The 288,358-nt window shown below is 43.8% G+C and overlaps 1 protein-coding gene across 2 annotated transcripts; it reads right to left on the reverse strand.

Moving 5' to 3' along the window:
• Positions 1 to 82,684: 82,684 nt before the first annotated feature.
• On the reverse strand, positions 82,685 to 220,115 carry COL6A3 (collagen type VI alpha 3 chain). Of its 2 annotated transcripts, XM_063116061.1 has the most exons (46): positions 219,943 to 220,115; positions 175,120 to 175,251; positions 172,467 to 173,084; positions 165,691 to 166,293; positions 158,952 to 159,554; positions 155,651 to 156,250; positions 152,993 to 153,559; positions 150,805 to 151,407; positions 148,959 to 149,561; positions 146,364 to 146,963; positions 143,379 to 143,981; positions 139,943 to 140,289; positions 138,324 to 138,402; positions 136,679 to 136,824; positions 134,244 to 134,336; positions 133,401 to 133,454; positions 132,439 to 132,510; positions 131,027 to 131,053; positions 130,848 to 130,892; positions 130,672 to 130,725; positions 129,528 to 129,590; positions 128,201 to 128,266; positions 128,038 to 128,091; positions 127,596 to 127,631; positions 126,366 to 126,428; positions 124,435 to 124,497; positions 122,378 to 122,440; positions 120,990 to 121,052; positions 120,616 to 120,666; positions 119,353 to 119,388; positions 119,186 to 119,248; positions 117,270 to 117,332; positions 115,820 to 115,852; positions 115,696 to 115,732; positions 115,578 to 115,589; positions 114,902 to 115,395; positions 112,437 to 112,536; positions 110,722 to 111,417; positions 108,774 to 108,867; positions 107,975 to 108,027; positions 104,166 to 104,432; positions 101,806 to 101,889; positions 96,015 to 96,185; positions 95,846 to 95,896; positions 84,696 to 84,866; positions 82,685 to 83,477 (listed from the first exon to the last, which is right to left on the reverse strand). In XM_063116061.1, exons 2-46 carry the CDS (start codon positions 175,199 to 175,201, stop codon positions 83,449 to 83,451), a joined length of 9,375 nt encoding a protein of 3,124 aa, XP_062972131.1. In that variant the 5' UTR covers positions 175,202 to 175,251; positions 219,943 to 220,115; the 3' UTR covers positions 82,685 to 83,448. The 2 variants fall into 2 exon arrangements, with proteins under 2 accessions (XP_062972131.1, XP_062972130.1); XM_063116060.1 differs by lacking the exons at positions 165,691 to 166,293; positions 172,467 to 173,084 and having other exon boundaries at positions 219,943 to 220,097.
• Positions 220,116 to 288,358: the final 68,243 nt, after the last annotated feature.

Consider the following 288,358-nt stretch of genomic DNA (forward strand, 5'->3'; position numbering starts at 1 on the left):
ATATAAGCATTTTGGTCACCTTGGAGCAAAAGAGGGGACCTGACCACCTTTACAAAAGAAATGAGTTTAAATTATTGTTCATCTGCCCACCCTTTGAAAGGAGCAAAACAAATCTTCACTCCTTTGTTTATAAAATAGTGATCTGCTGGTTCCCTTACTCAAGAGTAAATCCCATTGATTTCAACTGCCTTTCCATCCAATTCATACTAAAATCCCATGCATGCTTACCTTTGAGTAAACCCCGTTTTAGTAAGTCTGTCTCTATTCAATGGTGTTTACTCAAAGGTAAGCATGCATGGGATTTTAGTATGAATTGGATGGAAATGCTGTTGAAATCAATGGGATTTACACAACACTGCAACCCTCTCCAGTTCACACTCCAAAGCCTCCAGGCAGGGTGAGGGGAATGGGCGCAGCCTAGGCAAAAGGGAATAACCACAAAAGAATGTAGGAGAGAGACAGTGTTTTCCCAAAGTAAGTTCAGTAACAAGAGAAGCTACTTCCTAGGAAAAAGCAGTGCAAGACCAGGAGTGCCCCGTGTTGATTACTGGGGAGGGTGAGGTGTCCAACTACCACCAATCAATGAACTGTAGGGGGAGGTACAAAGGAGATCTGAGAGTGCATCTCAATGGAACAACAGTGATACATTGGTGCACAGGAGAGGAGAGGTGTAAAGATGAATGAAACAGAAAAGCACAAAGGTGTAAGTGATCAGGCTTTCATGTGCTATGGAAACGAAGGCAGATAATTCGAGGGCAAACCAGGGCAAATTTGTAGGTATGATAGAGCTCTTTGTCTACCCCTGATATAAAATTATTTCTAGGCTGCCATTAATGGTGGTTCCTCTGTGAGAACTGTCCATTTATTCCTACTCTCTGCTTCCTGTTTTTTAACACCTCTGTCATGGGTTGGGTGATGAATGACTAAAGCAAGGAACTCCCTCTACTTATATGGGCTGGAAATCACTAATTAGGATCTCCCCTTTAATGTAATTATAATAAACCCCCAGGGTTTGCTTTGAAGACTAGGCAAGTGGCGCTCTGAGAGAGGGTTGTTTAATTCTTTCCTGTGAAATAGTCAAGGATGCATTTCCCCAGGCTACTAGAGCACCACACGCTGTGGTAAAGAAAGTACTGGAAGGCCGAATAAAGAGGTGATTATTACAAAGGCAAGGTGGTGTCAGCCTGTTTATGAGAGACCAGAGATAGAACACTATGGTGCCATTCCCTGACCTAAAGCCCCTCCTGAACCTTTTGGTTCTCCCACCACCTCACTTAACAGCAGGAAAAAGACAGGAACAGCAGCAATAGAAGAAAACTGAGAAGTGCTTTTTGCCTTTGAGTTCCTGTCATTCAAACAGAGCATGGTAACTCGTAGGGATGACGACGACGATGATGGAACAGACAAAATATAATATATTCTGGCAAGCTTCAGCTGGTAGCCATTTATTTTCTGGTGCACACCATAATACAAGATCAGTAGGGAAAGTAATATTTCACTTCCTTTTCAATGCATTTTTGGTCTGAAATCAGCAGTTACTATTGTATTTAGACATTTTTCATAAAATACAAAATGAACCCCCACCATAAGGATCTAAATAAGGTTTCTCCTGACTTTTGGAACTAGCTCACCTGACTTTTCCTGTCAATATTTTCCTCCTCCCTTTTCTTTTGCTTGCAGTAGGAGTCTGTGGTAAGGCAGAACACAATGTTTGTTTTGCAATGGTGTCAATGGCAGTTGGCAAATCACTTCTTGGCAAATCATTTTGTCTTTGGCAGTGCAACAGTTGTGTGACCATATACCAGTCATGTGGCTGTCTGGCTTGCTTTAGCCATAAAGTTTCCACTGCATTCATCAAAGCTTCCAATAAATCTGTTACCGAGTAGCTAAGGACACATGCATTCTGTAGTTTCTATTTCTGCTGGCATCACCCTAGCAGCTTGTCTAATATGTCCAATATATCTTTCGTTCTTGAAAAGGGTTGCATGGGCAAGAGCCTGATGGCAGTTAGCAGCAAGGGAATCTTGATAATCGAATGCTAGGCTACCCGTGTTTATTTTAACTGAAATCACAGAATCATAGAATAGCAAAATTGGAAGGGGACTATAAGGCCATCGAGTCCAACCCCCAGCTCAGTGCAGGAATCCACACTAAAGCATACCTGACACATGGTTGCCCAGCTGCCTTTTGAAGGCCTCTAGTGTGGGAGAGCCCACAACCTCCCTAGGTAACTGCTCCCATTGTCATACTGCTCTAACAGTCAGGAAGTTTTTCCTGATGTCCAGCTGGAATCTGGCTTCCCGTAACTTGAGCCCGTTATTCTCTGGGAGGATCGAGAAGAGATCCTGGCCCTCCTCTGTGTGGCAACCTTTTAAGTATTTGAAGAGTGCTGTCATGTCTCAATCTTCTCTTCTCCAGGCTAAACATGCCCAGTTCTTTCAGTCTCTCTTCATAGGGCTTTGTTTCCAGACCCCTGATCATCCTGATTGCCCTCCTCTGAACATGCTCCAGCTTGTCTGAGTCCTTCTTGAATTGTGGAACTGGACATAATACTCTAGATGAGGCCTAGCCCGGGCTGAATAGAGAGGAACCAGTACCTCACGTGATTTGGAAGCTATACTTCTATTAATGCAGCCCAAAATAGCATTTGCCTTTCTTGCAGCCATATCGCACTGTAGGCTCATATTCAGCTTGCAATCTACAACAATTCCAAGATCCTTCTCATTTGTAGTATTGCTGAGCCAAGTATCCCCCATCTTGTAACTGTGCATTTGGTTTCTATTTCCTAGCTGTAGAACTTGGCATTTATCCCTATTAAATTTCATCCTGTCGTTTTCAGCCCAGCACTCCAGCCTATCAAGATCACTTTGAAGTTTGTTTCTGTCTTCCAGGGTATTAGCTATCTCACCCAATTTTGTGTCATCTGCAAATTTGATAAGCGTTCCCTGCACCTCCTCGTCCAAATCATTAATAAAAATGTTGAAGAGCACTGGGCCCAGGACTGAGCCCTGCAGTACCCCACTTGTTACCTCTCCCTAGTTTGGGAAGTTTCCATTGATAAGCACTCTTTGAGTCTGGCTGTTGCTAGACCTACCTGAAAGTCTGGTCTGGAGGAGGGGTGAGCCCACGCTGCAGCTAGTGCGGGCTGTCAACCCAGTCTACACATCAGACGTGACGGGCTACAGGAAAGCCCCGTCGCATCCACCAATTTTTTTTGTCTTAATGGGCCGGGTGCACAGGAGCACACCAGCGACCAAGGTAAGGTTTTTTTTAAAAAAGGTGGGGTTTCCACGCTCCTCCCTGCCCCTGCTCCCCCATCTCTCCCCGGCTCCGATCTCTCCCCCCCATCTCTCTCCCTGGCTCCGATATCTCCCCACCTGATCTCCCCACCCCAGTTCCGATCTCTCCCCCCCCCCCCCGATCTCCCAACCCTGGTTCCGACGGGCCCAGTGCTCCTGTGGAAATCAGGTGTTCCTTGACCATTTGTTTATCTATCTCCAACTGCAATCCTGCCTTGTGCTTCACTTTTTCCAAGGAAGGTCATAGACCCGCTTTTGGGAGAAGACTGAGCCAAAGTAGGAATTGAGCACTTCAGCCTTTTCTTTGTCATCTGTTATCAATTTGCCATCCTCATTAAGCAGTTGAACCACCATTTCTTTTCTCTGTCTTTTACTACTCACGTATCTGAAGAAAGCCTTTTTATTTCTTTTAGCATCCCTCGCTAATCTCAGCTCATTCTCAGCTTTAGTTTTCCTGACGCTATTTCAGCACTTCTGTGCCACCTGTCTGTACTCTTCTTTTGTAGCCTGGCCTTCCTTCCACTTCCTATATGTATCCTTTTTTGTTTTCAGGTCATCTCTAAGCTTTTCATAGAGCCACATTGGTTTCTTCTGTCGTCTTCTATTTTTTTTTCCTTGTTGGAATTGTTTGTAATTGTGCCTTTAAAATTTCCTTTTTTAAATACTCCCACCCATCTTGCACTCCTTTTCTCATTAGGCGCACTTGCCATGGGACCTTACTTATCATAGTTCTGAGTTTATTAAAATCAGCTCTCCTAAAATCCAGAGTACGTGTATGGCTACACTCAGCTTTTGTCTCCTTTATAATTAAGAATTCAAGTATGACGTGGTCACTTTCCCCCAGAGTTCCTGTGACTGCCACTTTATCCACTAAGTCATCCCTATGGTCAATATCAAGTCAAGGATTGCCGATCCTCTAGTTCCTTCCTCCACTTTCTGTAGGAGAAAGTTATCACCCACACATGTCAGGAATTTCTTGGAAGGGCTGCTTTTGGCAGAATTTGTCTCCCAACAGATATCGGCGTAATTGAAGTCCCCCATCACTACTACATCACACTTCCTTGAAACACTGGCAATTTGTTTCTCAAAGGTTTCATCCTCGCCTTCTCCTTGATTGGGTGGTTGGTAGTAGACTGCAATTATCTTGTTCTTTTTATTCCTTGCCCCATTTATTTTAATCCAGATGCTCTCGATGGGGCAGTCTCATCCGCCTGTATTTCTGTGCAGGGATAGGTATTTTTAACATATAGTGCAACTCCGCCTCCCTTTTTATTTCTTCTGTTCTTTTTGAACAAGTTATATCCTTCAATTGCTATATTCCAGTCATGGGAGTCATCCCACCAAGTTTCAGTTATACCTATTAGGGCATATTTGCCTTCATGTAATAAAAGTTCAAGTTCATTCTGTTTGTTTCCCATACTCTGGGCATTAGTATATAGATATCGAAGAACATGTATTTTATAGTATGGCTTTGTTCCTACATTGTTGTGGACACTATTTGGGTTCACTATTGGAGCTGCTCTCTGTACTGTGGTGCATGGGCCTTCATCCATTGTTGACTCAAAGTTTACATCTCCCGACCCCATAAGATTTAGTTTAAAGCCCTCCTTATCAAGTTCTTCATGCTGTGGCCGAACATATTCTTTCCAGCCCTTGTGAGGTGCAACCCATCCCTTGCCAGCAGTCCATCTTCCAAATAGCGTAGCCTGTGGTCCCAGAATCCAAAACTCTCATGTCGGCACCACCTTTGTAGGCAGTCGTTCATCCGGAGTATTTTTCTTTCTCTTTCTAATCCTCTTCCAAGAACTGGGAGGATAGATGAGAAAACTGCCTGGGCCCCAAAGTTCTTCAGTTTCTTTCCCAAAGCTTCAAAGTCTGAAATGATTTCTTCGTAGCTCCGCTTGGCGACATCATTTGTTCCCACATGGATGAGAAGAAAGGGGTATGTGTCTGTGGGCTTTATGAGCTTCGGTAACCCTTCAGTCACGTCTCTAATCTGTGCTCCAGGGAGACAGCATACCTGGTGAGTCCATGGGTCTTCACGACATACTTGGGTTTCAATCCCACGCAGCAGGGAGTCTCCCACAACAACTACTCTTCTCTTCTTTTTGGTCGACCAACCTTGTTCACTGTTGCATAGTGTCTCCTGTACTTCTTCCTCTGCAAACTGTCCTCCAGTGGCATCCTCCAGTAGCTGAAAGCGGTTGCTTAACTCTAATGGTTCCACCGGTGCAGAATGCCTTCTAGTTCTTCTGCTCCTAACTGTCACTCTTTTCCGTCCATATTGTCTATTTCTGTTTTGCTTTTCCTTTCTAATTATAGTGGAATTGCCTGTGCTTTGTCCTCTCTTCTCTGAAGGTGCACAACTATATGAGTATGTCTTAATAGAAAAAAAGTTTTAAAATTATTTTTATTTTTGTTGGTGTTTTTGTTGTCTGTTTTTTCTTTGTTTTTTCCCCTTTATTTTTTTTTCCTTAGAGACCTCCCCTGTCAAACTCCCCCTGTCAAACTCTTGTTTGCTGCCCCTGTTCGCTTGCTCTCTGGGAGCTGGCTTCCTTTTCTAGCTTCTAGTTCAGCTAGGCCAACTGCTCTTCTCTGCTTCTGCTCAGCTCCAAGTCAGGAAGCAGAATGAGGTCACTGGGAGGCCGACAACTATCATCAATCAGGCCACACACCCTCAAGGCCCCTCAGGCAAAGTCAGCAATCCATGCCTTCCAGTCCTCTACTTCAGTTGCCCTCCTGTAATATGCAAGCTTGGGAACTTTGGCCCCTGCCAAAGGAAGTAAGGCAGGTGGCTACTAGGGGGAAGGCTTTCTCTGTTGTAGCACCTGGCTGTGGAACGAGCTCCCCAGAGAGGTCCGCCTGGTGCCTACACTGTCTTCTTTTCATTGCCAGCTGAAGACCTTTTTATTTTCTCAGTATTTTAACACCTAATTTAACTTAAATTTAAACGTTGCTGTTTTAATTCTGTATTTTAATCCTATATCAATTTCTGCTGTGTGGTTTTATCCTAGTTGTGCTTTTTATATTGTATTTTGGATTTGGGTTTTTAGATTGTTGGTTGTTTTATTATGTTCCTCATGGTTTTAATTTTTGTGAACTGCCCAGAGAGCTTTGGCTATTGGGCGGTATAGAAATGTAATAAATAAATAACTCCGGCTAAATCTAAATACTTTCCTGACCACCATGCCACCACTAGTCAAGCAAGGCTCCCTTTAAATGGAGCAATCTAAACTCTTGCTGAGAACACTGGTCTGAGGGCCAAACTATGTATGATGCCATATCCTTCATTTCAATGTGGATCTTTTTACAAGGGTCAAAAAGTGCCAGTGGGAACTGTTCCCCTATGCCAAGTAATAGGGATGCAGGAGAAATGTGTTTCAATTCTTTTTGATCAGGATTTTACCCCACTTGTCACCTTCCAGACTTGAACATCTTGCTATTTACTGTTTTACTCTGTACAGCACCATGTACATTGATGGTGCTATATAAATAATCATCATCATCATCATCATCATCATCATCATCATCATCATCATCTGTGGTCAAAGTTAGTATATACCTGGGCTTGCAATGTGATTCATGGAAACACACCCACCCCAAGGTGTTTGATAGCATGCTTACCTTTAAAAGATGCATACTTTTCAAAATGAGTACGTTTTAAAAACGTGAAAAAATACACTTCTATCATGAGAGAAGAATGCATTCATTTCAAAATGAACGATTTTTTTTAAAAATGGATACATTTTGAAAAATCATACATTTCAAAATAGATACGTTTCAAAATGAGTCCATTTAAACATGCATTCATTTTTAAAATGTGCACAATCGCTTCCATTTTTTTAAAAATACACACAGAAATATGCACGGACTTTCATGTGAAAAGGGGGGGGGAACTCATATGAACTTGAGTCAAAATGGGCTCCACGGTGGAGTTTGAAGAACTTGGGCGACCTCAATCTTTCCTGATTCACACATCCCTATATGCAATAGCAGCTTCAGAAGGGTGATGTTTTATCAGGGCCACAGCACCGGAGGAATTGGGGGCACAGCAGCAGTCGCTGATAATTCTTGTAAAAAGAATCGTGGAAGCTGAATTGATGCAATTAGCATCACATCTAGTTTGACCCTGGGCCGATCTACACCAAGCAGGATATAACACTTTTAAAACGGTATGAAAACAGTATATGTAATGTGTCCTGGGCCTGAACAGTTGTCATAACCCTTATAAACCATTATAAGCAGTAGTGTAGATCCTGCCCCTGAGATAAATCACACATTCATGGCACCATCTGCAGTGATTAAGAGATATAACATTATATTGTCAAGCCCTGTAGTCACAGTGATCAAGCGAGCCATGCTGACAATACAACATTTCTCCTGAAGTACATTGTATCCCATTGATTTCAAGGCCTTAGCTAGACCTAAGGATTATCCCAAGCAAATCCCTGCCTGCTCCCGGGAACCCCCATGTGTCATTTGGATGCACAGGGATGATCCCGGGACAATCCCGGGATATAGGCCTGACCTAGCCATGGCCCGATATACAACTTAGAGTGGCTTTGGGAAGATTCTTGATATGCAGAGATGGCACATCTGCAAAGCATGAATAGCATGGTTTCTGTATTCTTAGCGTACTTCTACATATTTTGCAGACAAATGAAATGCCCAAGGCCTATGCTCCTGCATTTTGGATTGCCTGTCAGAAATGTCAAGTTTATATGCATGTCACATTTTATATGCATATGGAAAATAGGACAATGTGAAGACCTTTTTATTCTCTCAGCATTTTAACTGTCTATAAATTTAATTTTAACTTTGCTGTTTTAACTTTGTATTTTAAATTTGTATTTCTGCAGTGCTGCTGATTTTATCCTGGTTGTGATTTTATATTGCATTTTATATCATGTTTTTACACTGTTTGTGTTATACTTTGAATGGTTTTAATTTTTGTGAACCGCCCAGAGAGCTTCGGCTATTGGGCGGTATAAAAATGAAATAAATAAATAAATAATAAATGAACAGCACTAATGGGGGGAGGCAAGATCAGGGCAGGACAGGGATGACGTCATGTGATTCATCAACATACAACGCAGGGTGACACTTTCATAGTGTTGTATCCTGTTTGGTTTAGATCTAGCCATAGTAAGGGTGTTGCGGGGTGGGGGCAGCCGAGAAAAGAAACATCCAGGACTTCTGTGAGCTTGGATTTCATTGTGCGGTGGGGATGGGAGATGGATTCATTCCATATAAGTATCCTTGCTCCGGAGTGGTGGGGGTCACAGTTCTATAACCAAAAGTGTATCTACAGTGTGATTTTGCAGGCAGATGTAAACACAAAGGGCAGTGCATGAATACGTGTGCTGGTGTTTCCAGAAGAAGTCACAGCACATTTGTCTTTTGGGATGTGGTCCCCAAGCACCCTCTTATCCTGGCTGACCAGGCTATATCACCTTGGGTCATGGCACCATACCGGACTTCAAGAATGGCCACAGAAAACAAATTTCACAGCAGTTTCTGACTACCAGTGTGTAGAATAAATTGTAAATGCCTGCTAATCACAAGATCCTGTATACACAGCCGCGCCTAAGGTAGTAGGCCGGGAGCAAAGTTTTGTGTTCTGAGTACAAAGAATGGCCATATAAGGACTGTCAGCTCCGGCATAAAGAGTGCAAAAACAGCAGACAGGGCGCAAACTTTGGGTACCGAGTGCAAACTCTGCCCAGCAACAGCGATGTGGCGTTTAAACTCGTGACTCTGAAGTAACCTCACATGATTGTGACTCATCTCCATTGTTTGTATGCTAATATAAGGAAATACCTTTAGACTGTTCGGGGCCAGATCCTGCAGGGCGTTAGCTTGCTGGTTTCTTGCCTTTCTCGAGAAATAAAAACTGGGTTGTATCCGCTGAAGGTCTGCGTGTCTGTTTCTACTCTGAAGGATAAATTGGCACAGTCCTCCAGGGAAAGAACTCCCTTGCCACTTGGGCAACAAGTGGAGAGAGCATTCGGGCCCCTAAACTCTTGGTGGCACTCCCTGTACATGCTTTAGAGACTGAAGAAGACCTAGAAGTGGATGTGATTGTGGCATGCTGCATTCTTCATAACGTTTGTGGATAGAAAGGTGACATCCTTCTGGAGGAGACCACCACCTTCCCAGACCCAGGGCTGAGAATGATGCCATCCCCATTGATTATCAATGCCAGCAGCCCACCCCACACCCTCAGAAACACCATGAAGCATGAGCAGTAAGAGCAGCTATATCTGGGACCATTAGCCACATGTTATCTGTGGCTACGTACGGTGCGCCACTGGGCATGGCCGTTAGTAGATTCTCTTCACCACCACCAAATGAAGCACTTTCTTGCCTCTTACATAAATCCAGTACAACCTTTGAGTAAAATGTATTTTGTAATCCACAGCAGTTGTGTCTTTTTTAAAATATAAAATGCATAAGGGGAGCCTGCAAATGCTTTGAAATGGTAAAAGCAGTGAACACATGGGTGGGGGAGGGGGAAGGGGAAGGGGAAGGGTTGAGAGAAGTGTTGCAGGAGAAGGAGGAGGAGGGTGAATAAAAGGGGCTTGACCAGCTGGCTTGCACTGCAAGTGGGGAGGCAGAGGGATGGGGTGGAATAGAGATGGAGGAAGGGGTGAATGAAAAGGAGCTGGCTGGCTGGTGCAGCAGCGATCGAATCCTGTGACTCCACGGACCAAGGGCGCCAAAGCCCTCTGGGAAGCAGGCGACCAGTGCAAAAGGGCTGCTGATGTAGTGAAGCCCAGCCAGCAGCTGCACACCAGGTTTCCATGGATACGTGCTAGGAACGGGCAAGGAGGGCGGAGGGCAACAACCCATGGCCTCCGAAAACAAGCCACACAGCGCTCAAACGGCTGGTGGTGGTACCACGGCTTAGCTATGGATAAAAAGAACTCACCACAGCTTAATTAGACCAGGGCTGCCATGTTACGAGACCTGGCCTACTGTGTTCTTTTATTCTCCGCCAGCCCCTGCTGCCTTGGACCGTGAATCTTCCAATTATGACTTTGTTTTTGTTTTCATTGTCACAGAGAAGAAGAAAATACACAATGACTAAATAATTCTGCTTTCCAGGCCAGCTGCATTTTGCATGAGATAAAAGAGTTCTATAAAAGAAGGAAAATCACATGTGAAAAGTAACTTCCTCCGCTTTTGCTAAAAACTTGATAGGCTAACTGAAGTCATACTCTACAGCCAGTCTAAGCATCATTGGTTTGATTCATAAGAATTATCGCATCAAGCTCAAGTCCAAAGCCTTCATCCCAGTACCCTTTCATTGTGGTTCTCCCTCGAATTATCCTACTTCGTTTATATAGTGCTTCTATACCATATAAAAACATATACCTCTTAAGAACAGCTTCTCATACTTTTTCTTGTATTCAAGTACAGAAAGATGAATTTTTTAATATTTCTTTTTAATGTTCACTGTTTTTAACTTTTGTAAACCACCCAGAGAGCTTCGGCTATGGGGCGGTATAGAAATGTAAATAATAATAATAATAATAATAATAATAATAATAATAATAATAATAATAATAATTAGAGAAAACACGCGTCCTCTGTGAAAGTGTTAAATACCAATTCTCCCTTTAAAAATGGTGGAATTAGGAGCCCAATCATTTCCTTCTTGCCATTTCTGTATGTTTTAAAGTGGAAAGAACATGGTAAACTGCCCAGAGAGCTTCGGCTATTGGACGGTATAGAAAGGCAATAAATAAATAAATAAATAAATACCCTTTTCACACGAGGCAGTACAACATTGTTTTGTACTGTTTCATCCAAAATTTAGCCTAAGATCCATGGTGACTATGGTGATTATGTGAACCCAGTCAATGAATTGGATCCAAACTCTCACTTCTGCACATGGGTCTTGCCAATTCCCCCCTCCCCCATAGAATCATAGAATAGTAGAGTTGGAAGGGGCCTAAAAGGCCATCTAGTCCAACCCCCATCTCTAACCATAGTGGCAGTTGGGAAGACAATGCCCCCCAACCCAGTGTACAAGTAGAACCAGGGGTCTGTATCCAATTCATGGTTCCCAAAATGCCAGCATTCTGTTATGAAAATGCTTTATGAAGCTCACAGCATATCACCTCAGCCATTAGAAAACTGGCATAGTTCACACATGAAGAGCTTATGGCTGCTGGCAGGTTCTGGCTGGGCCAGGCCCACAAGAACACACGAGTGGTGTGTATGTGATGCTGTGATTGCAGTAATGGCAGTGCCCCCCTTTTTTTCAGCCATTGTGGAAACCTGGAAGGACACTTACACCACCTGCCAGGTGGAATTGTGGATTTGCAGGCACCTCTGCACAAGGCTCTTCTTTGGGGGCTGTGGAAGATGAAGCAGCACAGGCAGGGAGCTGGCTTCCAGGCCAGAAAAAACGTCCAGCTCCAGTCGCTTGGGATCGCAGAGCGGACAGCAAGCTGCCCCCCCCTGCCCCCAAGGCTACTGCCCCCAAGGAAGAGAATCACAGCAAGGGGAAGGCCAACCTGACCCCACATCTGCCAGCCCAAGAAGATGCAGCTGCAGGGAGCTGGCTTCCCCCCCCCCCCCCCCCCTGCCTGTAAGAACACACCGCTTGAGCTGCGAGTTCCTCCTGGGTCTGGGAAAGGATGGAAAGGGAGCCCAGGCCCTGGCCACACCCATCAGCCAGGGGACGCACAGCTGCTGGCTTGTGTGAGTTTGGATGTCTTTGCTTGGTATTATGTCAACCTGCTATAATTTCCCTTGAGAATCATTTGATTGAAAGGTGGGGCATCAATCTTTAAAATATATAAATGAAGTGTATTGGGGAGCCCCATTTTCACTGCAGCCCTTTCTACCAAAGCATTTATGCTCACAACACTCAACCAAGAGAATCGATATATCACTCAGATCAATTATGTGGGTACTGATTGCCTTTTTGAACTTGATTTCTTAACTTATCATTAGTTTCCTCTGTGACCAGGAATATGTTTATGATTTCTGTACTTATCAGAGCCGTAATTGCCTGCACATGTACTTTCGATAAGACACCATAGGATTTTCTATGCTTTCCAAAAGTTTCTCTCTAAACTCTATAAGTTTAATCATTTGAATGGCTTCATTAATTAAGGCCTATATCAGCCATAATCCCATATTCTCATCGCAAACTGTGATTAGAACTGTATGTTCAGGCAAACTGTGTGTTCAGTTAAAGCAGTGACTATTAGTTAATAACACTTGGCAATCTGGGTTACTGAAAAAAGAAAGCCCTGTTTATGGTAGATATTTCATGCCCCCCCCCCCCCAAAAAAAAACCTGTAAAGAAATATCTGGCCATTATGTTCTAATCAGCCTTTCAGACCAAGGCATTATAGTTTTGCTACATCACACTGCTTCCCATGAATACAGATTCTACACTTCTTTCTTTTTTCAAAACTTTGATACATTAATAGATGTTTTCTGTAATCAGGGCCAGCACCGGAGGCCAGTGGGCTTTTGCGTTAGTGTTGCCGATAGGACCCTGGGGCTGATGGGCCCCTGACACTGAGCTTTATCACACCAGCGTTATACTGTGCAATCACTGCGAATTGCGTGCAAAGGACTCCAAAGTTTTCCATCTTATAATCAGCTTTTATTGTGAAGTACTCTGAAGTTTTCCAGTTTATAATCTGCTTTGACTGTAAAGTACCCCCATGCATCCTGCTTTAATTGTGCTATAAAGCCAAAAGACCCGACCTATTTTGCCACTAGTTTTGGAGCGAAACATTTGTTGTTTACTGAGCGGCCACTGGCAGGGGTGCAAGGAGCAGGATTTGATACTCTTAAGCTTCAAATTAAACAAATGCTTACATCTGCATAAGTTTTAAAGATAAAGACATCAAAATTGGCACTGTAATAGATATTAAGGAGAGCTTTAAGCATACCAAATTTGAATCAGATTGGGTCATCTGTTGATTTTTAATGATTTTTTTTACATTTCTCCCCTTAAACCCTTTTCCTGGTATGCAAAGGATCTTAGGAGCGCTGCCTCCCGGGGTGTGATTAGCTAACAACAACAACAACGACAGCTTAGTGCTGTAGGGGATAATTCGAGGGAAACAGGTATGTGGGATGAAGCTAACTGACACGCCCCCCCCAAACCACCTACCCACCAAGCCTCCTGCCTGCCAACCACCAGAGCCTTCAGGCCCCATTCAACAATTTAAAAATTCTTTTTAATTAACATTGAGTAGCAGCAATCTGAACCAATCAGATGCTGGATTTAGAGGGAAATTGGCCAACGAGGGCACATGAGTAACATAAAGACCACCCTGTGTCCCCATTGTCTATGTCCCCCACCCCAAGGGGGTGTCTGATTGGTTCAGATCTCTGCTACTCAAATGCAATACCATTTTTTTTCCTTTTAAAATGGGGTGCTGCAGGGCCTACAGAATCATCCATGGTGAATCTTTTTGTTGGAGGGTCCAGCCAGGAGGGAAAGAGGAGGAGGATGGCAGGCTCAAGCTATCCTGCTCTCATTGGCATAAGTGGATCTAAGGTGGCTTAGAACCAAGTTCTTACACCAAACTGGCTGGTGGAACAAGCTGCTCATTATGACCTTATCAGGGATGCTTTAGCTCATGCTAATGAACTGATCCAAGGCTGCTCCTTGCCTAAAACTTAAACTTTCCTCTGAAGACAAATTCAGAGACAACAATCCCATACTTTTTGAAACACCTCTTCTAAGATCTGCTGTCCAGTCATTTTTACTGGGACAAAGTCTTGGCAAATTGGCATTGTCTAAGGGAGCATGTTCCAGGCATTGTTCCATGGACTCTTTCCAAAAGCTTTCACCATCTCCAACACAGTCAGTATGTGCAATGATCCCTCTGAGCTCATGTCTAGGGCAAGGGTTCTCAAACACGGCCACTGTCATCCTCGCTAAGCAAAACAAAGAAGTCTGAGTTTCCCCAGATGGATCTACATTAAAACATATGCGGAGAGCTCATCAGGCAATATGCTGGCGCCAGGATTCTGGAGGCTCGTGGGTGAGGCATTTTAATTAGGCCCCTTAAACTGGAAAAGTGGGAAACCGAGAATTCTCTTCAGGTTACTACCTCTGATCCTAGCTTGCTTATTTATTTATTTATTTATTTAATTACATTTATATACCGCCCCACAGCCGAAGCTCTCTGGGCGGTTTACAACATTTAAAAATAGTAAACATTAAAAGTATACAATTTAAAAACACACACACACATAAAAACAGTATAAAAACAACAGTATCCATTTAAAAACAACAATTGTGGGGTCCATTAAAAACAAACTTAACGTTGTTAAATGCTGTTAAAAAGCTGTTAAAAATGCCTGGGAGAAGAGAAAAGTCTTGACCTGGCGCCGAAAAGATAACAATGTTGGCGCCAGGCGAGCCTCATCGGGGAGATCATTCCACAGTCAGGGGGCCACCACTGAAAAGGCCCTCTCCCTTGTTGCCATCCTCTGAGCTTCCCTTGGAGTAGGCACTCGGAGGAGAACCTTAGATGTTGAGCGCAGTGTACGGGTAGGTTCATGTCGGGAGAGGCGTTCCATCAGGTATTGTGGTCCCAAGCCATGTAGGGCTTTATAGGTTAAGACCAGCACCTTGAATTGGGCTCGGAAACATATAGGCAGCCAATGCAAGCGGGCCAGAATCGGTGTTACATGCTCAAACCTCCCTGTTCCAGCTATCAATCTGGCCGCCGCATTTTGCACAAGCTGCAGCTTCCGGACCGTCTTCAAAGGCAGCCCCATGTAGAGGGCATTGCAGTAATCTAATTTGGAAGTTACCAGAGTATGGACAACTGAGGCTAGGTTATCCCTGTCCAGATAGGGGCATAGCTGGGCCACCAACCGAAGTTGGTAGAAAGCACTCCGTGCCACGGAGGCCACCTGAGCCTCAAGTGACAAAGATGGTTCTAGGAGAACCCCCAAGCTACGAACCTGCTCCTTCAGGGGGAGTGCAACCCCATCCAGAACCGGTTGAACACCCCCCATCCGATCAGAGGAACCACCCACCAGCAGCATCTCAGTCTTGTCTGGATTGAGCTTCAGTTTATTAGCCCTCATCCAGTCCATTGTCGCAGCCAAGCACCGGTTCAGCACATCCACAGCCACACCTGATGAGGATGAAAAGGAGCAGTAGAGCTGCGTGTCGTCAGCGTACTGATGACAGCGCACTCCAAAACTCCGGATGACCGCACCCAACGGTTTCATGTACATGTTAAACAGCATGGGGGACAAGACCGATCCCTGTGGAACTCCATACTGAAGAGTCCACGGGGCCGAGCAATGTCCCCCAAGCACCACCTTCTGGAGCCGTCCTGCTAAGTAGGAGCGGAACCACTGCAATGCAGTGCCCCCCACTCCCAACTCAGCCAGACGTTCCAGAAGGATACCATGGTCGATGGTATCGAAAGCCGCTGAGAGATCAAGGAGAATCAACAAAGTCACACTCCCCCTGTCCTTCTCCCGACATAGGTCATCATACAGGGCGACCAAGGCTGTTTCCGTGCCAAAGCCGGGCCTGAAACCCGACTGAAATGGATCCAGATAATCAGTCTCATCCAAGAGTGTCTGGAGCTGGCCCGCCACCACCCGCTCAAGGACCTTGCCCAGGAGCTTGTCCGTGCGGAGTGAAAATGGCTGTGCTTTTGAAGCAGTGGGCCATTGGGTGGTCTTGAGGCCTCAGCATAAGCCTGACTTTGCCATGTCCAAGTTGTTTTGATAGCCTTTCTCTTCAGGAACAGGACAAGCCATGGGACAAAGAAAGAAGGTGTATCATGTGACCACCCACCCCCTTTTCCCACCAATGGGATGACGTGGAACCCAAGAGCTTTTTCAAAATGGAATACGGCCTTTGGTTCGAAGAGAGTGTGTCACCTCCAACCTAAGAGAGTGTGTCACCTCACACAAGCTATAAATTGGGCTCCAGCTTGAAGCTAGGTCTGTTGTGTGTTGGGACAATAAGTATTCTGTTATGTACCTTGCAAGAACTTTGCTTGATGCTGTTCTATTGTGTGCTTACACAATACTGTATTGTGCCATGAGCTGCACAGGAAAATAGTCTGGATACATACTCAATGGCAAATACAAAGTCAAACATGTTGACTTTTCAATGGTCAAGCAATTGGTGCAACCTATCCTAAAATGCTATGTACTAGTGCAGTGATTTACAGTAGTAGTAGTAGTAAACAAAGATAAATAAGAATCCATTGGTAGATGATTGGTTAATTTCTGGTAGACCACTAGCCCTGTGCTGGTTTCTGGGATCCCTGCAAAGAATGATAGATGAGGTAGATCTTGGTCAAATACAGCAAGACGCTTCTTAATATTTGGCATACTAAGAAGTGTCTTAATATGAACTTTACAAACATTATCTTGGTGTAAACTTTACCACAAAAGGGACCTTTTGACATTGATCATAGAATGTCTAGGCAGATTTGTCCCAATGACTGACACACTCTGCTATACTCAAAAGGGAAGTTGGCTTTTATTATACAAGAATTAAAATATACAAATTATCAATCATGGGAAATTAACAGGGCAATAATAAGACACGTGGGAATGTTAATATGGATCCAATCAGTTCAGATTATTATTATTATTATTATTATCATCATCATCATCATCATCATCATCATCATCATCATCATCATCCTCCTGCCTTTTGCCCAATACTGGTCCTCAAGACTGTCCTAGGCAGTTTAACTATTGTTAATATGACTATTGTAGGCTTCCATGTGCAGAGTTCAAAAAGGGGAACTTAGGCCAAAGAACTGTTTCCAGTGCCTTCTGTGCCAACTGCTTCTCCAGGTTTCCTCTTCCAGCTACTAGTAAACCCTTGGAGCTGCTAAGTCAAGACTTGTCTTTGCTACAATGGGCAGGAAGAGAGTGACGGGAAAGGGAGCCTGGCTGCAATCCTTCCCACTGGCTGGCCAGGGCCAGGCCACACTAAAACGGATGGGCTTCTGACTAAAACTAACCACACTTACAGAAGCACATGACAGAGAAAGTGGAGGAAGGGATTGGAGGCTATGATTTGTAGGGAAAGTAGCTCAAGAAGACAGGGCATTGCTGAAATCAATATTCCTAGGGATTCCCATGGATCATTCTTGAAGATAGTGTTAGGATTCAGGGTTACAGTGAAGGAAGGCTTAAGATAAGGCTGCAGGCATGTCACCGCTTCAGCTAGACTTGAGGTGATTTCAGTGAAAGGATGTCACCAGGACACTGGGCTTATTACTCACCAAAGAAAAAAGAAAAAAAGTGGGGGGAAAGATCTCCAATGGGGCACAAAACAATGGCCCTTGCCACGAACCAGGGGACAATTTGCACGTGTGATTTGGTGAGAAGTGAGTAGTAGTGTGGCTCCTGGCTTTTCTCTAACGCTTTCAAAGTGGAATATCCTGCTTGGTGTAGATGAGCCCTGTGTGTGATACAGTCTTCCCTTCCCTCAAATATCTTTTCTGACTGCTAATCCTTCACTGGATCACCATTAACACTGTTTCCCCATCACCTTACTGCATACTGCTACCACTGAACAAATGAAGCAGTTGACAAGTATACAACAACCAAACAACCAAGCATTCAGAAAGAGTATAAACTACTATTAGCCTGCAAACGTTAGCCATGGAACAAAATGGAACAAAATGTTAGCCATGGAACAAAATGGACTAAAGGCTACCACCTCTTAGCTTGTTTCAACTTCAACCAGACATAACAGTAAAAAACAACCGAGAAAAACACACCTACATTGAAATTGCAATACCTAATGACAAAAATGTTGCAGAAAAGGAAGAGGAAAAGAGAGGAAAATATACACGACTGGCTATGGAAGTTAAAGAACTATGGCACCAGGAAAAACTTACAATTATTTGTTAGTCACATCAGTCACCAGCATGACATCGTTGTTGTTTTTACAGAAAACCTTCAGAAATTAGGCCTACCAAAATACATGCACGCCAACATCCAGAAAGCAGTCATACTTAAAACATGTTCAATAGTCAGGACATTTCTGAATCAGTAAAAGACAGAATGACTTGGCAAAACCCATCGTGTTCATCTAGGAAAACCAAGCAAGAAAAGAGAGATAGATGATGATGATGATGATGATAATGGCTACCCTGTTAATTTTTTTAAAGTTTCTTTAAGAAGGATGAACAATTGTCAGCCAGTGTGACAAAATATACGTCATGCCAATTATAGCAAACAAATTGGAAAGGAAGGTCTATGGGTCTAAAATGCATTATTTAATAGGAATATCACCACCAAATCATCCCCCCAACTCACAGAAAACTACAGCCACCCCCACTACAAACATGCACATGCATTCATTCAGTCAAACAACCAGGCATCCCATTCAGACATCAATACACTCACACTGCCAGAACATGTGTGCGTGCACACACACACAGACTCAGCATCATTCACTCCAAAAACACGCATGCACACATGTATGTACACGTGCATTCACTCAAAGACCCCATGCACCCCATTCACTAATACTCTCTCTCTCTCTCTCACACACACACACACACACACATCTCAGTCTTACCTCCTGTTCGCTTCTTCTCTTTCTTCTTCTCCTCCTCCTCCTGCTGCTTTCTTCTTCTTCTTCTTCTTCTTCTTCTTCTTCTTCTTCTTCTTCTTCTTCTTCTTCTTCTTCTTCTTCTTCTTCTGCGCTGGGGTGGAGGGTGGAGGCTGCGTTGCTGGAAATTCCTGCACGCAGCCCCCAACCACTCACCTCGCTCTCATGGCCCACCCCTTGCGGCGGCCATCTTGAATCTCGCCCGAACTCACGCGAGATCGCGGCTGTTGGCTGGGTCTCGGGAGAGTTCCCAGCCAGCTGCCGAGATCTCGCGTGAGTTCGGGCGAGATTCAAGATGGCCGCCGCCACTCACCGGGGAAACTTAGGCCCAGTAAGTTGGGGTTGCGGTTGCTGTGGACCCAGTAACCACAACCCCGGTATTTTGGGCCCTAACTCCGGTTCCTCCGGACCCCCAGATCTCCTAGGAGGTTTCTGGAATTTTCCGGAGGGTATGGGCAGCCTAATCATGGCTAAAAGTATCATCTGACACGTGTCTGTGGTTAAGGGGCCTTGGTTAAGGGTTTAAGGGGTTAAGGCATAGAGCTTCCAGGACAGAGTTGCCTAACTAGGCGAGGCCGCTCTAGCCAGTGGGCTCCATGGCTGCTCTGGACTGCCGATTGATATGCTTGCTGCAGCTGCCATTTCATGTTTTGCATCAGTTTTTTGGAGTGATTTTTTCTCTTCTTAGCAGAGTGTGCTTACAGCAGAGCTTTTAAAATCCCTGCTTGCAATTTCCCCATATGAAGCATCTGTTTCTCCTACTTCGTTGAAGCGCCATTACAACCCTCAGGTTCTGATTACTGTAGCAGTGCTGCCTGATGATGTAGCTAGCACAGCTGTCCTGGAAGGCTTCTGCCTGCCCTGTGATGACTGGCAGGCATGGCAATGCAGAAAGCAAAGGAACTGCTCACTAAATGGGGCGATGCATGCATTGGTCACTGAGGTCATCCGAGGGCCTGCTCCTAGTGGTTCCACATAGATCCATCCTCCGATTGGAGTCCACCAGGGGAAGAGCCTTCAGTGTGATGGCTCCCCTCCTATGGAATTCCCTGCCTCTGGAGGTCAGGCAGGCGCCAACTTTGTACTCCTTTCAGCGCCACCTGAAAACATCATTATTCCAGGAAGCCTTTCCTTAATATGCAGCCTTGAATCTCTGTATTTGCTTCTTTTAAAATTTGTTTTAACTGTTTTATTCTGTTTTTATTTTCATTTTATCTTGTACACCGCTCCAAAATTTTTCAATGGGGAGCGGTATATAAATATTCTAAATAAATAAATAAATGTAATGGCTGATTTCATTGGTCTAAAATGATGGCCATAGCTGCCAGGGCTCCTAGCACTCCTAGCACTGTTGTCTGCAAGCATTCCGCATGTGGTTAGCGTTAACTACAGCTGAACATGGTTAAGCAAACCACAAAGCCCAGAGTGTGTGAACCAGGCCATTGGCACTACTGTCACCTGCATGAGTAACTAGCCTGCCATTCCCATTCATAACTGCACTTTACTCCCTTTCGAAATTGTACACTTACTTACTACTTCAGCAAGAGAGAGTAGCTAGCCTGCTTTTATGAATGTGAATGGCAGACTAATAACTCCCACTGCCTTTTCCATTAGTTGGTTGAGAGGAATAGCAAGAGTGGGGAGCATGGAGAAGGGACAGGAAGGGGGCAGCAAGCCATGGTATTTCAGTTGTGAGACACCTACAACTTTGCGGCCATGTGATACACCTACAACCTATAAAGCCTTACACGGCTTGGGACCACACTACCTGACATGAACCTACCCGTACGCTATGCTCAACATCTAAGGCCCTCCTCCAGGTGCCTACCCTGAGGGAAGCTTGGAGAATGGCAACCAGGGAGAGGGCCTTTTCAGTGGTGGCCCCTCAATTATGGATTGATCTCCCTGACGAGGCTCACCTGGCGCCAACATTGTTATCTTTTTGGCGCCAGGTCAAGACTTTTCTCTTCTTCCAAGCATTTAACAGCGTATGCTGAATTCTTTAACTGACCCTAGAATAGTTGTTTTTAAATGGATATTGTCGGTTTTGATTGTATTTTATGCTTTTTATGGTTTTAAATTTTGTATATTTCTTTTTAATGTTCACTGTTTTTAACTTTTGTAAACCACCCAGAAAGCTTCGGCTATGGGGCGGTATATAAATGTAAACAACAACAACAACAACTAAGGAATATGCACAAGGGAATGAGAAAGGGTGGTCAGTCAGCAAGGGAGCATGGAACAAGCCTCCCCAATCATGGACTCACTCTGGGTCACCCCTTCAAAGGAACACAGCAATTCGCTTTTTCCATGGACGGAGAGTAGCCACTGATTCATTCATGTCTCCCCTTCAGAGTAGTCCCCTGTGTGAGAGAGACTTGCCTGTATGTTTGTGGCTCTTTCTTCCGGTAGGGGACGTGGAGGCGGGGGCAGCAGCACTAGCAGTAGCTCCCATGGCTGACTCCAGAGTGCCAGCAGAGGGGGGCAATACCAGCCCTTCCCTCCCTGCAGAACCTTGGCGCCTCCTGTCTGCCTGCTCATCTGTCCCTGGGTTTTAATATTGGTTCACAGTCGGTAGATTTGAGGGTGAGAAGTGTACGGAAATGATCCCACGTGACTCATCTCTTCCATTAAACTTCCCTGAGCAGTGGAGCATGGAGTGGGATGGAAGCAAGCCTCCCTCACGGACCGAGCAGCATCAATGGGGCTGACGATGACGTTGACTTCTACTAGGGACTCCACCCACTCTGCCCCAAAGTAAGGCCATTTCAACAGCAGTCTGACCTTTGAAAAGCAGGATTTTAGGTACTATTTTCTCCACTTTTTTCCTTTTCTTTTTTTGCTTTGTGTGCCGCTGGAGCTAAACCAATTTCACAAAAATCCGGATTATACCCCAATGCAATTCTCATCCTGTTTTTCTGTAGACTCACACACACCGTATGTAGCTCAGAATAGCAGACCTTGGGAGGCCAGAAACCAAGTGGTTTCAGCAAAGTGATGTCTAGTCCTTGCGAGACTAAGAAGAACAGGGGAGAGGGGGAGGGGGAGATAATGGGACTAGGCAAAGATCATTGGAACATGTGGCACCGAGAACCTGGGAGGCCAGGAACACTGTGTCTCAAAGCTCCATCCGACGAGCGTTTTACTGCACACTCGTTACTGGGCACCCACGGATTGCTCACATGACGTCGTCTGCCTCGCTCGCGACTTCCGCCCCTTCTGGCCTCGCTCACGTCTTCCTCCCCTTCCGGCCTTCGTTGCACTGGAGCCCCGAAAAAGTCCTGTGGCTGCTCTCTCCTACCAGACTGAATGGGCCTAATTACTTCCTGTTTTCAGGAAACGATGTTGGACCCATTTCGGAGAAGCGACTGGAGCCGCAGGGTTCGACCTAGATGTGATGGGGCTTTCAGAGTCCTGAGTTTTTATAGGGTTTAAAGAAGCCAAAGGGTCAGGGTCCAACTTATACAAAACAGAAAAAAAACAGGGTGAAATTGCTTTAAACAAAGCAGACAAGTGATCTCAGTAGGGCAAATACGCATCAATCCAAATCTAATTCATGACAATGATTAGTGACGCCAGTACTACAACTCCCAGCATGCCTTTGGCGGCCCTCAGGTGCCCATGTCCTCTGAGAGGCGCTTTCCTCCTCTCGTGGCTGATGCTGCTCCTTGACCCAGCATCCAGGAGTAGCATCGCCAAGGAGGGGAGGGAAGCGGCTGTCAGTGGACGTGCACCACTCCGGCCAAGTCCTGCTGGGGCTGCCTCAGCCCACACTTCTCACCCACAAAGTGCTCCATCAGGGGCCAGTATTGAAGAGCCGGAACTGGGCAGGGCACTTGCCCCCCTTTGTGTCTATCTATCTATCTATCTATCTGTCTATCTATCTATCCATCCATCCATCCATCCATCTATCTTCATATCTGCAGTTAATTTAATTGGCCACCATTCATGATGATATGATTAGTTGCCATTTGATAAAATTATATTGATTACACTAAAATTGATTAATAAAAAGAAGGGTGAAATGTTGATTATATAAACCAACAAAAATAGCTCCTTTATGGAAAAGGAATGGATAGCTCCGATGTCACAACTGCGCCATGCTGTAGGATAGTCATTTAAAAGGACCACCATGAGTGAAAGTTTCTGTTACTTGCAAACTACAGCGATATGGAAGTGTGGTGTGGCGAGAGAAACCCCTCCATGTGTCAAGACAGAGTTACACAAGTGGAGTCGTAGGGAAACGGCTGGAGATGTTTCCCTCTGCGGTGGCTGTTTGTCTACTTTGTGGAGCCACTCAAAGAATACGATTTTCATCAGGGTTCAGCCAAACGGTCTGTTTTCAGTACTAGGGCTTAAGTTTTCAAGAAAGTGCCTCTGTATATGTACCAAGCGCCATTCCCTCATCACTAAAACTAGAATCCAGGCAAAAAGGGTTGGGGCACAGCTCAGCTCAGAAGATTCTCTAACAATGCCCATGGTTACTGGCACAATATGAAATATCACTTCATTCCAGGAAACATAGTTCTTAGTACATCCCATCTTAAATAGTTACCTGCTGACATAGTAAGTCATACAATGACTTGAATGCTAACTTTTCCCCACTTATATCTTTATGGAGGAAGGTGAGAAGAAGACAAATAAGACACTGAACAGAAGTGGGGTCTTCTAAATGAGTGATTTATTGCACACTTATGAGTGGCCAATCACAAAAGGTCGTGGGTCTTTTAAACGATGTCGTAAATGACCTGTGGCATCCATTGGAAATTTCATCATGAAAAGTGGTAATAACTGAAGAAAGTGGGATTGTCCACCACTAGATGGTGCTGTCTCAACAAAAGTGAACAGAGCATGCTTAGAGGGAATGTATTCAATTCAAACCATGCGGTCACCCTTTTCCATTCATGTAATGCAGCCCATAACAATCCTGCCAAAAAGTAGAAGCTCAAATGGCCCAGGTAAGCAACACAATTTCCCCTTAATGCAAAGACACCCTGCATCTCAGTTAATACTCCAGCTATCAGACATATAGAATTTACAAGCCTTAGGCTACAATACTAAAGACATTTACTAAGTGCTAAGACTCACTGAAATCACGTTTATTTGTGAGTAAACATGCTAGTGGAGTTGAGAAACTTGGCTCAAAAGGTCCACACTACACCAGGCATCACGAAGATGTGTCAAGACAGAAATCCTTAGTCCTGTGTCTTTAAGAGCCGGACAGGGAAGAAAAGTAACATCTGGACTGGCCCTTAGCATTGGCTAAGAGGTTTTGCTCTTTTAGAGTCCCTGACACTTAAATTTCCCCCTACTCAGTTGAACTATAACTGATGAAATGGGGATTAAAGTAGGAAATGGGACAAAGAGCCACACAATAATCCTTTTCATAACTTAGGCCATTGCTAGTCCAGGCTGATACCCAGGATCGCCCCTGCGCACCCAGATGACACACAGGGGATCCCGGGATCAACCCTCCCTGGCTCCAGGATATAGCCTACCCCTTTCAGCCCAATTTTCCCCGTGGTCACGGGCTGAGCCTGAGACCACGAGCGTGTAGCCTGTTCTGCTGCTTTTCCTGGCCCCGTGCAATTACTCGCACATAGCTGGGAGAAGCCCCGCACAGGGCGCACCACTCCCCATCGGGGGCAGGGTGGGAGGAGCGAGGAATTTTTTTAAAAAAAACAAACACACACCATACCTTTAGTCGTTCGTGTGCTTCTGCGCAGCCGGCCCTTTAATTTTTTTTTTAAAAAAATGGTGGGCGTGACAGGTCTTTCCATTAGCCCAGCCTTCCTCAACCTGGGGCGCTCCAGATGTGTTGGACTGCAACTCCCAGAATGCCCCAGCCCCAGAATGCCCCAACTCCCAGAATGCCCCAGAATGCCTGGCTGGGGCATTCTGGGAGATGCAGTCCAACACATCTGGAGCGCCCCAGGTTGAGGAAGGCTGCTTTAGCCCGTTGCATCTGACGTTTAGACAAGGGCAACAGCCTGCGATAGTTGCATCACGAGCGCTCCCCTCCTCTTGCCCGGATGTTAAGGTAGGTCTAGCAAAGGCCTTAGACTTTCCCTCATACTTCAGGCACTTCCCCAGTTTTTATCACGTAAAAGACAAGAGAGAGAGAGAGAGAGAGAGAGAGAGAGAGAGAGAGAGAGAGAGAGAGGGCTTGGTACTAAAGCTAACATTTTTGTCCAGAAGATCAGGAAAGGAAAATACATAGGATACTGAAACGTTATCCAATTTTCTTTACGTTATCTTTATTTTCTTTAATTCAAGTCAAAGCAGAGGCAGCTCTTCAATAAGTTTCTCTTTGCAACAGCCCCACATGGTTGGTTGGTTTCATTTCCTAACCCTATAGCAACCTTTCTGAGTCTGGTGCCCTACATATGTGTGGACTTCAATTCCCAGACATTATTAGAAATTCTCTCTATAGATTAACTCTGTTAGGAGTTATACGTGACATATAGAAAGATAGCAGCAAAGGAATATACTTGACCAGAGGATAAATATATTAAAGTGTTTCTTTATATTGAGCTTGAAGAAAGTAGTTACAACAAATAACGAGAGACTACAAAACACAGTCTGTCCTTTCCTTAATACAGACAACATACAACAACAACACAAAAGAGCAGTTAACTGCCTTTTTACAACTTCTATAGAACTGAGCAGAAAACCCCCTTCCACTTTATACAGTTAGAATGTTGGTCTAACTTGAATCAGATTATGCATAACGTAATATTTCTAACAGAATTCCCAGTAGTCCATATGCATGGCCATTGGCCATGTTTGTTTATTTATTTATTTATTTATTTATTGCACTTATATACTGCTCCCACAGCTGGGCTCTCTGGGTGGTTTATGGAAATTCTCTCTGGGCGGTTTACAGAAATGTTGGCTTGGAATTACAGGAACTGCAATCTGACACACCTGGAGGTCACCAGGTTGGGAAATGCTGCCCTAGAACCAAGAACCTTCTTTCATGATGCTGATCCTATGAGAGTGGGATGTGCTGGAGCAGAGAAGATGGAGGGGAGACATGATAGCACTCTTCAAATACTTAAAAGGTTGTCACACAGCGAAGGGCCAGGATCTCTTCTCGATCCTCCCAGAGTGCAGGACACGGAATAATGGGCTCAAGTTACAGGAAGCCAGATTCTGGCTGGACATCAGGAAAAACTTCCTGACTGTTACAGCAGTGCGACAATGGAACTTATGACCTAGGGAGGTTGTGGGCTCCCCCGGAGGCATTCAAGAGGCAGCTGGACATTGGACAACCATCTGTCAGGTATGCTATAGGGTGGATTCCTGCATTGAGCAGGGGGTTGGACTCGATGGCCTTAGGCCCCTTCCAACTCTACTAGGGGTGTGCACGGACCCCCCGCTCCGCTTCTCTTCCAGATCTGCAATTTGCAGATCGGGCCGCTTCGCCTATGTCTGCTCCACTCCGCTGCGGAGCTCCGGATCCGGATCAGAGCTCCGTTCCCCCCCCCCATAGGCTTGCATTGAAAGCTAAAAAAGTATACAACTTTTTTTCTGCGAAAGTTAGAAACCTCAAGTTTGGCACCATGACACCTCATGGAGGTATACACACGCACGCCAAGACTCAAGGCAATCCCATCATCCCCTGATTTTGGGGGAATTTATGAAAATCGGGCACCCCATTCACACCCCTTTCGATAGCTCCGTCAATTTGCACGTTAGAAACCTCAAACTCGCCACCATGACAGCTTATCCAGGGATACACATGCACGCCCAGACTCAAGGCAGTCCCATCATCCTCTGATTTTTGGGGAATTTATGAAAATCGGGCACCCCATTCACACCCCTTTCGATAGCTCCGTCAATTTGCATGTTAGAAACCTCAAACTCACCACCATGACAGCTTATCCAGGGATACACATGCACGCCCAGACTCAAGGCAGTCCCATCATCCCCTGATGTTTGGGGAATTTATGAAAATTGGGCAAAGCTCTCACTTCAACTCATGATAGGCGTTGCTCCACCAGGTTACTCTCTTTGGAAGGCTCTGATGGCCCTCCAAGTACAGGAGAGAGTGAGGGCACGTCCACATGCCCTAGGGGAGCTCATCCCCTTGCACCACATCTTTTCAGTTGTTCCCCAAAGTTAGGGTGGGTAGCAGTGCTGTGTTTCTATCTCTTATTATTGGCTTAGTATATGATTTCAGGTTGTGTTTGTGCATTTGGTGGGGCTACTGTTTTAAAAAACACTGGGAAAAGTCCGTTCAGACTAAGAAAGAGAAGTTCCCAGAATCCCAAGTTACCCGTTTTGCCTATCCCCTCCTCCAACTTTGGGATCATGTGATCATGACCGGGAGTTGACTCTGCCCCTCAGCAATCAAAAAGGTAATCTTTTTCCCGCCTTTACCCTACTTTTTAAAAAATTCTAGCAAGCAAACCGCACCACGCAGAGAGCTGAGAGTAGGCTCAAAATAACCCCCAGCCATGACTCTCTAAGCACAAGAAGTTTCAGAAAGATAGCTTCAAAAACAACACAGTTATCCCCTTCTCTTTTCCGCAATGCAATCCTATGGGCGCAATGTTTCAAAATGGCGATCGGATCGGTCCGTGGAAAGAGAAGCACTCCGAAATTGGGCGCTTCTCTTTGCCTTGCTTCTAGGGGTTCCTGGTCCGCTTCTACTCCGCCTCTGGGCAAGGCGGAGCAGGCCAATTCGCTTCTGCTTCTACGCTTCTAATCGGAGCGGAGCACATCCCTAAACTCTACTATTCTATGATTCTATGATTCTATGCTTCCCCAGAGCCTTAGGTGGCTTTGTGTGGGGTCCTTCCAGACAAGGCTTTTATTGTGCAATTGCTCTACCTTATTCACAGAATTGTATGGGTGTGTGTGTTAGATGTCATTATAGAGTCATAGAATCATAGAATAGCAGAGTTGGAAGGGGCCTACAAGGCCATCAAGTCCAACTCCCTGCTCAATGCAGGAATACCCTAAAGCATACCTGACAGATGGTATCTTCTACTTGTAACCCTTCAGTGTTTTCCCACCATTTCTTCCATATTATTTCCTTTAAAATAAAAAATCTGTTAAAGAGGAAAAGATGGAATTGCTGCCAGAAGAGTTCTGAGTGTATTTTGATAGGTAGCATTATGGGCCCTCTGCCTGGAAGCACCCACAGAGAACAAGGAGAGCTTTGGTGTAGAATCACAAAGCCATTGTTTTCCCTGGCACCAGTTGACTGTTTCCGTCAGTTCATGTCAGAAATTGTTGTTTTTCTTAGACTGTGAGCCAATTTAGCTTGGGAAGCCTTGAATTTTGAATGCTTCCAAATTTGTAGTTTAGAAAAGATACCTGTCACTGCATTTTTTAGAATGTGAACTATGTTGATGGAGAAGTTCAGCTCTTACCAGATAAAGGAGTCATGCTGAGTTCAAACTATCATGGACAAAGCCTAGACATTCAATCACAATAAAAAAAAATTAAACTGTTCCAACTCATATTGTTTGAGAGTTCATAAACTATTTATTTATTTATTTATTATTTATTTATTTATTACATTTTTATACCGCCCAATAGCCGAAGCTCTCTGGGCGGTTCACAAAAATTAAAACCACAGTAAAACACCCAACAGGTTAAAACACAATTATGAAATACAATATAAAAAGCGCAACCAGGATAAAACCACACAGCAAAGTTGATATAAGATTAAAATACAGAGTTAAAACAGTAAAATTTAAATTTAAGTTAAAATTAAGTGTTAAAATACTGAGTGAATAAAAAGGTCTTCAGCTGGCGACGAAAGCAGTACAGTGTAGGCGCCAGGCGGACCTCTCTGGGGAGCTCGTTCCACAACCGGGGTGCCACAGCAGAGAAAGCCCTCCTATTCAATTGGTTTCTAATTTTGTTTTTTAGAAATCACAACTTTGCTGTCCTTAACCAATCTATGTTTCATGCAGGTAAGATAGTACTGAAGCTGAAAGATACACTTTTCTTTTCCTTAACTAGAGTTACGCGTTGAAATTTGAAAGTGACTTTATGCAGATTACTGAAGAAAGTGGTTTTGGTCTTCACATAAAGATATAAGTTAATCAAGTATTTCAGCTTGATAAACTGAGCCTTTGATCCGATCTTGTATAATATTCTTGAATTTTCAGTTCTTATGTTCACTTAACTTCACTCTTAATTCTTAAATTCATTAGTTTAATCTCTAATTTCTGCATCTTATTTTATTCAGACTTTGGGTTTGATTTTCAAAGGCAACTTCTCAAGTGATGAAGCAGGGAAAGGCATCTTCTGCACTACCTCCATCAGGTGCTCTAGAGAGCCTGCTGGCTGCTCTCCTGCTGTGGCATCCATCAGCCTTCTACAGCTGGATCAAGATCTCAGCCATGTCCCACAAGATCTTGTGAGATCGCATTCATGCCTCCATGAGATCACAGCTGTGCTCCATGAGATCTCAAGTATGTCTTGCAAGATTGATGGCTAGGTCCCGTGAGGCTTTTCCAAGATCTCATGAGAATCCTGCAGTCACTTGTGAGATCTCGTGAGAGCCCCCATGTGGCAGCAAAGATAAGGGGGCATGGTGGCAGCAGGAGGGAAGGAGAGGAGTGCAGCAGTGGTGGCACAAGCTCAGCTTCAGGCAGCAAGAGAGCTTGCACTGGGCCTCATGATGAGGAATTGCAAGTCTCTTTAGCAGTGTGCATATCCATGTGTGCATATCCAGGGGTATATTATGTGAGCAACCCTAATGAAAAAGAGTCCTTATTATGGACTACTATTAAAAGGCCTTTTGGTAAATATAAGCAAACTATTAGGAGGATCTATGCAGACCTAAAGGCACTCTAATTTACAACTCCAAAAGCGCATTTCAGCTCCTTTAATGCTTTCCATTCCACTTGGAATGCAGTACCAAGAAAGGAAATTCTGCTGATAATATCTTAATGAACCCTACCCCCCAGAGTTGTTGTGAACAAATGGGTTCAGTACACCTTGAGTTCCTTGGAAGAAACATAGGATATAAATATAATTTATAAAGTGAACTTTGATGCTCCTTTAATTGATCTGCAGCTGATAAATCCTGTACCCCATCTAAATAACCCTCTAAAATATGGGATTGTTAGAGCTTGGAATCTGCATACACTGACTCTTTCCAAATACAAAAGAACATTCATGCTCACTTGTTTCAACGCATTGTTAAGTGGATGATGAAATAGAATCCCGAATAATGAACATCTGTCTCAGTACAGAATGGCTGCAATAGAATCTGTTGTACTGTAATCTGTACAGAGACTGCTGATTCTCCCCTTATTAAGAACTCTCCAGGGATGATTTTCAGAAGAGCTGTGATGCTGTGTTTGAAGGATGACTCATCTCCCATCACTGAGAAGATCGCAAGTTTCTTTCTTATTTCAGTGCAAATTAGGGGGGAATTATGCTGGCCCCATTTTAAAAATTATTGTTTTTATCTAATTACTCTTAATCAGTTATATCTTTCTTTTTTGGGGAAAAGTATTTGTCTGTGGCCATAATCAACAATTCATTTATTCATGCACAATAAGTACAATAGATACATGCTATTCCCAGCATGGAGAGGACCCTGTTCTACCTGTGTGCCATGTAGCTGTAAAAGATTTACAGCTGTAAAAGATTTTACAGCTGTAAAAGCTGCTTCACCGTCGTTTGAAACTTAATATGGCAAAAACTGAACTGCTTGTTTTTCCTCCTAAACCTTCTCCTCACCTCTCATTCTCTCTTACTGTCAACGATGTCACGCTTACTCCGGTCAAGGAAGCTCGTAGTCTTGGCTTTATATTTGATTCCTCGCTCTCCTTTATTCCTCATATCGAGGCAGTAGCGAAATCCTGTCTTTTCTTCCTGTATAATATTGCCAGGATTCGACCATTTTTGTCTGTCTCTTCTGCCAAGACTCTCGTTCACGCACTGGTTATCTCTCGGTTGGACTTCTGCAACCTTCTTCTCTCTGGCCTTCCTTCGTCTCACATCAGTCCGCTGGTCTCTGTCCACCACTCCACTGCTAAGATCATCTTCTTGGCCCGCCGCTCTGACCATGGTACCAACTTTCAGCTCTTTATCTTTAAAAATGACAGTTTAAAAAATAATTATTTTAAAATCTCATTTTTTAAAAAATTCCTAAAAATCAATGGATGAACGGATCTGTTTCAAAGTTGGTGTGGCTAAAGCTCTACCTAAATCCTATCATGGTACAAAGTTTCATCTCTTTAACTTTAAAAATGATGATTTTAAAAATAATAATTTTAAAACCTCAATTTTTAAAGAATTCCTAAAAAATCCATGGATGAACGGATCTGTTTCAAATTTGGTGAGGCTAAAGCTCTAACTAAATCCTTTCATGGTGCAAAGTTTCATCTCTTTATCTTTAAAAATGACAATTTTAAAAATTAGAATTTTAAAACCTCAATTTTTAAAAAAATCCTAAAAAATCAATGGATGAACGGATCTGTTTCAAATTTGGCATGACTAAAGCCCTTCCTAAGAGCTACCATTGTGCCAAGTTTCATGTCTTTATCTTAAAAAATGACGGAGTTATAAGCATGTTTGTTAATTCCCATTAGAGCTGCCCCTCTCCCTCCCGGATTTGCCGTCAAAAACCCGGACAAATCTGGGCAAAACCGGTAATATGGTCACCCTAATGGTGGCCTTAAAGGCCCAATTGACACAAGGGTAAAGGCGTGAATGTTCCTGTAATTCTCCTAGGAAAGTAAGCATGCTTTTTGTTTAAACAAGAGAAATGATTTGCATTGCCATTGTATGGTACATAAATGAAAGTACTTTCAACACTAAAATAATATAATTGGAATTGGCCCTTTTTGACAAATCATTGGGGAACATATAAACATATGGTGTTTACTGAAAATGTTCTTCAACTGCCTCCATGCAGCTGGACACAGAACTATACCCCACCAATATTTATTTATTTATTTATTTATTACATTTTTATACTGCCCAATAGCCAAAGCTCTCTGGGCAGTTCACAAAAATTAAAACCATGAAGAGTATAAAAACAACCATCAATTTAAAAACATGAATGCAAAATATATATATAAAGCACAACCAGGATTAAAACCACACAGCAAAAATTGATATAGGTTAAAATATGGAATTAAAACAGAAAAGTTTAAATTTAAGTTAAATTAAGTGATAAAATACTGAGAAAATAAAAAGGTCTTCAGCTGGCAATGAAAGGAGTACACTGTAGGCACCAAGCAAACCTCTCTGGGGAGCTAATGTAAAAAACCATTAAAAATCAACGGATGACCCAATCCGATTCAAATTTGGTATGCTTAAAGTCCTCCTTAATATCTATTACTGTGCCAATTTTTTGATGTCTTTACCTTTAAAACTTTCGCAGATGTAAGTATTTGTTTAATTTGTACTTTAAACAGATCAAATCATTCCCCTGCGCCCCCAGCGGCCGCTCAGAGAACAACAAAAGATTTGCTCCTAAAGAGATAGTTAAAGAAGTCGGTTCTTTCATATATGAAGCACAATTAAAGCAGGATGCCTGGGAGCGCTTCACAGTCAAAGCATAAACTGGAAAACTTCGGAGTCCTTTGCACACAATTTGCAGTGGTTGCACAGTATAACCCTGGTGTGATGAAGCTTACAGACAAAAGCCTTTAAAAATGGGTCATCCCCATTTTGTGTGTCGGATATCCAACTGTCAGGCTGGGCAGGCGGGGGGCGGGGGGGGTTCCTTCTAGTCCAAAAACTCTGTTCTTTTAGGCTTGCTCAAGGGACTGAAACTCAGCAGTCATGAATCAAAACCTATCCCAGCATGCAGCAGAAACCACAACTGCTGCTGACTAAAAGCTGTAGACTGGATTCTTTGGGGGTGGTCTTTTTCTGGTTAATCCAAAATCCAGGACAGAAATCTGGAGCTCTTCCCAGGACATTACAGCTGGGAAATAGCAGCCGCTGTCTCATGAGAAGGACTTGGTGTCACAAGATTTCCAGTGTGATGTCCAGCTCAGAGAAGATTGGATATACTTCAGATTTTTGAATGCTCTTTCCAAACCTCACATCTCTGAACTTTTAGGGGGTGGGTTGTCCCTTCACAGAAGTTCTGTTTGGCAGTGCAGCCGGTTGTGCAATGAATGTCACTGCTAAAGCCCATCTGTGAAAAACTTCCTGGGGTTTTGCAGTCTTTGGACTAGAAAACACAAGAATTTCCAGACACGTACTTGGCTAAGAGTGAAAGGAGGAAGAAAAGGAACAGCTTAGTAGACAGCATTTGTTTGCTAGAAAAATCACTGATTTCAGTGTGTCCAATGGAAGCAATATGGTTTCAATCTGTGTCTTAAACGTGGATCAGACTGCAGTGGTAGTACACATTCCAGTTACTCCTCTGTGTCACTTGCTCAGTCTAGGAGCTAAAGCAACTAAGGCCAGAGAAAACAAATGGCTCATTTAAACTTCCAGCTTACCTGAAACATTAGCCTCATCTATTGGCAAGATGTGAATGCTATCAGCACTTAATCTTTTGCTATTTTGTGAATAGCTACAATATTGTCAAAAGATTCTTCACCAAAGGTATTATTAGCAAGTCTCACCAAAGCATCCTCTGTTCTTTCAAATGACACAACATCTCTCTGCCCAAGTTTGCATCCTGTTTGTCCTGGATATCTAGAAATGTGTTCATGGTGCATTTTGAGGCATTGGAACAAATAACTTTTACATTTATCCATGGTAGCTTAAGTGCTTATTCAATTAGCACAATTGATGGGTGAGGAAAAGTGAAGATGAGCTGATGAGTGATCGTTGCAATCAGAATAGGTCAATGCAGCATGAATACCACATAGCAGTTTTTCAAAGACAACTCTATTCAAGCCCGTGAGTGCAGATAACTAAATAATCACAACAAAATAGAATTGCATTCAGATGTTCTGCAAATTGGAAAAAAAAAAGAACTGGAGAAATTTGTCAAAGAAACTAGGGCTGTGCACGGACCCCCTGATGAGCTCTGGATCCTGATCCGCAACTTCCAGATTGGGTTCGCTCCACCCCGCATCGATCCACCTATGTTCCGCTCCACTGTGGGGCTCCAGTTCTGGATCAGAGCTCTGCGTTTTCCCCCCATAGATGCCTATAACTTTTTTAGTTTTAAAGTTAGAAACATCAAAATGGGCACCATGAGAGCTTATAAATGTATCCAGATACATTCCCATTTTGTAGGAAATCTGAGCATGCCCTGATATTTGGGGAATATTTGAAAAAAACACCCCTCATTTTCAGAAAGGCATGTATCTCCGTCCTTTTTCCAGATACACACCTGCAACTGCCCACCACGAGAGCTCCCACCTAGATCTTTATTCATGCCCATTTTGGTGGAAATCTGAGCATGCCCTGATTTGGGGGGGATTTTGAAAGTTTTAACCTCAACCCTAACCCCAGTTAACAAAAGTGCATACATCTCCACCACTTTTAAAGTTAGAAACATCAAAATGGGCACCATGAGAGCTTATAAATGTATACAGATTCATGCCCATTTTGAAGGAAATCAGAGCATGCCCGGATTTTTGGGGAATATTTGAAAAATCCCCCCCCATTTTCAGAAAGGCTTGTATCTCCATCATTTTTCCAGATACACACCTATAACTGCCAACCATCACAGCTTCCACCTAGATCCTTATTCATGCCCATTTTGGTGGAAATCTGAGCATGCCCTGATTTGGGGGGGATTTTTAAAAATATTTCCCCCATTTACAGAAATGCATGTATCACCATCATTTTTCCACATACAGACCTCTAAGTGGGCACCATGAGAGCTTCCACATTGATCCTTATTCATGCCCATTTTGAAGGAAATCCAAGCATACCCTGATTTTGGGGGGATTTTTAAAGATATATCTAAATAAGAATCTTCATCTCAGGTTAAACACTTCAAAAGTGGACACATGGAACTTCCAGAAATCTTAAACAGGGTGAGCGCAGCAGCAATGCAGCTGCCTTTTCATCACGATGAAAGACTAATGCCCTGAGTCAAAGCAAGACACACACAAACCGGCCCTGTGAGGCGGGCACAGAGGAGGAGAGAAAGCAGGCAGCTATGCCTCTATAACACTGGGAGCAAGCATGCCATAGGGTTGTGGTGGTGTTGACCCACACAGCCCATCTACATCTCCCAGGCATCAGGAGGGCAGAGGGGCAGGTAGAGAGTTGCTACACAATGTACGACTATGGCATAGATCTATGGGGAAGTGAGTCCCAGCAGATCCCAATACACCACAATGACAGCACCCAGGTGGAGGCAGGAAGGTGGGCATGCAGCAGACATTTCTGCAGGCACAAGTAAGTGAGCCAAGGATTGTTTCCAGGCCATTCAAAGCCAGTAATGCAAACCAGCCCTGTGAGGTGGGAACAGCACAGAGAGATGCCTTTTGCATCCCATAACTAATAGGGGGCTAGGAGGATAAGAGTAAACCTTTGTGTTTCTTCCCTCAGAGTTGATTGACTGCACTGTAATCACAGCCATTATTAAATAATAATAATAATAATAATAATAATAATAATAGAAGTACTACTACTACTAATAATAATCACAACAACAATAAGAACTTGAACCACAATGAAAAGCCTGCCTGACTTCACTGAAGAGGGAAAGCCAGGAGAGCTTTGGCTATGGGGTGGTATGAATTTAATAAATAAATAAATAAACAAACAAAGGAGGGGTGGAATTAAAAGCAGCAGTGCTGCTAATAATCACAACAAGAAGAATTTTTTAAAAAGGCTGTGTCTGACTTTATTACCAGTAAGGGGAAAGTGGACATGCCCAGTTGGACAGTGGACTATGCCACCAGTAATTTGGCTGGTCCTGTCTAGGTACCTGCCTTTGAGAAGCCACGTCACACCTCAACTCATGCAACTCATTGGCTACTCCACTGTCTACCCTTTGGAGGGTTCTGATGACCCCCAAGGCAGGGCAGTGTGCACTGGGCACGTCCACAGGCCATATGGACATCATCCCCTTGCACCACTTATATCCAGTTGTCCACCAAGGTTATGGTGGGTACCTTGCAGTGGTGTGTTGCCTATCTGTTATTTTACTTAGTATATGATTTAAGGTTGTGTATGTGAGTTTACTGGGGCTACTGCTTCAAAACACTGAAAAAAGTCAGATCCAAAGACAAGAAAGTAAAGTTACTAAGTATCTCATTTTGCTTATCTCTCTCTCCCCCCCCCCAACATTGGGATTGGCGATGCTTCACATCAGGTGATCACTTATCACGATTGGGAGTTGAATCTGTCAATCAAGGGTGAAAAAAAGAGCTACCTCCCTCTTGTTTTCCCATTCTATAAAAATTAGCAAGCAAACCGCATGACGAAACATTATGAAAACAGACACAAATGACCACCAATCATCATTCTCTAAGCACAGTAAGTTTCAGGGATGTAGCTTTAAAAACAAAAAAGTTATACACACTTTTTTCACCCAATGCAATCCTATGGGGGGAAAGTTCCAAAATGGCAGGTGGAGCCTCATGAGTAAGCGGATCACTCCACAAATGGGCGGTCTACTTCGCGATTCTTCACATCCGCCTTTAATGGAGGTGAATCAGGCCTGAGTGTGTGAGGCGGATTGTATGGGAGAAGGCGATCCCGCGGGTAGCCTGGACCCAAACCATGTAGGGCTTTAAAGGTAATAGAAAGGAAAGGAACCTTTCATGCAAGCACTGAGTCATTACTGACTCTTGGAGGGACGCCAGCTTTCAATGACATTTTCTTGGCAGGCCTTATAGCAGGGCGGTTTGCCGTTGCCTTCCCCGTTAAAGGTAGTAGCCAACACTTTATACTTCGCTTGGAAACTAATTGGCAGCCAGTGAAGAGATTTTAAAACTTGTATAATATGGTCATGCCTAGGTGTACCGGTGACCAGCCTGGCTGCCATATTTTGAACTAATTGAAGTTTCCAGACTAGGCACAAAGGTAGCCCTATGTAGAACACATTGCAGAAGTCAAGCCTCGAAGTTACCAGCACGTGCACTACCATCTTTAGGTTTTCTGATTCCAGGAAGGGGCGCAGTTGGCGTATCAGCCGAAGCTGATAGTAGGCACTCCTGGCCATCGCATCTATCTGGGCTGTCATTTGGAGCGATGGATCCAGAAGCACCCCTAAGCTGTGAACGCAGTCTTTCAGAGGGAGTGTAACCCCATCCAGAGCTGGTTGACACACCTCCAAACCCAGGTTCCGGCCTTTGACAGCAAGCACCACCATCTTGTCTGGATTCAGCTTCAGTTTGTTTTTCCTCATCCAGCCCATTACCAGTACTCTAAGCCTTCATTCAGATGACATCAGTATAGTAACCTTGTAAACTATATTTATAATACAAGGTTATGTTTATTGCTTTCTTTTTCTTATCAGTGTTGTAAACTTTATTGTGTTTTTGTTTTCTTGTTCTTATCAGCGTTGTTAATTTTTAACAGGCCCCCGGGTTGTTTGTCCTGTTTGTACAGTAGATTCTTTGGAAAAACAACAACGATGAATCAGCTGAAACCTGTAGATTATTGTGGGGTTGACACCTCCAAAATGAAAACCGCCAGTATGTGAATATGGAAAAACGCTAATAGCAGCTGAGAGCCCTTGTATATATTGAAATATTAATATACAAAGTATTTTGTCCTTATGCAATAAATTTAAAAAATGCTTCAAACAATTTACATATGTACATAGGCCCCCGTGGCAATATGTCAAGTTAATTTTAAAATAAGGATATATTTTTACTACTTGTTGTCCCTAACTAGGGTGACCATATTTGGGAAACCAAAAAAGAGGACACCTAGTGTGTGTGGGGGGGGGAAGCAGCTTTCTGAGTCCTGCAGAAAGTACGTTATTCCCCCGCCACCTTAAAGAACCCGATTGGAGTGGAGGAGGGGAAAGGATTTCATTCTGCACCACCACCATCCACTCCAACTGGGGCCTTTTCTATAATGTCCACGCATGACCCACTTTCCCCTTTAAGACCTCAATTGGAGCTCGGGGTGGGGGAATGATGTGCCTCAAGAAAGCATGTCATTCCCTCCTGCCATGCTAATGGCAGCCTTAAAGGGGAAGGTGTGTCATTCCAGGACATTATTGAAAATTATAGAAAATCCCCCCTGACACCATGGCAAGAACAAAAACCAGGACAAATCCGGGGAAATCCTGACAGTTGGTCACCCTATCCCTAACAGATTTTACAGTATGTATTTTAAATGTTTCCAGCCCCTTGAAGAAGGCCTTGAAAAGATACAGGCCGAAACACGTTGGGCTCTTCAAGCTACAAATAAAAAGTTCAGCATCATGAGAAATTGCTTCTCTTCCCCCCCTACACACACCCCATGGCAACCCAGCAGCACTTTCACACTGTGATTGACTTCTATGAGTCTGAGCAGTAACATGCAACCAGGCCTGCTGCCCTGCTTCTCCCTCCACAGGCAAAACCACCAGCAGCAGTGTTTCCCATGCCTCATAATGGAATGTTATCAACGTGAGCTTTATTGTGTACTGCTTGTGTGCACAGCACAACCCTAAAACACACAAACAAACAAGTACAAGACGACACTTGTAACTTTGAAGCCGAGCGGAAAGGCTCAACTTTGAGGAAGGAGAGCTACAGCACGTCAAACCATTAAGCTACAGCAGCACATCAAACCAACATCACAGGCACAACTGGTGGGAACATGGGAGAGGGCCTTCTCGGTGGCTGCTCCACTGCTCTAGAACTCTCTTCCCAGAGAAGCTAGACTGGCTCCCTCCTTGACGTGCTTTTGGAGGCAGGCAAAAACTTTTGTTCCAGCAGGACTTTGGCGAATAATCTGGACTTGCATCTATGCTAAGGACTTTCAAAATTGTTGTGTATTTTAAATGTTCAAACGTTTTAATAATGGAACATATTTAATGCATTTTTAGCTCTTGTATATTTCTATTCATAGGTTTTGAATGTATGTGTTTTAAATTTTGTAATGCCGTCTTGAGGCCCACCATTGGGCAAAAGTCGGGATGATGATGATGATGATGATGATGATGATGATGATGATGATGATGATGATGATGCAACGGAAGCCCTGAAAGCCAGGACAGGCAGGCAACATTGGAGGAAAATGCTTTAACAGCACAGGCAGGCAATGATTCCAAAAGGATTTCCGTTGAAACAGCTTCTTTTCCACCCTGATTTTTAGTTAAAGAACACACACACACACACACACACACACACCTGCCTTGAATGGACATAAATGAATATTTGAAGGAACAAGTGAAAGAAAAGTCTTTTTTAAAGGATTTCTTAAGATTTTTGGATGCACGCACACATGCTGAGGGTGAAACAGAAGCAAAACAGGTCCCTCTCTTTCTCAGCAAAGAAACAGACTTTCTTGCTTTGCAGACAACGCAACAGAGAAGATCTCATAGATCTCGGAAATATCTCATTCTCTCTCTCCCTCCGTTTCTAAAGCTCACTTTGCAAACAAACACCCCCTAATCTCACTTTGCACTGTGTATGCAAAGATATGAAATCTCTCTCTCTCTCTCTATCTGGACCTTGCTAGACCTGGTGGAAAATCCGGGGGAGAGGAGGGGAGACCTCGCGGTATGAATAATGCGAGATCTCGCCCTTATTCACACGCTAGCTGCGATGAGCTCTGGAGGAGAGCTGTCACGGCCGCCATTTTTTTTCCATTTAAAGCAACAGCAACAGTGCAGGAGCCAGGAAAGGTAAGTGGTTTTTTGTTTTTTAAAAAATCTCCTTCCCCCCCATCTGCGATCTCCCCCACCCCGGCCCCATTCTCCTTCCCTCCTGTCCATGATCTCCTGCCCTGGCCCCATTCTCCTTCCCCTGTTCACCACGTCCGATGCCCCCCTGCCCAATCGCCCCCCACCCGCCATGCCCGCCCGATCACCCACCTGCCCGATCACCCACCCGCCATGTCCGATGCCCCCTCTGCCCCCCCCGGCCGCGATCTCCCCACCCTGGTTCCACTCTTCCCCCCATCTCTCCCACCGGGTCTGCTCTTCCTCCCCCGGCCCCCATCTCCCCCCCCAATTTCCCCCCCTCCCAGCCCGATGGGCACAGCGCTCCTATGGAGTGCTGTGCCCAGTGTGCAGCTTTTCCCGGCTACTTGCGAGAAAGCTGCGTAGCCGGGAAAAGCCATGGAACCAGCTAGACCTTCCACAGCCCCGGGCTCAGCCCAGGGCTGTGGAAATACCGGGCCACAACTGGTGCCGGTTATCCCAGGCCAAGGGAGGGTTTAGCCCAGGCTGACCCCAGGATCCCCTGTAAGTCATCTGGACGCACAAGGGTGAGCCTGGGTATCAGCCCAGGCTAAACCCTCATATAGCAATGGCCTCTGTCTCTGTCTCTCTATCTGAAACTGAGAATGTCAATGAGCATGGACGACAAATCAGCATTCCCTCCTCCAAACACTGCGATTGGAGGAGAACAGAACAGGGAGGGAGAGTGCTGTGGCAATTCCTAATTGGTTAGCCACAGATGTCAATACTACCCCACCCCATCACCCCATGTTCCTTATTGGGAAGTTTTCAATTAGACACACTACACACACAAAACAGTAGGATAATTCTGGAGAAGTTAGAAGCTCCAATTGGGCACGTCTCCACTCTGAAATTATTTGATGGGCTTAGAAGTGGCCAATCTCTGCTCTGGAAGTCCAAAAGCTCCACGGGTGTTCACAGTTACCAGATAATTCTGGGGTGGAGAGCACATTCCTGGTAGGGAGGCAACCACTACTCATTTCAGTAAAGCCCTGTTGAACTCCATTAACACTGTTTGAGATACTTTGCCCAATAGTTTCACAGTACAAATGATAATTGGATTTCATGTGCTTTCAGCATTTCAAATAGAATAGATTTTGAGGCTGGACTCAGATTTGTTGGTGATGGAACTCTTTTGTCAACTTCAGCAGAAAAGAATAGTATTTCAGATATAGTGGTTAACTAGTTTCTCTTATTCTTTTCATATTTCAGAAGCATTTGGCCTTTTCTTTCCAAACAGGAGATGTGGAAAGAAATATATGAAATCTCTTTTCCAGAACATGTTGGCATATTTCATAATGTCACTGAGAGCCCTGGCTATGATACAACTTCTTCGGCCAGTTGGACAGAACATTGGGGCAATGGATAATGGAATTGTCTTTGTGAATACTTTCTTCCTTGATCCACCATTTAAAAGAGAGAGAGAGAGAGAGAGAGAGAACCAAAAAGTATTCCCATAAAATATAGTTACTCTGAAGGTTGCCTGTATTTGTCAACTTCATGGTTAGCATTTCACAGCTGAATTGTCTTTTTCTTATTTCTATGATGAGATGGATTTAGATCTTCAATTGGCAGAGTAGCATTCATACAACTATGCCAATTTATACCCAATAGCTTCAAATGCTTGTATTCTGGAATGTAGAGAAATGGTCTGCAGCATAGGAAAATGTGGGAGACGGCACCTTGAAATAATTTAATTAAACCACAGGGTGTTTTATGATCCAACCTATTGTAACTAGAAAACTCATATAGCCTTGAAACTATACTCCAGAATTCACAATAAAAATGGAGTCTGTCATCCCCACCTCACCAAAGGCCATGGAACGGTCTACCTCTACAGCCCCACGTAGCTTCACTGGCATCAATAGTACACAAGGGCCTTATATTTACTACTATACTATTTTCCATATAAATGTTTGCATCAAAACCCATCTGTTATTTCTCCAAGCAATGCACATATGAAGTCCTTGTGACACCCTGCCCCCCCGTGTCATCTCAACTTCACCTGGGACACCCACAAGCTACTTGACAGGGCTGCACACGCCACAAGCACCCAGACCCACTTCAGTCCCCCCTTCTGCTGATGACATGTGTGAGGGTTTAGGCCTACTGCTGCTGCTCCTGTCTCGCCTTTATTCTTCAGTCCCCACAACTCCACAGCCCAGCAACCCAGACCTCAGTTTCCCATTCTGCTGCCACCATTAATTGTTTTCTCCTCAGACACTCCTCCACAGACCACACCAGATGTTTGTAAATATAATTTGAATTTATTAACTTAAGTAAATGCATGTACAAGCTTAATGGTTTCCTCAGTGCAAATGCATTTGGTTACAAGGTTCTAAGCGTATTGGTTTCCGTCACTTCTTTTCTAGTAGGTCCCGCTATAAAATCCTAAAATCATCTACTTCTCTCTACTTCACAGAATTCTAACCTACACACTGTATCTCTCACTCTCTTCACAGACCATCTCATACCACCTCATACAATCTCACTCACTTAACTACTGTATAGATTAGGGTGACCCTATGAAAAGGAGGACAGGGCTGCTGTATCTTTAACAGTTGCATAGAAAAGGGAATTTCATCAGGTGTCATTTGTATGCATGTCGCACCAAGTGAAACTTCCTCTTCATCACAACAGTTAAAGCTGTAGGAGCTATACTGCAGCTATACTGTGACCAGGTATAAAAGAGGGCAGGGCACCTGCAGCTTTAACTGTTGTGATGAAGAGGAAATTTCACCAGGTTCTCCATATATACAAATGACACCTGCTGAAATTCTCTTTTCAATACAACTGTTAGAGACAGGAGCCTTGTCCTCCTTTTCATAGGGTCACCCTATATAGATACATTTCTCCAGCTCCTCCCACTCTTACTCAGCCAATCTGCAGTCCCCCTCAACCATCCAATCAACACGCAGGCATTTAACCCCCCTCTACAACTTGTAAGTGCCCTGAGGACTACTTATTTCCTGGAACCTTATACATAATATAAACAATAACTTTGTGTATACACACACATTTATATCATATAACGCAGCTGAACATCACAGTCCTCTCTCTGGGTTTTGCTCAACGTGATCAATGGCTTCAAGTACATGTACAATTTTTTGTTGTTGGAATAGGTACAGAAAAAGGCCATCTAACCATAATAATGAAAAAGAATAATTACTCTTTGATACATGGACTGCTTTTGTAGCACACATTTTGCTGGTGCAACATAGGCCATAGCTAGACCTAAGGTTTATCCCTGGATCATCCAGGGGTCAAACCTGTTCATCTAGGTGACACACAGGGGATCCAGTGCTCAGGCAGGGGTGAACCCTGGATCATCCCAGGAGAAACCTTAGGTCTAGCTGTGGCCATAGTGGCCAAGAGACTGAGCTTCACATCAGAGTATCCTTGGTTTGAATTTTACCTCTGCTATGAATTCACTAAGTGACCTTAAGCAAGCGGTCTATTTCAGCCTCCCCCACCACACACAAAATGGGGATAATAACAGTGGTCTACCTTAGAGGGTTGTTGTAAGAATTACAAGTTAAAGTTTGTGCAGTTGTTTGGATGTTCTTTTTTTTGTTTATTCGTTCAGTCGTTTCCGACTCTTCGTGACTTCATGGACCAGCCCACGCCAGAGCTTTCTGTCGGCCGTTGCCACCCCTAGCTCCCCCAAGGTCAAGTCTGTCACCTCCAGAATATCATCCATCCATCTTGCCCTTGGTCGGCCCCTCTTCCTTTTGCCTTCCACTTTCCCTAGCATCAGCCTCTTCTCCAGGGTGTCCTGTCTTCTCGTTATGTGGCCAAAGTACTTCAGTTTTGCCTTTAATGCCATTCCCTCAAGTGAGCAGTCTGGCTTTATTTCCTGGAGTATGGACTGGTTTGATCTTCTTGCAGTCCAAGGCACTCTCAGAATTTTCCTCCAACGCCACAGTTCAAAAGCATCTATCTTCCTTCGCTCAGCCTTCCTTATGGTCCAGCTCTCGCAGCCATAGGTTACTACGGGGAATACCATTGCTTTAACTATGCGGACCTTTGTTGTCAGTGTGGTGTCTCTGCTCTTAACTATTTTATCAAGATTTGTCATTGCTCTCCTCCCAAGAAGTAAACGTCTTCTGATTTCCTGGCTGCAGTCAGCATCTGCAGTAATCTTTGCGCCCAGAAATACAAAGTCTGTCACTGCCTCCTGGTTTTCTCCCAGTTGTTAATCAAGCTGGTTGCCATAATATTGGTTTTTTTGAAGTTTAACTGCAACCCAGCTTTTGCACTTTCTTCTTTCACCTTTGTCATAAGGCTCCTCAGCGCCTCCTCGCTTTCAGCCATCAAAGTGGTGTCATCTGCATATCTGAGATTGTTAATGTTTCTTCCTGCGATTTTAACTCCAGCCTTGGATTCGTCAAGCCCAGCATGTCGCATGATGTGTTCTGCATACAAGTTGAATAGGTAAGGTGAGAGTATACAACCCTGCCGTACTCCTTTCCCAATCTTAAACCAGTCCGTTGTTCCGTGGTCTGTTCTTACCGTTGCTACTTGTTCGTTATACAGATTCCTCAGGAGGCAGACAAGATGACTTGGTATCCCCATACCACCAAGAACTTGCCACAGTTTGTTATGATCCACACAGTCAAAGGCTTTAGAATAGTCAATAAAACAGAAATAGATGTTTTTCTGGAACTCCCTGGCTTTCTCCATTATCCAGTGGATATTGGCAATTTGGTCTCTAGTTCCTCTGCCTTTTCTAAACCCAGCTTGTACATCTGGCAATTCTCGCTCCATGAATTGCTGGAGTCTACCTTGTAGGATCTTGAGCATTACCTTGCTGGCATGTGAAATAAGTGCCACCGTCCAATAGTTTGAACATTCTTTAGCGTTTCCCTTTTTTGGTATGGGGATATAAGTTGATTTTTTCCAGTCTGACGGCCATTCTTGTGTTTTCCAGATTTGCTGGCATATGGCATGCATCACCTTGACAGCATCATCTTGCAATATCTTAAACAGTTCAGCTGGGATACCGTCGTCTCCTGCTGCCTTGTTATTAGCAATGCTTCTTAAGGCCCATTCAACCTCACTCTTCAGGATGTCAGGCTCTAACTCACTGACCACACTGTCTGAGCTATCCCCGGTATTATTATCCTTCCTATACAGATCTTCCGTATATTCTTGCCACCTTTTCTTGATCTCTTCTGTTTCTGTTAGGTCCTTGCCATCTTTGTTTTTGATCATACCCATTTTTGCCTGGAATTTACCTCCGATGTTCTAGTACTATATAAATGGTGAGGATTATTATTGAACAATGGCTAGAATCATACCATGTATATGTATGTTGTAAGCAGATAAAGGGAAAGATGTGAAATCAAAGATGAAAATATTATTCACACAAAGAACAATTCAGTGTTGGAGTTAATATTATCCTGGAGTAAAAGGAGCAGGAACTGGCAGTTCCCTCCATTTTTCAGAGGCAAAGATTTTGTATAAAGTAGTATAATATGAAGTAATAGCAAAGTAGTAAAAATGCGATGATATGCCATGTAGCATATACTGGATGTAACTCTCATAAAGTGAAATATATTTTTTAAAAAGAGACATCCAGACAGAATCAGTTGAGCTAATTTTACACACCTTCTAATTCCTATGAAACCTTCTAACTCCTATGAATTTATTTGGCTAGACTTCTAATATTTCAGTATGGTCTATTATTCTTTGTCTTAGCACAAATTCCTACCATACTATACTCCCTCAGTCTCATCTCCCAGATTTCTTTCCCCATTTTATTGAATAATTCCACCTTTTTCTTCCACCATCTTGCTCTTGAAATTTACAAGCTCTTCACACCACCTCCACCTCTGTACCCATGCTCCTACTTCATCCCTCCCCTATTACCTACTAGTTTCCTAAGTACTGTACATATTGAATCTCAGGTCTCTTTCAGTGCAAGTCTATGCATTTTACTCTGAATTAAATCCCATAGTGTTCAATGGGGCTTAATTCCATGTTACAGGCGAAATCTTCATTTGGGCCCCAAAGCCCTTCTGTCTTCACAACACTCACAATTCCTGCTCATATCTATTGATTTAAATCTCTATATATTTTTTATTACAGGACTGTGGCAGTGGTGACATCACTTCTAAGTTCATTGCATGAATGTGAGCTCTGGGAAGAGATGCCTGGCTGCCGTTTCTTTTCATTACTTTGAAAAATAAATCCCTAGCTGGGCTGCTGAAAAGGATACATTGCAAAACACCATCTTTGCAAAAGAGAACAATTACTTTGGGGGCATGCTAAGTGTTGCTGCACAGGATTGCGCGCATCACCGTTGCGCTAAGAGGAACTACTGGATGGAACCAGCTCTGTAATGAAGGCCTCTGAACTTTATATTTTGGGTGACAGTGCTTGATTAGGCCTGATGGCGCCTGCAAGTCTTCGTTAGGGTCTGCATATGGGCATTTCAGCATCAGGGAAAAGAGCTATAATAAAGAGAAATGAATGCACAGCTGGGATGGCCATCACTGACATGTAAACAGAGCTACATGCCAGCATGGCAAGCAAACAGCCTGAGCTGCAGGAGGTAAAGAGCAAAGTTTGGGCTTGCCAAGGACTTGGAAGTCAAAAAGAGTTCCTGGGGTTGTTTATTTTAGATACTGCATTTCTATGGAACATGCACCCTCTGTTCCAGTTTGGCCGTGCTTGAAGACGACGCATCCAATCAAGCCTCCAAACGCCATGGCCTTTCGCCTTGCACAACCTCCTGCAGTTTCACGGCTTCAGCTTTAATCTTTGGTTCTAGGATAAAAGCAGTGATGATCCTCCTGCTGCTTGTCTTCAATGTGCTTGGATTTGAAGTGCTAAAAGGTCTTGGAAGGAGGCTGATTCTCAGGGGCAAACTAGACTGGACAGAGCCACATTTGTGTTTGCACCAATCACATATAAAGAAGAACATGTGTATGGTGTGGGAGGGTCGGGTCTCTGTTTTGGAGTGACAACAAAAAAGGCTCCCCTGACTAGGGTGACCATACTTTGGAAACCAAAAAGGAGGACAACATGGCCAGGCCCAAGGGGGCATGCCCACCAACATCTCCAGCCCCCAAGAGGGAGTGCCCACCAACATGTCTAGCCCCCAAGGGGGCGTGTCCACCCAAACATGGCCTTGGTCACAGGTCTGATTTCACAGCACACAAACCTGTTCTACATAACATTTTAATGTTAAAATCACTGGACAAGTGAGACATTAATTTATTTAAAACATTTATATCCCGCCCTATATCAATAAGATCTCAGGGCAGCATACAGATAAAAGCATACAGTATAAAACAATAAAGAAGGACCGAGGGGACAGGAGCAGGCAGAAGTAACATCGGGGCCTGCTCCTGCTGGACTCTTCCCCCCCCCCCACAGGGCAAACTGCCATCTTGGCCCTGTGGGGAAGAAGAAGGACCGAGGGGACAGGAGCAGACAAAAGTAACATCGGGGCCTGCTCCTGCTGGACTCTTCCCCCCCCCCACAGGGCAAACTGCCATCTTGGCCCTGTGGGGAAGAAGAAGGACCGAGGGGACAGGAGCAGACAGAAGTAACATCGGGGCCTGCTCCTGCTGGACTCTTCCCCCCCCCCACAGGGCAAACTGCCATCTTGGCCCTGTGGGGAAGAAGAAGGACCGAGGGGACAGGAGCAGACAGAAGTAACATTGGGGCCTGCTCCTGCTGGACTCTTCCCCCCCCCCACAGGGCAAACTGCCATCTTGGCCCTGTGGGGAAGAAGAAGGACCGAGGGGACAGGAGCAGGCAGAAGTAACATCGGGGCCTGCTCCTGTTGGACTCTTCCCCCCCCCACAGGGCAAACTGCCATCTTGGCCCTGTGGGGAAGAAGAAGGACCGAGGGGACAGGAGCAGGCAGAAGTAACATCGGGGCCTGCTCCTGCTGGACTCTTCCCCCCCCCCCACAGGGCAAACTGCCATCTTGGCCCTGTGGGGAAGAAGAAGGACCGAGGGGACAGGAGCAGGCAGAAGTAACATCGGGGCCTGCTCCTGCTAGACTCTCTCTCTCTCTCTCTCTCTCTCTCTCTCTCTCTCTCTCTCTCTCTCCTCCCTCCCTCCCTCCTTGACTCCTTTTCCTTGTGTGTCATGTCTTTATTAGACTGTAAGCCTGAGGGCAGGGACTGTCTTTTTTGCTAAATGTAAGCCACCCCGAGAGCCTTTTTTTTGGCTGAGGAGCGGGGTATAAGTATGATAAATAAAATAAAAATAATAATAAAAAATATACACAGCTAAAAACAAATTAAACCATAAACCAAGTTAAAACGATATATAATTTAAAAAGCAGTAAAACTATTAAAACAGTTAAAACCATGTGCCTAGTGAATTCAACCATTAAAAGCTTTGTTAAAAAGCCATGTTTTCATTTGGCGCTGGAATAAAATGAGAGTTGGTGCCAGTCGGGCCTCCAAGGAGAGGGCATTCCACAGTCGGGGTGCCACAACAGAGAAAGCCCTCTCCCTTGTCCCAACATAGCGAATGTGTTGTGCTGGTGGGGTGCGGAGAAGGGCATCTGAAATTAACTTCACTCATTCCTACTTTCGTAGCTTTTGCTGTACTTTGAAGCTTTTGCTATACTCTCTGTGTTACGGTGTCCCTTTCCCTCAAATATCTTTTCTGACTGCAAGTCCTTCACCGGATGACCATAGTCTCACCTTTCCTAACATTTAACACTCTTTCCCCATCATCTTTCTCATATCCAGACTCACACATTCTTCATACTGCTACCACTCAACAAATGAAGCAGTTGACAAGTACAGAAAAAGCTAGTACAACAAACAAGCAAACAAGCATTCAGAAAGAGTATAAACTACTATTTCCCTGCAAACATTAGTCATGGAACAAAATGGACTAAAGGCTAGCACCTCTTAGCTTGTTTGAACACACCTACCTCATTGACATAGCAATACCTAATGACAAAAATGTTGCAGAAAAGGAAGAGGACAAGAGAGAAAAATATACACCACTGGCTATGGAAGTTAAAGAACTATGGCAAAAGGAAAAAGTTACAATTATTCATTAGTCACATCAGTCATTTTTTTTTTACATAAAACCTTCAGAAATTAGGCCTACCAAAATACATGCATGCCAACATCCAGAAAGCAGTCAATAGTGAGGAAATTTCTGAATCAGTAAAAGACAGCATAACTTGGCAAAGCCCATCACATTCATCTAGAAAAACCATGAGCAAGAAAAGAGAGATTGATGATGATGATGATGATGATGATGATAATGGCAACCCTGTTAATAATGGCAACCCCTCCAAGCACAGACCAAGGGGCAGCAGGTCACGTTAGCAGTTGAAATCAATGGGATTTACTTTTGAATAAAGTAAATCCCCTAACCCTGCCTGGAGGCTCCCTCCCTGGCTCCTGCTTAGGAAAAGCGTCCAGGTATGGAAAGAAGGGAAATCTTACCACCACCCTTCACCATTTCTCTCCCCTCCAAGCACAGACCAACGGGCAGCAGGTTATGTAAGCAGTTGAAATCAATGGGATATACTTTTGAGTAAAGTAAATCCCATTGAAGATGTACAGTTTCGGATGTTCAAACGCATGGAAATGCAATCCTACGTTCTTCTACACTAACAGACTATAAGCTCCAACTGATTTGAGGGAGGAAATGTAAAAGAGCATAAAAAATCAACGGATGACCCAATCTGGTTCAAATTTGGCATGCTGAAGGCTCTCCTTAATACCTACTACTGTGCCAATTTGGATCTCTTTATCTTTAAAATTGAGGGTGCTGCTGGCAAGGAGGGTGCATTTCTCACATTTCTTTTAAAGTGAAAATGGATGAGTTAAGATGGAGGAAGCAGGAGGAAGGATTTGAAGTGGCAATTAAAAAAAACCCGCTGGAGACAAGACACACCCCTTTCTTGCATAAGTAATTCTGCCCCTTGAAAACAAACCCACAGAACACTGGATTCAAAACGAGGGATGAAAGTACATGCTGCAGTTCGAGCGACGTGCTTTTGCATGACCAGAAGAACCAGACTTTCTGTGCACCAGAAAGAAGCGCAATTAAAGCAGGATGCATGGGAGTACTTCACAATAAAAGCAGATTATAAGCTGGAAAACTTTGGAGTCCTTTGCACGCAATTCGCAGTGATTGCACAGTATAACGCTGGTGTGATGAAGGTCTTAGTCTGTCTTATGTTTGAGGGTTGCCCTGCTTTCTCCTGAGTAGACAGGCAGATGGAGTTGGTGGCACATACTTCTAAGCAAACATGCTAAGATTTATTTATTTATTTCAAGAAATGCCTATACCACTTTCTTTTCCTTTTTTAAATCCCAAAGCAAAGATCCATGCTATTGTTTAGCACCTACAATGTACTGAGATATAACAGTAATACCTAGCTTTTAAAACTTGATTTTGTTCTGACTTTATACTGTTAGTTTTACCCTACCCAGTGCCTGTTTACCCTACCCTGTGCCTGTTTGCATTCTCTTCCCCTCCTTATTGTTTAATTATGATTTTATTAGAATGTAAGCCTATGCGGCAGGGTCTTGCTATTTACTGTTTTACTCTGTAAAGCACCATGTACATTGATGGTGCTATATAAATAATAATAATAATAATAATAATAATAATAATAATACCGTTGCCTATTAGAACTGAATCACTGTAGCACTTTGAAACACAGTAGATGCTAAACCTAGTAGTAGCTGCTAGGAATGGATAGAAAGAGAGGTCTGAGCCTGGCAAATGGAAGTCAAATTGCATTGGAGATGGAGACGCTGCACTAATCCTGTGGATTCAATTGCTTAGGCTGATCTTGCTGACCCACTGTAGTGAGTAAACCCAAACCCTCCTTTTATTTATTTTTATTTATTTATTTATTTATTTATTTTATTACATTTATATACCGCCCCCCAGCCGAAGCTCTCTGGGCGGTTTACAACAATTAAAAATAGTAGACATTAAAAGTATACAAAAAATTTAAATAACATAAAAACAGTATAAAAACAACCACAGTATTCATTTAAAACAACAATTCTGGGGTCCATTAAAACAAACTTAACGTTATTAAATGCTGTTAAAAATGCTTTTGCCCAATTCTATCCAATTTAATTTCTATGAGATGTAGGAACTCCTGCGCAAGCTAGCCTCGGATTCAAGTGTGGGTGCACAACTCCTTCCCCTCCTGCAGTGTGGGGGTAATACAGCAACTTTGGGAAGTACAGGCATTTGTACTGGAAGGGTAATTTGTTAAATTAAAAATAATGTTCTTCACACAACGAGAAACAACAAAGAGAAAGAAAAATGTGCAGATCCTAACATGTATCCCATTGAAACTAATGGACAGTATCTGTATCTGGATTATAATGCACGTCTGATATACACTTGCAATGCCTAAAAACAAGGATATCTTGAAGGCCAAGCTACACTTTTCTTTGAAGACAATGGTAGCTTTTTAATTCTTTGCCTCATGCTGTGGCACTGGTTACAATCTGGATCAGGCTTCCCATGAATGCAGTTTGCACTGCCAAAATGTGACTAATTAGAACAAATGGATCACTTTTGGCAATTACTTTTGGGTGCAGGGGTCCTGATCTGGTTTGGACCACCCATACAAGAGTCCGAATCCAATTCGTGAACCCTACACTGACTTCAGAATAAGAAAGAAAAGAAATGTAGCTGCTAGCTACATCCTCAAAGTAACATGTTCTTTGGGTTCATAAAATTCTGTGGCTTTTTGAAATAGTATTAAGGAGGATCTGAGAGAACTGACAAGTCTCCCCAAGGACAGGGCAGCATAATGTCATCGAGTTGGGGGTAGGAGAAATGAAGGAGGCCAACAAAATATCCACTTGTATGGAGCATAGAATCATAGAATAGTAGATTTGGAAAAGGCCTATAAGGCCATTGAGTCCGGCCCCTTGCTCAATACAGAGGTCCGCCTGGCGCCTACACTGTACTCCTTTCGTTGCCAGCTGAAGACCTTTTTATTCTCTCAGTATTTTAACACTTAATTTTAACTTAAATTTAAATTTTACTGTTTTAACTCTGTATTTTAATTATGTATCAATTTTGCTGCATGGTTTTTATCCTGGTTGTGCTTTTTATACTGTATTTTGTATTTGTGCTTTTAACCTGTTGGTTGTTTTATTATGGTTTTAATTTTTGTGAACCGCCCAGAGAGCTTCGGCTATTGGGCGGTATAAAAATGTAATAAATAAATAAATAGATAAATAAATACAGGAATTCACCTTAAAGCATCCCTGACAGATGGTTGTCCAGCTGCCTCTTGAAGGCCTTTAGTGTGGGAGAGCCCACTACCTCCCTAGGTAACTGGTTCCATTGTTGTACTGCTCTAACAGTCAGGAAGTTTTTCCTGATATCCAACTGGAATCAGACTTCCTTAAAATTGAGCCTATTATTCTGGGTCCTGCACTCTGGGAGGATCGTAAAGAGATCCCGGCCCTCCTCTGTGTGACAACCTTTCAAGTATTTGAAGAGTGCTATCAAGTTTCCCGTCAGTCTTCTCTTCTCAAGGCTAAACATGCCCAGTTCTTTCAGTTTCTCCTCATTGGGCTTTGATTCCAGAACCCTGATCATCCTCGTTGCCCTCCTCTGAACATGCTCCAGCTTGTCTGCATCCTTCTTGAATTGCGGTGACCAGAACTGGACGCCTAACCAGAGACGAATAGAGGGGAACCAGTACCCCACATGATTTGGAAGCTATATTTCTATTAATGCAGCCCAAAATAGCAGTTGCTTTTTTTGCAGCCACATCATGCTGTTGGTTCATATTCAGCTTGTGATCTACAACAATTCCAAGATCCTTCTGATTTGTAGTATTGCTAAGCCAAGTATCCTCCATCTTGTAACTCTGCATTTGGTTTCTTTTTCCTAGGTGTAGAACTTGGCATTTATCCCTATTAAATTTCATTCTGTTGATTACAGCCCAGTGCTCCAGCCTATCAAGATCACTTGGAAGTTTGTTTCTGTCTTCCGGGGTATTAGCTATCCCACCCAATTTTGTGTCATCTGCAAATTTGATCAGCGTTCCCTGCACCTCCTCATCCAAATCATTAATAAAAATGGTGCAGAGCACTGGCCCAGGACTGAGCCCTGCGGTACTCTGCTCATTACCTCCTCCCAGTTTGAGATGATACAACTGATAAGCACTTCCTTGAGTCCGATTCTGTAGCCAGTTGTGGATCCACCTAATAGTTGTTCCATCTAGCCCACTTTTAGCTAGTTTGTTAATCAGAATATCATGGAGCACTTTGTCAAAAGCTTTGCTTTAGTCAAGATATATGATGTCCACAGCATTCCCACAGTCCACAAAGGAGGTTACCCGATCAAAAAATGAGATCAGATTAGTCTGACAGGGTTTGTTCTTGGTAAATCCATGCTGGTTTCTAGTAATCACTGCATTGTTTTCAAGGTGCTTACAGACTGACTTCTTTATAATCTGCTCCAGAATTTTCCCAGGGATGGATGTCAGAGTGACTGGTCTGTAGTTCCCAGGTTCCTCCTTTTTGCCCTTTTTGAAGATAGGGACAACGTTAGCCCTCCTCCAGTCGTCCGGCACCTCACCCGTCTTCCATGATTTTGCAAAGATAATAGACAAAGGTTCTGAGAGCTCTTCCGCTAGCTCCTTCATTACTCTAGGATGCAGTTCGTCGGGCCCTGGAGATTTGAACTCATTCAAAGAAAGTAGGTGTTCCTTGACCATTTGTTTATCAATCTCAAACTGCAATCCTGCCCCCTCAACTTCTGCTTTACTCTTTCCAGGGGGGGTCATAGGCCCACTTTTTGGAGAAGACTGAGGCAAAGTAAGAATTGAGCACTTCAGCTCAATTTTTCTCCCCTTACCTCCAAACCTTTCGAAGGGGTGGAACCTGAGTAGAAGTCAATGGGAATTATTTTTGAGCAGACATATTTAGCAGCTTATTCTTAGGGCAGAAGTGGGGATTTCAAAAGAACAGAAATAGGGATTGCCAAAATTAGCCTGTGTCTGCCACGTGAGTACCATTGGTGCAAAAGGGGGGGAGGGTCCGGAAACTGTGCATTTCTCCCACTCTACACTAATGGTGCCATTAGCATAGAGAGGGAGAAATGTTCAATTTCTGGACCTTCCAGAAATTGTGCGTTTCCACACACCCCTGCCGATAGGGACCTTAAAGGCCCTATTGATGTGAGGGTAAATCTTTAAGGCCCCCATTGGTGCAGGGGAAAGGGAAATACAAAGCTTCACCCTTTCAGATAGGCACTGATTTAAACAATGGGCTTCTCCATCCTCTCTCCACTCTGGGTGGAGAAAGTGAGGGCTATGTTCAAGGCAGAAGTGGATATTTCAAAAGAAATATATTCTTATAGGGTGACCATATGAAAAGGAGGACAGGGCTCCTGTGTCTTTAACAGTTGCATAGAAAAAGGAATTTCAGCTGGTGTCATTTGTATATATGGGGAACCTGGGGAAATTTCCTCTTCATCACAACAGTTAAAGCTGCAGGAGTCCTGCTCTTTTAAAATCTGGTCACTCTAGTATAGCTCCTGCAGCTTTAACTGCAGTGATGAAGAGGGAATTTCTCCAGGTTGCCCATATATACAAATGACACCTGCTGAAATTCTCTTTTCAATACAACTGTTAAAGATACAAGAGCCCTGTCCTCCTTTTCATAGGGTCACCCTATATAGATACATTTCTCCAGCTCCTCCCACTCTTACTCAGCCAATCTGCAGTCCCCCTCAACCATCCAATCAACACGAATATAGGTCACCCTATATTCTTATAAGTATTTCTTTACACAGCGCATAATTAAGTTATGGAACTCACTACCACAAGACGTGGTGATGGCCACCAATTTGGATGGGTTTAAAAGGGGGTTGGATCAATTCCTGGGGGAGAAGGCTATCAATGTCCACTAGCCCTGATGGCTATGTGCTATTTCCAGTATTTGCTTGTTCATCCCTGGCCGATGGCTGGTTGGCCACTGTGTGAACAGAGTGCTGGACCAGATGGACCCTTGGTCTGATCCAGCCTCAGGGCACTTCTTATGTTCTTATACTATAAGAAGAATGTACTGATTTTAAGGCTCATTTGGGGAAGAACAATGCATGATGATGTACAGCTCCAATCCTCCGGATATGATGCAGCTTTTCCTTCCTCCTATCAGTGCTGCATACACACACACACACACACACACACACACACACACACACACCACACACCCAGCCTATCAGAGTCACATAGACTTCCGAACTTCACTGAAGCTGTCACAGTGGGAAAATCGATCACAAAATGACTTTGCAAAACTGCAGGTTTTAGAGCACGAAAATGTGCAGTGGCTGCAGAGGGGGGGCAACGTCATGTGCCACAATCATCTGTGAGGTGCAGTAGCACCGGAGTGAATTTCCCCCATGTAGATGGGGCCCTACTCTCTCTGAAGCCAAAGTTGGGGCTCTTTAAGTTGCCAGCTTCTCTGAATTAAATCCATTTTTTCTATGTATTGCTTTGCTTTGCTGTCCAAGCAGAGTGAACTTTCCCAGAGATTTCTCTGGAGTCATATCGACGTAAGATGGTGCCTCCTTGGCAGTTTAAATATTAGTAATATAGTGAGCTCATCACGGATGGTTTTATTTTTAGTTCAGAGTCGTTACTATAGCAACAACTTTAAAAAGCATACTATATAGGCTTAGCTCAAGTAAAGTTTCCTGGCTGGCTTCTTCCTTCCCTTCTCTTCTTTTCTTTTTAACAGATTTTGGAAGATCTCTGAGTTTCCATTAGCCGCAGCTGCTGTTTTCTCTTGCTTTATTCCCTTCTGCCTGCCCTGTTCCTTTTGTTTCTGTAGATACTGAGATAAAGGTTAGACATCTGTTTTGGATCAACCCACGCTGTTCAACTGAAGCACAGTAACTCTCTGTCCTTCTCTAATAAATCATGGTACATCTGGAACAAGGTCATAGCTAATTATTGTGACTGTTTACCCCATGCAACTAATTTCAGAAATATTGATTTCATTTCTAGCTAGTTGCATTTTGATGTTTTATGCATTTAAATTCTAGAGTGCATAGTGGGGAAATAGAGACAAAGACATTCCTTAGGACTGAGCATTGTCAGTTTGGAAATGCAAGGCACAGTGAGTTTGTAAATGCAAGGCACCAACATCAGGTTGTTATATTAAGGTGACCAACTGTCCAGTTTCCCCTGGACAAGTCTGGATATTTGGGAGGCCAAACCAGGGCCTGTCTGGAAAAAAATCATGCCTGGATCACTGCTTGGGAGAAGCTGGAGAGGCCCATTTCTGCACTTCTGAAAACAGGTTTCTCCAGCTCCGCCCACGGCACATCCACTCAGAAGAAGCCCAGACCGCCATGTGGGGAGGGTCTGGGGGCCGCATTTCTGCACTTCCAGCCCCTCCCATTGCCTTCCGGCAGGTCTGCATCAGCTCACTTGGGAGTGCTTGCTGGTCTGAGCCTGGATCCTGCAACTACCCTGCAGCTGGCAAGGTGCACTGCGGCCACCAGGTCATGCTGCAGGACAGAACCTGATAGTACTCCCCTCTCCTGGAGGATGGAGGTTCCATCCCCCATTTAGGGTCCAGGCTTGTCTGGGTGTCTTCGGTGGAGTTTAGCGGGCATGTGGATGTGGTCCGCTGGTTCCCAGGACTGTTCCTCTGGCCCGTAACCTTCCCAGTCCACGAGGTAGTACAGTTGGCCGCAGCGCTGTTTGGAGTCTAGGATCCGGGCTACCTGGAAGTCCCTGTGGTCATCGATCTGGACAGGCAGTGGTGGTAGGCTGGTGCACCAGGGAAATAGATTTGCAAAGTAGGGCTTCAACTGGGATACGTGGAACACCGGATAGATCCCGAGAGTGCGGGGGAAATCCAATTTGTACGCGGCTGCATTTACTTGTTGCAGGATCGTGAAGGGCCCCTGATATTTGAAGTCCAATTTGACGGAGAGGCGGCCGGATCGGCAGTGCTCCATGGAGAACCAGACTTTATCTCTGGGCTGAAGCGGAGAGCCTGCCTGGCTTCGTCAATCTGCCTGCTCCTTGTAGGCTGTCTTGACCTTCTCCAGGTGCCACATGAGTTCCGCTTGTGTCTCCTGGATGTGGGAGACCCAATTGTTGGCGGACGGAATAAGGGAGGCTGCAGGTGTGCAGGGGTAATCCCGCGGGTGGTATCCTAAGTTGGCCACAATACAGGCAGAGGTTTGCCAAATGCCGTTGTTGCTTTTCAGTGTTTGATAATGGCTGCTGGGTGCCCTTGACCTGCATGGGCTCAGGGCTGTGTCCTAGGTCCGGTCTACCCTGCTCCCCTGGAGAGTGCCCGTCCTGTCATTCAGCACTTCATTCGGACATACGGGTGTCAATGTTGAGGCAGAGGGTGATGAAGACAGGTAGTGCAACTGGCGGGGTTACTCAGGCTAACTCATCCTTGATGCAGGGGTGCAGACCCAGCCAGAAATGAAACCTCTGGGCAGCCTGTAGCCTCTAGGATGTCTGCTGCAAGGCAACGGAACTCAGCTGTATACTCAGCGATGGATCATGACCTTTGCCACAGTGTCTGCAGGGCCAGCTCAGTGGAATGGGCCCGATTCTGGTTCCCAAACATGCCCTCCAGGGATTGGATGAAGCCGTCGAGGTTCCCCAGTAACAGGTCATTGCCTCAAAGTATGGAGAGACCCAAGGGAGGGCAGGGCCAGAAAGCAGACTGATTTTGAGACAAACACGGCTCTGCTGGGTGGGGTAAGCTTCTGGACAGGTTTTGGAGCAACCGGCACTGGTTCACAAACCTTTGAAGAGCCTTCCATTCAATGCTGAATTGCTCAGGTAGTGGAGCGGCTGGCGCTGGGCAAGGGGGCAGCGGGACTGCTGCTCAGGCAGCTCGCAGGGCTTGCAGCTCAGCATGGAGTGTATTCACCTGGACCTGCAAGGCGTGCAGTACCCCAGGGAAATCTCCAGCTTGGGCACCGTCCATGTTGTTCCCGGTCAGGGCATGGTGTTTTGGCCACAGCAAACTGTCAGGATCTGGGGTGTGGGCGGCAAGTCCTCAGTACAGGAACGCTGGGGCTGGGATAGATGGCGGTGGAACTGGCTTGGTGGAGTCCAAAGGCAAACAGAGTTCAGGAACGGCCGGAGGCAAAAGGCATGATCAGGAGAAACGAAAGGTCAGGCACGGCAAGGTCTGGGATTGCAAGTAGTTGGGAACAGGCTGCAGCAGGCACAGGAGACTGTGTTGCTGTGGCAAAACTGGAGTGGAAATGCAGTTCTTATATTAGGGCTGTACACGGACCCCCCCGATCTGCTCTGAATCCCTATCCGCAACTTTCGGATCGGGTCTGCTCCGCTTTCGGACGATCCACCTCCGCTCCACTGCGGGGCTCTGGATCAGACCTCTGTGTTTCCCCCCATAGACTTGCATTGAAAATGTCAAACACCTATAACTTCTTTAGTTTTCAAGTTAGAAACATCAAAATGGGCATCATGAGAGCTTTCACATACATCCTTATTCATGCCCATTTTGAAGGAAAACTAAGCATGCCCTGAATTTTGGGGAATATTTAAAAGATTCGCCCCATTTACAGAAATGCAGTGATCTTTGTCATTTTTTTTCAGATACAGACCTCTAACTGGGCACCATAACAGCTTCCACATACATCCTTATTCATGCCCATTTTGAAGGAAATCTAATCATGCCCTGATTTTTGGGGAATTTTTAACGTTTTAACCCTCAACCATAACCCCAATAAACAAAACTGCATACATCTCAGTTACTTTTCAAGTTAGAAACATCAAAATGGGCACCATGAGAACTTTCACATACATCCTTATCCATGCCCATTTTGAAGGAAATCCGATCATGCCCTGATTTTTTGGGAATTTTTAAAGTTAAACCTATATCAGAATCTTCCTCTCAGGAAACCGCATCAAAAATGAACACAGGGAACTTCAAGATAGAAAATTATTAAATGGGTTGAGCGTACAGACCTTGCGTTGCCACACTTGGGTCGCAATACTTCTAAAAACTTAATTTCTTTCACGCCACCCACTCATTTCAAAGTGCTATTATGTGTTGGTTCTTCAAGATGCACCCACCCACCCACCTCCGTCGCAGTTCACACACTCCAGGGTATGCCCAGCCAATAATTGTAATAACAGTAACAATACTAATAATCACAACAACAACAAGAATTAGAACAAAAACGCTATCTGACTTTGTTACCAGTAAGGGGAAAGTGGATGTGCCCAGTGGGACAATGGACTGAGCCACCAGTCATTCGGGCGGTCCTGTCTAGGTACCTGCCTTTGAGAAGCCACGTGATACATCAACTCCTGCAAATCATTGCCTTCCTTCCACTGTTTCCCCTTTGGAGGGTTCTGATGACCCTCAAGGGCAGTGGGCACTGGGCACATCCACATGCTGTACAGCACATCATCCACTTGCACCACATCTATCCAGTTGTTCACCAAGGTTATGGTGAGTACCTTGCAGTGCTGTGTTGCCTATCGGTTATTATTCTCTGGAAATATTTTATGGTTGTGTGTGAGTTTGCTCGGGCTACTGCTTCACCAATCCACTACACACTGAAAAAAGTCCGACCCAAAGACAAAGCAAGAAAAGTTACTAAGTATCCCTTTTTGCTTATTCCCCCCCTCCAACATTGGGATTGGAGGATGCTTCGCATAGGCTGATCACTTATCACGATTGGGAGTTGAACCTGTCAATCAACGTTAAAAAAACAGGTTCCCCCCTCCCGCTTTACCCATTATATAAAAATGAATAGCCAGCAAACCGCACAACGAAAAATTCTGAAAATTGACACAAATGACTCCCAATCATCACTCTCTAAGCACAGTAAGTTTCAGGGATGTAGCTTTAAAAACAAAGAAGTTATAAGCATGTCTTCACCCAATGCAATGCTATGGGGGAAATCCAAAATGGCGGGCGGAGCTCCGTGAGTGAGCAGATCGCTTTGCAAATGAGAGACCTGCTTTGCAACACCCGACCCAATATGAATTCACCTTGGGCGGAGGCGAAGCAGGCTGCTCCACTACCGCTTCTGCGACCTGAAATGGAGCGGAGCACAGCCCTATCTTATATAGCCCTTTCCTGGCTGCTCCCGGCTGGCCTGCATCAGCCTACCTAGGAGTGCTTAGTTTATTAAAGATGGCTTTCCTACAATCCATGGTTTGTGTTTGACTGTTTTTTACCAAACTATTTGTCAAAATCACGAACTCTAACAATGCGTGGTCACTTGTACTCTAAATTCCTACCACTTTAATATCTTCGATCAATTCCTCCCTCTTACTAAGAACCAAATTCAAGGTGGCAGAACCCCTAGTGTCCAGCCTCCCCTAGGGTGGGGAAGGCTACCCTAAAGTAACGAAGTGGTTTTTAAAATCTGTAATACTTAACATATAAGTATTGCTAATTTTTCAATTTTCCCCCAAATGTCTTTCCCCCCCCTTGAGATAAACGTTTACACCTCTATCCAGGCGTGCAGAACCTCAGGTCTGCGTGCAAAATCCAGCCCTCCAAGTTTCTCCAGATGGCCGCTCCTCCTCCTCCTCCTCCTCCTCCTCCTCCTCCTCCTCCTCCTGGCCTCGCTTCCTTCAATCATCAGTCATTTGGGGTTTTCCCAGCTTTTGTGCAATTTTTCTCAGAAGGCTAAAAGTTACTGACAGTTACTTTTGTACTGTTTTTATGCTGCACTTTGTGATTTTACTTTTTGTGCACCACCCAGAGACCTTCGGCTATTGGGGCAGTATAGAATGGTAACAAATAAGCTAAAGTATTATGCTAGCAGTTTGGGCCCTGCCCGCTTTTGCCTTCGCTCCCACTGAAAGGTGTCCTCTGTGAGTTTCTTTAAACAGGAATGTGGCCCTTGGGCTGAAAGAGGTTCAGCCACCCCCTCCTGGACCTCATGTCATTTCACATGTACAGGGAACTGCTGGCTGAGGGCTTGGAGGGCACGGCTACTGTGAGCGGATGAGATGCAGCTTTATTTGTCCTTTTGTTCGTGGAGGCCAGCGGGGTTCTAGAAGACCAATTGGGCCAATTGGAAGTGAAAATGGGCTGAATGAGGGATAACAAATTGAAGCATAATCTAGGTAAGACACATCTGCTCCTGTTCAAGAGGGAGATGGGCTCCAGAGTAGGGATTTAATCTCTTTGGGATATATTGGGTTATATGCCCCTGAAAAAAACAGTTTGGGGGTGCTCTTGTATTCAGCTTTGCATCTGGATGACCAGTCAGCGGTCAGGATGACAAGAAGCTGAAGTGAATCCAAGATGCAGTGGCAAGGAGTCATGGGAGCACGGTGGACTGATCCTGCAAAAACAGCACTGTGTGTCAATGCGTTTCTTAGGACAATTCAAAGTGTTGGCTAAATGGTTTGGGTCTAGGATACCTGAGCAGGATACCATACCAACCTGTTCTCTCCCTAAGATCAGAACGAGAGGCCCTGGTCTGCAACCCAGTGGAGGCTGTCTATATGTGATGAGAGCCCTGGGGTGGGTGCAGCGTCGATTATATGATATGATATGATATCCTGAGTGCTGAGTGAAGAATTGAAGGGGGTGTGGTGAGAGTTGCTGCAGGGCCTGAAGAAGAAGGGGCCTGATGGTTGATTGCTGTTGGCCTCCCAGTGACCTCATTCTGCTTCCGGACTCAGACCTGAGCAGAAGCAGAGAAGAGCAGCTGGCCCTGCTGAAGTAGAAGCTAGAAAAGGAAGCCAGCTCCCAGAGAGCAAGCGAACAGGGGCAACAAACAGGAGTTTGACAGGGGAGGTCAAGGGGGGGTCTCTAAGGGGGGGACAAAGAAAAAAATTAAAAAATCAAAAAACACAAAACAAAAACACCAATAAAAATAATTTAAAAATAATTTTAAAAACGTTCTTTTCTCTTAAGACATACTCATATAGTTGTGCACCTTCAGAGAGGACAGGACAAAGCACAGACAATTCCACTATTATATAATCAGAAAGGAAAAACAAACAAAACAGAAATAGGATGGAAAGGAGTCCCTAGTGGTGGTGACCTGCAAAGTGTGTGCAATTTTTGTGTTCCTGCCTGAGATTGACATGGCGTACACCTGCAACAAGTGCAAGCTGGTGGCATTTTTGGAAGAAAAAGTGAGAGGACTTGAGTGCCGATTGTCCACCCTCCAAGGAATAAGAGAAGATGAGGAGTTCTTCGACAGAATGGTGGAACTGCAACAGCAAAAAGAAGCACATGAGATTGAAGAGCAACAGCCAGCTGAAGCAGAAGTGGAATGTGCTGAGGGGAGTAAAGCCAATGAAGAGGAAACTCCCTGGAAAAGAGTCACAGTTAGTAGCAGAAGAATTAGAAGGCATTCTGCACCGGTGGAACCATTAGAGTTAAGCAACTGCTTTCAGCTACTGGAGGATGCCACTGGAGGACAGTTTGCAGAGGAAGAAGTACAGGAGACACCATGCAACAGTGAGCAAGAGGCAGAAGGTAGGTCAACCAAGAAGAAGAGAAGAGTAGTCGTTGTGGGAGACTCCCTGCTGCGTGGCATTGAAACCCAAGTATGTCATGAAGACCCATGGACTGATAATCGGAGTCTACTACCGACCACCCAATCAAGGAGAAGACGAGGATGAAACTTTTGAGAAACAAATTGCCAGTGTTTCAAGGAAGTGTGATGTAGTAGTGATGGGGGACTTCAATTACCCTGATATCTGTTGGGAGACAAATTCTGCCAAAAGCTGCCCTTCCAAGAAATTCCTGATATGTGTGGGTGATAACGTTCTCCTACAGAAAGTGGAGGAAGGAACTAGAGGATCGGTAATCCTTGACTTGATATTGACCAATAGGGATGACTTAGTGGATAAAGTGGCAATTATAGGAACTCTGGGGGAAAGTGACCACATCATACTTGAATTGTTGATTATAAAGGAGACAAAAGCTGAGTGTAGCCATACACGTACTCTGGATTTTAGGAGAGCTGATTTTAATATTTATTTATTTATTTTATTACATTTATATACCGCCCCCCAGCCGAAGCTCTCTGGGCGGTTTACAACAATTAAAAATAGTAAACATTAAAAGTACACAAAAATTTTAAAAAACATAAAAACAGTATAAAAACAACAACAATATAGTTAAGAGCAGAGACACCACACTGACAACAAAGGTCCGCATAGTTAAAGCAATGGTATTCCCCGTAGTAACCTATGGCTGCGAGAGCTGGACCATAAGGAAAGCTGAGCGAAGGAAGATAGATGCTTTTGAACTGTGGTGTTGGAGGAAAATTCTGAGAGTGCCTTGGACTGCAAGAAGATCAAACCAGTCCATACTCCAGGAAATAAAGCCAGACTGCTCACTTGAGGGAATGGTATTAAAGGCAAAACTGAAGTACTTTGGCCACATAATGAGAAGACAGGATACCCTGGAGAAGAGGCTGATGCTAGGGAAAGTGGAAGGCAAAAGGAAGAGGGGCCAACCAAGGGCAAGATGGATGGATGATATTCTGGAGGTGACAGACTTGACCTTGGGGGAGCTAGGGGTGGCAACGGCCGACAGAAAGCTCTGGTGTGGGCTGGTCCATGAAGTCACGAAGAGTCGGAAACGACTGAACGAATAAACAACAAAATCCATTTAAAACAACAATTCCGGGGTCCATTAAAAACAAACTTAACGTTATTAAATGCTGCTTAAAATGCCTGGGAGAAGAGAAAGGTCTTGACCTGGCGCCGAAAAGATAACAACGTTGGCGCCAGGCGAGCCTTATCGGGAAGATCATTCCACAGTCGAGGGGCAACCACTGAGAAGGCCCTCTCCCTTGTTGCCATCCTCCGAGCTTCCCTCGGAGTAGGCACTCGTAGGAGGACCTTAGTTGTTAATAAACTCAGAACTATGATAAGTAAGGTCCCATGGCAAGTGAGCCTAATGAGAAAAGGATTGCAGATTGTTGGGAGTATTTAAAAAAGAAAATTTTAAAGGCATAATTACAAACAATTCCAACAAGGAGAAAAGATAGAAGACAACAGAGGAAACCAATCTGGCTCCACAAAAAGCTTAGAGATGACCTGAAAACAAAAAAGGATACATATAGGAAGTGGAAGGAAGGCCAGTCTACAAAAGAAGAGTACAGACATGTGGCTCAGAAGTGCCGAAACGGTGTCAGGAAGACTAAAGCTGAGAATGAGCTGAGATTAGCGAGGGATGCTAAAAGCAATAAAAAGGCTTTCTTCAGATATGTGAGCAGTAAAAGACAGAGGAAAGAAATGGTGGTTCAACTGCTTAATGAGGATGGCAAATTGATAACAGATGACAAAGAAAAGGCTGAAGTTCTCAACTCCTACTTTGGCTCAGTCTTCTCCCAAAAGTGGGTGTATGACACCCCCCCTGGAAAAAGTGAAGCAGAAGTTGAGGGGGCAGGATTGCAGTTTGTGATTGATAAACAAATGGTCAAGGAACACCTGGGGCCTTCCTAGACGAGGCCTTAGCATGCTTTGAGAACCGGTTTCCCTGATGATGCACAGGGGAATCCGAGCCCAGGCCGCACTGAGGCCTCCTCTAACGCGCCATAAGCGAAGTCGTTTATGGTGCGCCTTTTTCGCAGCCCCGGCCTCAGGATGGGGCTGCGAAACGTCTAGGAAGGTCCGTGGCTTTTTGCGGCTACTCGCTTACTTGCGAGTAGCCGCGAAAAGCCACAGACCTGGCACAGCGCTCTTACGAGCGCTGTGCCCATCGGCCGGGGTGGGGGGGAAGAGAGGGGCAGGGGGAAGGCCGGACCTGGCAGGACGGGGGGGGGGGGAGAGCAGGCATCGGGGATGGCAAGGGAGGGGGGCTTTGCCCGGGCAAACGCCGGGCGCCGCCGCCCAGGCAAGCAGGCGACCGGCGCTGCCAGGGCAAGGCCGGGGGCAGGGAGGGGGCTAACGTTGTCCCTATCTTATTTATTTATTTATTTATTTATTTATTTATTTATTTATTTATTTATTGCACTTATATACTGCTCCCATAGCCAGGGCTCTCTGGGCAGTTTACAGTTCCTCCTTATCTTCAAAAAGGTGGAACCTGGGAACTACAGACCAGTCAGTCTGACATCCATTCCTGGGAAAATTCTGGAGCAGATTATAAAGAAGTCAATCTGTAAACACCTTGAAATCAATGCAGTGATTAGTAGAAGCCTACATGGATTTGTCAGGAACAAAACCTGTCAGACTAATTTGATCTCATTTTTTGATAGGATAACCTCCCTTGTAGACTGTGGGAATGCTGTGGATGTCAAATATCTTGACTTCAGCAAAGCTTTTGTCAAAGTACCACATGGCATTCTGATTAACAAACTAGCTAAAAGTGGGCTAGATGGAACAACTATTAGGTGGATTCATAGTTGGCTACAGAATTGGACTCAAAGAGTGCGTATCAATGGAACCTTCTTAAACTGGGGTGAGGTAACGAGTGAGGTACCACAAGGCTCAGTCCTGGGCCCAGTGCTCTTCAACATTTTTATTAATGATTTGGATGAGGAGGTGCAGGGAATGCTTATCAAATTTGTAGATGACACAAAATTGGGTGGGATAGCTAATACCCTGGAAGACAGAAACAAACTTCAAAGTGATCTTGATAGGCTGGAGTGACATATAATAGAGATAAATACCAAGTTCTACATTTAGGAAATAGAAACCAAATGCACAGTTACAAGATGAGAGATATTTGGCTCAGCAATACTACAAACAAGAAGGATCTTGGAATTGTTGTAGATCACAAGCTGAATATGAGCCAACAGTACGATATGGCTGCAAGAAAGGCCAATGCTATTTTGGGCTGTATTAATAGAAGTATAGCTTCCAAATCACGTGAGGTACGGGTTCCTCTCTATTCGGCCCTGGTCAGGCCTCATGTAGAGTATTGCATCCAGTTCTGGGCTCCACAATTCAAGAAGGACGTAGACAAGCTGGAGCGTGTTCAGAGGAGGGCAACCAGGATGATCAAGGGTCTGGAAATAAAGCCCTATGAAGAGAGACTGAAAGAACTGGGCATGTTTAGCCTGGAGAAGAGAAGATTGAGGGGAGACATGATAGCACTCTTCAAATCCTTAAAAGGTTGTCACACAGAGGAGGGCCAGGATCTCTTCTCGATCCTGCCAGAGTGCAGGACATGGAATAACGGGCCGCAGTGGCAGCGATTCCCCAGCCCTGATGGTTCATATAAACCCTGCGCTCTCTCCTTGACATGGGGATAACATGGCATAACCCCACAGGAAGAAAACCGTGGGGTTTGGGGGGCTTGTGGTGCCAATGTGCCATTGTCAAAACAGGCCACCAGTTAGGGTAGAAGTGCAGTTGATGTTAGTGAAAAATAGGGCCTCCTCAGTGGCTGCACCAACACTGTGCCCTCCTTTCTGGATGTCTTCCACAGGTGAAGACTTTTCTATTCTAGCAGACTCTGCCTGCTAAGTGTTTGATTTGTGCACATATTGTTTTATCTGTGGACTCTTCCAGAGTATTGTATTTATTTATTTACTGCATGTATGGGTTTTGTGTTTTTTAAATTGTATTGTGCTTTTAATTATTGTGAGCAGCTCTGAGTGGTGCATGGACACTAGAAGGTCAGTATATAAATTTCTATATAAATAAAATAAAATACCCCTGGCAGATTCACCCAGGCACAGTCATGGACCATAACCATGGCATTCCTGCTTGAACTGCTTCTCAGAATGTTCACCATATTGATGACGTTAATCTCAGCAATCTCTAATGCCTGTCTTTACTTTCTCTTCATCAAAGAGTTAGGTCAGATAGTGTGGGTCTGGAGAAAACATGAAAAACATGCATTTGAAAAGTACGCCTTTACTTTAGACTAAAAAACGAAAGAGGAGGGGGAGGAGGCTTAAAAGTTGTTCACTCTTAAAGATTTGTTAGGCCGGGGTCATACTCTTAGATGGGATCTTTCAAATGAGAATTCATGAATGGCTTTTCTCATAACAACACTTTGACATAATTCAACCCAGGTCCTCTGCGTCTGCCAGTGCATTTGTTCCTCCATGGCTTTCTCATCTGCGAAAAGCTGTCTTGTCTCCACCTCACTGTGCTCTTTTCAGAAACTTGACATTTAATAAATATTTGTACTTCTGTTTTCCAGAATAATCACATCTGGCTGTATTCCCATGAAAACATTTCTGATTTATACTTTAGCTCCTCTCTTCTCTGCATACTGTAATTACTTCTTATGTAGTTACTACCTGAATTCCCCTTTCTTCCCCTTTCATGCTGTTAATGGCAATCCAATAATCCAGGGGTGGGCAGAAGATAGATCAGGATCTACTGGTAGATCCCTGGTGATTTGCAGTAGATCAGCAAGGACTGAACAACTGTTTAACAATAGCAGCAACAAGCTAACTCCCTAATCCCACACGAAAGTATTCTAATGAAATGAGAGTTAAGGGTAGCCAAGAGTGGATTTGTGTGTGGAAGGAGCGAGAGAGTGGTAGTTAAAATACTGTGGGCTTGAATTCTTTCACTGAAGTTTGTGACAAATCTGTCCTCACCCAGGGATTCTAGGAGGTAGAATTCCAGTATTTAGTTGACCCCAGATCACCAGGTAATCACTCACACTTGATTTCCCCCAGCACAAAGTATCACCAGGAATGCAGGTTTTTACTGGCTTCTGGTATTAAACACATACAGTTTTAGTTCAGGAACAACTCTCTGAGACCAAACTTTTGTCCTTTCCGTCTTTTATACTTTCAAGTAGATCCTTCGTACAGAATAAACACCAAACCTACAATACTAGTACCCATACAAATCAGAACAAAATCAAGATACGTTTCTAGGAACAAGACCTATGAAGAGCAAAACATCATAGTAAATAAGGCATCGTACCAGCCTTCCAAAATCAAGGAAAGAAATTGAGTCCTCCCAGGAAAAATAAAACCCATAATCACTGTTCTGCCTTTTATATATATCCATTGCCTCAAAATAGTTATATTTGTATTTTAGCCTGTTTCCCATTTTAAGCAGCCCTCCCTGTGTTAATAACTTTATTTATTTATTTATTGTATATTGCATTATCGTGGCTGTTATTGCTTATGACCTAATACCATTGTGACCCGTTGATTTACACTGTCTGGTATCAATACTAGACCCTCCATCGTCAGCTATTCACCACTCTGCATGTTGACACAGATGTTTCCCAGAATGTTAAGTATCACAACAAGATTTCCACAGGATTGTACCTGGAGAAAAACTTTACTCTTGGCCTAAGCACTGGTACTTGGTACTAGGCACTGGAATAATATCACAAAATCCTAATGCAAAATATCTTTGATACATTTGAACATGGAATCTCCTAACTGCTTAGCAAGGTCAGGCTGGGCAATGTGGGTCCCATTATTTGCCACAGTATGTCTTTTGCACCAGGCCACTCCAGTGGGTGGACTTCAGGGTTCTAGTAAAACAAGAAAGAAAAAAGGATAGACACACACACACCCAAAAAAGCTTGAGGTTTGCCTTCCTCTGCTATAATCACTTGCAGAGAAAGCTAGCATGCTGACAAGAAAGCTATGGTAGAACCATCCTCCCTGAAATGCTAGTTTTCTATGTGGAGTTAAGTTCTGTGTGTGGAACAGCAACCACCCGTGTGAGCCCACACCTGCAGCCCAGACACACATTTACTATTTCAGTGAGATCTTGGTGTGTTCTTGCTCAGCCTCATTATGTTTAGGAGTTGCCGGCTTCAGTGACCTGAACAACAAAGAAGAGGGTAAGCAACAGGGCTCCCGTGACTTACACCACTTTCGCTTCCAATTCATGCTGAGCCAAGCAGATTCTAGGAGGGATAGAATCATAGAATCATAGAATAGCAGACTTGGAAGGGGCCTACAAGGCCATCGAGTCCAACCCCCTGCTCAATGCAGGAATCCACCCTAAAGCATCCCTGACAGCTGGTTGTCCAGCTGCCTCTTGAAGGCCTCTAGTGTGGGAGAGGCCGCAACCTCACCAGGCAACTGATTCCATTGTCGTACTGCTCTAACAGTCAGGAAGTTTTTCCTGTTGTCCAGCTGGAATCTGGCTTCCTTTAACTTGAGCCCGTTATTCCGTGTCCTGCACTCTGGGAGGATCGAGAAGAGATCCTGGCCCTCCTCTGTGTGACAACCTTTTAAGTATTTGAAGAGTGCTATCATGTCTCCCCTCAATCTTCTCTTCTCCAGGCTAAGAGAAGATTGAGGGGAGACATGATAGCACTCTTCAAATACTTAAAAGTTTGTCACACAGATGCAGGATCCTGGACTGCAAAGGGATCAGGGCTGTTTTCTCAGGGCAAACTCAAATGCAGTGTGTACAAAAGGGACAGAAACAGAGATACCAGCCATGTCAGTGTCAGGAGTGGATGGCTGTGAGAGAAAGGCACTTCAACACATGCCCTGCTGGATGGTCTGGACTCTGGAGCACATTGATAAAGCAGCCCCTTCAGCCAATGGGTACTCAGACCCCGATGCATCAGTAGTTGGCTATTTCGATTGGGGGAAATATAGGCAGAACTCTTTCCACTAAGTGACTGTGTTAGTGCCATGACTTCTGCTTTTGCGTGTCTGCTTCCCATGCTGCCTCAGGAATATGTATATTTAATGAGGAGATTGCATGATGGGTTACTCTTCATGACAGTGCTATTCCCTTGGAACACTAACAGGCTTACATTGGGAACATCATGTACTGCCGCGCGATTTCTGCATGATATGTGTTACTGAAGTGGCAAGGAGACCTGTCTTACAAACGCATCATCGCACCAGCTATGAATGGGCACTCCAGAAGAATAGCTTCTGTATTTATTACTGTATTACAAAAGCAGTAGTAAAACAGTCTAAAGGTTGTATAAACACACACTAAGGAGTATGGGGGACAGATGAAATTTTGTTTGAATTTAGGACGTTCCAGGTGGTTTGTGATAAAATACAGTTACAGTGCTAACATTAAAGCCTGAAACATCAGAAAATAATCAGGGTTGGTTTTTTTAACCAAGTAATAATAATAAAATATATCCAGTGGGGAGAGGATGGAGGAGGAGCATACAATTATGACAGCTGCAGTGCAGATGCTGGAGGCAGAAATCAGGCTTCTGCCAAGGGCTCAGTAGCACCAACTGATCACGGTTGCCTCCACCCTCTTTCCTAGCAGAGTTTTATGGGTTCCTGGGTTGCTTGCTTCCACGGTGGAGGCAACCGTGATCAGTTGGTACTACTGAGCCCTTGGCAGAAGCCTGATTGTGCTGCACCTGACAGATGCTACCTGTGGGATTTTCCTGCAAGTGAAGCCCTGGGTTCCTTGAGGGGCAAGTGCTGGCAAAATGGCTTGCCCATGAGGTGTTTCTTCCAGTGTAAAGTCTGGGCTCTGCCCAAGTGCCTAGGCTCAGGTTCTGCAGGGCACTGTTGGGGGTATTGTACTTGGGAAGAGGGATCAGCTTTGGGGCTACTGGGGCTCTGGAATGTCTGGCCTTTTGAGATTACGAATGGTCCTCAATGTTGAGGCAGTGACTGATGACGACATGGAGGCAATGACAGCACACCCGGAACCTGGTTGCATGCTAATACAACCCATATGGGATCTGGCTCATTCCAGTCTGGTGGTGCTGGGACTGGAAGCTACGCAGGGTTATTTGTACATTGCTCCAACAAAGAGCAGTTCAAGACTGAGCCTTAAATAGGAATTTGCCTTCAAATATGTGAAGAGATGCTATGCAGAAGATGGAGAAGCCTAATTCTCTTTTGCTTCAGAGGGAAGAACTGGAACTAGTGGGTGGAAATTGTACGGAAACAGATATCAGCTAAGCATTAGATGAAATTTCCTAACATTGAGAGCTGTTTGACAATGGGACAGACTACTGCAGGAGGTGGTGGGCTCTCCTTCACTGGACAGGTTTAAGCAGGACAGCCACCTTTCATAGAATCATAGAATAGTAGAGTTGGAAGGAACCTCTAAGGCCATCGAATCCAACCCTGTGCTCAATGCAAGAATTCACCCTAAAGCATCCCTGACAGATGGTTGTCCAGCTGCCTCTTGAAGGCCTCTATTATGGGAGAGCCCACAACCTCCCTAGGTAATTGGTTCTATTGTTGTACTGCTTTAACAGTCAGGAAGTTTCTCCTGATGTACAGCCAGATATCTGTCAGGTATGCCTTAAGGTGGATTCCTGCATTGAGCAGGGGGTTGGACTCAACGGCCTGATAGGCCCCTTCCAACTCTACTATTCTGTGATGCTAGATGACTTCCAACACCCCTTCTACCTCTGTGATTCTATTTTAATTACAATCACGTAATTAATGTCATGACTTTTTTGCCTCAATATCTACTGTTCATTGTAGATATGTAAGCTTGGTGGCTTGACTCCTAATCTGAGAAGACATGAGGTCATGGATAGGAGGTTGTACTAATGTAGCTGGTCTATCTTCCTAGCCATGATGGTGGAATGAAATGTTCCTTCCTAGCATATACATCCAGGAGTCATGAATTGGATCACATTTGGATTTGCTTATAAATAGTTCATTCTTTTGGAAGTGTCAGGCATTCTGCTAGAGAACAAAATATGACTTGAAGTGTTTCTTGCAGGGCAGTCTCAACTTAGTGTATCCCCAGAACTGGAGAACGGCTGCCTCCCTCATGCGCTGCCTCCCTCGTGCGCTGCCTCCTGCACAGAACACCGAAGAGGGTCAGAGGCACTGTGTGAGAATTGCAGGTTTGCACGTTTGTCTTCTTCTGGGTTAAGGGAGCCCACTGAGGACATGCCCTTCTTTCATGCACGCTGTACAGGCCTCCCAATGTAAGGAGCTGCTGCTGCCTAATATCCCAACAGGTCCTGGATTTCTGTGAAAGAAGCACTCTCCCTGCGAGATACGGCACATTGCCTTTTCACGCATATGCTGCTTTAATCAACAGTAAACAGATTCCATAAGCAGCCATTCAGTTCTGAATTCTGGCAAAATGTCTTTTCTCCACGTTAGATATTTCCATTTAGAGTGGAAGAACCCACATGCAAAATGCCATAGAATAGCTGGACACGGACGCTGTGGCTGGAGATGGTTACAGTCTCCCTGAGAGCAGGATGACGGTTTGTCCTTTAAAGCAAAGGCTAGTGTACTGCAGACAAAAGCTGGTCTGCCTCTGCCTGCGGAGGGGCTCTGATGAAATGCAGCAAGTTATTTTTGGACTTCTGTCTCCAGCCACGCTGGCAGATGCTCTTCCAGCTGAATGGCAATTCTTTCCATGTATGCATTGGAATTTAGCTGCTGAACAATTTCCAGCACCACCACCTGCTTCCCTAAAAGGCGAGCCAAAACTCCTGATGTGCTGCTGCAATCCCTCAAAATGAAAAGAGGGAGTTATCAGCCAGTTATCGCACTGGGGCCTTTGCCAGTTATAACAAATGCGAACCTATCCAAACATCGCACTCTGATTGCATCAGGAAAAGAAAATGCTTTCATAAATGGGAACATGTCAAAGAGGAGGAGAAAGTTGTACAAAGGAAGAAATGGAGGTCCCTGGGATCTGTTCTCATTTTCTCAAGAAGTGCCTTCTTGCAGAGGGTGGCTGTAGCGACCAGGCCCATCGAGAGCTCAAAGCCAAGCACGGGCCACACCAGGTTTCTCACAGCCGCATGATTCAGCAGGAACACCCAGATCAGAGCAGGCTTCAAGATACGTGCTGTATCCCTCCACTACCCTTGTTAGTCAAGGCCTTCCAAGAAAATGGGGCGTGATGGGGCTGCCAGCTGAGCAGAAAAAATAGTGTTGGGCCATTTTTATTCATTTTCAGACCTATGACCAGTGTGTGTGTATGTGTGTGTGTGTGTGTGTGTGAGAGAGAGAGAGAGAGAGAGAGAGAGAGAGAGAGAGAGAGAGAGAGTAACCAGTAGTCAGCCAGTAAACTTTTTCTTGTTTTCAGCCAAGGACTATTGCAACTTTCCGGCGAATAAACAATAAATGTTAAAGATACACACTCCTGGAAACTCCAAATCAGAAAAACAAACCCAAAGTTGAAACTTAAAAACAATAGACAGCACAATAGAAATATATACCAAATGCAGGGGTGAGCAGCACATAGCCCATGGACTGCATGCAGCCTCTGCCACCTCCTGAATATGAGGGATTTTTTTGTTTGGGGGGGGGATGGCAGCTGTAGCAGCTACGGAGTGCCCAAAGGACCAGATATGTTGGCTATGAGCACCATTTTTTTGGCAGTTGTGCAGAGCATGGCAGGGAGGAAGACATGGCTTGCGGTGGGAAAAGTGCCCACCCCATAGCAACGGGTTCACCAGGTTAAAACATCACCATGTCAACGTACTGCTAAGCCTGTAAACCTTCTTGCTGCCAGGGCATCAGGACAAACCCTCCAGCTCTTTGACTGTATCATCCAGCACCTGCACAAGGTGCTCGGCACCTACATCATATTCTTTTAGATGCCAGGTGAAGACCTTTTTATTCTCCCAGTATTTTAACAGTCTATAAATTAATTTTAACTTTGCTTTTTTAACTTTGCTGTATTTTTGCATTGCTGCTGTTTACATCTTGGTTGTGCTTGTATTTTATATTATGGTTTTGTACTGTTGTTTTGTTTTGAATTGTCTTAAATTTGTAAACCACCCAGAGAGCTTCGGCTATTATGTTTGGCTTAAAGCATCTGCATTCCTAACTATTGGCCATGCTGTTTGGGGTTGATGGAAATTGAAGTCCAAAATGTGTGGAGGGCATGAGGTTGGGGAAAAGGTGGGATATGTTCCCACTAGAGTAGGGACAACCAGGTTACACTCCAGACATGTCCTATGATCCACCTCCAGCACCATCCAGCTACCAATTTCTCTAAAAATCAAATGCTGATCAATCTAGCTGTTAAGAAGAGAGAATAAAGAGCAAATGATATTCTTTGTGCCAGATTCTCTCGACACATATAGATAACCCAAGCTGTAAATATATGCTATCTACAAAAGGTATCGATGAATGGCTACAGCTTTGAGCAGTAGTACTGGAAAAGTGCAGATTCTTTTGCATGCAAAGACAATTGATTGCATCATTAGAAACCCAGGCCATAGCTAGACCTAAGGTTTATCCTGGGATGATCCAGGGTTCGCCCCTGCCTGAGCACTGGATCCCCTGTGTGTCACCTAGATGAACAGGGTTGACCCCTGAATGATCCAGGCATAAACCTTACCTAGACCATGTGCTGAAAGCAACAGAATGGCCTAAATACTCTGGCAGGCAGAAGAAGATATGGTGCTAGATGTTTTTACAATGTATATTATGTTTTAATTCAGTTTTATGTATTTTACCATTTACTGTTGTTCCCTGCCTTGATCAAAATGGAGAGGCAGGTAAGAATTATTATTATTATTATTATTATTATTACCCATGTGAATCATGTGCCACTTTAATTTGGTAAGGAAACACAATTAAATAACCAGTCAACATTTTGTCTTCTTCTGACAATATCCCAGGAAGTGATTCAAAATAAATGTTCAGTTAGATTGGTTTCCAAAGCAGAGCATTTCTGAACTTGGCAAAACCTTTCTTCTTTGCAATCCCTAAAGGGTTCTGCCAACACTTCCCAACATTTCCTAGAAGTGGCCCAATGTCAATAAAATGGCAGGAGGAGAAGGAAGGAAAGGAACCTCTCGTGCAAGCACTGAGTCATTACTGACTCTTGGAGGGACGCCAGCTTTCGTTGACGTTTTCTTGGCAGGCCTTATAGCGGGGTGGTTTGCTGTTGCCTTCCCCGGCTGTTATTACCTTTCCCCCAGCTAACTGGGTACTCATTTTACCGACCTTGGGAGGATGGAAGGCTGAGTTGACCCGAGCCGGCTGCCTGAAACCAGCTTCCGCTGGGATCGAACTCAGGCCGTGGGGAGAGTTTTGGCTGCAGAAACTGCTGCTTTACCGTTCTGGAATGTAAAAAACAACAACAGAAAGGAGAGTTCTGCCTGGCAGAGTGAGGCAAACCCATTGCCTAAAACATTGAGGCTAGGGAGCCCAAGACTACACCAGGACAGGAAACCAATGCAGATGAGCCTGAACCTAAATGTTGATACATATAACTTTAAAATTTATAAAATAAATAATTTTATAAAAATGTAAAAATAAAGGAATTGTGCTTGTTAGTCATACTAGTGCATTTGTACTCATTGGTCAGATCACTGGAATGTGAGAGCAGTTGGGCAGAGCCCTGCCTGCCTGCTTTCATTTTCACCTCCACAAGTAAATAGGCTAGAGACCCAGTGGAGGCTGGTGGCACTGATTTCATTGGCCTGTGAATCCCATTCTGAGTTACATTTGGACCCAGCCAGAACTCTAAAGGGGCTATCCAAGCTGCTGAATGCTACCCCCAAAATAGGCTCAGCACCATGGATAGCTCCTTTAGAATTCTGGCTGGTTCTGCATGAAACGTAAAATGGATTCACAACCCCACTGAAATTAGAGTCATCAGCCTCCAGTGTAGAGCCCGCTGATGACTCTAATTTCAGTGCCACCAACAGGGAAAAAAAGCTTTGATTCGAAGAAAAAATAAATTTCTCCAATCAGCCAGCAAAGCAATTTTACGGTACATACACGCAGCGGAGGGGGAGAGGAACAGGGAGCGAGCGAGACACAGACACGCGCGCGCACACCCACATGCACACGCATAGAGGCAGGTTACATGAATGGGAAGCAGGAACCAATCGTCCCCTGCCTGGGAACGGACAGCCACACATGCATTCAAAAGCTGGTCTGCACCATTCACACGGACGGGAGGGGGTGGGCGGGCGAGCCCAACCAGCGCTGCTCAGGTGATTCTTCCGCTTCCCATCTCCCTAACAGAGGCGAGGCCGAGCTCTTTGGAAGCTCGCTGGCCTGCCGGAGCTGGGGTCCCTCCCAGCCGGCTCCCGGCGGCAATGTTTGAGATGCTCCGAGACGTTGCCCCTCTCCCCCCCCGCTTCTCTCTCCACTCCCTTCTCTCTCACTCGCTCTTCACCCCCTACCCTCTTTCCCCGCCTATCCCGCTACAGACTCGACAAATGTAATTACCGTATTTCTTCGATTCTAAGGCGCCATCGAATCTAAGGCGCACCCAATTTTTAGAGCTGTTACTTTAGGGAAAAAAGTGTGTCTTAGAATCGAAGAAATACGGTAAATGGGTTGGAATATCCTTAGGGTGGGACTGGCTTCCACAAGCCCTCCTGAGGCTACCAGTGTATGTAACCCATGCAAGCATAGCCCCAGGTTTGAGGGTGCCCTCTAGTGGGCTCCCTCTGATGTAGCTGAATCCTGGCCCTCATCTATATGACAGTGGGATAGCTCCTCATTAAATAAAAACCTGATTTTTCATTGATTCGAATGTAGGTAAAGAACGTTACACTGCAGCAACAACAGCAATTTATTTCCTGAATTATTATTTTTATAGTGAGTTATTAATGCGCACATGTGCATTATCACATTATCCCATATACGATGATAAAGAGTAGAAGCCAACGAAGGTATAAATCTTATCTGCGGAGCTCTGCAGACTAATATAACACACAAACCGAGCGGTCGGGGGTGGGTGGGTGGAACAAGGCTACAGAAGGAAAAGGAGGAGTCTGGCTGCCTGTTTCCTGCTTTGTTCCCATCATTGCTTCCCGTAAGGAAATTAAAAGAAACAGCCTCCACGAACCGGGAGTGGGGTGGGGGGGATGAGGCTACAGAGGGAAAGGAATATAGATATAAATAGTAGGGATGTGCTCCGCTTCTCTTTGGTTCAGAGAAGCAGGAGCGAGGCGGCCTAATTTACCTCCGGAAAAGGCGGAGGCGAAGAGAGTCAGGGGGGCTGCGGATCAAGGTGAAGCAGGTAAGCCGAGGCCTCTTCTGGCTTCAACCGGGGCCTCAATTGAAGCCCGTGATGGATGCAGGTAAGTGGGTGGGGAGTGGCTTATCTTACACCGCCGCCGCAGCCGCTGTCCATGTAGCGACGGCGGCGAAGCCGGATCTCACTCCGCAGAGTGAAGTGGGAGACAGGCGGAGAGACGCGAAGAGGATCGGGCCTGATCCGGATTTTCCGGATCGGGCCACAAAGCTGATTGGGGGGTCCGTGCACACCTAATAAACAGAGGAATGAATTTGTATTGAGAAGCTTTCTCTGTGGAGCTCCGGAGAGAGACTTCAAACTAAAATCGGTACGAACGAAGGAGGCAGTGGATTGGTGCAAAATCGGGAAAGGGGCCAATCACATTATCCTACCCTCAAAGCTCCGCCCACATGTCAAAATCTGACATAACTCCCCCAATGACACAAAGCCATAAAGCAGTGCAAACTTGGACCTCATCTAAAAGTCACAGTAAATTACAAATTCAAATATGTGCTTTATTGCAGTTAAAATCCAGCGTTGAGGCGAATAGATGGCTGCGTGACGTAACCTAAAATGTGAACATGCGCATTTAGGTCAGGTAAAGAAGCTGTATAGACAAGCCCCTGGTGGGCTTACTTAGTAACAAGGAGCAGCCCCAGCACGCTGATGAGCATGATGTGTCCTGCGCTACTGCCTGCCATCTTAATTTTCCACAATGCCCCAAAGCAACAGCATGGCAGGAGTAGTCCAGGTCAAAGTCGGAAATCTCAGTGGTCGCCCCATCCTCATCAGAGCCCTGAAAAACCTGGGAGCCCTTTGGAGAGCCCCAGCAAATACCAAAGATGGCTGGCTTTAGTCCTGAACTGTTGCAGCAGAGGATATTTTTTCTGAGCATTTAAGAGAGCAGAATGGGAACCGCCTGACATAATGTAAAGCCCTAAGTTGATGAGAAATCCTGAATATTAAAGCAAGATACCCAGGGCATTGTACGTTCAAAATCGTGCCTTTATTCAAGAGTAGGGTGAAAAGGAGGACAGGGCTCCTATCTCTTTAACAGTTGCATAGAAAAGGGAATTTCAGCAGGTGTCATTGGTATGCATATCGCACCTGGTGAAATTTCCTCTTCATCACAACAGTTAAAGCTGTAGGAGCTATACTGCAGCTATACTGTGACCAGGTTTAAAAGAGGGCAGGGCACCTGCAGCTTTAACTGTTGTGATGAAGAGGGAATTTCCCCAGGTTCTCCATATATACAAATGACACCTGCTGAAATTCCCTTTTCAATACAACTGTTAAAGATACAGGAGCCCTGTCCTCCTTTCCATAGGGTCACCCTATTCAAGAGTCAAATGCTGTAGCTGTCTCTTGAGACTGTAACCGGTGGATGAAATGGGGATGCACAAGACAGGCTCAAGCAGCTACGTGTGGTTGCACACTTGTGCAAGGTTTCCTTTCTTTTCTTCCTTGCTAGTTCTGACATCCTGAATCGGGGCACAAACCACGGAAACCCGGATTCACTGCTGATATTTAATCAAATGGGCAGCTGTGGGTATTTCACTTGGTAAGGCTGCCACTTAAGATGTGTCTTCCATATCACAGGCCCTTCCTGCAAAGGGAGGCCCTGGGTGTTTCAAGATTAAGGCAACACCAAAAAAAGGTTTCCTAGTATTAGTCCCAGTGGGCCCAATACGCCAGGGGCATTTGCCCTAACATGCCAGGGGCTGACAAAAGGATTGTTTAATTTTGTTAAAATCCTGCCATTTTAAGAACTGTAGTCCTGAAAAGAAAAGTGCCAAGCTGAGAAGAAGCCGCCGCCACCTCCACCTCCATCTCCCCTACCTAATGCAAACACACACTTTCATGGACCCCAACATGGCATCACTATATTGCGTCTGGGATGGTGGTGAGAAGATGGGGGCTGCTGCAGTCCCCTGCCTTGGGACTTCTCCTTTCACTCCTGTGACACTGAGGGTCATTTCATTCCCGTGGTCCGGGTTTATATCAACCACAAGTGTTTTTCTGATTCATTATTACATTAAGTCAAAACGGGAAACTGAAGCCAAGGGAGAAACCCTCTGCTCTTCTATACAGGCCCAAGTAAGGGCAAAACATCTGTACTGAACTCCACTTGGGATGCACTTCTACTTTGGCCCCTTCAGTAGTTAGATTCCTTAGTCTATATTGTATGTGCTTGTAAGGTCTGTTGCTCATATGGCTTTTGCAATATGTAAAGCATTTTGGATGAGTGGAAAGCATAATCCCAGTGCTCTCATCCAAAAACCCTTATGAAAAGCAGAAATACAAACTGTACGAGTTACCAAAATTTTATAGTGAACAAGCCATTATATTGGCTTTCAGGGGAGTTGTGTAGTCTGTTCACAGTGAAGAGCTGCACATCATCTTAAAGACTAGCAAATTAATGTTGATGAAAGTTTGCTACAGCCCACTTTGTCAGATACATTAGAGTGGGTCACCTACCAATCTATCTGTCACCCCATGCGTGGTGTACACAATAAGCATTCTCAAAGCAATCAGGATACAACTCTGTTTATGGAGGGAGAAGCCACAGCTGTGGCAGTTCCAGACCTGGGTCTGAATCTGAATAGCACACCTGAACATGGAACTTATATACACTCTTTGGGAAGGAAGCAGAGGTAATTGACATTCAGCCAGTGCATGTTGCAAGTTGTTTGTTACATAGCTCACAGACATGAGTTAATCTTGCGGTCAAGCATTTCTGAAGTCAATGCGCCAGTTGACAGACAGTCCGCCCTCCCACTTCTCCTCCCTCCCACCTTCCTCAGGCCTCCCAGTAGTATCCCAGCAGCCACCACGGCCCGAAATCCATGGCCGCCGACATCGGCACAGCAGCAAAACATGCCTCTCATGCCCCATTGGCTGATCGCCGGCTGTGGGCCATCCTCGTCGTCTTTGATCGCAGCAGCATTATTTCCCTCATGCCGCCTTCAGCCCCTTGGGATGCCAGCACCCTCTCAGTCAGGATGGGCCCACCGAGCCCGGCCCACTCTTCACATGCAGCTGTGGACTCAGTGCCACCTCCAGAGGTTTCTGCGGTGACGAGGTTTGTGTGTGGAGAGGTGGGAGGCATGTACAGGTAGCAGGCCCTGACACTGATGTATGCTGTCGCTCCTCTCCCGCCTTCTCTTCACCCACCCACCCACCTCACAGTGAAGTTGGCTGAGCGTTGACTGGACTTCCTCAGCAGGCGGCAGCTGAAGCGCCGCCTGTGCTCTGTGCAGGACCTGCTGGCTACTGTTCAGGCCTGCCTGAGATGCTTGGAACACATTGTATGGCGCTGCTACCTTTCAGTCCCCCTGATTCCTGAAGCACCCCCAGCGGAATAACGCAACAGTCCCCCTCCCATCCCCCTTGCCTCAGTGATGCGCTTCTCCATGGAGTGCACGCCTCTCTCACCCTCCCTCTCCTCCCCTCTTGCCCAGCTGCCCAGCAGATATAACAATCTGCCCATAGAGCCCTGTTCCCACTCTGTAGATGTGCCTACTGCAACCACAGCCCTACCTCCACCTATTCTTTGCTAGGGGCCTGCTCCTCACCCACTACTCCACTCCCGAAATTTTCCGGGAGACCATGTGGGTTCTGAATGCATTGTACATCGACGACATCATCCGGGTGGGGGACAAGAAATACCCTGGGCTTTCCACGCGCAGTGGGGGTGCTAGATTCCACGCACGTGCGCATCCTGCCCCCCCTCTTGAAGTGATGAATACTACAACCATGGCTCTACTACAGCATGGCTCTGCAGACTCTGGTGGATGAAAGGGGGAGGTTCCTGGATGTGTTTGCAGTGGTGTCGGGATGGAGTCACGACACGGCCATCTTCTGGAACTCCCCCTAGGCAGACAAGCTGGCCACAGGGCGCTTCTTCTCATCTGGCCCGGCCTCCATGTGTGGCCATCCTGTGGACCCTCTGGTTCTGGCTGACCAGGCATTTGCCCTTCAGATGTGGCTGATGGCACCATACCACTACCCACAGGCACCCGAGCAGAAGAAGTTCAACTACTACCACTGCTGTGCCCGCCTGCCTGTTGGGTGCACCTTTGGGCACCTGAAGTGCGTTGGTGTTTTCTTTTTAGTCTGCTGGACCTTGAGTCTGACATCATTATAGACATCATAGAGTGCTGCTGCATTCTGCACAACATGTGCGAATCTTGTGGGGATATGTTACTGGAGGACCACCCTGACTTGCCTCACCCAGGTGATGACAGCGATGCCATCCTGGTGGATGGGAGGGGGAGGGGGCCTTTGCTGAACCTGCACAATCCACCTAGAGAGCATGGGGCAAGGGCAGAGGCGGCATGGGTGCGCCAAAGGATCGCGGAGTGGATCTGGGTGCACTAGCCCCATGTGCAAGGAGCAGAAGTGGAGTGAGCGCACTTAAACTGACATTGCTCAATGAGTGACACAACCCCCTCCAATACTTCCCTTCCCACAGTGAGGTGCAATGCTCTGAGAAGCCGTAACTGTTGTGCCTTAGCAGGTGCCTTTGCCCACTGCGAAGGCGTCCTGCCTTCCTTACTAATACAGCAATTCCCACATGGCCGTGTGCCCATCTCTGTAGCTGCTGATGAATAAAGACTCTTCCAATAGTGCTACTGCCTCCAAAAATGCTTGTGTAAAGGGAATGGGCACCTTGGGCTGCTGCTAGAGAAGTGAGGACTCAGGCAGGGTTGGCCAATGCTCGGCAGGGAAGGAGGAGGGCTGGAGCTGGCTGCAGTGCCCACATGTGCCCTTTGGCTGGGCTTTGCACAAGGCTTGGGGAAGCGTAGGCTGGCAGTGGAGCGGGTGGAGATGAGGACGGGCGGCAGGCCAATGCAGGCTTACGGGATACCGCCAGGGTTAGTTCCTGAGCAGGAGTCCAGAAATGAAGGGCCATCAGTGGTCCTGAGTAGCCGGGGGCCACTGGGCGAAGTGGATGGGGGAGGCATGAATGGGGAGAAGGCTGCCAGGGCAGTTGTCTTAGAAGACGGAATGGGGGGGGAGAAGGAGTTGGGGCGGCAGTGTTAGCTTGAACATGACAACATGTGACGAGCAGTGCTGCTGTGATGTGCTTGTGAGGGAGATGCTTGTGTTCTGGGGGTGGGGTGGCCTCCATGGAGGCGAAGCCACAGAGAGATGCTCCTTTCAGGATGCGGCTCCTTGCTTGAGCGCTGAGGGTGGCGACAGGGAGGTGGGCGTCATGAGTTGCTAGGCAGACTTCGGAATACAGTTTTGGCATCTGGAGCAGAGTGGCCAGCGTGGTTTCAGCCGCTCTTGCCAGAGGACTCTATGGGCTTCTGAAATAGTGCACTCGACGCATGAAATTAGGCAATGGATCTCACCACACGACACGTTCATCAATGGGTATTTGGATAATCAACTGAGCAGCCTATTGTTTTTCTCCGTTGCTAAAAATGGCGAAATAGCGTACTCTCAGTTGTATGTGCGTTGTGTGTTACCCACCACACGACGCAATAAGCAATGCAACAGACGGTTGCCTAATTAATCAACCATTGCTTATTGTGTTGTCCAAACTCAGCCAGAGAATCACTTTTTGGTGCTGTATACTCCTACCTTGTGTATCACTCACGAACCAAAGCTATTTTCAGGAAAAAGCAGAAAAAAGTGAAAGCAATTTTCAATGTGGTGCTGCGGTGATGAGGTAAGGGGTTGGACCCCATCTGTGACACTGTGGGTGAGATCTTGTCCCTTGATGTCTTTGGGACCAGGTGAATGTGCTCCCTCAGTCAGACGGACAGCTAGGCTAGGGGAAGTCTGGGGGAAGCGAAGCACACCAGGTGCCAGGCTTGCTGCTCCGTTACCATTCCATATTATAAATTTGAATTTGTCTTGATCAAAAGTGTAGCCACAAGTAAAAACAAGCCAGTCATGTCTCAGACTCCTACATACTAAAGTAATCCAAAGGAATGTTATTTCTTACATAAATTATTCCTTTGAAGGGTTTACTCCTGTGCAAAGGTTCTCTGATCTTCCAGAAAATGTGTTTGCCTCTCCTCTCAGAGTTTTGCTATCAATCCTTAAGTACTGTCTATTGATTGTTCTTTTATTTGCAAGTAAAATTGAGGTTTTGATTATATAATTACAGTGATTGGCTTTTCTAGCATTCTAGTTACCTGCATGGTTGAATCTTTGGAGAATCTTCCTTTTTATTGTTAAAAAAAACCCAACACATTATAAAACAGCAAGACTTTCAAAATCACAATTTAACTTTATTTAGAAGTTCTTTTGTATAGATTTCCTGAAAACAAAACCACAATAAAAATAAATTCCCACCCCTGCAAAAAAATTAAAAATGATAAAACACACAACATTAGAGGATAGCCAATAACATTCTACACCATGTTTTAAAAATTCTTTAACTCAGTCGTTGGTCGCAGCAGTGCATCTGCGTTAAGAAAAGTTGCCTTTTTTCTGGTCTGATTGATCACACATGCACAAAAAAGAATTAGTATAAAGTCTAATCCAGGAACAGTAAAAACAGAATGAAAAGTTGGACTGCTTGTGTTTCAGAAGTGACTACTCCTTTTATATGAGGCTTTCCATCTAAAGTTATGCTCAGATAGTTACGGAAATGATAAAAGCAAGTACATAACAGTTGCAGTGATTTTTGTTCCATTATTTCCTAGTCTTTAAAATGCCTAAAAAGGGCATGGTGCCAGAATCCAAAAGAAATGGTAATTTTATCAAACAAATAAGACCTGTGGTGGGTAAATATTACATAATGTTGAAAGTATAGAGTATATCCCAGACACATTTAGCATTCAGTCCACAAACAGTTTAGCACCATATTGATAAAGTTGTGCAGCAAAACACTTTCTTCAAGGTTTGCATAGAACGTAAAGCAGATATAGCACAGTGCAAGGTAGTCGATACCCTTAGCTTCTATGAGGGGCATGTTGGCAATGGCTGACCCCTGGTTCTCTTAGAGGTATGTGTTGATATTTGCTGTGATTTAGGTTCCAATGCTAGGTGAGACATGAGCTGGAAAAGCAAAAACATTTTGTTAGGCTATCACATAGGAAAAAGTCAAGTTGAGATGAAAATTCTGCCTAAGAGTCTAAAGCGAGAGCACGTAGAACCTCTGGCTTTCAAGAGAATGTCTATTTCCAACCAAGATTTCTCATCTCTAAAAACTTCCCTTTTACAACAGGCATAGCCCCAGAGCGTATTCTATAGCCCAGGGGTGGGCAGAAGGTAGAAACGGAGTGTCTTGTGGTTGATGGGACCTCTTCTTGTGCTATTCTTAGGGCTATACCATCACATTTCTAAAGTATCAGTTATAGAATAAATCATGGATAGCTGAAGAAATTTATATCAGCAAAAAAATTTACACATACGTTATCCATCTGTATTATTTTTGTTTCCTTGAGAAAGATTCAAATTTGGTTTCAGCATACCATGCAAACAACCCTAATTAGAAATATTTTTACATTATAATTTACATCTGGCAATATGGTTTCCATGTAATCTGTCTTCATAAGTCAACATGACAGTACAATGTAATAGTGAACAGTCCCATTGTTCAGACATGATTGGCTGAAAGGTTAATCATTAAGTATCATTGTCACAATTTTACTGTGAATGGCATTAGGCTGGGGCCATAGCTAGACCTAAGGTTTATCCCTGGATCGTCCAGGGGTTAAACCTGTTCATCTAGGTGACACACAGAGGATCCGGTGCTCAGGCAGGGGCGAACCCTGGATGATCCCAGGATAAACCTTAGGTCTAGCTGTGGCCCAAATCTAAGTCAATGGGAAATGGAGTACACCCCCCCATTCTCCAGTGGAATGGTTGGGGTTTCTGGGAGTGGGGTCACAGGGCTCCAGCCCTGCTCTGGGCTGGCGTTCTGGTATCACTTCCAGTAGACCAGGGCTGAAACATATGAATCAGACAACTCCATGGCATGGTCAACCCATGCTCTGCCCAAAACCTTCCCTTTGGGGCCAGCCAGCAATTGGCCTGGGATGTTATTCGGCCAGCCCCATGTCTTGTCAAACTCTACATTGTAACCAATAAAGTTGCGGCTAATTTTATAACCCAACACTGCTTCTGTGTGGTTATTGGTAGATCTCCTGGAGCGGCCAGCTAATAAGTACGGCGGACGCAAACTTCTGGTGTCAGCAATTCCATTATACAAGCCCAATCATTTCTTACTCTTTCAAATAACAGCATGCAGCAAAATATAAGATCACTTCTTACCCGAAAGGCAGACATTTTCACATTCTGTCTGTGTGTCAAATCTGTTGTCGTTTCCTTCACAACCACTATACCAGAATCTAGCACAACGTTTGATCAGTGGGTCAAAATACCATTTTAGGGTATAATTCCTGCAGGGTCCTATACCTCTCTGCAGCGCACAGATATCATTGACTGCAAATCAACAGACAAATAATAAATTTACTGGACTTGCACACATCTGGTGAATCTCCATGTTTTTGCATATTCCCATATATTTTGTTGAACAATAAGATAGAGCTTTCCCTCTGGCGAGCATGCTTAAAGGACAATAACAAGTAATTAAGTTTTATTGATCACTATGTATAGCATGCAGGATTAAAGGACAACAGAAACCATTTGTACATGACAACACATATCAACCCACAGTCACAGGAAGCCCTGTTTGCCAGAAACACAGCCAATGCAGAACTCATGGGATGCCTGGAAGATCCTTAATTTCTGAAGAGAGTAACATCAGTTCCTGCACCACTGACCCAACTTTAAATATGGAAACAATTATAATGAGTACCTCTCACTGTAAGAGAGGAAAGGAAGGGAGATAAACACACACACACACACACACACAGAGAGAGAGAGAGAAAGAGAGAGAGAGAGAGAGAGAGAGAGAGAGAGAGAGAGAGAGAGAGAGAATTGCTCCCACCTGGTATCTCATTTAAACTAGATGTTTTACCTTAGCATGTCCTGTAGTTGTTTCTGTCTGGTTGGAAGTTGGAAGTCATTATGAATTTTGTTCTTGAAAAAACTGTGATAATTGTGGGTGTTCACATGCTTTTAAATTATATTCCCGTGATGCAGGGATTAGCAGATGGACACAAAAAGATGATACTGAGAGCCCTTACAGTTGCTAAGAGTCTTCTACTTCAAGCTAAGAAGTATCATTCAATGCATTTGAATGTATATCCTAGGCTGTTGCTACACGAGGCGTTAGCCTGGTGTGAGGCCCGGTCTCCCTCCTGTGCATCCAGATGACGCACAGGGGATCCCGGGGCCAGGCCGGGCTAAGACCTCGCTTGAACCGGGATAAGCGGATCCACTTATGGCCCGGCTCTAAAAAAATCTAAACGCCCGTTTGCGTCTGAATTGCTTTCCACACTCAGAACTGTGGAAAGTCTAGCAGGGTCCGTGGCTTTTCCCAGCTGCTCGCTTACTCGTGAGTAGCCAGGAGAAGCCACGGACTGGGCACAGCTCTCATAGGAGCGCTTTGCCCATCGGGCTGGGGGGAGGGGAATCACGGGGACAGGGCATGGCGGACGGGGAAAAGAAGAACAGGGACGGCGGACAGGGCATGGCGAGCGGGGACAGGGCGTGGCAGATGCAGGGGAGAAGAAGAACTGGGACGCAGCCTGAGGCCGGGGCTGCAGAAGGTCTAGCAGGGTCTGTGGCTTTTCACGGCTGCTCACTTACTCGTGAGTAGCCGGGAGAAGCCATGGACTGCGCACAGCACTCCATAGGAGTGCTGTGTCCATCGGGCCGGAGGGGGGGAAGAACGGGGACAGGGCATGGCGGACGGGGGGGGGAGAAGAAGAACGGGGACGGGGGACAGGGCATGGTGGACAGGGGGAGAAGAAGAATGGGGACAGGGACAGGGCATGGCGAGCAGGGATGGGGGAAAGGGCATGGCGGACGGGGGGAGAAGAAGAACGGGGACGGGGACAGGCATGGCGGATGGGGACGAGAAGAAGAACGGGGACGGGGGACAGGCATGGCGGACGGGGGAGAAGAAGAATGGGGACGGGGGACAGGCATGGCGGATGGGGACGAGAAGAAGAACGGGGACAGGGGACAGGCATGGCGGATGGGGACGAGAAGAAGAACGGGGACGGGGGACAGGCATGGCGGACGGGGGGAGAAGAAGAACGGGGACGGGGGACAGGCATGGCGGATGGGGACGAGAAGAAGAACGGGGACGGGGGACAGGCATGGCGGACGGGGGAGAAGAAGAATGGGGATGGGGATAGGCATGGCGGACGGGGAGAAGAAGAACGGTGACAGGGGACAGGCATGGTGGACGGGGGATGAGAAGAAGAACGGGGACGGGGGACAGGCATGGTGGACGGGGGGAGAAGAAGAACAGGGACAGGCATGGCGGACGGGGGGAGGACGGGCAAGTGAGTGGGCAGGGGGGCATCAGACATCGTGGGGGGGGGAAATCAGGGGGAGCAGGGAACCCTTTATTTTTTAAAAAAAACACTTACCTTTTTCGTGGGTGCGCTTCTGCGCACATGGCCCTTTAAGCTAAAACAAACTGGAGCACGCGACAGGGCTTTCCCTTGCCCCGTCGCGTGTTGACATCTAGCTAGGGGCGACGGTGCGCGCTAGCTGCAGTGCGGTGTCGCCCCTACTCCCGACCGGATTATCTGGTAGGTCTAGCAAGGCCCCTACAGTTGTCAATTTTGTATGGATGCTTATTTAGCTATATAAACTACTTATATTAATGTAGATATTTTAAATAGAAGTGTCAAATCCTCCCCCACTTTTTTTGTGTGGTCTTTTCTTATAAAGCCTGATGTAAACGATTATTCTGTATGTATATTTTATGTACTTTTTTCTTTTCTTTTGTGGCTCCCCCCTTTTTACTGTTGTATTTGCAAATAATAAATAAAGAAATAATGAGATGTTTTGCCTGCACTGTAAGCACTCCAGCGTCTATAGGCAGTCACGAACTGCCCTTATTTGCTAATGTTGCATGCAGTTTAAATGCGATATGGGGCATTTGCAAAGCCACATGGGTAAGTTCCAGGATCACTTCTAAATAAAAGGGTAAAGAATCAATCAGATGCATCACTGATTTACAGCATCCAAGAAAAAAGAGAGGGAAAGAAAACAGCCTTGAGATCAAGACAGCCAGAAAATAGTCTCTAAAGCAAGACATTCAGAAAGATCCAGAGATCCAGAGAATAGTCTCTAGATCAAGACATCGAGTTCATAAACAGCACCTTACTACCTGATTATTTCTCCATGGTTAGGAGGATATATACAAGGAACTAGGAATGACGTGTGTTTGTTTTACACTCTCATTACATGTACTTGCACCACAAGCCAATGAGGCCAGGGATGGGTAAAGTCAGAAGTTCTAACTGAAGCAGCCTTTTAACACAGATTGAAAACAGACTTTTAGGCAACAGATTCCTTATGTGTTCATGTATTTCCCAGTTTCACAGAGAAATAAAACATGTGCAGTTAACAAATACTTGACATTATTAAAGACTTTCCAGATGTGTAAAGACTAAGCTACTGATATTAAAATAGAATTATTATTATTATTATTATTATTATTATTATTATTATTATTATTATTATTATTATAATAATATAACAATGTATGCTGTTCTGGGGGTGGAGGAGTTTTATGTCGCTCAGTGGCAAGCACCTATGAATGGTATGCTAACTTTCCCAAACACAAAGTCCATGTGAATTTTCTACTGAGTGTGAAGGGCAGCACATTTAGAATTTTGGTACACAGGTCTTAAAAAATCTAGGAGATAGCAGGGGGGAACAGCATGTGCCTTTGCTTCTGAATGTTTAAAAAGAACATGTACCTATTTCTGGACATATATATGTATTCTAGTATGTGTAACCAAGTAGAAAAGGTAATATGAGAACTGGTCCTTAAAAATTCAAAACTTTATAGTACATAAAGAAACAAGCTAAAGCCCAATGACATTTGAAAAACAAATTCCTATTTAGAGAGCTCTAAAATGCAAAAACCAAGAGCCTTGAATAAACCTGAGTTTAAAAAGAAAGAGAGAAAGAAAGCTGAAATAGCTCCATTATGATACATAGACGTAATCTACACCAAGCAGGAAATTGCACTATGAAAGCAGTATATGGCCTGTGTCAATGGGCCCCAACACTTGTCAATGCACTTCAGTACCACTATAAAGCAGTAGTGTGGCTCCTGCCTTTTATATACCACTTTCATACTGCTTTCATAGTGCAATATCCTGCTTGTGTAGATTAGGCCATAGATAAGTCTTCTGGGGGAAAAAATCATAATATAATAATATAGAAATCAAGAATGATGTCAATCATGTATATATGATGTTATCAACTTATAATTTTCTTTTGAAATATACTGATATTTCAAAAGAAAATGGCAGATGGATATCCTCATTGATGTCATCATATGATTGATACCATTCTAGATTTGTTCTGATTAATATGCAGTGTGGGTGTTTTTCCCCGGAAGGATTGACCATGCACCGGAATGGAGTTATCTCTACTTTAACGACTGCTTGGCAGGGAAAATTTCTTAATAATTCCTGTCCCTGACAATCTTTCAGGAGGTTTCCCTAGGCATAACTTTTCCATACTGATCAATGCTTATCAACTGAGTGATTTTGTCTAGATCTTTGATTTCATATCTTCCAAAGGCAGTATACTTCTGTCAGCAACATGACCCACCTGCTCCAGTTCCTGGCTGTGAAGTTGTGCCTGCAATTGACTGACTGTTTTTAAGAGGGTCCTAATCAGGGATGTGTGAAACCTGTATCTTTATTTCTATGGATTCTGCAATGTCTCGGGTATCCTTATTTTTAGCTACTGTAAACATAACCTGATGTGCATTTAACCATTTTTAAACTCTTGGTTAGCTTGGGCTCCCACCTGCCAATATATATTTTTCACAACAGAAAATAAGTCAGATGGAATTAAACAGGAGGCAGCTTCAGGAGAACTTTTCACAGCAACAGAACATTATTCTTATTCTTTCCTGCCTTTTTCCCCTCCAATGAATCCAAGCTGGTGTACATCCTTCTCCTCCTCTCCATTTTATCCTCACAACAACCACCCTGTGAGGTAGGCTGGGCTGAGAGTCTGTGACTGCCCAAAGTCACCCAGTGGGTTTCCATGGCCGAGTGGGGACTAGAACCCAGGTCTCCCGACTCCCAGTCTGACACTTTAGCCACTACACCACACTGGCTCTTCTCCAACACGTATCCATGTTGGAAATCAAAACTGCTGGATTATACTGCAGTGTCCCTACTCCTAATGATTTACATCATTTCCCTATACATGTCTACTCAGAAGTAAGTCTCATTGAATTGGATTGCAGCCTTAGTCGCCCACTTTGTCAGCTTCTGACAGGTCCAACAGGGTGGATGGGTGGGATCTAATTGGCTCCCACTATTTACTTCCTTCAAATTCAGTGCAAAAGAAGTGCAGGGTAAAAATAATTGCTTGGAATTCACCTGTCAACTCATCATGTTCATATTTGCCTGTTTTCCTTGCTTCCGTCCATGTCATGAGCTTCTTAAAAACCCTTTTAACACCTGGCCAAATATCCCTCTATATATTTTTAATCTCTACAGTTTTGGAATATTCAATGATTTTTAAGTAAGTGTTTATTCTTCTTGATTTGTTTTTATAGTGAAGCCAAAATTTAAATCAGATCTTTTGATTCAGCCAGGTACTAATTCACAAAAATGTACTAATCAGGTCACTAGTTCTATGAGAGTTTTAACTGAGCAAGGAGAGTTTTACATGCCATCATTCCATCAAGGGACTTAATCAGTTTTCTCTGTAAAAGCAAATTCAGAAAATTGGACTTCCTCCATTCCATTGCCTCATTCAGACCACAATTTTACTTTGCATGTTTCTCTCCCCCCCCCCACATTTATGTATGTTTATTTGTTGACAGTTTAAGTAATTTGAGCCCATTCTAAGGGAAGATCCATCAGTGTTTGAAAGTGCCTACTATTGAGTCAGACCATCTAGTTTAATATTGCCTACTCTGATTTCCGGTGGCTCTCTGGGAATACCTCACGCAGAGGTCTTTTGCAGCCCCGCTGCTTGGGTTCCAAAAATTATTAGGTGTTGAAAGGGGGCTTTCTGCAAGTTTTTTATTTTATTTTTAAAAAAATGCATATACTTTCCATGATCCAGTTAAATTCTGGTTTCTTTTCTTTCTTTCTTTTCTCATACCTGCTCTTGCTATCTTTTTTGCTCTGCTTTCCAATTTCCTTCTGGGCAATTTCCTCCTGGGTAACTTCTTCTTGTGCACTTTCTGTCCTGTAAATGTTGAGACCAGTTATTTCACTAGGGTTGTGTAGCCCAATAACGAGCAGACACAACCTGGGGTCTGGGGCAGGATCTACAGAGCTGCTTTAAAATGGTTTATAACAGTATTGACAACAGTTGGGGCCAAGGACACCTTCCATATGCAATTTTCAAACCGTTTTCAAAGTGTGATACCCTGCTTGGTGTAGATCTGTAAATTTAACTCAACACTTCAGCATTTTGGTGTATGTCCTTGAAAAGGAATTGAATAAATTTTGAGCCTCATTTTTCCTCACCACAATTAAAATGGTTCAGATGGCTTGCACAAATAAAAGTCTTTATTGAAAGGCCATTAAGTATTCTCATCAATCAATGGAGCAAATCATTGTTCTTCATAATTTAAAGTCCATTATTTAATATTTGGTCTTCGGTGATTTTTCTTGTGCTCGTTAAATTCAACATTCTTGATCATATTGTTATGCAATCGCCTGTATTCAGATAGGCTTTGTTGAGTTTATTTTAAGCCTATCAAGTTTGTGGACAGGACTTATTTCACCGACGCCACTTAATGTGCTGGTTCTCACAATCACAGTGTGGTTAACAAGCCATGAAGGCTTGTTAACCCCACTGCATATGCTGATCACATGCAGATTCCCCTAATTACCCTTGCTGTCATGACTTGCTATGTCCTCTGAACTTGGGCAGCATGACTTGATTGGGGGCAGGGAGTAGCAGTTCTTAACCCAGCAACACCCTATAGGTTATTTGAGGGTTGCTGCCCACTCATTCAACCTGCACACACGGTGGGGGCATTAACCGTGTCCCAATAATGCAAACTGGGTCACTATCATCTGGCAACAACTGCAGTGGTGAATAGGATAGATATTCCATCAGTGAGGCCATTGCCATAAGTGGTGCATGGGGTGGGTTATACAGTGACCATAGGAAAAGGAGGACAGGGCTCCTATATCTTTAATGGTTGTACTGAAAAGGGAATTTCAGCAGGTGTCATTTGTATGCATGCAGCACTTCCTGAAATTCCCTCTTCATCAAAACAATTCAAGCTGCAGGAGCTATACTGGAGTAACCAGATACAAAAGAGGGCAGAGCTCCTGCAGCTTGAACTGTTGTGATGACGATGGAATTTCACCATGTGCTGCATGCATACAAATGACACCTGCTGAAATTCCCTTTTCTATACAACTGTTAAAGTTACAGGAGCCCTGTCCTCCTTTCCATAGGGTCATGCTAGTGGGGTAATTTTCTCCAAATACAGAACGTTCCTTTTCCAATAGAGATACATGCTCACTATTCACTCAGTGGAGAAAGTAAAGGGATGTACTCAGGAATGTTCCATGGTGAAGAGGGGCTAATCTCGCTCTCTTGCTCTAGGGATCCCAGACGTTAAGAATAGGTTCTACATAGGACCATCCCTGGCTCTGTTTCATGGTTATGCTAAAGTGTGGTGGAATGCTGGGAAGTTGTTTTTTATATACATGTATATAACGTGGAAACAGTGCTTGTTAGAATCAACAACAATGCTTGTCAGGATCAACAACCGCTGTTAATGTGAGGAACAAATCCCAGGATAGTTTTGTTTGTTTGTTTGCAGTTTCTAACTTTCTTGAGTCACTCACGATCAGGTTTACTATGTGCCTATAATAATGATAGAACTCCAACTCTCTCCCTTCACAAAAGCTAGATAACCAGCATGCTACTATTGGAATAGATGTTTAGCCACAAATGGAACATAGATGAGAAAAGTCCCCCAAACCCTGAGTGACTCTTTTTTTGGGGGGGGGGATTTAATTCACATCTGCCACAGTTTAGCCCTTTTGGATTGTCCTAAAGCATGTAAAGGGTTTGTTACCTCAGTATGTGATAATGTAAATAAGCTGAGCTCTGAAATATTTCCTGATTCTCTAATGATGTCCGTGCAATAACATATTGTCTTTTGAACGATTGTTCTGATTGTCCTTAGCATATCACACAAAAATCAAGACATCTGGTGCAAAGAACTGTACTATTCACTGTATTTCCTATCCACTAAATTAATACCCTTGAATCTATCATTAACAGGAAAAAATATGATGCCTTTACAAAAAGGTTTGTTATGTATTCAGCCCTCCAGCTGGATGGAAAACTTGTTTGAAGCCTATCAGTTACATAAATCCAAACATAAATTAAGTCAATTTTGTTCGAACTCTTCATACCTCTCATATTATTATTATTATTATTATTATTATTATTATTATTATTATAATTATTAAAATACAGCCATGGCTCTAAGAGAAGCCCTTTATACTTCTGTTTAAAGTGCTGCTGTATACATTTAATAATTTTAAAATTAATCTCATCAATAATATTAAATTAAAGGTGGCCCAGTGTCCATAGAGTCCCAACGTTCAATATGGCTTGGAGTTGTCAGTTAGAAATAAATGTTTCAAATAGCCCTCATCTCTATTACGAGATGACTCAAATTGCTGAAAACTGGATTTCAGCAATTGAGTATCACTATGTGATACTAACTGCTCATTTCAGAATGTACACTCAACTGCTAATGTTATGGTGTACGCTATTAAAACCTATGGTGTAAACTCTGAAGGAATATCTATTACAGAATAGGGAACATGGTACTCTCCAGACGTTTTGCACCACAACTCCCCAAATCCCTGACCATTGGCCAAGCTGGCTGGGGTGCATGGGAACTGTATTCAAAATCATCAGAATGGCACCAGGTTGCATATCCTTGATCTATTGAGAGGATTCCATAAACTTAAAAACTAATCTGAACTAGTGCGGCAATTATGACTTTAGAGGACACAAGCAAAGGAAGGTTGATTCAATATGATTCATCAACATATCCTGCTCTTTCTAGCTCTCTCTCAGTACCCCAGTTCCATCAGTAGGTCTCCTTTTTGGAGGATTTTCAACAAAACGGACAGAACTCTCTTATGGATTCTTTATAAATGTGTATCTTACCTTTGTGTAATGGATTTACAGCCAGCGGAAGACCCCATGACTCTTTCAGCATGTTCAGAATTTGTCAGCTGCTTCTTTGGATTTTTAAAACATCTGATGTTCCTAACATGATACCTGATTCACATTCCCTGCCCACCCCAATCTCTCAGCTTTCTAGTTGTATTCCTTGAAGTCTTTATAGTCTAAAGGATTTTTCTCATTCAGACTTGAGAAGTAGATAATAAAAGCAATGCTTATAAGTCAGCATTGCTTGTAAAAAAAAAAAAGACAGGTAAAAACACAGAGGTGACTACATTAGTGAGACTGAAGACAGGACAGCAGCATCTTTACATGCTCATCAGAGAAAAGGAAATTTTCTTATTGTAAATGCTTGTTACCCAATGTATCCTCAGGGCAGTCTCAACATCAAGGATAGCACCTCCTTTTGATTCCACCAAGGGGAGAGGCTCCCCAGCTTTCCAAACCTGAGCTACAAAAGCCAATGCCCTTTGACCCCATAATTTGAATCAACATGAAAATAAAAAACTAAAACGGCCATATGAACCAATAGTCCATTGCAAAAATGGCTTTGGATGCATGCAGAAGAAAGAACAGACAAAGTATTTGCTGTGAGACCCCATCCCCCAGCTCCACATGCACCTAAGAGTGTTGGATAGGCCGAAATCTATCTAACAGTATGTCTCTGAACAAAATGCTATTGTGGGGCTGGGGGTGGAGGTGGGGCGAGGGATAAAAAGAATGCATTCTGGAAAAATTGAAGAATGAAAATTTACAGTAAGAAAATGTCTCTGTTCTTCCACAATGTCAAGAGGGCATAAAAGAAAAGCACCATTGCTTTGGATGGATGATGGAGACACATGTACCTTGGAGAACCATGTTGCAAAATGGCTTAGGACAATATGAATCTTCTCATTTGTTAAGATGCTCAGGACAGGCTGTCCTCCACATCTCACCAATATCTGAGGTGCCCTGGAGGGGATGTAGGCGAAAGGCCTTCTTCTCAGCAGCTGTGTCCTGGCTCTGGAACCCCTGTCTGAGAGAGGCCCATCCAGCTCCCTCTCTGATGGCCTTTTGTCCAGAGACCCAGACTTGGGATTTTTTGGGTGGGGTGGGTGGGTAGGGGGAGGTCTTTGGCTGATTGAATTGGTGGCTCTCTGCCATGTGACACTATTACTTTTGTCTGCTTTTTTTTTTACTTTTAACTGGTTGATGGTTTTTCTTTGGCTCTTTTATTTTATTGTAATTCGCGATTTTAATATGGTTAGCTGGAATAGGCATCAGGTATGGAAAGGTAGGATACAAGTCATAGTAATAAATAAATAAAGTGCCCCAAACACAGCATTGCCAAGGCTCAGAGATCCATCTTACCATACCTGGTGAATATATGTATTATTGACACCCATGTTTTAGCTCTGAAGTTATCTTTCATTGAAGACCAATTGCCCCAATACTGCAAAGGCTGCTGCTACCCCTGTAACTGAAGGGGCAGATGCAGCCTGAGGGACAACCCTTGAACTCGGTGCTGATACATTCCCTAAGACATTTAGCAATGGTAGCCTTATTTATTTGTTTATTTATTTAGCTCAAAGAATATTGTTCATAAGAGGCCAATTTCTCTTCAGTATTTCTCAGATCCTATGCCTTTTGCAAACAGGTTTTTAGCAGTCTCCTAGCATCCTAGCATTTCTGCCAATCCTTCTCCCTTTCATGAGGCAGAATAGGACACAAGAAGAGAAGCCTGCATTCCTGAAACCTATGGTATGGAAAATCTATCTTTGATGTAAATAAAGACTCTGGTTTCAGGGTCTTTAAACATTAACAGAACCTTGTCAACAGACAACTCCGTACCCCGATACCCCTCAGGTATTTGTTGAGACTGACCTCTGGATACGGGGGGAGATATTTTGTCATATATTCACACCAACATAGCTTTTCAAAGCAGGACAGGATGCATGCTGATAGAGTTGGGGACATATAAGTCACTTAACAGCAAGGCAGAAAAGCAGCAAGGAGGCACATTGAATAGTTATGTTTGGCCAGTGGCCGTGGCAAAGCGTCCAAGAGGAACCAGTGCACAATTCAGGGTAATGACAAATGATCAAGTGAATAACCCTCTCCAGTTCTTATTTTACCTGACAAGTGACTTTTCTCAAGGACAGGCAGCTGCATGATTCTCTCATCTGCTGTAGAGAAAAAGTGTGTGGAGTTTGTGTTTAAACTATTTTCCCCCCCTTCTTCTCTGAAACTTTGTTTGACAATATTTGAAAGTGCAAAATGGGTTAATCCTATGTGGGTACTTACATGGCTTCAAGCATCTGCTAATGCAGTCAGCTTCTGTCTCAAATCTATTGGCGTTACCACCACACCCACCATACCAAAACTGGGTGCAGATCTTGTTTTTGTAGTCAAAGAACCATTTAACCTGATACTCCTTGCACTGCGCGCCCATGTCAAGGTCCAGTAAGCAAGGATCTGTCAAATTTGAATTTCAAAATGTGCAAATGTTACATGAGTCTGAAAAGGTTAAAAGCTGCAAAAAGGCCCAGAGCGCCCCCCTCCCCACCTGCCAGCGAAAAATAAAGAATGCAACAGCAGCAGCAGCAGCAGCAGCTTTCAACAGCACAAAGGCAACAGGCCTTGACCTGAACCACCATCATTATGACTTAGGAAGTGATAATCTCACAACTATTCTTAATAAGGCTAAAAACATGCCAAGGAGCCAGTACATGCATCTTAATATTTTACTCTGATTTTATTTTATTTTATTGCATAGATTTGATGTAAAGTGATAGGATCTGCAAGTCATTAGCCAAATCCAATGCAATGTAGCAGTCAGAGGCATTAAAAAAAAAAGCATAGTGGGGGAAATGCAAGAACGGTGCCCTATAATGGCCGCAGCACAAGTAGTGCTCCCCCCCCCCATGTGTTCAGGAGTCTGTTTCAGTACATGCCTGAGAGGCTTCTTTCCCCATACAGCCTTTGGCCCGCTTCCTACCCAGCCAGCTGATTTTGACCGACTGAGGGCCTTGCTAGACTATGCCGGATAAGCCGGCAGGGAGGCGGGGCGACAGCGCGCTAACTTTAGCGCACGATGCGCCGCCTCCTACACGCACGACGCGCAGGGACTCTGGAAGCCCTGCAGCGTCGGCCATTTTTGTTGTTGTTGTTAAAGGGGCCACGTGCGCCCCGAAGACTCCGGACAAGGTAAGTGGTTTTTTTTTTAATTAAGCCCCCCACCCGCTCCTGATCCCATCCATGCCCCCTGCCCACTCTTTCCCCGCCCTTCCTCCCCGTCCCCGAGATGTGTGCCGCCCTCCGTCATCCCTCCCCGTTCACGATGTGTGCCGCCCTCCGCCATCCCTCTCCGTCCCCGAGATGTGTGCCGCCCTCCGCCATCCCTCCCCGTTCCCGATGTGTGCCGCCCTCCGCCATCCCTCCCCATCCCCGATGTGTGCCGCCCTCCGCCATCCCCCTCTCCTGCTGGTCCGGCCTTCCCCCCCATCTTCCCCCCCAGCCCGATGGGCACAGCACTCGTATGAGCGCTGTGCCCAGTCCGTGGCTTTTCCCAGCTACTTGCAGGTAGCCGCAAAAAGCCACGGACCCTGCTAGATGTTCCGCAGCCCCAGCCTCAGGCCGGGGCTGCGGAAAAGCCGCACCATAAGCAACTTCGCTTATGGCGGTTCAAATGAGGTTTCAGCGCGGCCTGACCCCGGATTCCCCTGTGCGTTATCTGGACGCACAGTAGGGAAACCGGGCCTCACAGCGCGCTAAGACCTCGTCTAGCAAGGCCCTGAGTTTCTCCTTCATGGGGCAGGATTGACATAGATCATCAGCTATGACGGTCACCTTGAAGGGGTGTATGCATACAGCTTGCAAGGAACTTGATTAACAAGTTAGAGGGCAGACGAATTTTGTCTATTGGATGGTGCAATTGTGACATCCTGAAAAGAAGACATCACAGCAGCATCACGTCATCATCAAGTGATTTATATACCTGGAGGGAATTTATTCACTTAATAACCCTACCTCCTTTTGAGACAGGAGGCTTGCTGAATCAGAGCTCGTTGAATCAGAGCATTCCAGTCTCAGCTTGATGGGACTACCAGCCTCACTGATTCCCCTAAAGTATATCAGCTTGAGTCATAATGGTGATTGCATGGCCAGTGAAAAGCAAAGTGTGGCTACTGCTTGGAGGCTTTGAGTCAGATTGAGATCGCTTGAATCCCATTAGCGCTGGCAAAAATAGATGAAGCCGAGTGTTTAATTAGGGACTAATTGATTATGGATCAGCTATTTCACTGTCCATCTTTTTTGAATTTTTTCACTCATTGTGCTCATTGTCTTAATTGTGAGTTATTTCTCCCCTCATGCAATTGTTTCCTGTTTAATTTTAGTTTGCAACCCCCTTGGGGGAAGGGACTTGTCTTTTGTTCATTATAAACTGCTCAGCTGTCAATTTGTGCACATGCTCCACAGCTTTACGTGAACATGCATAATTGCTCGTCTTTCAGCATATTCACCATTTTAACTTCACCATATATACATTTATAAACCCAGGTTGCTCTTTTCTCTCTGTGCTTTGCCTTCACTTTAGGCTCAGCGCTTAGCATTCAGGTTGTACGGAAGATATACCCCCCAGATCCTGCGCTCATGCTGACATGTATCCATTTACCACATCATTACAGAGATGACCAACCATCAGGAGCTTCTTGACAGCATAGTATAATATCTCAGTGCATTAAAAACAAACAAATACCAGGCTATAAAGTAAAGCAATCCCACAACCACTGGAATTGGCTGTGTTGCCAACTCAACATGCATACTATCCACCCATATAGCTGCCTGCCTCTAAGCTTAGGCCACGTAACTCTTGCAGAAGCTTCATATGTGACCCTAAAACCAACACTGCTAACTTTTCTCACACTGTTGGTACCTGTGGGTGAATGTTCTTAATGCAGGACAGAAAGAAGAATTGCTCCACCATTAAATCAAATTCACATTCCAGCCACGCAGTTTTTATATTTTCATTAGAAATGAAGAACTTACTACTACTACTTTTACTACTACTACTAATAATAATAATAACGATAAGCCTCATGCGTGAAAGCACCACTGGAAAGCTGATGTTTCTCAGTTTATTGAATAATTCTTGATATTCTTCTGATCTGCTTTTGATATCTTTCCAACATGTATTGCACGCCCTATGAAGACTCACTATGGATCATAAATACATATATTATAAATCCTGTGGCTCCCTTACAAAGAAATGTCTAACAAGACATTAAAACATCTCTACAGGGACAAGGTGCATTCCAAGAATCAGCTCAGTGCTGTGCTGTGCATACAAATGAAAACTAGGGAGAAGAAAAATACCAAGTGCAATTATACACACATGAAGACATGATGAAAATGACAGAATAAGGTAAGTGAACAGTGATGAGGGATGGGTTGGTGAAGTGATTGTTATACTTTGGAGTGCTATACTTAAAATCAAACAAGCACTGTGGCCCACAGAGACATACAACCACAACGCCATTGTAACACCATCAGGAAATCAGTTTCTGTTAAAAGCCAGTTACGCTTTGTACATGTAAAATGAACCATTTTCTGAATAAAAATAATTTCACTGGAGTGAACTCAATAAGACAACTTATTTGAGCCCAATTCTCTTACTAAGTCCAGAAATCTTAACATTTTTCAGAGTTCTCTTCTTGCACTCAGCTCTGAAGTTTGTATATTTAAGGAGCTAGATAGAGGGAACAACATATTCAAAACAAGGCTGCTGCATTACCCATCTGAAGGCAGTTGCTGTGATGTTTTTTTAAGTACCTTCAAATGTCAATGGGAATGAGAAGAAAAGCTAGTGGGAAAAAAATGCAATGCTCTTTTAAGCAATATTCCTTCATAGCAGCTTGCAGTGTTCAGAAAGTTTGAAACCATAAAAACTGTCCCAGAAATTTAGGAACGTGTGGCAGGTTGGCTCAAGCCAGAACTGCGTAATATGCAACAGGGGAAAAAAAAAAAAGGAAACTGGGCAGCCACAACAATAAACTCTACAGCTTTGAAATGTGGAAGAATAATGTCGCATGTGTTGCCTATCATGAAAATTGCCAAAACATAATGGAAATTTCCCACAACTAGGCTGTCAAAATAACTGCTAACATCAACTTTGGGGGAGGGGGAAGAAAAAGGTTTGCCGCCAATTATTTCGATCTCAGATTTGTGAAATAATTCCCATGGACAGGCAAACGTGGTTAGTGTGGCAATTTATAACCCACAACACAAAAGACGTTTTAACATGTTTCAGTCATAACTATATAATAATTTCATTCATTTGTGGTGATTAAAAGGAAAAGGACAGTTGACATTAATAAACACAACAATCTCACATATATAATAGATGTTAATAATCCAGATATTGTTAATCGCTAAGCACAATCCAAGTAGTTTATCATTAATGGTTTATTACAACAAACCATTAATGCCATGAGACAACACAGAAGGCTAACAGACAAGAACAATGTGACACAAATTTACACAATAAAGAATTTTCAAATGAGCCACAGGAAAATATATTCTCCAATAACTTGTGGAAACATTTTATTGTTGTTTCTGTGGTGGCCACTGCATTGTGTGAGGCTTAGACATTGCTTGCTCAAAGAAGAGAAGCCACTACCAGAATAAACAGGATACAGTTGCCTTTAAAAGGAGAGTGGGAGGTGGTGGTGCAGTTGTTGAAAATGGGTTCACTGGTGACAACGGTGTGGCTCTTCTCTCCCTGGAGCAAGGCAATGGGCCAGCCCATACTGCCAGCCTCTCAAACTGCCACTGTTTGTAATGGGTGTAGAGAGAATGAAGTCTGTTCCCTTACGTTATGTTCCAAAGGAATCAGAGGTGGGCTTATATACACATTTCCCCTCATTAAGAGAGAGAATTGCCCAATAAAATGATTTGAAGACGCAATCAATATCTGCTCCCCTATCAATGTTTTGTAAATTGCCCAGAGAACTTTGGCTATGGAGTGGTATAGAAATGTAATAAATAAATAATGATGATGATGATGATGATGATGATGATGTGAGACTTACATAATTTCCCTTCTGATTTTTTCTTCAGGTCTGACCAATCTGTTTTTTGGATTTTGGATTTTCTCAACCACCTTGAAGCTTGCTTAGTAATCAACTAATTAGTTGAGATGGTCAAGACTTTGAAGGAAACCTCTATAAAGGCACAAGAATTATTAAGAGGCTATAATGCATATAATATGTTCAATGTCCATGGAAGAATTAAAAACCAAAGATTCTGTGTGGCCTGGGATATGGAGGTTCATTCTCAGATGCATAGTGTGCAGTCTTTCTAAACCATTAAGCCTTGGCGTGCTGAAGGAGGGCCTGGAGCACCAGCCCTCTTGGAAGGCCTTTAGTCACACTGCTGGTATAGTAGGATCTATGGCCATTGAGATTGTTGGTATTTGTGGACTAGACCTTTTTCCCTTCCTCTTGTAATGTGCAAAGTAGTAGCTTCCCATGCATTTGGAACTCATTTATCCATTTAAAGTTCTTTTTAGGCTGCCTTTAAGATGGAACCTTCTTTAAGGCTGGAACTCATTTATCTCACCCACAGAAAAGATATACAATTCACTGCTTTCCATATTAAACAGGAAACACTAATCACTTGAGCATCCTGTCATCCTCGTCTTTGAACATCTGAAATCAGGCTCCACTCCTTTCCTGTCCTCTTTACCCAAGCAATGCATTCCACATTCCTGGCTTGCTTAACTGAGGACAACTGAGAACCAATTATAATGACACAACTTTTAGGCTAAAGCTAAATATCCCATATTTTAAGGGATCCCTTTAATTTCATGCTTTGCTTCTTATTCAAGGTCATCAACATTCTATGGAATATTATGCATATAACATATCCTATGATTCCACAGAAAATAACAGTTGTCCTTTATTTCAGATAGCTTGCCACCAAGGTGTCCCTTTCTGTGAAAAACAAAATCTGCCTGGGAGCTCAAGATAAAGCAAGACACCCCAGCAACAGAAGTTTCCTACAGCCTGGACACTTCTGGGGGCTTTGGACTCACCAGTTTCAGGTCCTTCCAACGGCTCCGTATTCACCATCAGATTTGCTGTTGCTGCTGAAGGTAACTTGGGTAAGGGCGCGCTCTCTGCAGAAAGAAAACCAAGGTCATTGTTCGTTGGGTGAAGAGGGTCCAAAATACAACTAGTTTAAAAAACAAACAAAAAACCCACCACCACATTCCTTAAGTTAGAAGTTATAGACATGGACTTTTATATTGACATTAAGCTCAAAATATCCATAGGATCCAGAACTGTTATTTTTAACAGAGGCAGAATATGTGCCTTTGAATTTATTTATTTATGTATTTATTGCATTTCTATACCGCCCAATAGCCAAAGCTCTCTGGGCGGTTCACAAAAATTAAAACCATTCAAAGTATAAAACAAACAGTATAAAAGCATGATATAAAATGCAATATAAAAGGATAAAATCAGCAGCATTGCAGAAACACAAATTTAAAATCTACAAACCACGTAATTAAACTTGGTAAACAATAGTTGAGTGGGACATTTTTTGGCATGAGGACAATATGAAAAGAACAGCAACACTCACGCCTTGTTTTGCTTACATAGAGGCACACATATTTGAAATGAATATTGGTTTCCACTGGGAAAACGAATAACGGATACTTGGTTCAGATTAATATCTCCAGCAGCCAACTCCCCGCCCCCAATATTTCAATCTATTTCTCTTCAGGAGGTAATTCGTTCTTGGAAGTGCTGCAAATACAACACACTTCACTCTCCTGTGGAAAACTGAAGTCCTCAAAAAGAAAAGTTTCATAAGGACAGATCAAGAAGTTTAGTGCCAATGTGGCATGATCATCTTCCAACACTCCAGTCCCATCAGACAGAAGAAACAAAGTGGGTTGGAGAATGATGCCATTCCTCACCATACTGGAGTAACAGAGAGTGATTTTAACAACCGCTGCCACATGGCTCTTCAAAAGAGACATTACCAGAGTGACATGGGACCCAGACACATCTGGAGTTCTGGCAAGTGCTATCCAGTGAATATTGGAGTTAGATGCATGGCTGTTTAACTACAGTGCCTTATTGTAAAACTATAACGTTTGAAGTCCTTCAGAGTGTGGGCAGAATATTGGGCTTGAACTACTGAGTCCTGGGTTCAAATCCTCACTCAGGCATAAAACTCACTGAGTGACTGTCTCTCAGCCTCACTTGCTTGACAAGCTTGATGTTGAGGATATGGGAATGAACTGTGAACACCTTGGAGACAGGATAACAAATGTGATCAATAAACCTATGAGGCATTTTTTTCAGCCTTGTGTACAACAAAGGCACACACGCTGGGAAACCAAGTACATTGGTGCTATATAAATAAATAATATAGCACCAATGTGCTATAGCACCAAGTACATTGTTGGTGCTATATAAGTAATAATAATAATAATAATAATAATAATAATAATAATAATAATAATGACCAAAACCAGTTTATGAAATAACAAAGATATATGTGTGCTTTAAATGCTTTGTTTTTTGCAAGCACACGGTTCAGTTCTATCATGAATCCCATTAAAATAATGGAAATATGTATATATAATAATACTTAGTATTTTGAAGGGTTTTAAGTATTTTGCATATATCATCTTACAATTAACCTGTAAAGAAAGTATTATTATCCCCATGTTTTGAATGGGGCGCAGAGTGAGGGAGACCTGATTCTGAAAGGTTGCACTTGCCTAAGGCTACCTAGAGGGTGAGCAGAAAGTAGATCTTCATATGTTTTGGACTTCAACTCCTGTCCATTGGTCATTCCTGTCCATTGGCCATGTTTGCAGGGCATTCTGGGAATTGAAGGTCAAAACATCTGAAGATCTACCTCCCACCTACCCCTGATATAGATTCTACCTCCCACCCACCCCTGAATTCCTGATTCAGACCAGGAATTTCCTGATTCATACTTCAGTCTCTTAGACATTAGGCTACAGCAGTGTAGAGGTGTGTGTAGCAGGGGAGGGGGATAATTCTTTCTGCATTGAGACATGGTTAAAAAGTTTGGGAGTTTCAGATCTATGCCAGACTAACTTTATTGCAATGCTACTTTTTCCTTCCTTCCTTCCTTCCTTCCTTCCTTCCTTCCTTCCTTTTGACTTGAAAAATTTAGCTTTTTGAATTTCACTGACAGACTCCAGTGATATCCCACTTTACAAAACTGTCCTGCTTTATGAACAACTGTTGAAAACATGTATCCCATGTTTATAATATTGGGTGTGTATAACCCATCATTATTAATATAATGTTCATTCCCCCACCCCTTCTCTTTTTCATATTTCCAGCTTCTGAAATTGATGAGGAAAAGCAATGCATTTAATCCCCCCAAATAATGCAAACTTACTTGTGCTGAAAGTTCCTCTGTAGGTCACTTTGGCCTGTGCTTTCCAGTACCCTGTAACAGTGACATGATATTTCTGCCCACTCCCGAGTCCTCCAATGACCCGTTCGGTAGTAGTCAGGTTGAGCTTCAAAACTAAAGAGTGGTCATCAGCAGAGGTAATCATGACCTCATAAATGTGGACATGTTGAGGCTCAGGGTTCACCCATTGTAATTTAGCACTGTTTTCAGTGATATCAGTTATCTGGACTCCTCCACCATGCTTAACCACTGTGAAAAAGAAGAAACCAAATAGACTTTGTTTTTTATATAATTGATTTCTGAATAAGATTTAAAATAGAGGAAAAAATCACACAAAAAACCTCAAGTGAGACCCAATGTTAAGTGCACTACTCTTATGGAACCCCTTCATCAGGGATGGACCTATCAATCGACTCCTTCTAATCCTTGTCAATTTTGCATGTGTTCATTTCTTTCAGTCTGTTCTATCCCATTTTCACATTAATAGCATTTTTTTAAAAAAATCTGCAAGGAATTAATTGATAAATACAAGTTGAAATATATTTTCTCACGAACTGCACATTTATAAATGAAGATTATGTATCTCATCCTAAAATGCATGTTGCTACATTTTTTTTAGCTGAGAACTGTGTTGCAAAATTTGGAAAAGTTCAAAATCTAAAGGATAATTGCATTCTAATCTGCACATTAGTAAGGGAGGCACCAATAGCTTTAGTTTGCATTGGAATGTGCAAATATCAAATTCTTCAAGCCTTCCCAGCCTTCCTGATTCACAGAAATATTTTAATGTACTGCTGACATGGATTTTTCAGTGAATTTTCACACCTTAGGATATGTTTTATAAGTAGTTCAGTTGTACCCTGGGCAAACCAGGGTGGTTTTATTAATTTGGGGGGAGGGGAAGGGGGGAGGGAGAAATTCGTGTTGTGCTATTCAAATGGTTCTTAGTCAGGACTGCTGCTTAGTCCATTCTTACTTTGTAGCGATCCAGTACGGATTATTTGGACTAGTTTTATTGCAGGTTCCACTGATATACTTCTACTTCTGTTCCATAGTCTTCTAATCCTTAACATATTCAGTAGGACAAATGGGCATGTTGGTCTTCTCTTTCCATTTAAGCCTTGTTCTCACAAAGAGTAGATGAGGTGGCCAGCCTTCAGAAATCACACATGATGGAACAAATTTCCCCATACCAGAAGGAGAAGACCTGTATAAAACTAGCACTCCAGGGACAACGCTAGGCTGGAATGTGTTCTGCTGGCTTTGTACGGGCAGGGAATTATGGAGAAAGATTTTACCATGTGGGCCTAATAATGATGCAGTCCAGAAGCAGGTTTACTTCCTCATCTGCTTTTTGTAAGTATTAGGTCTTAGATTCATACAAATATTTGAAATGCCTTTTCTCTCTTTTCACTTGTTAGTGAAGAAATGAGAAAAGGAGTCCAAGATGGAAGGGAGTTTTTTAAAAGGGTAATTTTAAAGGCACAATTACAAACAATTCCAACAAGTAATAAAGATAGAAGACAACAGAAGAAACCACATGCAGAGGTACAATATGGGAGATACTTGGCTGAGACCACAAGCGAGAAGGAACTTGGAATTGTTGTAGATCACAAGCTGAATATGAGCCAGCAGTGCGATGTGGTGCAAAAAAAGCAAATGCTATTTTGGGCTGCATTAATAGAAGTATAGCTTCCAAATCTTGCAAGGCACTGGTTCCTCTCTATTCAGCCCTGAGTAGGCCTCCTCTTAAGAACTGTGTCCAGCTCTGGTCACCATACTTCAAGGAGGATGCAGACAAGCTGGAGCGTGTTCAGAGGAGGGCAACGAGGATGATCAGGGTTCTAGAAACAAAGCCCTATGAGGAAAGACTGAAAGAACTGGACATGTTTAACCTGGAGAAGAGAAGACTGAGGGGAGACATGATAGCACTCTTCAAATACTTGAAAGGTTGTCACACAGAGAAGGTCCAAGATCTCTTCTTGATCCTCCCAGAGTACAGAACATGGAATAACGGGCTCAAGTTACAGAAAGCCAGATTCTGGCTGGACATCAGGAAAAACTTCCTGAGTGTTAGAGCAGTACAACAATGGAACCAGTTACCTAGGGAGGTTGTGGGCTCTCCCACCACAGAGGCCTTCAAGAGGCAGTCACCTGTCAGGGATGCCTTAAGGTGGATTCCTGCATTGAGCAGGGGATTGGACTCGATGGCATTATAGGCCCCTTCCAACTCTACTATTGTATGAGTCTATGATTCTAGATGTTGAGCTTTTGGTTTTGAATGTTTTTTTTAACTACCTGCCTCTATATTACTGGTTTTATTGCTGCATTGTATCTTGAGAGATCTTACTTCTCCTTGTTCTTAATTTGTTATAATGCCATGTTTTTTGCTTTTTTAAAAAATAGGTTTAAGTGTGCAAGTCACTTTTTTGATCTTCAGATAGGATTTTTTTAAATGTAAGTTCTTGTTAGTGTTTATTATTGTAATCTTTCGTATTAAAATTAATTTTACATGTTTATGGCCACCTTCTAATGAAAACCTTTGCTAGTATCTTTTGGTATTTTAATCCTTTGTATTGCAGAGTTTTTGTAACCTTATCTGTATTGTTGGTGTATGCATTTGTAAAGCTGATATGACCAGGATGGTTGAAACAACTAACAAATAAACCAATCAGACAGAAAAGCAGCCTATAAATATTAAACAAGCAAACATGCAGATTGATGAAAAATTGGACCGCTACTCAAATTAAAGTTTCTTCTTTCTGTCAGTGTAACATGCATGTGTCATACAATCTTTGTTAACTTGTTGTTCTGAACCATAAAAAGTTGTGAGCTCTCTTGCTAATAGTACACTGTATAAATATTTTTAAATTATGCATTGCCCCACATGAAGGCAATTTCGAACAGTGTCGGCTCATTTGTTCCAAATGATGACTTTCCCAATCAGATGACTGAAATGGACCTACGTGGCACTGAGATGAACAAAAAGAGTAGAATACAGCTAATTAGGCATAAAACAAAATAGCTTGCTGTTAAGCAATGGAATGAAATTGTCCTTAACTGCAAGTGGGAAGACATTTGCTCAGTGCAATTAAACAAAAGATTAATTTCAGCAAGAATTCCAGCAGGAGAACTCCTCCATTAGGGTGAAACCCATTTTTTTAAAAAATAAAATAAAATAAATAAGAATAAAATCTTGTAGTCCAGGTCAATCTTCTAGGGCAGCCTTCCTCAACCTGGGGCGCTCCAGATATGTTGGACTACAACTCCTGGGAGATGCAGTCCAACACATCTGGAGCGCCCCAGGTTGAGGAAGGCTGTTCTAGGGGGATCTTGGGGTTGGAATATACAGGATGGAGCTGCACTTAAACTACATCAGTCTGTGTACAAACTGCACATTTCATGGATGCATGTAACAAGCAGCATTCCGAGGCTGCCATCACAACCAAAAGAGCTGGAGAAGGAAGGGCTGCTTCACCTCTGCACAGTATTGGTTCTTCTGCTTACAGTATCGGTCCTCCAACTGGGGCAAGTTGTGCACCCCACCCCCACCCCGTGGCTTCTCCATTTAAGATTGTAGCCCTCTGAAACTGCATCTCCTGATCATTTTTTTGAAGGTAAACTCCTGGGCTTCTTTTCCATTTGTGGGCAATGTGTCCCTTACCAAAGCAAAGGTGTGTTCTTTGTTCTTAACTGCAGTAAACTCTACTAAAGATGTAAAGTAAAGTAAGATGTTCTGATCCAATATCCTAAAAAAAAAAAACTTGGTAAAAGGGTAACAATGTACATACCTCCCAATTTTTCTGTTGTAGTAGGTATGGCAGTAACATTATTTGGAACATGTCTGATGAAACAAAGAATAGTTATGAGTACATATATATTTTCTTCAGGCTTTAAAGATAATTTTAGAAGTGTGTTGGGAAGTTAACCTAAGCACCAACTTATTTGGCTTTGTTTGCTAGAAATATGCAGAAGGGGGCAGACTTATTTCTCTAGCGTTCCTCTGTGAACAAAGTACTTTATATTTCTTATCAAGTTTATCTGAAATTCATTAATGTCACCCTGATGTCCATGGTTTTCAATATTTGTGTGCCTGAAGAATGAACTTGCTACATTAGTACATGAGATTTTTCAAGTTAAGGCACCATCAAATAACACTTCCTTCAATGTGGAGCATATATCTCTGGAACGTGGTCTGAAAGAATAACTGTAAAACTCCTTTTGTTAGTATAGAGAACTTTCCTACATCAAGTGTAATGGTGACTCTAATTCTGTCCATCAGCTGACCTCAATATTCACTTCCCAGAATGATATGTGTAGACGGGGGCCTCTCTCCCACAGCTGGGCCACCAGAGAGCCCCCAAACTAGAGATTCTACAGCTCAACCTTGGGACAATGAAACATGCTGCATTTTGCTTTTATGGGTCATTCTACCTCACAGTCTTATTGGGAAGATAATTAAATTGTTCCAAAGGCGTATTTGTTGTCTCTTCAGTAACAGCACTAAGGTAATATGTATTTCATCTGAGACTGGAGACAAAGATGATCAAACACACTACAGAAATGAATGCACAAACCCATGAGACTTACACTTGTTTCTGGTCAGTTTTTTTGTCTGGCTGATCACCCTGGAACCAGTCACATTGTTTCCTGACATCTGGAGACAAGTAAAAGGCATTTTCACCTTAAAAAAAACAAAACACAGAGATTTTAACTAAACCATTTTCCAGTTCCCAAACGTAGTATAACAAAATAAAGCAGGATGAACTTCGATCCAGTACATGTTCCGAAATCTGTTTCCAAACACAACACTGTAGAGGTGCAGTCTTGCCCCGAGCTGTAGCGAGTGGAGTAGGGAGTAGGTTCCACAAGGCTCTACTCTAACTCTCCCATCCCACCACTGCTGCCACTGTGCAATGATGTGGCTGCTCGTCACATCTCTGTGTTGCCACTCAGTAGGGCCTTTATGTTGCAGCTGTGGCCCTCTGCACCTTACTGTCAATATCCTGTCCCCAGCTTTTCCTCAGGGCCCCATAGATAGCTTCTGCTGAGAAAGCCTGTACACCTGGGTAAGGATGAATTGTTAGATGATGATGATGATAATAATGATGATGATGATGATAAGACGTTGAAGGCCACAGTGCAGTGGCAGCTTTGAGGGAGGGGAGAATTAGAATAGAACCCTGTGGGAACTGCTTCATATATTCTGCTCTCCATGAGTGTAGGGCGCATGATTGCACCTTAGATGTCTCAACACTGACCGCACGGGGACGTGACATGAGAGACGGTGGGCTTAAAGCATTAGTGGGTCCTTTGCTGGGTTGGAATATCCATGGTGGGGTTAAGGGAATGTGCACTTTATAACTTTTCATTAGTCTGTGACAAAATACAGCCAGGCGATGGAAGCCTGGAACGCATGAAGTAGCTCCACCTGCTTCTGCTCTCTTGTGTCCTTAACTAAGCTGAGGGCGGCTTTTCATGGCACCCTTGGAAGTACTCTGGTTCTTTTTTCTGTGTGTGTGATGCATTTTTATCTTCTCTCCTGGCTGCCTAGTGATACATTGGGCTAATCTGCACAGAGTCAGGGTGTAAAGAACCTTCAGTGAAGTGGGCAGGCTAAATTATCTTTGAAACCCATGACTGTGCATAGCACTATGGGTGTGGCCCTCTTGATGATTGTAAAGCCATTTGTCATAGGAAACTACGATATACCAATTCAGGGATCCAGACAGGAGTCTTTCCCAGCCCTGCTAGGTGATAACAGGGATTGAACCTTGAGCCTTTTGAATGAGCTACAGCCCTTGCCCCAGCCATAGTGCTATGGCTGTGCATAAAGGAGCAGATAACAAAATAATATTCATGTTCCTTGATAGCTAATAATTCCCTTCCAGTCTTTGGAATGCAATACACACCAGAGTTTGGGGAAGGTGACACCTTCTACATAAGGGGATGAACAGAGAAACAAATTGGGAGCCAATTAGCTGTTTGAATTTTGAGAAGAACTGATAGAACAGAGAGAGAGAGGAGAGAGAGAGGGAGTGAGGGGGGAGAGAGAAAGAGATAGGAGAGTTAGCCAAAGCTGAAGCATTCTTGGAATGCAGCTGATCTCTCTGGGGATCTCATGCAGGATTCGTTTATGTGCCACCTGCTCTTAGACTGCCTGTTTCCCTCCACTTATGATCTGATTATATATTTGTACTATACAAAATCATTATTACAAAGACACCAGAAATCTCCAGTGCTTTCTTCTCTGTAGGGAACGAACACTTCTCATGCCTGGGTAACTATAAAATTTCAGTTCAAAGGAATTACTGATCACATAATTTTATGAAGAGAACCAAACACATCTTGCATTAAAGCAAGTTCAGTTCTTAGATTTGTTTCTGCTTGTGATCCCAGCTGTGAGATGAGAAGATGTTCCCCCCAGTGAATGCAGATTTGCCTCCTGCCACCCCATACTCCTTGTGCACCTTAGCACGTCATGTTTAACACCCACCAGCACCAAACCTGCCACTTCTGGGCCACATCATCTACTTACTGCTGATAAAAGCTGGCAAGAGGTTTCCAAAGCGCAGCAAAGGCTCTTCATGGAGCTCAGATGGCTTATCAACGTATTTGAAGAAGACATCGTTAGGCTCACTTGCCAAACTGTAGACACTCCTGACATTAACTTTCCTGCCAATGCCAACTATGACAAAAAAATATCCTTTACATTTAGCTTCTACAATAACTCTCTGAAGGTGTTCAAGTTCTTCATTTTTAACCTCTCCTGTCATCATCAAGACAATGACTTTAAGATCTCTTGGGTTTGGTGCACTCTCAAAAATGTATCTCGTTGTATATTCGATTGCACTTGCCACAGCCCGTGTACCATACAACTGTACCATTTGGTTCTTAATGAAATCCATCATCTTTTCTTTGGATCCATAGTCTGTCAATGACAATTCAGCTTTGATGGGAGGTGAACTTGAGTTTGATTCAAATTCATAGGGCGCATGTTGGATAACAGCTACCCTGGCATGGTGCCGGTCTGCCTTGGGATCAGAGCTCGTTGCCAGCTGGCTTACTACATATGAAATGTAGTTCTTCATCTCTGTGAATTGCAGATGAGTGGTGGTCTCAGAGCTATCCAGGATGAATGCTATATCAATGTCAACATCTGTAGGAGCTGCCCTTCTGTCTCTACCAAAGGTGGCCCTTTGGGGACCACAGCTGGAATCAGGATCACACACATCTAGAAGGAGAAATATATATCACATGAATGTTTGCAATAATCACCCTTTGTCACAACAACAACAACAACAACAACAACAACAACAACAACAAGGTTTAGGAATCTTCACTGACAGACTGCACCAATTTTTAGTTGCCACCTAATAATTCTGAGAATCTATGCATGTTTAAAACACAAAACTAATGCTTTTCAAATTCCCTGAACATTTCAGTGTGCGCTAAAAAGTGATATTTGAATGGTACAAGGAGTGTGCCACCGCAATGTGGTATTTTTGTTCTTGCTGAATGAAGCCAATTTTAAGCTTGAATTTTCATCTGGATTTGCCAGCCACCACAGGTGCTCCTGTTGGGACTGAGCACCACAGGACAGAAATGTAAAAAGAAATGGAAGTCATTCAAATGGGACCATTCTGACTGTTCTTTTATATGGCATCTGTTTGGTAGTCCAAGAACCTTTGAACAACTACGTATAAGAAGAAGTTTTGCATAGTAGCTAAAAGGAGAAACTAAAATTGTTCTTCCGATAAGAAGTAGCAATATAATCTTCAGAATGAGCAGGGGGTTGGATTCGAAAGACTTATAGGCCCCTTCCAATTCTACTATTCTATGATTCTACGATTCTACTTAAAATGGCTTTTTATCCACTCCATTACCCAGCATGAACTGCCACCCCTTATCTTTAAACTCCACCTCAGTCTAGTTATAGTTCTGCATTGGCTAGAACTGGGCCCTGACTCCAGTTCTACCATGTTAGGGCATTTCCACTGCAATGGCAGAGGAAGGGGTGAATTGGAGGCAAGTTCAGGAATGGCTTTGTACGTGGCACCCAGTATGACAAAGTTTAAAGAAAGGCCCATCAAGGAAGGCCAGCCAAGACTTTCCTGGCCAGGGACTTTACCTAGCTTGCAGAGAGGAGAACAGATTGTTCACACTATGTAGCTAAAGCAAAGATACAGTACTGGTTCTAAATCTGGATCATCATTATACACAAGAACATCATATATGAAATAAAGACCTTACCTAGACAAATATGGCATGTTAATAGTCTCCTAATAGTTTGGGCCTGTTGAGCTGCACCACCAGCAAATGTGATAGCCTGTCCCCCTAGAGTGTTGTTGATCTGGTTTAGACAAAACCAAAAATAAACACATTATTCATCCATGGAAGCACCTCATTAAAAGCAATGGTAAGGGTGTTTTATTTATTTATTTTTATTTATTTATTACATTTTTTATACCGCCCAATAGCTGAAGCTCTCTGAATTCTGAAAACACTGCGCTGTTTATGCATTCTGGAACTTCCTATAGGCTAGATCGGGCATGGCTAAGAGCTAGAAAACAGATAATCAGTTTCAGCATCTTCTTTTACAGAGCATAAGAAGCTGAACCCATTGTACGAACGTAAGGGACTGCTAGCACAACACCAGTAGCATTAGCTGCTGTGACGGGCTTCCCCAGAAAACTCAGTGTGCCAGCTAATGCTATTGGCATTGTGATAGCACAACATAATTTGTTAGTGCTGGTTTCAACTTGGATATTTCCCTATTTTTCCTTCATTCTAAATATGGCTTAAGACATATTGCCCATCTCCTTTTCTTTTTTACTTTCATCACAGTAATACTCAGGTCTTGCTGTGTCTTGACTGGGCTGAGTGCCAGCCCATCTCCTCCAGAACAGCTTTCTGCTTCTCCTGCCACGTGCAGCTTGTCTTGACTTACTGACTGGTAAGGAGACAAGCGTATAGTGTTAACAAACTGCATGCTTGAGCAGAAACTGCTTCCGTTGCTCCTAGGCGGAGGGGTGCCCATTTCTGCCTGTTGGACCTTCCATACTGCACCACAGAACATTCTTCCCCACCCTTTAGGAGTGGCTTTTCAAGAAGCAAAAGGACTACAGGGGGAAGGAAAGACCTGATCAGAGCAGTCTAGGGCCAGACCTACACCAAGCAGGATATGACACTTTGAAAACAGTTTGAAAACTGTCTGTGGAGTGTGTCCTGGGCCCCAACAGTTGTCACTACTGTTATAAATCATTTTAAAGCAGTAGTGTAGATGCTGCCTAGCTGTTGCAGATATTTTCCAAGCTCTTCTGTTCCTTTCTATTCTCCCAAGCATCTTTCACGAGGAAGCAAATATATATCCTCATCAAACCTGGGCAGGATCTACACTGCTGCTTTAAAATGGTTTATAACAGTAGTGACAACTGTTGAGGCCCAAGACACACTCCGGGCCTTGCTAGACCCTGCCGGATAAGCCGGCAGGGAGGCGGGGCGACGGCGCGCTAACTTTATCGTGCGCCGCCCCGCCTCCTAGATGGCCGACGCGCAGGGACTGCGGAAGCCCTGTAGTGTCGGCCATTTTTGTTGTTGTTAAAGGGGCCACGTGCGCCTCGAAGATTCCGGAGAAGGTAGGTGGTTTTCTTTTTAATTAAGCCCCCCCCATCCGCTCCTGATCCCCTCCCATGCCTCCTGCCCACTCTTTCCCCGCCCTCCCTCCCCATCCCCGTCCCCTGTGTTGCCCTCCGCTGTCCTGTGTCGCCCTCCGCCATCCCGTGTTGCCCTCCACCGTCCCGTGTCGCCCTCCGCCATCCCCTGTGTCGCCCTCTGCCGTCCTGTGTCGCCCTCCGCCGTCCCGTGTCGCCCTCCGCTGTCCCGTGTCGCCCTCCGCCGTCCCCTGTGTTGCCCTCCGCCATCCCTCGCCGTCTCCTGTGTCGCCCTCCGCCCTCCCCCTCTCCTGCCGGTCCAGCCTTCCCCCCCCATGTCCCCCCCCGGCCCGATGGGCACAGCGCTCGTAAGAGCGCTGTGCCCAGTCCGTGGCTTTTCCCGGCTACTCGCGAGTAAGCGAGTAGCTGCAAAAAGCCACGGACCTTGCTAGACGTTCCGCAGCCCCAGCCTCAAGCCGGGGCTGCGGAAAAGGCGCGCCATAAGCGAATTCGCTTATGGCGTGTTAAGGGAGGTCTGAGCCCAGCTTGACCCCGGATTCCCCTGTGCGTCATCTGGATGCACAGCAGGGAAACCGGGCCTCAAAGCGCACTAAGGCCTTGTCTAGCAAGGCCCTCCGTATATAGTCTTCAAAATGTTTTCAAAGTGTCATATCCTGCTTAGTGTAGATCTGGCCCTGTTGAGGCCCAGGACACACACCAGAGACAGTTTGCAAAATGTTTTCGAAGTGTCATATCCTCCTTGGTGTAGATCTGGCCCTGTAGACTATAAGACTCTACGCTGGCAGTTTATAGAACTGCCATGCTGCCAGGTATGCACATGACTCACTTACGTAAATCATAAACTTGTCTCTATGCAGCTGAGGGAGGGAGTCACAGGAGCAAAGAGGGTGGGGAGAATCAACAAGTAAGTAACAAGATTAAGAGTCTTTGTGCAGCGTTCTAGAAGACTATTATCGGAAGAGAATGGCTGTAACACAACACAATAACCTCAGGCTTAATCCAATAAATACCTCCGTAGCACAAGAAAAGTGGAAGGACGCAAACCTGCAGGGCGTTGATGAGGGGCCTGTCCTCTCTAGATGTAAGAAACACAGGCACAACTCCAGCATCGTATAGTTTCAGTACAGCCTCGTTCAGCTGTGGAGATGCTCTTGTTGGCCCATTGCTGAAGAAAACAGCCACCTTCCTCATGAGAAATCCACTCCGTGCCCGCTTGAAGGTGTTCCTGGCCACAAAGGACATTGCTGTTTCTAGACTTCGCTGTTTTGATGTCTGTGGAATCTGGAGGTTCTGAATCTGTTCCACAAGAGTTTTCTTTCTTCGGGAGTCAGCAAAACGAATCTCAGTGGTGACTTCGCTGTTATATGTAACCAATGCAACTCGGGCTCCCCTTGGGCAGTTGCTCTCAGCAATTGTGAGGTTATTAACCACTGTCAACACTGCTTGCTTCATCCGGTTGAAAGCCTCTGCACTTCCACCAGTAGCGGTATCTATAGCAAACGCCAGTTCTGTTGGATAAACTGGGCATTCCCTCGGACCTACAAGGAGTGGGTATATTAAAAACCAAGTAATGCGATCAAACACATTTGCTTCCAAGAGCAAGGCCTAGATCCTACAACTGGCTTAAACCAGTGCAAGTCCTTTGAAGTCGCTGCTTACGTCAGTTCTTGATCTGATTGCAAACACATGTCAGAAACTAAGCAATTTAAGATGGACTTACCATAACAGCAAGCTGTGAATAACAACAACAAAAAAAGAAAGAAAGAAAAATCAATTGCTTCGTAATTGATGGCTAACGCAAAGCACATAAATATTAGGGACAAAGTACACAGACTTACGGCATTTGTCTTTGATGTTGCGTACAAGTGCACATTGCTTTAAGGAAAAAGAAACAAAGACAATGAAAACAGATTCCTAGCATGAAAAAAATACAAAAGGTCTGGTTTTGAGTAACTGACTTACATCTCTCGCTTCTCCTTTGTTACCCTTCAGTCCCTGAAAGAAAAGATTTAAATATTTGTAACTATAATTACAGGACAGATGTTTGAGGCCCTGATCCAAGTGCCCCTGCACTTTGAGATTTGTGGGTGGGTAATTGACAGCAAGGCTTTTTACTCATACAACAACAACATACATACATACATACATATAACAGTGCTTGTGAGTTGACAAGTTCAATCAAGTGGGAGGACAAAGCCCGGAGTCGGGTCAGGAAAGCCTTGTCATTATATTTCCAAGAGTACAAGGAGTAGAAATGCCCAACAAGAATTGAACAAAGACCTGTAGGCTGATCCTATGCAGTTAATCCAGAAGTAAGTCCCACTGAGGTCAGCAGGGCTGTCTTCCAAATTATTGTGTTGCAGCCAAAATTTCTTTGGTATGTCTCCTAGGTGAAAAAAATGGGACCCACAGATTTCTATTTTATTTATGGGGTAGATTAGTACTCCAATTAAGGAAGGGACTAACATTGTTTTTAAAATCTTCAATATCCACAATTTGAGTTCAAACGTCGTCATCCAATTTTGAAATTAAGACTTTGACATTGTGAATTTAGGTTTATAATCTGTGTAATTAAACACCTGTACCTTCCAGTTTCATTTCAGTTTAGGATGATCTTTAACTATTGTAGATTTTACTGGGAGATAGATTAAAATATGTTTGCATTCTACACACAAACATGGAAGCAATTCCCACATCAGATGGCAAGAGCAATTCCACTCCCTCTGTTATCATGTCTTCTTTCAACTATGTACATATGGGGCAATACCCGACAACAACAGGACTCATCACCAGTGCAACAGGAAGCTGACGGATACTGCAGCAATTGGAAATGAGCAAAATGCTCATTTCCACAACGTGGAAGGTCAGTGGAGCTTGCAGAAGGAAGCTGTGCTGACCTGCTTCGATCCAGAAAGAAACATTTCCACTCGTTTTCAGGATTACTGCCAGAAGATCTAGTTCCTGTTGTAAAGCCGGTGGGTCCCATGAGTGCAACAGAAGCAGTCAGAGTGCAGTGGCAGTATTAGCTACTGCCTAAAGGTATATTTTCAAGTGAGAGAAGCAACTCTGGAATGTGCAGTGTGAGCATATTGAAGTAAAACCCTCATCTTTACAGCTCCTCCTTAGCTGCTGTTATTATTATTATTATTATTATTATTATTATTATTATTATTATTATTATTATTATTATTATTATTATTATCATCATCATTTGTATACTGCCCCATAGCTGAAGCTCTCTGGGTGGTACACGTCTATACACAACCCTATGCAATTTATGGATCTTATAAAATTAGTCAAGTAAAATGTAGCATGTGGGGTACGTTTGTAACCTGAATGTGAAAAGAAATTACAAATTATTTTGGAGCCTTAAGCTACTGAATCAATAATGCATGCATAGCAAACAACTTACACCTGGTCCTGGGTGCCCTCTCTCTCCTTTTTGGCCTCTTGAGCCAGAGTCTCCTGCTCTTCCCTAAAGAGTAAAAAGCAACCAATAGTAAACATGTTTGATTCATATTGTACAAATCTGCCCTTCCAAATTAATTGCATCTGTTCTGGTTTGTTTAGGTTACTTCATTGACTCCCAGGCCACAGCTAGACCTAAGGTTTATCCTGGGATCATCCAGGGTTCGCCCCTGCCTGAGCACTGGATCCCCCGTGTGTCACCTAGATGAACAGGTTTGACCCCTGGATGATCCAGGGATAAACCTTAGGTCTAGCTATGGCCCCAATGTAGCTGGCATGATCCTGTCTCCCCTTTGTTCATGCCCTCCATTCTCCACGGCTTCTGTCCCTTAAAATAAAGCTGGATTGTGCTTAAACAGCATAAATTATAGAGGGAGAAGTAGGATTTCCTTCCCTGAGATGACACAGGAAAATCTGTGTAATTCCCCACCCCACCCTTCAGCAAATTGGTCAGGCACCTACTGTATTATTATTTACCCAAATATTTGGCAACATTTGATTTATTGATTATCTGTTGTTTTATTGGCTCTTCTATGACTTGTGATTTGCTTTTAGAAGAAAACTACACATTACGCAAATAGAGTAGTGTGTAGCTGAGACTTATATGTTTATCATCTCCAGTGTAAATATGTACAGCCCCAATTTAGATTGGGACCACATTCTGGGAGAGAAGGTTCAACTCTGTCTCCCCACATTATTTCCATCCTGAACACAAAAACAACTCCATTGTTGGCAATGGAGTTGGGAGATAGATAGATAGATAGATAGATAGATAGATAGATAGATAGATAGATCAACCATGGTGGGAGGGGAAGCAAACGGTGGCAGGGGTGGTCCTGGCCCAAATCAAAATTGCACATGCTTACACTAGAGAAAATAAAACGATATGCCTTGGCTGTATGCTACACAATCAGCATAATTTTTAGTTTGGCTCTCATTTGTAGTGAATGGATCTTGGGCTGTTGGATATCATTGCATCATTTTAAGTAATTGTTGTAAGCTGTTTTGATGATCGTCTCATCAAAGCACAATATAACAAATCAACATTTTTCTTCATACAGACAATAAAGATTCCTGCATTTATTGCTTTTGTAGATAACAAGTTATATACAAAGAACAGGGAGCCCAAAGAAGAAACTCACTAGCACCTATGAAAGCTTGTACAAGAGTTTGTGTGGGTCTGTAATAGGTATGTTTTACATAGGCTCTCTAAAGAGGAAAAAGCCCTCTTTTTCTTGCACATTTCATGTTTTCATGCAGTGCTTTGGTACCAGCTGTAAAACTCCTCTACTCTGAGCGGAAGATACCTTCCCCCGTGCCCGAGGGGCACCTTTGGACATAACACTGTGGAATGCAGAGGTTTGATTTTGGGATACAGCTGGATCATGTGGTAATCCAGGTCACTTCTCTAGTAAAGTAAAAGTGGGAGTTGTTCCTTCCTCTAGGATGATAAATCAATATATGTCCTTTCACAAATTATCTAATATTTACACTTGAATGTGAAATCCTGTTCATCGAGGTTTTCAAATGTATGCAAACTCTCCTATTGTGGGACCATATCTTACAATTTCATTGAAAGACTTGCAGTTAAGTACTAATAACAACCCAGCAATTGTGTTACAAATAGTAGGTAATAGTTAGAAATACTATTAATTGTAGCTGATAGCTACACCTCTTCTACTTTGGAGCCTTGGATATATGCTTGCAAAATAATTATCTTTATTCTCCTTAAGGGTCAGTAAAGTTATGTGGGAAATTTTGACAGGATGAAATTTAGAGGAAAATAAATGATTTGAAGAAGGAAAATGAGTCAGTAGGTTTTATTTTAATCTTCTGGAATCAAACGGAAAATCCCATTACCCTTTGACCTTGGCTTCCTTTGGGGCCAGGATCACCAAGTGTACCACGATCTCCAGGAGTGCCCTGTTAAGTAAAGAGCAGCAAAGTATTAACTCTCTGGCAAGTGTCATACCTGATGAGCATTTGCATTTTAGCATAAAAGGCTTAATTAATATTGTCCTAAATACCCTTTGTCCTGGATATCCTGGGAAACCGGGTTCTCCCTGTGAAAATAAGAAGCAGATTGTGGATTGAAGACTTAGAATCATAATGTCAAGAAGGTTATTTCCTGATCCACTGTCTATTAACTATTAATAAAATTATTATTGGTGAATTTGATACTTCATAAACCACATATAAACAATATGATGGCAGTTTGAAAATTTCAGCTGGTACAAAATACTAAAGCCCAACAACAGAAATACTAAAGCCCAACTTTTACTTCTCACTATTATAAGAATGATCCATTTTGTTCCTCTTTTGTTTCTACCATTTAACAACTTACACGTCTATAAAACACACTGCCCTCAATCCAGCTAAAGTTAATTGGGATGTAAACCCCATTGAAACCAATTAGTTACAGCTAATTTAAGTGCAAATGAAAGCAATAGTCATAACTAACTTCAACAGGGTCTTTTGAAGAAGAATGCATTCATATTAAATTGATAAAAGAATCAAGCGTATTTTTTCTTGGTTTTTTCCTGATATATCATTTTAGCTAGATTGTATTCTTTGCTATTGTTTCTACCAGTTTTGATTACCTTGGATTGCAAGGTGCTGGGGTTGGCTATTATCTTCATCATATTCTGCTTCCAAACCTCTTATAAGATCTGCCCGGCTACCAATGGAAGCAGAATGTTTGTGCTAGACTATAAATGGTCTGTTTTTGCTCTGATCCAGTCAGGTTTTAATTGTTATAAATTAAACAATAACATTCAGGATCATAGCTTGCAGGGTAATAATCCCCAAAGGCTTCCTAGGAATGCATTATCCATTCTCTATGAAGTTTGTGGGGGTGTAAACAAAGATTTTCAGGATCAGAACTAAGAGAGTGAGAAGATGAACCCTTTACCATATCAGTTTATATTTGCTCCCTTTCAAGTTCACTGGGTGTTTCTTCTGGGATTACATTGCCAGAAAAGGAATCAGCTGTTCCTGAGTAACGCTCTGCTCTCAGTCATTCTGACAGAAGATTAACTCATTTACAATAATTTTATTTACACTTTAGCAGAACTTTTTGTTGCAAACAAACATCTTGAGATGAGGTGATTAGAACGATACTTAGTATTCAACTTACGTGCATTTACATACATGCACACACCACATATATTCTGAACAAATGTATCTTCGTTTTACCCAAGTCAACTGCGAAATTTGCATTAAAATTCTGCATTGAAGGTGAGGGAACCTTGAGATATGCTTCTAAATACAAATGCTGAGATTGTGCATACCCTTCTGCCTTTTTCTCCTGCCTTGCCAACTCCATCTCGGCCATCATCTCCCTGCAAGATGTAAAGACACAGCCCGTGAATGTGTAACACACAGTGCAGAAAAGTTTATAATTTAAACTTTACAAAACGTAGTCATGTTAGGCATCTGGAATTGATCTGTTCCAAGATGGTCTTTCAAAGAAAGGAACAGAAGAGCAGGATTTGTGAGATAGCTTACAAGCCATCTGGGCTGGCCTTGCCGGAGTGATCAGGCTTTTCAACCGCTCTGAAACGAGGCCACGGGGCGTTTCCTATTCATGTCTACTGGAAGATGCTGGTTAGCACCAGTTTGCATTTAGTCTAATGCCTCTAGTGGTGTTCCTAGCAAAACTCACCATCTCTCCTCGAGGGCCTGGAGGACCATTGAGGCCCTTTGGACCAGAATCACCAGGTTCACCCTGTAATTAGAAACAGGTAATAATGCAAGCTATTTATTTATTTATTTATTGCATTTCTGTACTGCCCAATAGCCAAAGCTTTCTGGGTGGGTCACAAAAATTAAAACCATGAAAACCATTCAAAATATAAAACTAACAACATTATAAAAACACAGCAGAAAATACAATATAAAAGCACAACCAGGATAAAACTGAGCAGCAATGCAGAGTTTAATACAGATTTAAAATACAGATTTAAAACAGCAAAGTTAAAAATTAAGTTGATAAAGTGTTAAAATACTGAGAAAATAAAAAGGTCTTCAACTGGCCTTTTAGTTGTATAATATAGGTGCCAAGAATTTCATCCTCAATTTCAGCTGAAATATGGGGATAAAATGCTAATTACCTTACAGGGTTGTTGGAAAGTGTACAAAGTAATGTATGTTAAGTGCTTTGAAGACTCTAAAGTGCTTTATAAATGCTAATTATTATTACCTCCATCAATATTTCTTTTCTCTTTCTATTTAGACATTTGAAATAGTACTTCTCCGTAAGTGAATAGTCATCTCAGCAATATTCTTATTTATTCTGTTCTGAGTCAGAAACATTAATCCATATAGTATAAAAAATTAACACTTGCAAACTTAATTTTCTTCACAATAATGATTCAGTATAGATTACGAAGGGCAGAAACCTAATGAAGATTCTACCCCCCTAATGTTTATATAAAAGGGGGGGGGGAGAAGAGAAATAAATTGGAACTAAAGTCCTAAAAGTACATTCCTAGGTGATGATTTCATGATAATGATTTAAAGAACCTGACTTGTGATGGGCTCCTCAACTTGATTTAGAAAGGGTTTACTAATTACAAGCAGTTTCCCCCTAAAAAAATAAACTTTCTAAATTGACATTTAATGTTGGTTGCATTGCTTAACGTTTATCGCTGGTGTGATAGAGGTCACTAAAAGATTTCCTCCAAGATGTTTCAGCATTCGTTGCATGCGTTTTACATTTTTCTGTGAAAATTAGAGCAATTCTCCTTTTTGTCTGCCTGCAGAACATTATTTTTCAATCTGAGCTATAAAAGAACTTTGAGGGAAATAAAGTTTGTTCTGGATTGCTCCAAATCGTTAAGGAAAATGCATATCCCAAACCAGGTATTTACAGAGTTTAACATTACTAGATCATACCTACCATATTTATAATTTTCAAAATTGTTGTGTTAAAATGGAGCCCTAGATAATTATCCTAACCCATTTTGGATGTTAAAAACAAAGTTAACCCTTAGTGCCCAGTGTCTCCCCTGTAATGTCAAATGAAGATGACCACAGCTTTCAAGGACTTACTTTTTTACCAAGAGGACCAAGCCTGCCACGGTCCCCAGCAGTTCCAGGTGGGCCTCCACCACCCTATGGAGAAAAGGTCTAAAACTTAGCAACATGGCCATAAAATGTCTTACTACAAACTTGACTAAAGATATGTAACAACAGAATAATTTCCTGGTAAAGATCTTGTGTAGCCCAGGAACAAATGTCTTACAAATGTGGTTTTTTAAAAATATTTTCATTGATTTTTTTTCCCTGGAAATTTATTTAACCTTTTAAAATGAAAATCAAACAACACACAATAAGAACAGTAAAACAAAATCAAGCAAAGGCAGTGCAAATACAGCAGAGCAAATAAAGCATATCAACAAATTAAAATATCTGGACAAACAAGACGTTTTTGAGCTGACACCAAAACGGTAACATTGTTAGATCTATGGGTAGAGTATTCCATAACTGGGGCCCACAACAGAGAACATTCCCCCTTGTTGACCCATACATATAAGTTACTTAGAAAAAAGTCTCCCTTGACACTCTTAGGTCATGGACAGGTTGATATATGGTCAGGTGAGCTTGCAGATCCTTGTTCCAACATATTGGGTGAATTCCCCTATAATTGTAAACTATAATTTAGGTTACGTCCATGAGCAGAAGTGTGCTTGCATGAAGTTGTGGACTTGAGCACTCCCCCTGCCCCGCCCCACAGTTCCTGCACAGCCAGGAGGGGAAATACACCAGAAATTAGTTTCACTTTAGCAGATTCGTGGTTTCTCATTATGTATGAACCAGGAATTAGGGTTTAAAATGAACTCTAGGCAATCCAGCTTCAACTCCTGAATGGTTTTTATGGTTTGTTTAGCAGACTAGAGTTTATTTTAAACCACAATTCCTGGTTTGCACATAATGTCAGGTGAGAAATGTGCTAAAGTGAAACTAATTTCTAGTGTATTCCTTCTCCTGGTCCTGAAAGAAGAAGAATGGGAAGTGGGGCGGGGGAGATGTGAGAGCCTAGCGCTTCATGTAAGCACATTCCTGCTCACAAATGTAACCCTAAATTATGTTTTACTATTATGTGTAAAGGCAGCCATTGTTCCAACACAAATATTCTGAGAAAGAAAATGCTGTTTTAAACCAGTCTTTTGTGTAAAAAGAAAAGAAAAGATAAAAAGTAAGATCTTTTTATATTTCTGGGATTTTTTCTTAATTCTTGGATTTGGAAGAGTTGTGACAAAATGTCAGACTAAATAGGGTAGATGCAGATGGCTAGACATTTTGGAAGTTATTGAGAAACATTCATATGAAACCTGAGCCTGATATGTTTACCACTTCTGTGACAAGTGGACTTGTGACTCCCGATGTCCCATCTGTGACATCATAGGGTGACTGAAGGAAATAGCCATGTGATGGATTATTTTCCATTTCTCCCAAATCACTGATAACCATTATCACCCATTTCTTGACAACAATGCCTGCAGTTCTAGAAGATGGATCAAAGGAGAACTGCACCCATTTGTGCATTGTTCCATCCAAATTAAGAATAAACTCATGGGAGTTTATTTCCATGCTCATTTGATCCCTTTCCACTTAAATTACTCCCATTTTCTACTCTCTGAAAATCTCTTATCTATCTTTTGCTCAATTCAAAACTTGAATACAAAGTACCAATTCAAAATCTATCTACCTCTCTTTTTAAATCTACATTTCAAACTTTAAAATTTTGTATTCACTTTTGGGAATTTGTCAAATGTAAGTATATTTTCAATTCTAGTTTTTAGAAATATTGGAAAGATATTCAGAGGGAATTGTTCCAATGGATGTCAATGAATACTACCCACGTAATGTCACAGCAGCTTAATGCTAGACAGATCTGTAAATGACACTTTTGAGACTGGCAGAAAGCAAGCAACATGAATGAGTATTTTTCAACTTAACTCCATTTCTCCCATCTAAAAATGTGTAAAAATTAAATAATTTTAAACTTGGCTGACAGCTATTGTTCTTCAGAGACCTCCACCATCTACCCAGAGAACCTGCTGGACATTATTACCTTCCCCCAAATAAGAATAAAATAATGTTACCCTTGGGCCAGGTATGCCTTGCTCTCCCCGAAGACCGGGTGTTCCAGTTTGGCCAGGTGGACCCTGTGCAAAGAAGCAAAAATAAATAGTTGAGGTAGAAAAGATTCAATATAAAAATGCTGAAACTCAAAAGTACAATAACCCAAGACCTAAGATTCTATGGCGTAATTATTCCCTGTTATGAGTGAAACTCAAGAAGTGAAAGAAATGGACCATTTCTGTATATCAAGAATGTCAGGCCATGACAAAACAATTTAATATACAGAACTGCTGTGTAGGCATTTGATCAGTATAGATAGCTATTGGGCATCTGTTACACCAGCATGACAGCATTTGAAAGACAGTTTTTGATAATTATTAGGGGTATGTAGAGAGGGTCTGCTCCACTCCAAAATTCAGAGCAGAGCTCCGTTGATTGGCTTCTCCACTCCAATTTTCATAGTGGCTCCCTTCCTCTGCATCATCAGATTGACCATCGGAGAACTGCTCCATTTTTGGATAACTGCTTTATTATAGTCAATGGAAATTAACCAAAATGCTTACAGTTCAGTCATTTTTAAAGATAAAGAGATGAAACTTGGCACTGTGATAGCTTTTAAGTAGGGATTTAGCCATACTACGTTGGAATCAGATCTGTTCATGCCTTGATTTTTAGAATTTTTTTAAAGTTCAAACTCAGGTTGTGAAACCAACTCTTTGGGGTCTAGGACCTTGAGCAGTACAGAAGTTGTTTGTTGTTGTTTTAAAAAAAGTGACTTTTTTTAGAAAAAAAACAGCCAGCATATTACAAACAACAATGAGACAAGAACAAGACAAGAACAAATATAACTATAAATACCTTTATTTTTGATATATTTTTTAAAAAACAGTGGAGGTAATAGGATAGAACAAGAACACACACACACACACACACACATTATAACACACAAAGGAGGCACCTGGGCTTGGCATAAGATGCTTGGAACTTGGAGACTGGAATAGACAACAAGAACTAGCACACACACACACACACAAGAACCAAAGAAAAACAGAAACACAGAAACAGCCAAAAGCAAGCAGCAGCTATCTCTCTCACACACTCTTTCTCCTCCTTCCTTCCTATGCTACAAGACAGAGCTATCAGAAGGAATGACTTCCACAGCAAGGACAAATGGTCATATCTTTTACAATCCCTCCCCCTAAGCACTGTAATTGGAGCGGGGGACAGGGAGGACACTGTGGCTATTGGTTAGCCACAGATGTCAATCTCAAAACTACCCCTCATCCCTGAGCGTTTTCCTTATATGGAGAAGTGTTCAGTTGACTCCCAGCAACATTCGAGTAAATACAAGTTTCAGAGAGGCGTCGGACACCTACAAAGCAGTTTGGAGCTTCGAATGACCTTTGCTCCACTTCGAATATATCCAATGGTTTTAAAACCATGCATGATCCGCTCCGCGAGATCGGGTCTTCGACGAAGCTCCGACGAACCTTCGGGTTTTTGGAGCGGCGCGTACAGCCCTAATAACTATGTGCAATTCTACTGTCAGGCCCCTTTAGAATGAAGACCCAAAACTGTCTTTGGGAAGATAACAAAGCTCACAGTTTACATACACATGGGGAGAGCAGTCAAGAATTATTACCAATAGCTGCTATTGTGAATGACCAACTTTTTATCTTTTCATGTATTCATTTGACCTCTTGCATTTCATAGACTTTTGTCTCCACTGCTTCCAAGTATATAGCTTGACCACTGAGGATATTCTTTCATGCATCTAATGAAGTCAGCTCCATTCCATAGACGCTTAAGCCGTAATAAAATTTGTCAGCCTTTAATGTGTCACAAGACATCTATTTATTGGTTTTACCTCAGCAGACTATAACACACATACACACACACACACACCTTGAACGCCACATACTGTATTCAACCCTTTCAGAGATTTCCTCACCTCTGGCCCTCTTGTGCCTTGTTCTCCCACAGCTCCTGGCAGACCTGGCGCACCTCCGTTTCCCTAAAATATAAATGCAGTAAATTGAGAGGACAACGTAATGAAACTGATGGGCAGTACATATGGAGCAGGTCATATCAATTACTTCTTAACATGACAGATAATTAACTTAGCGTTTCCCCACACAATGAACCCTGGGGGAGGCTGCAGGCAGCCTGCATCTGGAAACAAGAGAGGGGAGGGGGAGGGGGCAGGCACACCCCGTCTACAGTCCGAATTCTGCTTGCCTTGCCTTTGCTCCCAGCTCAGTCTTCAGGCAGGTTGTCCATTCCCTGTGTGTGTGTTTTTCAAGCACTTTGCATGTTTATATGTTCAAACATATGCTGTGTGGAATATCAACTTTATTTTTCCACTTGAAAAAACTTATCTAAGCCGTGTGGACTTTGTGACTAACACAAGGCCCAGCCAGACAGCACTGTGCTCAACCCTGTCCCAAGAAACGTGGAGGAGGTCCCATGGATCATCTCTTCCTTGAGTGAATTGAGCAAAGCTTAAAATGCATTCAAGTGTTAAAATTTCACTTTCCTCAAATATTGCCCAGTATTTGCATTAAAAGCTCCACTTTCCTGAAACCTTCCTCCACTGAGTGTCTGTGAGCCAGTCATGATTCCTTAGCCTAGCGTAGCCCTCCCCTACATGGTTCCTGTGAAGAGATAATGAGGACAGGGAAACTATGGAAACTGAAATGGGCTCTTTAGGGGAAGGGTGGAATAAAAATGTAATAAATAAACAAGAAAACAATTAAAAGAAGGACAGTGAATGTACAACTTCTTGATGCCTCACTGAATAACTATCAGGTTCACAAGCAAATGCTTTTCAGACACAGAGCATCTGCGAAACACATCCATGACTACGTGCATCATCACAATTGCATTGTATAAGTCAGTGTTGTATATGATTAGCCCCCAAAAGACTCACAAACTGGTCGGCTCCTTCTAGCAAGTATGAGGGGCTGGGTTGTGGATGCTAATGTTACATTTCTCAAGCACATAGTTCTCAAACAAATTCTCCTAAGGGCAAAGTACTTCACAAATTTTGGTTGCTATTGCAATTACAAAAATTCTAATTTATAGTCTTCAAATCTGATTTCCCCCCCAACATTCCCAAATATGATACTACTTAGATTTAGGTTTTTTAAAATGTGTGAGCATGAACATAGTTATCACTTACTTTGACTCCTGGAGGTCCTCTTCTGCCAAGTCCTCCCTGTGAATCAATAAAACATAACCAGAAATAGTTATGCAGAGCAACAACTCGGGTTTTACCTGTGGTTTACAGACCTTTTTGTGTTTCCCTGGTATGATAGAGCCCCCTTTGTTATGTACTTTCCTTGTAAATTGCAAAAGACTGTCATAGAGAAATAATAATAATAATAATAGCAACAACAAAAACAATAGCAGTAACAGCAACCATTAAATTCTAAAGTTAATATGAATCCTCTAATGCATTGAAAGCACTCCTGAGGGTTGTATAGAAATAAAACAAAATAGATGTTCTACAATTCATGATACTTTTTTGATTGGGCTTTGTTAAGTTAATTCCGCTGGGAACCAACCCTTGGCAGCAAATGCAGCAGCGGGGGTGGGGGAAGTGGGGAATTGATAGGACTCACATTCCTTCCAGGCCCTCCTGGGCCACCTGCTGGCCCATCTCCTCCGGGTTCTCCCTGTAAGAGACAAAACACACTGATCAATTATTATGAACTAAAAGGCAAACAGAAGCCAATACAGGACACTAAACATTTTGCTTGAATTATCCAATGAAATATGCTTTACCGTTGGTCCAAGTTCACCCTTTTGGCCTTTGGGTCCTCTCTGAGTGTTATCTGTTCCTGGTGTACCCTGGAAGCAGCCGAAGCAGAACAAAAGCAAGTGGAGTAGTTAGGTAGGCATCTGTTGTAAAGTGTTCATTATCAGGGCCAACCCTACCATTAGGTGGAGTGAGGCAGATTGGGGGGGAGGGGCAGGGGCGGAACAGCAGCAGCCAATCCAGCTGCAGCCGACCTGTTCCTCAACCCCTGCCCCTTCCCCTCTATTGGGACAGAGCTGTATATGCTACACAGGCTGTCCTGAGTCCTCTAAACTAGCTCAGGTGTGGTGGTGGACACTATCCCATCACCAAGGAGGAGACAACCAACACTCCAAGTGTCTTATATACTTGGAATAGGGAGGGCTCCCTCTTGTCCTTTGCCTCTGGCAGCAAAATGTCTTTGGCTGGCTCTGTTCATTGTGGCATAGTAGAGTGATGCATGTAAACGGAGAAATGCTACTGGATCAAATCCCAATGTAGCCATGAAGCTCACTGGGTAATGTTGGGTCACTCTCCATCTCTCAGCTTAGACTACCTTGCAGGGGAGTTATGAGAGTAATATAAGGAGAACCATGTATGCTGCCCTGAGGTTCTTGAAAGAAGGATAAAATGCTATAATTCTACCATATGTGCTACTAAATGAATTAAACAAAGCATTTTGCAACAGAGACTCTCAAACTGTGTCATATCGGACTTCCCAATGTGCAACAGACAAATGCTTCTCTCTCAGATCTGGAAGAAGGCTAAGAAAGGCATCTGTATGTATCACCATAAGAGGTGAGAACCCGAGAAAAGTTAAAATCTCATAAAAATAGGAAGTTGTCTCAGTGGTGCATGAAGTAGCCCTGTAGGCTTGTGCAATGTTAGATTTAACCCACAAGAAGGAAATTCATATCTACTCTAGTCATGAAAACTTAGTCTCTCATATGGTATGGATGGGGAAGGCATGCTTTCATCTGTATCTTGATCCACTTCAATTGGGTTTTATTATTGCTGTTAAAATACTTTTAGACTTCATTCTCCGTCCCAGCAAAAATTCTGTATATTTTTTTAGTCTGTAGTCATTGGTCTTTGGTTGTGAAATTGGTTTTTATTTAGTTTGATACGTGAAATTTTTAATTTTGCAAGTGGCCAAGACAGACCATTGCCTGGTAGGAGGAGTTAGAGGGAGTGGGGGGTGGGGGGAGAAACAGTCTTTGGCTTTCTACAGAAATGACTCCTGTTGTTAATGTGAACCCTGCAGCAGTCTGTAGCCTGAAGTATAGATCCCTCATATTCTTTCAGCATATTTACCGGATCTCCTCGCAGTCCATGGTCACCCCGCTCTCCTCTTTCTCCTTTGACTCCTTTGCCGCCCTATAAAGATATTTCCATGACATCATAGATTTGAAAAGCATTGCACCCAACCATGACATTCTGTAGTTCATGTGTCACTTTTGACTTTTCACATTATGCCTGTGGCTTGACAACTTCTGATTTCTCATGGAGGATGAGACTATCAGTGTCTTCGAGTCATGATAGCCAGTTAGAGCAATATGCTACTGGTTACTAGTTGCTTGGGAACTCATAACCAGTAACATATTGGAGGGAGCTACTATTGCATTCATGCCTGCTTGTGGATTTCCTATAGGCTTCTGGCTGGCCTTTGTTCTGATCAAGTGCAGTTCTTTTTATGTTCCCTACCAAGGAAATATCCATGAAGGAGATATTGGATCAGGCTTCTGTCTCATGATGCGCTGCTTAGCTCAGTGGGCTGCAATCTTGCATCTATGTCAGGGCTTCTGTAATTCAAGCAATGCCCCGTGGAGGTAGCAATAAGCAACAATATTTGTGTAAATATAATTTCTGATGCAAGGCCAGACATCAGAGGAGGGCAACCAGGATGATCAGGGGTCTGGAAACAAAGCCCTATGAAGAGAGACTGAAAGAACTGGGCATGTTTAGCCTGGAGAAGAGAAGATTGAGGGGAGACATGATAGCACTCTTCAAATACTTAAAAGGTTGTCACACAGAGGAGGGCCAGGATCTCTTCTCGATCCTCCCAGAGTGCAGGACACGGAATAATAGGCTCAAGTTAAAGGAAGCCAGATTCCAGCTGGACATCAGGAAAAACCTCCTGACTGTTAGAGCAGTGCGACAATGGAATCAGTTACCTAGGGAGGTTGTGGGCTCTCCCACACTAGAGGCCTTCAAGAGGCAGCTGGACAACCATCTGTCAGGGATGCTTTAGGGTGGATTCCTGCATTGAGCAGGGGGTTGGACTCGAGGGCCTTGTAGGCCCCTTCCAACTCTGCTATTCTATGATTTTATGATCATACTGGACCCAAAGAAGGCCCCTGCAGCTCTGGGACCATGGGCATAATGCCTTGTTCATTGGCATGCTATCACCAGCATTTTCCTACTGCATTTGTGAAATAATACGTGATGTAAAACTTACTCGTCTGCCAGGGCTTCCCCTCTCTCCAGAAGAACCTGGAAGGCCTCTGTTACCCTGGCAAAAGTAACCACAATATTTTAACGTAATTAATCAAGGCTTGCTGCATAAAACAAATTATTTCTTACAAGAAAATCTGTATTTTCTTAGAAAGATCAAATATAACTCATGTGACTTACCTCTTCTCCATCTATTCCATCAAGGCCAATCTCTCCTAATTCACCCTACAGAAGCAAAAAGGAAATAACTATTATAGCTCAAAATATTAAACATTCACAAACCTGGCAATACAGAATAAATAAATAAATAGGACAGGGACGTGCACATGGATTTTTTTCTCCTCTAAATATTTACATACCTTTTCCCCTGGGAATCCACGGCTCCCCTAGAGAGAGAAGAGAGAAGAAAGATTGTTCAGGCAACCAAAACCTTATTTCTCAGAAATCCAGAGCTATATAAGGGAGGGAGCAGTCAAATGATAATCATATGGCCACCATAGTCGAAGATACAGCAGGACCTTTTGAATTCTTAGTTTTCCTACTGACTTCAAGAAGAATTGGACTGGTCCCAAAGTAACTAGAAAAATGCACCAAGAATGTTGAGGTGTTGACATATGGAGCAGGGAAGCCTCAACTTTGTTATCTTTTGAAGTATTTGCAAGATCTGAAATCTGATGCATACTTACTACAGAGAGAGTCCCACTGAGATCTAAGTAAACATTAATAGGACTGTGGGGTGAGTAGATTGTTTGGTATGGAGGGAGTTACTAAGATTATAAGTCCAGACATACCCAGAAGTTCAATGGGGCTTACTACCAGATAAGCGACTACAGGATTGAAACCTTATTTACTATTACTTATTTACTGAGTTTGGGGTGTGTGTGGGAGAAGTCAGGATATTGTTTTCAAGGTAACTTCCTGACATTGCTAGGCATGAATGAATCTGTCTATTTTGATTTCTACAACTTTTGAGCATTTTGAAGCACAATTTTATTTCATCTCATTTCTGCATCATTTGGCAATTGTTTTTTTAGTAAAAAATTTGCATGAAAACTCATATGCATTTTTATACTCATTTCCCCTATTGTATGGATTTGTTCCATTGTATGCATTGCCCCTATTGTACACATTTTGAATTTGGATACATGCTGTATGCCGTCCTCCTAATCTATGCATTTTTGTATGCATTTCCCTTAAATATGTCAAAAAGCATACTGTGGGAGAGCCATATTCAATGGGCGAAATGCATATAAAATTCATAATATATATGCATTTTTGTGCTCAATTTTTGCTCAGAGAACTGCACTGCAAAATTTGGAGAAGTGCGAAAACTGAAGGTTTTCCGTTTGTATATTAACTCAGGAAGTGCAAATTATGTTAAATTAAAATACGAACCACAGAAATTTCTCTCCCATCCCTAGTTATTGCAGGCGTTCCTTTATGAAATGGAGTAAGAACAGCTTTGAATATTTCAATCAAATAATGCACAAAAATATATTCTTTCACCATATTTTACATTTCTAAGACACTGAATTACTCTGCTAAACTTAAGCATCTTTTAGATGCCATACTTCCTGTAGTATTAGATCATGATAAACCATGATCTAGTATTCTCTTCTTACAGGACTCCATTGTGGATATGTTTGTTCACTAACTTACCATAAAATACAAAGAGATTATCTTCAGCTGGTATAAAAAGGACTGTAGGTCTACTGACAAGTGTGTTAGTGGTCCTATTTGGTACAACGTGTTTGCTGACTTGTTTAAGTACCTTAGTTCCTCTTTCTCCAGGACATCCTTGGAATCCCTGAGTTCCATTGATCCCTGGTGGTCCACGATCACCCTATTACAAGGAAGGAAGAATGGAACAGTTAGCATTTATGACTATTTGATCCTAGATGGATTTCAGAGTGATGGCATGGAGGAAAATAGGTGAAGAAGGAAAGAAAGAAAGCTAACGTTGAATAGCTAGGATACTGCCTTGGATATTGAGCTCCATCCGCCGAACGTTTTATTGCACGCTCATTACTGGGCACTCACAGATTCCTCAGAGGTAGTTCTCACATGACATCATCTGCCTCTCTCGTGCCTTCCACCCCTTCTGGTCTTCCTTGCACCGCAAGAAAAAACAGAAAAACTCTGAAATATGTTTTAAACCGAAGTTGCTGCTCTCTCCTGCTGTGTGTGGGAGAAGCAGCGTGTTCGCAAGGAGGGACTGAATGGCCCTTGTGCACCTTGTTTACTTCCTGTTTGAATACAGGAAGTAACTGAGTGTCCATGGAGAAGTGACGGTAGCCAGCGTTAGCCAGTGTTTCTTCCAAGGTGTGATGGAGCTTATGTATGTATCAGCTACAACAGTGGATATGCCTGTAATCCTCCAGTACAATATCAATTTTTTTCAGATGATTCTAATGCCTCTGAAACAGACATTTTTACTATGTGAAGTTGGGGGTGGTGGTTAGGAGGTTTATAGAATGGCACTCATCCACATGCCTCCCAAATTAGCCTAATGGGATATCTAATGTGCATCTATTCACAATAAGTTGCTTTTGCTTTGTTTTCTATTCATAGCCTCCTCCTTCAGCCTCCTTTCAGTTGCACCACAACAACGTAAGAGGCAGGAACTGACACTCCTAAAGGTAAAGACTCATTTCCTTCATTTCCTTCTTCATTTTTCCTCTTAACACATGAGAAAGGTAGTATGACTACTTGAAAAAGGTTAAGATTACTCACTGGTCCACCTTCATCTCCTGGATAGCCTCTGTAGCCATTTTCCCCTGGAACTCCCTTTAAAACACAACACACACACATGGTTTGTATTTCTATTTATACACATACACATGAGACTCCCTTCTAATATCCTGTGTTCTCTACTTTAATCTGCATTCAAAACCTTTTGAATTTTTACAAAAAAAGATACATACATAACAAGCTACTACTTTACTATTTCTATAAATAGTAAACTAATTGCACTAAACAAACTTTCATCAAACCTTGATTTTATATGTATATCTTTCATGCATAAATGATACCTTCCTTCACTAGTTTTAAAGATTTGCTGCCAAGCGCTCAGCTTATCTCTTGTAACTGAAGTTCTATCCCTGTATCTCTAAAATAAGCGGTGCTAAATGATTCCTGATGAGACTAGATGACTACATTATATTAGTCTTTGTAAAACAAAAACTGGGATCCAAAGAGCTAGCTCAGTTGTGCCAAAGACAAGAACTATTTTGGACCTTTCGCCTTTGAACAAAGGTTCACCTCACCCATACCAGTGCTATTTCAGAAGTGACTTAGGCCACAGCTAGACCTAAGGTTTATCCTGGGATCATCCAGGGTTCGCCCCTGCCTGAGCACTGGATCCCCTGTGTGTCACCTAGATGAACAGGTTTGACCCCTGGATGATCCAGGCATAAACCTTAGGTCTAGCTATGGCCTTGGTCCATGGCTTGGCATCTGATATTTGAGAAACACAAGTATGATGTCCACTTGGGCATGCAGAATCAGAGGTTCATACTCCCTTGAAGTATGGTCCCTTAGAGCCTGGTCTTCTGAAGCCAAATTTCCAAAACTCACCTTTGGTCCAAATGAACCTGGCAATCCTCTGTCTCCCCGCTGTCCAGAACATTTGCAGGGGACCCCACAGCATGCCTTTTCTGCAATGTTGTCCTGTAAGGAAAGGAATAAAAGTCATTAGTAAATCTGAAAGCAGATAAATCTCTTTAAAAAAGCAGACACAAGTTATTTTTCTGTCAGAACGATCATGCATCTCACAGCCAAAATCTGCCATTTTTTTAGTTGATTGGGGAAGATGATGATGATGATCATAGAATTCTATGATCCTATTTATTCATTCATTTCATTTCTGTACTGCCTTGTAGCTGAAGCTTTCTGGATGGTTTATAAATCCACCCTTTGTGTTTAAACACCCACCCTTTATTTCACAATGAAAATATATAGAAGAAAATGAAGGCAGACATTTCATGTTTGAATTGTCTAAATTTCATTTGATCAACTTAGAGGAGTATGTTATTAAAACTCCTTGATGGCAGCATATCCTAAATTCAGAACAGCTAAAAAGAATAGAGGGTATTCTACATGGCAATGGAATCAGAAGCATTTCCTGTTTCTATCTGGATTTTCTTGAAACCACTTTGGTTCATCAGCGGCACACGAAGGAAGAAAAGGTCCTGAAACTTCAGGGGTGAGTGGGCGGAGACAGGGAGGAGAGCTGAATGTCGCCAAGCCCAGAGGTGCTGCTCATCAAGTGGGAGAGGCTTGCTTCCTGCCCCTGTCCAAGTTCTTCACTGCCACTGCACTCCTATGAATGGGAGCTGCAGGCTGGATGCTCACTGTGAAAGCAACTACTTCACAATTCTGGAGGCTTTATGAATTCAAAAGGCCAGCTCCACTTGGTGAAAGCTACAATTGTGCAATTGCGGAGGCTAAATATAGTGCAGTAATGCTTTTATGAATAGGAAATAAGAGCTAGCTAATCTCCCTGGGGAAAGCTACAACTGCACATCTACGGAGGCTAGGAATAGCACTGAATGGGACATTGGGACTAGTTACTCTGACTGGTGACAGTAGTGCCTATAGGGAAGAATGGTGAATGAGGGCACAGGAAGAGCAGCCCCATCTCTTGTCCACGTTGCTGACAGGTTACAACCAGGTCACAGAGGCACGCCCAGGATTTAATGCCATGCAATTGCCTGGGAGCTGCTTTAAGTGAAAAATATGGACTCTGGCCTTAGCTAGACGAGGGGTTATCCCGGGCTGATACCTGAGATCGCCCCTGTGTGTCCAGATGATGCACATGGGATCCTGGGCTCAGGCAGGGATCAACCCTCCCTGGCCCCGGAATAATGGGCACCACTTTGGGCCCGGTTTTTCCCGCGGTCTCGGATGAGACCGCGAGCATGTGGCCTGTTGAAGCGGCTTCTCCCCGGCTTTGCATGATTACTCGCACATAGCCAGTAACTGTGCACGGGGCGCAGCACTTCCCAGGACCGCTGCGCCCATCGAGGGCAGGGGGGAGATCGGGGACGGGGGAGAATGGGGATGAGCGGAGATCGGGGGCAGGGTGGGGAGATTGGGGACAGGGGGAGCGGGGCAACCTTTTTTAAAAAAGAAAAAACTTACCTGTGGGCATGAGCGTTCGTGTGCATCCACTTCTTTTTTTAAAAAAAAAAAATGGCGGGCGCGATGGGGCTTTCCTTTAGCTCATCACACCTCGCGTGTAGCCTAGGGTGAGATCCCGTGATATTTGCATCGCGGGCTCTGCCCTCGTCAGTGCCAGATTTTCAGGTAGGTCTAGCAAAGGCCTAAAAGGACTTCCAGAAAATGTGGTTTTTCAAGGGGAATGTTGTTGGTTGCCTGAGGATGGGCTGCAATGTCAGGTGTTGCAACTGACCTCAAGTTGCTCTCCCTCTGCACTAAATCGCTGATGTTCATTACCCCCAGGAAAGAAGCAAAGAGTGCTAGAGAGGTTACATATGTTGGAGAACAATCATCAGCTGACCTACATTTAGATGTCCAGAAGTAATATAAAAGAAAACTAATCTTAAAAAGGAAACAACCTCTTGGAGGTCATTTAACTCTAATATATAGAGTTAAAATAAGCTGAAATTTTGCCCCAATCCCAGTAAAAACTGAAGGTGTAGTGGCTATCCGAATTGGAGGCTGCCAATTGCAGGGCGGCTGGAGCACAGGAGAGAGCTTCTCCTCTATGCTCCAGCTGCCCTGCATTTTGCTTAGATGGGCAATAATGTAATAACTTCCAAGTCAGGTTTTGATACCAAGGAACATTGGTACCATGGAACATTTTTCATCCAGAAAGCTTATGTTGGATGGCTAGAAACACCTTACAAAGTAAGGCATTTGGGGACACCCACAGAAGAGCTAGATTTCTTCAAAGAAATAATGGCTGTGTAATTGATGTTCAAACATAAATATCACTAGAAGTGTAAAACTAAAAATAATCAGACATGTTACAGATCCCAGTTATTTACCAGTTGTTCTGCCAATTCAAAATCTAAATCCAGCAGATTCACTTGGAGAGGCCGATTATAAGAAAAGCCACGTCCAAATTCCAGCTGCATCAACTCCTCAAAATTTGCTGCTCGTTCCAGTCCAACAAGAATGAAAGCTTTAACACCTAAAGAATGAGAAGAAAAAGCCACCAGCCTTAATTATTGTTCACCATCTCCAAAAGGCTTTCTCCAAATGGTTCTGCATGGATCCCTTGGTTTCTCTAAGGCCTCAGCTAGACCTACTGGTCTAGCGTGACGGAGAGGTGAAGATCTTGCAATATTTTTATCACAAGACCACCCCCACCCCCCTGTTTACACGTGGCACGTGATGACCTCAGAATGAGAGCACGTTGCACTTGCCATTTTGTTTTGGTTTTTAAAGAGGAAGGAGCGCACGAGCGTTTGTGTGCAAAAGGTTAATGTTTTTGTTTTTTTCCCCTGGTCCACCCCACCCCACCCCTGATGGGCGGGTCTCAGCTCCTTGCGGGTGACCATGAGGAGCTGGGACAAACCACAATGCCCGCCCACACGTTCCGCGGTCTCGAGACCATGGAAAAAGCAGGCCTAAAGTGTAGGGCCATATCCCGGGGCAAGGGAGGGATCATCTCTCCCTGATCCCGGGATCCCCTGTGCGTCATGTGAATGCGCAGGGATGATCCTGGGGATCGCCCCGGGATAAAGTCCTGTCTAGCGATGGTCTTAGTTTCTATTTTTTCCAACCTTAAGTTCATTGTATCCTGTTTTTGCATCTACTTTGAATTTAAAAAAAATAAAAAAAGTCTGCACAAAAATTCTTCATGTGCATCCAAATATACACATTTTTGTACACACTTCTTCCTAATATGTGCTATTTTGCAAGCATTTTGGTATTATTTTCATTAATAAGTGCAATTTTGTAGGCACTTTCCCCTAATATATGCACTTTTGTGCATATGTTTTGATTTGTGAATAGCAGTGTCAAATTTGGGGAAGTCCTGAAAGCTAAATGTACATCTTCCTTGGGTCAGAAAGGTGATAGAACAATAAGACCATTCCGTTGCCAAAAAGGTCCTCATCCCATCCGTTATATAGGAACAGGAAATTTTGCTTATGACGCTGGATGGGGCTTTAGCACAAACGTAGTGCTACGTAAGAAATCCAGAGGGTTCTTTCTTTCAAATTCTCTGGAACAGCCCTAATTATGACCACAGGTGTCCCTTTGAAGAAGAGATAATGAAATCCTTTATGTAACCCTTTATATACACCATCATGGTGGTTAAAATGCTATAAAGATAATATTTCTCTACTACTTCAGTTAATCTTTATGTGCCGAGTAGTCTAATCTAGGCTGACCTTAACAGGCAATGTGTATGTTTAGGCATGCACACATACACACAACTTTTTTTCTGCATGCAACTTCCATTTCCATGTGCCATTAACATAATGAGAGGAAGGGTCAAGTGTAAAAATGCCACATAATGGCACTGCATTAGCGGTTGTGAGTACAGAAAATGCACAGTGATTTCTCTGGATTAATTAATCTAAAATAAAGGGCTGCAAATATGTATGCAAATTACAAGCAAATTAGAAATGCAAATTACAATTAATTTATATGTCAGCATGAAAATATACTGTAATACAACACCTTCTCTCTGCAGATCAGCAGACGCAGCTTTCAGCTGCCCCTTGGCTCCATCAATGCCATCCGTTAAGTGTATCACTACCTGAGGAAGGAAACCTTTAATTTATTGGAGACCAATTGTGAAACACAATAATATGTCAGCATCACTGTAATGTCAGGCTGGTAAATTGTTGTGATGGGACTAAGGAATTGGGCTAGATTGCAATACTTTCAGAGGGCCTCATCCTACATCTACCCTGTGTCAGAAGTGCATCTGCTGCCACCTATACTCTGCGGCTCTTTTCAAGAGAAGAGAGTAGGAAGATGTAGAAGAAGGGAACAGCAAACAGACTGACAATTTCTCCAGAATCGGCATCACATTTGTACAGTGGCTACCAAGTTGGAAGGGGAAATGGTTGTCTGGAAAAGGTAGGGTAAGACTTGTATTGGGCTAGATTTCTTAGGGCAGGGTAGTGGCTATAGGGATACTCAGGAATGTGGCACTAAAGGGACTTGTAGGTTCTGAAGGTCCAGAGTGAGCAAGCTATGTCCAGTAGAGGTGGGCTGCAAAGGAAATATAGTTATTTAGAGCGAATGGATGCTTAGATGGATTCCAAATGGTTCTTTTGGGCATAAGAGCTACAAAACCTCAGAGCCAGATCTACAAATTGTTGGGCAAGGCAAGTTGGCTATTTCCATGAAAATTGCATCAACGACTCCATGCAAGCAAACAGAATTTAAGTGGTGCCCAGCCCAAGACGTTTTGCTGCCTGAACTGGAGCTCAAATGGACCTTCCCTAACTGTGTCCAACACTTTAACATATCCTTCACTCACTTAGGCCTTAGCTAGACCTTAGGTTTATCCTGGGATCGTCCCGGGGTCATCCCTGTTCATATAAATGACACACAGGATATCCCAGGAGCAGGCAGAGACGACCCCGGGATGATCCTGGGATAAACCTTAGGTCTAGTTAAGGCCTCAGTGTCTTCCAGATATTTTAAACTACAACTCCCAGCATTCCTGGCTAATGGCCTTTCTGGCTTAGGCTGATGGGAGAGCTCCAGGTTGGGAAGTCTGCTTTAAAAAGTCTGGCTTTAGCATCAAGACAACTCCTGTGTTCATATACCCCCCACACCCAGAATCATTCCTATAAGCTTTTTAAAAAAATCTTCAACTCCAAGGATTTAGTTGGTCGATTGGATTTTACCCAGAGTATATTTGCCAGCTAACAATCAGGCTTTGGGAACAGAGCAAAGTAAAGCTCATTCACTCACTCACTCATTCATTCATTCATTCATTCATTCAAACAAGCATCAGTCAATTGGTTTGTGCATATAAAACAATATCTGGGTGCAGCAGGAGATGAAGATCAAGACCATCAGATCTGGATTTTCTTCTTCTGAATTTGCCTGTAGCAATTAAAGAATACCCTTGTAAGTAAGCTAGAATCCAATGAAACACTTGGGAGACCCTTTGTCGGAGCACATTAAGCTGTGTTTGACATTATAGCGTTTCAGTAGTTCAACCTTCCAGATTATTTGCTGGCTTTAAACTGATTTTTTTTTTAAAAAAATCCATTTTTATAGCATCACAGAATCTGTGGATTTTCTTTTCCAAAAATAAGAATGGAATACAAACTCACCTTCACACTTCCACCGGGAGCTGTTCTAAATTTATTCTGATACGATTTGAGAGTCTCTGCAGTTAGGACATATGGACCACCATTCCGCAAGGCTTGGAACTTTTCAAACAACTCTGGCTCATACTCAGAAAAGTCAAATGCTTCCACAACTCCGGAGGGAGTCTGTGCCAGAAGAGCCACACGCACAGTTGGTGCCTGGTTGCGAGTGCAGCTGATTTTCGGCATTTGAGTAATCCTGTTCAGAATATCTTCAACCTGTGACTGTAGCACTCTTTGTACATTGAATATATTTTGCCCTGGTCCAACATCTGAGACATCAAATCCAAGTATAATATCCAGATTGCAATCTAGAGTGGATAAAAGTGCAACTGCATTGTACACAGGGTAGGGGAAAATAGTATAATAGCTATATACATGTTTATGAAATTCTACCAAACAGAAAAAAAAATACATATCAACCATTGTTGTGGACTTGGTGCATTCTCTGGTTGGTCAACGATAGCCCATAGGTTCATCACCTCAACTTGGTTCAAGCTGGTGAGTTACAGCATGGACATCTTTCCACTAAAGATGTTCCTTTCTACAGGTTTTGACCCTTCTGACGCCTCCCTTTCTCCCATACCTAAACCAGCACAGAGCTGCCAATAACATCTCAGTTAATGCCCCCTTTAAAACTGGGATATGTGATATTATTTTTTAATTTTTATGTTGTTTAAGTGCCGAATCCATGGGCCAAATCCATGGGCACCCACTGCCTGTACAGAATAAGAGCCATACTAGCCAAATGGAGCCTCCATGTTCAGATGTAGTACCCCTCTGAACATATGAGGCTGGAGACAAACAAGAGGGAAGAGATGGGTTTTCATATTTTGCTTGTGGGCTCCCCGGCATCCTCCAGTTGGCTACCAAGAGGAACAGAAAGCTGGTCTAGGTGGACCTACCTGGCTCTGATCCCACCTTAGGTCAACTCTTCTCAGGTTCTCAAATTCTTATTTGACTAACAAAATATGCATCATTATCATCATCATCAGTAAAATTTAAGTTAAAACTTTCTAAATAGAAATACATAAAAGCAGACAAGTTTTCAAAACAGACCTGCGGTTCAATTTATGGATCAGGAAGTGACATTGCTATTAACACTTGGTCACCACTGGCCAGTTTAACCTATGAAAGTCTGTAAAGGTGTTGATCAGGTGCAATTTTTGGGGAAAGCAGTTCCAAAGAGAGAGTGACACCAGTGAGAGAGCTTGAGATCAAATCACCCTCATTCATGCCTTCCATGTCTGAAGGAACTACACCTAGTGCCTCTTCTGGTTATCCTAATGCATAGGAGGGAACATTTTAATGCATTATTGTATGTGCTCCTGTCTCATTCAAGGACAGCAGTACCTATGGCCTAATGGGTGCTACCATCTTGGATATGGAAACGAGCATGTGGAATTACTTCTATCACTATTATAATATTCTAGCATGGCAATAACTGCTAAAACACAAGTGGAAGCATCTTGTATATTGCGGGATACCTCTCACACATTGGCTGTCACGCCAGACACATTTTTTTTCATTAAATTCCTTTCATGTGCAGAGGCTTAAGAATGAAAAACACCTTCCATTGGCACCAATTTAGAGCCTTGCTAGACCTGGTCAAAAATGCGGGGGAGAGGAGGGGAGAACTCATGTTATGAATAATGCAAGATCTCGCCCTTATTCACACGTGAGCCGCGACGAACTCTGGAGGAGAACCGTTGCGGACGCCATTTATTTTTATTTTTAAAGCTGCAGCAGCAGCGCAGGAGACAGGAACGGTAAGTGGTGTGTGTGTTTTTAAAAAATTCTCCTTCCCCCCCAATCTGTGATCTCCCCCCTGGCCCCATTCTCCTTCCCCCGCCCACCCACCCACCCCGCAATGTCCAATCCCCCGCCTGCCCGCCCCGCCCACAATGTCCGATCGGCTACCCACCCACCCCGCTCGCAAAGTCCAATTTCCCGCCCGCCCACCCCACCCGCAGTGCTCAATCCCCCCCACCCCGCCCGCATGTGCCCACTGTAGCCCTGATGCCCGCAGCGCTCCTATGGAGCGCTGCAGCCCATCCTCCGCTTTTCCCAACCACTCAGGAGTAAATCCGGTAGCTGGGAAAAGCGGAGGACCTGGCTACACGCCTGTGGTCTCGGGCTCAGCCCAAGACCACAGGAAAAACTGGGCCTGAAGTGGTGCCGGGTGAACACAGGGAGTGTTCACCCCTGCCTGAGCCCGGGATACCCTGTGCGTCATCTGGACACACAGGGGTGAGCCCGGGGCTCGCACTGGGCTAAAGCCCTGTCTAGCAAGGCTCTTAAATTTTTTTTCCTCTTAAGCCCACATGTGATATGTGTGCGTGAGGGGTGGGCAAGGAGGTGGAATTTAAAGAAAAAAGTGACTGGGTGGGAAGGTTTAGCCACACCTACCTGTGTGTGGTGGTCCTGGACTGGGCTCCCGTGCACTTACACAAATGTAAAAGAACACACAGAGACATTGAAGCTGTTAAGGGATTGAGCAAGTCAAATCCGTCACCTCCATCAAAGTTGCCTCTTTTCTCCCTCAACTGACATCTGAACATTATGTACAGCCTGGAATCCAACAAGTCCTTCTCAGGCCATTATAGATTTTTACCTTTAAAAACTTCTTATTTTAATTTTTGAAGTTATACATTTCTGCATAGCTAGGTAGTCTACAAAGGATGTAAAAAACGTGCAGCCTTATTTGTGGCTGGCCCTATTTCACTTCCATGCTGCTAGGAAGTCAGCCACTTCCGTTCGATTTCAGAAGGAGCAAGTAGGACTTGCACCAACCCATTGATGTGTCTCCTCACTCCCTAACAGAAGTGCTCCTGCTCAGGGTACCCAGCCAGCCATGCCCTCCCCCAGAATATTATTAGCTGTAAGACACTTTAAACATTTGAAAGCAGAAATGCCAAGTCTTATTTCATTCTTGATCACCTAGATCCTTAACTCTCTTCAGGCTTAAATAACTTTAAACATCCTAAAAACTGAAGTTGGGGGCCTTGATTCCTTCAGTGTATATTCTACCCAGTCTGTCAGACCTAAGTCAGAGACCACAGGAAAGGATATTAATGACAGATTCCTATATTCCTTTCACAGCAACTTATTTTTAAAAAACTAGTAAATATTTAAAATAAAGCAGGTATTTTAGGCCTCAGGGCCTAAGGAAGATTATTAGTCTAAAGAATAGGCTATAAATGAGTCCCCAGGTGTACGCATTGTTGCAACTATACTTTTTTAAAATTGAATCAAAGAAAATATCGAAGTAAAGGAAGAAGCAAACACACAATTGTATATTGTAACTACATCACTACACTATATGGAGCTTCAAAATGGAATCAGGAAAATAACACTGTAATAGAAATAACCTCAATTATGTTAAAGTGGCAGCCATTACCTCTTGAGACATCTCCTACACCTTGGCACAACTGTTCTTTCATGACATCATTCAGTGTAACCAGCACAGCCTCATTCAACTCTGAGAGCCCCTGGACTGTTGGAGCCCTAAACGCCATGGTGCTTTCACTGGAGAGTTTGGAAACCTCACCAAGGTCAATGTTTTTCACACCAACTGCAAACACCTTGACACCCTTCTGTGCCAACGATAAGACAGCTGCCTGCCCATCATCCTCCGGCTTGCCTCCTGTTATAATAAAAGCAATCTGAGGGATTTTCTGGTCCGCCCTGCTGCCAGCCTCCTTTACGAAATGTTTTGCTTGGACGTGCTTGATGGCTGATCCAGTATTGGCAACTCTGCCTCCGTGGTACACTGTTTTCTTCACTGCCTCTAAGATCTGTTCTTTGTCAGAGAAATCCTTCAGAAAGAATTCATCCCTCATATCTGAGTTGTATTGCACCAAGCCAACTTTAATGGAATCACCTACTTCATAAATAGCATCAATTATGCCATATACAAAGTCAACAACTTCTTGGAAATTTTCTCTTCCAAAGTTGATGGAGCCATCCAGCAAAAAGACGATGTCTGCTTGTTTTTTACCATCTAAAAGATTTAAAGTGGAGGAGGCATTAAACCCTTCCTTAAAAAGCAAAGAAGTAGTGTCACAAAACCCATAAAACAGGGGAGAACAACTTCTGTTGTTCCAGGAGCCAATTCCCCCTCCCTCCAGAAACCAGTAGGAATTGCACCACTCCCAGAACCACCACTACCAAATTTGATATTCAGATTCAACAGCATGTGCTGGGGGAGGGGGGACGCTAATTCTCCCTTAAAAAAGGCACACAGGGATGAATGAGCAGAGTTTTTATGCGGTAAAAAAAAAGATGGAAGAAGCAATCAGAAAACAGGGAAGACTTAGGCCTTAGCTAGACCGGGCGAAATCCTGGGGTGAACCCCGGGATCGTCCCTGTGCGTCCACATGACGCACAGGGGATCCCAGGATCAGGGAGGGATGATCCCTCCCTTGCCCTGGGATCTATATGTAAGCTTGACCCTTGCCCATCCTGGCTAATTCGATCTTGCAGAGGTGGATTGGCTGGGTGGGTCCAGGGAATGGTAAATGCCTCCCTGCTGCCTTGAAAGAGGCTGTAGTGCGCCCTCTCCTGAAGAGGCCCTCCCTGGACCCAGAGGTATGTGAGAACTACCGCCCCATTGCTAATATCCCCTTTTTGGGCAAGGTGCTTGAGAGTGTGGTGGCTGGGCGACTTCAGATGTTCTTGGAAGAAACGGATTATCTGGACCCATTTCAGTCTAGTTTCAGGCCAGGGCATGGCACTGAAACAGCTTTGGTGGCTCTGACTGACGACCTACTCCGGGTGAAAGACAGGGGAGTGCTACCCTGTTGATCTCCCTGGATCACTCAATGGCTTTTGATACCATTGATCATGGTATCTTACTGTGTCGGCTCTGCAAAATGGGAACAGGAGGCACTGTGTTACAGTGGTTCCGCTCCTACTTGCGGGACTGATCCCAGAGAGTGGTATTGGGGGATTCCTGTTCCACCCCATGGCAATTAAGCTGTGGGGTACCACAAGGTTCTATTCTGTCCCCCATGCTGTTCAACATCTATATGAAGCCGTTGGGTGAAGTCATTAGGGGTTTTGGGGTTGGGTGCCATCAGTATGCTGATGATACTCAGCTCTACTTCTCCTTGTCGTCGGAGTCAGCTGGGGCTGTGAAGGTGCTGGGGCAGTGCCTGGGTAGGTCCAATGAATATTTGATTATTTAAAATTTTCAGTGCAAAGATTAGCACTTCTATGCCTCTTTATCCTGGCTTTTGTAACTGTTTGTTTTATGCATTTTTATAGTGCACTGGCCATTGAGGAAGACTTTGGCCGGATCTACACTACTGCTTTAAAGCGCTTTATAAATGTTATAAAGCACTTTAACTGCTTTAAAGCGCTATAAAACTGTTATAAAGTGCTTTAAAGCAGTAGTGTAGATCCGGCCCCAGTGTCGAAACGCATTTGGCCAAGCCAATCAAGTTTGCTGAGCGCTTTTCTTTTTGTACCATTTTAATTGTGTGATTACATTATTGATCCTGTTAATATAAGTGTGCTTTATAATCTGCTTTTATTAGTGTATTGTTTATACCCTTAACTTTTTTATTATCAATGATCAAGAAGAAGAGGAGGAGGAGAATGTTTGGAAAAGCAGGCCTAGCAATAGCCTCAGTGATATATTGGGGTCGGGAAGATGTAGGTGGGGAGGATGATTAGGATGGTGGGAAAAGGCAAATCGCTCCCCCCCTCTCTGCCCACCTGTAACATTTGAACGGCTTTTAACTTGTATTACACAATATATGAATCAACCCATTATAATTCTACCTTCTAAAAGATTGCTCTTTTAGAAATGATTCAATCCATTGTAATTAATTACACCAAAGCAACAGCTCACCCCCACATTCTAGAGTTTATGGATTTCTGGCCACAAAGTTCAAATATAATGAAGGATTAAACTGGTTTATAGCCAAGATCTCCAGATGTGTAGATTATGGCCAAGCAGTCCCATCCTATGCATTGTTACTCAGAAGCAAGTCCCACTACATGCAATGGGATTTGTTCCTGATTAAGTGTGTACAGGATTGCAACTTGAAAGCCATATCGGCCCTAAGAAGATACTTGTGCACATTGGAAGGAACCATGTACACAGCCTGGGCTTTTTTCTTTCTTTTATCCGGTCCCACTTCTAAATAAGCAAATCCACTACCATTCGATATTAAAAGGGGGTGGGGGGGTTGTCGCTTTGGCTGTGGAACTGCTGCAGTAAAAGAACAAAGAAAAGCTCTGTCTTCATGCAATTTTCTCTTTCCTGCACACATCTCCTCTTTAGATCCCTACCAATATGAATTCTAACTTCATCTAAAAATGCAACATTCTCCCACTGCTACATCTCAAAAGTTTTATTTTAAAATGAAAGACTGACCAGTAGGAATCTCAGGAGGTATGACTGTTGATTCTTGAGGTGCCTCAAATGACGCAAAGAACCTCTTCTCTATTGTCGGGAGCTCAGTAAACTCTTTCACAACAAATGCAGTTCTGGGATCATTGGTAATGCTTTCCAGTTCTGTACTGTCTACATTCCTTGCTCCTACACCCAAGCTTTTAATCCCAGATGACTGTATCACAAAGGAAGGCCTGCCAACATCATCCTGGGATCTCCCTCCAAGCAAGAGAACTAAATGCTGTGGGACTCCATCTTCTCGTCTGCTTCCTGCAGATTTAACAAAGTGGTTCTTTACAACGAAGTCCAGAGCTTTCCCAACATTCAAGGGAGCCCCTCCTTTGTACCGCAAGCGGCGTATGGCTTGCAACACAGCTTCTTTGGTTGGGTGGGTTTTTAAGAAGAACTCAGAGGTTGCATCATTGCTGAACTGGACAACACCAATTCTCACTTTGCTTGGTCTAACATCCAACTGCTGGACAATCCGGATAATGAAATCTCGAATGTGAGCAAGGCCGTCCGCCCTGACATTGGTAGAGCTGTCAATCAGGAAGACAATGTCTTTTGCTTCACTGTCAATATCTGCAGAGAGGAAAAATGGGGAAAAGGGATGTCACTGGTCTCTTTCTTACACAGGGGAGTATATGCTTGGCGTATATGAAAAGCCCAGGGTCAGACCATGGTATTTCCAGTTAGAAGGATCTTGGGTAGCACCAGCCACAACCTTAGAACCACTGCTTGTTAGCGTAGTGGACAATACTGGGGTAGACAGAGCAATGGTCTGACTTGAACTAAAGGGAACTTAACAAATAGCTGAACTGTACATGTTTGTTTCCTATGTGCAAGAATATTGCTTTTTTGCTTGCTTGTATGAAGGAACCTGTGAGCAGGCATGACATCTGAAGGCCAAACTATATGTAACAATGAAATGCAACTTTGCATCTAAAATATAGGAGTGTTGTTTAAAAATGCAAATTGCATCAGCTGGAATGGGACTGATAATTAAGGGAATGAGAGAATGTATGCAGGGGGGAATTAACTCTTATCTTCCCCTGCTTTGTTCCTAAGGAAAATCTCTTCCCAGCTGATGCAATTTTTATTTTTATTTTTTTAAAAAACAGATAAACAAAGAAACAAAAAAACCCTGCAGATTAAATGCAAAGATGCATTTAACTTCACATATTCACATCAGAAATTATATATAAATATTGTTAATAAATAATAATAAATATGCAGTTTGCCCCTGAGTCCAGAATTACGGTTTTCCACCTCAGCTGGTGTTGGTTCAAGCTAGACTTCTGAAGTTCTTGGCGCCACATTTCAGCTTTTAAACTTTTTTTTACACATTTTCTAATGTTGTTATTCTAACATCAGGACTTAACAATGATTAAGTTCAGTGTGTTTTGGTTGGCAGCAGCGGGACAACTATGCTAGTGCAACCCTACAGACCCTTGTAATCAGGTTGGCATGTTTGTGTGGAAGCAGTAAGGCGCGTGATTAGCAGGAATGTTTCCTGTGGCTATCAATATTCATTGCATAAAGATACATTGTTAATTCTTAACTGCCAATTATATGATTGCCCTCAAATTGTGCACCCAATAAGGTTGTGTTGCTGGAACGGCACCTGTGACATGCTGGATGACAATCCACTTTAGAAGGGGACTTTCAAAATCCTCTCCCCCAACCCCTCACATGCTAGTGCTCTAGACTCCACCCATGAAGTCCACCAAGCCCATTCAAAATTCCCTCTTTTTCAATGTCACTGCCAGTCTTATCATGCTTACATGATTCTGGGGGAGGGGGGGCTCTTCCTTTATTTTCTGTAACTGTAAGCACAGCAGGGGTGCTTAATGGGCCCAGGGGAGGTGTTCTTTATTTAGGGTAAGTATGCTTCATAGGGGAGTAAAAGTTTCTGAACATGAAAATCACTGTCCCTTATTCAACCTATACATTCTGAGTTAACAATTAATAGCCCCTAACATATACACAGCCCTTGTGAATTAGACTTAACCTTGGAAAGAAAGTTTGTTTTTTAAAAAGAAGCAAAAGTAGCTGTGTTGGCCATTAGCAAAATTTCAAAATCCATTGCAATAATACAGTTTTTGGAAGATTATTTCAAAAATTCTGTTGGCGATGAGGAAATTACTGATTTTCCATTCTTTTCTTTGAAGTCCCACCTGGGAATAAGGCATCCCCAGCTAGCAAAGAAGGATAACTATGCCCAGAGATAACTATGCCCCCCTGTTTAGCAGATGAGGGAAAGCCAGGACTACGGCCATAGCTAGACCTAAGGTTTATCCCTGGATCGTCCAGGGGTCAAACCTGTTCATCTAGGTGACACACAGGGGATCCATTGCTCAGGCAGGGGCGAACCCTGGATGATCCCAGGATCAACCTTAGGTCTAGCTGTGGCCTCAGTCCTGCTTTAGGCATCATTCTACAAACTCTTTAGAAGTAATGAGGCTGACTCTAGTCATTGGAACAAGGAGCTAGGTAAGAAAGGTAGAGCCAGGTGGCTGATGGCAAGGCCAAGAGGGTGAAGTCATTCACATGGACAACAGCACAAAGCATGCTTACCTGGAATGCGACTTATATCACCAATGAGTTCTTGTATCTGCTGGGTAGTTAGTGTTGTAATTGGGGCTATCAGTTTTTGTTCCAGACTAGGTAGATCCTGGTAAGTGGACACCTGGAAGACATGCTCAGGACTAAGAGCTATTTTGATCAATTCCTCGCGAGCCACATTCTTCCCAATAGCCAGTGGTGCCACACCCACTTCTTTGACTTGGTGTGCAGGGTCCTCCACATCGTCATCAGGCATGCGGGAGAAGATGAGGATTAAAAACTGGGGAGCGCCCTCTTCTATGCGACTTCCTGAGGGCCTTGTGAATATATTCTTTGACACATATTCCAGGGCAGAACCCAAGTTCACTTGGCTCCCTCCTTTGGGTCTCAGCCTTCTCACTGCTGCTTGAACCTCATCCTTGGTGGAGTGTGCATTCAGCAGAAATTCAACCTTAGGATCTTCACTGAACTGAATTACAGCTACTCGAGTGTTATCAGAACCCACATTCAGATTGTTTACAATTCTGCCAATAAACTCACGAACAGAAGAAAATTCAGAAACTGCAAACTGCGAGCCATCAATAAGGAATACAATATCTCTCTTCCTTACATCCTCTGTAGAACAAAGATAGAATTTAGATGACACTACTGCAGATCAATGACATTAGCAAATACATTAAAAGCACCCACACATTTTAAGGGCACATTCAAATTTATTTTGGGCTATCTTGAATGCAATGCTTACCTGCAACTATAGTTCTTTGAGCGGTCATTCATGTTTTCCTACATATGGGTTAGGATCATAGAATAGTAGAATTGGAAGGGACCTCTGAGGCCATTGAGTCCAACCCCCTGCTCAATGCAGGAATCCATCCCAAAGCATCCCTGACAGATGGTGGTCCAGCAGCCTCTTGAAGGCCTCTAGGGTGAGAGAGCCCACAGTTCTGCATGTGCGCACAGCATCATTGAGAATGTTCTAGTCTGAGCAGAACTTTGGCATGAGATCATCCCACTCTCCACTGCACATGAGGCAGAAGGGATAAATCCCGAGGGACATCAAAAAGTGGGGAGGAGGGCAATTTGTGTGAGTACACAAATGCCCGCTCAAAGAATGTAGTTACAGTTAAGTAACCTGTCCTTGTTTGTACTCTCTGTGACTCACACATATGGATGACAACCAAGCACTAACTTACTGAAGGTGGGAGGACGCCATGCTAGGATATGGGATTCTGGTTGTGGCATCCCTAGGGGCCGTATGGCCTCTAATGTGTTGTATAAAAATACTCTAATTGTGGAGGGAAGATTCCCCTCACAGATAGCCACTCCCAGTGTCTAATTTACTTGGGAGAACAGCCAATTTATTCTTGATCACAGGAGGGAGTAGTCACTTTCTGCATCCTTCACCTCCAGTCCACTACTCTCTTCTGGGTGGTTGTCCAAATTTAAGTGATGAAAGGAATGCCTTTCCACCACCCTCATCCTTCCAAGGTGGTGATGAAGGATTCCCCTCACAGGAAGGGAGGCACACTGCAGACCTCCCCATATTCATGCACAGTGGTTGGATATAGAGACCCAATTTCACATCAATGCTTTAGAATTCCTTGCTGTTGTGAAAGTATTTATAGCCTTCAAGGACCCTCTGAGAGGTCACACAGTCCATACTGCAATCCCAAACTGCTTTTGCAAGTTTTTGGAATACTTCTGCAATAGTCTTGTGCATATTTTTGGTTTGCAGTGAAAAATAAGGTCTCCCTCTGCCTCCATCAACTTTGGCGGGTTCATGGCCATAATTTGGTTGTGTCTCCATTATAAGCGTCATTATAAAAGAAAGTTCAATAGTTAATAAATTTATGTTCACCTGGACCAGGTGATGGGACCAAAGCTTCTATTTTTGCCTTGGTCAGCTGAGTCACTCTTCTTGCAATAAACTCCTGCACGGTGCTCAATTCACTGATCCCAGAGACAAGGACCGCAAATTCAGGAACATAAGAAATTGTCTGGAGCTCAGTGATGTCTGCATTTCCAATGCCAATGCCAAAAGGCACAGCACCCCTTGTCTTCAGTTCTATGGCAGGCCTTCTGACATCATCTGTTGACTTCTCAGCTGTCACCAGGATCAAGAACTGTGGGACACCTTCAGACACCCTGCTTCCAGCCTGTTGTGTGAACACATTACTAATAAGGTAGTTAATGGCAGCTCCTGTATTAAGTGGAGAACCTCCCATAGCAGACAGCCTCTGAATGGCTCGGATTACATCTGTCTTGTCTGAGTACTCATTCAGAAGGAACTCCAGTTTTACAGTATTACTATGTTGGGCCACAGCAACCCGGACTTTGTCAGGACCGACATCCAGTTCATCAATCACTGTTAGTAAAAAGGACTTCAGCTCTGGGAAAATCCTTCTGGTACCAGCTGAACCATCTATCAAAAATACAACATCCTTCTTCTGAACTTCATCAACTGTTTGAGAAAAGTGGGAATTCAGAGAGAAAAATAAATCAGACCAAGATCCACATCAACAAAAACTTAATGTGTGCTTATACACAGTATATTTAAGTGGATTAATGTTGCATAGTTCTGCTCCCACAACAATAACAACAAAACTTGGAAGGTGTTTGTGAAGTATGCACAAGTACAAGTAACAGAGAAGCAAAATTCAAAGATGTACAAGAATAATTAATATGGTCAGAAAAAGTCAGTTGTATCCTCTGTAACTGACCCTGAGGAAGAGTCTCTTGACTTGAAATACATTGGGGCCTTAATAAAGTTTCCCCTTTCTCATTGTTTTCTCCTCCCTTGGTAACCTCAGTAGAAAATATTTTAGATAAATCTTTTCCACACCTCAACCTGGTGCCCTCTAGATGTTTTGGACTGAAACTTGCATTAACCCCAGCCATCATGGACAATGTTGAAGCATGATGGAAGTTGTAGTCAAAAACATCTGGAGGTACCAGGTTGGGGAAGACTGCTCTCAAGTCATTCCAGATTAAATCAGTCCTCATTCACATTACTATATTGCAAGAAAGTAAGAGGATGTAGAGGATTCTACATATAGGATGTAGAAACTGCATTTGATAATGACACAGGGAGCTATTTCCACACTTCTCCAGGGTAGTGTGGATCAAGGATGGGTGAATGAGTGGGGTTCAAGCTCACCGAGATCTTCCAAACATCAGCTCCCTGACCATCTCTCCCTTTGATTTGTGTTCATGTTTGCTCTTATTTTGCATGAACAGAAAAACTGCGTAAAACAAACAATGCTGAACATGAAAGTTGTGCAAACAATTACCAAATCTGAATAAATATTTCAAACTGTGCAAATTTCCTTCATACACTAATGCATAGGTAATTTAAAATGTGAACATTCTGAGAACAGTGCCTATTTTCCAAGTACACATTTTGTGAATGTGAAAGCAGACATTTTCACAGAAAATGTATTCTCATTCATGATCATGTTCAGGATTGAGAATAAGGCCTTTTTAAAGTGATTTGCATACATCCCTAATTTTGAAGCAGTCCTGAAAAACCTGAATGGGTAAAACCATGGCATAATCTAATGCAGTTTTTTTTATTTGTGCTTTTTCTGCTTTATTTTGTAGGCTTCTGTTGCATTTTCTCTCATTTATTGCCAGTAATGTTTAAATCTTTTTTCCATAAGGATTCTCTTCAGCTTCAATGATTCAGTGAATTGGGCCAGCAAGTACTGGAGAGAAGAAGAAGGGGGAAGGAACCCACTATGTATCTTGGTGGCAAAATATGCCTCTGAACATGTTCAGGACTGTCCAAGCAATAAGGATGGGACTTGCAAGACCTCTCCTGTCACCAGCCCAATCTCCCTATGGACAGAATAAAATTGCTAGGGAAGGGATGACTGGATAGTGCTGAACCCATTATGAGCAGAGTCTAAACTTCAGAGTTCATTTGGTCTCAGCTTATAATGGGCCAGAATTTCCAATTTGTGTAGTTTATTATAATTGCCCATACAAGAGAACTTTTCAAACTACAAGACAAGACAAACAATAAAAGCAACTGCAGAGAGATATACCTGGAGGTCTAAGTTGGATGGTTTTCAGTAGATTGACTATTTCAGGTTGTATGTCTCCAATTCTAGCAAGAGAGTCAACGTTTAGAATGAACTGACGGTCAAAAACAATTTTTTCTAATTCTAAGGGATCTGCAGTCCTGGATTTGATAACGAAAGTAACAACACCAGCTTGTTTCAGAGTATCAGCGGGCTCATCCACGTTGTCGTTTGATCTTCCAGCAGCAAGGAGCACTAGGAATTGAGGCACTCCTTCATCAATCCTGCTACCAGCACGCCTCACAAAGATGTCCTTCATGGCATAATCTAATGCAGCAGCAATGTTGAGTAGCCTGCCTCCTTTTATCTTCATTCTTTTCACTTTCTGAAGGATTTCTTGCTTAGATGGGATTTCATGGAAGTTGAACTCCACGTTGACGTTGTCACTAAACTGCGCCACAGCCACACGTATGGCATCAGGGCCCACATTCAGGTCAGAAATAATTCGGTGCAAAAAGTCTCGGACAGCAGGAAAATGACCCGCAAGGTTTACTGAGCCATCAATCAAGAATAATATATCAATCTTGCTTTCTAGAATTTAAGTGATATGGAAAGATTTAATACACAGAAAGATACACCATGGCCAGATTTACACCAAGCAGGATATGACACTTTGAAAACAGTAAGCCTATGCGGCAGGGTCTTGCTATTTACTGTTTTACTCTGTACAGCACCATGTACATTGATGGTGCTATATAAATAAATAATAATAATAAATAATAATAATAATAATAGTTTGTAATAGACTGTATCCGGAGTGTGTCCTGGGTCCCAACAGTTGTCACTACCATTACAAACCATTTTAAAGCAGTAGTGTAGATCCTGCCCATGTTTCATTTCATGAGGTGAGGAACCAGAACAATCTTGACTATGTAAGAGCAAGCACTTTGGTTGTGGGGCTCCCTATGGCACCTTTAATTTTTTAAAAAAGTGTTGGCTTTCCCACAATAACAATTGTATGGCACAGAATCGTGGAATCATGGGGCCAATTTGGACAACTTGCAGAAGCGTAAATGACTCACACTTTTAATGGACGATGTATTCTAAGTATTATATCTTAACCCTGGTGAGCCCTGCAAGCACTCCTTCACTCATAAAATGAGAACAGAGATATTGGGGACACAAATTATCCTTGCACGTTTTGAATGCTTGAATTAGTCCTTAGACTTGTGACCTCTTTCTCTTACATTAAATCACACATAACTAAGGCCACAGCTAGACCTAAGGTTTATCCTGGGATCATCCAGGGTTCGCCCCTGCCTGAGCACTGGATCCCCTGTGTGTCACCTATATTTATTTATTTATTTATTTTATTACATTTATATACCGCCCCACAGCCGAAGCTCTCTGGGCGGTTCACAAAAGCTAAAAACAGTAAACATTAAAAGTATACACAACTTAAAAACCATCAGAGACATAAAAACAACAGTATAAAAACAGCAGCATCCATTTAAAACAACAATTCTGGGGTCCATTTGCATTGTGCAAGTAATAAATTATCTACCTCACAGGTATTATAAGAGTGAATATGCAAAAGGACCTCTACATCCAAATATGCAGTGGGAGATCATTACACTCCTGGATGGAAGAAAGAGGGCCCATGATTTGGCTATGGCATGGTTTGACCCCTGGATGATCCAGGGATAAACCTTAGGTCTAGCTATGGCCTAAGACTGATTTCATATTATATGTGCTGTGATCAGGTTTTGGGATCAGGGATGAACTATGCTCACTAACAGTGTTGGAGCAGCAAAATACTAAACTGTTGCTAAAATGCTGCAAACAATGAATTATGCAGCTACAATTTTGATTCAGTACCTGAGAAGTAGCATAAAACTTTCAGGTTCAATGTACAAGCTGAGAATATTATGTGAATCAATTGTATGCAAAATTGATTTAGCATGAAATATCATGATATTCTTTGGTGTGTTCTGAATTTGGTACTTCAGTGGTTCCAGAATTTGGGGAATATTCCTTTGTTTTTGCATGGAGTGGATTGGTGGTCAAAGGAAGAGGATAGACCACTAAGATGATGTATGGAATGGACATATACCCTGTGTGTGTGTTGGGGGGGGGCACAAATGAGCATGAACAGCACAAATGTTACATCTCCCTGGACACTTGTTATCTTTTGTAAATATTACCTGTTTATTTTGAAAGGGAAAATGAACTGGAAAACTAGCTCAAAAAACCCCTAAAGTATGTATAGCTTGTGTATAGAGACTGTGTACCTATTTTGTCAGCAGTAGCTTCTCAAGGAATATCCACATGGTAAAGTAAACAATCTTTATACATAACACTGTACATGGGTGTATACTAATAACTCCCTTCTATATATACTCTGTGTAAGTAAGAGATATGTGTGAAGCAGTCCTAATAGCTTTCTTATAAAATTACTTCAAGGAAGGAACATATTAGGGATGATGTGGCCAATCACATTCGACAGTACATTATCTGTGAATAGAAGACAGATGTTCCATATAAGAATTTCATAACGTGTAGAGGAGCTCTAAGGCACTGGGAAGATAAAATATTGTGCGTCCCTCAAAAAATGCCTGCAAGATTAAAACAAAAAAAAAACCATTCATAACTCCACATAGCATGAAGAAAGGAACAAATTACCTGTTGAGGTGATTATAACTTCTTTCACATCTTCACTAAAATACGTTGTTAGTGGCCTAATCATTTCCTGCGGCAAGTCTGCCAGAGAATTGAATTCATCCTTAAAATACACTATTTGTGGATTAAACGCGATCTGCTGAAGTTCTGCCAGATCGGCATTTCTAACACCAATGCAAAATGTCAGCACTCCTGCGTGAGCTAAAGCACTGGCAGCCTGTTGGAATGAATCAGCCGACGGCCCTGCTGCGAGGAAGACTAGCACCTGAGGAACGCTCTCATCTATCCTGCTCCCACCGGCTTCAGTGAAGTGATTTGAAAGGACGAAGTCTAGTGCAGAGCCTGTGTTCAGTGTTGACCCCCCTTGGAGTCTGAATTGCCTCAGGCGATTAAGTAGATCTTCCTTGGTTAGGAAAGTGTTTAAAAAGAATTCCGTTTTGGGATTCTCACTAAATTGAACTAGGCCGATTCGTATATCATCAATTCCAACGTCAAGGGAATTAACTAGGCTCACAACAAAGTCGCGGACAAAAGGGAAGTTGGCATTTCCAACGTTGACAGATCCATCCAAAAGAAAGATGATATCCCTTTTGTTTACCAGAACTGCAGTAGAGGCACAGAAAACAACATGAGACATAATAGGAAACATACCAGTATTTCTCATGTGTGCATGCAGCACTTGCTCTACACACATGTATACCTCATTTGAAAGAAGAGAGAACAGGATAGGACAGCCATGAAAAGACAGGAAGAAGAACTGAGAGGAGTGTCAAAAAACCTTTCTGCATGATCAGTCAAAACTTACCCAACTAAATTTTAAATTTTCTGTGATACTGCCCTGGATCCCTTTTCAATGAGAAGAGTATTTTGGCCTGTCTACAGTTAACATAAGCGGGACGGGGTGAGGGAAAAATCTTGTTCTGGAGGATAGTTCTGCTTAAAATTGGTGGTGAACTTCAGTTGCAATGGGGTTTTTTTTATGCTGAATCTGGTTTCAGACCCATTTCAAGCATCCAACTGAAATTATTGAACATCCAAATTAGGCTGAAAAGATTCAAAAGGTCCAAGGTTTTCCTAGGCACCTCTAGATCATAGTCACTTACATGTTAATGGACAAGTGCCAGCTCCTACAGCTTCACCCTTGCTGCACTAAAACTTCTGATGCAGATTTACCAATAAGCACACACATTGCCTCCCAGATAATGCCTTTGGACTAGTGCAGAGAGAGTTAAATCTAAACTCAGCAGGCTCTGAGACCATAAATCCTCAGGGTGTGCCCACCAATGTTACCACATAAATCACAGGACCTCAGGACTTCTGCACCTGCTATGTTCTTCCTTATGTGGATTGAGTCCACTCAAGACTTCTGCACCTGCTATGTTCTTTCCTCCTGCAAATGATTCTATGGGGCAGCAAGGAAAGTAGGGCTGGCTATACTCATATCCAGAAGATTACAGCATGTTAGGACACCTCTAGGCCTCAAATGCGCCCAAAGAGGTCATCAAACATGGTTGAGGGCCTACAAGCTGGGGCACAGTCTGCAATTAATTCATGTTAAATTAATGTTAGGTTAGGCTGTGCTGTGAGGAATTCTCTAGTCTTAGTGCTGGTCACCAAAGGAGGGAAAAAGCACAGCCTCAAAATAAATTGTATGGTGTTAAAAATAAAAGTACTTAAAGGTTCTTCAGTTTGTTTTCAGGTGATACCACCCACCCACCTCCTTTCCTATTTCAGTCCTCTACAACACAGCTCACACCATTGAGAGGTTGCAAGAGCTGTAATGGGTGTAGGGAGAAGAAAAAGGCAGATTGTATGAGTTGCTTCCCACTCACACAAACTTTTATATAACCTGATAACAGTTAGAAAGGAAGAATGCTCATATTTACAAGAAGAGAGAGAATGTGTAGATCTTTTGAAGTATAGCACATTGAAGAACATTTTTAATTTATATTTTAAAATAAAAATGTCAAAGTTGATATGTAACATGCAAAACTGTATTAATAAGCGACATTTGGAAAAGATTGTTAAATGACAGATTTTTATCCTGTGATATTCATCTTAGTTAAGGATAAGTAGGGAAGAGCTAAAGTTAGAACTTCAACAACAACTGAGCTCCAAAATGATTACTGTAAAAATTCAAGTTGAGACCACATAATGCTGGTCAAAAAGCCAACATTGGCCACAGCTAGACCTAAGGTTTATCCTGGGATCGTCCAGGGTTCACCCCTGCCTGAGCACTGGATCCCCTGTGTGTCACCTAGATGAACAGGTTTGACCCCTGGACGATCCAGGGATCTAGGTCTAGCTATGGCCATTATATGGTCTTAATTAGTTTTGCCAACTTTATCACTGGGGAAACTGCTCAGGTTTCTTTAAGATTTCATTGAACAGTATTACATCACCCAGGCGCAGTTCGTACTCTCCTGGGCATGCAGCCTTCTATTAGCGACCTGGAGTGTAGGTGGCAGAAGAGAAAGGGCGGGCCGGCTGTCAGAATGGCTGTGTCTGCCAAATGACCCCCTGCTCAGGAGCTCTTCAGGGAACAACAGCCATTCCTGAACCCTGAGATAATGAATAAACCTATCATTAACTATCATAATTTAGCAGTGCCAGGAGGGTATATTTCCACTGATTTTCACGGATTTTCAAATCTCTAGAAAGAGCAATAATTCATCCACATATTGCTTTATTGGTGTAGTATGTTCATTAACATAAACACTTTATAAGAGTAGATCTTAATCACCGAATAAATGATGCAGGAATCATGGTGAGGACCAGATGCTGAAAAGTAGTTGAATTTAACACAAATATTCCACTGATTTCAGTACTCAATTTGCAAATACACAAATATTAACAATAAACTAGAAACTGCTATTTTTATGTTTAAGGTAGGAGTGAATATATGGGAGAGAAATATATGTAACTCACTACACAACCCTAACCCATGCCTACTCAGAACTAAGCTCCACTAAATTCAGTGCAGCTTACTCCCAGATAAGCTTGCATAGGATTGCAGCCTTAATTTATTTAAATGTTAAGTTTATCGTGTAAACAGTTTCTTCCAAACCTACACTGGGAAAGATTACTCAATTTAAGTATTTTAGAAATTAAATAGTTAAGCATGAGAAATAAAATACCTGCCAGATGCTATTTTCAGAATAATATTCCTGTTGGCTATGTGTTTGGCTAATGGCAGGGATAAAACAGCAACAACAAAACGATTAGGTGGGGGTGAGTGGGTTAAGCCTTAATTACAAAGGTCAGTCTGCATTGTATTTGAATACTTAACAGGAATAGCAATTACCTTCTCGTGATGGTGATTCTACCAGAGTTCCAGACAGCGTCCTTATAGGTGTCACGACATCAGGAAGAATAGCTTGTAGTGCAACTGTGCGGAACTCACTGGGAGTGAATACTAGGCTTGTTCCATAGGCAATTTGTTCTAGTTCAGCGCGATCTGCATTTCTTGCCCCAATAGCAAGGACCAGTATGCCATTCCTTTTCACTTCTTCTGCTGGTTGGACAACGTCATCTCTGGACTTACCGCCAGTAATAAGGACTGTCATTGGTAGGACACCTTCATCAATCCTGCATCCAACAGCACTGGTGAAGAAGTTGTTTTTAACAAACCTTAGAGCAGAACCTGTATTAAGTGGAGCACCACCAACCGGCTTCATTTTCTTAACATGGTTTAGGACATCTTTTTTTGTCTGGAAGGTACTGAAATGGAATTCCGGTCTTACAGTATCTGCATATTGTGCCACTGCAACTTGGATCAGGTCTGGTCCAATTTCAAGTCTGTTGATGATTTTGACAATGAAATCACGAATTGCGTTAAAAGGGGCATTTCCCAAGGCTGTGCTGCCATCTATGAGGAAGACTATGTCCTTCTTATTGACTTCAACAACTGCAAGCAACAATATAACACACAATCAGTGAGATATTCATTAAAAAAATACTCTCATCAATTCTATATCAGTGCATATCTTCCAAGCATTATAGAGAATGTTCCCACTGTCAGAAAAGGCACCTCTTTTTAAAGTTATTGGTTGATGCCAAGATATACTGAACTGCATTAAACTTGAAATGTATTAAATGCAACTTAATGAAGATTGCACAGTTTTTTATAGTCTTGCATAAAATTCCTCTGTAGTATTCACACTAGACATGAACTTTGACATAATATCGTAAGAAGACGACTGCTGGATCAGACCAAAGGTCTGTCTAGACCTCTATCCTGTCTCCAGCAGAGGCCAGTCAGATGCATCTAGGGAGCTCACAAGTAGGACTTGAGGGTAACAGACCTCCAGGGTTCATTGTCCTAGCATATGATATTCTGCAGAGGTGTAGTGCCTTTTCCATGTCTTCTCTCCTCTTTGCTCTAGAACTGCCTCTCCTTTCCACAAACCTTCCCCCTCTCTACAACAAGCATGCTACCTATGTTGCCTTTGCAAACCATCTGACAATTGCAACTTATATCCCCACCACTATGAAAACATCAGGCCACCTCCTTTACCTTTTCCTCAAGCTGAACAACCACTTCCATTTATATTCCTCCAACCATGACACACCTCTTCCGTTATTGATCTACCATCTGCCACCCAGGCTGTGACACATTATGATTCCAAATTTCTCTCCATGCTCAGTTCTCCCCCTCCCCACTTCTCCACACCCAGGTGTGGACTGGGGGAGAGGGGTGTGTTGAACGGACTCATCCTATGCACCACATTTGCTTAGCAGACACACTTCACATGTTCTTGTCCAAAGCATTTCTTCCTTCCTAACATGCCTGAGAGGGCAACTGGATTCTATAATGTGCAGGTGAATACAGGTACCAATGAGCACACAACTCAGGGAGCAATTGAGTTATTTCATTGATCTTTCAATTTCTGTGTTTTATTTTTAATCTGCCGCATAAAAATAAATTGGTTAAAGAAGCCTCATTCAGCGGAGAGAAACTAGTAACTATTGACTTCTATACAACATTAATGCAGCCAGATTGTGCTTTAATGCCAATTGTACAATGCTACAATTTAAGTATATCAAGAATAACTCTAAAGCAGTAAACAGTGGTGTAGTGCTCAGGAATTGGACTAGGGAGACATGAATCCAAATCCCTCAGCAATGAAACCCAAAAGAGTTACCTTAGGATAGTCGTGTCCTCTCAGAATAACGTACCTCACAAGGCTGTTGTGGGGCCAAACTGTTTGGGGGAGAATAAACTGTCTACACCACACTGAACTCTTTGGGAGAAGGGTGGAATAAAAAATATCTATCACTCTACTTACCTGTTCTTTGCTTATTCAATAGTTTTTGCTCATATACAGTAGTTAACAGTTTTATTTACCAAGCAGAGAAACTGTAAATATTAAAGAGCTGAAGTGTGTTTTACAAGGGCTAAACTTTAATTCCCAGAACTGGAGAATGGCTGGTAACTGGCATGAAATGCATCATTTTCTCCACATTGAGTTCAGAATGACATTAAATTTAACTTTAAAAAATTCCTTAAATACAATCAACATATATGCTTTTAATTAAAGCAGTAAAATAGGGTTCACCTGCTCCTTATTGACCAGGTAGTGGTCTCAACAAGTAGTGACATTTCCAAAGTTAAAGATTTCTCAGGGTCTCCACTCACTACAGCAGTGTAATACCACTGCAGGGCACCCTCATGGTGACAAGGCAGTTTTCACTAAGGGTGCTACACTACACCTATTAGAACTGTGAACTCTGGACACCCCTCTAGTCCATCCTAGTCTTTGGCTTAGTTCTCACTGCATACAAACACATACATCACATAAAAGAGCAGACTTAGGACTAAAGTACTGGAAAATGGGTTGCTCCTTTGTATTGGTTCAGACATACTCCTAGTTCTCACTTAGGCAGCAAACTTGTTTCTGGGTTGGAGGTGGAGGCTCCTCCTTTAAAAAAATCCCCTCCAGGTAGAAAGCCAGAAGCTTGGTAGAAAGATATTTATACGCAACCTATAGAAGCTGCTGTTATCAGTTAAACCACTCTGGTGTACTGTATTTCATACAAGCTGCCCTGGGCTCTTCGTGAGCAGGATAGAAATCTAATCAATCAATCAATCAATCAAATCTAGCTCAGTACTGTCTACAGTGAGTCTCCATGGCTTCAAACAGGAGACTTTCCAAGCCCTACCTGGAGATACCAGGGATTGAATCTGGGACCTTCTACCTGCACACAATGATGCACAGAGCAGAGCTTTGCTAGTGCTCTGTGTTCAGGGAAAGTCTCCTGGTGTTTAGTCTGGGCCCCCCAACTTTAGGGTGACTATATGTAAAGGAGGACAGGGCTCCTGTATGTCTCCCTGGGAGCAGGGATAGATGAATCAGGGAGGAACTGGAGGAGCATGGACACATGATGGGCTTGGAAAGAAACTGTGCTCCATATAAAGCAATCACTCTTAAGGCAGAGAATAGAGATGTGTGCTTGCTGGTGCGAGTCTGAAACTAGCTATCAATTTTCTCACTGCCTTCTCTTAGCACAAAGACACAAGTTCCTACTTGCCACCTAGTGTGGTACAAAAGTAGAGAAAAATCAGTCTATTCTTCTTCCTGTAACTGAATTTATTTATTGCATTTTTATACTGCCCAACAGCCGAAGCTCCCTGGGCGGTTCACAAAAACTATGAATGAGACGATTAGGGGAAAAACAAACCACGAACAGTGTACAATGAGAATTCACATGCATAATTCCACCAGCCGTGGAAACATCTTTAAATAGGCTTCATTTTCAAGTCCAGGTATTGAAAAATAGAAACCTGAATTATTAATAGTGTTGTTATTTATGATAATATAATAGCATGGGATTCTGGCCTCCTTTTATGGTGTGTATTTTCAATTTAAAAACCAATACAGGGTTGTTTAAGGAACATGACATGGCTAAAGTGCATGTATTACACAAATAGTCTACTGGGTAATACCAGGTTAATTATGATCCTGAACATGGCTACCCAGACGCTTAATTAGGCTTACTCCCAGGTAAGTGGGCATAATTTGCTGCTTTGATCATCACCATTTTAAGGATACAATCACGCTAGTATTCTGTTTTAGCTTCCTCCTTGTGACAATGCAACCCAACATTAGTTAAAGCATTTATAATGCAATTGTAAGCATGGCTAATCAGAAGTCAGTCTCATTGACTTACTCTCAGGTGAGTGTGCATAGGATTGCAGTCTTAATGGTTGAAAATGATGTTAGAAGATGTATGCTGCCCTGAGATCTTAATGATATAGGGTGGGATACAAATGTTTTAAATAAATTTAAATAAAATAAATAGAAGGGCAGTGTTAAGTGTAGGTTACTTTTGCAAGGAGGTTAGGGCTGTTCCACCCCCTATAATAGCAAGAAGTATGGAGATGACCATGGTAAGCTTTGGGTGGTTTCTTTGGTGTTGGAGGTAGCCTCCCTCCCCTCCTCTGCAGGGAGTGAGCAGAAATTTTCATTTCCTTCCATTAGTGTCCTCCAGGTCATGTGGGTTACAACTCCCAGCATTGGAAATGCTGGTTGGGGATGATGGGCACTGAAGTCCAAAGTAAGTTTTGCATGTGATTATTCTGTATTAATTTCAGTTATAAGTTCATGTGGCTCTCACACACAAAATCAAAGTGGCTCCACTTGAAAGTTAATGAAGATCACTGGCCTAGTTGCTTCTTATTCTTCTTCAGGCAGATTCACATAACACAGAAAAAACACTGCAACAGTAAATTTCATAAGTAAGCAAACCTTCAGGTCAGCTTGGCTCCCTTGGTCAGGAACTACACTACCGCTTTAAAATGGTTGGGGCCCAGGACACATTCCATACGTTGGGGTCCAGGACACACTCTGTATACAGTTTTCAAACTGTTTTCAAAGTGTCATATACTGCTTGGTGTAGATCTGGCCGGTCTAGGCTGGGCTCCCATCCCTGACAAAACAGGGAAGGTTGCTGCTGATGTGTGTAAGCCATCCTAGAAAGTAAAATGCAGTGCTGATTCCAATGCTGCAAAGAGAAAGCAGTGGGGAGGGTGCTGGAAATGTGTTCGGAAGCCACCAATGGGGTATTTAGGAGCTGCCAGTGATCCTGCGGGCCTTACAGTGAAGAACCGTGAAGCAGGCAATGCTTGGTCTCCTTCTTGACCTCATCCAGTCCAAGGGGGGATCTACACTACTGCTTTAAAGCGCTTTAAAAACAATAGTGTAGATCCCCCCCTATACTTCTATTCGCCTTGATTAGGCTAAGGGGCAGAGTGGCCACCTGTTTCTGTTCAATGTGTTCAAAACAGCTACAACTGTGCTGGTCCCTGCAGCTAACTCTTTTGACACCTCCGCCATTGTTATGTCTCCAAGAACACTCTGTGGTACTGGCTACCAGGTGGGAAGGAAAGCTCCTCACATTAGAACTCAAGGCCAAACTAGATGCGGTGAGGGTAGCTGTGTTTGTCTATCCATTTGTCTTCCTCGTTCACATATAAAACGAAGGATGGGGATCTTGTTTTAACATGAAAAGTGATGTGCAGGAAACGGAGCCCTCCCCTCTCCATGCTCTGTCATGTCTGGAACCAGAGCCTGGTTGGGACAAGAGCAATGAAAGGTAGGGAGGTAAGGACGCTCTACTCACCCATAGGCATATTGTGTTGTAAAAATTAAACACCCCACCACACACAGCTTTGAATGGGGCAGTCACAGGAACAATACATGTGGGTGTTCCTGTTACTTCTAGTTGGTCCTTTAGGGTGATTTTATCACTACTGGATTGGAGGCAGGTGCTGTTATACTTTGAAAAAATCATGAAGATTTATTTATTTGTAATATTTATATACTGCTGAATATAATAGAATCTCTCAATGTTTCACAACATTAAGAATTGTTTTCCATGATGAAGAGGCATAGTACAATAAGATATGTGGACATCTGCTGTTCAAAGGATTCATATGAAGCAATTTCATATACAGGGTTATGTACATGGCTGTGGGAAATGCATTAGCTTGAAAAAAATGTCATGATCACAGATATGATGGTCATATGTGGAAGCATTGGCTCACACCAATGCCTCCATTTAAGCGCCACCCCTACATTAGCCTCACAGTAACAAGTCTATGCTCTGAAGGCGCCAGTGTGGGAGTCATTATCAAATTTGAAGCACCGCTAAGGGTGCAATCCTATGGGATGTGCCCTGGCTACCGAACCCAGAGGCTTACAAATTTCCAGTGCAGAGCAGGAAGTGCCTTGTGCATCTCCAAGCACCATTTTGCAAGAATGGAGAGGTAGCCAGTGTGGTTCTCCCTGAGCTGCCTACAGGGTCGGGGATGTAGTTTGCTGGCTCCCACTCAGAGCCCTGTCCATGAGCTTGGAGCCAGGAAACCAAACAATCTTATGCTGACCCAGATGCTGTCTAGGGGACATAGGATTGCTCCCTAAGCCAGTTAGCCGAAATATTAACTGGATCATCCAACATGTAAAATTTCTAATTTTTTGCTCATGTAATAGGACTGTTTTATTAAAAAGCAAGTCCCGGGCATGCCATTAAAAACAGCAAATTGTCAGCTATTTTGTTTAATTTCTATCTTTACCATGGGAGTAACACCATATGGATTTTCCTGTGCAAGGACTAACATTTAAACCAGCCACGTGACTCAGAGCTGCTCCCTCCCTCCCTGCTCACTGACTGTTCCAGATAAGAGTGGCAATAGCTACATCCGCATTTGAGAGCTAGTGTGGTATAGTGGCTAGAGTGTTGGAGTGGGAGTTGGGAAATCTGGGTTCTAGTCTCCAATCAGCCAATGAAGCTCACTGGGTGACTTTGGGCCAGTCACACTCAGCCCAACCTACTTCACAGGGTTGTTGTGAGGATAAAATGGAGAGGAGGAGGACGATTATGTGCTGCCTTGGGTTCCTTGTATAGATAATAGATAGATAGATGTTTTGAAATTCTGATAAGCATCCATCACATGAACTTTTGTCACTTGCAAACACCAAAATAAAAGAGTATAAATCAGTGAATGAAATACAATGGTTCATTTTTTTAAAAAAAGTACATACCTTCTGTAAGAATGGTTGGAGCATCTAACAAAATGAGTCTTTGGGCCACTCCAACAATGTTTGGCAGTAAGAGTTCTTGAAGTTCGCCAAGGTTACGTGTGTCCAGGGCAGTAAATACGAAGCTTCCATCAGTAGCAATTTGCTGAAGCTCTGCATTGTCAGCATTTTGGACCCCAATGCTAAACGAGAATATACTAGCTTGCTTCATGGCTAAAACCCCTTCTCTAATGTCATCGCTAGACTCACTGCCACTTATCAGCACTAAAATCTGCGGCACACCTTCCTCTATCCTGCTGCCTGCTGACCGGGTGAAGTGGCTTCGCACCACGTACTCAAGAGCTTCCCCAATATTAGCCTCCTCGCCACCAAGAGTGCTAAGGGCCTTCACTGCACCTAGAACATCGGCTTTTCGGGTGTAGCTGTTCAAGGAGAAAACAGTTCTGGGTCGATCACTATACGTCACCACCCCAATGCGTATGAGCTCATCTCCAACTGACAGTCTTTCAATAAAATTTGCAACGAAATCACGAATGGCTGCGAAAGTGACAGTGCCGATGTTGTTTGATCCGTCAACAAGGAAAATAATGTCGGCAGATTCTTGCGCTTTAAAAAAAGAGAAATGCAACAGGTGAAAGCATTAAACAAAGTGATTCCATGCAAGTTGAACAACGTTCTGACATGTTTCTTTGGAAACCGTCAAGAAACACGAATATAGAGGAACAAAACACACACGGTGGCTGAGGTCAGGGACATTTGCCTGCTACTTCTGCATTCTGATTGAATATGAATTACCAGTTCATATACATCATTTACATGGTAGTATTGCATTTGAAAGAATTCCCACTCAGGGGCATCTGCACATGTTTATGTTTTTATTACGTTTTGCTCTTGCAGCGGGGCCCACTCGCATGTCTTGCACAATAAAATACAATGTGAAGCTGTGTCATTTGTTACGTGTGACCTTTACAGCTGGGATGTCCGATTTTCTTTTGTGAGCCAACACATGCATAATGCCTTCACATGCTGTGTTTTTAGGCGTATGTAGGCCCATGAATGGCCACCAACACCTGTAAAACGTGCCAGAAACAAATGGGGAAAATCTTTTATGTGAGGACAAAGCTTGAAAACAGAAAATAAAGCTTGAAATAAGAAAAGTCTTAAATTTATGCTTACAATGCAGATTGCAAGAATGGGAAAGTATTAACATTCCTAGGCCATAGCTAGACCTAAGGTTTATCCCTGGATCGTCCAGGGGTCAAACCTGTTCACCTAGGTGACACACAGGGGATCCAGTGCTCAGGCAGGGGCGAACCCTGGATGATCCCAGGATAAACCTTAGGTCTAGCTGTGGCCTCGGTGACACACAGGGGATCCAGTGTTCAGGCAGGGGCGAACCCTGGATGATCCCAGGATAACCCTTAGGTCTAGCTGTGGCCTAAGTGACACACAGGGGATCCAGCGCTCAGGCAGCGGCGAACCCTGGATGATCCCAGGATAAACCTTAGGTCTAGTTGTGGCCCTAATCAAGAACTGACCATATAGGTAAGGTTATCCAAAGGCCAATTGACTACATTTTTAAATATATTGAATAGATATATTCAATATAAATATATTAGGTTAGATTTGTCTACACACTTATCTATATTTGTCTAAATATGTAATGCTAAAAGCCAAATTTAATACTTTTTTAGCTGTATATTGCATTTTCTGATTTTATCTGTACGCTGCCCTGAGATCCTAGTGATATAGGGCGGGATACAAATATTTTAATAAATTAATAATGAAATAAATAAAGTGCAGGAGAATAGGAAGTTGGCATATGTAAATATGCTTATAGATATGATTTATGGGAATATAATTTAAAATTGTGTTTAAAATATTTCTGATTTTATTCTTCACATATGACTACTGGATATTCAATCAAATAATGCAGAATCATGTTAAAACAGAGTGATGAAGCCAGTCATAACATAATTATCCAACCTTATATGTTGTAAACTCTTTCTGAATGGATCAGCTCTTGGATAGAAGAACCTTACAACTGCATGAACAAAATTAACTTCTCAATGGAAGATAGGTTGCAATGAATAACACACGTTAATTACCATGTTGAATTAGTCATTAATTGTCTAGAATCTGTATTGTCTTAAAGGAGTTGCAATCTGACCTAAAGCATATGGCTCACAGGCAATTAGACATAAAACATACTGTATGTCACTGTGCTTAAAAACACAGCCTCAATATTTCAGAGTCCAGATATGGATTTTTCTCATCTGTTTGTTGATTGTTCTAAGCTGATCTCCTTATCCACAAGCAACAGAACGTGGATCACAATTAGTTTCATTCAAACCACAGGCTTTGCTCTTAGTAAAGTTTAGCTTGTCATAAATTGGTCAGCACCAGGACTGAACTGATGATACCAAAATAGTACAGTACCATTTTGCATTCTGAAAAAATTTAATTCATCAAAATGATATCAAATACTAAGAAATATCATGTCATTCCTGGTATTACTTTATCATGAAGTATACTTAGAACAAATTATCCAATATCTGCTCTTTTCTATTATTTTACATTTAGTTCATGCTACCGCTGGAGAGAGTGCTGGTTTTAGATCCATGAGATTTGAACCCAGATCTCTAGACATGAAGCTCACAGGGTAGCCACTATAGCTCAATTACCTTGATCCCCTTGGACTAAATTTAGTTATCACATATGTATCTTCTACCAGCAAGGGTCTCAAAGTGACTGAACAGCTTAAAGGTTCCTGTTTCTCATTTTAACAATCAAATTCTTTGTCAGCCATATATATATTAGTGCTAGTTTTCTGAAGGTTCCATAACAATAATCTATGGGTTTTATATGAAACATTGCTGATCTCAAGGAAACAGGGAGAAAGTATATATAATTGTTGGATAATTCGTCACTCCTGAAATACCATTATACTGAAATACACCATGAAAAGTTAAGCTGATGGTGGAGTGCAAATGAAAACATGCTTTGTTACACAACTAAGCAAAGGATTCTTGGTTTAGAAAGAAAGCAGTGACCAGGTCATTGACCATGAAGGTGTATAATGTATATCAGACAAATTCAAGGCTGAGCTTTGGACTTGTACTAATCATTAATGTTGAATACTGAGCACTTACAGTTTCTAGCATGACTAAAACCTGCCTTTTAGTACATCTTGGGAACATATAAATATGGTGTTTAGTATGGAGAAATTGTAAAATGTGCCTGTTGAATTTACTAGATTGCTGTGTGTGTTGCTTAGGCACCATGTAATATCTTGAAACATGTTCATTTATTATGTCATTATATGACAATTTATAATAATAAAAAACACTTCTCAACATTAGTTTTTGACACAGGCAACCAGAGCAATATTTTGGAAGTATATACTATGTATAATGTGTACATGTATGTCTTAATAAGAAATCTATAAATAATCAGAATAACTCATTTTAATGGTTATCTTTATACATTGTTACATCATATACCTTTGGATATTTACAATCCAACACTCCAAACTGTCTCTGCCTATACAGTAGTAAGAGTGCTCATGCACTCACATACACCATTGCATAAATGTGGATCCAAAACCTTCTGTTTACATGGGGGCTAAATAAAAGATTCTGCTCAGAATAGGAGGCTCCACAACATTGGCACAGAGCTTTAGGGAACATGGAGTAAAATGATGGGAGGGAGGGAGGCTATCAAAGAGACCAAGAGAGGAACGGACACTCTCCTGAGTCCCGGAGGGAAGTGTCTGTCCTATAATAAGTCTTCCAGGTCTGCCCCCTGCATACTCATAAATCCTTTCATTCCACCTTTGTACAAGTGGATACTTTACCTCGAAATCTGGGGATCAGTTCAAGTCCTCCCTCGCAGTAAAAATTAGCATACATTTCTGGAAAGCTTTTTAAAATTTCACTTAACAAATATTAAAATACGTATTTATATTTAAATGATCAGCTCATCAGTTAAGAATATTCCCTGACTGTCTCCAAGAATCTCTTTGCCCCATAAAACTTGCAGAAAAATGAATGAAAACGTCTGTTTGGCTATGAATCATGCAAGGAATGCAATGATAGATGATGGAACAAATGATGGAGCTGAAGTGAGAAGTTAATGAGACAAGACAAGATGAGTGTTATAACCTGTACATTGTTGTTTCCCTGTATGACTCTATTCCTTCTTTCATGCATTCCAAGGTATAAAAACAAAGGTCTGAGAATGTTATGACATTGTAAAGTAAGCATTGTATCAGATTAAATTCCTATTTTTTCACATTTGTTCTTTTATATCACTCAGAGTGATTGCAGTGAAGTTGCCTGTTTCAATATTTCTAACATGAAATTATCCATGATAATAAAAGAGGAAGTGTGTGTGTGTGTGTGTGTGTGTGTACGCATGTTTAGTTTTTTAATGGTTTTTAATGCTTTATGTGTGTATGTTCTGTGTTTTAGATTTTTAAATTTTGTATACTCGTTTTTATCTCAATTTTAGAATTTCTGTAAACTGCCCAGAAAGCCCTGGCTATGAGGGTGGTATATAAGTGTAATATATAAATAAATAAATATGTGTGTGTGCGTTGCCATCCATTCTTCCATCAGTGCCACAGCACTAAAGCTGTGAAAACTGGACACCTGAAACTTGACAGGCTTACTAGAGATGTGGACTTCTGAATTATTTTATTTTAAAAATGCATTTATTAATTTAATTTAATTTAAATGTGTCCGTATGGTTGAAGCCTGCAGTAACATCTTTAACCAGTAGGGGCAGACATCCCCAACCAGTGCATAGCTTTATAGTCCAAACAGTTTGGAGCTGGGGAAGATTAATAGGTTGAGAGACACAGTTATAGGCTTACCCCCTGCTGTGGGGCAGCCCCCTTACAGGAATGCAGTGGACAGACTCCTCCCTTAGGAGACCAGAGGGGTGCATCAGGACAGGGGGTGCTTAGAGATGTCAAGGGCCATGTCCTCACTCAGATGGGGTGGGAATGATGTGTTCAACTTGGACAGCTATGTAAGTTTGCTTGACAGCTTCATTGTATCAAACGAAGGGCTATTCCAACCTGTGAAAATCCTAGTCTGTCTGCTACTTATACAAAGGATTATATTTCAAAAGGATAATTTACTCCCCATTTGTGTCTTAATAAGGAAGGGAAGAGGCAAGAGGGGGAAAAAGGTTCTCTCTTTACCTTTCAATCCGCCAGTAAGTTGGGAAGTGATAACTCCCATCCATGTTTCTCTCCTTTAACAGTCCGGCACACTCACTACTACAGAAGAGGGAGGGTCAAAGGCAAAGAAAAGGGAAATCTCCAGGTTGCTACCTGACCCTTCATCAAGGAAACTTGGCCTGGGTAGGGCATCTCAAACAGCTAAGACGAAGCCCTGCTTCTGAATGCAAGTCAAGTGTGTATTAGTTACCAGGCTGTAGTGCACCCTCTCCTCTCTGGAGGTGGGGAAATATGCCCAGTGTTTCAAGCAATTTATGTGACATCAGAATGGGAAGACTACCTGTTCCTTGGAAGTCCCTGAGAATATCTTTTGTGACATATATTTTCTCTTCTTATAGTGATAAATCTTTGTTATAGTTAAACACATAACTGGAATAGTGGAATTTGGCAAACAGCATTACTAATGTGTAGGTATGTGTTTGTACATACATATACATGCAGAGAGACAGAGATAGAGTCTTATCAATTAACCAAATGCAGTGTCTTAATATCTGGAAAATGGGTATGTTCTAGTTTTGTATTTGGATGCACCAAAGTGAGCTAATCTCAGAAGATCTACATTCACCCATTCTATCTGTAACAGTAACCTCTGTTACAAGGCTAAGGAGCCTAAGCTACTTTAAGGTACTATTGTTATCTTTCTTGAACTTTGTGAGGCAGAGGCATACTGCCTAAAAAGGGAGATATCTGATAAGGAGGATGCTAATGACTGAGGTACATTGGACGTAGAATTTATTTGATTGTTTATAATCTATAGCAAAATACTATGCCAGATCCAATTGACAGGCCTGTTTGCCAAAGAGCGTTCATATTATGAAAACCTTTGTTTTTAACCTTTTTGATGTGTGTACCTTAGGGCCTTTCCAGACAATTCTTGCTGTTTTTCAGTAGCTGAGGAGGACCCAGAGTTTCAAGCTCCAACGACATAGTCCCACTCTACAGAGAAATCACATTTTCCCAGCCCTCGAATTGCAATATACCATTGCTGGGAAAATGCAGTTTCCCTCCAGTTACATATCAGTTGCAACAGAGAGATTATAAGCAATATGCCTTTCTCTCCCATGCCCTCCTCACCATTTTATGAATTCTTAAAATGTGTTGTATATTTTATATTCTTATACTTTTGTTAGAAGTTGAGCATTCCCTGATGGGAACACTCAAGCATGGAATCACACATACAGCATTTTAAAAAAACAAAACTAACTCTGTGTGTGTGTGTGCGCGCGCGTATGTGTGTGTGTTTAGTAAGAGCAATGCTCCATGATGTGGTGTTTTTCCTCCCATCTAATTTTCTTTCAGTCCTTGCATTTGTTGTATTGCCACTTTACACCACAAGTCAACCCCTTGTGCAAAAGGGAGATACCATCCCCCTCTAGCTAGTAACAAAAGAGCAATATGAATTACATTCATTTGTTGTTGCCTGGAAATGCCCCTGGTTTACACATCAGCATGCTTAAAATCACCGAAGAGTAGCAATTGCCATTCTTTTCTCAAGTACAAGTATTGCAGTATCAGAGCAGAATACTGTTACCTGTTATGTCTTTAATCACTCCTTTTGCTCCAGCCATTCCTGGAGTCATTGATGAACGAATACTTGCAACTAAGTCTCCTACAATGCCGTGGAGAGCAGTAAAGTTCTCTAGGTTGAACAGGTGCATATCAAGGGGTTCACTTGCTATTTCCTTTAATTCCCCTTCCACTGCCTCCTGCACTCCAATGGCAAACATGTTTACATCAGCAGACTTAAGAACAGATGATGGCAGAGTCACATCATCTTGGGATCGTCCGTCCGTTAACACTATAATAACCTGTGGGGTGCCATCACTCACTCTGCTTCCAGCAGCTTTAGTTAGATGGTTCCGAATTAGGAACTCTAATCCTTGTCCAGTCTTGGTTCCACCCCCCATATAAGGCATGTGTGAAATATGGGAGAGGACATCTTGCAGAGTATGATACGTGTTTAACTGGAACTCTGTATGTGGGTTTCCGCTGAACTGGACCAGACCAAACCGAAAATCATTTTCACCCACATCTAATTGTTTTACAACATCATACAGAAACTCCCGAACAAGTTGGAAATGTTCCTTTCCAATGCTCCAAGAGGAATCCACTAGAAATATTATATCAGCAGCAGCACCGATTTTGACATCTTTAAAAAAACACATTGATTTATGATTTTCCAGAGGTCAGTGGGGGAGGGGGAGTCTTGTCCTACCATTGATAATCATGCCCTTCTTTTGCATCATCATCATCATCATCATCATCATCAAGCCCATAACCTCATAAAAGGGCAGGATAAAGAAAAGAAAGCTCATTTTAATAGGTTGCTTGTAAATCGTGGAATATGTGTTAGTGATGCTATAATTTTAACCCTAGTAACTTAGCTAGGCTTTCCTTGTTAAATTAGAACTCGTTCTAATGTAATGTTCTTGTGATACAATGCAATTCTAGTGTATTTCCCTTGCCTGTATAGATGTGAAAATATGTTGTATAAATGCATTCTTATTCTTATTTTTATTCTTTCAGTTCTTCCCCAATTACTTCATGGACTATAAAGTATACTCAAAGTGTATTGATTCAATAGTTCCTTGAAAAATACTTTTAATAGTTCATTGAGGAATACATTGACAATTCCCATTTGAATGTTGATTGTATTGTGGTAGCTAAAGCTAGCCCACTTGTATAATTTAATGGCCTTATTCTAACACTTGCAAATCTCCAAATAACTAGTGCTGTGGGAAGTCCAACCCAAAGGCTACCTCAGCACAACGTTTCAAAACGTGACATTGGGCTAGAGGTGGATGACCTTCTCCAAGGCTCTCCTTCATTGAACTATCTGTGCTCTTCTGGGGGTGCAGGTGAGGGTGGGGATGGATGGATGGATTTGGATCATTTTTCTGTGCCAGTGCAAGGGCTTGGGAAATGTCCCCGCTGCCCTCTCAGGCCTCTCAAGCCCACCCCCAACACCTCGCTGATACCATTACATACCTATCAGGGGATAGTGGAAGAAATGGCAGTAGGGAGTGGGGAGAAGAAGAGGGAGTTTTTTATTGGTTCTTATAAGGCAAATGTTAAGTATGGGAGAGGAGATCTTGTGCCATATTGAATTCAAGAGTTCAACTGGAACTTTGTATCTGGACTTCCAGTGAACTGGACCAGACCAAACCAAAAATCATATCCATCCACATCTATTGGTTTTACAACATCATACAGAAACACCCAAATGTGAGGAAGGCAGGTTTCTCCTCCTTATTCCCCTCTTCCTCTGTCACCATGACACCCTTGGGACAACTATCTCTCCCACCGTCCCTTGGAATTTGTGCCTTGGAGTGTTGCTACCCAGAGAGGGGAGGAAGGAAAGGAAAAACCTACCTGCCTTCTTGCAGGGGCTGGCAGGGACAGACAGGAAGAAGATATAATTCTTCTCCAACTTGAATTCTGATCCAATCCAGAGAAGAATTCAGGGGCTTTAAAAGCTCACCTCTGATTTGAGGCAGCTTTTTATGGGCCTTCAAAGTTCTTAGCCAGGCTCAGGCTAAGTATCTCTGAACTGCATAAGTGTTACAGGAAGGTGTCATTGGCGTTGCATATCAGTTATCAGTAGAAGTGTTTAAGATTGGTGCAAAGAAGCACTACAGTTATCCCCGTGCAACGGCTTTCCAATATTTACTAATACTTCTTGGCTATTTATAACTGGAAAAGAATCTGACCCCAGATTATTATTATTATTTATTATTATTATTATTATTATTATTATTATTATTATTATTATTATTTTGAGAAATAGTTTACTTCTTTTGTGTTGTAATGATTAAAATGAGGGATGAAGATGGAAGATGGCTTCCATTGCCAATGACTTCCACATTTTTCCTATGTTATACCTGTATACCAAGATCTCCACAAGTAAGCACAAGCAACATATGAGGAAGAGGCCACTGCTCCATTCACAAAAAAACCCTGTCTCCAGCTATTGCTTTGTTATAACATCACATGCAACAAATGTGTAAACACTACATAGGTTTAAGGGTATAAAGCTGTGATTGGTAAATTTATTTGAACATACAAATACATTTGTTGCAGCCCAATATGCATGTTTTCCCTTTCAGAATTTTCAAAGGCAAGTTCAGCTCATGTTTTGAATTCTAAAAATATTACATTGCTTAAAGATAGAAGAAACTTACTACCTTCTTTCTGCTGGGCATCAGCATAGCATGAGAGTAAAAGACAAAAGATTGCTACTAAGGGCAAATATCGATGTTTCCTCATTTTCTTTGTTTGATGAGTTGGCTACTGTTTCAAAACACCACTTTTTAGATCTGAAAAGAAACAGAGATATTGTCAGAGAAATTTACATTCCTATTGAAATCTAAATAGAAAATTCACTGAGTGAATATATATATACATATATATATATATATATATATATATATATATATATATCAATGTTGCTGTTAGATGACCTGCTTTCAAGTATGCATTTCATAAATACAGTACTGTATCTTTATTTTGGTGTTCATAGAATCAGAATAGCAGAGTTGGAAGGGACCTACAAGGCCATCGAGTCCAAGCCCCTGCTCAATGCAGGAATCCACCCTAAAGCATCCCTGACAGATGGTTGTCCAGCTGCCTCTTGAAGGCCTGTAGTGTGGGAGAGCCCATCACCTCCCCAGGTAACTGATTCCGTTGTCATACTGCTCTAACAGTCAGGAAGTTTTTCCTGATGTCCAGCTGGAATCTGGCTTCCTTTAACATTCATGTGCCACTCAGTCTGAGTTTGTTACTAGCACAAGGAGATCCTGACACCCCAGTGTCTCCTACTAAGAGTCCTAATAAGACTGTATTATTTATTTATTTATTTATTACATTTATATACCGCCCCACAGTCGAAGCTCTCTGGGTGGTTTACAACAGTTAAAAATGATAAACATTAAAACGTAAACAAAATTTAAAAACCATCAAAAACATAAAAATAACAGTGTAAAAACAACTGTAGGATGAATATAAGATGTTTTATTGTTTATTGCTATTTATTTATGATGTAAGTGCTGTTTGGACTTCGAATGGTAAGGATGGTAAGTGGTTAATTCTGTTTGGGAGGGGGGAGTGAGTGCATGGAATGTTGGAGTGAGTGCCGATTGGCTGTTGGATTCAGTTGTGTGACAGCTAGCAGTTAGCAGTGAGAAGCAGTTAGTTGAGTTGAGAGCTGTGTGTGGAGAGTGAGATCTTAGCTAGACCAGGCTATATCCCGGCACGAACCCTGGGATCATCCCTGTGCATCCAGATGATGCACAGGGGATCCCGGGATCAGGGAGGGATCATCTCTCCCTTGCCCCGGGATACAGCCCTCCCCTTTGGGCCCGTTTTTTCTGTGGTCTTGGGCTCAGCCCAAGTTTCCGCAGTAGCTTCTGGATCTTATTATATCTGTCCCACCTAGTAACATGTGTCTGGTGAGTTTGGTTGACTTACCGCATTTGGAAGCTGCCTTTCCTGCCCATTTTGCACAATACGAACTGTGGCCCGGGACGGGTATTGGAACGTGGTTTTGGTGCAATATTTGGAGATTATTATATCAGGCTCACCTAGTAATGTGTGTCTAGTGAGTTTGGTTGACTTATCTCATTTGGAAGCTGCCTTTCCGGCCCATTTTGTGCAATATGGACTGTGGCCCAGAACGGGTATTGGAACGTGGTTTCAGTGCAATATTAAGAGCTTATTATATCAGGTTCACCTGGTAATGTGTGTCTGGTGAGTTTGGTTAACTTACCTCACTTGGAAGCTGCTGTTCCGGCCCGTTTTGCGCAATATGGACTATGTGCAGAATGGGTATCGGAATGCAGTTTCTTTGGATGTTTTGTGGCTTATTGCATCCCTGCCATGGAGTTATGTGTGACTGGTGAGTTTGGTTGATATCGCTCATTCAGAAGTGGCTGTTCTGGCCATCCCATTCTGTTCCAGAAGGTGTTTTGGGAGTTCTGGGGTTAATAGCTATATAATATTGCAATGGTTTTAGTCCTAAGTTCCTAAGTGTTGCTAACACATACCACTGTTTTTGGTATGTTTTTTAATATAAAGGAGTCATTCCGGCCTGTTCCGTTCCAGCTTTTACACCGTCCCCCCTAATTGGTGGGACAGAAAGTGGGTTCACTGGAGGCAGAGCCAAGGGGGTCACCTCCCTCCCAGAAACCTCTCCAGAATAACACAGAGAAAGCAGTTTGTTGCAGAGCCCACTTTTTGAAGCATGGAGAGGTGGGAAAGGAAGAAGCCCATTTCACACACAGGCAAACTGAGGCAGGAGGCAAATAAGAGTCAATTACTGCAAGAGAGAGTGAGTTTGGGTTGCATAATTGCAGCACACTAAGTTCCCAGAACCAACAGGGAGCAGGCTTTCTTTTAAGTGTCTTAAAAACACACCCACCCACCCAATTTATCCAGGCTATGTCACATTGTCACAGCACAGAGAAAGGCATTTATAGACAAGCCCACTTAAATGCAGATGGGAGACTAAGGAAACCCATTTCACACATAGATAAACTGAGGCAGCAGGTAAATAGGAGTCAATGACTGCAAGTGAGAGAGTTTGGGTTACATAATCACGTTTAAAGGGAAAAATGCACCCCATCAAACAGGAGGAATTTAACCACGAATACATATTAACTTGCTCCACAAAAAGCAAAGAAATTATTTTTTAAAACCACTTGTTCACAATATAATTGAGATGAATTATGCAGCAAAACAAAATGGATTCTAGGCTCAAACACACACAAGAATTTCTCAATTTGAAAATCACACACGCACACCAAGCCCAAATAGATTTTTACACAACATGGCACCACAAACTCTATTCAGTCACAACCCCAAGAAAATATTTTTACATGAATCTATTGGGCTCTGATAGGAATGGGTTTTGTTAAAACTAAAGTATTTGTGCTGAGGGAAATGATCCCCTTCCCACCCAGAAATTAACAAAGGAGATCAGAAACCACAAGCAGCAAGAAACATTACAAAAAGATCATGCCAGGATGAAGACGACGATATTGATATTCTTGAAGCTGCCTACCCCCCATTCCACCACAGTGATATTCTTGAAGCTGCCTACCCCCCATTCCATCCCAGTGATATTCTTGAAGCTGCCTACCCCCCACCCCACCCCAGTGATATTCTTGAAGCTGCCTACCCCCCATTCCATCCCAGTGATATTCTTGAAGCTGCCTACCCCCCACCCCACCCCAGTGATATTCTTGAAGCTGCCTACCCCCCATTCCATCCCAGTGATATTCTTGAAGCTGCCTACCCCCCATTCCATCCCAGTGATATTCTTGAAGCTGCCTACCCCCCATTCCACCCCAGTGATATTCTTGAAGCTGCCTACCCCCCATTCCATCCCAGTGATATTCTTGAAGCTGCCTACCCCCCACCCCACCCCAGTGATATTCTTGAAGCTGCCTACCCCCCATTCCATCCCAGTGATATTCTTGAAGCTGCCTACCCCCCATTCCATCCCAGTGATATTCTTGAAGCTGCCTACCCCCCACCCCACCCCAGTGATATTCTTGAAGCTGCCTACCCCCCATTCCATCCCAGTGATATTCTTGAAGCTGCCTACCCCCCATTCCATCCCAGTGATATTCTTGAAGCTGCCTACCCCCCATTCCATCCCAGTGATATTCTTGAAGCTGCCTACCCCCCATTCCATCCCAGTGATATTCTAGAAGCTGCCTACCCCCCATTCCATCCCAGTGATATTCTTGAAGCTGCCTACCCCCCATTCCATCCCAGTGATATTCTTGAAGCTGCCTACCCCCCACCCCACCCCAGTGATATTCTTGAAGCTGCCTACCCCCCATTCCATCCCAGTGATATTCTTGAAGCTGCCTACCCCCATTCCATCCCAGTGATATTCTTGAAGCTGCCTACCCCCCATTCCATCCCAGTGATATTCTTGAAGCTGCCTACCCCCCATTCCATCCCAGTGATATTCTTGAAGCTGCCTACCCCCCATTCCATCCCAGTGATATTCTTGAAGCTGCCTACCCCCCACCCCACCCCAGTGATATTCTTGAAGCTGCCTACCCCCCATTCCATCCCAGTGATATTCTTGAAGCTGCCTACCCCCCATTCCATCCCAGTGATATTCTTGAAGCTGCCTACCCCCCATTCCATCCCAGTGATATTCTTGAAGCTGCCTACCCCCCACCCCACCCCAGTGATATTCTTGAAGCTGCCTACCCCCCATTCCATCCCAGTGATATTCTTGAAGCTGCCTACCCCCCACCCCACCCCAGTGATATTCTTGAAGCTGCCTACCCCCCATTCCATCCCAGTGATATTCTTGAAGCTGCCTACCCCCCATTCCATCCCAGTGATATTCTTGAAGCTGCCTACCCCCCATTCCATCCCAGTGATATTCTTGAAGCTGCCTACCCCCCATTCCATCCCAGTGATATTCTTGAAGCTGCCTACCCCCCATTCCATCCCAGTGATATTCTTGAAGCTGCCTACCCCCCATTCCACCCCAGTGATATTCTTGAAGATGCCTACCCCCCATTCCATCCCAGTGATATTCTTGAAGCTGCCTACCCCCCACCCCACCCCAGTGATATTCTTGAAGCTGCCTACCCCCCATTCCACCCCAGTGATATTCTTGAAGCTGCCTACCCCCCATTCCATCCCAGTGATATTCTTGAAGCTGCCTACCCCCCATTCCATCCCAGTGATATTCTTGAAGCTGCCTACCCCCCACCCCACCCCAGTGATATTCTTGAAGCTGCCTACCCCCCATTCCATCCCAGTGATATTCTTGAAGCTGCCTACCCCCCATTCCATCCCAGTGATATTCTTGAAGCTGCCTACCCTCCATTCCATCCCAGTGATATTCTTGAAGCTGCCTACCCCCCATTCCATCCCAGTGATATTCTTGAAGCTGCCTACCCCCCATTCCATCCCAGTGATATTCTTGAAGCTGCCTACCCCCCACCCCACCCCAGTGATATTCTTGAAGCTGCCTACCCCCCACCCCACCCCAGTGATATTCTTGAAGCTGCCTACCCCCCATTCCATCCCAGTGATATTCTTGAAGCTGCCTACCCCCCATTCCATCCCAGTGATATTCTTGAAGCTGCCTACCCCCCATTCCACCCCAGTGATATTCTTGAAGCTGCCTACCCCCCATTCCATCCCAGTGATATTCTTGAAGCTGCCTACCCCCCACCCCACCCCAGTGATATTCTTGAAGCTGCCTACCCCCCATTCCATCCCAGTGATATTCTTGAAGCTGCCTACCCCCCATTCCATCCCAGTGATATTCTTGAAGCTGCCTACCCCCCACCCCACCCCAGTGATATTCTTGAAGCTGCCTACCCCCCATTCCATCCCAGTGATATTCTTGAAGCTGCCTACCCCCCATTCCATCCCAGTGATATTCTTGAAGCTGCCTACCCCCCATTCCATCCCAGTGATATTCTTGAAGCTGCCTACCCCCCATTCCATCCCAGTGATATTCTTGAAGCTGCCTACCCCCCACCCCACCCCAGTGATATTCTTGAAGCTGCCTACCCCCCACCCCACCCCAGTGATATTCTTGAAGCTGCCTACCCCCCATTCCATCCCAGTGATATTCTTGAAGCTGCCTACCCCCCATTCCATCCCAGTGATATTCTTGAAGCTGCCTACCCCCCACCCCACCCCAGTGATATTCTTGAAGTTGCCTACCCCCCATTCCATCCCAGTGATATTCTTGAAGCTGCCTACCCCCCACCCCACCCCAGTGATATTCTTGAAGCTGCCTACCCCCCACCCCACCCCAGTGATATTCTTGAAGCTGCCTACCCCCCATTCCATCCCAGTGATATTCTTGAAGCTGCCTACCCCCATTCCATCCCAGTGATATTCTTGAAGCTGCCTACCCCCCACCCCACCCCAGTGATATTCTTGAAGCTGCCTACCCCCCATTCCACCCCAGTGATATTCTTGAAGCTGCCTACCCCCCATTCCATCCCAGTGATATTCTTGAAGCTGCCTACCCCCCACCCCACCCCAGTGATATTCTTGAAGCTGCCTACCCCCCATTCCATCCCAGTGATATTCTTGAAGCTGCCTACCCCCCATTCCATCCCAGTGATATTCTTGAAGCTGCCTACCCCACCCCCACCCCAGTGATATTCTTGAAGCTGCCTACCCCCCACCCCACCCCAGTGATATTCTTGAAGCTGCCTACCCCCCATTCCATCCCAGTGATATTCTTGAAGCTGCCTACCCCCCATTCCATCCCAGTGATATTCTTGAAGCTGCCTACCCCCCATTCCATCCCAGTGATATTCTTGAAGCTGCCTACCCCCCACCCCACCCCAGTGATATTCTTGAAGCTGCCTACCCCCCATTCCATCCCAGTGATATTCTTGAAGCTGCCTACCCCCCATTCCATCCCAGTGATATTCTTGAAGCTGCCTACCCCCCATTCCATCCCAGTGATATTCTTGAAGCTGCCTACCCCCCACCCCACCCCAGTGATATTCTTGAAGCTGCCTACCCCCCATTCCACCCCAGTGATATTCTTGAAGCTGCCTACCCCCCATTCCACCCCAGTGATATTCTTGAAGCTGCCTACCCCCCACCCCACCCCAGTGATATTCTTGAAGCTGCCTACCCCCCATTCCACCCCAGTGATATTCTTGAAGCTGCCTACCCCCCATTCCACCCCAGTGATATTCTTGAAGCTGCCTACCCCCCACCCCACCCCAGTGATATTCTTGAAGCTGCCTACCCCCCATTCCACCCCAGTGATATTCTTGAAGTTGCCTACCCCACCCCCACCCCTGCTCAGACTGAGCAGGCCAGATAGGCAAAGGTTAAACAGCAAACTGTAAAACTTTAGCAGAACTGGGCAAAACAGGCTGATACCAAAAAGCAACATGCAAAAAAAAAAAAAAAAAAAAAAACCCGGATATATATAAAGACAATGTGCTGAATATTAAAACACCAAAAAAAGCTTTTTGCAACCAGCGCAGAAATATTCTACCAACCAGATTCAATTCACAAAAAGGCAAAAGTGGGGTAAATAAATTTGAATAGTGTATTGAGCATTTTTCTTGACAAATATTAGGAAGTGTTTTTATAAGGGAGAGCAATAATATAAACAGAATGCTAGATTGTCAGCAGACTGTCTTAAGGGAATGAAATGATATCAGTAACTTAAAAGAAAAGTAGAATCTTTTAAAACATACTTAATTTAAACAGGGCACAGTTGGCAGCCGCAGGGAAAACAGAGGCAGCAACCTGGGGCCTGGGCCAGTTGCTCCTTATCCCATTCTTGTTCCTTCCTCCTCTCGCTTGCTTTTTTCTCTTCAGTTGGATCTTGCTCCCTCAGGAAAAGGAGTAAGCAAAGCAGGCCTCGGCAATGTCTGCTCACCGAGGCTGCTTAGCTTGGCCTGCCCGGCACATGCTTGCTCTCCTCTTCACGCTTGCGCAGTCGCTCCTTCCTAAGCCTCCCACCCTGCCCCACCTCTTTCTAAAACAACAAGTCCCTTCTTCCAGATAATTAATCATCATGACAACGAGGCAAAGTCTGTGCCCAAGCAGTTGCCCAGCAGTGAGCTGACCAAGCAACCCTGGAACTGGCTCTGAAACTGGATCAAATCTTCGTCCCCACTGCTGCTGCCTTCTTGGCCATCCCAGAATGCAGGAAATTATAACAGAAGTCCTAAAACTGGGGTGGCAAGCTCCTTGTTTGGGGGGGGCACTTGCCCCCCTCCGCCCCCCGCCCCCCTGGAGCCGTCACTAGGCCCCTATACCACTCTACATGCTTTCTGGCTTCCACCTAAAACTAGGGTGACCAACTGTCAGGATTTCCCCGGATTTGTCCTGGTTTTTGTTCTTTCCATGGTGTCAGGGAGGATTTTCTATAATTTTCAATAATGTCCTGGAATGACACACCTTCCCCTTTAAGGCTGCCATTAGCATGGCAGGAAGGAATGACATGCTTTCTTGAGGCACATCATTCCCCCACCCCGAGCTCCAATTGAGGTCTTAAAGGGGAAAGTGGGTCATTCGTGGACATTATAGAAAAGGCCCCAATTGGAGTGGATGGTGGTGGTGCACAATGAAATCCTTTCCCCTCCTCCACACCAATCGGGTTCGTTAAGGTGGTGGGGGAATAAAGTACTTTCTGCAGGACTCAGAAAGCTGCTTCCACACACACACACTAAGTGTCCTCTTTTTTGGTTTCCCAAATATGGTCACCCTACCTAAAACACACCACAAAATCCATTATCTACAACCAAGCCCTGTGGTACAAGCACATCTCTTCTGATTCTTTGGCAAGAGATTCACACTAGGCATTTCTGAGACTAGTAGAGTCACCCAATAAAATGAAAAAGCAGATCAACAAGGTCAGATTGGTGCCCAGGGTTGATCTACTAAAGGACAGACAGGGGAGAGAAAGGGATGGAATGCCACTTGCCACCTATTTCCCCTAAATTAAACAATACCAATGTAACATAAGGATCTATAGCCCATCCTGGACAATGGCACTTCCCTCTCACAGGCATGGAGCGGTGGGTATGTACGTGCCTGGGAGCCTGTACAGTAATGCAGTTAGGTAATTTTAGAATGACCAAATGACACGACAAAACAGGATTTGTCAGGATTTTTGATAACAAATCTGGGAAGGGGGTGAATTGTGAAATGTGAAGTCCGGATATTTTCCACCCTCTCCGCCTAACGGGGAGGTCTAATTTTTTCCTATACCTATGGCCGCAAACTACAGTGGCCATAAAGAGAAATAGCCCTTTATGGCTGTCATAGGCCTTAGCTAGACCTAAGGTTTGTCCCAGGATCATCCCGGGTTCGTCCCTGCCTGAGCTCTGGATGCCCTGTGTGGCACTTAGATGAATAGGTTTGACCCCAGAACAATCCTGGGATAAACCTTAGGTCTAGCTAGGGCCATAGTTTCAGCCCTAGATATAATAAAAAAGAGGTGTCATGAGCTTAACTTCATAGGCCTGAGGAAACAGGGCTGCCACTGTTTGTGCCTGCAGGCACACTCACCTTTGAATCTGTGAGTATGGATATGAGAAATGTGATGGGGAAAGAGTGTTAAATGTTAGGAAAGGTGAGACTGTGGTCATCCAGTGAAGGATTTGCAGTCAGAAAAGATATTTGAGGGAAGGGGAGAATGTTGTTCCCCACCTTGCTCCAGAGGCAGAGGCAGGTAATAAGTAAATGTATTATTATTATTATTATTGTTGTTGTTGTTGTTGTTGTTGTTGTTGTTGTTATTTTACATAGTATAGGAAAAGCTTCAGTATAGCAAAAGCTACAAAAGCAGGGGAGTGAAGTTAATTTCAGATACATTGAATGTCTGACTTGTTCTTTATTTCAGTGATTTTAACATTAAGATGTTATGTAGAACAGGTTTGTCTTAATTGTGAGCTGTAGAATCAGACATATGGCCAAGGCTACGTTTGAGTGGGCACGCCCCCTTGGGGATGGACATGCCCCCTGAGGGGTGGCCATGTTGGTGGGCACGCCCCCTTGGGGCCAGTCATGTTGTCCTCAGTTTTGGTTTCCAAAATATGGTCACCCTAGATAATTTTAGACCCTGGACTTGACGTTCTTATTAATACTATTAAGTGTCCCCATTACTTAGTAGCCATATCAATCATTTCAGTTGTGAAATACGCAACTAACATTTCTCTTCTCCCTGACATTTCATGCTTCACACATTCCTGACATTTTAGAGCAAAGAAACAAAACAAAGCTGTTTGCCAACCCTGGTTAAAAAGAAATACTCTGCCCATGTAAAATTTTGCATTGCCAACTCAAGACATCATCTTGCCTACAAAAATAAAACGGTGCTTGTTTCTGCTGCTCAGATGCTAAACGCATTTGCTTTGGAATAAGCAGTATTTCGTTGCAGAAAAGTCTAATATAGTTTAAAAGTAAAAATAATAAAATGAGCATCTGTATTATTATTATTATTATTATTTATTTATATAGCACCATCGATGTACATGGTGCTGTACAGATAACACAGTAAATAGCAAGACCCTGCCGCATAGGCTTACAATCTAATAAAGTTGTAGTAAACAATAAGAAGGGAAAGAGAATGCAAACAGGCACAGGGAAGTGTAAACAGGCATCGGGAAGGGTGAAGCTAACAGTATAGAGTCAGAACAAACTCAAAGTTTAAAAGCTATAGGGAAAAGAAAAGTTTTTAGCTGTGTTTTAAAAGCTGTGATTGAGTTGGTAGTTCTCAGGTGTTCTGGAAGAGCATTCCAGGCATGAGGGGCAGCAGAGGAAAATGGACGAAGCCGAGCAAGGGAAGTAGAGACCCTTGGGCAGGCAAGAAGCATGGCATCAGAGGAGCGAAGAGCACGAGCGGGGCAATAGTGTGAGTCATCAGCCCCTGTCTATAACATGTTTTTGAAAATAAGAAGAAAGGGCATCGTAGCTAGCAGTGTCAAGCATGGTGGGCCCCTTTGTGCTTATTCAGGTCCAGGTACTGATGCAGGGCCTGATGACCCCAGCCCCAATTACCTACTGCTCTCTGGATGGCCACTATGGGGGATTTGAACCTTCAAGCATCCACTCATAGAGCAATTTTGTATTTATTATTTACTATTATTTATTGCACATATCCCATCTTTTTTCCTCTAAGGAACCCAAGGTGGCATACATAATCCTCCATTTTATCCTCACAACAACAACAACCCTGTGAGATAGGCTGGGCTGAGAGTCTGTGACTGGCCAAAGTCACCCAGTGAACTTCCATGGCTAAGTGAGGACTAGAACCCAGATCTCCCGACTCACAGTCCAACACTCTAACCCCTACACCACCGTGGCTCTCAAGCTGACATACGTATTCAGAGCAGATATACTTTAGCTGTGCTCCATAGTCTTCCCTCCCCACTCCAGATTGCATGTCAGCTCCTTCACCCTTAGTAATATGTACTAGTGAAAATCTCTGAAAAGCTTGTTTTGTTTTTAAATGTGGACAAGCAAACTTGAAAGGAGTAGCTGTACGTTGCAGCAAAACTACAAAGAGATGGCTGGCATCTTAAAGGCTAACATACTTATTGGGGTAAAAACTTTCATCACTCAGTTAGTAGGTAATACATATAACTTTACAAGATCCAATCAGAGTGGGTCTGACCTACCTGAAAACATGACATTATTAATAATTTCAGAGCAGTATCGTATTTCTAGAGTGTGATTCATCATCAATCCAGATGAATGGTTGAAATATACATAACACGCTACAATCTACTGGAAAAAAACCATTGACTTCAGAATGTTATAGTGGAATGTGAAACTGAACTGTGGGAAGAAAGTGACATTGAGGAGAGTGATAATGTCAACTGGCCGGGTCATCTTTTAATTCCAACCAGAGCTTCAAAAGGGTCACCAGTTCTAGCCACTGGAAAATCCCTTACAGCATTCTGAAATCCTCCTCAACCCATTAGTCTCTGGTAGGGGTGAGCGAACTCGCCTGCATTTGCCTTGGTGGACATTCGCCCCACTGCCACCCATCCCTGCTCACTGAGCCATGTGAGCCTCTTCTGAGGTTCAGCTTGACGAGCACTTGGAAGCTGCCAGCCCACGTACCAAAATTGTGCGGCTGCCATTGACACAACAGGGGGAATTGCACAATTTTGGGAGCCTCGTAAATTGTGCATTTCCCCTGCCTCCACACTAATGGTAGCCTTAAACACCCCATTGGCATAAGGGTAAAGTTGCAAATAGAGCATTCACACCTTTAAAGCCACCGTTGGTGCAGGGGAGGAGAAGTACACAATTTACAGAGACTCCCAAAATTGCCCAATTCCCCCATTGCATCAATGGCAGAAGTCTGCACCCATATCAGAAGCACCCGATTGGGGTGGGGGAGTGATGTGTAGAGGGGTGGTCCAATTGGGCACTTGTGGCACCTCCTAGTCTCTGGGGCATTGGCCATCCTTGTTTCCTCCTCTGAATGTGCTCCAGCTTGTCTGCATCCTTCTTGTATTATGGAGCCCAGAACTGGACGCAATACTCAAGATGAGGCCTAACCAGGGCTGAATAGAGGGGAACCAGTACCTCACACGATTTGGAATCTATACTTCTATTAATGCAGCCCAAAATAGCATTTGCTTGTTTTGCAACCACATTACACTGTTGGCTCATATTTAGCTTGTGATCTACAACAATTCCAAGATCCTTCTCGTTTGTAGTATTGCTGAGCCAAGTATCCCCATCTTGTAACTGTGCATTTGGTTTCTATTTCCTAGATGAAGAACTTGGCATTTATCCCTATTATATTTCATTCTGTTGTTTTCAGCCCAGCACTCCAGCCTATCAACATCACTTTGAAGTTTGTTTCTGTCTTCCAGGGTATTAGCTATCCCACCCAATTTTGTGTCATCTGCAAATTGAATAAGCATTCCCTGTACCTCCTTGTTCAAATCATTAATAAAAATATTGATGCCCTTTGGTACTCTGCTCATTACCTCCTCCCAATTTGAGGTGGTATAACTGGTAAGCACTTCCTTGAGTCCGATTCTGTAGCCAATTGTGGATCCACATAATAGTTGTTCTATCTAGCCCACTTTTAGCTAGTTTGTTAATCAGAACATCATGGGGCACTTTTGTCAAAAGCTTTGCTGAAGTCAAGATATATTACGTCCACAGTGTTCCCACAGTCCACAAGGGAGGTTACTCGATCAAAAAATGAGATCAGATTAGTCTGACAGGATTTGTTCTTGACAAATCCATGTTGGCTTCTAGTAATCACTGCATTGTTTTCAAGGTGCTTACAAATTGACTTCTTTATATTATTATTATTATTATTATTATTATTATTATTATTATTATTATTATTATATTTATTTATTTGTATCCCGCCTTTTGCCCAATGCTGGGCCTCAAGGTGGCCTTGCAAAGTTTAAAATATACATGGGGGGGGGAACAAAACCATAAACATTTAAAATACACAACAAAATTATAAGACAATAACATAGATGGAGGGCCAGATTATACTCCAAAGGCCTGCTGGCCAAAAAAGTTTTAGCCTGCTTCCAAAAGCCCATCAAGGAGGGAGCCAGTCTAGCTTCCCCGGGAAGAGAGTTCCAGAGCACCGGAACAGCCACCGAGAAGGCCCTCTCCCATATTCCCACCAAGCGTGCCTGTGAAGAAGGTGGGACTGAAAGAAGGGCTTCTCCAGAAGATCTCAAAGCACGGGCAGGCTCATAAGGGAGAATACGTTCTTTCAAATAACCTGGACCCGAACCATATAGGGCTTTATAGGTCATAACCAGCACTTTGAATTGTGCCGGGAAACAGACTGGAAGCCAGTGGAGCTGTTTTAACAGGGGAGTTGTGTGCTCCCTGTAACCAGCCCCAGTCAACAATCTGGCTGCAGCTCTTTGAACCAGGTGGAGTTTGCCTCTTCAAAGGCAGCCCCACGTAGAGCGTGTTACAGTAATCCAATCGGGATGTAACTAAGGCATGTATCACCGTGGCCAGGTCCGACATCTCTAGGAACGGGCGCAGCTGGTGCACTAGCTTTAATTGTGCAAATGAACTCCTGGCCACCGCCGAAACCTGGGCATCCAGGCTCAGGGCTGAATCCAGAAGCACACCCAAGCTGTGGACCTGCGTCTTCAGGGGGAGTGTAACCCCATCCAACGCAAGCTGAATCCCTATTCCCTGATCTGTCTTTCGACTGACCAGGAGCACCTCTGTCTTATCTGGATTAAGCTTCAATTTGTTCGCCCTCATCCAATCCATTACTGCCAACAAACACCGATTTAGCACAGAAACCGCTTCCTTGGAATTGGGTGGAAAGGAGTAGTAGAGTTGGGTGTCATCAGCATACTGTTGGAACCACACCCCACAACTCCGGATAACCTCTCCCAACAGTTTCATGTATATGTTAAATAGCATGGGGGACAAAACAGAGCCCTGAGGGACTCCACAGGCCAACGGCCAAGGAGTCAAACAGCAGTCCCCCAGTACCACCTTCTGGGTCCGTCCATCCAGGAAGGAATGGAGCCACTGTAAAACAGTGCCTCCAAGACCCATCCCAGCAAGGCGGCCCAGAAGGATACCATGGTCGATGGTATCGAACGCCGCTGAGAGGTCCAGCAGAACCAGCAGGGACACACTCCCCCTGTCCAGTTCCTGGCAAAGATCATCCACCAAGGCTACCAAAGCTGTTTCTGTCCCATAACCAGGACTGAAGCCAGATTGAAATGGATCTAGATAATCCGTCTCATCCAGGAATCCCTGGAATTGGGATTATAATAATCTGTTCTTTATAGTCTGCTCCAAAAAATTCCCAGGGATGGATGTCAAAGTGACTGGTCTGTAGTTCCCAGCTTCCTCCTTTTTGCCCTTTTTGAAGATAGGGACAACATTAGCCCTCTTCCAGTCGTCCGGCACCTCACCCATCTTCCATGATTTCGCAAAGATAATTGACAGTGGTTCTGAGAGTTCTTCTGCTAGCTCCTTCATTAATCCAGGATGCAATTCATTGGGCCCTGGAGATTTGAACTCATTCAAAGAACTTAGGTGTTCCTTGACCATTTGTTTATCAATCTCAAACTGCAATTCTGCCCCCTCAACTTCTGCTTCACTTTTTCCAAGGGGGTCATAGACCCGCTTTTGGGAGAAGACTGAGACAAAGTAGGAATTGAGCACTTCAGCCTTTTCTTTGTCATCTGTTATCAATTTGCCATCTTCATTAAACAGTTGAACCACCATTTCTTTCCTCTGTCTTTTACTACTCACGTATCTGAAGAAAGCCTTTTTATTGCTTTTAGCATCCCTCGCTAACCTCAGCTTATTCTCAGCTTTAGCCTTCCTGATGCCATTTTGGTACTTCTGTACTACCTATCTGTACTCTTCTGTTGTAGCCTGGCCTTCCTTCTACTTCCTATATGTATCCTTTTTTGTTTTCAGGTCATCTCTAAGGTTTTTGAGGAGCTACATTGGTTTCTTCTGTTGTCTTCTATCTTTTTTCCTTGCTGAAATTGTTTGTAATTGTGCCTTTAAAATTTCCTTTTTTAAATACTCCCATCCATCTAGGACTCCTTCTCTCATTAGGGTCACTTGCCATGGGACCTTTCTTATCATAGTTCTGAGTTTATTAAAATCAGCTTTCCTAAAGTCCAGAGTATGTGTATGGCTACACTCAGCTTTTGCTTCCTTTAAAATCAAGAATTCAAGTATGACGTGGTCACTTTCCCCCAGAGTTCCCATAACTGCCACTTTATCCACTAAGTCATCCCTAATGGTCAATATCAAGTCAAGGATTGCCGATCCTCTAGTTCCTTCCTCCACTTTCTGTAGGAGAAAGTTATCACCCACACATGTCAGGAATTTCTTGGAAAGGCCGCTTTTGGCAGTATTTGTTTCCCAACAGATATCTGGGTAATGTCGTGTTTCTCAGAACACTCTTACTTTCGATGGGAGGCAAATGACAAGGCTTGCTAAGTAATCCACAAAGCTTTTATTAAACAATAAATGTCTTTTCGACCTGAATAGAGTCTAACCTCATGGAAATGTCCTCCAAGACAAAACTGTGCAAACTAAGCAAGACAATTGTCTGTTCAAGAAGAATAAGAAGCTACTTCTCAAACGCCCATAACTTCAGAGCGCCTGGTGCAGTGGCAGGTTCTGGTGTAATCTCTCCGACTTTCTCACACCTTCTTTTCACGCCATGCGTTTCAGCTTCTGGCGGACCCTAGCATCAGCTAGTTTTTCGGGACGCTCGCCCCCGGAAGAAATCTCACTTCCCACTGAGTGTGTAGGATTTGGCCTTGAGGAGATAAGCTCTGGAGAGGGCTGACTCCCAGCTGGGGAATTGCCGGTGAGAGCTTCCTTCCCCACTGGTACAGGCTGGCTGGTGTCTGGCGCTGCGTCTTCTAGTTCTGAACCTGATTCTGATTGATTACCTGAAACACCTTCTCCCAAAACAGGGGCAGTAGGGTTAGACATGACAGGTAATTGAAGTCCCCCATCACTACTACATCAGCCTTCCTTGAAACACTGGCAATTTGTTTCTCAAAAGCTTCATCTTCGTCTTTTCCTTGATTGGGTGGTCAGTAGTAGACTCTGATTATCATGTTCTTTTTATTCCTTGCCCCATTTATTTTAATCCAGATGCTCTTGATGGGGCTCCCAGCCACATCCACCTGTATTTCTGTGCAAGCATAGATATTTTTAACACATAGTGCAACTCTGCCTCCCTTTCTATTTCTTCTGTTCTTTTTGACAGGATGGATTATTTTTCTCGACCAAGCCACCTTGAGAACCCATGATTTGTTTTTGGGTTGTTCAGGGTAGTTAACAAGCCAGGGTAGTTAACAAGCAGCAAGCACACTGGGTTCAGACAACATGATAATCCATAGTTCAGCAACAACACACACTGATCCACTGAGTATGGGTTTTCGTGTTCTTTGAATCTAGTCTATGACCAGCTTCAGACAATGGTCTTTTCCTTTTCTTCTTTTCCCTTTTTCAAACAGACTGGGAAGACTTCCTGCTTCCATTGTATTTGGGAACAATTCTGCACCATCTGTTGACTACCTTATGTCTAGCCATTGCTACACATGTTTGTCAGTATTTGCAGCCCTAGCGAGCACCATTCATTTAGTGGCTCTATAAGTTTACAAATATGGCAATGAACACCGTTTTCTCCTTTGAAGGTGAATGCATGTGCAGCTGGGACTCATGTAATGCCATTCCTTCAAAAGAACAAAGTTTTGAGGAGGGGGCGTGGATGTTCTTCTGTTAAGGTCCAAGAATGTAGCTGAAGAATATATTACAGTTGCACAAACACACGCACTGCTGCAGTGCCAATAAATTCAGACATGCAAAGTGATGGATGTGGCATTTCACAGGGAGGGAATTCTACAATTCCAGTCAGAGTCCATATGGTGGGGGGTTGCTCCAAAGCAAAAGGCCATAATAACAGGAATTGCTGTGCAAGAGTCAGGCCAACCCTTCTCCCTATTGCTCTCCCTGTTGTAGATCGTGCCAGTTGGACTCTCTGCAAGCTGTGCGAGGAAAGGCCCAGCTGGAGTTTAAGTCACAGAGAAGCTGCTGTCTTTGTATACTTGTCAGAGAAAGGAGACCAAGGCTACATCCAGGACAGCACTTTCCTCCCCTTGCATTCCACTTATGTTTTATCCTTCACTGTTTTAGGGGAAATGTTCCCATGTTGTACATTCACGTGGGGAATAGATGGGGAATAAGACTCCTGCTTTAGAGTTTCAGGCAGGAGTCTTCCCTGGCCCTTCTCAGTGATGAGTCACTGGACTTTTTGCATGCAACACTGAGCTTGGCCTTTGACAACTCCTTATGCAAACATCTGGAGCAAATTGCACAAGAAAATTAATGTTCTAGAAGCACTGCAGTCAGGATGTTCAACTAGACAGACCCTTGATCTGATTCAGCAGGGCTCATCTTAGGTTCTAATTCAAATTTGCATTGCAAATTGCAGATGACTTCCTAGGTGTGCATAACATATAAGGTCTACACATGTGCAGCAAGGGGATCGACCACCATAGAAGCAGCTTCTGCATGTAAGTCTGCCACATTGAATTGAAGTGTAGACATTATCGTTTTAACTCACACTGAATTGGACAGAATCATAGAATCATAGAATAGCAGAGTTGGAAGGGGCCTACAAGGCCATCGAGTCCAACCCCCTGTGTGTATGAGAGAGCAAGAGTGTCTGAATGAAATAATCCTTGAGACATCAATCGAAATACAAGGTCCACATAGGCCTAATCCACACCAAGCAGGATATTGCATGATGAAAGTGCTATATAAAAGGCAGGAGCCACACTACTGCTTTATAGTGGCATTGAAGTGCACTGATAGCTGTTGGGGCCCATTGACACATGCCATATACCACTTTCACACCGCTATATCCTGCTTGGTGTGGCTCTTGTTTTTTTATATACTGCTTTCACAGTGCAATATCCAACTTGGTGTGGTTTATGCTACAGTCAGTGAAGAAACTCTTCCAGTGCCTGTCACTTTTATTCTGCCAATTGGGTGGCGTTCCAACATCTCCCTTTTACTGCCTTCTGCTGGAGTCCTATCAATGTAGGATCCTGTCATATTAGCTAGTCCATTTCTCAGAGTGGTAGGCTTCATGCCACTAAATTGCGCACAAGAGGGAGATATCAGCAATTTAGGGAAACCCCAAGGTTTGCAGAAGTACCCACATCCAAGGTTATTTTTTTAAAAGAAACAACTAACAGGTGACTGTTAGTAGCTGTGTGGAGTGGGTGGGTAGGGGTGGAAAATCCCAGAAGAGAATATGGTTGTTTGGAGCCCTGAAAGGGACACACTCCACATGGCAACGTTCTGCTGCAGGCTCCATTTGTTTATATTCATCTGTTTCAGTAGAATTTTAACACTTTTGCAAATGCAGGATAGCATTAAAGAAAATACTGATTCTACGCACAGGAATAAATGTATAAGTATCTCTATATAATCATATTTCAATAATGCCCAGCAATTTATATAAGATTAAAAATATTATTTTTAAGAAACCCAACTGTGCTCCACGTGGAGAACCTAAATAAGAAAGTTACTAAAGTCTAAAATAACCTAGAGCTGGAAAAGAAGGTTAGACCATAATTAGCAACTAGTTACAAGCATCCCTCTGCATAAGATGATTATGAAGGGCTCAAACCAACCAAAGATATGCATTTTCAACCCCCTTGGTTTTAATGGGAGAGATTTAAGCACTTATTCTATTAAAATGGATAGCAATGAAAAATCTTTCCCTTTGCTTTTCCAGATTTAGAGATGACCTGACCATGTTAAGAAAATATGAAGAACCCTCTGGCATGACACTAAGGGGCCATCTAGTCCAACAATCCTTTTCCAGATGCTTATGATTTAAAAGCAACCGTCTTCTCATACTGTGTGTCCTTCGGTCACTGATATTTAGGTATATACTGATTTGGGCAAGAAATCACCATTATTCTCTGCATACCCATTTCAGGTTTTTGAACATTCAGAAGCACAACGTGTCTGCATGGAAGTCAATGGAACTCAACAGGGACAGCTGAGCTTTCAATTCGGGCTGTCAGGAAGCTCAAGGGAACATGTTAAGCATATTGACTTTTGCTGCAACGAATGGTGTTTTGCATAGGGCAGTATAGAAATGTGTTCCATGGAGTATTTTTAACGGATTTACTCAATTTGCCCCTTCCAAGCCTATAAGTTGCATATCAAAATCTGTATTTTTAATACAGTTTTGCCATCCAGCTCATCTTAGAAAAATGGTGCACAAAAAATGGTGCACAAAAATGTGCTTATTAGGGGAAAGTATGCACAAAATGCAGGTATTTGAGAAATGTGCACACAAAAATACTTGAAGAATGTGTACATTTAAAAATACGGACAATGCATACATTATTTTTTTATTTTATTTTTAAAAGAAGAGAATGCTAACTGTACAGAATTTCAAAAGAACACCACCACCACCCCCAAATATTGTTGCACGCCAGGAGTGGGGTGACCGCTGCTCACTGCCGGCTTGTGTCCCAACCCCACCTTGCCCAAAAACAATTTGGCCCTCTGGCTGAAAAAGGTACCCTTACTCTGATTTAAACATTAGGTAAGGTCAACATACCACCAATACACATTTAAAATAATTTATAAAATGTCCTGAGAATGAGGCACAAAAATGCCTTCTTCATGGGGGAAGAAAAATTTCAGGAAATAGGAGGGCAGATTTTGGCATGGTGTTAATTCCACCTTTTCCCTAGAGCTGGGTGCCACACTGCCTCCCACCCCCACCCCTGCTACAGGGCTCTCAGGAAAGGATCGGAATGCCAGCACCTGCATGAAAGGTAAGATGTATCCACAATCACCCCCCAGAAATGAAACATTTGTAAGACCCTAGGGAAGGTGCTGGATTCTGAAGCATTTCTCAGAATACATCTGTCTCAATCACACCAGCGTTATACCCCACTGTCGCCGCAGGCTGTTTGCAGAAGGCTCAGTTGAGTCGTCCCTGTCCTGCACTAATGTCGTCTCTTACCCCCCCCCCCCTTTTGATGCATGAAAAGTATGGTTTTTCCGGCAACCAGCTCGACCCTCACATGTATTTCTCATCGTACTTAATCCAATGCTCTGAGAGCGCGTGTTAAAGGGGCGGTATTGCTGATGAAAGAGAGGGGGGCATGCCTTTTCTCCAGCGCACCATGTCCCCTGGCTTGCCCTCCTCCTCCTAAGCCAGCTGCCTCAAGGTGCCTCTGCTCCCTCTCAGGTTCTGCCTCTCCCCCCGCCCCCTGCCAGTGCATACTGCATGTTAAGCAACAAGAGGAGGTTGGGTAACAGAGAAACAAGGAGGAAGGGAGGTTGTGGCTGGAAGGAGGAATCAGTTAAGCACACACACACACACACATACACAAGAGTCAGTCTCTCTCCTTCCACCACCAACACCAACACCCTTTCCTTCAGAAGCTGAAAAGAGGACAGATTTGGGGTCAGAACGGAGAGTAGTCACTTTGCGTATGGTTTTTGGCTGTTTAGACACTTCATCCGATGAGCATTTTACTGCACACTCGGTCGTTTGCCTCTTGGCCGCTTCTGCCCCTTCTGCCCTTTGTTGCACTGCAAAAAAAGCTAGGGGTGTGATCCGCTTCTCCTCGGATCGGAGAAGCAGAAGTGGATCGGGGTGATCCGCCTCCGCTACAGGCAGAGGAGAAGCGGATCAGGGGGCTGGAGAAGCATGGCGAAGAGAAGCAACCATAAGCGGATCGCTCCTCTTTTCGTGGAGCGCTCCGCCCGCCATTTTGGATTTTTTCGCCATAGGATTGCATTGCGGAAAAGATTAGTGGATAACTTTTTTGTTTTTCAAGCTATCTATTTGAAACTCGCTGTGCTGAGAGAGTCATGGGTGGGGTCCTTTTGAGCCTATTTTCAGCACTTTGCGTGCTGCAGTTTGCTTGCTATAATTTTTTTTAAAAATAGGGTAAAAAAGCGGGAGAGGTACCTTTTTGAAGTGCTGAGAGGCAGATTCAACTCCCAGTCATGATCACCTGATGAAGCATCATCCAATCCCAAAGTTGGAGGGGGGGGATAAACAAAATGGGATACTTAGTAACTTGGGATACTGGGAAACTTTTCTTTCTTAATCTCTGAACGGACTTTTCCCAGTGTGTTTTTTAAACAGTAGCCCCACCAAATGCACAAACACAACCTGAAATCATATACTAAGCAAATAAATAACAGATAGGAAACACAGCACTGCTACCCACCCTAACCTTGGTGAAATACTGAATAGATGTGGTGCAAGAGGATGAGGTCCCTTAGGGCATGTGGACGTGCCCAGTGCACACACTCCTGTCCTTGGAGGGTCATCAGAACCCTCCAAAGATTAACCAGTGTAGAAGCTATGACTGTCATGAGTTGAAGTGTCAGGTAGCTTCTTAAAGACGGGTACTTAGGGCCAGTCAAATTGGCACAGTTCCCCCTCCCCCTGGGCATGTCCACTTTCCTTTTACTGGTAAAAGACAGACATAGCCTTTTTAAAAATATATATTCTTGTTGTTGTTTATTCAGCAACACTGCTGCTTTTAATTCCACCCCTCCTTTGTGTATTTATTTATTTATTTATTTATTACATTTTATATTTATACACCCCATAGCCCAAGCTCTCCTGGCTTTTCCTCTTCAGTGAAGTCAGGCAGGCTTTCATTGTGGTTCAACTCCTTATTGTTGTGGTTGTTGTTATTATTATTATTGCTATTAATATTAATTAGTACTGCTCTTATTAAGGTTATTATTTTGTTGTTGTTTAATAATGGCTGTGATCACAATGCAGTCAATCAACTCTGAAGCAAGGATCACAAAGCTTTACTCTTATCCTCCTAGCCTCCTAGTTATGGGATGCAAAAGAAAAGGCATCTCTCTGTGCTGCTCCCGCCTCACAGGGATGGTTTGCATTACTGGCTTTGAAACAATCCTTCGCTTACTTTGTTGTGCCCCAAGAAATGTCTGCTCCATGCCTGCCTTCCCGCCTCCGCCTGGGTGCTGTTGTTTTGGGGTATCTGCTGGGACTGACTTCCCCATAGATCTATGGCATATCTCTGCCTGGCTCTCTGCCTGCCTGGTACTTGGGAGCTGATGGGCTTTGTGGTTCAACCCCACAAGCCTCTGGCATGCTTGCTCCCAGTGCTGCCTGTCCTCCTCTGTGCCTGCCTTGCAGGGATGGTTTGTGTGTGTGTTGCTTTGACTCAGGGGATAAGTCCTTCCTGCTCTCACTTAGACTTTTTGAAGTTCCAAATAAATTTTTCAAGTGTGGAAGAAGATTCATATTTAGGTTTATCTACTCCCCAATTCATGGCATGTTGAGATTTCCTTTGAAAAGGCCATAAATAAAGAAAGCCCACTGAGCTGCCTGCAGCTTTAAAAATCCCTGAAATACTGGGGTGTCAGATTTTCAAAAATCCCCCCAAAATCAGGGGATGCTGGGATTTGCTTGAGGGTTGGCATGCATGTGTATACATGCATCAGGTGTCATGGTGCCTATTTTGAGGTTTCTAACTTGAAAATTGACGGCGTTCTAGCATGGGACTTGAATTAGTTAAAAGGGAAAAAACCTGCCAAAAATCAGGGGATGATGGGATTTGCTTGAAACTTGCCACAAATGTGGATCTAGATGGCATCTGTGAGGGTGCCTGCTTCAAAGTTTTTCTCTGTAAAAATGTCAGAGTAAATCCCATTTCTGAAAATGGGGTGTCAGATTTTTTTAAAAAAATCAAAAAATCAGGGTATGCTTGGATTTGCTTGAGGCTTGGCATGCCTGTGTATACATGGATCAGCTGTCACAGTGCCTAACTTGAGGTTTCTAACATGAAAATTGACGGAGATATCGAAAGGGGTGTGAATTGGGGTTAGGGGTGATGCTTTAAAAATTAAAAACCCCGCCAAAAATCAGGGGATGATGGGATTTGCTTGAAACTTGCCATGAATGTGGATCTAGATGGCATGTGTGAGGGTGCCCGCTTCAAAGTTTTTATCTGTAAAAATGTCAGAGTAAATCCCATTTCTGAAAATGGGGTGTCGGATTTTCAAAAATCCCCTCAAAATCAGAGGATGCTTGGATTTACTTGAGACTTGGCATGCATGTGTATACATGGATAAGCTATCATGGTGCCAAGTTTGAGGTTTCTAACGTTAACAGAAAAAAGTTGTAGGCATTTTTGGATTTCAATGCAAGTCTATGGGGGGAAGCGGAGCTCCGCAGCGAAGCGGAGCAGACCATGGGCAGATCGGAGCAGAGCAGAGCGGACCCAATCCAGAAGCTGCGAATCTGGAAGAGAAGCGGATCAGGGGGTCTGTGCACAGCCCTAAAAAAAATCCTCATTAAGTCCAGTTGCTGCTCTCTCCTACTGGACTGAATGGGGCTAATTATTTTTTGTTTTCAGGAAGCGACGTGGGAGCGGTAACAGAAGAAGGGATGGGAGCCACGCGTTTTGACCCAGATGTGATAGGGCCCTAGCAGTGCAACCTTGGAAGCCCTGTTGGATGTAGTGGGTCTTACTTCTGAGTAAACATGCACAGGAGTGCTCTTCAGGGCAGCCTGAATCAAGAGCTTTCCAATCCTATACACACTACTACATAGAAGTAAATCTCATTGTTTTATTATTATTTATTCTACCTTTTAAAGCCCAATGAAATCAATGGGATTTGCCTCCACTAGACATATCCCCAACAATCAGGGCATTCTTTCCAAGTAAGGGCAAAATCCACTGTGACCAACCAATAGACTGCAAGGGGAGGTACAAAGGGGATCTGCAGGGTGGGGTGGGGGTGGTTGCAATAGGAAAACAGCAATTCACCGGCCATAGGAGAGGAGGGGTGTAAAGATGAATGAAACATACGGCTTTAAAATGCTATGGAAACAAAGGGAGATAAAATGAGGGCAACCAGGGCAAACGTTTAGGTGTGATGGAGCTCTCAGAAAAGTCTTGAGATTTCTTTTCTTAACCACTAGAAATAAAAGGACACTCGGGAGAACTTTCTCCACAGTTATTTTTTTTGTGGTGGCTGCATTCCCTTCCCCACCCCCTGCCATGCCCTGGAATGATGCTGGGCATGTGGGGTATTGTGAAGGATGCAGAATGGGGGTCAGGCTGCCAACACATTTGATGCTAATGCCCCTTGCAGTGGCAGTGCAGCAAAACCAAAACCCCATAGGGAAAAGGAGAGAAGCCGTTCTGTAACCCTTGCCGATGGTGACGCCTACCGGTGACTTTCCCTCGAATTATCCCCTACAGCGCTAAGCTATTGCTGTTGTTGTTGTTGTTGTTGTTGTTGTTGCTACTACCAGGTGGCTAGATCCTTTGCATACCAGGAAATGGGTTTAAGGGGGGAAATGTAAAAAAATCATAAAAAATCAATGGATGACCCTATCCAATTCGAATTTGGTATGCTTAAAGCTCTCCCTAATATCGGAGGATGGCAACAAGGGAGAGGGCCTTTTCAGTGGTTGGCCCCCGACTGTGGAATGATCTCCCTGATGAGGCTCGCCTGGCGCCAACATTGTTATCTTTTCGGCGCCAGGTCAAGACTTTTCTCTTCTCCCGGGCATTTTAACAGCATTTAACAACGTTAAGTTTGTTTTTAATGGACCCCAAAATTATTGTTTTTAAATGGATACTGTTGTTTTTATACAGTTTTTTTTTATGTTTTTGATGGTTTTTAAATTTTGTATACTTTTAATGTTTACCATTTTTAATTGTTGTAAACCGCCCAGAGAGCTTCGGCTGTGGGGTGGTATATAAACATAATAAAATAAATAAATAAATAAATAATATCTATTACTGTGCCAATTCTGATGTCTTTATCTTTAAAGCTTACGCCGATGTAAGCATTTGTTTAATTTTTCTTCAAATCCTGCCCCTGCGCCCCAGTGACAGCTCAGAAAACAACAAATGATACGCTCGAAAACTAATAGCAAAATATTGCACTTCTTTTGGTTAAGAAGCGCAATTAAAGCAGGATGCCTGGGAGTACTTCACAATAAAAGCAGATTATAAGCTGGAAAACTTTGGAGTCCTTTGCACGCAATTCGCAGTGATTGCACAGTATAATGCTGGTGTGATAAAGCTCATTGTTGGAGGATTTCTCCTCCTCCTCCTGGAGAAATGTGGTGAAATTGTGGGTCTCCCCCACACACACACACTATGTTTCTGCCCAGAAAGAGGATGTAGAATTTCGAGAGGCTACTTGTGCACATCTATAGCCAGAACAGTAACTTTGCTCCCATTATGGGTCCCTTTGTTAAACAGCCACATAGGAACAAGGTCTTTTAGGCAAAGGTTTTTTCATCAGCATCACACATCAACTCACAAAATTATTTCCTTCCTATTCACAGACGTGAGAGTCAAGTGAGTAATTTTGGGGGTGAGGACTTCTACTACAAAAATGGACATTAACCTCAGGCTATCACTATACTAATCCTGTACCAATGTTGTTCCCCGCCTCGATCCAAAGAGAGAGGCAGATAAGAAATTATTATTATTATTATTATTATTATTATTATTATTATTATTATTGAAATATTTGCTCATCTATTACACAAGCAAACATACAAACAAACACTATAGTGGTCTTGTGAGTAGAACTTAAAATACTTACAAATAAAAATGTTATTATTTGTATGAGTTGCCTTAAAAACATAAGAGGAAAAATTATTAGACTGGAAATGTTTTAATTAAATATTTTTATTTATTAAAATATTTTAAAACAGCCCTTCATCCTTGCAGATATCAGAGGAGTCTAGAAAGGCATGACTACGTTTATAATACAAAATACAATAATACAATAAAAACAGTTTAACAATATGATCACAATAAAGGAAAGAAGCTAATTAAAACAAAACAAAAAATCAGACAAATAATATCAGTTACTTAAAATGCCTGGGTAAACAAATATGTTTTCAGCTGTTGCTGAAGTGATTGCGCTGTCTGAAGAGCATGCACCTATATGGAGAGGGATCTTCCATCATTGGGTTGCAACCACAGAGAAGGCGCTCCAGGTACTTGGAGAAGAGCCTCCCCTGGTTATCTTAGGTCATTCGGAGGGCTGATATAGGGTATGTGACTTCTGCTGATATTTCTCTTCCAAGCCATTTAAGGCTTTAAAGATAAATACCAACACCTTTAATTGGGCTGGAAAGCAAATAGGCAACTCATTTATTTATTTATTTATTTATTTATTTATTTATTTATTTATTTATTACATTTTTATACTGCCCAATAGCCAAAGCTCTCTGGGCGGTTCACAAGAACTGGCGTGGCATGATTCTACCTGGCTGTACTAATTACAGTTGTGGCCACTGCATTCTTCATTAGCTGAAACTTCTGGGTTTTCTTCAAGGTTACCAGAGAGCATAAACCATCATGGATGGTCCAGGAATGGACTAGGAAGGTTCATAGCTGGCAAAGTAGCCAAAGCTGACAAAAGGTATGCCTAGCCATAGAGGCCACATGGGCATCAGTTGACAAATCTGGTTCAAGGTGTGCCCCAACCTTTCAAATGGAGTGCAATCCCGTAATGAGCAGGCTGGACACCTGGTTCCCAGATGTGAGAACCACTTGCCAACAGGGCCTCTGTCTTCTCAGGGTTAACATCACTTTATTGGCCCTCAGGAGGAAAGGAGACTGGGAAGCCTTCATTATATGTCATATCTCCGTTTCCCTAGTCCCTCCCCACCCCCACCAGCACACACCCATTACCCTCCCCCACCCAGAGTTTGCACTTGCAGCCTTGGAGAGGCAGCTGGCATGGTCCTCTCTGCCTTGGCTGCAAGGGAGAGGAGGTGGGCGGCAGGGATTCCTGGATTCATGGTTGGAGTATTCTCTCCAACAGATGCAGGAATCGAAATTATCCTATATGGCTCCCCGGACTTTGTCTAGGGACCATAGCATTGCTCCCTGATTTATTTTTGTATGAAAGAACATTCCCATCAAGTGAGCCTCCACCACCACACTGGTAGAGCCAAGATAGAGATTTGCTATTTCCATGAGAACTAGAGTGATAATGTCAAGATAAAATCAATGTCAATTCCCTGATAGTTCCAAGAATCTAAACCCTAGTGGAAAAATATATTTAAAATGCCAGAACTGAATTATTTTATATTCATGCTGTAGTTTCTGTGCAAGATCCAATGTTCATGATTAATTTGGATGGTGAAATGCTCAACCAGAGCATTCCCCAATGTTAAACCTCCCACTCAATTATTAATTTATTGAAAATTCATCCACTGAGATCTGAATCATCTACAGCTGCTCTTCAACACATTCTAATTGTTAAATTATGTGAATGGTCCACAAGGATTATACCTCACAGTCCACAGGCCAGCTTCTTGAATTAATCAATAAGTAATCTTTCTCAAATGGCTATAGATCAGTTTCACAACAAAGTATTTATTTATATCAGTCTCCCTAACCAAATTATCTAGACTGGCATGCATACAGATCTCCTCCTCCTCTTCCTCATTAAACACTTATTGAGAATCAAGTGTGATTGTATATGTTTTGGTTTTGTAAAGCCACCTTGAGTCCCAGTATTGGGAAAAGGCCAGGAAATAATAATAATAATAATAATAATAATAATAATAATAATAATAATAATAATAATAAATGACGTGAGCTTTTCTAAAATGCTGAAAGGTGCACAAGAGAGAGAGAGAGAGAGAGAGAGAGAGAGAGAGAGAGAGAATATAACTAGTTTGTTAATATGTCAAGTGGGGGAGGGGAGAACAAAAAATGGATACTACAGCTATTTGCTACAGCTTTCTAGAGTTTTTAAAGTTGATCCATGATTTGATTTGGATCTGGATTACTGTCTTTTTTTTTTCTAGGCTTCATTATTGTGGAGAAACATTTCATTCTTTTTTCAAATATGCAGCTTCCACAATTTGAAAGCTTTAGGCAAATAGCAATTACATATAAACAGGGGTATTTTTTCATAATGTAGTTAAAAATACAAGTAACAATATAACCAATAATGAAAATCTTAACTCTTCCAGGATCCTTTGCCACATACCAAAAGCCAGCCCAAAATATGTCTCATATCACATCCAAAAAACCTCAATGCTTATGCTTATCCCAGTGAAGAGTGTAGTGTGTCCCCTGAAAGTATGCTGTTGTGCTGTCTAAAAATACAGATTTCAATGGGACATAATTTATTTATTTATTTATTTTATTTATTTCATTTTTATACCGCCCAATAGCCAAAGCTCTCAAGGCAGAAAGAGCCCCGTTAAAAGTATAAATCAAGCTGTTCAAACAAATGTGATCCATTTAGATATGTGCAGGCATGGCCCTAATCCAGATTTCCATACACACTGGGTGACTCTTTGCCAGTCATTGATTCTCAATCTAACCTACCTCACAGGGTTGTTGTGAGGATGAAATGTAGAGGAGGAGCATCATATATGTGGCACTATGGTTTACTGTTATTTTATTAATCATTTTATTACTATATTTCTATGCTGTCTTTTTTCCATCTGCAAGGAACCCAAAGTGGTTTCCATGGTGCTCCTCCATTTTCTCCTCACAACTGCCCTGTGAGTTAGGTTAGGCTGAGAGGTAGTGACTGGCCCAAAGTCAGCCAATGAGCTTCTTGGCCGAGTGGGGACTGGAACCCAGATCTCCCCAGGGCTTGTCTATATGGCTTCTTTACCCCGACCTAAATGTGCAGATTCACATTTCAGGACACATGACACAGTCGTCCATTCGGTGTAGTGCTGGGTTTTGAATGTGATAATGCGCATATTTGCATTTGTGATTTACCGTGACTTTTGGATCAATGTCCGAGTTTGCACCGCATTAGCGTTATGTGTCCTTGGGGGAGTTAAATCGCATTTTGACATGTGAGTGTAACTTTGAGGGCAGGACAAAGTGATTGGCCGATTTCTCGCCTTCCCACCTATCGCGTCCTCTGGCTGCCTCGTTCCTTCCCACCGTTTTCATGTTGAATTATATGAATCTGCGGAGGTCCACAGATGGAGCTTTTAAAATTAAAACAAATAGAGGGCAATGGGCAGCAAGATTGAGGAGATGTTCCTTTCTGCCCTCGGTTGTCCTCTTCTATGAATCTGTGGAGTTCCGCAGATAAAATTTATAGCTTTGCTCATCTATACTCCATAGCATTGTATGTGTGTATGTGCGCATTAATAACTGTATGACAAAAAAAATTCAGGAGATAAATCGCAGTGTGAGGCTCTTTATGTAGATTCGAATCAATGAAAATTTGGGTTTATATTCAATGAGGAGGAATCCTGTTGTCGTATAGATGGGGGCAGGCAGTCTTGGTCCAACACTCCAGCAGCTACACCACACTGGGTCTCTGCTGCAAAGGCTCTTCAGGGACAGAAACCACGATCAGCCAGCTGTCTGATCAACGAGCAAGGGCACAAATTTGATACCTCTCCAATATCAGGTCACTATGGTGGAGTCAAGCTCCTCACTATGACTTAGTTCTCAGGACCAAAGTACACAAAAAGCAAGAGTTTTTGTGTACTTTGGTTGGATCTCCTATTGTTTTATATAGAAGCTGCAGCGGGGTGGGGGCACTAATTGGATTGATGGTGAGGGAGGTATATTTAAGACACTCCTTGCATAATTTTCCTAATCTAAAGTACCTCTCCCCACCCCCCATACCAAGCAGCTATCATCCTGCTAATTACAGCGAATTGGCTTAACCACTGTACTGTGCAACATCGTAACATCAAACTAACCATTCAAGAAAAATCACCTAAGCCAGGACACATGTATGGACTAAAATGTATCCCTCTTACATCGTTTCTGTTATAATATTTATTTATTTATTTATTTATTTATTACATTTCTATACCGCCCAATAGCCGAAGCTCTCTGGGCGGTTCACAATAATGCCCTACTTTAAATTAGTACCTTTCATCCTTATTTTATTTATTTATTATTATTATTTTGTAACTCTGAAGCCCTGGAATAAATTGATATATCTTTTTTCAAATAAAACTCTCTGCCGCTTTTCTAAAAGCAACATTCCTTTTGCATGTACCTGAAGGACTGGAATTACATTGCATTAAGGTCAAGTTAAGGCCAAACATGGGGGCAGCCATGTTCGTCATGTTTCTGCCCCCACTGATATGTGTAAGTTTAGTTTTAACATTAAAAGGGACGTGCGTGTTAAGAAAGCTGAGCACTGCCTCGCCTTGCCTCCCTTCGGGCCTGTCCACCCAGGCATTTCACTCCCAGCCTGGCTCATTTGCAGTACTGGAAATGGGCTGGGAGGGAAAGGGAATTTTAGTCAGGGATTTTGCCATGGGAAGGAAAAGTGGGGAGGGTTCGGCTCACCTCACCCACACTTCCCTCTTGATGTTAAATACAGACAACTCTCCCTACTCCCTACTGAGTTTGGACGACACGCTAATCAATGGTTGTTTTCCATTTTCTTCCTATTACACTCCCCCCCACCAATTGATTAGCGTGTTGTCTGAACTCAGCCTATATGTGAATGGGGAAGAAAGGTGATAAAAGCAAAAATGGGTGCCCCCAGCAGATCTACCTCAGGCCCTTTTTTTAGCAATGAGAAAATAATCCCTTCTGTTCTAAATCTGCATTTCAAAATCAGAATCTATTGAAGGGTCCGTCCTTCCTCATTCATGGAATGTTACAGGGTGAGCAGATAACGTCATCTTCATTGTGTAAACCTCCTGGGTTTTCCTAGCTCTTCTACCACCTTTTTTCTGTCCGCTAAAAAAATCGGTTAAGAAAGAAAAGATGGGAAAGGGACACAACGCCTTTTGATTAGCAGTGCTAGCAGCCGTCTGTCTGGAAGCAACCGATGGGAATGGTTAAGAGCAAGCCTGTATCCAACTTGTGTTTTCCATACAAGCTATGAATTCTAGCTCGAGCCCATTGTTGTTGCCATCATGAACTTGTTTATTTGTTTGTATTGCATTTCTATACTGGCTTGTTGGAACCAGCCAAGGCGGTTTAAAAAAAATTCAGAAAACAATTGTAAAGCCAAATTAAAAAAGGTTTCTGGTCTGCCAAGGGGACTAAGGGGCTTGTCTATGAGCAGGGAAATCCCCGCAGCGACCTGTGGATCTGAGACCTGTCGGGATACACCCTGGCTTTTTCAAAGGAGCAACGTCAACATGGCACTTCTGCTGTGTAACGTCACCCTGCGGCCAATCTGGGGCCCGAGCAATTGGTTACCTTCCACCAGGAAGAGGGTGGGAGCCACTCCGGGACCTGGATGGTCACCCAGAAAAAAACACCATGCTTCCACCTCAGCATCCTGGGATTACCCAGGAGAGAGAAAGCTCCAGGGTTGAGGAGGGAGGTGATGCCAACCTGGCACCGTAACAACAGCCCCTAAGAGTAAATAGTTGATGAAATCCTGCTGTAATCTCTGGTTCAAAATGTGATAGAATAGAATAGCAGAGTTGGAAGGGGCCTATAAGGCCCTCGAGTCCAACCCCCTGCTCAATGCAGGAATCCACCCTACAGCATCCCTGACAGATGGCTGCCCAGCTGCCTCTTGAAGGCCTCGAGAGCCCACAACCTCCCTAAGTCATTGGTTCCATTGTCATACTCCTCTAACAGTCAGGAAGTTTTTCCTGATGTCCCACTGGAATCTAGCAAGTATCCCCCATCTTATAACTGTGCAGTTGGTTTCTTTTTCCTAAGTGTAGAACTTGGCATTTCATTCTGTTGTTTTCAGCCCAGCGCTCCAACCTATCAAGATCACTTAGGAGCCTGTTTCTGTCTTCCCGGGTGTTAGCTCTCCCACCCAATTTTGTGTCATCTGCAAATTTGATAAGCATTCCCTGCACCTGCTCATCCAAATCATTAACAAAAAATGTTGAAGAGCACTGGGCCCAGGACTGAGCCCTGCAGTACTAGGGTGACCAGATGACCCGGAAAACCCCAGAGACCTATGGTAAAATGAAGAGTCTCTGGGGCAACAGGGCCTGGGCCCCAAATTCCGGGGAAACAGGCACCCAGCATGTCCCTAACCCCCTCCCTACCTCGACGGGGCTTTCTACTTGGCCTGTGCAATCACACAGGCCAAGTAGAAAGACCCATTGGTGCGGGAGGCGGCGGCTGGGAGGACGCATTCTCGGACTTCTGGGGACATGTCTCCACCCCTCCCTGCCTTGATCGGAGTCCAGGGGGTGGCCAGAGCCCAGCGGCAACCCGGTTCAGAGCATCAGGGAACATGGTGGGCTTGCTTCCTCCCATCTGGCCAGGTGTTGTTTTCCTCGGGCTTGTTGTTTCCCTCCCTCACCCAGGCCTACAGCTGATGCCTCTGTGTATTATGATGATGATGATGATGATGATGATGCCTTGGGTGAGTAGGTATTGTATTTTTAATGTTATTTTATTGTTTGCCTTGGGTGTGTGTGTAGCTGTAGATTATTATTATTTTGCCTTTGGTGAGTGTGGGATGGATTTATATTCTGCCCCCCCCCCACCCCCCATTAAGTGTGTGTGGGGAGGTTTTTGGGTTTTTTAGATTGTCTTGGGGAGGGTGTGGAAGTTTTTCCATGCTGGGTGAGTGTGCAGGAGTGTGTGGATTTTAATTTTTATTGCCTTTGATGAGCATATGTGAGGTGTGTATTGTTATTTTACCTTGAGTGTGTATATGTGTGTGTGTGTGTGTGTGTGTGTGTGTGAATGAATTTTTATTTTTGCCTTAGGCTTTGAGATTATGGTTATTTTACAGTGTGGCTTTCTTTTTGTTGTACTAGATTTTTCTGCACTTGTCAATTGCTTCATTTGTTCAGTGGTAGCAGTATGCTGAATCTGTGAGTATGGATATGAGTGATGGGGATAGAGTGTTAAATGTTAGAAAGGTTAGACTATGGACATCCAGTGAAAGATTTGCAATCAAAAAAGATATTTGAAGGAAGGGGAGATTGTATCACACAGAATATAGCGAAAGCTTCAAAGTACAGCAGAAGCTACAAAGGTAGGCATGAGTGAAGTTAATTTCAGATACATTGAATGTCTCACTTGTTCTTTATTCCAGTGATTTTAACATTAATATCTTATGTAGAACAGGTTTGTCTTAATTGTGTGCTGTGAAATCAGACATGTGACCAAGGCTATGTTTGGGTGGGAACGCCCCCTTGGGGGCTGGACTTGTTGGTGGGCCCGCCCCCTTGGGGGCAGCCATATTCTCCTCCTTTTTGGTTTCCAAAATATGGTCACCCTATGCAGTACCCCATTCATTACCTCTCCCCAGTTTGAGAAGGTACCATTGATAAGTACTCTTTGAGTCTGATTCTGTAGTCAACTGTGGATCCACCTAATAGTTGTTCCATCTAGCCCACTTTTAGCTAGTTTGATAATGTCATGGGGCACGTTGTCAAAAGCTTTGCTGAAGTCAAGATACATTATGTCCACAGCATTAGCAAATATATTATGTCCACAGTATTTTCAGTAAACCCACATTTGCTAGGTTCTTTGGCCATGTAATTCAGTTGGACAACAGTTTCTCATAGATCATGGGAAAGAAGAGATGAATGTTTTAACATTCAAGCTGCTCCATGCACATGTAGCACACATTGTGCTAATTTTCCCCTTCTTTTACTGGATTGGTCCAATCCCAATGAGATTAGCCTTCCCTTTAAATTTACACCACTACTCCAGCCTTGGCCTAGGTTGCCATTTTTCTTGGCTTTCGTGTCTAAGTAAGTATTCATAAGTGGGTTTACTCTTGTAAACTTTGCAAATTGCCAGGACTAGCCACTGGAGTTAGAAGTGGAGGTAGACACAGTCACAAAAAGGATTGGTACAGAGCCTGGACTTATCCTTTTAGAAAGTTTTTAGAATGTTTTAAGGATGTTTGTATGCTATGCTTTTAATCAGTTTTAAATGTGTTTTATATTTACTGTTGTTCCCCGCCTCAATCTAAGTGGAGAGGCATGTAAGAAATAAATTATCATCATCATCATCATCATCATCATCACCATCATCATCATCATCACCATCAAAGGTGTCTTAGGCTCGACCTGATGAGAGACCAGCATCAAGTGATTTCCATGACAGTGACATCAAACTTCCTCTAGCTAGGACTCTTCTCAGGAAAATGCCCAAGTCTAGTGTACAAAGCTCTCTGTTCAACATCTCATTTCTGCAGCCTCACACTTTCCTTTACCAGCCCCTGCCAAAGGAAGTGAGGCAGGTGGCTACCAGGAGGAGGGCCTTTTCTGCTGTAGCACCCTGGCTGTGGAATGAGCTCCCTAAGGAGGTTTGCTTGGCACCTACATTAGATGCCAGCTAAAGACCTTTTTATTCTCCCAGTATTTTAACAGTCTATAAATTAATTTTAACTTTGCTGTTTTAAATTTGTATTTCAAATTTGTATTTTTGCATTGCTGCTGTTTTATCTTGGTTGTGCTTTTATATTGTATTTTATATTTTGGTTTTATACTATTGTTTTGTTTTGAATTGTCTTAAATTTGTAAACCGCCCAGAAAGCTTCGGCTATTGGGCAGTATAGAAATGCAATAAATAAATAAATAAATAAATAAATGTCCAACTGTCATAAAATAAGCTTCTTTGTTGTAAATAATATTTATAACTAAGCTTTACCTGTTTTCTCTTTCTGACACCTCAGTCTAAACTGGCAAAAGGAAAAGGAATATTCCTGAAAGAAGAAACTCAACAAGCCTTTGTATGCAGTAACGTGTTTTTAATTTATTTTTAACAACCACCCTCCCTCCACTGATGCCACTCAGCATCTTAATGTGGAATACAGAACATTGGTGTCTGGAAAAAATGATGGAACTCCAAGGCTGGGCTTCTGAATCACAAGCGAGAAAACAGGCAACAGAGCTAGTCCAGTGCAGAAATAACTCCCCAGAAGACTCACGTGTCCCCTGGTAAAGTGGCAATAACAAGTCAGAGTCTCATGAGGAAGTTCTTTTGCACAAGCCCCATTGAAATGCATAGAAGCTTTGTTGTTGTTTATTCGTTCAGTCGCTTCTGGCTCTTCATGACTTCATGGACCAGCCCACGCCAGAGCTTTCTGTCGGCCGTTGCCACCCCCAGCTCCCCCAAGGTCAAGTCCGTCACCTCCAGAATATCATCCATCCATCTTGCCCTTGGTCGGCCCCTCTTCCTTTTGCCTTCCACTTTCCCTAGCATCAGCCTCTTCTCCAGGGTGTCCTGTCTTCCCATTATGTGGCCAAAGTACTTCAGTTTTGCCTTTAATACCATTCCCTCAAGTGAGCAGTCTGGCTTTATTTCTTGGAGTGTGGAAGCTACACAAGCACATTTGTTGTATTTTTGGGCTTTCCCCATAGGAAACAACCACCACATTTGCATCGAAGAGTAAAGCCAGACTAAAAGTTTCATCCAATGAGTGTTTTATTGCATGCTTGTTACTGAGCACTCGCAAATTAATGACATGACATCATCTGCCTCCCGCCCGTCTTCTGCCCCTTCTGGCCATTATTGCACCACAATAAACAAAAAAAAAAAAACCCCATTAAGTCCGGTTGCTGCTCTCCCCTACCGGACTGAATGTGGCTAATTACTTCCTGTTTTCAGGAAGCGACGTGGAAGCGGCGACCGAAGAAGCGACGGGAGCCGCGCAATTGCTAGATGTGATGAAACTTTTGCTCTTCCAATCAATATGAACAAGCTGCAGGCTGGTACACAGAACCCATTTGCTCCTGCTTGGGTCCTCCTGCTAGTGTGAATGGCTAAACAAACCAAAACGGCTTGTTTAACATGGCAGTGATCCTGGCTTGTTCTGTATGTTACAAGCCAGGATCATAAACCAGGGCCATGTCAGTGATCCTGGCTTGTTCTGTATGTTACAAGCCAGGATCATAAACCAGGGCCATGTCAGTGATCCTGGCTTGTTCTGTGTGTTACAAGCCAGGATCATAAACCAGGGCCATGTCAGTGATCCTGGCTTGTTCTGTATGTTACAAGCCAGGATCATAAACCAGGGCCAGATCTACACCAGGCAGGATATGACACTTTTAAAATGGTTTGAAAACTGTCTGTGTCCTGGACCCCAACAGTTGTCACTACTGTGAGAAACTGTTTTAAAACCGTCGTGTAGCTCCTGCCCTCAATTTGTCCTTGGTTTTGTTCCGAGAACTTTGAATGAAATTTGGTTTTTGTCCTTGGTTTCATTGTTGGGTATATCCATCATGGAGCTTTTTGATGGTAATCAGGAATCCTGGCTTACCATTCAGTGAGAATGCAGCCAATGTGAAGTAGGTTAGCCAACTTTGGGGTAGGTTCATGCCGGGAGAGGTGATCAGTCAGAGATTGAGGTCCTGAGCCATGTAAGGCTTTATAGATCAAAACTAGCACCTTGAATTGGGCTTGGAAATGCACAGGTAGCCGGTGCAAGCAGGCAAAAAAATTGGGTTATTGGTCCTTCACTTGTGATGCCTTGTGTGACATCACAGAGACTATTCTGTTAGCTGACATATTTTGAGCACTTTGATCTGATTCTTAATGATCCGGGTTTTCAGGCCTTGTGTCATGGCAGATATTGCTATGAACTATTCAGAAGCCCAATACAGCCCTATAGAAAACATGGCATAGGCTACTAATTCTGAATAATGAACTATTATGGGGAAGAACAACAGAAGAATAAATGGGCTGACTGATCAAGTTTGATGGTCAGGGGGAGGTGGAGTGATGAAGAGTTTCAACCCTTTCTTCCATCCCAATCCCCCTTCTTCCCCCAGCCCCACTGCTCTTCCCCCAGCCCCACTGGAAACAAAGCCCTATGAAGAGAGACTGAAAGAACTGGGCATGTTTGGCCTGGAGAAGAGAAGGTTGAGGGGAGACATGAGAGTACTCTTCAAATACTTAAAAGGTTGTCACACAGAGGAGGGCCAGGATTTCTTCTCGATCCTCCCAGAGTGCAGAACAAGGAATAACGGGCTCAAGTTACAGGAAGCCAGATTCCGGCTGGACATCAGGAAAAACTTCCTGAGTGTTAGAGCAGTATGACAATGGAACCAGTTCCCTAGGGAGGTTGTGGGCTCTCCCACACTAGGGGCATTCAAGAGGCAGCTGGACAACTATCTGTCAGGGATGCTTTAGGGTGGATTCCTGCATGGAGCAGGGGGTTGGACTCGATGGCTTTATAGGTCCCTTCCAACTCTACTATTCTATGATTCTATGATTCTTTCCCCACCCTCTGCATCCATGTTTTGAGAACATTGCCCCAGGCAGAGGAGGTGAGGGCCAAGCAAGGTTTTCATCAGTGCATTACCCACCAACAGCCTTCTTTCAGCCGGGCATGCAGGGGTTTCTTCGGAGCTGTCACTGGGTTTTAAAGGGGAGTGGGGTGAAGGGCAGCAGGCATTTGGGCTTCTTCTGCCATACACACACATGCTAATATAGTCAACTCCTAACATATTTATTAATGCATGGAGGGTGAGTAGCACTAAAATACTGCAAGAGTGGAAAGTAATGTTGAGAATAGGCTTTCATAGGTGTACATAGGTGGGTATTTTCCACCAATGAATTCTTCTTCATGCTTTTTAAGCTACAGAGAAATAATACAAGACAGGATGGAAAAATGGAAATAAATATACATCAGTTAATAGATGAATAGGTATGGCTTTTCACGCCTCCATAAATCCACTTCCCATGGGCAAGGGACCTGCTGAATGCGCATGAGAGGCCCCGGCTCCCCTCTGCCTAATTACAGGGGTTGTGGTTGGGTCGGTGGGTGGGGAGGGCTTCCTTGTGCCATGCTGCTGAACTCTGGAGAACCTGCTGCTTGACCCCCCTGCTCCTGCTGCCTCTCCAGGGCACAGAATGGGAGACCCCCTCCCTCCCCCTTTCTCTACATGCTCAGCGCCAGTGGTGATCACAGGTTCGGGTTGCTGGAGCCCTGCCCTTGCTAATTTTCATCTCCAACTTATGTAAGTACGAACAAATTTATAACAGCACAGAGCCCACCATTGAAGAGAACAGAGCCTGCAAGTGAAACATAAAATCTGATCAGAAGGCCAACAAAACACACGAAAACACACACACACACCCAAACTGAACACTCAGTTGTTTAAAAACAGTCAGGAAGCAATAAATATATTGTAATGGGAAACTGAAATGGTTGCTAAAACTTGGCCCAGCAGTCCAAGCAGTGGGATTTTTAGAAATTTCCAGACAAGGGATGGGGGCTTGAGGCTAAAAATTGCAACCCACAATGATGATATGAATCACCAGAGAGCATCTGTGGGGAGGCTGAGGGGGTGGGAAGGATTCCCTGGGTCTGCTTCTCCAGGAGGCTTCATAGTTACAACTCTTGTGCGTGGTTTCCTTCCCTTGACTGCCAAGCAGCTTGTGAGGATGTGGCGGGGAGGGGAGAGGGATAGAGGAAGGGAGAGGAGGTTTTGCCTACCTACAATGAGAGTGACTTAATGGGAACTGTTACTAAGAATCGGAGCCTTCCTCAGACCTAAATATTGTAAGGCGCCTATGAATCACCATGGGGGAAAAAGCCACAAAGGGACTGGCAGAGTTTCTCTCCCAATCAAAATCCCACTGAAACCACTGGAATGAATGGGACTTGGGCCATTCCAGTTTTGGTCAGGAGCAGTGTTGGCTAGGGGAAGAGTCAGGAAACAGTATTTGGCCAGGAATGTCTTTCTCACCCAGGGAACTGATCAGGAAGGGAGGTGCTGCTAGAGAAAATGACAAGGAGTTTGGCATGGGTTTCTCAGAGATGAGTCAGAAGAGAAATCTCCCAAAGGAGAAACCTAGAGTTCACTTTCCAAGCCCTTGGTGGTTTCTACTAGGGTGGCCATATGGAAAAGAGGACAGGGCTCCTGCAGCTTGAACTGTTGAAATGAAGAGAGAATTTCACCAGGTACTTAAGGCATACAAATGACACCTGCTGAAATTCCCTTTTCTAAACTACTGCTTAAGATACAGGAGCCCTGTCCTCCTTTCCATATGGTCACCCTAGCTCTACCTCACTCATGCATGCATCCCAAGCCGGTTACAGGTACTCCTTCTTTTTGCAAGACCCTGCTGATCCACTAAAAGTATGTAAGGATGAGATTCCATAGTCTCCCCGCCCCCCATATGTAGCCTTCCATAAAACCAGGTACAGTAATGCAAAAGAAACTGCCATCCAGTCACATAAGAGAAGTAGAAACTGGCTTCCTGTGTCCACTTGCAGCTACCTTTACTCTTTGGAGACACTTTCTACTATTTTCAACTGAAACTACTGAGTGTGAGCAAACATACAAGCATGGCAAAACTGGTGCAGCTAAGTTTATTACATAGGATAAGGGTGGGGGGCGTGGCAGGGATAATAGGGTAACTTGTAATTAACAGCCCAGACTGAAGGGCAAGAGTAGGTTGGGCTTTGAACTATTTTCTATGAACAGGAGGACCAAGCATGGGTGGGACATTAGCTCCTGTCAGCAAAGCTCCTGGCTATGCAATTCTCTCACTTCCTATTTGGGCCAGGTCTCTGTCGTTTTTAAACTTTAACCCTTAACACGGGTGGGGAACTGTTTTGGGGGGTGGGGTGCCCTCAGACCTCCCCCATGACCCAGATGATATCAGGTGTGGGGACTCATCTGTGACAGCAGCAGCAGCAGGGCCCCGCCCCCAGATGTCATCAAGGGACACTTCACAAGAGCGAGACAAGGCGCGCTCATGACTGGCCACTCATGCATGTTTGCACATCTTTTTACGATGTCATCAACCTGCTACACTTCCCCCGCGCCTTCCCCCAGTAATCCTGCTCTAAAAAAAACCCTGGATATCCTGATACTTCAGAAATATCACAGGAATTCCTACCATGTGCAACTGAAGTTGCTCTACAAAGAACCCACTAGAGGGTGCTGTTCCATTCAAAGCTATGAGCACTGAGAGGAGGGGAAGTTTTCAATTATAGAACATGTGGTTGCCCCTCTCCAGCTGTGTAATGCAGCCCATTACAATTGTGCAAGAGAAGCAGGAAGCAAAGCCCCAGTAAGACAACATGATTTCCCCTTCATCTAAAGAAGCCCTGAGTCTCTAGCCAAAGTGCCGGGGACCCTGCTTCTCTCTGGCTGGGCAAAGCCAGCTCCCAGACCATGGCAGGTGGAGGAAACCTGCTCCAGCCAACGCCTCATTTGGGGAGCCAACTTCACTCGGCCTGGGCTTTCCCTGGCTGGGAAAAGCCTGGGCGGAGCAAAGCCCAACAAGCAACCAGGTTTGTTCTGCCTTTGTGTTCCCCACATGAGGAACGTGGTGGGCAGGGGAGCAAAGTGGACTCAGCCAGTGCCTCAAGGAGCTGAGACCAAGCCTCAACTTTGGGAATCAATTGTTGCCTTAAAAAGCAGGCTAGCGTGCAGCGTCAACACGAGGGGACAGGAGCAGGCAGAAGTAACATTGGGGCCTGCTCCTGCTGGACTCTTCCCCCCCCCCCCAGGGCAAACTGCCATCTTGGCCCTGTGGGGAAGAAGAAGAACCGAGGGGACAGGAGCAGGCAGAAGTAACATCGGGGCCTGCTCCTGCTGGACTCTTCCCCCCCCCAGGGCAAACTGCCATCTTGGCCCTGTGGGGAAGAAGAAGGACCGAGGGGACAGGAGCAGGCAGAAGTAACATCGGGGCCTGCTCCTGCTGGACTCTTCCCCCCCCCCCACAGGGCAAACTGCCATCTTGGCCCTGTGGGGAAGAAGAAGGACCGAGGGGACAGGAGCAGGCAGAAGTAACATCGGGGCCTGCTCCTGCTGGACTCTTCCCCCCCCCCCAGGGCAAACTGCCATCTTGGCCCTGTGGGGAAGAAGAAGAACCGAGGGGACAGGAGCAGGCAGAAGTAACATCGGGGCCTGCTCCTGCTGGACTCTTCCCCCCCCCAGGGCAAACTGCCATCTTGGCCCTGTGGGGAAGAAGAAGGACCGAGGGGACAGGAGCAGGCAGAAGTAACATCGGGGCCTGCTCCTGCTGGACTCTTCCCCCCCCCCAGGGCAAACTGCCATCTTGGCCCTGTGGGGAAGAAGAAGGACCGAGGGGACAGGAGCAGGCAGAAGTAACATCGGGGCCTGCTCCTGCTGGACTCTTCCCCCCCCCAGGGCAAACTGCCATCTTGGCCCTGTGGGGAAGAAGAAGGACCGAGGGGACAGGAGCAGGCAGAAGTAACATCGGGGCCTGCTCCTGCTGGACTCTTCCCCCCACACACAGGGCAAACTGCCATCTTGGCCCTGTGGGGAAGAAGAAGGACCGAGGGGACAGGAGCAGACAGAAGTAACATCGGGGCCTGCTCCTGCTGGACTCTCTCTCTCTCTCTCTCTCTTTCTCTCTCCTCCCTCCCTCCCTCCCTCCTTGACTCCTTTTCCTTGTGTGTCATGTCTTTATTAGATTGTAAGCCTGAGGGCAGGGACTGTCTTTTTTCCTAAGTGTAAGCCGCTCTGAGAGCCTTTTTTGGCTGAGGAGCGGGGTATAAGTATGATAAATAAATAAATAAATAAATAAATAAATAAATAAATAAATAAATAAACACTCCCCCTCCATCTTCCAGGTGCGGGACACCCGGGGGGGAGGGGGAAGCGGACTCAGGTGGCACCTCAGGGCTGGTTGAATGTGCAGCCAGCTTTGATCCTCCATGCCCCTTCCCCTCCCCCTTCTGAGGGGGGAGACCTGGGGGAGGGACCTCTTGGTGGGCCAAATTTGGCCCAGAGACTAGAGGTTCCCCAACTCTTGGTTATGTAATTATGTAACATGGGGGGGGGGGAAACAAACACAAATCCCCTATCTCCACCACGAACCCAGAAATGATGATGATGACGATGATGATGATGATGATTTCCTCTACTATAAATGAGATATCGATTGCAGTCAATAAACTGCAAGCACAAGAAATCACCACTATTATGTTGATACAGAAAAGTGTTGTTGCTGCTGCTTTGGGCAAGCTCACAGAACAGTTTCAATCCAACAATCATCTGTACAAGCTAACCATTTTTGTGAACCAGCTATTGGGTAGTATAGAAATGTAATTAATAAATATCGTATACAAAGGGATGTCCATCAAGGGAAAATCTGCCCCTTTTAAGGCCCAACAGATTGCCTTGGGAGCCGAGACAGGAGTTTGCCCCTGGAAATCCAGGATTTCCCCCACACACACACACTTGTTTGTAAACATGGTGTTTGCTAATTACAGCCATGATTTGCACAGATTAGGTAAATTACACCTGTAATAATTTGTGCAAACTTGTTCCTGCCCCCACCATGCAATTCTCTCTCTCTCTCTCTCTCTCTCTCTCTGCTGGTGCCAACACAGGCAGAGAGAGAGGGGCGGCTGTTCAGCGGTGGTGTTGGCAGCAGCAGCAGCAAGAAGTTACTGAGGGAGGCAGCAGGGAGTGAGGGGGGAGGGATGCCGACATTGGCAGGGAGAGCAGGAAGGTTGCACACTGCAGCAGCAGCAGCAGGGAAAGAGGGCCTTCCGCCACTGCTGCTGCACCCCGGGAGGGCTGGAAAATCTGCCAGCCAGTGCAACTCGCCGTGGACCATGTCAGCTGGTGGATATTGGACCAGAGTCTGGGGGTGGTAATATTGCATTATTTCAATTTTTCTAAAAATTTCTGGTTTTTTTTTTTTCAGGGGGAAATGGGGAAAAAAACGTGTTTTTTTTTCCATGGCTTCAAAATTTCTAGAAATTTTACATCTCTAGTCTGGGCGAGCGTGAGAAGCAGGTTGCAATGGTGAAGAGGAGGAGCATGTCCAGAAGAGTCTTAACAGTTGGGCCCTGCTGGGATGTCGACCTTCAGCAGGGACCCAACATTGGTGAAAGCTTGATGCGCTTCATGCCCCAAACATAGTCCTCCTGCATCCCTACTTGTACAACACTGAGATCAGAGTCAGTCTCCAATGAGTGTAAAATGTGTCTAGAGTGCACTGCAGTGTACACAGATGCTGGTCCTGTGTACACTGGCTCTGTAATCCATACAATAGTCATGTTAAGTACTCTCATATAGCAGATGGGTAGAAACTAAGATTCTCTCTCTCTCTCTCTCTCTCTCTCTCTCTCTCTCTCTCTCTCTCTCTCTCACACACACACACACACACACACACACACACACACACACATTTAAAGAGAGAATCTTGCCTAAGAGGCTACCTAATGAGTTTGTGGCTGAAGTGAAATAATAAAAGATTGCATGTACTTGCATATCAAGGGATTTAGATTCCAAGTCTAACTCATGTCTTCAACTTGCCACTAGAACAACATTCAAGTTTTGTCATTTTGCCAAGGCCCTAAATTTACCACTTAATTTTAGGTTTTCAAATGCTGGAGTCTGCATTGCCATTAAATATTGATATCTATATTTTGAAAATGTTTGCAAAATGTACATTTAGGTGGAAATTCTGCATTCTTAAACCCACAGATTTTCAGTGCGATCCCATGCATTGAAGTACATCCCACTCTGTTCAATGGAATTAGAATAACAAGTAAATGGGCACAAATAATAGCTTTGGATTTTATATTTCAAATTCATTTCAGTCCAGTTGTAAACATTCCCAGATATGCCAATTAACTTCAATGAAATTCTAAAAGGAACAAGGATTTCCACACAGAGAAATCCCAGAGATACATCTAGGGCTCAACTGGCAAATCTCCACTTAATATCCTTGCATTAATGCCTGGTCCCCGGAGCTCATTTTGCAAGGAAAAAAGAGGAGCTTTATTCAGTCTTCACTGGAACATAGAAGACCTGTGATGAGAAGCTTCTGCTCAGCAGCCAAAGGGTGTGTCCGTCTCCCATGCTAAAAAATGTTGTTCTTCAATAGGGATTATGATTATGATGAAAAACACTTAAACCATTGCTCAACATAAAAGGCCAAAGTCATTTGTGAATGCGTTTTTAGCATGGGGGTTGGATCAGTACGGGAAAGGGAAAAATGGGTGAAAACACGATGATGAGGCGTTTTGCCCATGCATCCAGGTGGCTGCCTTATGCTTTAGGGGACACCAGCATGCCCCAGGACACTTCACAGAGACCGGAGCAGCTGCCTGGAACATATTTTCTTACTTTTGCTTTCTGCTACTCTTGCTAATTAAGCAAAACCAGCCATGGATGCTGCTTAAAGTTTGCTCTGGAGTTGTTTTCCCCAGTACTGAATTTCCCCTAGGGACCTCTTCACACAGATGCTGTTGAAGATTGTCCAGGCTCTGCCCTCCTCAGAAACCCTGGGACAGCAAGGACTCCTTTTGGATACCTGCAGAGGCCAGGTCTTAATAAAGTCCTGACGTCGTTTTGGCACAAGCCCCTTTCCGAGGACACCGGCCAGCCACAGTCTTGCTTAGTGGACCTTTTGGGTACTGAACCCTCTTGGGGGATCCTCCCCTGAGCTTAACAGTCTCTCCCTTGGAGCTTCTCAGACACGGCACAACTGTGGGTGAAACATGAAAGCCTCATCAAACAGCACTGACAGAGTCAACAAAACATCACTGGGTCTGTTGCGTGCATTTAGAATCAGCTTCTCATCCAGAGTAAATGACAAAATTCTTCAACAGCTCACTCCACTGCCCCCCCCCACTCCCCCGTACTGCAAGAATAATACTCTATTCAGGTCCTAAAGCCCACATGCCAACTGAATTCACAGGAGTAGAAGGAAAAGCACCTATTAGACAACAGCAGTCTGTAGCAACCGTCTACTTCAGGTATGAGCAGCAGTTGTGCCCCCTCCCCTCTCCCTGTTTTTGCCAGTTTCCCCTTCGGAAGTCGAAGCCTTTGCTGAACTCCTTCCCCCCAACCCCACCATGCCAAGGGACAGAAACCCACCCACCCCTGGCAGTGCCCACACAGACAAGCTCTACTGCTTTCTGCCGCCTTGATGGATGAGACTGTCCCGTTCAGGTATGCAAGACAGCTACAGGATGCAGACAGCTACAATCCCCTCCTGGTTGCCCCCACCCCACCAACACACCCACCCACCCCTGAAAATCATATTGTCAGATTAAAGCATTCCTTTCACAGTAAAGTGAATGAAAACACTTACCCCTGAGTAAGTCTAAAATTAGGAATTCCAGGGAGCTGTTGAACTCATCTCTTCATTTTGTCAAACTTCGCTATTCACCCTGCAGGGCTTTTCTGCACAGCCAAGGGGAGGAAGCTGGGATTCCACTCGCTGGCCTCCCAGTCGGGTCGGAGCAATGGGGAAGCGGGGCTGCCTTTGGTGGACGACGGAGCTCCGAAGCGGATCGCCCCTAGTGTTGCAGTCAAGGCCTCCTCACCGACGGACCGAAGCTGTCAGTGAAAGAAAGCGGGCTTGCTCAGACTGCGAGCGGCTCCGTGTCTTCTGGCCCCTGTGTGCAGGATGATGTCACAGTTCCAGCATTGCCTCCATCCCTGTTTTGCATGAGCCTTTCAAAATAAAGTCCCTCCTCACCGATCACCTTTTGAGAAGGGATCTCAGAAACAAGGTTTTCTGCTTCACATGCTACCCCAGGATGCCTTTCCAGAATCCAGTCAGCACGTCAGCTGTTTTTCATAATTTACTGGAGAGCAGAAAACAGGAAAAGCAATTGGCTTTTCCACATTTATTTTAAAAGAAAAGCTTTATTTTTTCTTAAGCTTTAACATTTAAGGCTTAATTTTTAGCACCAAGTTGATTCTGATTTTCATACTTAATAGTAAGTAGAGAATCTGTTTCTGAGACTTTAAAAGAAATTGCAAAACTATTTATTGCCTCAATTTTATTGTCAACATTATAATATTAGAAACATTACTGTGGGTGAATTTATCTCCTTTCTTCTGAAAACTATTTGTCAAGCTACTACGAAAGAGCAGGCTGCTGCTACTAGCTATAATTGGTTTTGCTATATTGAGATTGCTATAGAGGGTAAACATGTCAATAACATAAGTAAATCACAGAATTCTAATTTGAACAAGTCTTAGATCACTCCAGAAAGGATAAGCAAGAGAAAGTTTGTGACATCTGTCGCACTAGAAAATGGAATACATTTTATTGGGGTTTTGTTTAACTTTCAAGCACTTAAATTCAGGCAGGACTCTATTTAAAAAAAATAAATGAAAAAATGAAACTATATCCAATACAGAGTAAGTCTTCTCTATTGTTCTGAAATATAATGTGGTGGTTCTGGATAGGAAAAAACCCTGAAATGCTTTGTCTCTACCCCCTCCCCCTTTTTTACTGTGAATTTTAAAAAAAAATCGTGAAAAAGGAAAACAAAGAAACATCTCTACCTATAAAGCAGAAAGTATCATAGAATCATAGACTCATAGAATAGCAGAGTTGGAAGGGGCCTACAAGGCCATTGAGTCCAACCCCCTGCTCAATGTAGGAATCCACCCTAAAGCATCCCAGACAGATGGTTGCCCAGCTGCCTCTTGAATGCCTCTAGTGTGGGAGAGCGCACAACCTCCCTAGGTAACTGATTCCATTGTCGTACTGCTCTAACAGTCAGGAAGTTTTTTCTGATGTCCAGCTGGAATCTGGCTTCCTTTAACTTGAGCCCGTTATTCCGTGTCCTGCACTCTGGGAGGATCGAGAAGAGATCCTGGCCCTCCTCTGTGTGACAACCTTTTAAGTATTTGAAGAGTGCTATCATGTCTCCCCTCAATCTTCTCCAGGCTAAACATGCCCAGTTGTTTCAGTCTCTCTTCATAGGGCTTTGTTTCCAGACCCCTGATCATCCTGGTTGCCCTCTTCTGAACCCGCTCCAGCTTGTCTGCGTCCTTCTTGAATTGTGGAGCCCAGAACTGGACGCAATACTCTAGATGAGGCCTAACCAGGGCCGAATAGAGAGGAACCAGTACCTCACGTGATTTGGAAGCTATACTTCTATTAATGCAGCCCAAAATAGCATTTGCCTTTCTTGCAGCCATATCGCACTGTTGGTTCCTATTCAGCTGGCGATCTACAATTCCAAGATCCTTCTCGTTTGTAGTATTGCTGTGCCAAGTATCCCCCATCTTGTAACTGTGCCTTTGGTTTCTATTTCCTAAATGGAGAACTTGGCATTTATCCCTATTAAATGTCATTCTGTTGTTTTCAGCCCAGCACTCCAGCTTATCAAGATCACTTTGAAGTTTGTTTCTGTCTTCCAGGGTATTAGCTATCCCACATAGCTATCCCACATAGCCAAGTATGGGCATGTCTACACCAGACTTTATCCTGGGGATCATCCCTGTGCGTCCACATGATGCACAGGGGGTCCCAGGAGCAGGGAGGGATGATTAGCAGGTATATCAGCAGGCCCTTTTGTTCCAGTTTTCAGGATGACCCCTAGCACCGTGGGTGGCATGGGCAGCCATCCTGGCATCTTCCCTCTTCACTACGAGTAGTGGGGGTGAAGGAGCTGGTGGAGTCCAGGGCCACTGGGAGTGAGTGGGGTCAAGGCTTTTTTTAAAAAACTTACTTTTTTTAACTTACTTTTTCACTCCAGCTCCTAGTTTTGTAAAAAAATAAAAAATCACAGGTACGACATCCTGCTTCCTCCCTGGACATCGTGCGCCGTGTGTGAACCCAGGGGGAGGATTTTTCGATTAGCATATTGCAAGATCGTCCCCACTCCCTCCCCTGGTGTAGACATGCCCTGAGTGTGTGTCATAGAATCTTACAATCAAAGAATAGTAGAGTTGGAAGGGGCCTACAAGGCAATCGAGTCCAACCCCCTGCTTAATGCAGGAACCCACATTAAAACATACCTGTCCAGATGCCTCTTGAATGCCTCTAGTGTGGGAAAGATCATTTATTTATTTATTTATTTATTTATTAAATTTATTTACTGCTCCATAGCCAAAGCTCTCTGGGTGGTTTACAAAAGTTGTATTCCTTAGGTAACTAGTTCCATTGTCGTACTGCTCTAACAGTCAGGAAGTTTTTCCTTATGTCCAGCCAGAATCTGACTTCCAGTAACTTGAGCCCGTTATTCTGTGTCCTGCACTCTGGGATGATCAAGAAGAGATCCTGGCCCTCCTCTGTGTGACAACCTTTCAAGAATTTGAAGAGTGCTATCATGTCTCCCCTCAAACTTCTCTTCTCCAGGATAAACATGCCCAGTTTTTTCAGTCTCCCCTCATAGGGCTTTGTTTCCAGATCCTTGATCATCTTGGTTGCCCTCCAGCTTGTCTGCATCCTTCTTGAAGTGTGGTGCCCAGAACTGGACGCAATACTCTAGATGAAGCCTAACCAGGGCTGAATAGAGAGGAACTAGTACCTCACGTGATTTGGAAGCTATATTTCTATTAATGCAGCCCAAAATAGCATTTGCCTTCCTTGCAGCCATATCGCACTGTTGGCTCATATTCAGCTTGTGATCTACAACAATTCCAAGATCCTTCTTGTTTGCAGTATTGCTGAGCCAAGTATCCCCCATCTTGTAAGTGTGCATTTGGTTTCCTTTTCCTAGGTGTAGAAGTTGGCATTTATCTCTATTAAATTTCATTGTGTTGTTTTCAGCCCAGAACTCCAGCCTATCAAGATCACTTGGAAATTTCTTTCTGTCTTCCAGGGTATTAGCTATCCCACCCAATTTTGTGTCTTCTGCAAATTTGGTAAGTGTTCCCTGCACCTCTTCATCCTAATCATTAAAAAAAAAAATGTTGAAGAGCACTGGACCCAGTTTGAGAAGGTACCATTGATAAGCACTCTTTGTGTCTAATTCTATAGCCAACTGTGAATCCACTTAATAGTTAGGCATGTGCTCCACTCCGATTAGAATCGGAGAATCAGAAGCGAATTGGCCTGCTCCGCCTTGCCCAGAGGCAGAGTAGAAGCGGACTGCAGACCCTTAGCAGCATGGTGAAGAGAAGCGGCCGTAGGAGAAGCGCTTCTCTTTTCGCGGAGCGCTCCGCCCGCCATTTTGGATCATTTTGCCCATAGGATTGCATTGCGGAAAAGATTAAGGCATAACTGTGTTGTTTTTAAAGCTATCTTTCTGAAATTTCTTGTGCTTAGAGAGTTGTGGCTGGGGGTCATTTTGAGCCTACTCTCAGCACTCTGCGTGGTGCGGTTCGCTTGCTATATTTTTTTAAAAAAACGGGTAAAAAAAGCGGGAGAGGTACCTTTTTGAAGTGCTGAGAGGCAGATTCATGATCACATGATCCCAAAGTTAGAGGAGGGGATAGGGAAAATAGGATACTAGTAACTTGGGATACTGGGAAACTTCTCTTTCTTAGTCTGAACGGACTTTTCCCAGTGTTTTTTAAAACAGTAGCCCCACCAAATGCACAAACACAACCTGAAATCATATACTAAGCAAATAAATAACAGATAGGAAACACAGCACTGCTACCCACCCTAACCTTTGTGAACAACTGAATAGATGTGGTGCAAGGGGATGAGGTCCCCTAGGGCATGTGGATGTGCCCAGTGCACACACACTGTGTCCTGCCCTTGGAGGGTCATCAGAGCCCTCCAAAGAGTAACCAGTGGAGACTAATGCCTATCATGACTTGAAGTGACAGGTAGCTTCTTAAGACTGGTACTTATTTAGGGCCAGTCAAAAATTGGCATATCCCCCTCCCCCTGGGCACGTCCACTTACCTCTTACTGGTAAAAGACAGACATAGCCTTTTAAAAAAAAAATCTTCTTGTCGTTTATTCAGCAACACTGCTGCTTTTAATTCCACCCCTCCTTTGTTTATTTATTTATTTATTTATTCCATATATATATATATATACACATACATACACACACCCCATAGCCCAAGTTCTCCTGGTTTTTCCTCTTCAGTGAAGTCAGGCAGGCTTTCATTGTGGTTCAACTCCTTCTTGTTGTTGTTGTTGTTGTTGTTGTTGTTATTGCTATTAATATTAATTAGTACTGCTATTATTAACGTTACTATTGTTGTTGTTGTTGTTTAATAATGGCTGTGATCACAGTTTAGTCAATCAACACTGAAGCAGGGATCACAAAGCTTTACTCTTATCCTCCTAGCCTCCTAGTTATGGGATGCAAAAGAAAAGGCATCTCTCTGTGCTGCTCCCGCCTCACAGGGATGGTTTGCATTACTGCCTTTGAAACTATCCTTGGCTCACTTCCTTGTGCCCCCAGAAATGTCTGCTGCCTGCCTGCCTTCCCCCCGGGGTGCTGCTGTGGTGGGGCATCTGCCGGGACTGACTCCCCCATACTAGATCTATGGCATATCTCTGCCTGGCTCTCTGCCCGCCTGTCCTCCTCCTCTGTGACCGCCTCGCAGGGATGGTTTGCAATGTGTTACTGCTAGCTTAGAAAGAAACAAGCCATCCTTTGCTCACTCCTTGCGCCCACCTCGCAGGGTTGGTTTGCAATGCGTTACTGCTGGCTTAGAAAGAAACAAGCCATCCTTGGATCACTTCCTTATGCCCCCAGAAATGTCTGCTGCCTGCCTGCCTTCCCTCCCTCCTCCCCTGCCCGCCTCGCAGGGATGGTTTGTGTGTGTCTTGCTTTGACTCAGGGGATAAGTCCTTCCTGCGCTCACTTAGACTTTTTGAAGTTCCAAATTGTATTGGAATTGCCTGTGTTTTGTCCTGTCCTCTCTGAAGATACACAACATTATGTTGTCCCGTACTATATGACTGTGACTTACGAGATGAAATTTTTGTTAAGGACCTCCCCCTACTTGAACTCCCTGTCAAACTCTCCCTGACAAACTCCTGTCTGCCCACCCTGTTCACTTGCTCTGATCACTCACTCTCTGGGAACTGGCTTCCTTTTGCAGCTTCTAGTCCAGCTGGGGCACCTCCTCTTCACTGCTCCCTGACCAGATATAAAACATATGCAATACCGGCGACCCCGGGCAGAGGTAGAGGGTGACCATGGGGTGGCTTAGCCTGTTGCATTTCAATATCCCTGAACGCTGAAAGTTACCCTTTCAATAATCTGCAGCCATGGGCACTGGCAATATTTCTAAAAACCGACCTTACATCATATATCATGGTCAATGTTTATGTCCCTCCCTGGAAATCGGTGCACTCCCATGAGGATGTATGGGAAGATTTCTCAGATTATCTATCGATCCTGCAAACCCAGTTCCCTGAAGCTCAATTGATTTTAGCAGGTGACTTTAATGCAAGGATGGGCAAGGGTTGGTCTGCAATAGAACAAATAACTCTTTTTTCACAGGACAAATTCCCATGTTTAAAGGACAGACATTCTAAGGACCAAATAATAAACACTCAAGGGAAAATGTTTGCCCAATTGATTTTGCAAACTGGACTTACTGTTCTAAACGGCACTATATCTGAGGACAAGAAAGGCGAATTCACCTCTATTAACCACTTAGGTGCCAGTGTTATTGACTATGTAGCAGTCTCGCCAGCTGCTTTCGATTCAATAAAGCTTTTTAAAGTAGACATGTACCCATGTAGAGACCATCAGCTGCTGACCGTGCAGCTGGACTGTGTAAACAAAACCCTGACAAATAAAGGAAAGCCAATTTTAATCCATCATTCAGACAATCTTGTCCGGCACCGAAGATGGGCAAATGTGGATTTAGTGGCTCTGGAAGATTTATGGCACTCAGAGCATGTCCAGGACTTGAGAAACACACTGCTCACCTCCAAAGAATCGGACGTAGTACTAAATTGCTACGCCCAGTTCACGGCAGCTATCGAACCATTGTTATTATGGAAAGGCCACCTGATAGACCAGAGGATAAAGGAAGGTAAATCATGGTTTGACAAGGTCTGCAGACAGTGTAAATGGGAAATTAAAAAACAACATAAACAACTAAGGGACAGGGACATTGTCCCACTACCGCAGTCCTATCTGGCATTGTGCAGGAACTATAAAAAGCTAGTTAGAGAGAAGAAACTTGAATATACTTGGACAAAATGGGCCAAACTGTCATCAGCACTCAAAACGAACGATAGATCCAGATTTTGGCATCTTATTTCAACTTTAAGACGTACTGAGACCCCAGTCATGGATGCCGCTATTACCACTCATGAATGGGAATTACATTTTTGTTCCCTTTTTTATGATGAGACTGCTTGTCTTCCCCCTCTGCATGGGGAGGATTCGGAGCTGTCTAGCTGGCCCCCAGTGACTTGCAATGAAATAGCCTCTCTGATAAGAAAGTTAAAGAGGGGCAAGGTTCCTGGCAGAAATGGCATCCCACCAGACTTCTTCATTGACTACCCTCATTGGTGGATACCAATGCTAGCAGCCCTATTCACAACTATTGATAGATCAGGGAAATTTCCTAAAGACTGGACAGTGGCAATCGTGGTGCCTATTTACAAAAAGGGGAGCAGGGCGGATCCTAAAAACTAGGGATGTGCTCCGCTCCGATTAGGAGCGTAGAAGCAGTAGCGGATTGGCCTGCTCCGCCTTACCCAGAGGCGGAGTAGGAGCGGACCGCGGACCCCCTAGAAGCAAGGCGAAGAGAAGCGACCATTTTTCGGAGCTCCGAGTTCAGTCGGAGCGCTCCGGTCGCCATCTTGAAAACATTTCGCCATAGGATTGCATTGCGGCAAATAATCGCGCATAACTACGTTGTTTTTGAAGCTATCGTTCTGGAAATTCTTGTGCACAGAGAGTCGTGGATGGGGGTCATTTTGAGACCACTCTCACCTCTCTGCGTGCTGTGGTTCACGTGCAATATTTTTTTAAAAATCGGGTCAACCGCGGGGCTCAAACTGCGTTTCGGCTTTTCGCCCATAGGATTGCATTGAGGGAAAGAATCGGGGATAACTGGGGGGGGGTTTAAGCTATCGTTCTGAAAATTCTTGTGCACAGAGAGTCGTGGATGGGGGTCATTTTGAGACCACTCTCAACTTTCTGCATCGTACGGGTCGCGGGCTAGAAGTTTTTTAAAAATAGGGTCAACCGCGGGGCTCCGTTTCGGCTTTTCGCCCATAGGATTGCATTGAGGGAAAGAATCGGGGATAACTGGGGGGGGGTTTAAGCTATCGTTCTGAAAATTCTTGTGCACAGAGAGTCGTGGATGGGGGTCATTTTGAGACCACTCTCAACTTTCTGCGTGCTGTGGTTCACGTGCAATATTTTTTTAAAAATCGGGGTTTGGGTTTTTTTTTTTTATTATTATTATTTTTTTGGAAGCGATGACAGGCACATTCAACTCCCAATCCTGATGAGAATTCATCTCCTCAGAAAGCATCCTCCTCCAATCCCAGCGTTGGAGGGGGGACTAAGGCAGACCCACCCTGAGAACTTTCTGTTTTGTGTCTCTTTGTGGGTTGGCGTTCGTGGAGGGAACACTTACTTAGCTAGTGCTCCTGCTTTGGAGATAGATTAATTTAATATAGGTTTAGTTTGGCGCGTGTGTGTGTTTGTTTGCTTCTTTCTGACTTGTAGCTTAGTTTGCCCTGTGTTTTCCCCTTACTTTGATTTAATATAAACTTTATTTTTGAATTTTGGAGTGTGTGGTTGGGTTGGTTGCCCCCCCCCCTTCCCTGTATTAAAGCCTGACTGTTCTGCTTTTGTGAAAGCTTTCTTTTGAAAGCATACACACACTTTTTGTCCCATTTCCCTACATTTATATTCTTAAACATATTTTATTATATTCTTTCACATAGTCCATTAGTATATATTCTCATACATATTATATTAGTATTCATATTTTGTTCTTCTTATAGTAGTGGTTGGTTCTTTTTCCCCCTCCCCTCTCTTAAATCCTGATTGTGTTTCCTTCTATCTTCTATATACCAAATATACCAAAAAAATTGGATTCTCTTTTTCTTCTCTGTGTAACTTCGACGGAGTGGGCTGCTTTTGTCAAGTTCAACAGGCAGCCACAGATTGAGCATTTTGGGGAAAGCATACGCACACCATTTCCCTATTCTTAAACATATTATTATTATATTCTTTGACATAGTCTTAGTAGTCTATTAGTATACATTCTCATACATATTAGTAGTAGTATTCATATTTTGTTCTTCTTATAGTAGTGGTTGTCCCATTTCTTGTCCCATTTCCCTACATTTATTAGTAATATTCTAAAACATATTATTATATTCTTGTAGATATTCTTAGTAGTATATTCTCATACATATTAGTAGTAGTATATTTTATTGTTCTTGTCCCATTTCCCTACATTTAAACATATTATATTCTTCTTATACATATTCTTAGTAGTACCTTATACATAGTATTAGTAGTATTAATATTTTGTTAGTCATCATGAAAAGAGAAAGCAGGCGTGCTGAAAGCAGCAAGGCTCAGTCTGCCAGCAGGGCTTCCTCTCCTCCTGTGAAACTCAAACGGGCAACTCCTTGGCTGACTGCTCCAAAACAGAAGCAGGACAAGCAGCAGGCAGAGCCACTCTCTTCTGCAACTTGTGCCCGGCGTTCTCTTTTTGAGGGTGGGAATGGGAAAAGTGCCCGTTTGCAAGAGGCACGTGGCAGCAGTGCCATTAGAGGAGGAGGAGTATCCCCAACTCCTTCATTCTCCTTTCAGCCCACGAGCCCGCTGATGGACCTAGACGAGGTCCTCAGCACAGTGGAGGGGGGGGAGGAGGAGGAGGCGGTGGGCCTCCAGGATGTGGGGGCTGAGGAGGAGCAGCAGCAGGCCGAGGCTCTCTCCCCAGTCTCATCCCACACCCCTGTTTCTGTGGCAACACCAGAGAGCTCAGGCGGGCAATTGGTGGTGTCACCACAGAAACGAAAGACAAGCATCGTGTGGGACCACTTTGAGTTGGGAGCGGATCCCCGCTTTGCTGTCTGTCGCCACTGCAAACTCAGCCTAAGCAGGGGTTCATCGACAGGGCATTATGGAACCAGCAGCATGAAGATGCATCTTCATAGGCAGCACCAGGCGATCTTGCTGGGGAAAGAGGCGGGCAAGGCGACTGGTTCCAGGGGAAAGCCGAAGGCTGCTGCTGGCACTGCCACTCTAAGCTCTCCATCTCCCATCCCCACAAGGGTTAGGCAGGCAACCCTGCAGGACATGGGGTGGGGGAAGTATTGACCCACAAGATGGCGTTTTCCAATGCCCACCCAGGGTGCTACTGTGTTGGGGCATCTGCCGGGACTGACTCCTCCCCAATACTAGATCTATGACATGTCACTCTGCCTGCCCCTCTGCTAGCCTGTCCTCCTCGGTGACCGACTCGCTGGGATGGTTTGCGTTTGCAATGCGTGACTAACTGCAATGCTGGCTTAGAAACCAGCCATCACTTCCTTGTGCCCCCAGAAATGCCCGCAGCCTGCCTGCCTGCCTGCCCGCCTCCCCCGGGGTGCTGCTGTGGTGGGGCATCTGCCAGGACTGACTCCTCGCCTACTCTGCCTGCCTCTCTGCCCGCCTGGTGCCTGGTTTGCTCCCAATCGTCCTCCTCTGTGCCCCTCAAGGCGTAACTGCTGGCTTAGAAAGAAACAACCAGCCATCTTTGCCTCACTTTGCGCCCACTTATGGGTTGGTTTGCTATGCGTTAGTGCTCAAGCCATCCTTGCGGCACTACAATGCATGCTGCCTGCCTGCTTTCCATTGATGGTGCTATATAAATAAATAATAATAATAATAATAATTCTCCCCTTCCCGCCTTGCAGCGATGGTGTATGTGTCTTGCTTTGACTAAGGGGAGAAGTCCTTCCTGCGCTCACTTAGACTTTATCAAATTCAATAATCCCTTTTTCAAATGTGCCAGAAGATTTAGGGTTATCTCGTGGCATGTTGGGATTGCCTTGGAACTGGCCCCATTGAGCTGTCTGCAATTGCAACTTTAAATCCCTGACATACTGGAGTGTTCAAATTTCAAAAGTTCCCCTAACATCAGGGGATGATGGGATTGCCTTGAAACTTGGTGTCCATGGGGACACATGGGTAAGCTGTCATGGGACCAAAGGATAGGTTTCTAACGTGCAAATTGACGTAGTTGTAGAATGGGACTTGATTTGGGGTGAGTTAAAAAGTTTAAGCCGCGCCAAAAATCAGGGGATGATGGGATTTGCTTGCAACTTGGCGTGCATGTGGACACATGGATAAGCTCTCCTGGTGCCGAGTTTGAGGTTTCTAACATGCAAATTGACGGAGCTATCCCAAGGGGTGTGAATGGGGTGCCCGATTTTCATAAATTCCCCAAAAATCAGGGGATGATGGGATTGCCTTGAAACTTGGCGTGCATGTGGACACGTGGATAAGCTATCATGGTGCTGAGTTTGAGGTTTCTAACGTGCAAATTGACGTAGTTGTAGAATGGGACAATTTGGGGTGAGTTAAGCCATGCCAAAAATCAGGGGATGATGGGATTTGCTTGCAACTTGGCGTGCATGTGGACACATGGATAAGCTCTCCTGGTGCCGAGTTTGAGGTTTCTAACATGCAAATTGACGGAGCTATCCCAAGGGGTGTGAATGGGGTGCCCGATTTTCATAAATTCCCCAAAAATCAGGGGATGATGGGATTGCCTTGAAACTTGGCGTGCATGTGGACACGTGGATAAGCTATCATGGTGCTGAGTTTGAGGTTTCTAACGTGCAAATTGACGGAGCTATCTAAAGGGGTGTGAATTAGGGTTATGGGAGGTGCGTTAGAGGGTAGAGCCGCGCCAAAAATCAGGGGATGATGGGATTTGCTTGCAACTTGGCGTGCATGTGGACACATGGATAAGCTGCCCTGGTGCCGAGTTTGAGGTTTGTAACATGCAAATTGACGGAGCTATCCCAAGGGGTGTGAATGGGGTGCCCGATTTTCAAAAATTCGCCAAAAATCAGGGGATGATGGGATTGCCTTGAAACTTGGCGTGTGTGTGTATACGCCCATGAGGTGTCATGGTGCCAAACGTGAGGTTTCTAACTTCAACGGAAAAAAAGTTGTTTACTTTTTTAGCTTTCAATGCAAGCCTATGGGGGGGCAAAAACGGAGCTCCGGATCCGATCCGGAGCTCCGGGCGGAGCGGAGCGGAAGTGGGCGGAGCGGGGGCGGGGCGGAGCGACCCGCTCCGAAAAATGGCGGATCTGCAAGTGAAGCGGAGCGGGGGGTCCGTGCACACCCCTACTAAAAACTACCGCCCTATAAGCCTTTTGGATGTGTCCAGCAAATTATATGCAAGGCACCTTTTAGATAAGTTGGAATTATGGGTGACTGGAGAAAAACTTTTGACAGAAGAACAAGCAGGCTTCCAATGTGGTAGAACTACAATAGATCATAGTTTTGTATTAAAATATCTAGCAGGGAAATATACATCCCCTCATCATTCACTCTTTGCCGCATTTGTAGATTTCAGAGCGGTTTTTGACTCAATATCCCGACTTCACCTTTGGTGGAAGTTAGCACTCTTAAACATAGAGCAGAAGTTACTCAGGAGAATACAGAGGCTGCACCAAAACTCCAGCTTACGTGTGAGAACTTCTGCGGAGGGAGCTCTCTCTGAGGCCACAGCTAGACCTAAGGTTTATCCTGGGATCATCCAGGGTTCGCCCCTGCCTGAGCACTGGATCCCTGTGTGTCACCTAGATGAACAGGTTTGACCCCTGGACGATCAAGGGATAAACCTTAGATCTAGCTATGGCCTAAGTCTATTCCAACCAATAAAGGAGTGTGCCAGGGATGCCTGTTAGCACCCCTATTATTTAACCTCTACCTAAATGATATTGTTCCCTCGCTGGCCTGCCCCGACTTCAATCCACCGCACTTGAAGGATAGGAACATCTCAGTGTTATTATACGCTGATGATGCCGCCCTCCTCTCATATACTCACGTGGGGATGCAAAGGATGTTGAGAGCTTTAAGTGCTCACTGCAGGAGCGAAGCCCTGTAGGTTAACTTTGATAAAACTAAAATCCTAGTTTTTTGGGGGAAAAGGAAAGTACACTGTTGGCAGCTTGATAGCGGCCAGCTTGAGCAGGTGAACAAATTCAAATACTTAGGAGTAACATTTCAAAGCTCAGGATCCTGGTATGAGCACTTAAAAGCAACAGCTCTATCAGCCAATATAACAGCTAATGCTACCTTCTGCTTTGCAGCTGGATTCGGGGGGGGGGAAGAGGGTAGCACCCCTAATAGAACTGTTCAAAAGCAAAATACTCCCCCAGATCCTGTATGGGGGCCCTGTTTGGGCCCATGCAGATACTACTCCATTGGTGATAGAGCAACATACATTTTTAACTAGCGCACTCGGGGTCCCTAGGTCTACTTCTAGGGATATTGCCCGTCTGGAAACAGCCTGCCACTCAATCCAAACACTTATTTTAAAGGCAGCAATCTTTTTCTGGCTAAAGCTTAAGTTCCACCTGGCTTCACCATATTCATGATAATATGGGGAAAGATTCACAGGCAGAAAAGATGAGCCTCTCTGTCTCCAAGCTGGGTTATTCGCAAGCATACCTCCTTATGAGGGGGTTTGACGGGGCTAAGGACGAGATCTCCAGGAGATGATTTGACTGCGCTCTCCAGTCATCACTGGCTGTTGTTGAAGTGAGCCACTCAACTACACTATACAAAAGTATCATTACTACCCCGGGAAAGGCCCCTTTATATTTAACCTCTCTTACTTCATATGAGCTAAGATGGTTATTCACCCAATGCAGGTTAAATTCACTCCAGTTGATGGAGGTGAAGGCGCGTTATAGGACCATCCTAGGGTGAAAGCAGACTGCCCAGCTGGCTGCCCCCAAATTGAGGATATGACACATTTTCTAGTCGAATGCCCAATGTATGCGGAATTGAGGAAGAAAGCCATATCTCGAGCCTTTAATTCCTAGCTTTAACTATATGCCGCCCCAAAAGGCAACTCAAATACTTCTGTTAGGCTCTGATCATTATACATAATTTAGGACTGCAAAGTTTGTACATCGGGGGCTGGAGGTGAGGAAGCTCCTGACTACCTTATAGGATCAAATTATATCCTGTTGATACCATATGTTGGTTAATATATTTAACATAAATATGACAACCTGGCTGTCTGCAAAGTTATTAATGATTGTATTACTCTTTCGGCTGTGGTGAGTTGGTGGCAAACAGAAATGTTTGCCCACTTCCAGTTGAATTAGAAGATTGAAATTTGACATGCTGTTAGGTCTGTCTCTACAATGTACCACAAAAATCTAAAAACATGAATTTTGTTTTTTTATTTTATTTTTAAAGAATTTAATAAAAACCTAGGTTTACTCCAACAACTCCCAGCATGCCTTGGATGGAAGGCCAGACTTAATGGACTTTGGTAGCCATTGTGATTACCAAAGTCAGTCAACCCAATTCCACATAAAAGCAAGGAAAGGTAAGGAACCTCTCGTGCAAGCACTGAGTCATTACTGACTCTTGAAGGGACGCCAGCTTTCGCTGACATTTTCTTGGCAGGCCTTATAGCGGGGTGGTTTGCCGTTGCCTTCCCCGGCCGTTATTACCTTTCCCCCAGCTAACTGAGTACTCATTTTACCAACCTCGGGAGGATGGAAGGCTGAGTCGACCCGAGCCAGCTGCCTGAAACCAGCTTCCACATAAATGGGCTGCATCCATGTGTGGTGCCTCCTCTCACTTGCCATGTGTGGTTTTAAAATCATAACTAGATACAACAGCGTGAATTTTTGAGGCTGGTTTTCTCATGGTTTTCTCAGAAACCGAGGGAAGCACATGCACAGCCTTCACCCTTAAGAGGGAGGGAGGAAAGGGAAGTACTCTGCACATGCCCAGAAATAGGCTGGATGAATGGAGGCAAGTAGGTGAGCTGGCCCTCACCCTTCAGTACAGGATCTTGATGGAGCACTTGATGGGCAAGAAGTGCAGGCCGGGGCAGTCCTAGCAGGACTTGGCTGTAGTTGGGCATGTCCACTGGCAGCTGCTTACTTCCCCTCCTTCACAATACTCCTACTCATTCCTCTATCAAAGAGCAGTATCAGCAATGAGAGGAAGGAAGCACCTCTCAGAGGACATGAGCATCTGCAGGCTGCCAAAGGCATGCTGGGAGTACTAGCATGTAGAGTGGGTGATTTTAAATACAGCATGGGTTAGCAAACCAGGTCAGTATGTGCAAACCACATCACTATCTCTCAGGTCCTAACTCAGCCCCCACTTTCCTGACCTCTTGCTAACTGTCTTTGCTCTCCTTCTAAATGACTTTCTCCAACTGCCGCTCAACCTGCCCACTGTTCCATTCTAGCCTCAGCTATCAGTCATTCCTCCATTTACTCTTCTGGTTCAATAGTAAAGTCAGGCTTTTACATAAAAATCATAAACTTTATTCAGTCATTCTTGCGTCTGTCTTGGAATTTTGTGGTTTAGTTATAACAGAAAAAAACAGCATAAAAAATCTCATCAAGTTGAAAGGCCTTGGAAATTATTATTATTATTAAATCACTTGGCACTTAAAATCCATTAATGCAGTCACTAGGCAAGCCTGCCTGGGGAAAACAATTCCATAATTCTTCAGGGAAGAGCAGCTGGCCCAGCTGAAGTAGAAGCTAGAAAAGTAAGCCAGTTCCCAGAGAGCTAGCAAACAGAGGGCGAGCTAACAGGAAGAGCAAACAGGAGTTTGGCAGGGGAGGTCAAGGGGGAGGCCTCTGAGAAAAAAAAAGAGGGGGGAAAAACAAAGAAAAACATAGAGACCCCCCAAAACACACACACACACACACACACACACACACACACACACAAACCAACCAAAAAATCTTATTTTCTCTTAAGACCTATTTATTTATTTATTTATTTATTTATTTATTTATTGCACTTATATACCGCTCCCATAGCCAGGGCTCTCTGGGCGGTTTACAGAAATTCTAAAATTAAGATTAAAACGAGTATACAAAATTTAAAATTCTAAAACACAGAACATACACACATAAAGCATTAAAAACCGTTAAAAAACTAAACATGTGGGTGATTAAGATGTGCCGCCATATGCCTGGGCAAAGAGGAAAGTCTTAACTTGGCGCCGGAAAGATAGCAGCGTTGGTGCCAGGCGAGCCTCATCAGGGAGATCATTCCACATTCTGGGGGCCACCACCGAAAAGGCCCTGTCCCTCATTGCCACACTCCGAGCCTCTCTCGGAGTAGGCACCCGGAGGAGGACCTTAGATGTTGAACGTAGTGACCTACTCATATAGTTGTGCACCTTCAGAGAGGAGCGGTAACAGAGCGGAAAATGAATTTAGTTTGTTTAAAGGTTAACTCTCAGGCCTAGCACTGGCCTGCTATTTTAAAATGTTTACCTCGCAGACATATATCTTAAGGGGGCCAAACAACACTGGGTAGAAACTTGAAATTTGGCACGCTGATAGGTCTGGCTGTACAATGTATTAGAAAAATCTAAAAACGTGAAATTTTGGGTTTTAAGTATTTTTAAAGAATTTAAAAATCTTTAAAAAGAAGTATTTTTAAATTCTTTAAAAATTTAAAGAATGCCTACAACTCCCAGCATGCCTTGGGTGGAACATGCTGTAAGCTCATGCCTATAACTCCCAGCATGCCTTGGGTGAAACTCCCAAGAGTCTTCTCTTGCCACCAAACTGTGACTCATGGTCATGACCAGTACAAATTGCTATTATTCCTTCAGGACATTTCTTCAGCAGGAGATATTGAAAATTGCTTTATCCTCTATGTGGCTCTATAGCAGTGGCATAATGCCACCAGCACCATAAGGTGGTGGGTATATTTATTTATATTTATTACAGTACTTTTATCCCACCCTTTAGACCAAAAGGCTCTCAAGGCAGCTTACAAAAATATTTCTTAAGACAGTCCCTGATCCTTGTTGGAGAACATTTCTCTTCAGCTGCTTAACTGTCTTCATTCCCCATTCATTCATTTGATACATGGGGCCTTGATAGACCTGCCGGCTTACGCCGGCAGGGAGGCGGGGCCGAGGCGCGCTGAAGTTAGCGCGCCTCCCCCAGGCTACCAGACGCACGACGCGCAGGGACATCGCGTCCCTGCGGCGTCCGCCATTTTTAAAAATTTTTTAAAGGGGCCGGGTGCGGCCCGAAGACTCCGGAGAGGTAAGTGGGGGGGTTTGGGGTTTTTTTACCGGGGGGGGCGAAGGCTGGGAGGGTGGGTGGCAGGGTGGGTGGCACGGGGGGAGGGCGGGTGCGATCGCGCTGCGCGCCGCCCGGGTGGCGGCGCGATGGCACCCACCCTTCCCTGTGCCACCCACCCTGCCTCCCAGCCTTCCCCCCCCGCCGATGGGCACAGCGCTACTATAGGCGCTGTGCCAGGTCCGCGGCTTTTCGTGGCTCCTCGCGAGTAAGCGAGGAGCCGCGAAAAGCTGCGGAAGTCCCTAGACATTCCCCAGCTCCAGCCTGAGGCCGGAGCTGGGGAAAAGGCGCGCCATAAGCGAATTCGCTTATGGCGCGTTGGAGGAGGCCTCAGCGCGGCCTGTCTCCGGATTCCCCTGTGCGTCATCTGGACGCACAGCAGGGAAGCCGGGACAGAAGGCGCGCTAAGGCCTCGTCTAGGAAGGCCCATGGTTTCATCTGCAAGGGATCGAGACTATTTCTGATAAATATTGTAACTTCCTCTGATAATAGAAAGAGCAGTGAAACATACATCAGGCACCCAGGGTAGAACAAAAACCTGGACAAATCCAAGGAATTCCTGACAGTTGGTTACCCTACCCCTAAAGTGGTAAAAGGCCCTTTTAGTCACCCCTGCTACATAAACATCTAGAAGCAGCACCAGATCAAGAAAACCCCTCAAACTGGAAGCCTGCAACTTAGGGAATACAATTCAGGGTAAGCTGAATACCAAACCAGGAATCTACTGTTCCCTTGACCAATAGTACTTATTTATTTATTTATTTATTTATTACATTTCTATACCGCCCAATAGCCGGAGCTCTCTGGGCGGTTCACAAAAATTAAAAACATTCAAAGTATAAAACAACAGTATAAAACCACAATATAAAATACAATACAAAAGCTCAACCAGATAAAAACAGCAGCAATGCAAAATTACAAATTTAAAACACCAAGTTAAAATTTATTTATAGACTGTTAAAATGCTGGGAGAATAAAAAGGTCTTCACCTGGCGTCTAAAAGCATATAATGTAGGTGCCAAGCGAACCTCCTTAGGGAGCTCATTCCACAGCCGGGGTGCCTCAGCAGAGAAGGCCCTCCTCCTGGTAGCCACCTGCCTCACTTCCTTTGGCAGGGGCTCACGGAGAAGGACCCCTGAGGATGACCTTAGGGTCCGGGCAGTTACATATGGGAGGAGGCATTCCTTCAGATAACTTTAAATGTTAATACCAGCACTTTGAATCGGGCCCGGACCTGGACTGGCAACCAATGAAGCTGGAAAAGGACTGGCGTAATGTGGTCTCGTCGGCCAGTCCCTGTTAGTAACCGTGCTGCCCTGTTTTGTACCAGTTGAAGTTTCCGGACCGTTTTCAAAGGCAGCCCCACGTATAACGCATTGCAGTAATCTAGGGTGACCATATTTTGGAAACCAAAAAGGAGGACAACATGGTCGCCCCCAAGGGGGCATGTCCAGTACCAAGGGGGCGTGCCCACCAGAACATAGCCTTGGTCACATGTCTGATTTTCAGCACACATTTAAGACAAATCTGTTCTACATAACATCTTAATGTTAAAATCACTGAAATAAAGAACAAGTGAGAGATTCAATGTATCTGAAATTAACTTCACTCACTCCTACTTGCTGTAGGAGTGGTTTTGCTGTACATTCTCCCCTTCCCTCAAATATCTTTTCTGACTGTATCTTCACTCATTGCAAGCTGCTGTTGTTGTTAACAGGGTTTGCTACTGGCCCCAGATAAATTTGGTATGGCTAAAGCTCTACCTAAAAGCTAGCATGGTGCCAACTTTCAGCTCTTTATCTTTAAAAATGACATTTTAAAAATAATAATTTTAAAACCTCATTTTTTAAAAATTCCTAAAAAATCAATGGATGAACGGATCTGTTTCAAATTTGGTATAACTAAAGCCCTTCCTAAGAGCTACCATTGTGCCAAGTTTCATGTCTTTATCTTAAAAAATGACGGAGGTATAAGCATTTCTGTTAATTCCCATTAGAGCTGCTCTTTGTGGGGGGGAATCTGGATTTCCCCTCCCCCTCCCGGATTTGCCATCGAAAACCCGGGCAAATCCAGTCATATGGTCACCCTAAGTAATCCAAACGAGAGGTTATCAGAGCATGGGTAACTGTAGCTAGGCTATCTCTGTCCAGATAAGGGCGCAGCTGGTATATCAGCCTAAGCTGATAAAAGGTGCTCTTTGCCACTGAGTTCACCTGTGCCTCAAGTGACAGTTCTGGATCCAAGAGCACCCCCAAACTACGGACCCGATCCTTCAGGGGGAGTGCAACCCCGTCCAGGACAGGGCAAACATCACCTCGCCAGACAGATGAACCACCCGCTAACAGTACCTCCGTCTTGTCTGGATTGAGTCTCAGTTTATTAGCCCTCATCCAGTCCATTACCGTGCCCAGGCACTGGTTCAGAACAGCCACTGCCTCACCTGGGTTTGATGAAAAGGAGAGGTAGAGCTGGGTATCATCCGCATATTGATGACACCTCAGTCCACATCTCCGGATAACCTCCCCCAGCGGCTTCATGTATATGTTAAACAGCATAGGGGATAGGATAGAGCCCTGTGGAACCCCATGGCTTAGGAGCCACGGCACAGAGCAATAATCCCCCAGCACCACCTTCTGGAATCAGCCATCCAAGTAGGAGCGGAACCACTGCAACGCACTACCTCCAACTCCCAGCTCAGACAACCTATCCAGAAGGATACCATGGTCGATGGTATTGAAAGTTTTATATTAATTAGGTTTCAGCCCAAGTCTATTAATGATTTCACTCAACAATTTCATGGGGATGTTGACAAATGGTTGACAAGATGGAGCCCTGTGGGATCCCATTGGCCATTGGCCAAGGGGTTGAACCTAGTCCCCCAGTGTCACCACCTTAGACCTACCTGCTGGGATTGACCAGAGCCTTTAACCCCACCCCTGTAAGGTAGTTCAAAGTAATACCCTTGTCATAGTGAGGTCCAGGAGAATCAGCAGGGCCACATTCCCATGATGATGATGATGATGATGATGATGATGATGATAATGATGATGGGACACAAGGTGGATTTTACAAATTAAAACCTGTATAGTTAAAACATATAGATAGAAATATACAAAAATTAAAAAATATAATTAAAATGCTACAATATTGAAACATTTTAAACATTTAAAAACATTTAAAATATGTGTGTGTGGGGGGGAATTAAATACATAAACCATGCATAAGCAGAGATCCAAACTGTGGTGGAACCGCTTGGCTTGACTCCGTGATTCCCCAGCCAGGAAAGAATCACTTGGCCAGCCTAGTCACACGCCCCTTCACTGCCACTTGTTAACCCTTTAAAGTCTAGGTTCTCAAGGAAATGATACCACATGGGGGATAGGGACCAAAACGCTTTTATTCTTTACACAAACATACTTCCATAAGGGTCCACACATTAAGGCAAACACGTAAGAGGTTTGGGGGGGAAACAGCAAGGACTGATACCTCACCCTCACCCATTTCCACACTCAAACCAATTGGATTCGCACTCACTCCCCACTAACCACCCACCAGCTGTAACTCTGGCAAGGTCCCTTGCCCACTTGTACCCAAACCTAATCTAAAACAAAACAAACACTTAACACTGCGACTCAACCTCTTGTTGCTCACTTCGACTCGGCTTCACGCCACTCGAACTGACTCTTTCCCTCAGTGGCCACGTGGGGCTTCCGCCATCCAGCTGGCCTGGACTGGATGCTCCTACTCACCGTGCACTCACCGGACTCCTAACACCCATAGGAAAGAGGCCGGACCCTTGGATGCCCAAGCTTTTTATCTCTTTCTGGGACCCCCTTATCACCAGACCCACCCTGATCAATAGAAGCCCCATAGCAACCCACACCTCCCAGACACTGCACAAGTGCAACTTGTTACTCTCCCCCCACCCCCCGGTACCAGCCTGGGGAGGTGCTATCAGACGCCAGGCACTTCTCGCCTTGGCATTTTACTTGCTACTCCCTTTTCAGACACAAAGAAACCCCTCTCCCTCTCCTGGGGATGAAGCAAAGATGTTTTCTTAAAGGAACCATGGGCCCAGCCCATGACACAGACTACTCTCAAAAGGCCAGCTGGAACACAAAAGTTTTAACGTGCCTCTGGAAGCACACCAAGGAGGGAACCAGTCTAGCTTTCCTGTGAAGGGAGTTCCAAAACCCTGGGGCAGCCCTGAGAAGTCCCTCTACTGCTTTCCCACCAAGTGTACCTCTGATGTTGGTGGAACTGAGAGAAGGGTTCCCCTGAAGATCTCAGAGGATGGTTTCATCTTTCAGATAACCTGGACCCAAGCCATAGAGGGCTTTATAGGTTATAACCAGCACTTTGAATTGTGCCCAGAATCAGACCGGAAACCAGTGGAGCTGTTTTAACAGGGGAGTTGTATGCTCCCTGTAGCCATGGTCAACAATCTGGCTGCAGCTCTTTGAACCAGCTGAAGTTTCCAAACACTCTTCAAAGGCAGCTCCACATAGAGCATGTTATAGTAATCCAATCAGGATGTAACTAAGGCATGTGTCATCATGGCCAGGTCAGACATCTCTAGGAACAGGCACAGCTGGCACAGTAGCTTTAACTGTGCAAATGCACTTCTGGCCACTGCCGAAACCTGGGCATCCAGGCTCAGGGCTGAATCCAGGAGTACATACAAGCTGCGAACCTGTGTCTTCAAGGGGAGTGTAATCCCATAGAGCACAAGCTGAATCCCTATTCCCCGATCTGCCTTTGACACCCTCATCCAGTCAATTACTGCCGACAGACACCGGTTTAGCACTGAAACAGCTTTCTTAGAAAGGAGAAGTAGAGTTGGATGTCATCAGCCTACTGGTGTCACTCTACCCCAAAACTCCAGACAACCTCTTCCAATGGTTTCATGAATATGTTAAATAGCATGGGGGACGAAACAGAACCCTGAGGGACTCCACAGGGCAATGGCCAAGGAGTTGAAGAGAAATCCCCCTACACTACCTTCTAGGTCCATCCTTCCAAGAAGGAATGGAGCCACTGTAAAACAGTGCCTCCAAGTCCCATCCCAGTGAGGCAGCCCAGAAGGATACCATGGTCGATGGTATCGAACACTGCTGAGAGGTCCAGCAGAACCAACAGGGATACACTCCCCCTGTCTATTTCCCATCTTAGGTCATCCACCAAAGCGAACAAAGCTGTTTCTGTCCCATAACCAGATCTGAAGCCAGATTGAAATGGATCTAGATAATCCATCTCATCCAGGAAACCCTTTAGTGGGAGGCCACCACACACTCCAATACCTTGCCCCAAAATGGAATATTGGAGACTGGCCAGTAATTGTCTAATGCATTGGGGTTCAAGGAGGGCTTGTTCAACATATGTAGGTCATACTACCACTTCCTTCATGCAGGGTGGAACCCTGCCATGACAGAGGAAGGCATTAACCACTCCACTTACCTACATGGCCAGTCCCCCTCTGGCTGCTTTTTTGTGAACCGCCCAGATAGCTTCGGCTATTGGGTGGTATAAAAATGTAATAAATAAATAAATAAATTTTATGAGCCAGCTGGTCAAGGATCTAGCATACATGTGGTAGCTCTTACCTTCCAAGGATCCTGTCCACATCCTTGGGCTGTACAAATTGAAAGGTATCCAATAACACTGGACAAGCAGGGGCCAAAGTTACATCCACTGGGTTTGTATCAACTATAGTGTCCAAGTCAGCGCAGATCTAAGCGAGTTTGTCTGCAAAGTGCTGGGCAAATTGTTGACAGTGGGCTGCTGGAGGGTCTAAATTCTTCTCTTGTGGGCCAGTGTGTAAAAGGCCCCTGACCCCCCTTGCTGTGGTGCAAGACACCATCTAGGTCACTGGTAGAACAAGAGAGATTAATAATCTCAGTTGTTCAGATAGTAGTTAGTCCTGACTTGGTATTCTTTAATAGCCAAGATGGGTAAGGTTTGGGTGCACATATGATCAGTGCTCTTCTCTAACAATTCTATCTGCGTCCTCAGGCTGAATAAACTTAAAGGTAACCTCAGAAATCTGGTACGAAGGAGCCATAGACACCTCCCAAACAAGGAATGAACAACGAGTTCTGATCAGAATCAATATGAGCAATTTTATCTGCCAAGTGTTTCACTGACTGGTCGCAGTGGGCTTCTGAAGGATCCATCTCTCTCTAGAGGTCAGGCTGTAAAAGCCCCCTCACTACTCAGTTCAGCTCTATTGGCCAACATCAGACAGAAGCAATACTCACCCATGTTTGGTCAGAATTAGTAGTTTATCAACCAAATTTTGGTGCTATTTGAAAGCTGGAAAAAGAAGAGGCCACATCAGCCACAAAGGGCCACCAACAAATGTTCCATAGACCTCCAGTGGTCTGCTTGGCCACATTTCATAAAGAAGTGCCAGTACAAAGCTGTGGCTGCAAGCCTCTGGCTTCTGCAATGAGCATAGCCCTGTGGGTTCATGTAAAAATTGTATCAAATTTCTGTTTGTCAGATTTACTCATGACTGATAAATTATAGTTCAAAACTTTCATATTTGTTTTTCTCGTTGTGATTTTTGTATATATAAAAGCCCTATATACCACATTCCTTTTTGAGCCAAATGATAATTAAAGGGAATAAACCCACCAGATGACCAGAAGGCTTAAGTTTCTCTAGAGCACAGCATTAATTAAAACATCACAATTGGGGAGTTGGGAGGGGAGATGATAGCTAGCAGACCAAACTACACAATAAGTTAATGAAGATAAATGGTATGAAAGGCTTTGGATACATTTTTGCCTTAACCTCACCACTAGTTTCATGCTGAAACTTCCAAAGAAGAGTCATAATTGCAATGTAGTGTATAATAGTGATCCCAGTAGGCATTAGTGGTTCTTGCCTCCATGGAGAATCCAATATTAAGGGGGCAATGTGGAACAGAAGTGTTTGGTTAGCATCATTATGAAACATAGAACCCTTATCCATCCGTAGATGCATGCAGACAACCAGTTTACTATACCGTGTTACATTTCCACACATGATATGTCTCTACAGTTCTCAACCCCATGATAGTATTTTTATAACTACACAATACGTTTTCCTTGCAAAAACCAGAGTGAAGTGATAAGGCTTCATTGTCATTTTATTTATTTGCTTCATTGCCATTTTATATTTGTAAGGGATGCCCACGCAGTGGGAACTCATGTATTCCTTGCCGTAGAAAATACAGTGGTGTCTGCAAAGCTTGCCTCTTTGAAGAGGTCTATGGCTGCTGAGTTGGGATTGTGGCCCTGTGTTGCTAATACTGCTGATTGAAGCCAGTTCTATACCAAGCAGGATACAGCATTTCGAAAACGGTTTGAAAACAGTATATGTAGGGTGACCCTATGAAAAGGAGGACAGGGCTCCTGTATCTTTAACAATTGCATAGAAAAGGAATTGCAGCAGGTATCATGTGTATGCATGCAGCACCTGGTAAAATTCCCTCTTCATCACAACGGTTAAAGCTGCAGGCGCTTGCCCTCTTGACCAGATACAAAAGAGGACAGGACTGCAGCAACTGTTAAAGATACAGGAACCCTGTCCTCCTTTTCATATGGTCACCCTAAGTATATGGAACGTGTCCTGGGACCCAACAGTGGAGTGTTTTGAACATGTGCAGAGTACTTTTTCATTACAATTGAATAATTGCAACCGGCTTTGTCAGTCTTGTGTTAGAGGGCAGAACTGCTGAGTCAGTTCCAGGCTGTCAAGTACTCTTGAGTTTTGGCACTTAGAGTGGGGGGAAAGAAAAAGAGTATTCACTATAACTTGGAACAAACCCTATTTAGACCTCCCACATGAGATTTTATTTTATTTATTTATTTATTACATTTCTATACCGCCCAATAGCCGGAGCTCTCTGGGCGGTTCACAAAGATTTGAAGATATCCTAGCTATGTGGTGTCTGTTTCAGAAATAAATGCTCCAATCTCTCTCTCTCTCTCTCTCTCTCTCTCTCTCTCTCTCACACACACACACAGTGAAATATTTTGTTGAAAGGGAGTCTGCATTGATTTAATTGCTTCTAATGAACTCCAGAAAGTTTCCTGTGATGACATCAGTGGAAATGAATTACGCTATCTCAAAACGGTTCTGGAAAATCCATGCTATCTATGTTACCAATATAAATACAGATACCATGAAGATTGTATATAGCTTTAGCATATCTTTAAACATTAATCGGTATGTTTCAGCCAACTTTCCACAAAGGTGCAAAAAATATATTGCTGCTTGGGGAAATTCCAATGGAGGCCCAAGTAGCCATAGTGCTGGGGAGTCTCTTTTAACAGCTTCAGTGGGATTGCCAACTACAACTGCTCCTAGATGGGGCCACAGTGGTTCATGCTTCTACTGGATTACTCCTGATTGGATTCATGCATTTTATGTTCAGATGCCCCTAAAGGCAACCTGGACACTTCAATTAGTGCAGAATGCAGCTGGCAGGATTCAGAGCAGACATGGGTGGGAAATTTGTTCTATGTGACTTTAACAAATTTGCCCTGCCTAAATTTAAATATGAACTGGAACAGTTTGCCATTGAAATCCATACAATTCTGAAGTTTGTGATTCAGTTTGCCAAAAAAACAAAAGTATACAAATGTGTACATTAGAAAAAGTGCACAGAAAATCCACATAATATTAAAAATGCACACAAATGATTTATTCAATGGGGAAAAAACCACTTGAAAAACTATACATTTGAAAGATGAATTTAAAAATCATAGAGTTGGAAGGGACCATTGAGTCTAACCCTCTGCCCAGTGCAGGAATCCAGTTTAAAGCATGGCTGTCCAATCTCTGCTTGAATACCTCTGGGGCTCATCTACCCCAAGCAGGATATTCCATTATGAAAGCAGTATGAAAAAGGCATATAAAAGGCAGGAGCCACACTACTGCTTTATAGTAATATTGAAGTGCACTGACAACTGTTGGGGCCCATTGACACATACCATATACTGTTTTCAGACCACTTTAATAGTGTTATATCCCGCTTGGTGTAGATGTGTCATGGGCCTCAACAGTTGTCAGTGCACTTCAGTACCACTATAAAGCAGTAATGTAGATCCTGCAGTGCACTTCAAAACTAGGGGTGTGCACAGACCCCCCGCTCCGCTTCACTTGCAGATCCGCCATTTTCCGGATCGGGCCGCTCCGCCCCGCCCCCGCTCCGCCCACTTCCGCTCCGCTCCGCCCGGAGCTCCGGATCCGGATCCGGAGCTCCGTTTCCCCCCCCCATAGGCTTGCATTGAAAGCTAAAAAATTATACAACTTTTTTTCTGTTCAAGTTAGAAACCTCATGTTTGGCACCATGACACCTCATGGGGATATACACACGCATGCCAAGTTTCAAAGCAATCCCATCATCCCCTGATTTTTGGCGAATTTTTGAAAATTGGGCACCCCACACACACCATCCCTGCGAGGTGGGCAGGGGAGGAGGGAGGGAAGGCAGGCAGGCATGCAGCTGGCATTTCTGGGGGCATAAGGAAGTGAGCCAAGGATAAGCCAGTAATGCATATAAAATGGAATAAATCAATCAATAAACAAAGGAGGGGTGGAATCAAAAGCAGCAGTGTTGCTCAATAAACAACAAGAAGAACTTTTTTTAAAAGGCTATATCTGTCTTTTACCAGCAATAGGGGGACGTGCCCGGGGGAGGGGGAAGTAGCTGCCAGTTCAAGACACTGACAGCCACAGCTCTGAGAAGAAGTAAAACGCTCACTTCGACTCAGAACAGGCATTGCTCCACCACTGAAAAGTGACCATTCACTTCAACTCATGATAGGCATTGCTCCACCGTTTTACTCTCTTTGGAAGGCTCTAATGGCCTTCCAGTGCAGGAGAGAGTGGGGGCACGTCCACGATGAGATGCCCTAGGGGAGCTCATCCCCTTGCACCACATCGATTCAGTTGTTCACCAAGGTTAGGGTGGGGAGCAGTGCTGTGTTTCTATCTCTTATTCTTGGCTTAGTATATGATTTCAGGTTGTGTTTGTGCATTTGGTGGGGCTACTGTGTTAAAAAACACGGGGAAAAGCCCGTTCAGATGAAGAAAGAGAAGTTTCCCAGAATCCCAAGTTACCTGTTTTGCCTATGCCCTCCTCCAACTTTGGGATCATCATGACCGGGAGCTGACTCTGCCCCTCAGCCCTTTGAAAAAGGTATTTTTCCCGCCGATTTTTTAAAAACGTCTAGCCCGCGACCCGTACGATGCAGAAAGTTGAGAGTGGTCTCAAAATGACCCCCATCCACGACTCTCTGTGCACAAGAATTTTCAGAACGATAGCTTAAACCCCTCCCCAGTTATCCCCGATTCTTTCCCTCAATGCAATCCTATGGGCGAAAAGCTGAAAACGCAGTTTGAGCCGCGCGGTTGACCCGATTTTCAAAAAAATATAGCCCGCGACCCGTACGATGCAGAAAGTTGAGAGTGGTCTCAAAATGACCCCCATCCACGACTCTCTGTGCACAAGAATTTCCAGAACGATAGCTTCAAAAACAACGTAGTTATGCGCGATTATTTGCCGCAATGCAATCCTATGGCGAAATGTTTTCAAGATGGCGACCGGAGCGCTCCGCCTGAACTTGGAGCTCCGAAAAATGGGCGCTTCTCTTCGCCTTGCTTCTAGGGGGTCCGCGGTCCGCTCCTACTCCGCCTCTGGGTAAGGCGGAGCAGGCCAATCCGCTACTGCTTCTACGCTCCTAATCGGAGCGGAGCACATCCCTATTCAAAACCACTATAAAGCAGTAGTGTGGCTTCTGCCTTTTATATACTGCTTTCATAAGACTTTCGTAGTGGAATATCCTGCATGTTGTAGATGAGCCCATGGGTGACCAACTGTCCAATTTCCCCCGGACAGGTTCAGAAAAGGGGAGTCATACTGGGGTCTGGGGAAAAAATATTAATCCATTAACTGTCTGGAATTTGCAGCCTCCCAATGCCTCCCATTGCCCATCCAGGCCTTCCCTTGGCCAGCGCAATGTCACTGGCCAAGGAGAGGCCTGGATTGTTGCATGGAGAGTGGCTGGGGTGGCCCACTCAAGAAGAAACCAAGTCTGGAGCTGCGGCCCAGCCTGGTGCATCAGTCAGGTGGGTGGTCGCATGGCAGCATGCGGCCTTGCCTTGGAGCCGCGGCCCGGCTTGGTTCTGGAGCTGTGGCCCAGCCTGGTCTGGTCCTGGGGCCATGGCCTGGCATGGCAGCAGGCGGCTGCCTGGCCTAGCCCTGGAGCCATGACAGAAGCAGCAGCAACAGCTCAGCTACTTTTCCATAGGCTAAGTCACATCCTCTTTTTTACATGGACTTTGGGGGCAAAAATTTAACAAACCATTTGTGCAACTGTCAAATCCATTCACTGGATCTGAGCATGTCTTGGGTGCAGGGATGTCACAAATTTGTTCTCATATCATAGGATAGTAAAGTTGGAAGGGGCCTATAAGGCCATCAACCCCCTGCCTAAAATCTACAGCTCTATTAACACCACACAGGTTTTTGTGTTAATTAAGGGAGAGCTCTCACTTAGGCACTTTCCTTCTGCGCCACTGTTTTATTTGTAGTGCTCTTCTTAGACCATGCCACTATGTTATTTATGCTGTAAATATATAAACACTAATGCAAGAAAAAGCATCCATTGTGCTATTTAAAAGTGAAGAGGGGGACACAGAGAAGAAGAAAAAAGAGACAGAGAACTCTGTGTGATTCGTGCTTACGAACACCAAAAAATCTTATTTAGAAGCAGCAAACGCCAGGATAATGCTTTCTGCCTTCTCTGTCAGCTTTCCCATGGTTCACCTGGCTTTTCTTAAAAAAAAGGGCTTGGTAATGAATTAAAGATGTTTTAGTTGAGTAAATCATCTGCCCCTTCACTGGTTATATGTATTTGCATATTACTGAAACCTCACTAGAAGCATTTTTTTATTTTTTTATTTTAGATATTTAAGGAAGCATGAGAAAATTTAAAAGGAAGCAAAAGCTGAGTGTTGCCATACACATACTCTGGACTTTAGGAAAGCTGATTTTAATAAACTCAGAACTATGATAAGTAAGGTCCCATGACAAGTGGGCCTAATGAAAAAAGGAGTCCAAGATGAATGGGAGTATTTAAAAAAGGATATTTTAAAGGCACAATTACAAACAATTCCAACAGGGAAAAAAGATAGAAGACAACAGAAGAAACCAATGTGGCTCCACAAAAAGCTTAGAGATGACCTGAAAACAAAAAAAGGATACATATAGGAAGTGGAAGGAGGGCCAGGCTACAAAAGAAGAGTACAGACAGGTAGCACAGAAGTACCAAAATGGCATCAGGAAGGCTAAAGCTGAGAATGAACTGAGGTTAGCGAGGGATGCTAAAAGCAATAAAAAGGCTTACTTCAGATACATGAATACTAAAAGACAGAGGAAAGAAATGGTGGTTCAACTGCTTAATGAGGATGGCAAATTGATAGCAGATGACAAACAAAAGGCCAAAGTGCTCAATTCCTACTTTGGCTCAGTCTTCTTCCAAAAGCGGGTCTATGACATACACACCCACCCAGAAAAAGTAAAGTACAAGCTGAAGGGGCAGGATTGCAATTTGAGATTCATAAACAAATGGTCAAGGAACACCTAATTTCTTTTAATGAGTTCAAATCTCCAGGACCGATGAACTGAATCCTAAAGTAATGAAGGAGCTAGCAGAACTCTCAGAACCACTGTCTATTATCTTTGCAAAATCATGGAACACGGGTTGTCCCTATCTTCAAAAAGGGCAAAAAAGAGGAACCTGGGAACTACAGACCATTCAGTCTGACATCCATTCCTGGGAAAACAAAGTTCAAAGTGATCTTGATAGGCTGGGGGCTGCTCCTATGCTTTTTAACTCCCTGCCGGTGGTGACCATGCTAGCTCCATCTTTGTTGTCCTTCTACTGACTAGCAAAGACATTTTTGTTCAGACAGGCAATTGGCTTTTGAACTGACATGAATATTCTTTTATTTCTTTTTTAATGATGTATTTTTAACTGATTTACTTTTATCTTTTAACCAAATTTTTGTATTTTAAAGTTATTAGCTGCCCTCTGCACTATTTGTAGTGGCAAAAGGAAATATACATTTAATAAACAAACCAAAAACTATAATTAAATTAAGCCTTCATGTTTACTCCTATATCCTAATTTAAACCTTCTACCCCAACCCAGGGTTCCAGGGTCCTGTACTTCCATAAGAGAACCAAGTTCCCAAACAATCTTATCTATATTTCAAACTTGCAGGTTTAAGTAAGAGGCCTGGATCGGGTGGCTGGATGGCAAAATGGCGGCCGGATTAGGCTGACTATATTTTGGAAATCAAATGGGAGGACAACATGGCTGCCCGAAGGCAACGTGTCCGCCCCCAAGGGGCATGCCTACCAACGTGTCCGCCCCCAAGGGGCATGCCTACCAACGTGTCCGGCCCCCACCAATATGCCCAGCCCTCAAGGGGGAAATGGGGATAGAGATCTGTCCCTGCCTTGGCACCTTGCAGGGCAGGGAGGAACAGTAAATGAAAGAGAGAGAGAGAAAGGGGAAATGGGGATAGAGAGATATCTCCCTGCCTTGGCACCTTGCAGGGCAAGGAGGAATGGAGAAAGAAAGAGGGGGGAATAGGGATAGGGAGAGATCTCCCTGCCTTGGCACCTTGCAGGGCAGGGAGGAAAAGGAAAAGAGAGAGAGAGAGAGAGAGAGAGAGAGAGAGAAGGGAAAGAGAGAGAAAGAAGGGGCTGGCAGAAAGAGAGAGGGGGAAGAGGTAACCAAGAGGGGGACAGCACATGAGAGGAAGATTGCGTGGTTCCTTCACCCCACCTGGATAACCAACACAGCAGCTGCCAACTTACCTTAACCCTGCTGGTGCTGGTGCTCCTCCGCTGCCCGCTTCTCCTCCGCAGCCACGCTGCCCGCTGCTGTGCCCACCTGCCACTGGCTCCAAGGCCAGCCAGGCCAGCTCCATGGGCAGCCCAGGCCAGGGCTTCAAAGGTGGGCCGGGTCTGAATCGGCCTCCCATGGGCAGGCTGTCTGCAGCGACCAGCTGCCCGCTCTTTGGGGATTGCCTTGGGAGGGACTGGAGGCCGCATTCCTGTAAGTCCAGAAACGCAGCTCCCCACCCTTTCCAGGGCCGACGGAGGCCTTCCCCTCGGCTTTCTCCATGGCCAGCGAGATCACGCTGGCCCAGGAGAAGCCTAGAGCAGGAGGACTGGAGGCCGCATTTCCGGAAGTCCAGGAACGCGCCCCCCAACTCCTTCCAGGGCTGACGGAGGCCTTCCCCTCGGCCCTTTCCCCCGGTAAATTGGGGCCAGTCCCGGTTGCCCCGGAGATCTCCATTTTTCCGGTGGTCTCTGAGGTTTTCCGGGTCATCTGGTCACCATAGGCAGGATGGCCTGGATAAGCCTCCAGTTCCTGATGATGACGCTGTGTCTATGGAAAACTTCAAGCTATTCAGAACAGCTGTAATGTCACTGAAAAGGGAGTGTCTGTGGGATCTCTGAGCCTAACCCCAGCCCTCTTGAATTGGGACACTTTCCATTGCTTTTCCTCATGCTTTGGGTGGAATTCATATATTCTTAATGCCTCCATTCATTAAAAAAGCTGTAATCTGAACTCTCTAAATCAGCCTGGAAAACCAGCCTATTTGCAAAGTTTAATTCTATAAACCAATTCATCTTTAGCTTCTGTCTACAGCTGTGTGGCATCATGACAGCTGTTGCCCATTCTGAATCAGAGGACCTAGTATCGCTAGGTTCTATCTGTGAGAATAGGTGAGGCCAAGCTGGGATTTCTAGATATGTGTGTGGGATTAATATTGTATCCATCACGTTAATCTTTGTTTATTTAAGGAAGCAAATATGACCATCCCAAACACTCTGGGGTTAGTACATTTAGGCCACAGCTAGACCAAAGGTTTATCCTGGGATCATCCAGGGTTCGCCCCTGCCTGAGCACTGGATCCCTGTGTGTCACCTAGATGAACAGGTTTAACCCCTGGATGATCCAGGGATAAACCTTAGGTCTAGCTATGGCCAAAGTTGCTTGCTTGGCCCTGTGAAGATGTTCAGTCTATGTACTCATGAACCCATGGAGCGGGGCGGGGCGGGGATTAGAATCACGCCTGCTGGCCTCATATATCTGCATAGGGTCTTACATGTGTGCATTCAAATGCACATCATTTTTGCTTCATCTGTAATCTACAGAAATGGAGTGAATAGATCATGTGTGCAAAGCCTATTTACATCGTAATATATGCATGAACACTTAGAATCATAGAATCATAGAATAGCAGAGTTGGACGGGGCCTACAAGGCCATCGAGTCCAACCCCCTTCTATGCAGACAGGATTTTGAAAATGCAGGGACCTAGGGTGGAGTCAGGAAATGCAACCCAGCCTCAGCTCCCCTGAGCTACATGTACATCTGTACACAGGTTGAACAGGGCCTTTTCCATGCATGAAGCAGAAACAGCTTAATGTTCACTACCTAGAAGCAGCAGCAAATTTAATCTGAAGTGGAATTCCAAAATAAATTTGGAGGCTCCTGATAGTTCAAAACATCTGAGAAATTTTGTCAGAAGCAAACGAAATGTTTTTAAGACTAATAAAATGTCTTGTGAGCATGGATGTTTTCCATATCCCTACTTGGGACCCACAGAAGACATTGATGTGGTTTGTTAATCAAGTTGTGCCTCTCACCAACAATGGGTGAATTTTTGGGGAGTCCAGGGATATTGAAACGCCTCACGCCTTGGCACCAGAACTGCCATAGAATCTCCCCTTGAATTCTAAGCTCAATTTGGAGCTTCCAGCTTGTGGGTTGGGGAGAGGGAGGGAGGGGGAAGGGGGGAAATGGGAATGCTCAATAGAAGCAAAGAAGATTCTTCCTAATGCAAGCACCTTTTTTTCCAAATTGGACAAATACTGTGTCTGTGCCACATTTAGTTATGAAATGAAGTTTTACTTCCATCTTCTTCTTTTTTACTCATGTTAACATCCCTTTCTGTTACATTTCTGATGCATAAAAACAAATACGTTATTGACATTACATATCTGCCAGCCTTGTTTTGTTTATGTTCTTATACAAGGTTCAAATTGGCTGCAGACGGTTATATGGCTGTAGTCCTGGAAGCGGGAAGTAATCCTTTGAAAAACGGATATATCCTGATCCAGAATAAACAATTACTTTTAAGTGAGCCTTGGAAAGCTTGCTGCATGTGCCTATAACAAGCATGATGAGCTTATAATTGCTCGCCTAAGTTCACCCTAAATATACACAACCTTTGAATTATGCAAAAAATCCTACACCTTGCAGGGGTAATGGGAGACACCCACCGCTTCACTCAAAATGATTGTTATTTGGGATGAATTGTGAAATTCATTCTGTCATTGTTTTGCACATTGTGAGACATCCTATGTTCTATTGTCCAATCATGGATGGAATTTGATTTTTCTTAAATTGCATTTGGTTTAACAAGAGCAGAACAGCGCAAATGTGCACTTCTGAAAAATGCCCATTTGAGCAAATTTTGAAAAATGCCCCCAAATGCACATTTTTAACCTATGCACATTTCTGGACTTTGTTTTTTTGTGCTGTATTTTTGTACAACAAAGTTTACATACAATTCCATAAAGTAAATAACTGGTCTGCAAGTCCATGGAATCTGGACAACTTGGAAAAGGTGTGGAATCTATGGGTCCGATTAAAAGAAAATTCAAATTCATTTGCATCTGTGGTGGATTGCTCTGACATCTATGCCAGTTACATAGAGGATGTGCAATTCTCGCAAATAGGTTTGTTCTATGGCAGCAACTCCTCCTGTCTTATCAGCCACTGCCACACTGTTTGCTACCACAAAAACATTCCTGTCAGAAGGCTGTCTGATATGGAGAGGTCCAACTACACAGCAAGCGACTACGTAGAACAAGCTTACCAAACGAAGCAACTTTCCTGAAGATGTGATTTCCTTGTGATGTCTATTTTAAATGAAGCAACTTTTCTTAGTATGTTGTTCAATCTCACTGCTTCCTTCAAGTTACTGTATGGGCATCTGCTCTACAAGAACAGCATCTTGTGCCCAAATATTCTGGAATAACCAGGATGGATGGGAGGACAAGGGTTTTTCACACTCACTTCGAAGCTCATTTTGGCTTGTTCCCATTAGTTTTTGCTCTGTTTCCTTGTGATCCCACTTTAACAGCTGAAAAAGTAGAGCTGGTATACAGAAAGAACAATAGCTCCTTACAAATACTCTAAACAGGTACAACAAATGTTTTTGCAGGGCTCCTAATTGCCTGGAGAGGTCACTACATGCATACAAATGTGCACATATTGGCTTTCCTCAGATGTTTTTTTTTTAATGTAGATTAGGGGCACAGGTTGCCCACACACAATACCATCCTCCCCCACATGCACAAACACACATGTTCATTGTTTAGAATGTCAGAAAGGGGCTAATAGGCTTATCTATTCTAGTAGGCATCTGCTTACTTTTATCTCCAATTGCAGTTTGAAATTTAGAAAGACAATTCAGGGGAAAGAAAGAAATGTGTTGCATGGTGTTTACCCCACAAACATCAAACCATGTGGGTTGATCGTATCATTAATTCAGGGATCTCTAACCTTTTTGAGTTGGTGACCACATTTGAAATTTTTAGAGAGTGTCATGGGCCACACTGACAGAATGACTGCCATGGGGCGGGGGCGGGGGGGGTCCATTCATAAAATAGCCACCACAGTGAGCATGGCTCATCACAAAACGCTCATTTCCCAGAAGCTAAACTGGTGAGTTTTATTTTATTTTTTATTTGGAAATACTGTATAATTTTTATGCTATATATTTGTATAGTGCTTGCTGAATTGTAGATATTACGGGATTTGAAAATTGATCACCCCTAGTTTTTAATGGTATTGTAATAATAATTTCAACTTTCTGATGTTTTAAGAACATATTTTCATTTGAAACGTTTACATTACAATTTATCCCTGGCTAGGGGTTATCTTTTTCCTTTTTTTGGCATTGTATTTACCACATGTACATAGCCTTGGGTTATTCATGTTTTTTTGTGTGTGGGGGGGGGAGGGAATTGTGGATGGGTGGGGGATCACGATGACCACTAGGTGAGGAAGCTCACACATAATAAATGGGTGGGTTGTTGGGAACAGCGCCGAGGAATCCTAGGACTTTATTGACAATTTTCAAAACTTGGCATGACACAATTAAATATGTGTCGTTTAACGTCTGATGGTGGACGAGCAACGGAGCAAATGATGTCCTGGCAACTTTAGGCTAGCCTCCTGCACAGGAATGTGACCGTTGCCCACGATTAACATCTAGATTTGTTGGAACATTATAGGTGGAGTCAGCCAGGCTCCAGTTAACCACTTTGTATAAAGGGTGTTGGTTTGTTTTTTTTTAGGTGTACTCCGACATGCAAGAGCAACCTGTTCTGAAAGAGGAAGAGGTGGGGCAGCATTACATAGTTACTGTTACTGTTTACCAACCTTTCCAACAGATGGTGGCCAAACCAAAGCAGTGGAAAAAGGGTTTCAGCTTTCCTTATAAAACGTAGAGAAATCAAATGTGCAAGGCCTACTGCTAATGCACTCTCAAACATTTAATTCATTCTGCAGCAAATGAAGCATGTGAAAGGTGTGGCACCCAACACACCATAACCACACTGTACATTTGTTCTTTGCCCTCCTTGCTTGCATTTCAGGGCAACTACCCAGCCGTATCCCAAATGGCAAGGATGACTCGCTAATGAGTTCAAGCAGCACTGACTATAAATAACTTGGCAGTGCCCATCGGGCTGTTGTACTTTTCCTCCTGGAATCATGTGTCGCTGGTGATTAATTTGGAGGGGATCACTCCAGAAAAGGAAAAAGTTTGAAGCAGGAAGCATTTCCCCATTGTAAACAGATTGTGAAAGAGCATTCTGCATTCCCTTTTGCCATGTGGAAAGAAGAAGTAATGCCAATGGCGCATTTAAGCAATGCCTTTCAAACAAAAACCATGTACTGAAAGTAGTAACTACACGCCCAAGATCATTCACTTCCCAGACTAATGTGAGTTCCTTTCCTTAGAAACCTTCTCCTTCTGTATCTAATCCCAAACCTTCATCCTTATTATTAACGCTTTCTGCACAAACAGTTCTCCCCTTCCTCACTCACATCTTTGTCCTTCCTCCTTAGTCTTCATTCCCAACTGTAACCATGTTTTAAGTAAGTACAGGCATTCCTCCATCTGTTGTTTTCCCCGCTGTCTGTTTTAGGTTATAAGTAAGCATCTTGAGGGAAGGGACCCAGGGCCTAATTATGCACAAGGCACAACAGGCACAGTGCCTAGGGCCTACAAAACTCCCAAGGGCCTAGAAAATTTTGAGGGCCAACAAAAAGATGCAATTCAGTTAAAGCTAATTATTCTTTGATTTAGTAGTTTATTCATACAGGTAGGTATAATATGTCTTAGAGGTAAATTAAACATTAACTCTGTGCCTTTTTTGTTACTGTTGTTAGCAAAATTGAAATGTAATAAATACATAAATAAATAGTGCAAGAGAAGACAGTCATTTCTGTCCCATGATACATTTCAGTTTTGAAACAGACTGCTCCTCTTCATAATTATAGTTCTATTTATATGTTTTAATTTTGTAAAGCCGCCTTGAGTCCCAGTTTTGGGGAAAAGGCGGGATACTACTACTACTACTACTACTACTAATAATAATAATAATAATAATAATAATAATAATAATATAAAATGGAAAGAAACATTCTATAAGCAAAATTGACATTATATTTTTTATACTGCTCAATAGTTAAGGCCCTCTGGACAGTGCACAATTAAACCATAAAATACAGCAAGTATCCAAATAAATTTAAATTTCGTTCATTTCAGAATGGCCAGCAAGAGTTGTTAAACTTGTCACTAACTTTTCCATTATTTTTGGCAATGATAATTTCTGCCACAAATTTACTGTCTGTATACATACATGGGAACAATATCATTCATGTATGCTCAAGGTCCGATGGATAGGTGTCTATTATTGCTCTAGCTGTAGAGGCTGCTTCATCGCTGGACATAGACCTATCCACAATAAAATAAACCTTTTATTGAGTGTTGCCTAAGCTCCTTGCCATCTGCCTATATCAATGATAAATGTATCCATTAAACCATAAAAGGACTGCATGAAGAGTTTGTCACTGGCAGTCAAACCCAAGTTAGTATTATTCATGCCAACTTCCTTAAAAAGCGGGAGGGGGGGTTCTCAGTTGTGGTGGGGTAGCCATATGTTCCAAACCTCATTGTTCCAAACCTTTTGAAAATTGATAGGAAAAAAAGAAAGGAAGGAAAACTATCTGCCATTCCCCCCCCCGCCCTCCCCCAAACAAGGACCACCCGTAGCAATGTTTCTGATTAGCTTTGCTATGTAAGAGCAATTGGTGGCAGCAGCACAGGTTGGGAGAAGGACAGAAATGTTTTGGGAAGTTTAAATGAAAAGGTTTGAATGCGGAGGAGTATCTGGGATCTCTGGTCCATTGTTTTATGTTTCCCTGTGAATATTTTTGAGGCTAGAATCTTCCGAGTGCTGTGCTGCACTAACTCCAGGTAACACATGTTGGATCCTGGATTGGATCAGTTTTTCTTTATTCCTGAGCTTTAGTATGCCCATTGACAGAAGACATGAAGAAGGCATGAGGAAATACTTTTAAATGTCAAGGCCGCCAGCTGGACAATGCAATTATTGAATTATTGGTGGCATGGGATGTTTAATCAATTAGTCAATTAGTGGCTGGGATGACTGTACAGTTTTTGCACTATATATATGGCTCTCTGTTGTGTATCTATTCCATTATCATTACTGCTGTTATTAGATGTGATCGTTGTGAGTATATGTGTGTGCTGTAACTAATTTATTCAACCAACTTCTATGTCAGTAAAAGCTCTGTTTGTATCTTAACAAAGTATTTGAGCGTTATTTGGGTCTTTGCTGCATTTCTACTGAGAGAAGCTTCTAACACAACTTTGCTCATTCTTGAGTAGTGTTAACTTCCAACAGGTTATGGGCCCAGAACTCTCTCAGAAGGACCAGTAAGACCAGTGTGGATGGACCGTGATTGACCAAACCCTGGAGCGACTGGTGGAGTCATTGGGAAGGCAAGCGAAGACTGCTTCGTGAGCCATTTGTCTTGGAAGTCAGAGTGGATGGTCTGAAAGCTTGTGGACCAACAGGAATTTGCTGACTCTCGGGAATCTGAGGAATCCGAAGAGGATAGCCAGTCAGACCCGGAGGAGTCAGGCAACGGATAGGTTGGAGAGGAGCCAAGAGATATGGTGCAGTATAATGTTGGTAGCACTGTTCCGATGGAATTGCTCATAGACTCAAATTATTTTTCATGGTCTTTCAAAATTGAAATGTGTCTGAAGAAAGATGATTTGTGGGAAGTAGTGGTTAATGAACAGCCGGAAGATGTGAGTGCAGCTCAAGTCTGGGAATGGGGCCACCGTGCCGAAAGGGCAAAGTCGCAAATTGTTTTGTGCATGCGTAATGACCAATTGTCTTTCATTAACTGAGAAGACACAGTAAATGTCATATGGACAAAACTCAGAGAAGTTTATGTTCAGGACACTGCCGGTGCAAGAATACATTTAACAAGAAAAATGTATCGCACTCACCTGAAAGAAGGGGGTGACGTTTCAAAACATTTGCAAGAGCTCCGAGAATGTTTCGAAAGCTTGGCAGCCACAGGTCTTGTCTTGACAGAAGAAAAACAAAGTTTATGTTGTACTTTATTTATTTATTTATTTATTTATCATACTTATACCCCGCTCCTCAACCAAAAAAGGCTCTCGGAGCGGCTTACACTTAGCAAAAAAGACAGTCCCTGCCCTCAGGCTTACAATCTAATAAAGACATGACACACAAGGAAAAGGAGTCAAGGAGGGAGGGAGACTACTTTCTAGTTTGCCTACTTCGTGGGATGTGTTAGTGACAACACTCAAAGGCATGGCAGTGACTGCGTTAACCCTTAATTTTCTCTCTGGCTGTTAGAAGAGCAGCACAAAAGGCAAGTGAGAAAAGAAGCCGTTACCAAGGAAAGAAGGGGTGGCAAGCCCGACGCATTTGTCAAATGGTCTGGAAATGAAGGGGTTAAAGCAGTTAAGCAGGAAGCTGAATCTGCATATTCAACTTCAAAGAAAGTCGAGCCGCTGAGGTGTTTTCGCTGTGGCTGCGTTGGTCATTTGAAGCGGAATTGCAGAGTCAAGCTGCAATCGGAGTCTCCAGAAACCCATAGACAGCAACGGGATCAGCATTGGAAGGGAAAGCGAAGGAAGCACAGCTTGTAACAGCTGGAGTGAGGAGAGAGGATTCTCAAGAGGCAAGAACCCTAACAGAAAAAGGTTATTCAGTCCGTTTTGAAGGAAGAAAGTGTTTTGTGAAAAAAGATGGAAAATTGTGTGGGACTGGCCATATGGAAAATGGTTTGTTTTTCATGGATAACAAAATGGAAGAAGGAAAATCTGTGACTGTTCCAATAGGTTGTATGATTAACAATTTATCTCCCCTTGAGAACTGTATACATCATTTTCACAGGCTTCTAGATCATGCAAACTTTAAGTCCATAACTAAAACGTTGAATGTCACAGAGGGTGTGAAAGTTCAGAGTTGCAACAAGTATCTGGACTGTGCAGTTTGCAAACTTTCCAAATCACGTGTGGCAAACATTCCACGTGTGAGAGAATGGAAAGAGAAAGAAAGCCTAGGGCTTATACATATGGACTTAACCAGGCAGTTTCCAGAGAGCATTGGAAAGGCAAAATACGCATTGGTTCTCCTAGATGACAAAACCAGATATTCCTGTTGAAATCAAAAAGTGAATGTTTGAATGCTGTGAAGTCCTGGGTAACTTGGGTAGAACGTTTTTTCCAGAAACAGGTGCAGAAATTTCAGACGGATCGTGGAGGAGAATTTCAAAGTTTAGACTTTAAGCGTTACTGTACCAAGACAGGGATTACGCATAAATTAATTGATCCCAAGAGTCCGTGGTAAAACAGCTCTATTGAACGCAGGATCGGTATGATCAAAAGTATAAAAGAATGCTTGATGCAAGATTCTAAAGCCAAGAATCAGCTGTGGGGAGAAGCTTTTGCCACAGCAAACTATTTGTGTAATCGGACCTGGTCAAGTACCATCAATAACACCCCATATTCTCTGTTGTACGGGAGAAGCCCTAATTTAAAACATTTAAGAACTTGGGGAAGTTATGCCATTGTAAATATTCCTTTGTCCCAGAGAAGGCAAGGAGGACCGAAAGGTGTTACGTTACGCTTTGTCGGTTACCAGAATGGCAGTTGGTGCTTTCTACTGCAAAATGGTAAAATTATGGTTTCAAAATCATCTCAGTTTGAGGAGCAAAACTGCGCAGGGATTCATAGTAACCCGGATGTTCTCATTGAAATAAGTGGCAGGCCAGCAGAAACTCCGGCAACTCAGGAGTTAAGTAAAGCAATTCTTGTGCCGAAAACCGAAGCAGTTCAGGAGGAGGAGGTGTCTATTCCACACCGCTCACAGCTGTCATAGACACCTTCAGGTGAAGGAAGGAATGCCGCCTGAAAGGTTTGCTTCGAAGGTTTTCCATGTAGGATATGAGCCTCAATCTTATGCAGATCTCCAGACGTTAGGTCCCTTAGGGAAACAAAAGTGGAAATTAGCAATGGAGAGTGAAATGCAAAGTCTTAAGGACAATAATGTGTTTGAGCAGACAGATTTACCCGAAAGGCAAAAGGCTGTATCTTGTCCCTGGGTTTTCAAAAGAAAAAAAATTGAATCAGGTGGTGAAAAATTCAAAGCCAGGCTGGTTGCAAGAGGCTTCAACCAGGTTAAAAATGTTGATTATGACCAAACTTTCTCTCCTACCTGCAAAGCAGAAACATTGAGGTTACTTTTAACCATTGCAGGAAAAGAAAAGTTAGTAGTTTATCAATACGATTTTCAAATGGCTTACCTGAATGCTCCATTAAACGAAAGGATTTACATGAAGGAGCCAGAAGGTTATGAAACTAAAACAAACAGAGTTTGGTTTCTGAAAAAGGCAATCTATGGACTTAAGCAGAGTGCCAGATGCTGGAATTCCGTTTTAAATTCTACTTTGGTAAATGAAATGGGATTTGACAGGAGCCTGGCAGATCCTTGTCTGTATACACAAGGAAGTGGAAAGAATTATAAAGCGGTGGTGGTTTATGTTGATGATCTTTTGATTGCATGTCGCACTGCTAAACAAGTCCAGGAAGTTGCAAAACAACTTGAAAAAAGGTATAGTTTAAAGGCATTAGGTCCAGTAAAAAATTACTTGGGTGTAGAAGTCAAAATAGCAGAGGACGGAAGCTTTATGCTTAGTCAGAAGCAGAAGATTTTGAACTTGTTAGAAGCCTGTGGAATGCAAGACTGCAAAGGGGTCAGAAGTCCTTTAGCAGTTGATGTACGCAAGAATCTACAGGGGGAAAGTTTTTGTGACCCAAATCTTTATCATTCAGTGGTGGGCACATTACTTTATCTGGTGTCATGGTCTAGGCTAGAACTTGCTGCCTCAGTTGCTATTCTCAGCAGGTTTGTTGCTTCACCAACAGTCCCAGCTTGGCAAGCAACAAAATGTGTTCTAAGGTATTTAAAGGGGACTTTAGATTTTTGTCTAAAGCTGTCAACAGAACAGGACAAGCAGTTTTTGGGCTAAGTCGACTCAGATTGGGCAGGGTACCTGGAAGATCGAAAATCGACGTCAGGACTTGTGTTAATGTTTGGCAAAGCTTTAATTTCCTGGAAGTCCAAAAAGCAAGCATATGTGTCCATTTCATCTTGTGAAGCACAGTATGGAGCGTTATCAGAATTGTGTGGTGAAATCACTTGGTTTGTACAGTTACTGAAAGATTTCAAAATTCTTTTTGAAACACCATTTCCTGTTTTTTGTGATTCGCAGTCCTGTATAGCATTAGCAAATGCAGACATGTTTAAAGCTAGGTCAAAGCATATTGCAATTAAATACCAGAACGTGAAGGAACACATAAATAATAAAACTCTAAGGCTTGTTTATTGTGAGTCAAAGGAAAACATTGCTGACTTGTTCACAAAGCTGTTAGGGATTACTAGACACAGAGAGTTATGTGAAACGTTAGGTTTCAAACAGGAACAAATGTAAATATCTGTACAGTGTTTTTGCATAAAGCTGTTTCATAAAGTAAAAGAAGGGGTGTTGGATCTTGGATTGGATCAGTTTTTCTTTATTCCTAAGCTTTAGTATGCCCATTGACAGGAGACATGAAGAAGGCATGAAGAAATACTTTTAAATGTCAAGGCTGCCAGCTGGACAATGCAATTATTGAATTATTGGTGGCATGGGATGTTTAATCAATTAGTCAATTAGTGGCTGGGATGACTGTACAGTTTTTGCACTATATATATGGCTCTGTGTTGTGTATCTATTCCATTATTATTACTGCTGTTATCAGATGTGATCATTGTGAGTATATGTGTGTGCTGTAACTAATTTATTCAACCAACTTCTATGTCAGTAAAAGCTCTGTTTGTATCTTAACAAAGTATTTGAGTGTTATTTGGGTCTGCGTTTCTACTGAGAGAAGCTTCTAACACAACTTTGCTCATTCTTGAGTAGAGTTAACTTCCAACAACACACACACACCCACACACCACCTATGCAATGTAGATATTTATTTATAGATCTATCTTGGAGACCTACAATTATGAGAGTGCCTAGGGCCTACAAAAACTTTAATCCAGCCCTGAAGGGACCTGTCTTATAGCCAGTGTGGAAATGTTCATAAAGCACTTCAAGGAGACAATGATAGGAAAAACAACAAAGGATTTTGTGGCATCTTACAGACTAAATACTTTAAAGATTTGTTATGTCATAAGCTTTTAGGGACTAGAGCCCACATCCATTAGATGTAATCCCATTTACATCCATTAGATGTAATCCCACATCCATTAGTTGGTATATGAGATCGATAGTATAGATGGGTGTTCTATGTGAATATGTAAAATATTAAAGAAGCTTATTGTCCCAATTAAGCCCAAAACGCATCTAGTGAGTGGGATTTGGGGAACAGGTTTTAGAAGGGGTAAGTACAGTATGTTAGTAGCAAGTATAGTTTATATACATATAACAACTTTATTTCTTATATTATAAATACAAAATCCTACCTGCTGGTTTGTTTTATTAAGCTATCAGATAGAAAAGCCTATTTTCCTGTTACTTCTCCTGTGCTGGTTAGAAGGAACCAAATTAATAGGGCTGTGCACTGCTTTCTCTCCAGATCTGAATTCCCAGCCAAAATGAGCTGATTTGGACTGAATCAGGACAGATCCGGAGTGAGTCAGATTAGTTTGAAGCGCTTCAGTTCACTTCGGACCGATCTGGACAGCTGCACGCCCAGCCGCAGGAGCCCTCTCCTCCTTGGACCTGTCAGTTGCTTGGACCTGTCAGGCGTAAATCAGCTGGCGCGCGTTTATGATCCGGATGTCTGAATCCTGCTTCAGATTCATAGCTGAAGCTGGTTGGACCTGGTCTGAATCAGGTTGAAGTGGGTTGGGGCCAATTTGGAAGCTCTAAATCAGCCTCCAAAATAGGTTGTGGGGTCCATGCACAGACAGCCCTACAAATTAAACATATTGGGTGTCTCCTTAACACAAAGTAAAAGGTCTAAAGTTCTGTGTGTCAGTGAGGCGTGCTAACCAAAGTGGAGGCAGACATCCTGAGAGTTTTTTCAGGTTCAACAGCTAGAAGCTGGAAAAGGTATAACCCAGGAGCAGGAATGTAATATAATCATATATTATTCTAAGTAATATTTTAAGAAAACTCTGTTTAGGGAATAGAGTGGGTGGCTCACAATTTTTGAAGATTTGGTAGTAGAAATACTGGTGTTATGGTTACTTTATTTTAAACAGAATTAGTTGCCATAGACTATTGTATGTTAAACTTTATGTATGTCACTTATCCCACTGACATTGCAAAGATTACTCATTAATAATTATGTTTGCCAAAAACACCCACCCACTAAGATTTGTCCTTGAATGGCCTTAGCCACATGTTCAAATCTATAGGCCAAAGACATGAGACACCTTAGACATGAGACACATCTGGCATTTGTGAACTCACATGTCTGAAGGATCAGGAGAACCTACGGTCCTTTTCCATTCTTTTCAGTCATTTTCTAAAAGTTTGATTCTGAGCTTTAACAACGTTTCTGTTTCATTTTGTTTTTAAACATCTCACTTTGTACAACCAACAATTTACCGTTATTCGTTTTTACTAATGTAACTACTCCATGATATATTTTAGATTTATTTTATGTTTCTTCATATTAAACCCCATTTCTCCATATAACTCTGGAATCATTTGTATATTTTAGCTAAAATGGGCTTCCTTGAAAATGTGGCTAATGTTAATTAGATGATTTTATGCTTGGTAAGTATCTCTGACAATGCTCCTTCTCCTGGGGCTTGAATAGGATGACATGATGATCCCTCTCCTGAGTGAGGTGCATTTTACAATATTACAAAGAAGCAGATGCTGGTTTGCTTTGGCTGTAGCAGGCTGTAGATGCAGTTCAGGTTATAACTAGGGGTGTGCATGGACCCCCCGCTCCGCTTCACTTCCAGATCTGCGATTTTTAGATTGGGCCGCTTCGCCCCGCCCCCTCTCCGCCCATTTCTGCTCCGCTCCGCTCGGAGCTCCGGATCCGGATCAGAGCTCCATTTCCCCCCCCCCCATAGGGTTGCATTGAAAGCTTAAAAAGTAAACAACTTTTTTTCTGTTCAAGTTAGAAACCTCATGTTTGGCACCATGACACCTCATGGACGTATACACACGCACGCCAAGTTTCTAGGCAATCCCATCATCCCCTGATTTTTGGGGAATTTATGAAAATCGGGCACCCCATTCAGACTCCTTTCCATAGCTCTGTCAATTTGCACGTTAGAAATCTCAAACTCGCCACCATGACAGCTTATCCATGTGTCCACATGGACGCCCAGACTCAAGGCAGTCCCATCATCCCCTGATTTTTGGCAGGGCTCTAACCTCTAACGCACCACCCATAACCCTAAGTCACACCCCTTTCGATAGCTCCATCAATTTGCACGTTAGAAACCTCAAACTCAGCACCATGATAGCTTATCCACGTGTCCACATGGACACCAAGTTTCAAGGAAATCCCATCATCCCCTGATTTTTGGGGAATTTTTGAAAATCGGGCACCCCATTCAGACCCCTTTCGATAGCTCCGTCAATTTGCACGTTAGAAACCTCAAACTCGCCACCATGAAAGCTTATCCAGGGATACATACACACACCGAGACTCAAGGCAGTCCCATCATCCCCTGATTTTTGGGGAATTTATGAAAATCCAACACCCATTCACACCCCTTTCCAATAGCTCCGTCAATTTGCACGTTAAAAAAAAACCTCAAACTCACCACCATGACAGCTTATCCAGGGATACATATGCCGCACGCCGAGGCTCAAGGCAGTCCCATCATCCCCTGTTTTTTGGCGGGGCTTAAACCTGCAGACATCTCAATGGGGCCATTTCAAAGGAAATCCCAACATGCCATGAATTGGGGAGTAGAGATAAACCTATGAATCTTCTTCCACACTTGAAAAATGGATTTGGAACTTCCAAAACTCCAAGTGAGCGCAGGAAGGACTTCTCCCCTGAGTCAAAGCCAGACACACACAACATCCCTGCAAGGCGGGCAGGGGAGGAGAGAGGGAAGGCAGGCAGGCAGGCAGCAGACATTTCTGGGGGCATAAGGAAGTGAGCCAAGGATAAGCCAGTAATACATATAAAATGGAATAAATAAATAAATAAATAAATAAACGAAGGAGGGGTGGAATTAAAATCAGCAGTGTTGCTGAATAAACAACAAGAAGAACTTTTTTAAAAAGGTTATATCTGTCTTTTACCAGTAACAGGGGGACGTGCCCGGGGGAGGGGGAAGCAGCTGCCAATTTGACTGATCCTAGTAGTGACCAGTCTTTTAAGAAGCAACGCTGTCAGTTCAACTCATGAAAGACATTGCTCCACCACTAAGAAGTAAAACGCTCACTTCAACTCATGATAGGCATCGCTCCACCACTAAGAGAAGTAGACCACTCACTTCAACTCATGATAGGCATTGCTCCACCGGGTTACTCTCTTTGGAAGGCTCTGATGGCCTTCCAAGTACAGGAGAGAGTGAGGACACGTCCACATGGGATGCCCTAGGGGAGCTCATCCCCTTGTACCACATCTTTTCAGTTGTTCCCCAAAGTTAGGGTGGGTAGCAGTGCTGTGTTTCTATCTCTTATTATTGGCTTAGTATATGATTTCAGGTTGTGTTTGTGCATTTGGTGGGGCTACTGTTTTAAAAAACACTGGGAAAAGTCCGTTCAGATTAAGAAAGAGAAGTTTCCCAGAATCCCAAGTTACCCGTTTTGCCTATCCCCTCCTCCAACTTTGGGATCATGTGATCATGACCGGGAGTTGACTCTGCCCCTCAGCAATCGAAAAGGTAATCTTTTTCCCGCCTTTACCCTACTTTTTAAAAAATTCTAGCGCGCGACCCGCACCACACAGAGAGCTGAGAGTAGTCTCAAAATGACCCCCATCCACGACTCTCTGAGCACAAGAATTTTCAGAATGATAGCTTAAAAAACAACCCAGTTATCTATGGGCGAAATGTTTCAAGATGGCGATCGGAGCGGTCTGCCTGAAAGAGGAGCTCTGAAAAATGGGCGCTTCTCTTCACCTTGCTTCTAGGGGTCCACGGTCCGCTTCTACTCCACCTCTGGGCAAGGCGGAGCAGGCCAATTCGCTCCTGCTTCTGCGCTTCTAATCGGAGCGGAGCACATGCCTAGTTATAACAGAGGTGGTTTAAATCCAGGCAGAGGGTCAGGGTCAGGCAACAAGAGGCTTCATCACGATAACAGGCAGGAGGACAAAACATGGTAAAACAGTGAGTACATTACACAGTCCAGAGGAAGAGCTTTTAGGCAGTCCCAAAGGTCAGGCAACAGGCAGAGGCACAGTTCAGGTGACAAGATACAAGGCAGGATGGACTAAAGTTGTTCCGATGCTGGCCGATTTCTAATTCAGGCTTTTCAGCCCAAAGCCTGCTGGACCCCACCCACAGCTCAGCTGCAGGGATCACAGCTCTCCTTTCAGGGCCCTGCTCCTGATGGGTCACTTTCTCCTGCGGAGACCTTCTCTGCAGGCACGCACTCCGTCACACTGGCACCTCACTAGCCCGTCAGTCGAGGCACTGACACTCCCGGGGATCAGGTGATCTGCTGGCTCCCTTACTCAAGAGTAAATCCCATTGATATCAACTGTGTTGTGTAAATCTCATTGATTTCAACTGCATTTACATCCAATTCATACTAAAATCTAATGCATGCTTACCTTTGAGTAACCCCCATTTTAGTAAGCCTGTCTCCGTTCAATGGGGTTTACTCAAAGCTAAGCATGCATTAGATTTTAGTATGAATTGGATGTAAATGCAATTGAAATCAATGGGATTTCAATGCTGCAACCCCCTCCAGTTCATGCTCCAAAGCCTCCAGGTAGGGTGAGGGGAACGGGCTTGGCCTAGGCAACAGGGAATAAACATGAAAGTATGTAGGAGAGAGACAGAGTTTTCCTGAAGTGAGTTCAGGAACAAGAGAAGCTACTTCCTAGGAAAAAGCAGTGGGCACCCTGAGCTGTCCACGTCCTCTGAGAGGCCCTTCACTCCTCTCATTGCTGCTGCTTTTTGATAGAGGATTGAAGAGGAGTATTGCTAAGGAGGAGAAGTAGGTGGCTGTCAGTGGACGCGCCCAGCTCCAGCCAAGTCCTGCTGGGACTGCCCAGCCTGCACAATGCTTCATCAGGAGTCTGTACTGAAGGGTCAGGGCTGGCCCACCTATTACTGGGCATGCACAGAGTGCTTCCCTTTCCTCCTTCCCTCTCTCCCTCTTAAGGGTGAAGGCTGGCGTGTTCTTCCCTCAGTTTCTGAGAAATGGCGATATCAGGACAGGGTGCCTTTGAGCATGTCCAGAGTTCGGCCTCTCAAAGACAAACTGTTGTATCTAGTTATGATTTTAAAACCACACATGGCAGGTGGGAGGAGCCACCGCAAATGGATGCAGCCCATTTATGTGGGTTGTTTCCTTTTATGTGGAATTGGATTGACAGCTTGAGACTGAGTTTAGGAATCACAATGGCCACCAAAGGCCAGTAAGTCTATCTTCCCGCCCAAGGCATGCTGGGAGTTCCACCCAAAGCATGCTGGGAGTTGTAGGGGTAAACCTAGGTTTTTATTAGATTCTTTAAAAATACTTAAAAAGCCCAAATTCATGTTTTTAGATATTTTTCTGATCTATGTACACAAAGACCTGTCTGGGTGAACAGTATTAAGGCAGCATCATATGTGGAAGAGGGTAAACATTTCCGTACATACATGACACACACATTCTTTCCATGTTATAGGTAGAGATTATTTAACTGGGAGGCTGGCATGCTGAAAAACAATCAGCCTCCTGTACCATCCTTATTTCCATGTGTGCTCTAGAGGCATTCTTAGAAAAGCAAGCTTCATTTTGAAGCATGTCCCAGCCACCCAGGGAAAAAGGAAAAGGTACACTGGGGTGTGGTAGGCAGTGTCTTAGTTGGAGGCAAGTGGGAGTGAGAGGGTGTTTTGCCTGTGTAGTGTGTGTGTGTGTGTGTGTGTGTATTAGCTCATTTGTTTGTTTTGGTGTGGTGTGTCTTTTGCATGTGTGTGTGTGTGTATTTCTCTGAGTGTCACCATTTTGCCTTCTGTGAAATGAGTATTATTTTTTGTATTTTGTGGGGCAAATATTTGATTTGGCATTGAAAGTTTCTTGGCCAAGTTACCTATCTCTGAAACTGTCACAAGCCTCAGAAGAGTCTCAGTATGATGACTAATCATTTTGTGCTTTGCAGCCTAGATTCAAATTTCTTAATGTTCAAAATGGAAAACATATTTTAAATTATAACATAAATTGAACCATTTGGAGCGTATTTAGTAAGCCATTTGGGATGCTGCACACAAGGGAACAACTAAGAAACCATGCTTTGAGTCATAGCCCACGCGAAGAGAGTGCGAGGGATGGAAGGCCTGTGGGGCTGAATGAGACATACAGTGTAGCCAGGTCTAGGAAAGATTTCTGGCCACTAAGCTCCTCTGCTTGGCTAGTGATCTTTGAAAGCAAACCAAAGGACTTCCCTGCTTAAAGATCTTCAAACTGAACAGAAGAGGAAATCTTTATATTAGGGGTGTTACTCTACCACTACCTTGGCAGAGAATTCCTGCAAGTGCCTCAATTTCCTGTAGGAAATTTATTTCAAACCAACTTTCCTGATAGGGTTAGAATTGGTGTAAGCTACTCCAGGGCTCCCCAAACATTTTGAAATGGCTGAATTTTGAAGAGTGCTATGGGTACTCTCACAAAATGGCTGACATGGGGAGGCTTACCCACTCACAAAATGGCTGCCATGATAGTCCTGGCCTGTCACAAACCATTCATTTTTCCCAAGGCAAACTGGTGATGCTAATAGAAAAATAACTTGTCCAAGAACCTACATATAAGGCAGTGGTTGGGTCTGAGTTCCAAAACCATACGTTTGAACCCAGGGTTTTCTGCTCCAGTCCCTATTTCTCAGAAGACAAAGTGATGAGTTTCAGAGACAAGTAATATGGCCAAGAAACTGAGTGCAATACCAAATCACATATTTGCCCCACAAAATACAAAAAATAACACTCATTTCACAGAAGGCAAAATGGTGATGCTCAGAGAAACACATACACACACCAAAACACCCCCACACAGGCAAAAGACACACCACACCAAAACAAACAAATAAGCTAACGGACACACATACACCAGAGGCAACACACCCTCTCATTCTCCTCTCCTCCCAACTAAGACACCACTTTGGGGAAAACACGGAGAGTAGGCCACAAGCATCTTGACAGCCGAAGGAGGCCCATCCAGTGATAGAATGTGCATGTCCCAGGAAGTGTATGGGATGCTGCCAATCATTGCACCCTATCCAGGGATGGCATGTCCCATGAGAATCCCCCTTTGTGACGGGTCCTGATAGTGGGGGAACCCAGCACGAAGGGGGATTCTAATGGGAACCAGTGCTACTATTCATTGGGGAGGGTAGAGAGGGGGTGGGGTGGGCAATTGTCAACCATGTGTTAATAGTGAACTCCATAGATGACTATTTTGGGGGCACTCCCAATACAAAATGATAATAGTCATCCGTGGAGTTGCCTATTAACACATGGTTTATTTATTATTTATTTATTATTTATTATTGCATTTATATCCCACCTTTTTTCCTCCCAGGAACCCAAGGTGGCTTACATAATCCTCCTCCTCTCCATTTTATCTTCACAACAACAACCCTGTGAAGTAGGTTGGGCTGAGAGTCTGTGACTGGCCCAAAGTTACCAAGGGCATGTCTACACCTAGGGGCCTTTGGGGAGTGGGGAGGGATGATCGCCATGTTTTCAGCACCAGCGATGATCCCTCACGTCCAGTGAGTTGTCCTGGTATTAGAGGAGGGCTGTTGAGGGAGGCCATACAATTTAGTAACTGTCTCGGTACAAGTGCTGTGCTTCCGAAATGACAGCAGGATGTGAGGCAAGTCCTGGGTGATTTTTCGGGTGATTTTTTTTTAATTACAAACTTGCCTTGTGCATGTGCAAAAAAGGGCAAGATGCTATGTCAGCCATAGCCGTTGCTACTGTCCACTTTCATCCTGCCATCTTTCCATAGGAAGTCCCACATCTGGGCACAGGCACACAAGCAGTTGTGAAACAGCTGCACCAGCCAATGCACATGTGCTCCAAACAACATATGGCTCTGCTGCCTAGGTGGTATTGAAGGGAAGGGAAGGAGAGGCAGCCATATGTGTGGTGTGATTGCAAAGGATAGGCAAGCTATGGAGAATATCGTGGAGGCAGCCTTGGTTGCTGTCACTTTGGCTGCCGCTTTGTACATATCTGCTGTGGCTGAGTATTGCCAGTTTCAGGCCATGGTCGCTGCATGATGGCGGCAACGGCAACTACAGGTAATGCATTGGTTCCATCGCTGGCACAACCTTCTAGCCAACATCATGGAATTGGGGAGAGCCAATTACACTCAGTACCTGCACCTCAGATGTGCCTTCTGCCACTACTGGGTTCGCCCAATTAGCAAGGACAGGTGGAAGAACTTTGGGATGGTGAATTGAGAACTTCCGCATGAGCAGGGGCGCCCTCTTTGAAATCGTACAGGAGTTGTGACTGCTTCTGCAGAGGAATGTCACTGTCATGCAGAGACCCATCCCTATGGAAAAAAAGAGTAGCCATTGCCATTTGGAGGCTTTCAAGCCCTGGCATGTACAGAACAACAGCTGAGCAGTTTGGCATTGGGCACTCAAAGGCAGGTCAGATAGTCCTGGTTTGCACTGAAGTGCCACCGCCTCGTATGGACTGTCAAGATTGGGAATGTTAGAGAAGTGAGTGATTAGGGAGTTGGGGGATTGGGGGTGGGAGCAAGAGCAGCTGTTTGTGCATGAGCAAAAGAGCGCAAACCTATGTAAGTGAGTGGTGGACAGATTTGGGGTGCTGGGGTTTCCCCATTGGGTGGGCGCGGTTGATGGGATGCACATTTGCATAATTAGTCCAATCTGTCAAGGCACAGACTTTGTCAATAGGAAATCCTTCTACTCCATGGTCCTGCAGAGAACCACGGACCACAGAGGCAGGTTCATCAATGTGGAGATAGAATGGAGTGGGAAGAACCAAGAGGGAGATATTGGGTTGTGGTGGACAGCTGAATGAAAATGTCCACCCAGTGTGTGGTCACTGTAAAGAAGGCAAACTCCATGTTAGGCACTATAAGAAAAGGAATTGAGAATAAAACTGCTAGTATCATAATATCTTTATACAAATCTATGGTGCAACCACATTTATTTATTTATTTATTTATTTATTTATTTATTTATTATTTAAAACATTTGTATCCCACCCTATATCACTAGGAACTCAGGGCGGCATACAGATTAAATCATACAATATAAAACAATAAATATACACAGCTAAAAACAAAATAAACCATTTATCAAGTTAAAACCAATATATAATTTAAAAGCAGTAAACAATTAAAACAGTTAAAACAATGTGCAAGCTAGGTGAATTTAACCATTAAAGGCTTTATTAAAAAGCCATGTTTTTAGTTGGCGCTGGAATAGAGTCAGCGTTGGTGCCAGTTGGGCCTTCAAGGGGAGGGCATTCCACAGTTGGTGTGCCACAACAAAGAAAGCCCTCTCCCATGTCCCACCATAGTATATGTGTTGTGTTGGTGGGATGCAGAGGAGGGCTTCTCCAACAGATCTCAAGTCTTGGGCAGGCATATATAAGAAGAGGCGCTCCCTCAAGTATCGAGGTCCCAATCCATTTAGGGCTTTAAATGTCATTACCAACACCTTGAATTCCGACCGGAAGCGTATAGGCAGCCAGTGCAATTCCTTTAACACTGGTGTTATGTGGTCTCTTTAGGATGTGCCTGCCAGAAGTCTAGCTGCTGTATTTTGTACTAGCTGCAACTAGTCGTCTTCAAGGGCAGCCCCACATAGAGTGCATTGCAGTAGTCTAGAACCCAGATCTCTTAACTCCCAGTCCAAACACTCTAGCCACTACACCACACTGGATCTCTTCTTCACACAGCACACAGTTAAATTATGGAACTACAAGATGTAGTGATGGCCACCAATTTGGATGGCTTTAAAAGAGGGTTGGATAACTTACTAGAGAAGAAGGCAATCAATGGCTACTAGCCCTGATGGTTGTGTGCTGCCTCCAGTATCTGAAGCAGTAAGCCTGTGTGCACCAGTTGCTGGGGAACATGGGTGGGAGGGTGCTGTTGCACCATGTCCTGCTTGTTCATTCCTGGCCGATGGCTGGTTGGCCACTGTGTGAACAGAGTGCTGGACTAGATGGACCCTTGGTCCGAAGAGCTTCAGGGCTCTTCTTATGATCTTAAGTCCAATTCTGAGTGCTAGGGCTTATCTTTAAAGTCGTAATGGCTTTCTGAAGGAGCACCTCCTCCCATATCAGCCTGTGCATGTATTAACATAGTCAGAGGACACCTTTCTCTAAGGAGAAGCTGCTCCAAATTTATATTGCCCTTCTAAGGGAGGCACAACTTGTGCGAAAATTGTATTTCTTTTTTGTGCCGGTACAAAACTTTTTTTAAAAAAAATTGTCTAGGGGGCTGTCTTCACAGTGCCGGGTTGGCCTCCCTCCAAAACCCCATGGTTTCCCCCTCCCAGGGTGGTGTTGGATAATCCCGATACAGAGGGGAGAGTATGGGGTTCCCAGTGGATACCTGCATCCTGGAGACAGGATAATTAGACAGAGGAAGAGCCGTACTGATGTCGCTCTGATTGAAAAAGTTGGGGTAAGTCCCTGACTTTTTCAATGCACAGCTTTGTGGGAAAGCAGCTGCACCTGCATCGTATAATTGATGCAGCACAGATCCACAGCCACTGTGGGGCTTTCCCCACATATAGACAGACCCCCTGGAATTTAAAATGACTGTATTTTCAGTTCATTAAATAGCTTTATCTGTCTCAATTTTATACTATTGTTGTTTAATGTTTTATGTTTTAATATTGCATTGGTTTCAAAATGTTGTGCATATCACCCTGAAATCTATTTTTGGATGAAGATGTGGTTTATAAATTTGTAAGATAAATAACAATATAAATAACTAGGCTTGATTGGCCAGAGGAGTAGGGGCTTTTCCGTGAATTTACGGAGTGGGTATGGCCCTCGGCTTGTTTAACAAGAGCCTGGGTGCACATGAGTGGCTTTTCTACTGTAGGTATATCATACTTTTTTCTACAGCAAGGAGCCAATTAGTTAGGCCTACTGTGAGACAGGAGCCCTATTCACACACTCTGAAAAACATGCCAATAGGGCTCAGCCAGAAAAGTTACAGAGCCACACAAGCTGACCCCTCTCTTCAGATCCCTGTGGGTGCTGGGCCTGCCCCTTTATTCCTTAACCTTGCAGCATGGAGTGGCGATTCTGAACAGAGGTTCTTCTCATAAAACAGAGTCCCCTGATCATGTGAAGCAATTTATTTGAGTTCAACTGAACGTGACTTCAACTGAGCAGCTTCAGACCTCGTTACTCCACAAGGCAAAGTTGGGAAATGAACGGATGGGGCAAAGTGTGCACAGGGATGTTGGGGCGGGGCCAGCATGCATGGCCCCATCCCCACTGTGAACCCCCACATGTTCTTTCAAATGTATGAATAGAGCTTTCAATTAGATTGGTGGGGAGGTAGGGCGTCTAGACAGTCCAGAAGTTGCATGCCTGCTGAATCACTCCCTTCTCTATGCTAACAGAGGAGAGCTAGTGTGCACTTGCTGTATTAACTCTCACTTGCTTTTCTGGCTAAATGGAGACTTTTGGGGTCAGTGCTGGGAAAATCACTCAAAATGGCAGAGGAAGATACTCCTTTGGCAACAACAGCTTATTTTCATTGCTTGTTGAGTGAGCAGTTATGTGGCTCCACACCACTGTAATAGCATCTGGAACTAGCTTCTTCTGTGTGTCAACTGGATTGCATGCTAACAGGCCCATCACTGGGTCCCAAGGAAGTGTGGCGCTGATGGTATTTTTCATGCACCCTTGCAGAATCATAAGCAAAGCTGCTTCTAGACACTTCCATGGATGTGTGGCACTCCAACCATGCTGAAGTGATTTTTGGCAGCATAAACATGCTTTCGATAACATTTACATTGGTAGAATAACACAATAGAGCTCAACCCTTTAGTCCCTACCTAACCCTACTCAGAAGCAAGTCCCATAAAGTTAAATTGGGGTTATTCTTTAGGTACATGGGCACAGGATTGCAGCCTAAATGCATGAAACTGTATCTGCTCACCTTTATAGATTACTACCTGGCTGGACATCAGGAAAAACTTCCCGACTGTTAGAGCAGTACAACAATGGAATCAGTTACCTAGGGAGGTTGTGGGCTCTCCCACACTAGAGGCCTTCAAGAGGCAGCTGGACAGCCATCTGTCAGGGATGCTTTAGGGTGGATTCCTGCATTGAGCAGGGGGTTGGACTCGATGGCTTTATAGGCCCCTTCCAACTCTGCTATTCTATGATTCTATGATCTCTCTCTCAAACAGATACACACACCCCCTCTGTTATCTTCCCCACTGTCCGATTTAGTTTGTAAGCTCCATGAGGGCAGGGAAACATTTCAATATATCATCATCATGTTTTTTGAAGCACAAACTACATGGTGGCACTGTATAAATAAATTGGGGTGGGGAACTTGTAGCCCTCCAGATGTTGTTGGATTGCAATTCCCATCAGCCCTAGCCAGCACAGCTAATAGTGAAAGATGCCAGGAGTGGCAATTCAGTGCAGTGACACAAGTTTCCCACCACTGAGGGCCTTGCTAGACCTGCAACTAGCGCGTGCCGTCACCCTTTCCCATACGTAAGACGTGATGGGACAAGGGGAAGCCCCATCGCGTCCGCCATTTTATTTAAACCTTAAAGGGCCATGTGTGCAGGAGCGCACCGCCGCTGGGCAAGGAAAGTTTTTTTAAAAATAAATATAGGCTCCCCTGCTCCCCCTGCCCCTGATTTCCCCCCCCATAATTCCTGATGCCCCTCTGCCCGCTCGCTTGCCCATCCTCCCCCCTTCCCCAATGCCCGATGCCCTGTCCTTCTTTCCCTCCATTCCTCTTCCCAGATGCCCTGTCCTTCTTTCCCCCATCCCCCTTCCCGGATGCCCTGTCCTTCTTTTCCCCCATCCCCCTTCCCCGATGCCCTGTCCTTCTTTCCCCCCATCCCTCTTCCAGGATGCCCTGTCCTTCTTTTCCCCCATCCCCCTTCCCGGATGCCCTGTCCTTCTTTTCCCCCATCCCCCTTCCCTGATGCCCTGTCCTTCTTTCCCCCCATCCCCCTTCCCTGATGCCCTGTCCTTCTTTCCCCCCATCCCTCTTACCGGATGCCCTGTCCTTCTTTCCCCCCATCCCTCTTCCCGGATGCCCTGTCCTTCTTTCCCCCATCCCCTTCCCTGATGCCCTGTCCTTCTTTCCCCCATCACCCTTCCCTGATGCCCTGTCCTTCTTTCCCCCATCCCTCTTCCCTGATGCCCTGTCCTTCTTTCCCCCATCCCCCTTCCCTGATGCCCTGTCCTTCTTTCGCCCCATCCCCCTTCCCCGATGCCCAGTCCTTCTTTCCCCCCATCCCCCTTCCCCGATGCCCTGTCCTTCTTCCTCCCCCTCTCCTGCCGGGTCCGGCCTTTCCCCTGGCCTCTACCCCCCCCCCATGATTCCCGATGCCCTGTTTTCATACTGTGTTTATGTTTTTTAAAATTTTTGTATACTTTTAATGTTTACTATTTTTAATTGTTGTAAACCGCCCAGAGAGCTTCGGCTGTGGGGCGGTATATAAATGTAATTAAATAAATAAATAAATAAATAAATTTCCCCCCCCCGCGGCCCGATGGGCACAGTGCTCCTATGAGTGCTGCGCCCAGTCTGTGGCTTCTCCTGGCTACTCGCGAGTAAGCGAGCAGCTGGAAAAAGCCACAGACCCTGCTAGACCTTCCACAGCCCCGTCCTCAGGCCGGGGCTGCAGAAAAAACGGTCCATAAGCGAATCCGCTTTTGCCGGCTTAAGGGAGGCTTTAGCCTGGCCTGACCCCGGAATCCCGTGCGTCATTTGGATGCACAGGAGGGAGACCGGGCCTCACACTGGGCTAACGCCTGGTCTAGCAGCATCATAAATGTTGGTGTCAACAATCATTCCACTTGGCCCCTAACTCACCTCACCTCATAGCCATTGATATGGATGTTCACTTCGTTCTTCGTCCTGCACTCCTTTTCCTTGGATTTTTATTCATCGTCTCTGACAGGAAGAGATTGGGGCTCTGCAAGGCTGAATCAGAAGGATGACATTTTATCTTTCTAGGACTCAGGATGAAAGCAAAACTGCCGCAACCATGGGGCACATTTGTACGCACAGCCACTTGATTTGCAGCAACACAAACAGAACATTTTCCACATATAATTGGTTTGGTTTCTGTTGCTTCTTTTCCCATATATTAAAACCAATTCATGTACTCCATATTTCCTTCTAAGAAATTCAATGCCTTTGAAGATTTCATTCCCCAGGCAGAGACAAATTTATTCCTTAAGCCATCTGACTTAGTGGTCTTAAATTAGAAAACCAAAATCAGTTCCATTCTTTGTTCACATGTGTTTTCCTTTATATGTTCTCTCATGCCATCTGTAACCTACAGAGTATACTGATTTGTCTTGATACCTTCTTTGCCACAAACAAATGTGTTTCATACCAGGAATAGGAAGTTGAGAAATGTTATTTTTTTAAAATAGAATTTCTCTGACCCAGCAGCAATGGCTGTTCCTCACGTAATTAGCACCAGCTGGCTTGTCAGGATTTGTGTTTGTGTGAAGAATGCCCATGTGCTTCCAAGTGTATGTGCATAGGGTGGCTTCACCCTTCTGCCAAACACATGCCTGGCAGGGGGTGTGCTTTGGCAAGTGCATCAGCCCTTGAGGATATGGACTGCACGTGTGATGCTGCTATTTCCTTTTTTAAATTTTTTTAATTTAACAATACCTTAATACAATACTACAATAATCACAACAACACAAAAACAAAAGGAAAAAACAAAATACACAAATTGAATAACCTTATAACATTTCTAATTTAATGCTTTTACATCATTGCATAACATAAAGTGCACCCCCCCAACCCCGGGATCTATTCTTGTTTCCAAAATCTCATTGATTCTTCTGGAGGTGGTTTTCTGCTCCCCTTAGATAATACATATTCTAGGAACTGATTCCAAATTCCCTCAAAATCATTCATTTTTGTTATCCCTCTTCTTACTTTTATATTACATGTCAATTTATCATTTATAGCAATATCCCAAATCTCTTTATACCAGTCCTCAACATGATAATCTCCTTGCACCTTCCAGTTCCTAGATATGATCAACCTTGCTGTAGGGTGACCATATGAAAAGGAGGACAGGGCTCCTGTATCTTTAACAGTTGTATTGAAAAGAGAATTTCAGCAGGTATCATTTGTATATATGGAGAACCTGGGGGAAATTCCTCTTCATCACAACAGTTAAAGCTGCAGGTGCCCTGCCCTCTTTTAAATCTGGTCACTCTAGTATAGCTCCTGCAGCTTTAACTGTTGTGATGAAGACAGAATTTCATCAGGATCTCCATATATACAAATGACACCTGCTGAAATTCCCTTTTCTATGCAACTGTTAAAGATACAGGAGCCCTGGCCTCCTTTTCATATGGTCACCCTACCTTGCTGCTGTCAGCAAATTTGTTATCAGTTCTTTCGTTTCTTTATTACATTTTAAATCTCCATATAATGATACCAATGCCACTGTAGGTGTCTCTTCGATCTTCATTCCCACTATATCATTTATCTCTTTAAACACCATTTCCCACAGGATGCTACTATTTCCTCATGCATTTCATGTTCAGTAAACTTGGAGAGGGAAGTGCTATTTTAACAATACAGGAGGGAATTTGCCAAATTCTCCCAGTGAATTTCCTTGATTAAAAACAAAGCAGTTTGACCCTTCACATTAATAACCAAGCAATAAGAAAAAATGAACTTCACTCTTTAGAAAAAGACAGTCTTAGTCCAGATCAAGGGATAGTAGAATTTTTAAAATAAAAGAGGAAGGCCTGTTAGGACAGAAGGAAGCTTTAAGGATAGAATATTCTACAGAGAAATAACAAACTGTCAACAAACTATTACTGACAGAAACAAATTATTACTGATAGTAGTTTTTTTTCTGATTTAAAATATTGTTTTTCTCCCTTGAATTTAATTCATTGCTGAGAGTAGACTGAACTCCTTTGGAAGAAGGGATGCAGAGGAAGATGGCAAAGGACAGGAAAGGTAGCAGGTATAGAGGTTAAATTAATACCTTTGTGATTTCTCCTGCTGAATTTCTCCAACTAAACTTTCAAAGAACCCTGAACATAGTTTGAAAAAACACAGATATATATTTCACAATATTTGATGGTCTCATGTATTTGATAGTTAGTATTTGACAGTTAGCATGCAGTTTTAATCTTCAACTTATGTCATACACTTATATCATAAACAACAGAGCACTTTAAAGTAGGGCTGTGCACCGCCTTGGGCTGAGGCACCAAATCCGAGCCAAGGCGGGCTGATTTGGCACTCCTCAGCTTGGTTCCGAGGCAGTTCTGGTTCAGTCCTAGGCCCCCCGAAGCCAATTGGCTCTGAAGCTTCGGGTTGCCTCAGGCCAATTTGGAGCAGCGCTGGGTGGGCCTTACCTGCTGCTACCACCTCCTCCTCTGCCACTTCACTTCTGCCGGCTTCCATCACTGGCGACGCAGGTAAAAATAACCAGGCCGTGCGCGATTTTAATATATCGTGGAGCCTTTGAATTATTAGTACCCCTATGGCCACAAACTATGGTGGCCATAGAGGTACTAATAACTCAGAGGCCCCACGATGCCTTAAAATCATGCACGGCGTGGTTATTTTTACCTGTGTCGCCGGCGACAGAAGCAGTAGAAATGAGGCGGAGGCGGTAGAGGCAGCAGGTAAGTGAGGAAAGGGAGGCTGTTCTGGGTGCTGGCTACACAGCCAGCATCTAGAAAAGTCCGACTTGCCTCAGAGGGCCCGAATTTCGCCTTGACTTCAGTGCCGAGGCGAGTAGAGCAATCCCCAAAGCAGCCCCGAGGTGGATTGGGGCTGCTTTGGGGGCTGTGAACCGGCCTCTGAGGCAGATCAGGGGGTCCCTGCACAGCCCTACTTTAAAGACAAAACACAGTTAATATGATATGTTAAATGACTGCAGTCCAATTCACCAGAGGCATCAAGCATTATCCTGTGCTACAGGAGTATATCTCTACCTAGAGCAGAAAGTATGAGTGTGTCGCGTATGTCTGGAAATGTTTACCCACTTCCAGATGACTTAGAAACTTGAAATTTGACACGCTGATAGGTCTGGCTGTACAATCTACCAGAAAAATCTATAACATGAATTTTGGGGTTCTAAGTATTTTTTAAAGAATTTAATAAAAATCTAGGTTTATGCCTAAAACTCCCAGCGTGCCTTGGGCAGGAAACCAGATTTACTGGCCTTTGGCGGCCATTGTGAGTGCACAGGCAGGTGGCTGTGGTGTGTCTTTCACAACCCCGACTCCTAAGGTTGGTCCTGAGCAGTCAACCCAATTCCACATAAAAGGAAACAACCCCCATAAATGGGCTGTGGCCATTTGCAGTGACTCCTCCCACCCTCTGTGTTCTTTTAAAATGTAACTAGATAAAACAGCATGACTTTGAGGGACTGAACATGCTCAAAGGCACTCCATCCTGATATCACTGTTTTCTCAGTATTTGGGGGAAGCAAGTGTGTAGCCTTTGCCCTTTAAGAGAGAGAAAGGGGAGGCACTCTGTGCATGCCCAGAAACAGACCTGACAAAGGAGGGGGAAGCGGCCAGCCTGACACCAGCCCTTCAGTACAGGCTCCCGTTGGAGAAATTGGTGGGTGTGAAGTGCAGGCCATGGCAATCCCAGCAGGATTGGCCAGAGCTGGGCACGTCCACGGACAGCCACTTACTGCCCCTCCTTGCCGATGCTTCTCCTCAATGCTCTATCAAGGAGCAGCATGGGCAACAACAGGACACGGGCACCTGCGTGCTGCCAAGGGCATGCTGGGAGGTGTAGTATGGGCATGTAGAGTGGCTGATTTAAAATAAAGCGCGGGTGAGCAAACCAGGTCACTATCTCTCAATCCTAACTCTGCTCCCGCTTCCCCGACCTCTTAATTGTCTTTCTACCTGACTTTCCCCAACTGCCACTAATCTCGCCCACCATTCCATTCTAGCCTCAGCTATCAGTCGCTGCTCCATTTACTCTTCTGTTTCAATGGTATAGGCAGGCTTTTACATAAAAATCATAAACTTTATTCAGTAATTCCTGCATCTGTCTTGGAATGTTGCGGTTTAGATGACAGGGGAAAATGTGGCATAAAAAAATCTCATCAAGTTAAAAGTCTTTGGGAAATAATAATAAAAGAAAATCACTTGGGACTTAAAAGCCATTAATGGCCAAGCTTGCCTGGGAAAAAGAAATCCACAAGCAGGGTGCCACAACTAAGGGCCTTGCTAGACCTACCTCCGAATCCGGCGATGAGGAGGGGCCAGGCCACACTAGAAGTAGCGTGGCCTGTTGGCCCCGTCTACACCTGAGGCGTGACGGGGCTGAGGGAAGCCCCGTCGCATCCTCCATTCCCCCCCCCCCCGCCTTAAAGTGGCCAAGTGCGCAGGAGAGCACTAATGGCCAGGTAAGTGTGTGTATATATATATATATTAAAAAGCCCCCCACACCTCCCCTGGCCTTCGATCCCCCTCCCCCCCATGTCCCCACCTGCTATTTGCCGCCAATGTCCCCAGCTGCTGTATGCTGCCACCGCCACCGATGATGACGATGTCCCCAGCCGGCGTTTCCTGCTATCTGTCCCCCGGCCTGTGATGCCTGCAGGCCAGGGGACATGACGACAGCAGGAAACGCCAGCTGGGGACATCGTCCTCATCGGCAGCTGCGGCACACAGCGGCTGGGGACATTGGTGGCAAATAGCAGGTGGGGACATGTGGGGGAGAGGAGGGATCGAAGGCCAGGGGAGGTGGGGGAAATCGGGGGACAGGGGGCAAGAGCGTTTTGGCCTATCCCCCGCTCTTCCTGGCTACTCGCATGTAAGTGCGGTAGCCAGGAAAAGCAGCGGAACAGTCCACACGCCCGCGGTTCCGGCCTCAGCCTGACCTAAGGCCGGGACCGCGGGAAAAACCGTCCCAAAAGTGGATCCAGTTATCCCGGGTGAAGGGAGGGTTTAGCCCGGCCTGACCTTGGGATCCCCTGTGCATCATCTGCACGCACAGCAGGGAGCCCGGGCCTTGCACCGGGCTAAACCCTCGTCTAGCAACAGCCTAAGAAGGCCCACTCTCCACCACACCTCAGATGGTGTTCAAAAATTAACACATTATTCAGAGACCTAGGCTTACACCTGCAATTCCTAGCTTGCCTTGGATGGGAGGAAAGACCTAATGGGCTTTGTTAGCCGTCACCTGGAAGTGGCTCTCCATCCTTGGTCACATGCTGCTAGGCACCATCGGGAGCAGTAGGGGAAGAGGGTGCAAGCTGGCACCATGGCAAAAGGCATGCTGGGGGTTGTAATTTTTGTTTTCTGTGAGGACAAGTAAAACCATTGTGGCACACCCAATACCCCCATGTGTCAGAGGTGTGAGAGAAAAAGAAACGAATTTAATTTGTTTTAAAGTTACATCTCAGGTCTAGCACCAGCCTGTCTTGCAGGGTTGTTGTCAGGGTGAGAGAGGTAAAAAAGATATTTAATTCATTTAAAAGTTAACTCACAGGCCTAGCACCAGTCTACTACTTTAAGTTGATTACCTCGCAGACATATATTTTACGGGGCCAAAGCATCGCCGGGTATATCAGCTAATATATATAATTTGATAAACAGAAAACTCCTATGGGGAAAACTGCTGAAAACAAGTGTAGATGGAGTCTTCCAAAGTAGGATTCGCTAGTTTGGAGTCACAGCTAGAGGAGACCTTGGGCTTATTGAAGACTGCAGTCCAAAGCACATATTCCAGAATCAAATGAGATTCACTTCTGTGTAAATAGATCTTGATTTTGGGATGGGATAGGAGAGACAGACATTGCAAGAGTATTATAGGCCAACCTTCCCCAACCTGGTGCCCTCCAGATATGTTGGACTTCAACTCCCAGCGTTCCTCACCATCAGGGCTGATAGGAGTTAAAGTCTAAAACATCTGGAGAGCACCAAGTTGAGGACAGCTGTTGTTGGCAATATAGTAGTCGGACCATATTAAGACAGAGCTCCTGTATCTTGAACAGTTGTATTGAAAAGGGAATTTCAGCAGGTGCCATTGTTATTTCAGTGATTTTAACATTAACATATTTTAGAGAACAGGTTTCTCTTAATTGTGAGCTGTAGAATCGGGCATGTGACAAAGCTCATGCCCCCTTGGGAGCTGGTATGTCAGGATAGGCACGCTTCCTAGGAACCAGGCATGTCTGGGTGGGCACACCTCCTTGAGGGCCAGCCATCTTGTCCTCCTTTTTGGTTTCCAAAATATGGTCACTCAAGCTCAGGGAAAGAAAATTTTATTTTAGGAGGAGGAAGAGGAGGAGGCTGCAGCGGCAGCAGCTCGAGAGAAGAAAATAATTTATTTTTTTTTGAAAGGGAAACACTTCCCCCATGGCAGGGCAGGTGGGGCATTCCACCGGCCATTCCACTTACCGGCCTGCCCCCCGCCCTCTGCCTGGGTGGACAGTGACCAATCAGGGGTCACTATCCACCGGAAATACCCCTGGAGCTTCTAGGGAGTGCTCCTGAGTGTGGGCAGTCCAGCTGCTTTCACTCTGGCTGGAAAAGTCAGGGCAACTTTTCAACAGCGCATCTTTGGCTCTTTGCCCGAGGGAGGCTTCAGATCTGCAGCTGCATCATCTAACTGATGCTGCACAGATTCAGAGCCACCTCAGGGCAAAGAAGACATTAAGACAGCCCCCAGCTTCCTGTTTAACACTAACTATGGTTTATTGCTATGTCCACGTTGGACAAAGTGTACTTAGTTTAAACTATAAATGATTGAATAAAAAGATTTATGATCCTGGCTTGTTAATAAGCCATTGTTTATACTAATCATAGTTTATCATCTTTGGACTTAATGATATACCACAGTTAATGTTAAACAAGAACTGGATGCTTCTTTTCTGCTCTTCACAGTCACGTTGGAGAAGGAGAGGGGAAGAGGAGCATTGCAAACTAGGCATGTGCTCCGCTCCGATTAGGAGCGGAGAAGCAGTAGCGGATTGGCCTGCTCCGCCTTACCCAGAGGCGGAGCAGAAACGGATCGCGGACCCCTAGAAGCAAGGCGAAGAGAAGCGGCCGTTTTTCGGAGCTCCTAGTTCAGGCGGAGCGCTCCGATCGCCATCTTGAAACATTTCGCCCATAGGATTGCATTGCGGAAAACAATCGGGGATAACTGGGTTGATTTTTAAGCTATCGTTCTGGAAATTCTTGTGCACAGAGAGTCGTGGATGGGGGTCATTTTGAGACTACTCTCACCTCTCTGTGTCATGTGGTTCGCGTGCTATATATTTTTTTAAATCGGATAAACAAACATTACAAACAGGGACAGCGCGGGTCAAACGGAGGTTTTCGCCCATAGGATTGCATTGCGGAAAACAATCGGGGATAACTGGGTTGATTTTTAAGCTATCGTTCTGAAAATTCTTGTGCACAGAGAGTCATGGATGGGGGTCATTTTGAGACTACTCTCACCTCTCTGCGTGGTGCGGGTCGCGCGCTAGAATTTTTGCAAAAATCGGCGGGAAAAATACCTTTTTCAAAGGGCTGAGGGGCAGAGTCAGCTCCCGGTCATGATCACATGATCCCAAAGTTGGAGGAGGGCATAGGCAAAACGGGTAACTTGGGATTCTGGGAAACTTCTCTTTCTTCATCTGAACGGACTTTTCCCAGTGTTTTTTTTAACACAGTAGCCCCACCAAATGCACAAACACAACCTGAAATCATATACTAAGCCAAGAATAAGAGATAGAAACACAGCACTGCTACCCACCCTAACTTTGGGGAACAACTGAAAAGATGTGGTGCAAGGGGATGAGCTCCCCTAGGGCGTCTCATCGTGGACGTGCCCCCACTCTCTCCTGCACTGGAAGGCCATTAGAGCCTTCCAAAGAGAGTAAAACGGTGGAGCAATGCCTATCATGAGTCGAAGTGAGCGTTTACTTCTTAGTGGTGGAGCGATGCCTGTTATGAGTTGAAGTGAGCGTTTACTTCTCAATCTCAGAGCTGTTGGTGAAGCAATGGCTTTCTTGAGCTGAACTGGCAGCTGCTTCCCCCTCCCCCGGGCACGTCCCCCTATTGCTGGTAAAAGACAGATATAGCCTTTTTAAAAAAGTTCTTCTTGCTGTTTATTGAGCAACACTGCTGCTTTTAATTCCACCCCTCCTTTGTTTATTTGTTTATTTATTCCATTTTATATGCATTACTGGCTTATCCTTGGCTCACTTCCTTATGCCCCCAGAAATGCCAGCTGCATGCCTGCCTGCTTTCCCTCCCTCCTCCCCTGCCCACCTCGCAGGGATGTTGTGTGTGTGTGGCTTTGACTCAGGGGAGAAGTCCTTCCTGCGCTCACTTGGAGTTTTGGAAGTTCCAAATTTTGCAGGTTTAAGCCCCGCCAAAAAACAGGGGATGATGGGACTGCCTTGAGTCTCGGCGTGCGCATGTATCCCTGGATAAGCTGTCATGGTGGTGAGTTTGAGGGGTTTTTTTAACGTGCAAAATTGACAGAGCTATGGAAAGGGGTGTTGGATTTTCATAAATTCCCCAAAAATCAGGGGATGATGGGATTTGCTTGAGTCTCGGCGTGCGTATGTATCCCTGGATAAGCTTTCATGGTGCCGAGTTTGAGGTTTCTAACGTGCAAATTGACGGAGCTATGGAAAGGGGTGTGAATGGGGTGCCCGATTTTAAAAAATTCCCCAAAAATCAGGGGATGATGGGATTGCCTTGAAACTTGGCATCCATGGGGACACATGGATAAGCTATCACGGTGCTGAGTTTGAGGTTTCTAACGTGCAAATTGACGGAGCTATGGAAAGGGGTGTGAATGGGGTGCCTGATTTTCAAAAATTCCCCAAAAATCAGGGGATGATGGGATTGCTTTGAAACTTGGCGTGCGTGTGTATACCCCCATGAGGTGTCATGGTGCCAAACATGAGGTTTCTAACTTGAACAGAAAAAAAGTTGTATAATTTTTTAGCTTTCAATGCAACCCTATGGGGGGGGGAAACGGAGCTCCGATCCGGATCCGGAACTCCAAGCGGAGCGGAGCGGAAGTGGGCGGAGCGGGGGCGGGGTGAAGCGGCCCGCTCCATAAATCGCGGATCTGCAAGTGAAGCGTAGCGGGGGGTCCGTGCACACCCCTATTGCAAACCCAAGACTAGAGCAGGCTCATCTGTGTAATCCTAGATGATTGTTTATTGTTTTATCCAAGCTGATGACTGTGTAAGTTTCTATGCTTTATCTTACGTTACTTGTGAATTGATGCTAATCATATTTTGGATCACAACAGAATACTTCACCCTGGGTGATGACCTAAGTAATTAACCCCAAACCTGCTGAGTGATCCCCACATGAGTGTTGTCCTCTAGTTTGAATGTCATTCAGTTCTCACCCCAAAAGTTCACAGAAGTTGGACATTCCTCGAAGTCTTTTTCAACTGCCCCATCCTAACACAAATCTAAGGCTGAGCAAACAGAAGGAGACAGTAATACATTGAAAATTGTTATTTTCCACTCCTACCTTGCTGATATTTTGATTTGTGAAATTTAATTCTTTATTTATTTATTTTTAAAAAGAGTAATTCTTTATTAATTACTTGTGTCCTAGGAACACAAGTAGTATTGTGGGCTTGGTTCTGAATAACCTAGACGTGTTAGTTTGCCAATATTTTGGAAACACAGAAGTTCTTTTTTTCCTGAAAGCAAGATAAGCTGTAGCAGTAGAACAGTAAAATTCTTGCTGATGTTTATTTATTTATGTATCTCTATATAGCCGAAGCTCTCTGGGCAGTTTACAAATGTTCCTTCCAGCCGGATAGAATGAACGTGCAATAATGTGAATGGCATAGCACATGGTGTACAGTGCTTCTCTCACAGCTGTACTTCTTCTCCAGCTATATGCTCTTAATTCCTTCACTGATCTATATACTTTATTAACATACCCCTAGGAAAAGGTCCATTTTTGCTCTGCAGAAATAAAACTGTCAACAACCAACATCTGGGCAGGCGTCTCAGCCAAATAACATCCCCTAGATAAAATATATGCAGCAAGTGAAATATGTAAATGTATATTGGAGTCAGAAGAACTCTCAATAGAGCCCTGATGGTGCATTTGGTAAGAGAATAAAACGCATGTTCTGAACTCTGAATAGGTTGTAGAACTCATGATATATAGGAAAGGGAGAGAAGAACTGGGGAAATTCACACAGCCAGTGCTACACGCAATCCTTTTGTTTTTCCATCACATGGTAATATTTCTCCACAGGGTGATGCTATCACACTGCCTTTCTGTCCACTCCATTTCTGCATGGTGAATTCAGAGGACCCATATTATATTCTGGTCAGTCATCAAGACCAATAATGTCTCTGGGCACATTGAGTTCATTTTCAGTAATATCTCATAATACACTGGCCTGAAAATACAAATTCCTTTCTATCCTTCAATGGCATTCTAAATCCTTCTATCTGTACAATTCCAATTAAATGCTGCCATGAGGCCTGTAGCGTTATGGTTACAGGTAAGAAGAAAGGGACACCCCTAAAAAAAAAGGCTTTAGTGGGAGAGGCTTTGTGGGAAAGGGCTGCAGCAATTGTTAGTTTTAGCAGCTAACCTGGTTGAGAACAACACTTCTTAGCAGGTTAAGAGCAAATTTAAACACGAAGAGACATTTCATAGTAGCAAGTCAAGATGGTGTGCCTGAATCTTAGTCCCAAACCCCTTACACGGCTTGGGACCACAATACCTGACGGAACGCCTCTCCCGACATGAACCTACCCATACACTGCGCTCAACATCTAAGTTCCTCTTCTGAGTGCCGACTCCGAGGGAAGCTCGGAGGATGGCAACAAGGGAGAGGGCCTTTTCAGTGGTGGCCCCCAAATTATGGAATGTCCTCCCTGATGAGGCTCACCTGGCACCAACATTGCTACCTTTTTGGCACCAGGTCAAGACTTTTCTCTTCTCTCAGGCATTTAATATATGCTAAGTTTGTTTATTTTTTAATAACCCCAGAACTGTTGTTGTTTAAATGGATACTGTTGTTTTATACTGTTGTTTTTATATTTTGATGGTTTTAAATTTTGTATACTTTTTAATGTTCACTGTTTTTAACTTTGTAAACTGCCCAGAGAGCTTCAGCTATGGGGCAGTATATAAATTTAATAAATAAATAAATAAATAAATAAATAAATAAATAAATATAAAAGAGTTCACTGCAGAAACAAGAACAACAACAACAACAAAAACCCCAAAATATGATAAATAGAACTGTATACAAATTGATGATTACTGATTCTGTATTATCAGGGATATAAGAATACACATATACGTAAACATATGCAAAAATTGATTCACGTTATACAATATGTAATAAGTGAACATAAATGTAAATAGTCAACACACATTGAAATATAACACCAATTTGCATTGAAATATAATATCAATTACATAAATACGAGGTTCATAATATGTACAC

This window comes from Elgaria multicarinata, chromosome 2, assembly GCF_023053635.1.
Source record: "Elgaria multicarinata webbii isolate HBS135686 ecotype San Diego chromosome 2, rElgMul1.1.pri, whole genome shotgun sequence".
NCBI classification, from domain to species: domain Eukaryota; kingdom Metazoa; phylum Chordata; class Lepidosauria; order Squamata; family Anguidae; genus Elgaria; species Elgaria multicarinata.

What these genes read in the sequence shown, in the direction of transcription:
- COL6A3 (XM_063116061.1), bottom strand. Translation starts at nt 175,201, where the DNA reads ATGAGGAAACATCGATATTTGCCCTTAGTAGCAATCTTTTGTCTTTTA. An exon ending in AGTGATTAAAGACATAACAG is followed by an intron (nt 166,294 to 172,466) that starts GTAACAGTATTC and finishes CTTTTTTTAAAG; the next exon opens with CGCAAGAATCTGCCGACATT. An exon ending in GAGGACCTCCAGGAGTCAAA is followed by an intron (nt 126,429 to 127,595) that starts GTAAGTGATAAC and finishes TTTATATTTTAG; the next exon opens with GGAAACGGAGGTGCGCCAGG.